This window comes from Falco cherrug, chromosome 3 (assembly GCF_023634085.1).
Source record: "Falco cherrug isolate bFalChe1 chromosome 3, bFalChe1.pri, whole genome shotgun sequence".
Taxonomy (NCBI): domain Eukaryota; kingdom Metazoa; phylum Chordata; class Aves; order Falconiformes; family Falconidae; genus Falco; species Falco cherrug.
This window is the reverse complement of record NC_073699.1, coordinates 36777304-37065661: the sequence shown is the minus strand read 5'-3', so window position 1 is coordinate 37065661 and position 288358 is coordinate 36777304. Positions and strand designations below refer to the sequence as shown.

General features: G+C 40.0%; 6 protein-coding genes and 2 long non-coding RNA genes across 25 annotated transcripts; 2 read left to right on the top strand and 6 right to left on the bottom strand.

The window, feature by feature from the left end:
* Nucleotides 1–45226: 45226 nt before the first annotated feature.
* On the bottom strand, nt 45227–49007 carry LOC102049679 (myelin P2 protein). The gene is made up of 4 exons (XM_027801087.2): nt 48833–49007; nt 47143–47315; nt 46782–46883; nt 45227–45482 (listed from the first exon to the last, which is right to left on the bottom strand). Exons 1-4 carry the CDS (start codon nt 48903–48905, stop codon nt 45432–45434), a joined length of 399 nt encoding a protein of 132 aa, XP_027656888.1. The 5' UTR covers nt 48906–49007; the 3' UTR covers nt 45227–45431.
* A 5897-nt stretch (nt 49008–54904) lies between these two features.
* Nucleotides 54905–58341, bottom strand: LOC102047998 (fatty acid-binding protein, adipocyte). Its single transcript, XM_005432210.3, has 4 exons — nt 58165–58341; nt 56718–56890; nt 56402–56503; nt 54905–55137 (listed from the first exon to the last, which is right to left on the bottom strand). Exons 1-4 carry the CDS (start codon nt 58235–58237, stop codon nt 55087–55089), a joined length of 399 nt encoding a protein of 132 aa, XP_005432267.1. The 5' UTR covers nt 58238–58341; the 3' UTR covers nt 54905–55086.
* Nucleotides 58342–98615: 40274 nt separating this feature from the next.
* IMPA1 (inositol monophosphatase 1) lies at nt 98616–110349 on the bottom strand. Of its 2 annotated transcripts, XM_055705343.1 has the most exons (10): nt 110266–110349; nt 109698–109761; nt 108336–108417; nt 107023–107156; nt 104987–105091; nt 103649–103694; nt 103400–103508; nt 102553–102661; nt 100947–101098; nt 98616–100513 (listed from the first exon to the last, which is right to left on the bottom strand). In XM_055705343.1, exons 3-10 carry the CDS (start codon nt 108396–108398, stop codon nt 100395–100397), a joined length of 837 nt encoding a protein of 278 aa, XP_055561318.1. In that variant the 5' UTR covers nt 108399–108417; nt 109698–109761; nt 110266–110349; the 3' UTR covers nt 98616–100394. The 2 variants fall into 2 exon arrangements, with proteins under 2 accessions (XP_055561318.1, XP_005432266.1); XM_005432209.4 differs by lacking the exon at nt 110266–110349 and having other exon boundaries at nt 109698–109879.
* Nucleotides 110350–115797: 5448 nt separating this feature from the next.
* ZFAND1 (zinc finger AN1-type containing 1) lies at nt 115798–125367 on the bottom strand. 7 transcript variants are annotated; one of them, XM_055704728.1, is made up of 9 exons: nt 125254–125327; nt 124751–124992; nt 124032–124074; nt 122051–122090; nt 121576–121703; nt 121399–121490; nt 120462–120586; nt 116439–116594; nt 115798–116288 (listed from the first exon to the last, which is right to left on the bottom strand). In XM_055704728.1, exons 5-9 carry the CDS (start codon nt 121680–121682, stop codon nt 116118–116120), a joined length of 651 nt encoding a protein of 216 aa, XP_055560703.1. In that variant the 5' UTR covers nt 121683–121703; nt 122051–122090; nt 124032–124074; nt 124751–124992; nt 125254–125327; the 3' UTR covers nt 115798–116117. The 7 variants fall into 7 exon arrangements, with proteins under 7 accessions (XP_055560703.1, XP_055560704.1, XP_055560700.1 ...); XM_055704729.1 differs by having other exon boundaries at nt 124751–124854; nt 125254–125322; XM_055704725.1 differs by lacking the exon at nt 124751–124992 and having other exon boundaries at nt 125254–125367.
* Nucleotides 125368–126175: 808 nt separating this feature from the next.
* Nucleotides 126176–143563, top strand: CHMP4C (charged multivesicular body protein 4C). Its single transcript, XM_055704733.1, has 5 exons — nt 126176–126593; nt 133701–133878; nt 134802–134916; nt 138053–138161; nt 140345–143563. The coding sequence occupies exons 1-5, from the start codon at nt 126398–126400 to the stop codon at nt 140407–140409; spliced, it is 663 nt and encodes a 220-aa protein (XP_055560708.1). The 5' UTR covers nt 126176–126397; the 3' UTR covers nt 140410–143563.
* Nucleotides 143564–153221: 9658 nt separating this feature from the next.
* Nucleotides 153222–181440, bottom strand: SNX16 (sorting nexin 16). 10 transcript variants are annotated; one of them, XM_027801040.2, is made up of 10 exons: nt 179780–180946; nt 179057–179113; nt 178326–178408; nt 176000–176468; nt 171925–172011; nt 166701–166849; nt 161043–161112; nt 156632–156768; nt 155023–155139; nt 153222–154753 (listed from the first exon to the last, which is right to left on the bottom strand). In XM_027801040.2, exons 4-10 carry the CDS (start codon nt 176369–176371, stop codon nt 154648–154650), a joined length of 1038 nt encoding a protein of 345 aa, XP_027656841.1. In that variant the 5' UTR covers nt 176372–176468; nt 178326–178408; nt 179057–179113; nt 179780–180946; the 3' UTR covers nt 153222–154647. The 10 variants fall into 10 exon arrangements, 9 of the variants coding, with proteins under 9 accessions (XP_027656841.1, XP_055560657.1, XP_027656823.1 ...); XR_008731330.1 differs by having other exon boundaries at nt 155023–155125; nt 179057–180950; XM_055704682.1 differs by lacking the exons at nt 179057–179113; nt 179780–180946 and adding an exon at nt 181296–181418.
* LOC129735578 (uncharacterized) lies at nt 173584–175993 on the bottom strand. Its single transcript, XR_008731332.1, has 2 exons — nt 174840–175993; nt 173584–174803 (listed from the first exon to the last, which is right to left on the bottom strand). It is a non-coding gene; the product is annotated as an uncharacterized LOC129735578 (long non-coding RNA).
* LOC114015077 (uncharacterized) lies at nt 181435–281923 on the top strand. 2 transcript variants are annotated; one of them, XR_003558839.2, is made up of 8 exons: nt 181435–182184; nt 200893–201097; nt 231754–231792; nt 262618–262818; nt 264108–264225; nt 272539–272717; nt 276037–276205; nt 278612–281923. It is a non-coding gene; the product is annotated as an uncharacterized LOC114015077 (long non-coding RNA). The 2 variants fall into 2 exon arrangements; XR_008731331.1 differs by lacking the exon at nt 276037–276205.
* The last annotated feature ends 6435 nt before the right edge of the window (nt 281924–288358 follow it).

The window sequence follows — 288358 nt, the reverse complement described above, 5'->3', positions numbered from 1 at the left end:
ACACAACACCCTCAAAGGACGGGGCCCTTTGAGCCCCAAAACTGCTCTGAAAATGCCCAATGTGAAAAGAATCTTGACTTTGCCATTTTTCCCCTCTCCATCTTGATCAGGCTGTTGCCATTTTTAATAGTTCAGAGGGAACAATCCCCCACATGTGAAAATAATCAAAACATAATGGATGTGTTACAGTTCTTCCAGACTTTAAAACGTTTTCATCCAATGGAATAAAGAAGGCTACTTAATTTGTATTTAGTAATTATTTTGCTCTCTTTTGAAAGCTTTGTGGTGTTTGCAAGATACTGAAGTTCCTCTTCCAGGCTTTAATCACTGCCAGCAGCTCCTGTGATACCATGACCCTCTGTTTTCAGGTCAGGGCAGTGACTGAAGCTAATTGCATCCCTCTTGCATGGGATGGGCCATATTGACTTGTTGATGTTCCATTTTCTTATTTTGAAATCAAGACCTCTGCAATCCATGGAATGGATAGGCAAGCTACACAAGTACGATGTGTAACATTATGTGTCATCAGAAGTCCTGGGCATGCTAATGGCATAGCACCAACTTCATTAAATACAGCCTTCTTGGTTCAATTGCAAAACAATTGCAACTCATGCAAAACCAGCATGTTCTAAGCATCTAAGGCTTTTATACTTCATAGCTTCATACAAGCACTCGATACACTTCTGGATGTCATTTAGTCCAACCTCTTGCTTAAAGCAGGAGTACCAGTAGTTCAGCATCAAGTTAGCCATAGCTTTGTTCTAGCTGGGTCTTGAAAAGTCCAAGGTGGTGACTCCTTTTGCATACATCCAGATTTGATTTCTTGTTATTCTGGGCAGCAGATAGAATGCTGTGTAAGAAATGTCTTCATTTGCATTGGCTAGGCACGAGACAAACCCAGAAGCAACAACTTCTCACTCTTCCCTCCAGAGAACATTTTTACCCAGAGAGGAGTGGAGGTTTTGTAGTTAGGAATAATTACGTTGGAAGTGATATGTCAGGAGAGCTTATCAAGAACAGTTTGACCAATGCTCCTCTAAGCATAATAAAATTCGATAGCCTTTTGTTGTCAGGATCTGTACAAGAGGCACAGCTGTCCCTAGGTAGCATGCACACCCCAGCTATTGCTTTCTGGTAAGTACTGGTAAAGGCTCTTTTTTCCATTGGAGAACAACATACATTTATGATAAACACCATCCCCAAAACTGTATTAAATGCCATTAACTGGGCCCAGAAGGAAACAACTTACTATTATCATCCAGACAGCCCACTAGGAACCACAGTTCCTGGTTTCTGAGAATGTGCACTTTTGGATGAATGGACAAGTAATGCTGGCTTCTAATATGTTATGGTGGAGGGGGCTGAATTACTGAATTGTGTGTTCCTCTGTGAAGGAAGAATGTAATTTACAATGTAGGTGTGTCACGTGTAAAAATTTCAGTAGGTTTCTTCAAAGTCCAGTTTTTGCCTCACTGAATGCTGCTCTTGTTCCTAATAACTTTCATCTTCCTTCACAAATTCCACAAAAGTTGGACAGGACAGATTTCTTCCAGTCTGAAAGTTTCTTCCTTAACACGTTGTCTTCCATATCAAAGGGAAATTTTATCTTAAAGGTGCCATGGAAAAATGATACACTCTCAGCAGTGAATCCTCTGTCTATAGAGAGGAGTTAAACTGTCTGCATTGCCTTCCCAGCCACTGCCGTTTGATAGTGAGCTGTAAAGGCAACTTCTTAAATTCACTCTCCATACCTGAAGTCTTCAGGTTATTGCTGATTTTCTGAATCAGTACCAAATGTAGTAGTAATTTTTTTGTCATCTCATTCCTGGTATAAAGTGGGAGCAGAATTAACAATGTCAGCTTAGGGATGAAAGAAGAGCTGCAATCATATATCAGTAACCTTTCCCCACAACTGGCCTGTGCTTGATTTGTGCCACTAAACTGAGGCTAAAAGACTAGAAGCAATTTCTAGTCCTTTGGCTCAGCTTACCCAGTAAGCGTTCTTTGTTACTTTTTCAACTTTTTAAAATGGCTACACCTGGGAACAGGTATTTCTGGTCTCACTTCTTACTAGAAAAAATTGTCATACTCTGTTTTCCCATGACACTCCTTCCTCTGTGTATTAATAATTTGATCTTGAATTCAAGCATTTTTAGTTGGCCTATGAAAGTTAGAAAATGAGGAATTTGATGGCATGCAAATGAGGTTTACCTTCTTCACAAGAATACTTGTAAGCTTTGAAATGAATCCCTCAGATTTTTTCATTAATATTGCATTTTGCAGCACAGGCAGCTAAAATTTCAATGAGACTGCAATTTCAATTAGATCTCTGTCTCCAAGCCATATAAATAGCATTAAATTTCCACTTGCTTTTTACAAGCAACTTTATAAAGTATTCCCTGTGATGGCAACCAAAATAAAGCCACCCAGGCTTTTCCAGTTTTGGGTTTTTTTTCAAGTCAGAGTTTATGGTAATACCAGAAAATCTGTTTTTATTTTTTAAAAAAGCAGGTACTGTCTGGAAAGGAACATTTTGTCTCTCTGGAGATGCACTTTTGTTGAACTTGTCCAAACGGGAAGTTGTCCTTGAAAAAGGCTATTTGAGTTTATCTCCTTTCTCTCCTGGCCATACAAATGGCCAAACATTTAATTTTTTCCTTTTACTCAGACCTTGCAACCTCATTCTCCTGCTGTTTGAATTAAATTCAGTTTAAATACCAGCAGCTGAAGTGATCAGTGCCTAGTTATGTGTCTGTAGCCTTGGAATCCAAGGAAGCAAGAGGAGCAGGTTCTTTCCTGCCCATGTGCCGCATTTAGGAGATGCAATGGAGACCCTGTGGGGGTCAAGCTCTTGAGGCACTGCTGTGAAGCAATTTGTCCCATGGGACACATATTAGTGCTGAAGTCCATGCATGACAGAAAATGTGATTTTCTGTGGAAATATGCTGTGGAAACCTGCTAAATGGGTGGCACCATTCCTACCACATCCCTCCTTGCTGCGGTGCCATGCAGGCATCACTTGGCTGGGAAGGGAAAGACACAAAGTCTGCATGAATGCAGAACTGGGAACTATTCCTGGTAGTGACCTGGTACTTGGGGACAGGGCTGTGCGTGGCTGCAGAAGGAGTCACCAGCCCGGCAGATAAAGATGGCTGCGCCCAAAGCAGCGGCTGGCAGGGCCAGACCTTGGCCCTCGAGGAGCCCACGGGAAAGCAGCTGGGCTTGAGCCTGTGCCAGTGCAGAGGGACTGCATGGAGACCATCCAAAACCCCTGCTTAGGCACTTTCGCGCTCCTGTTTTCTCTTGATGGTGGGCAGGCCTGGAAACACTCGCTGCTGGGAAGCCTCCAGGACCTGGAGCAAGAGCTTGCACAAGTAGAAGTGACAGCCACCAGGACATTAGAAACCCCCATCTCGCTTTGTCAGCCCCAGTAAATACTCTTTTTATCTTAGCTATTATCCAGAAAGATTCCAGGCCTCAGTGCCTATCCCTGAAGGAGCTCACTCTGAGTCTGGGCCTGGCCGTGCCAGCAGTGGTGGCTGCGCTCTGTAGGTGGGTGCCCAGGGTGTCCCCAGGCTGTGGCTGGCAGGGGGTGCCCACCCGGAGCGGAGAGGGGCCTGGCACTGCCCAGGTGCCTCGCTCACCATCAGCACTGCTATGGGCGGCATGGGAGGAGGAGAAGCCCTGGGGCCTGCTGGAGGTGGTTGGAGACCCAGTGACACCCATGGCACCAGCTCGAGGCAGCTATGCTGGATCAAGCCCTGTGGGCTCACTCCTTTCCCTGAAGGCATGAGCCCCCCAGACCCCAGGGCAGTTAGGTATCCTCTCTAATGGCAGCGCAGGGGAGGCTGACATCATCCTCTCCCTTCAGCAGGGCAACGCTTCCTTCTCAGAGCCGTGCTCTGAATTATCTATATTGTCATTTGACAAAGCTATATTTTCCTAAAGAAACCTAATCAAAACAAAAAAAACCACCACTTGCAATTACACAATTGATTACCAGAAGTCTTCACTTTTTATTATTATTTGTTCTTCAGCCAAAAAGTTTGAAATATCTTTTCAAGTTGCTGTTGCCTTCCAGTTTAACACCTGAACTACTCAGTCATATCTTTCAATTTAATCTTTTGGTTAACTCTTACGTAAGAAGAAACTCCACCTTGGTAAGGAGCATGTTTCTGTGTAGCTGGCCATCTGCAACCACATGTTAACACCCTGATCATGGAAGTGAGGACGACTGATCAGACACGTCTCAGGACTCCAAGACAGGCTGAAAGTTGTTTTGTGCCTATTAAAATCAATTACAGCTTTAAATGGATTTCATTGTAAACTGAGCTGCGTGCTTTTTTAGGGTATTTTAAAAGCATCTCTTGAATAATACTGGATATCAAGCTAGAAAACAAAACCAGCATCTTCTTGTGTCAGGGGTATGGATGATAGCACAAGCAGTAGCTTCAAAAGTTAAGTATTTACTTTGTGATAATTTTGAGGAATGGCTCAGGGATTTGCAGCAAGCAACAATGGATCATTCAAATGAATATAAAATGCAATAAAAATTTATGGCAAACTGTAAGGAAGATTGCTGGACTGGGGCTTTATACTGATTTGTACTGTATGAATGCTTTTGCTCTTTGTCATGCACAAAAGCATCAACTGTGGTCCTTTAAAAGTTCTCTACTAATGATAAATAGGATGTTTGAAGTATGGAATGAGTCAGTGTCCCATGTGTAGTTTCTGTCTGGCTTCTGCAAAGTAGACTCTTCTAACACAGAAAGCAGAGACTTTCTAGGATTTTTTTCTTCAATTTCTCTAAGGAAACTGATGATAAATGTAATATTCAGGTACAAGTACCTTGTGCTCTTCAACAGGTTATCATTGTATGAAGTATGTTACAGAGAAAAGCATACAAATAAACTTATGAGTCACCAACAGACAGATCCTTTGTTAAAAAGGGGGAGTACTGAGACCAAAGAAGCAGGAAGAATGGACTAAAACCTGGTACATGCTGGAAGCAAAGGCAAAGGATATGAATAGGGAAAGATCAACAGTTATAAAAAGAAGCCATATAACTGAAACAAATTGAATAATTTAGAAATGTGATGGATTAGCACTATGGCAAAGAAACATTCATGATCCTATGTGTATTGTCAAAGTCTAACTGTTGCTTTTAGCTTCTCTGTCAGGATCCAGCTAAATGGGATAGAGTGATAGAGATGGAATGGAAGAACTGATTTCTTTTCCCTTTTTGGCCAAACTGAAATATTTGAAAAACTGTTCTGAGGAAAAGAATTTATTTTCATTGAATCCATCAGGGGTTTGGATGTTGATTTCAATCTTTTGAACAAAAAGAAGCAAAAGGCTGGATTCAGCTCCCACCTGGGACACTCAATTTGGGTGTCTCCCTTAGGTGTCCACTTATGCTTTAGGGTCCTCTTTCAAACCAGTGCCCCTACACAAGTGCCTGGCACCATTTGGGAGGCACTGAGTCATCTCTATATGGCTGATGCATTCAAAATGAATGTCTAAGGCAAATCTCACACTTACACCTAGTGCCACCTCAGTGAAGCTGAAAGTGAAGCATTTTGAACTGTGAATAAACTGTAATTTAAAGGGGGATGTAAATGGCACACTGAAATGACACCTGGAAGGATATTGTCACAGGAGTGATATTAGACCAGGTCATCTATAGACAAGCACCAACAGAGTCACTCAGAAGAAAATGACCCAAAGGGTCTGTCCCACAAAATAGCTAGATACAGCTACGAGGAATCCATTCGGTGCCTTGAATGGAGAATATATGGCAGTGGAAGAGAACAGGTTAGGACCTTAAAGTAAAAAGCAGCATGGTACTTCACTTGTACTACATCTGGCACTACAGCTCTTTGCCAGGAAGGTGTTATGTTAAATTTGCTTTCACTTTCCTACTGAAGCATTGTAGTTTTCCATGCTATAAAGTGTCCTTTAAAAAAACCTCAAGGGCTGCCTGTATTCTCTGACTCAACTTCTGCATAAGCAGAAAAAAACAAGCAGGGGGAGATAGAAGAGGTAAAGTGAAGAAAGCAGGGGGCACAAAAGGAAGAAAGGATGTCACTTCTGAAGACATTTTGATTGCACTGAGATGTCTGTATGTCACTTTTTTTCTACTGGGTCTGTTGTTTTTTATGGAAGAATCACATGGTCTTTTGAGAACATGGCAATTAAAGACTCAAGTCTTGCATTGTGGCCATGTTTGTGATGACAATATTATGTTAAAGGAACTGCTTTCAAAGCCTCTTTACAATTTGATTGGTATAAATGTAGATTTCTAGGTCCATGAGATGGGATTATAACACACTTAAAAACAGGTCAGCAGAGAAGATAGTTGGGGAGGTGATTTTCCGGGGATAAAAGTTTGCTCTATTCAAAACAGGCTGTGGAAAAGCCTCATTTTGGAAGTGTGATTCAGATATGCTTGCAGACATGCTTTCACTTCTTAAAGCAGTGAGATAATGAGTCTTAAAGTGGATTTATCATTGCCCAGTAGCCAGCATTTCACAATCTGAAATAAAGGCTCCCATAGTGCACAGCCTATGTTGCATGCATCTCCCAAGTGAAAGGCAAGTGCTTGAAATGATTTGCAAAGTACAGTGTGATTGCATCAGCCAGGTGAGAGGCTGCTGGAGATGAGCCTCAGCCTTGAGTCAGCAGAGTGCGGCTTGGTACCAGCTGTGCTGGAAGTGGCACAGAGCCTCCCTGCCTCAGCGGGAGCATTGGGAAGCATTTTGGCTGAGAAAGCTCTCCTGACACCTACTCCCTCTACAGTTGTTTCCACGTTTCCACAAAAGATGCAGGTGTCTCCTTTTGGGAGAACGTTCCCTAGGGTGCCCTGAATGATAGGCATGCGGTTTTGTCCAGCATTTACAGGGATCATGCAAAATGAATATGAAAAGACAGGGGGGAAATGGATGTGTGTACATCCTTGTTCCAAACACGTGCATTAAGGCACCTAATGTGACAACTTAATGTTCTGGAAAGACTAAAGACCTTAGAAATTAAAGTGTTGGAGACTGTACAAATGGTACATTCATCAGTGTGGACTGTTGCATGACACAAATTTTGTGTTTTGCAAAGCAGTTTTCTCTGAGTTGCTTAGCACATCTGCTTGGTGGATTATAGGATAAGTAATCAAGGGAGAAGAAGCCATAATTTTTATTTACGAGACCACAAGGGATCAAATCCAACTACTCTTACAGTAGCGTGAACAAAACTGTAATCCTCAGCTCCTTGCCCTTTACTGCCCTGAATGGGAGTATCCATGTTGGCATGGTTTATCCTTTCACAGCACCACATCAGAGAGACAAAGCCTCCATCTAGCAAGTCTGATACAGTTTTTGCTGATGGAAAGAAGACAGCTGCTGTATACTCATTTTGCCAAGGGGAATGTAATCTATGAAAGAAGAATGTGCATCTGGGGATCTCAACATTTCAAAAGGCATAAAACTTGAGAATTCTGAGTGCTACTCTCTCAGAAAAGATGCAATACCTCCTCAGAACACTTTTTTTCGTTCTCGTCTACCCCACAGGACAGGGACAAGCCCTTTTAGTAGGACTTAAATAAATCAATGTTTATGAAAATTCAACCCTTTTAGAAATTTCATTTCTTCAGAAACCAGAGCAACTGTTCAGACTAGTAATGAGCTATTTAACACTTTTTTCTTTTGTTCAGCCTTTTACTAATTTTGCTAGATGTGCTGCAATAGCCCAGGCCTCTGACCATGTGAGACAGCAACATGGGGTGATGACAGTGCTGGATTGTGAATGGAGGAGTCCAGCCACAATGTCACCAACCTACAGAATGCAGTCTTCAATAGCGGCATGAAAGATGCTTTGTGAACCAATAGAAAGGCTGAGAAGGGACCGGAATGGTACAAAAGCTGACTCTAGCTTTATATCCCAGTGCTGCCTACATGGGGAGATGTCATCACATTGAGCATTACAGCCTCAAATGATTCCTTAAAACCACAAAGCCTGCAAGTGTTCATTTTCTGCATATTTCTCCCACATCAGTGGAAAATATATATTGAGGCAAACAAATACCATTTAAACTAGAAATGTTAATAGAAATATCTTTTTTTTTTATTATTATTTAACCACTTGAATGGTTAGGACGTGCTTTTAGCAGTTATATCCACCCTATTTTTATGTACCTAAACTCCTTTGTCTCCTCTCCACATTCAGAAGCCTGCAAATTTTCTGGTATTGGTTTGCATATGTTAGTGGTATAATTTGTACCATTTCTGGGCTAAGTGCTAAAACTGTGTCTTATTACTTCTAACGGATGCCCTGTCTTTTAATTAAAGACAAATGCAATGCAAACCAAAATAATAAAATAGATGACAGATTAAGTTCCTAATACATTATCTTCATACACAAGCACATGGTCATTCACCTCATCTCTTCCTAGCATTTCAATGTCCTGAAGACTTGAATTTATGCAAATATAACTCTTAAAACATGTGAATCTTTCTTGTTTCTGCTGACTTATTGACCACCTCAGAGAAGCCCCCAGGAAAAGAGCCAGGAGAAGGCTGCCATTTTCTGAGCAATCAATTCAGCCTGTTCCTGGATGTCAACCTATGATGGGAGGGACCATGGATCCTGGAGGTGGAAGGCTGGTAGCCAAGGCTGGCTGGTTTTGCCAGACCAGCTCATGTGACACTACAGAGGAGTCCCCTTCTATCACTGTGGGAGCTTCGGGAAAGATAGCAGGAAGAGATGGTCCAGATTAAGCAGCTTGTCAAGACGGATCTAGTTGATTGGTTTGAGGTTTGACATGTCTGCACTAAGCAAATTAGTATTATATCAATTTTAGTCCATATTTAGGAGCTAAATGATCTTAGGAACACTATAGATGAAGATGTTTCATGATACCCTGGCACTTAATTGATGCATATTTTGAGTTTATGGTAAATTATCAGTACCAAAAAAAATAGCCCAATCCTTATCTTGCCTTTGTGAACCTTATCACAATCAATCCCACTAAAACTGACCCCATTTTTTACAACTCTCTGGCTGAAAGAATAAAATCTAGCCGCACTACATAGCTGGAAGTTTGGATACCTTTCTTCATGTTATTTATATCACTCTATGAAAATACCTTACTGTTTTGTGTAGTTCTTTTGGTCTTTAGTGCCGTATTATATTTTCATTGCTGTCACTCATCTATAGGTAGGGAATGGGTACTGAAGTGACATTCCCAGAAAGTTGGTTGCAGTGCTATGAATAGAAGGTAGGTTTTTAGAGTTTTTTACTCACCAGTACCACCACTTCAATTACAGCAGAACTGAGGCACTTGATGTTGAAGTTACAGGAGGAGTGAGTGATACATAATATGTGTTGTGGAAGCTAGATCAGAAATCGGGTGCTTTTTGGCTTGAGAAATTTAGGAATTTAAGGAAGCTTCTGTTGCAAGTCCTGGGAAAAAGTACTATTCGGGCAGAACTTGAGAAAGGTACTTATTGCCTCCTGTGACGAAACTGATGGTGCTCAAGAGGATGTGACTGTGTGTCTAATTCTAAGTCCTTTATCTAGACATAATTTTCAACTGTAGGCCTGCAAGGTGGAGAACACTGATGCAAAAATAGACACTGTCATCCCAGGCCACAGAGTATAAAAGACAAAGAAGAATGTCTTGTCTTGGTAACATTTGGTGAACCATTTTGTTTTGCAGCTGGTTGATTGACAGGGCTTTTGACATTACTTAGTATTTTGAAACCTTAACAGTTGTTCCCAGAGATAGTTTAATGGAAAGAACTGGAACATGGCATTGCACAGATGCCATCTTCTTCTATTTGGGATATTTTTAGAGGGGAATAAGTTTCTTCTCCTCTACAATGGGTTCAGAAGTGTCACTTGAATTTGGCTTTTCCTGCAAATCATTTAACAGGACTTGTCCTGTAAACAGAAAGGGAAAGCAGTATTATATTCTTTGCAAAAGCTGCATTGAAAAATAATGAAGGCAGCTAGTTTCTCCACAATTAAACTATTGTCTTAGTTCTGTACCCTGCAGGGGTGTCAAACCCTCCAGTATGCTTGATTGTCTGGAGTATAGCGGATTCTTAGTGAAAAACTCAAAATGTATCAGGCAAGTCCATACCTCCTTAGAGGAGAATACACAAAAAGAAAGTGAAATGGTTCTTCAAGTGTTTTTTAAGAACAAGTTAGCATAATATGAAGATGTAATTCTAGAAAACTATTATTTTGACCACATTACAGGGTTCTGTTAGTCAAACTATGCATTTCTGTGCTGATCCTGTTAACAAGCATGAAGAGACAAAAAGCACTTAGATATTTCCAGTGGGGCAGCTGATGAAAAGCAGCAGCTCTTGAGTTTTTCTGGTCTGTGAAGGGTGGAGGCTAACAGTTGTCCCTGCTGGGTTGCCTGATACCTAAAGCCTCTTCCAAAGCCAGTCCAGTTTATGGATCAAGTGGAAGTAAGACATAAACAAAGGAAAATTTAAAAAATGCAACATAATACTAGTGAGTTAGAGGGGAGACGGAAAGAGGCAGCAGGTGAACTTGGGAGTAATTTCTCCCTAAATGTTCATAAAATCCCATTTTAATCCTGAAAGTTTAGGCTGAGAAATACAGAGAACAGAGTTTTGTTTCAGTGGACTGATGTTTCCAGAGGTTTTGGTAATGGGTTTTACAGGTTTCATTTAATTGCTTTCTGTCTGGGAAAACAGCCATGAATTTGTGGCTGATGGGAAATCCAGATGCAAAGTTGAGCCATTTTTTTGCAGCTGGGTTCCAGTGACCATAGTGACGAGTTAAGGGAAAGTACAAAGCGTTCCTGAGAGGACGTTTGGGGAGGGAGGAGTGTGGATTGTCTCCATTTTGGCAAGAAAGAATGTCACTAGAAATTAAATAAAATTACTTATAATGTAACGTAGAATTTTTTTCTGAAGGAAATTTGCTATGTTCTTTTTTATAAAGAAAGACAAAAAGTTGCGTTTGTCTCAGGAAAGGAAATGAATGTGGGGACATTTACTGTAATGTTATTAGTTGCCTTGCTTGTTTTCAAAGCACTAGAGCACATCCAGATGGAGACATCCTGCAGGAAGGACTAGTCTTACAGCCTCATCTGGTGAACAGAGCAGCGTGGCACTGAAGTAAAAGAGAAAAGGGTGGCAGCCTGCTTCCTCTGTCTGTTAACAGGTCAGACCTGCCCCCTCAATCCTCTTATGTAGTTATATATGCTTTTAATATACATGAACATAGGAGTCTCAAGTAACAGATTAGATCCCAGAAAAGGAAGATATTAAAATCTTTATGGCAAAACATTGAGTCTGGCTGTGTGGCTGAAAAGCCTCAGGCAGACTGGGTCAGCGTCCCATCAGTCCTGATGGGACAGCAGAAGGTAACCATCTCTCTGAGCATTTCTATTACTGAATGGAGTATGTGGAGCTGCTACAGGTATGTACTTCTGTAGTGGCACCTGTGTGCCATAATTTGGAGCCATTGGGCAGTCAGTTATAAAGCAACAGTTATGAACCTTACGATCTCTTTGTCAAACTATCATGCAAGTAAATAGCCTCAGTTTGTGGTAGAAACTTGTCCTGGTTCATTTGCCTATATTTTGCCTGTCGTGTGTCATATGGAGCATGCAATCAGAGCAGCTACCATTTCCTTTGGGGTCCCTATTGATTATAGAAATCGATGTCCAAATACTGACCAGGCAAAGCTTTCTCTCCTATAAGGCAGCAAATAAGATACAACTTGTAAGTTAATGTTGCTTCTGTAAAATAATTCCAGCTATGTTATGTTCCTCCTACTTTTGCCTTGCCCCATTAGCTAGCAAATCCTCAGAGAACTGCACCAAAGACAAATTCACCACCTACCTCAGCATGAGTCAAAGGGTGGATGGATGCATCTCCAAAAAGCTGACACCAAGGAGGAGGTCCCTACTAAAACACAATAATAATTATAACAATTATATGTCGGGGATACTTTGCAAAATGCTGTTAACATATGGCACAGTTTTATTGCCGGAAAAGGGATAAAGAGTCAGAAATAGTTGCTATATTTTGTTAACAAAAAAGAGTCTTTGTTCCTGAGTTGAGCATTGTTGTAGACGGTAAGAAATCTAACAATAATAGATTGCTATAGTAATAGGGTTTACTTTAACATTTTGCTACTGCAACAGCAGAGAAAATACCCTATGAATTGAGACCCACTACCAATAAGAGCTGTCATAGGCATTAACCTTTGTAACTGATTTTAGTCATCTGTGACCTGATTATGAAAATGCTAGACTTTTGCAATGCACTTAGAAATAGTAGGCTGGGCATGAGAATGCTGCTATAAGTCGATGATTATATTTTATCCTATCTCGTGACCCTTGGCCTATTTAAACCAAGTATCAGGTGACCTTTTCTGCTTTATTTCATCAGCAATGAACACTGGATATTTTAACAAGCCTTTAATAAGCAGCTTCACACCCCAGCTGCGATTCAGGAGGGTGGATCAAAATGATATTCAAGGTAGAAATTTATTTCATCTAACTGCAGGCACAGAAATGGCCTCAGTGGGAGCCTAGCACAGTGTGCTCCCTCTATGGGCAATGGGCAAGAATCCCTCCGACCCTAAGCATCAGTTCATGACCCAGATCTGTTGTCCCCTAATGATTTCTGGTTTTCTCTGTTTATTAAAGAGATCACAAATGAATAGATTATACCGAGACAACTTCCACTAAGACTAACAAGGTTAGGGCAAATTAATTCTACTGGTTAAAGAATAAAGGTAAACTGAGATCTAACAGTATGCTATCTGTATGGAGTACTGAGCAGTGCTATTTAAATGGCTTGTCAAAATGCCTCACTGATGAGAAGTAGTCTGAAACTGAGCCAAATCAAATAAAGCAGAACCAAGGAGAAGCCAAGAGCCTGAAGCAGACATAGCTCAGTCTTGGACAACCCTTTGACAGGAGGCACATACCCCAAAGAAGGGAACTAAATCATGCTGCTCTTGAGGTTTTCATGACGCTGGAATGAAACGTAAATGAGTGTGACACCTAGTATTTTTTCCACATACATTTTTTGTTATTTTTTTTTATGTAGAGCACCCTTCACCTGTCTGATAAAGGAATGGCCTGGCTTTCACTTTTGCTTTTCTTGAAAGAGATAAGATGCTTCTTGTATTACAGTGGTATTCAGGAACTGAGGTGATCAATTCCCTCTGCATTTCCCTGGCGTGCCCATGCTGTCCCAGTCCCCGTGCCAGGACACCTGCCGAGATTCTTACCACTCTTTTGCTGCACATCAGAAGCATTTCATCCTTGGTGATGTCCTCATGCTGAGGAGCATTGCGTCCCTCCGTGTTTCACACCACCACACCCACTGGGCTTTCACTGAAGTCTTCTCCAGGGGCCTATTAGTGCAGCACAATGCTCCTGCAGCACTGGAATGGCTTATTGGAGAATGGGGGGAAATTGTTAGGATTACATAATGGCTCCAGCTATCTGAATCTTGCAAATCTGGAAAGCAAATGTTGAACTCAGGAAAACCTTCATGTCGCCCATTGTTAAGTGAAAGCCTGGGAGAAAAATGAACAAACACAATGCGTGTTTTTCTAAATATTTTTGATCTGCTCAGAGTAAATGTTCTAAAAATGCTCTCATGGAAGAATAGTGAATATAATAGATACATTTTTGTTGGGACACATTCATTAGCATGAGGAACTATATGTTTCCTGGTGACTTCCTTTCCTACCAGTACATAGTAAATCTTTCACAGCATGTTTACCTTCTTGCCATCTGATCTGTTCATTGAGGAGACGCGATTTAAATTTCATGTTTGCAGGGCATGTGAGAAGGCTTACATCAATGAATCACTGGGAAGGAAATATCCCAGGTTGCTTGCAGAAGTGTCAGCTGAATGGAATATTTTTGAGGCCTTTGACAACACCTTGCTGAAGGCATTACTGGTTTTGGACACAAACAAGAGAGATGATACTTAGTTCAGAGGGAAATTATATAATACACTGTGGTGGCCAGAATGTATCATTCTTTGTCTTCATAATAAATTAAAATATGGAACTATTAATTTCCTAGGTAACAACAGACATGTTGATTTTTAGGTTCACTCTTGATCTTGCACAATACCTCAAAAGAGATCATTTGTCTTCTATATTTAACATCCAGATTATTTTTTTTTCTTGCACAGAAGTAGTTCGTAGAAGATTTCAGTAGGAATTGAGGACCCTGACATTTTCCTCAGCTAGGGATTTTTTCAGATGTTTTTGCAAGTGCTCTCAGATAGAAGAACGTGGCTGCATGCTTCCTGATGGGCATGGCAGATCAGGCTGCATCTTCTGCAACTTTTCTGCTGACCATTGCTCTCACCTTTCTGTGGTGATGCCTGTGAATCAGTGTTTCAGGCATGTCACACCCAGCTCTCCCATCATTACCAAGATAAAAAATTCCCACAGGCAACCGTCCATCAAGCTCACCTCAGCTACTCATTGGTTCTTCTACTCTCTGCCTCATGTCCCGGTGTGCTCCTTACTCTCCATCCACGAGTTTTCTCCTTCTTTCATGCCCTTTTGGAGAATGTGACCATTGGTTCTACTCTGGGCCTGGAGGATCTGAAGTAAACAGCTAAAATGACCTCCACTGGGCTCCTTTCTGTCCCTCTAGACTACTTTCTACATTGTCCCATTTCTGGGACATTTTTACTTGGTCTGAAATTTTCTTCCTTGCTCTTGGGGTTCATGGCATCTCACAGAGGAGATGTGCTCTGCCTGGGCCCCATGACTACTCTTTGTCAAGGTTCACTGTAGGACATTTCTGTATCTCTGTTCCTTGCCTATGTCTTTCTGGCTTTTCCTTAGTTACCTTCTTAAAAGACGATCTTTAAGTGTAGACTCCACCCCCTACACCTGCTCCTGGTCTCTTCCCTTTGTTTCTATCCAGGCTATTCTCTTAAAAAACAGATATATGATTCCTACCCCGGGCAATCATTTTCTCTAGTGAACCACAATTCAGTATAATCCAACACCCAGCCTGCAGAAATTCTCTTACAGTGGTGTTTTGCCTCCCCCCAGGAATCACTCAGTATCCATGAAATGCAACTGTCTTGTATTGCACTGATGAGATGCTGATTTGTTATTAAGCTGAGCTGTTTCTAATTAATAGCTCAAAAAAATTTATTAAAAAAGAGTTTGAAAGACACTATTGCAAGAAGAAATATTTAACGACTGCATCTGCTTTCAGATAAAATTGCTTCATCATACTTCTTTTCTTTTTCATTATTTTTTCCAAGGCCTATCATCCATCAAGTGTAACTCAGATATCTCCAACAATGAATTTCTCTTGTTCCACATTTCAGGATGAGGTTATAGCTCTGAAATGTTTCTGCCAAATAATTTCTTATGATAAACATTTTCTCTTCCAGCTATAAAATTGCATAATCCTGATTGTTGTCATTGAGATAGGAATGTAGAGGTCTAGACCCTTTCTTCTTAGAGAATTTTAGGAACAGACCAGGAAAGGTCTCACAGGAAGGGATAGATTAAGAGTTAGTTACTATTCCTACTTGTCTACAATATCACTATGTAAACTGTGAGCGAAAGTGGTTTCTGAGTCTCAAAGAACTCAGAGCAGGCCATTACCAGAATAACTGGTGACACCACTGTCACGCTGACTAGAGATCACCTGGTGCATAAATATGCATCATCAGGTGTTTGCTCTATTCTTTCCTTTAGACTTCTGAGTGCTATGAAGCCACTCCAAAAAACTCCAGGGGATGTAAGTGTCTGTGGTGGAAGTCCTTGTGCATAAATTGAACCTTATCCGCATTCCAGCGTTCCTGCTTTGATATGTTTTCCTCCTTAACTGCAGGTATGCTGCACCATTGCTGTTAAATTCAAATATACTAATCTCATTGTGCACTGGTGTTACTCAGAACTTCCTTCGGCCTGAGAAGCCTTCCCAGCCACCTTCAGAGTGCTTGCTGTAACTTGGAAGTTACAATAAGTCAAAGGAGCCTGCTGGTAGGGAAATCTCCCTCTTTGTTCCAGTTCCTTTTACGTCGGGTTGGATTTGTACCTTCTGCAAAGTGTAAAAGCAAGGCTGCTGAAGCCAGAGAAATGGTCTATTCAAATCCAGGCGAGTTCTTCTTCCTGAGGGTAACTGGTCATAGAGAAAGACATGCGAGTGATTCTCAGAGCCTGTGTTTTGTTTATTTGTATATTTCCGCAGTCCCATCTTCCTATAAATATAGAAAAATAGCTTATTAAAATTCAGAAGAATCTTCTCTTTCCCAGTTTCCTCCCTTTCCAGACAGCTTGTAATTTGTCTAAAATTTACAATCAAAACAGGCAGCTTTAGCTACCATAATAAATAGGAAAGGTTTCCTGTCCCTACTGGTCCCTGGCCAAAACTTTCTGTTATTTCATAAGAACAGGTCCACTGAGTGGTGATAACATTTCTATAGCTATTATGCTGTATGGAAATAAGGCAGTAGGGTTTGCAAGGAAAGCTTTAAGTCAGGTAGAAAAATCACATAACATTTCAGAATACCTTCTTCAGCCAAAATCACTGTGTTCCACCTGTACAGATATATATGATTTTTGGTTGTTTATTTCAGCCCTCTTACTGGTGGACAAGGCTGTATGAGCCTGAAATCTGGGAGAAAACAAAAGATCACTTCTGTTGATCATTCAAGCTGTCAGCTTCGACCACTCATCTTCTGGGAAGGACTGTGAGTCTCATTCATGGATCTTGGGTTCACCTGGAAAAGTTGTTTTGAGACAAATACATTTCCAAAGCTGAGCACTGGGATGTATGTGGCACAGTCAAGTCTCCCAAGGCTGTTTTTTGAAGGAATCCATATGCCTGCCACTGACATCCCTTTGCTTATTAGCTGACACTGTTTGCAGTAAAGTTGCATTGATTTTCGCAGTGCTGTAATGTCCTAGTACATTAGGCAAGAATAGGTACAAGTCTATTACCACATACTCAGCAAGTATTACCAGACAAGGAAAAAGAACAACCCTTCAAGCACTGGGAGAAAGGTTGTCCTAGTTCTTTGGAAATCTTCCTTATTTCGTCTTTGACCTAGCAGAGACCTAAAACTGCCCAATGGTTTCTTCAAGGTTTTGCAACCATGAAGCAGAATCTTGCATAATCTGAAGTGCGGAATGAGTAAAGGCAGCTTTTTTAATTTACTTGATAAAAGTTTTTGGAAACAAAATAACAAAATAAATGAGCCAGCACTAGCTATATTAAATCCAGGTAAATAAAGGGTCAGGGCTGTGGGCCTCAGTGGAAAGGTAAGCTTGGAGCACTGGTCTGTGAGACAGATGTGTGGTTATGCTGGGGCAGACCTAGGCACATCTGGAGTTTCAAGCAGAGAAGAAAAAGAACAATGAGGGGCAGAGAAGTATTGTGATATTCCTGCGTCCTCCTCTTTGCAGCGCATGATGCAGGATGGCATGAGGAAAGTGCTGCAGCTCTGATATCAATTGTCTTCTCCTGCATGTGGAGCTGGCATGTGATCTCTCTGTCGTTCTTGCACAAAATTGCAGCTCTCCTTTACTTTTCCCACATAAAGATACCCCTGTCACCAGTCTGCAATGGGCCTAGTCCTGTCAAGTGAACAGACCGTCTGGTACTGATACACAGAAATCTTTTAAACTGAGGGATTTTTTAAAAAGGATTGGGGGGGTGGGGGGATATCCTGTACTCCATTCTTTTTCTCTGCAGCACCTCTGCCCCCTCCTACTTCCACACCCTGAGCTCAAGTTTGTAAACCTTTTGAACTATTTTAAAAAATGTACAGCTTGTCCTCTAAGACATAGGAAATTACATTTGATGGTCTATTGTATAAGAATTTCCATATTTAGAGAAAAATCAACAGATACAATCTCTGATTTCCTTTTCCCTATACTCCTCATATTTGCCTCTTCTTGCATTGCTTGGTTTGGCTGCTGCCATGCTGTAGCTGAAGCAGATGTCAGCAATCAGAAGATGGATTTAAATGTAATGAGAGTATGTTCAAAGAGCCTGCCTGCTCACCCAGCTACCACATATTCACCCTGGGCTGGGTTCTCCGTCCCAGCTCACATCTGGTGGGTGTGATGCTTTGTAGTGCTTTCAAAGGTACTTCAGAGATAAGCTTGTACTCAACCTGTGGAAAAATACATCACATATAAGGAAATTCTGACCCTCTGCTCTACAAGTTCTGAAGCAGTCTCTTTAGGACTCAGAAAAACAGAGGTCAGTGATATTAGATCATTAGACAATGATATTATGTAGCTAAACTCTAAAATGGATTTCAAAACACACAATTTAGTTTTCTTGTGGTTAACTATTTGGTATAATCATAGTATAAGTTTTCTCAGTGAAAGTAAACTCAGCAATGATACTGAGGAAGGAAGGAACTCACTAGCAGGAGCTCAATGACTTTGTAGGAGCAAAACCCATTTGTAGAAGGGCTGGAGAGGAATGCTACTAAGCAGAACAAAATCAGAAATATATGTTTAAAAATGAATGCAGTAAAAAAAAAGCTTTCTGATTTAAAAGGAAAACCTTCAAATCTTTGAAAGCGTGATTCTGGCTAATTTAAAAGCCAAAGAACTAACTAGTAAATAACTTGTAAATTCAATAAATAAGTTAAAAAACCACCGATAAGTAGCTCTGAAATGAAGACAGCAGCTACAATTTATCATTTGCCCTTCAGACAAGACTTCAGCCTTTTGTCAGTTTAGACCAGAGGAATCATTCTTATACTCGGTTTCCAAACTGTGAGATGGACTCCCTTTGAAACAAAAGACACTTTCAAAGATCCAGCTTCTACTCTGACAAGAGCACAGACTTTGACCTTGCCTTTCCCAAAACAAACACACACTCCTGTATCTATTGCACACATAAATGTATTCCTTGGGTGGCATTATACATCTCACATGGCGATGCTGGTCATCTCCTAAGGTACAAAGTCAAGGCTCCTGCACTTTGGTACCCAAAGTGATCCAGGTTCCCAGCTCCAACTGGCAGGAATTCCAATGTGGTAAAAGCTAGCCGTTCATGAAGTGCAGCTTAAGAAATCTGAAGGTTTGAGTCCACAGGAAGCAAATTAAGTCACTCTCAAAGAGAATGACCTAATTTTTTCTTGTGCTTTGTTTTATTGCACTAAATTTTTATTGCAAAATGAGGCAGATCATTATAAATGAAAAAGTTTATGCTTTTTGGTTTTCATCTTCCCACTAGTTTAAATATTTATGGCAGTCTTCACTGTTTAAAAAGCACACATAAAGTTTGCAAAATGGCCAGCCTTTTGTGTTATTTATCAGTTTATAATATGTACGTTCAGCTAACTTAACCATATTTTCCATTGTCAGCCTTCTGGCTCTTTTTTACCGGTCCACAAAGAGTATTTTGCACTGTGAAATACCCGTGTAACTACAATGTTTGTATTCATATGGAGAAAATTATAAGCACATGAAAGTAAAGCACATTCCTTATGATCTTTATGCTGCTTCAAGATTAAGAACACAATAGATTAAAAGAATCCAGGAATAAATTGGTCTCTGAAGAGCATTCACAATATTTGTGTAACTCTGTGCTGCTTTAATATATGAATAACAAATAAAGTCCTGACAGAAATGTTTCAAATATTTTCCAAACACTGTTGTTATATGGCCTCACCCCCCTTTGGCTTTTGTATTTCAGCAGCAGAGATGATCAGAAGAGTTTGTGCTATGCATTTTATTTTAAAATTAAAAACTAAGAAAAATAAATATCAGAGTTCAGTCTGCGTACAGTAAGGCAGCTCAAACTATGTAGTTTTACAAAAGCTAGAAATATATTCCTAGAAAGCCATTGTTTCCAAATAAATTAATTCCCAAGACAAATAGTCCTTTTTTTGCAGTATTTATGCAGCTTAACTTTTTGTAGATGATCTCAAGGCTCTAGTAAATACTCTCAGCTAGATTAAATAAATTCAGTGTAGTTAAGCTGATTGCTGCGATCTGAAAAGTTTGACCATTAACTGCTTCCATCAAGAAATCACAACCACCTTGTCACATGAAGCAAAAGCTGTTACCAAAAGATTAATCACTTTGAAATAAAAGATTGAATTAGATTTTTGGATCTTGTTAAAATACAGTGGCCAAATGGTAGATACTAAAAACCCATCTAGCAGGTGCCAGCTGAAAAGCAATAAAAACAGCACTTACACAGAGTCACAGGTGACAGACTTCAGAAAGAGTTCATAATTTATGATCCTCTTCCTATGATACCAGCTTGAAAACTGTCTTTATTGTTTTGGCATTAAATATTACTTCAGAAATAAATAAATTAAAATCTGCTTCTTTTTTATGGATCACAAAACTTTTTCTTGCTCCGAGTGTATATTTCTATTTTTATTCAGTTTCAATAGTAACCTAAGTTCAAGGTGTATTTGGCAAACACTACCAGCCTTCCAGTTATCAGTAAGAAGCCAAAAGCCCAGAGCTGAATGCAAAACTATGTCCAGCAGGATGTGACTGTAGAGCATGCACTGCTGTTTCTACGGCTTTCTGTTGTTAGATTATTTGGAATGACACAAATAAATTTTCAAGAATATTTTGTTATGTGTGACTGAAACCTGTAGATTAATTTCCATGATATTGGAAAAATGAAATTTATCTGAGGTGATCAAGTGTGCAGAATATATTTGCCCTGAAAGAAAATGCCCAATTTATTCATGTCTACCTGTCCCATGTGAGTATTGTGAGATTATGTGTCCTCCCACCTCACTTTTAAGACCTTTTGAATGATTTTAAGTCCTCCTCACCCACAACCCAGGCAACGCCAGGTGACCTAAGGCCCAAATGCAGTTATATCCTGTGAAAGTTTAGAAATCAATTAGTTCATCTGACCACAAGACTGGGCAGAGTACTCTCCTTGGACACAGTATTGGTGCCTTCAACCTGACCCAAAAGTGTCTTTGATTATTAGACTTCACAGCCTGTTAACATCAGTGGACATCATTGAATCACAGCTCTCTGTGCCTGTTGGTGTCCTTTGAATCAGAGTCTGCCTTTTGAATGCCCATGCAGAAATTCAGTTTTTGGTCAGCATTGCTTTGATGATTTCTGCATCAAGATACATTTTGTGGTGTAGACATCTCTGTGTTACCCAATACAAAGAGAGCTTGCAAAACAGCCATCATGAAGTGTAGACAGTGTTATAATCAGATGTTGTGAGCAATAAAGACCTAATTAGACTCTAGTCCCATGCGCAGTGCCAAACCCAAATAACCTCTTCTGCATACGTTTTTATTGTGCGGCATGCTTAATTGAATCCTTCGAAGCAATCTGGGATTCACATCCAGATGATTATAACACCAATCTCCTTAAGAGTTAAATCCTCAAATGCTGTGGCCAGGAGGAAACTTCAAAGCAGAACTGCTGGCAGCTTTACCTCTTGTGCATGCTCAAGGAGCAGCAGGTCTGCAAAGCCCCAGCGGGACGTGCCTGGGGAGCAACCTCAGCATGTCAGGGAACATGGTACGTGCACCTTGGCAAATGCTTCCCTCTGTCCAGCCATAAACACTCCCACAGAATCCTCAGGCTCCTAGCAAATATTATCCCTGGGACTGCAGTAATGCTGCTGTGGCTGTGAGCAAGCAGAAGAGAGGTGCGTGGCAGTGCTACACTTCTTCCAATATTCAACATACACCTATTGTTTTCTTCTTGCTGACAAAGGAAAAATAGGAGGCAAGGTGTATTCTTTTTACAGAAATCATGTGCATTCAAATCCCACCTTCCTGACAATCTGTGTCTAGGCAATAGATAATATCTATCTTAGTAAATGAAATAGGTCCAGAGCACAGGCCCAAGCCATCATATAGATTGCCCATGCTGTCAAACAGTCACAGTGTTGTCCTAGTCTAGCTGACACTTTTCACATTGCGGTTTCTGGGGGTAGCATGGGCCATGAGCAATCCCTGCTTAGCAGACTGGATGCAGTCTCCTAGTTTGGGAGAATAGAGGTGTTGAAGTCTGTGCGTGCTAGCCTGTCTGTCCTGGTTTCAGCTGGGATAGAGTTAATTTTCTTCCTAGTAGCTGGTACGGTGCTGTGTTTTGGATTTAGTATGAGAATAATGTTGATAACACGCTGATGTTTTAGTTGTTGCTAAGTAGTGCTTACTCTCAATCAAGGACTTCCAAGTTTCCCATGCTCTGCCAGTGAGGAGGTGCACAAGAAGCTGGGAGGGAGCAGAGCCAGGACAGCTGACCTGAACTAGCCAAAGAGATATTCCATACCATAGAGCATCATGCCTAGTATATAAACTGGGGGGAGCTGGCCAGGAGGGGCCAGTCACTGCTGGGGGACTGGCCAGGCATCAGTCAGCAGGTGGTGAGCGATTGTATTATGCATCACTTGCATTTTTAAGTTTGGGGTTTATGCCTCTCTCTCCCTCTCCTCTTCTTTATTATTATAATTGTTGTTGTTGTTACTATTATTTTTACTTTATTCAATTATTAAAATATTCTTATCTCAACCCACAAGTTTTACCTTTTTCTGATTCTCCTGCCCATCCCACCAGGCTGCTGGGGGAAAGTGAGTGAGTGGCTGTGTAGTACTTATTGGCTGGTTGGGGTTAAACCATGACACCACATCAGTTGCCTCACTACCAGAGATCAGCCACTGACCCCTTTTATTTATTAATACAGATGCAACCCTTGAGATGTAATAAAACAGTGCTACAGTGCTTCTGTTCACAAATAACATGCCCATGAGTACAGGTAACTGAGATTCAGCTCAGCTTCATTCATCAGCAGAAGGAACCAAAAGGTAAGAAAAAACTCCTCCAAAAATCTCTGATAGTTTTCAGTGCACAAAGAGTATGTGTCTCACAGAACGGTTGTTCATACTTGTAATTAGTGGACTGATATCTAGAGCAGTTTTTATTGTGAAAAATTGTGTCCAAACCACTAACAGTCATGAGTGCTTAAAAAGCCAACCAAGCAGTTAAACATTTGACTGATAAGATGGCTAAATACATCAAAGATTGCTTTAAATGACTGTAATGTGTATTGGATTGGTTTGATTCATGTGTTAGGAATAAAGACATTGTCATGTTTTCTTAGACCAATGGGCAATCTTTTCTCATATATGATGCCAGAGGAGTCTGAATGCTCTCAAAGGATGCTTCTGGTTTGTGAATTTATCGGACCCAGGTCTATGAACTCTGCTCTACTGGTGCCTTTCTTCCAGTGTTCTTTAGGAAATGCTGAAGGCAGAGCAATGTGTTTGATGGGAAATGAGATTTCTGCAAAATAATTATTTTTTTTGCTCTCAAGCAATTTTTTAGAAAGCAGGAGCATAGGGACCCATACTTAATGCCTAAACAAAACATTTCAAGTGATACAACAAAACATCAGTCCAAGGAACAAATAAATTAGGTAGAATTAGTCACGGATTTTACAAAAGAATTTGAAATGAGGCAGAGGTGCCGAAACAAATGGTTCCGGATAGAAGTGTGCCCACCATTGCTGTGACCTGAATGGTTTCTCTGACCTCAGCAGTGGGAAACATGAGTAGGCTTGATGGCCCTGTCTTCTTCTGGCAGAAGTCAAGTACCTCCCTACTGCTTTGGGCAGGGATTTCCTTTGTTGCTAGATAGCTTCAACCTTGAATAGGTAATCATGTCATTTTGTAATAATTACAGCCAGCTTACACTTCATTGAAGTTAAGGGGCAGGGCCATGCGGTCCTTTTTTATGAGTTTAAAGAAATATAACAAACAAGTTTTATTACATTAGCAGTTCACTGAAAGATGACAGCAAGATACTTTTGAAAATTATTTTCTAAGATACTTATGCCCTTTTAATTAAAAACCAAATGCAAATTTTCCTGATTTTATTTCACATCTCCTTCTTCTGGAGAGGGAGTGGAGGAAGCTTCTTTTAGCCAGCCTGGCTAAGCAGTCTGGCAGCATTTTAGAGAAGGTGCTCATATGGAAGTAGGATGTCAGAAATGAAAATGGGTTTGGTAAGGGAATTTGAAAGACAAGATTCAAAAAACTGCTCCTACCCTCCTTTTTTAAAGATGGTTTTCCCATTGAGGTTCATAGACTATCCTGAGAACTTAACTAAAAAAAATTCTCTCTGATTGAAGAAGACAGGACCACATTCCCAGTAATAAGCTCACAAAGCTCAGCAGAGGCCATTCATTGCACATGGCCGGTATGTTTACATCTATCACAGGCATTTCTGACCTATCATGCTTTCTGCTTTGCAAATATACAAGTTGAAAAAAGTAAATGAGTGACTTGTGCGCAGTTCTTCCCACTACTTTAGCAAACAACAGAAGGTGAGCGCTTTCTTAGGTACAGATTTTCACTTCTCCCTGACTGTATTTATCAAGCTTGTTGCATGAAAACTCAGTTTGCCTGAAACTAGCATTTGCTGTACAACATTGCTGTGTTCAGTGCAGCTGAGAGTCCTGTAGATTCCATTAAATTTGCAATATCAGGAAGTTTACTAAAATATCAGGAACAGATGAATCAGTTCTGTCAGGTGAGCTTTCCCAGACATTAGGGTGGAGGGGACAACAAAATGTTAGAAATGAGCCTAACATGAGAACCCTCATTTTACAGATGGATAAAATGAGGCATAGAAAGACTGACTAATCATTTGATCTTTCAAGCTACTGTCCATCTTTAGCTTGTAAAAATATAACCAAGGTCAGACCTGATAAAGACTTACAAAATCATCTGTAGTCTTGGGGAAGATGAAGCAAAAATGGATTCTGTCTTTCACCTTTTGCAGAATTCAAGAGCTTCAGGAAGCTAATAGGCAAGCAGTGAAAAAGAAGAAAATTATCATGATTTTCACACTGTCACTAAAAATTTGCTATAAGATGGAAATTGAGATCCCAGAGCGGTGGGAAGGCCAGATGTATAAAACAATTCAAAAAGCAGCTGTATTAAATTAGGGAGGGAAGCATCCAGACTCTTCAATTTAAGAACAAGCATGTGAGCTCCAGCTGTGTCTCATCTGAATATATCTGAAGGCTGGGAGGATGTATGAGGGAAAGGACCACTTGACACATGCTATGCTAACTCTTCTGTGCTTTCCCCTTCACCCATAGATAACCATTGCTGGAGATCAGGTCCTGAATGCACCTTCAACCTGATCCAGAACAGCACTTCTCATCTTATCACTAGGTAAGCAACACTTAGACACAGATTTATTTTAATGCATCTTTATCTCAAAAGCGCTGTCAAGCAATTTCTAAACGATTTGAATAATTTCTTCCCACATCCCTAATAAGCGATGCTAGGTGGCATTTGCTGTTCAGCATTTGTGAAAGTGCTGATCTATAATCAGATACTAATCTGTTCCTTTGCTGCCTGGAAAAAAGATAAAAATGCAATAAATTCAAAGCTGTCTCATGAGGACTGCAAAGATCAAGTGCTTTTTGTTTCCCCTTTTCACCCACAATAGCTTGCTTCACAAACTAGCTGCGGTAGGCAGTGGCACAGCAAGTGAATTCCAAATCACTCTGGGCTTTGTTTGACCTAGCAGTCAATATAAGACAGAGACACAACTGCATTATAACTTCCTTCCCACAACACAGCATTGTTTGGAAGCTGCCCAAAGAATATTGCACCACCGTCTACATTCTTAGCCCAGTGGGTATTGATAGCCCAGAAAATTGGTTCCCTCCTTTGTTAGAGAGCTTTCCTTTTTGTACCCAGTCCCTTTAGCTCTGTTGTCTTTCTAGTTCCATTAGAGTCAGTAAAAATAGAGATATCCTTATAAACAGACACTTTTGATGTCAGAGAATAAAAATGTTCTCAATAGGAATTTTGTAAATTTTTTGCTAACTGCTAATGAAATGGCAGCCACTGCTTTAAATGTTATGTTTGCTTATTTAATGTTTTCTTCCTCCTTCCTTCCCCTGCACCCATTTTGTCCTCAAAACCAATATATTTAGTCTTGTTATCTTTCAACAATATGAGTACATGGTCGCTGAAAATATGGCATCTGCCATGAGTTTAGATGATAGTGACAGGTAATATGTTTTATTTAACATTGTATCAGTGAAAACCATTGTTCACAGAAGCACAACCATTATAAACCCTGCCTGTACTCTAAAAAAAAAAAAAAAAAGGCAACAAGGGCACAAAGTCCAGGATACTAATTGCGTTTTCGAGGTTAGGCACATGCTAAAATACTTCACTGTTTCAGAGCTTAAGACTATAAGACATAATATTGAACAAAAATGTGTGTAATTAATCCTGGGTACTACATAGATTAGGTATTATAATCCTAACATAAACCTCTCCTTATCTAAAGGCCAAACAGCCTTTGGGCCTGATCCAAAGCCCCCTGAGGACAGCAGGAGTCTTTGCACTGACTTCAATGGACTTCCAGCCAGGCTGCTTGCTGTTATCCATTTATAGGCAATTTTTGTTGCATTTTGTTGAATTTTTACAATATCTGAACAGCTGTTAATTAACCACATAGGGGTATAATGGACACCATTTACCAAGAGAGTGAAATGCCACCAGCATGGCTTGGGACAGGAAGCCCGTGCTTGGTGCTGGCAGCAGCTTCCCTGGAGCAAGGCACCAGACTTGCTCCGACAGGTCCAAATCCCGGCAAAAGGAGGGAGGAGTGGGGTCTGGCCCTGCCAGGGCAAGCTGTCAAACCGCTCAGGAAATGGCTTCTGGTCCTGGCCCCACTTACCGAGGGTTTCTATGAGGATGTCCAGCTTTAAAGTCCAGCCCAGAAAGCAGTCCTGAGAGAGAGGGTGGTGGGCTTTCTGGTTTCCTTTGCTTCCTTTGCTTTCAGAGCTGTTGCTTACACCCCACCCAGTGCAAAATATAGCCTGGAAAAAGAAAGTGGATTAATTAATATCCCAGTATCCTTGCTTCAGGCTTACTTGTCTTTCCCTGTCCAGGGTGCCATAGCAGTTGGCAGTGCTCTAGGCTTGTGCTGAGCATGGGGGCTTGCAATACCTTGTGAAATGGTCTGGGCTGGCTGCAGTCTCTGGGACCCTGTGTCCATCAGGCTGGGCACAGGGAGCACAGGATGGTGCTGGTCCCAGACACACTCCAGCAGCTGCGGGTGAGGACTAGTGCGAGACCCATGGGAGGACCAGGTAGTGGTGCAAGGTGAGATACCTCTGTGTGAAGTTCTCCCAGGTGGCTCGCAGAGAGATGCAGAGACTTAGAGGGGCTCCCTATGCTCCAAAATGTGAAATTGTTCCACAGTGCCCAGATAAGGTTAGGACAGGAGATGAGAAGTACCTTTTTTAAACTGAAATATCACTTGAACTCAAGTGAAAAACTAATTATGTCAGTTTCTTAACAAAGACATGGCATCTTTCATGATCATGGTAATTCTTGCTTTGCAACTCAAAAGTGACAACACAAGTCTGTACAAGTACATTGCCATCAGTATCAGATTTGGAAAGCAATTTTTACTTCTGACTAGTCTTCATGGAAGACCATAAAATTATATAAAACAGAGATAAATTTCTCTCTATGAAGATTTATTAACCCAGTTATAAACAGAATGGGCATTTATTAACCAACACCATAGTTATTAAGCATTACTAGATATCTCCTACCTGCAAGCACAGCAGTTTCACTACCACATTTTAGGATGGAGGAACAGATTTACAGGTCTCTTTGGGAAGATGAGTTTTGATGTTGGCATTTATCCAACAAAGCCAAGGCCGCTCTCTGCTAACTCTAGTGATGTTTCATTGCTCCCAGGAAAGCATAGCTTCCTTTGCTGGCATTTTTGGGATCATCTGAGTGCACAGAAGCACAGAGCTTCCTAGGGACTAGAGAAAAGGTGAGACTGTGACTTGGGGATGATTGAATGAAGCATAAAGTGATAATTCAGGGCTTTCTAATTTTAAAAAAGGGTGTCCAGCCCACCAGCCATCACAAAGCAAAACCAATATTTAACTTTTCCCATGTTGTTACTGTTTTTTATTAGCTGGAGTCTTCAACTCTGAAGTGGAAATGTACTGAAAATATACATGCATGCATGAATTTCAGACCTACTCACACATAAACAAAACACATTTTTGAAGAGGTGATACCTGGGAGAAAGAGTGAAAATAATCCTCTTTTGCAAAGTACTGCTTGGCCTAAGGGAAGTGCCTCCATTGGGACACTCTAACCACCTCTCTCCCATTGCCAGTTTGGTGTTGCTGTTTTGGGCATTTTCCCTGCAGTTTTCTGTGACCATGGCCCCATGCCCTGACACAGGCAGGCCAAGAAAATGGCTTTTCAAGGTCCATCTGGTAAGACCCGGCTCTAGGGCACCCATCCCAACTTCAGCCACAGAAGTATTCAGAGGAGCTGCACTGAGTATGTAGCTCTGCCCCTGTGGTTGTAGGTTTAATCAGCAGCTCACAGCACGTTCTTACAGCTCGAGGATCTCGCTCTTCTGCCCAGATCACTTTCTTCTTACAATGTGTGAAAAGTGATGTTTGTGTTAGTGTTTGAATTCGCAGAAAAGAAAGCAACTTATCTGCTGCCAGGTACACACTGAGCACAGTTGGAAGACGTTTGTGTCATTGCTATTATAGATATTGATTATGGACTGTGCCAGGAACCCACCCAGAAAAAAGAGAATATGGTCACTGAAAGTCTCTGTGCACTAAGCAGAGGAACTATTTCTACAAGGACATTTCTTAACTTCTGAGGACTTGACCTGGCAGCTAGTACCATTCTTTTTAAAATTTTAAAATACTGTATGGAAAACCTATACATTCCTCTCCTAATAAAGCCTAGATGCTCAAGGCACAGAAAGTAAGTTGCAGACTTTGTACTTCTAGCTTGCAACCTGGTATCCAGCCTAGATGACTTGTTCTCATCAACAGCTCTCTGGAGGTCTGTGCAGAAGCAGAATGAGCTGAGGGTCATTTTCTACTTCCCATACCACTTACTCCAGTTCCAGGCTTTGCATTATCTGCTACAGCTTTCCAGGGGTGGCCATATGGATTAGATGTCTCATTAAGCATTACGCATATACATTCTAATAATAGGCCAGGGATGACACACTTGGAGAATGTACATATGGGGAAATTTGTCCCACTCTGCACTGCGTCCACCCTGAGTAAGTCAGGCGGTCGCACGGATGACTAATAGCAGTGGCACACAGTAAGGATGGTGACTGAAAGTGGTTTTTAAGCTGAAAAAGAACCTCAGAATTGTCAATGAGAATTATAGATGCATGAGCAAGTAGCCTTAAAATTTGGACTTTTTGTTTTTTTAATTATTTGTCAGCCTACATGTTTCTTCATGTTCATCTATCACACATTTCTTTTTTAGAAGCGAGTTCAGCACCCTCCTGCCCTTGAAAACCATTAAATGATAAAAGACATGGAAGAAAAAAATAAAGCTATATATTAACATTGGGGTTTAGGTCACTCATGTAATTTCAAACTTTTAACAATATATAAACAAAATTCTACCCCTTCCTCCCCCATCAAACTATCTGTTTCACATTACAGGTTTTCTGTATGCCCCTGTTGTGACTGGCAGGATGGAAAATGGACAGCACACCTCAAGACAGCAAATGTTACATGTTCCAGATACGCTCTGAGTGGAGGCTGAAAAGCAAAAAAGATGTCATTTGATTGTCAGGGTCTTGGAGTGTCCACTTGTCCAATTACAGGTAGTAACTGTGGGATGCTGAGCTACAAACATTCTTGGAATACTAAAAATTCTCCCATTTCTCAGAACCATGCCAGGTTTTCTGTGTGCTAATGAGTCATGTCATTAGTGCTGGAAAGCACTAATTCTTAATGATTATACGTTTCACTAATGACCCACCAAAACAAATACAACAGAAAACTGCTGTAATATAATTTACTGACTTCAAAGATTTTGTAAGTCATGTTCGGTTAACTGTGTCTTTCTCAAAACAGCTTTAAAATAAAAGAGTAAGTATGATCAGCAGGGTCCCTGGCTTAGGATGCATGTGACTTTTTAACATAAACCTTAATCCTGGGCACAAAATCATTCACATGATTATTTAATACATATTTAAAATACCAAGAAAAGTACTTGACTTTGTAAGATCACTGACATACTATTTTCCTTTGGTGTACAAATGAAAAAACAGCATTTTATACATGCAGATGCTTTGCCTAATATTCTGGGACACTTTTCTTCGTTGGATAGGAAATTAATTGTATAATCTGTGATTGATTTTCTGCCAAAATGTTTTTTCTGATTTCACCCAATACCTATGCTTCAATCATACATTAAAGTGGAGAGTGCAAACCAGCTCAGAGCTTTTCTAGAAAACCAGCTATAATATAACAGGTATATGAAGACAGAATATTTAACATGATGGTTTGCATTAGCACATGAATCAAGCTGAGGGGTTTTTTACATGCTTTATGACCTTCTCTTTAGAAACCCAAGTACTTGAAAGGGTAGCAGTGAAGATGAAGGGAGGTGCCAATGGCTTCTACACAGTGAAAGGATAGTGACAATACGCACCCAGGATGTCCTGCAGGGTGGCACCTCACCACTGTCCATGGGGCAGCCAGCCTTCCTAGCTGCAGGGGTCAGCTCCCTGGACACCTGGGGAAAGAGAATTGCACAACACAAAAAATCTGTAAATGCAAGGGTTGCCTCACCATACAGACTAAATTCCAGTGCTGACAGATAAGGTAAATGTATCCACAAAAGACTGTTTTTAGGGTCAAGGTGTCTGTGCCGCTTCTCATCAGGGATGGACCTGAGGAGATTTTTCCCCCAGCCAGGTACTATAAGAAAAAGTGATATAGCCATGTCTAAGGCACAGCTGACCTTGCAAATACTTGTCTTTCCGGTGTTTACTCGTGTTGCCCCAGGAGAGTTTGGGAGCAAGCACTATGTATGCAGTCTGTTCAAAAACATGTGGGCTGACCTCATTTATGGTTTTTTAAATGTTCTTCTACATCCAAAAGCTATTATTTCTATGATTTAACCTAATTCTTTAACTTCCTTTCCCAGACTGCTGTGTTTCAGTGAGAGTTTGCGAATCTAAATCACATATTGCTGGACATTTCAAATATGGTGTCGATGCATAGTGTTTCAAAAGGCACAAGCACACACAGTGAACAGAAATAGAGAAACAGAGAAAAGGCAATTCCCTTAGATTTTCATACTTGGTAGGTATATTTGATCCTTAAGACTTACTTGACTAGAAATAATAGACAAAATATTAATTTTAAAGGTAGATGCTATGTCCTCCTCTTTTTTTTTTTTTTTTTTATAGAGCTTCCAGTTCAGTGAGACTTATGTGGACCTTCAATGCTGTCACATGACCCTCTAGTTAAATATATATAGAAATACATTTTTTCTAGCTTTTGTGTTTGTGGAGTCAGTTGGCTTTCTTTACACTTTTTAAGATTTGATTTAACCATGTTTATTACTTTGTTCCTCTTTTCTTAAAACTGCCTTTCCTGGAGTAGTATTAACATTAGAAAGCCTCAGTTTCACTAAAAAAAACCCAACAGAATAGCCAGTAAATTATTAGCAGAGGAAGCTTGAAAATGAGATCACTAGCAATGCAAGGACCAAAAGACTAAATTAAAGGGGTCTGAAGTACTGTGGTTTTGAACAATGTCACGGTTCCACCTGTGTGCGGCTGGTGACACTGAAATGGCAAGGCCTAGGTAAGCATTTGTGAGAGACAGGATTCCTGTGCAATGGCATGCAACATGTGCTAGTTCTGCACTTTAGGAAATCTCCCTTCCTCTGTGGTGGCATCATGTCTGTAGTTACCCTCTTCTGTCTCTGTACTACATAAAAGGCAGCTAGCTGTGTTAAAACATCCGTGTGGAGAACAATATTCCAGTTTCCTCCAACAACATGTCGTCTCAGAAGTTTTGTTAAATAGTTTATAGAAATTCCAGCAGACACAGCAAAACAATAAGGTGATAAGAAAATCATCAAAAGCAAACTAGGAAATGAAGCTTTCAGGAAAAAAAAAACACCTGGGAATGAATGAAGACTCTCTGTGCACTAGCTTTTTTCTGTGTAAAGAAAAGGAAATTATTCTATAGTTGGATAAGGTGGAGCTATGCAGAGACTTTTGGTCAAGTTACCACTAGTGTTGTCTGCTATTAGTAATAGCAAGTGGCAGCTCCCTGTCCACTAATTGATGTCACACACCTTGTCTTCATTTCTTCTACAAGTGACAGCAAATATTTGTCAGAAACCTCATGGATGATTAACTTCTTTTACAACAGATGAAGTTTAGCCTCACCACCTCCAAAATACATTTTGATGGTCTCTGTCTTTCGCTGATTTTGTATAAAGCACTCCTTTTCCTCCTGTGCTGACATTGTAGCTGGTGAGACCCATCTGGAGTACTGCACCCCATTCTGGATGGTGGTGGAGGTGGTGAGACAGTGGCACAGGTTGCCCAGAGCAGCTGTGGGTGCCCCATCCCTGGAAGTGCTCAAGGCCAGGCTGGATGGGGCTTTGAGCAACCTGGTCTGGTGGAAGCGGGTGGGAACTAGATGATTGTTAAAAGTCCCTTAGAACCCAAACCATTCTGTGATTCTATGATTCTAAGTATCACCCTAGTCTTTGCAAGGACCAATCCCATTTTAAGAAAAAAAATGTAATCCCTTGTTGTCCTTTATAACACAGAAACCTAACATGGCTTATTAGCTCTATTATTAGCTGTTCTGCCTTGCATAAGCATCCATACATATTAAAATATGCATTCCTGCAGTGGTCTCTGCTATCAGCAGACTTAGGTGATAGTTGCTTGGAACAGAAAATTGATTTTTTACATGTGTTATTTTAATTTTGTCAAAGCATTTTGACCTTTTCAGTTATTAGTAACGTAAGTTTCTTTCATTCTTCCACTGAACTTCACCTCCAAGCTTGCCATAATCTGGAGCTTGTGGCCTCTCCAATTTAATTCAAAGCTGCTTTCTTCCAGGAAAATTTGGTAATAAGGAACCACCTTATCTGCTCTATTCCTCCTAAATTCACGGAATATTGTTACATAACCGTGTGTGTAAGCTACCCCATTAGAAAACCCACACTCTCAGAGAGTCCTGCACAAACCCAAAGGCAAATTTATGCATGCAGGAAACCATCACAGCTGTTGGATCACATTTTTAACAGCTACGGGAAAGCTATGTGGGAAAATTCACAAAAAATTACAACGTGAAACACTGAGTCCTATCCAAGAGAAATCCCTGAAATCCTTAGCCCAAGGATTTTCTTTAGCACAAGGTGCCCAAACTTGCCATTTTCAGAGTCTGTTGGAGGGAAAACTGAGACAAGGAATAATCTACAGCCAGTAATGCAGTGCACAAGCAAGGAAAAGGGCTTAGTTACCTTACCCGAACAGATAAGAGACTCTGGCATGAATCTCTAATGTGAAGCATATTGGAAAGTGTAAAACCAGTGCTGAACATAAGTGGGATTTTTGTAAGAATTCTTTTCTGTCTTTTCTTGTTCAGTGAAAACACTTTAAAATTATTTTTTCTTCCAAGTGTTTTCAGTTTAAATAGTACTACTTTCTAACAAATGGGGCAATAACATTCATCATTATTTTGCTTTTTCTGTTTGGAGAACATGCAAGGACAAAAATAATGTGAGGTATTTGTCCATTTTCTTATACAGAAACTTTTAATGTTGGGAAAAAAATAAGTAGTTTTATTTAGCTTTTATAAATAGCTTTTATTTCCTGGCTATAAACATTACACAGAGTTACTGTTCCACCATTCATCCATCTTGAGTATGATGTTTAATATGGAAATAAATAATCCATGTGTGGATTTTCATAGGTTGGAGCTTTCTGTTGCCTGAGCACTGGATTTCCTGCTATTGTTTGTTACAAATGACTATGTATGCTCAATGAGCGTGCTGAAGACCAGTGTTGTCTGAGGTGGTTTTTGGTCCAGTACCTACAGATCCAGACTTCAGAGCATGTCCTTCTGTTAGGGTTAATAGTAGAAAAACAGAAAACACTATTTTATTTTCATGGAAACACTTTTCTTCCTTCACTTTGAAATCGGTGTCAACTTTGTTATGTGATTAAGAGCTAATTCCTTAAGTAAGTGTCTCGGGAGACAGATTGTCATGCTGACTGAGATCAAAAAGAAGAGCAATGAGCTTTCTGTGTGTTCAAACTGCAAACAAGTCAGTGCAAGATACTGTGACCATGGGTGCTTTATAAAATGAAAGATTTAAAAATTATTTTTCCTCTCCACCTCTTGACACATGGCTCCTTTCACCAGTCTGCCACAGCTACCATTCACTTGTGGTGATGAAATCTTCTTGTTCTAGTTTCTACCTGTATGAATGTGACTAGACTGTCCTTGCTGAGTCTTTGGTTGGGAAATGACACAGTAAAAAGTAGTTTGCCTTGGTTTGAAAGCACAGACTCGGATCGAACCCATCTGAGAAGATGACAGAACAGCAAATGCAGTGCTGATGGTGGGGGAGAGGACATGTCTTTCAAATCTAAAGTCTGCTCAAAATGTGCATCACTTTGCAGGTGCTGTGCTTAGGAGCTACTGGTGATGACTTGTTACATTTTTGGGTATTCACCAACTTAGATACTGTAGTTTAGTTATACTGGTCAGGGAGTGGACACAAACCCCAATGGAAATAAGTTTTGATAATATGCATGGAATCCATTTTGCAAAAAGGAGTGTGCAACCTGACCTCTGTGCAAGCATGAATTTTTTCCAGCCCATGGAAAATGCTTGTATTTACTTCAGAACCTCTCTCAGCTACAGCCAGTGAATCCAAAAGGAACAACTCATTTTTACTTCTTTTTGTCTATTAATATTTAGCTGCTAGAGAACACTAAATCGCATTTGTGATACTTCAGCTCCTTGTACCTTAAAGCTCCTTGGAGCAGAAAATATTCTCTGTGTTACTAGAGGATAACACAAAGAATGCTAGTCCTGGCTTCATTGTATTGTTGCAGTTGGATTATAAATATCATTCACTTTTAGCCCGAAGATCTGATAACAGATGGTTCTGCTTTCATATTGCTAGCAAACAAGATAACCCTGTCAAATAAAGCATCCTTTTCAGGAATGTTCTCTTAAATTATCATCCTGTATTTATTTACTAGTGGTGGTGCTAGTCACATCCAGGAGACACAATATGAATAGAGAAAAAGCATAGCATATTTTAATAGAGAAGAACATCTTTCCTATAGAAGTTGTAGGCAAAGTTCCAGAAGAGATGAAGAACTGTCTTACAGTCTATGGACTGATATCAAATAAATAAGAAAAAAAAGAAAAAAAAAAAAAAAAGCAGGTTTGTTTCAATTACCATTGTAGGTTGTAACAATTAACAATAAATCCTGTTGAGTCTTTTTACTTTTCCACAGATTCTTAACTGTCCTCACTTTTATGAGACTTTATAGGATTTTTGTAAGACTAAAGACTAGGCATATGTCATACAGAAGTATCAGAAGGAAAGGTTAAAATGTGAGGTGAGGTACTCTTGCTTTGCCTTCAGATTCACCTCTTCCCCATCAATCATTGCAGAGGAGTCAGTCACACTAATTATTGCATTTTAAGCTAATGGATTACTTGGGTTAACTAAGGAAAGCTAATGGCTTGCTTGGGTTAACTAAGGAAAAAAAAAATTATCCTCTCTTCCTACCTGACATTTAGGTGCTAAAGGGGATACCTCTGGTTTTTTGTCTTTTGGCCATGTTCTCTCTTCCCCACAGCTTGAGAGACTTCTCATAAATTTTCAAGATTAAAAAAGTTATAGGCTATGAATGTGTTTGTAAGCAGGAGAAGTACATCAATTCTGTGTGTGTGTGTGTGTTTGTGTGTTATGAAAAATATGTGTGTGGAAAGGCATGTAAGTTACAAAGGATAGTGTCATCGTTTATAAGTTATTTCCTTTGACAAGTACTTCTATTCAAATCCAGATGGTGCTTGGAGAATTTTCTGCTACTGAAAAAAAGAGTTCCCTTCCTCTTGGCTGTAGTACATCCTTGCACCGCACCTGGGAGTGACGCTGGTCACATTCCCACTGCCTGGCTTTGGATCTGAATGTTCCACTGTGTTATCATAATGTGGATGCTCAGCTCAAGTCCCTGAGGTGATGCGCGCTTTTCTCTGGGACATAAGCAGCATGTTGTTGTTGAACTCTAACATCCTTTCTGTTTCACCCTTTCCCCATCTGCTGAAAGTCATCTCTGCAAACTTACCAAGAGATGAGGAAGAAAAAGCAAAAACTGCTCAGGAAAGTACTGAGTAATTTCCTGATTTAATAAATAAAGCTTGAGAATATTGTTGCTATTTTTTGTTACTATTTTGCGAGTAGAAAAACTGAAGTATTTTTAGAAACAAATGAGGAACAAAGATTCAAAGTTGGTTTTGCTTCTAGCATTTTGAGTGTTTGTCAGAGTCTCTTGGGAGCCCAAACTAGGTTATGACAATACAGCAGCATGTTGTTACATTAGTCAAGAAGGACCTTTTAGCTCCTCGAATTCCCACACATTTTCCTAATGCTACAACTGCAAACAAGATGAAGCTACTTTGGAGTTAGGATAGGAAACCAACTGGAAAGCAGCCATCAGTACTGCCCAGCTGCTTAGCCCAAGGAGCAGGGCAGGCTGTCAAATCCACAGAAAGAGCAGGAAGCAAGGCAGCAGCACGCACACGGGGGTGAATGTATCAATGCTGCTACACTTAACATGTCCCTGCATGTGATCAGGACAATGCTTTCACTTCCAAGTGGCAGGAAGCAGGCTACCTTCTCTAGTCGTCTTGGCAGGTGATCTTCAATTATGTTAACAGAGCTGATCCTGTTCAGAGAACACAGATCGAATTTTCCAGAGGGGTATCGTGGTGCATCGCTGGCACACAGTCAGAAATGTTGGAGGGTTTTCATTACACCACCAGCACACCACCGCTCTCCAGCTGGGTGCTCCTTGGAGGTCTGCCTCCAAAGAAAGCTTGGCCACAGACCTGTTAGCCAAAGTAGTGGTGAGATCCACTAAACCTTCAGATCAGTGATCTGTTACATCAAGTATCAGACAATAACATATAACCCTTAAGAGTCAGCAAAGAACAGCAGATGCTTCTAAGCTGTTATCTCCTAAAGAAGACATTTAAAATAGGTCAGCTAAACCCTTTCCTAAAAATACTTATAATTCTCCTAAGACTTATATAGGAAGACATTTCAAATGGAGATGTCTATTGTGGGTGGGGCGGAGATGTCTACTCTGTGTTGAGAAGAAGATCAGAGGCCAGGATTTGAGAGGACAGTAGTGCTAAGTTCAACAATTCACTTAAGACAGACCCAGATGAAGTAGTGTACCAGTTAAACCCGAGCCTGACTGAGGAATGGAAACAAAGGGGAAGGCACAGCCGAGTCACAGCAGGCGGAGCAGGGATGCCTGGCTGGGATTGCTGCATTCAGTAGCCCACAGAGGTGAGGCTGCTGCAGCTCCGTGCCCCAGGTGCAGTTGGCAGTGAAGCTGAGTTTGCCTTCACAAAAGGCGTGCGTGCCCGCACACACGCGCTATGCATACACCTATATGCATGGCCAGCCGCTCAGGGCAGCGCAGGCTGAAACACTCGGTGTTCACACAAGCACGGACAGGTCCTGTTCTGTTTCCCTCCCTGCTGATCAGGATGAAGGTTCGTTAGTGGGAAATTAAGTTTAACCAATCATTTAAAAAGCTATGGAAAATGAGGAGTTAGAAGAGGCAGTGAACAGCTAGTATGGACTGACTGACCGGCAAAAACTGGAGGGGGGACAGTGTGCTGTGAATAGCGTGGACTGCCAGGAGGAACAAGCTTGAGCTATAGGCAGAAAGGAGAAAAGATGTGCTTTAACCCCTTGTGTTTTAAGACCAATCATCTAAATGTTGCATAGAGGGTTTTTTTGTTTGGTGGTTTGGGTTTTTTTGGCAAAGTAGATTCAAAGACAGTGTTGCCACCAGAGCAGGAGGCTGCAGGCTTCTGGGGGAACCCTGCTGAATCCCTCCCTCCGCAGCCTTCCTGGGTGAGGCATGGAGGTAGTCAGGCAGCAGAAGCTGCACTTGCAGCCTGATTGTAGGCACATCCCAGCCCTCTGTCCGTAAGAGCTGGAGCACTGTGGGTGTGCTGAGTAGGGTCTCGCCAGGAGGAAGCAAAGGGGCGGTGACTGCTGCCTGCAGCAGTACACGGCACATGGTCAGGGGGTATCAAGGCACTCAGCCCAGCCCCAGCACTGCAGGGTTTTTTCAGAATGCTATTTTTGACTGGGCTAATTGCCATCTTCCATGCTGGGTATTTTTCAGGAATGATTTATTCCCCCAGTGCCTGGGGATAGTCCCCCATCAGTCCACCTAGCTGAGCTTTGCCGCCAGCAGGCACCCAGTAGATACTCAGAAGTGTTTGACAACAGCATAGGTGACTTTGAATTTGTCTGAGCAGCAAGAAATAATCTTGACCATTTTCCTTATCATTTTAACTGCTTTTTAAGATATTCGTTCTGATAGCACAGCTTTACATCAAAAGCGTAAATCGTATTGACACCCCTACGATGATCACCAAGAGTTGTCAGGGGCGGGTTCCAATCTGGTTCAGATGGAAGAGCTGTTGTAGATGCAGAGTTTGAGAATATCTTTAGTCCAGCATGTGTCTTCAACCTATGACCACCAATCCTCAAAGGGTTCACAGGTATCATGTAGGCAATTCCTGCTTTGGGAATCCAGAGCTGGTGCTATTATATGGGTTTCAGGGAAGAGCTCTGGCTTAAGCACAATTAAAATTACACCAAAAGGCACATTTTCCACTGTTTTCACAGGCTCCTGTGAGTAATTTGAAACTTGAGTATCTTGCACCAATGTATTTCAGGTGCAAGCAACTTCAATCTCCTGTTTCATCAGTTAGAAAATACAAACAACAGAAAGACATCAGGAGTGTTGTTCATCCTCTGAGTATTCTACTCTTTTGCTATAGTTATTGTTCAAATTGCCTCTTTATGTAGTGAGCTGTTGACCTATGAGAACATGTACTTGGGAAGCTGAGGAGAGATGCGCTGAGCAGGTACTGTGGAGGTGGAGCTCGTCTCAGCTGCATCGATTCCTGGACAGTTTCAGTGGTGGAGAACACTGGTCACAGGAGCTTGGACTTGTGTCACTGGCTGTGACTAAACCCCTGCGTATTAATGAATAATTCTGTGTGTGTACATGTCTCTGTGTGTGTAGATCTATATATATTGTGCATCTTACCTGTCCAAGGAATTTGGTGTGGCACCACAGTCTTCAGTGCCCTTGACCAGTCTCCCTTCCATGAATCCCTTCTCCCTAGTAATTTCACGCTTTCGTTTAGACCATGTTTTTTAGGTCTTATTGCTTTTCTCTGGATTCTGTCCATTGATCCATTTTGCACTGCATTACTCAGAACTAGACACAATAGCATGTGTCCTGGAGGCTGTACTAGTGACAAGCAGAGCATGTGGATGACTGCAGCATGCTGGCTGTCCTGACTGCACATCCCAATGTGAGGTTTGCCTTTTTTTGATAACACCACATGTGGCATTCATTTTCGGTCTGTGATCCACTATGAACACCCAGTGTTTGCACTAGTTCTTGCTTGTTCTCCATCTGGTAGTTGTGCTCCTGATGATACTGCCTAGTGCATTTTTCCCTCTTAAATGTCCCCCTGGCTGTTTCAAACTATTTCCTGAGTTTGTTGAGATTATTTGAAATTGAACCCTGCCCTCTGGTATGCTTGTGTTTCCTCTCATCTCTGTACAGCCTATAAATAACATCATGGTTATTACTGAAGAGATTAAATAGGACTGGACCAGCACAAGTTGACTTGATAGATCCTTCCACTTTGGCAGTGAACCACTGACAGTCCAAGCATGGTCGTTGCCTCGGTTTGTATCCCTTCTCTGTAGCAGCATGTTAATCTACTCTAAATATTTTAGCATGTTTATGAACGTCTTAGTTCTTACTGTTAAAGCCTTACAGAAGTCAACAGTGGTGACTGCTACTGGTCTTCTTCCATCCACAAGACTTGTAACCCTGTGTAGAAGAAAATCAGGTTGGTATGAAATTACTTATATAGATAAGTCCTCTTTCTTTTAAAAAAAAAAAAGGAGGGAAAATAATCTTAAAATTATTCCTCTTCCCTGACAGAAGTTTTCCAAAATCATTAGCTTAGACTATAACAATTGCCTCTTTATTTCACAACACGCTCTCTGCCCAACTGGAGGCAAAGCCAAGATAAACTGTGATGATGCTTCTTGATTACATCAAAATCCCCAGAAAAGAGGAAGCACCCAGGAGAGCCTTAACGTTGGTTCATGTGCTCCTGGCCAGAGGGCTCAGGTCCTACCCGGAAAGTGCAGACATTTATGCACCTAACCTTTCATAACCTTTCTGCTCTATCTCTTGCTAACGTAAATCAAAATATCTGTGTTAACTGAATTTATAGGTAGTTAGGGGCCTTGAATGTTATGTCTTGCAGTGTCAAATTGCTTTGTAGTCTTATTTTTCCACCGCTCATAAAGAGAGGAGGTTTGTGAAGGAATTAATATTCCTTTTAAATGAATTTGCCTATACAATTTTTTAAGAGTTAGTAAGCTATAAAACCGTATAAAACTCAATATATGGTACAAGATACAATTAGATGGCATGATGTGTGCAAAGCTGTGACCCTCTCCTAGGAGATTCTCTGTATAAGGAGACTGAGGGCTCCACCTTCAACTGTCTCAGATTTTTTTTCATTTCACACGTGCAGAGTATCCAACTAAAACATGCGTATGTATTTTAGATTTCAGCTCTGGAAATTCACGCTGGGATCTGAGAGATAAATGAGATTATTGTTGGCATGTGTAAGTATAACACAGTAGCTAGATACATTAAATATTTCTCCTTTCTGATAATTATGTCTACAGATTTCCCAAAGAAACCCTAAACTGTCAAATTTGATAGAGGCTGTGCTTTAGTTGGCATGTCCCACAGCTCCACCGTAGATGTCTCCTCCTATAGGTTTAACTGCAACACTGTGTTTATAAGCTTGAAGGACAAGATCAATTCTTGCAGTGTTTTTGTTCCCATTGTTGACAGAGGTGTCTCTTCTAAGGAAGGCTTATCCACAAGGGATTGTGTTCACTTGGAGGTAAATAGGAAGCCCTTTTTCACTCCCTTACACTTCTCACAAATCATATGATAGATAATGGTGATCACATTATAGTAAATAATATGAAAAATACTTAAAATACTTTCAATTAATATTCCACTGAAATAATTCTGAATTTTTCCTGAAAATATGACCTGAAAATAAATCCAGCTGTAATCCATTCACCCCACCTTTCCTAATCCCCATATCATCACATTCCTCCTGAATTTAGTTTTAAAAATTCTCATAACGTTTGAGGAAAGTGTATTTAAATATTTGTTTGCTACTCAAAAGGTAGAAAGAGCAGTCTCCTTTGGGAATACTAGATGAACAATGTCTAACACGGCTTTCTCTCTCTGTAGTGTCTTGGGGACTGCATTATTCCCAATGTTGTTGTGCCCTTTAGTCCGAATAACATCATTTTCTTCTGTTTCCCATCTGCAGAACGATGGCCAATCGCCAATCACAACGTTTTGCATTGAAATGGCAAGGATATGCTCTAATTGCCTTCTTAACAAAGACCTTGATTACATCTAAATTCCAGGATTTCTGAAAGTGATTTTTTTCATGGCATCAGCCTATTTGTTTCTGACTGATTACCTCTTCAATGCTAACCTTTCACTCCTTTGTAATCCAGACATCAACAGAACTTCTTTAATCCAAAATTAAAATTAACAAAGGTAAAAAGGTCTTGAAAGGCACAGTTGAGCAATTTCTATACAGCTCAGCAAGTTGTTTCTCTGAAAAAACGTGGTAAGTGGAGAGGACTCCTTATGAAGGAGCTTTAATTATTGCTTTAATAACACAGCGTAATCCCCCTCCCCAAATCTTAGCTGTTTCTAGAAATGCTCAGCTATACGTCTGCTGCCTAGTGAAACTATCCCAACAGGTGACAAGGCTTATGTGTGAAACAGCAGCAAAGGCCATGTGCTGGGGCCCCTGGGTGGGTGTGAATTCACTTTGCAGGAATACAGGTGCCCTCAAAATGAACTTAACTAAAACAGCCAAGGGAAGTTCAGAGTTACTACCTAAGACATCAGCAGGGACAAAGATTCCCTTGCAGGAGAATCAGTAGCTTCACCTCTCCTCCATGCTCCACTCCGTGTGGAAAAGACCAGGGTACACGGTACAGTATCCCAGGTTTAGCTATACTTGACCAGGAGGTGCTTTCTATCACAAATTGCCAAATTCTGCCCAGTCCAAGGCAACAGTTCTTGTACATGATGTCCAGATGCAGCTTTTATTTGATTTCAGTTCTCCCTGTGGGAGCATGGGGGCTGAGGCGGGCTCTTGTCATGCCAGCTCGCTTCTCCTGCCCGAGGAGACACCAGGCAGGGCAGAGGCAGGCAGTGCTGCAGTCTGTAGCCACCAGAGGATGAATAGCCCATGCAGGCATTTCCCACTGCCTCAGGAGGTGTGACAGAGCCTCACAGCACTGGCAAGGAAGAGTGATCGATGGGAGGAGTGTGTGCGTGGCCCTCTAAGATCAGCCAGGTTTTCATTACCTGGGGTGGGCACTAGATCAAGCTGATTGCTTTAAATAATGCTGTTGATATGCCAGCATCAGGCATGAGGCTACAGACATTTCTAGATTCAGTGCATATATGTGCCAGGGAAATGGCAAATGACTTGTCTGTGAATTTGAAAGCACAGTTCAAGACACAGGCATCGTACCTCAGTCTAGATGTTCATTCCATAAGTATCTGGCCCATGTAAAAAGTCTAGGAAAGAAGGAAAACTAATATACAGTAAGCCATAAAAAAGACCCTGAGGCTACACAATTCATATATTCCCCCTAAATTCTCCTGGAGACCCCAGTATCCCAAAGAGTTCCATTTCTGTGCTGATTTGTACCACCTGCATCATTGTTTTTGCCTTCAACACTATCAGTTCTGTTGCACTTTTCCTGTTTTGGAAAGTCTCCAGGTCTCATGACATTTTTAAGTGACCTTTGTATAGAGTGAAAGTGCCAAATACTAGGCTCCTAAATAGAATATCTGCATTTAGTTAGGAACTTAAAAATCTGAAATTGTTGTTATTTTAATCCCAAATCTCTGGAAAAATAAACGCAATTAAAAGTTGTGTAAGGAGAAAAGGAGAGAGATGGGTTATATCACAGAAAAGGAAAAGACAGTAAATAAATAAATGAGGACTAGGTGAGCAGTCCTTTGTTTTTTCTTTTGTTACCGTTTCCAGAGCTGGAAAACCCACAGTTTGTACCTAAGCGAATGTTTATTTCCTTTTCTCAAGGAAGAAAAAAGCTGAAGACTTTCATTGGAGTTGAAAACTCCTTATTGGAGAGGAAAATTTTCCATTTAACCTCAGAGAAGCGTTGACAGGTTACAGCAGGATAAGCAAAGGAAATACAGAGCTTGTTTGCAAGGGTAACTATCCCCTTGCCTGCGGCTCAGGGGTGTGAGAAGAGCCGTGCTTGAAAGGCCCCGGACAGCTTCCACCTTCCCAGAGCCGTGCCGGGGCGGGTGCTGGCAGCCCTGCTGCTGTGTTGCACTGCAACAGGAGGGAATGAAGAAGCTACAGAGCAAAAATCCAGATTCACAAGTCAGTTTCAGGCCATGGCAGATTCTGAGCCGTAAGAAATGTGTTTTCAGCTCTCTGTTAAGAGTCTAGGAGAATAAACTAGAAGCTCACATACAGCAACAGTTCACACTGTATGACTGTTCTTATGGAAACCTGGTGGATGATCTTCACTTAAAATAAGTGATTACAATCTGTTTGCAAACAATGATACTAGGGGTATTATGCTGCCTCCATTCCTTGTTACAGTCACTGAAGACTTTGAGTTACAGAAACGCTTGACACTCAGAGGTGAGTTTTAATGGTAAGGTTAAAGATGAGGAATTTTCCCCTCCATCTATGTTAAAAAGCAAGAGAAACGCTTCCTTAAAACTGCTGCCCATGAATTTCACAGCCTTCTCTCACAGCTTTTATTTTCTAGGATTCATCCTGTTTGCCTTCTGCCAGCTGCCTCCAGTTAATCTGCATATCCATAGATATGTATCCAAAGCTTTACCCAGTCTCTAGCTTTTCCAGCGATGGGTAGAGAAGAAATGTGACCCTTACATTTTGTGTTCAAGTATGATATCCCTCTCTTAGCTGTCTCCTCGGCCACACCAATTTAGATTCTGATGTTCAGGATCTCTCTTAGCCTTGAGAATATGTGTTCTTGACTGTAAAACCAGTAGGCAAAGGTTCACATCAGCACTGCCGATCCTAACAAGCCAAAATAAACACACATGCCTCTCACAGTTGTTTTAACCCCACAGAGAATGGAGGTGTAGCCCTGTGTGATGGCATGGAGGCAATGACAAGGGATGAAATACTCCATCTATTTAGTATGAATGTTGTGTTACTGAACATGGGCTAACAGAAGCAAGAATTAATAAGCTGCTGCCGTGCTCTTTGACTAAATAGATTTCCAGAAGTCAAGGTTTGGTTTGCTTGGGGTTTTTTTTCCCTTAGTTGAAAGCAGAGTAAGTGCAATGGAAGGAATGAACAGCTTAACTACTCTGCTAAGCTTGGTAGCAAACTCTACCCAATGTGTTCAGCTTTAAGCATGTGCTTAAATGCTGTGCTAGAAGTAGACTGGATTGCTGAGCACTTTCTAAAATGAAGCCCTCTAGCCTCAATATTTTTTGAGTTCATTCACACCTGCTCCACACTTCATTTCACAGGTCAAGAGCTCTTTTGGCAGAGAAACATGGAATATATTCTGGTAATTTTTTACTCCAGAAGCTGTTCTCTTCCAAATAAATGTCAGGATATAAAAAGTGGTACTGGAATAAGTATATACATTTTGGGATGAGTATGAAACAATGATGTGCTAAAATCATAAGGCTGAAACAATAAATCATACTGAAAGTAAAAAATTCTAGTGGTAAAGGTGATTTTCCCTATATGAACTGTTCAGAAATAAAATATTTTACAGGAAAAGGATATCAAATCTGTAAGATGATGATTTTTACACATATCAAGGAAGCAGTGTTAACCATCTCTCCGAGGCTTCACCATTTTACTCAGAAATAGTCTGAGCACTTATACAGACAGGAAGAAAACTTAAATCATTGATGTGGAGACAAACATTCTATTTTATGTGTTCAGAAGCTTTTATTGGATCACCACAATACTTTGGATTAGTTACACTATGGCTCTGAAATATCAAATTATAGTGTAGTCATTTTCCCAATAAAAGGAAATAAGAAAATAAAGAAGCACAGTGCATGAGGCTTTGGTCACTGATCTAAGCCAAGTTTTAAGAGCCAGTCCCAGTCTGGTGCAGAGAGGGAATTTCTTCACACTCTTTCATAGACTCTAGTGCAGACAACTCCTTTCATGGCACATTCCTAAGGCACAAAGGAAAAGGTTAATATAGACCTTTTTCTGACAGCAGTTCTGTTTGCTGCAGTGACCTCTGAAGTCAGTGAAAATCCAGATGTCATATTTTACATCCTTACATATTTCTATAATTTTTTGAGCAAACAGCAAAGCTGTTTTTATGTTGCAAATGGAGTGGTTTCTATTTTAACATCTTTGAACTTAATTAAGTGGCATATAATAACAAATAGATTGCAAAATTAGGCTCAGCTTCCAGAAATAAATTTACCTTCCTTGGTACTATTGCTGGCTTGACAGAACCATCAGCCTCACATAGTTTATTATACCATGGCCCACAAACACTCTCAGTTTTACAAAGTTGGTTTTTTGGTTTTTTGTTTTTTGTTTGGTTTTTTTTTATGTGGAAGCAGAAGTAGCCTGGGTAGTTCAGAGTTCAGGCTTCTGGCTTAAAAAACTTTGCACTTATGAGTCACAAAATATTTCTCTTGACCCTCTCGCCCCCAGAGCTTTCAGCAGCTTCTGGTGACTCACAGCCACAGGATGCCTGCAGCAAAGGTGACAGGACATTGAAAAAGACCTCATCCAAGTGCAAAAGGTGAAGCCCTCTCCACAAACCTGAGGCAAGGGGCAGACAGCAAGACACAGATGGAAGAGGGACTCTACCTCTCTGCTTTTCAAAGATGGTTTAATAATCAGAAAAAAATTTACACAGAAATGCAGCTATGAGATGTGAAAATAAATCACCCATCCAAATGTATGAGAACTTAAAACAAAATACAGTCAGAACAAGCTAGCAGGTAAAGGCATAATGCTGCTGATTTCATAAAGTTGCTAAGATTAGTTTGGCTCCACACTTTAAAAACTGTAATGAACAAAGTACTTTCTTTCATTCAAAAGTGAATTCTCAATTTTAGTAGTGACCCTTACAACTAGGGTCCCTAAAATATGTTATGACCCTGGCTTGGCCACCCCATGGCTTTCACAGGGCTGCTAGGGAAAGGCAGGTTGGATGGCAGGTGAGGGAAAGGCAACATTCCCCTGCCCCCAGGAAAGACGTGGCTTCCTCACCACAGTGGGCATTTCAGAGGAGCCATCAGCACCTGCCAGCCCCCAGTGGAGGTCACCACGAAGGCAGGTATGGGCACAGAGGTGCAAAACTAAAACATCAGTGTGTCATCAATGTTATTCTCATGTTAAATCAGAAACACAGCACTGTACCATCTACTGAGAAGAAAATTAACTTTATCTCAGCTGAAACCAGGACAATCCTTCTGACCTTCATCAGTGTACAAGGATCGTGAACTTACCACTACCATTTTCCCATCAACCAGTCTTCTTTTTATTGTAGTCTCTTTGCCATTCCACTTCTGGACTTGCACCAATGCCCCTTTTTCCAAGGTTACGACACTCTGCAAAGGCCAAGGGAGGAGTTTCAAACTGCAGTCTGAGCTTTGCAGACTAGAGTAGTAATTCATTTTACATTCAGCAAGACGTGCATTCTTGGCTAATGACACGCTTTGTAACATCAGTTCCAGCACCATACTATTTCTTCTTTCAGTGTTTTCTTGGAATAGCTTGGAAGACTCATAGTGTGCTAAGGGGGTAGGAAAACTCCTGCTGGTGCTCTTCTAGATGTCCAGACCACTCAGAGATCATCAGCCCCCTTACCTTGACTTTCCGGTCATCTGCTGTCGTTTCATCAAACTGCTGGCCCAGTTTGAAAGAGATCGTTGTATTTTTGAAGGTGCTTTCAGTTCTGATGGTTACTATGTCTCCTTTCATACTGATGATCACATCAGGCTTTGCCAGGCCACCTAGTTTTCTCGTAGCTAAGCCCACCCCTAGAAATCAGAAACAAAAATATCATTACATTCTAGCAAGCAAGAAACTCCATATCCTTTCTTAAGCCTTCAGTGGAAGAACAAGGAACACTTTCTTCTTAAATACCCTAATGCCTGATTCAGATGAGACACTAATGCTTTGAATGTAGAAGTACTGCATCCAGAGGCTGAGGCAGCCCCAGGTGATAGAGTGCACCTTCAGCAAGAAATAAAGATTTATGTAAGTAGACACTTGTGTACATTTAGCTAAGAAGAAACATAGATGGTTACAAAACTGCATGAATTTGTGTAGAGATACAATGGGTAGAAAAATTCAGAGGAATGGTCTATTTCCCAGGAAAGTTTGCCAAAATATTTTTTTAAAAGAGTTCTTGACAAATCTGAGAATCTGCACTTTTGTGAACAGGCTGCATGAAAGAAATTGGATACTGAACTGCCAATATGCTGGTGCTTGTTCCTTAAAACATACTGGCGATTGAGCAATTCCTGTGCTGCTACTAACGTCCCTTAAGGATCCTGACATCTAAGTCTCAGTGAAAAGTAAAAATATGAAATATAAATAACATTGAAGTATAAGAGTGAAGACCTGCAGAGAGCTTCAGGGGAAAATCCCATGTCAAAAGTCTTTTATATTGGCTGGTGCTTTTCAGTCCAGTTCATAGTCTACATACAAGTAGTGAAGTCTGGGGCAAGTTAGGAGGAAGGCCACTGACGATGTATCACTGTTTTATAAAAGCAGAAAGGGGACAGCTGTAGTTATTGCTTTTGTTAATGCTATGCCATGCTGAGATGTAAAGATCCATATAAAAGGGTAAAAAGTTATCTGTAAAGCATAACACTATTTGCAGTAATTACTCTATACTAACCAGTTCTGTTCAGATCTTCTGTAAAATATCTGTAGCTGGACTTTCAACCCACATTTACTCTGGTTAATAAATTAACTGCAATTCTTTTGTTATTCAGTTTAACATTTTAAATAAAGGGAAGCAGTGTCTCAGTGAATCACTTATATAGCAAAAGCAATGCTGTAGCCGACTGTGCACTTGCTGTATAGGAATGGAGCCATTAAAATGAAAAACAATGCCTCATTTGTTACATTCCTGGCATTCTTCAGTAACAGATAGGTTCATTCATAGCATTTAGACCTCTGAAACCAAAGTGTCATGAGACATCAGCTCCATTATATATTGTAAATTATCACAAGTCATGAGTTTAATAGTGCAATCAAGAGAAACATAAAAAAACCACTGCAGCTCCACAGATTTTTCCTCCTTACAGAAAACCAAATTATATCAGATCAGTTCAGTTAGTCAGAAGTAAATTTATGATAGTAATGTAGCACCTACCTTTATGTTTTTCCATTTTTGATGCTAAAGGAAAGAAATTAAATTATGCTAGGAAAGTAATTAAAGTGCTTTTGTGGCCAAGAAGGCAGCACCATCCATGAGCAAAGCATAAGATGAAGAAGAAACATTCCCGAAGAAAAGTTACTTAAAAAAAGAAGGAACATTTCTCACCCAATTCTTTCATATAGTCATCAAAATTTTCACTGGAGACAAGTTTCCAGGTTCCCACAAATCGGTTACACATCGTATAGGCTTTGCGAGGCAGTAGTCCTGCAGAGAGAGGCAGTGGCCACAGCAGCTCTTGGTGGGAGTCAGAGAGATCGCGTGCCCAACTCGGACCTCACTGGCCTCCTTTTAAAGATGCCCAGTCCCCGTAGCAGTCAGGGCAGGCCAATAGGAGAGACAGTGCCAGGGCAAGACAATGTGCACCTTGTCCAAGGCAGCCGTGTCAGTACCAAGGCTCCGGGTGACGCCTGCCTTGGCTTCCTCCACTGAATAGATTGGGACAAGGAGGGGTACATGGGGACGGGGATGTGAGGTTACCACTGCATCCCAAAAGCAGCCAGGGGACACCGTGGTGGGGTCTTAGCAACACAGAGCCACCACGCAGAAGAGCACTACACTCATATGAAACTCAGCTCTGACAGTCCTCTCAATGCCTGAATAATATTTCAGGTTGGAAGAGACGTACAACTACCATCTAGTCCAGGGGTCCTCAAACTTTTTAACCAGGGGGCCGGCGCGCGGATGCAGTGGCAGGCAGTCATCTGCGGCTGCTTGGTTTCCCCCCCCCAACCCCTGGCGAGGGAGGGGCAGGGGGGGGTCTGTAAATACCAGGGGCCGGATTGAGGACCCTGGGGGGCCGTATCCAGCCCATGGGCTGTAGTTTGAGGACGCCTGATCTAGTTCAACTGCCTGACCACTTCAGGGCTGATCAAAATTAAAGCCTGTTATTAAGGGCATCATCCAAATGCCCCTGAAACACTGACAGATTTAGGGCATCAATCACCTCTCTAGGAAGCCTGTTCCAGTGTTTGACCACTCTCTTGGTAAATAAATGCTTCCCAATGCCCAGTCTAAACCTCTCCTGGTACAGGTTTGAAACATTCCCAAGTGTCCTATCACCAGATACCAGAGACAGACACCCTCATCCCCACTTCCTCTCCTCAGGAAGCTTAGAGAGCTTTACCACTATTGCCATCACCTGTGTGCTACTCAGGTAAATCAAAGCCATGTGGATTTTGGGGAGGAGCTGTGAAGAAGCTGCTATACATAGTGGTGTTTTGGTGGTTGTTTTTTTTTTTTACGCTTTTGTGATCTACCCTGAAAAAGGTCAGTGTGTTTTACCATTTAAGGGCAGAACTGAATTACACTGTTCTGTTTTCTCTCTTTGCATCGCAGCAATGATCCCAAGCTGTGGGTTTTTTCCTGCCCATACTCCAGGAAGCAGAACAGAGAGAAGCAGAAGCCAAACTTTGCTGCCTTTCTTCTTCCACAACAGGTGTGTGTGGAACACAGCATGTTCAGATCAGTGCATCAGTGATCAGCTCTCTTTTGCTTTTTTGCACTTGGGTATGTTGGCCTATCATAGAGTGAAGGGCAGATTTAATCCAGCACAGTCATATAAGGCATTGCATTTGGATGTGTTCTGCTATTGTCAGGTTTCTTTGAAGTTTTCCTGCTCCCATGAAGAGAGTTCACAACCTTCCTGGATCAATGTCTCCCTTGTACTGGGGAGCCCAGAGCTGGACCCAGCATTCCAGGTATGGCCTTCCTCGTGCTGAGTAGGGGGAAAGTATTATCTCCCTCAGCCTGCACCACTTCTCCTGATTTAGTCCAGGATATCACTCTCATGCTTTGCTGCATGGACACGTTGATAGCTCGTATTCCATGTGGTGTCCACCAGGACCCCCAGGGCCTCTTCTGTAAAGCTGAGTTTGAAAGTTTTAAAAGTTTAAGTTAGAATGTTCAAAACCTTCTTAAAAAACGTACATTTACAACTATTGTCTTGTGCTTGGTAAAAACCAGACACAAAGAATGAATCCATACACCATACAGATATATATATATTGGACAGGCAGGAATTTAAAGCATTGCAATTGAAGAAACCTCAAACTATCTGAAACTATTTAGTGTAAGACCACATCAACTGTAAGTCTGTCCTTCCCCTTCCTAAACTACCTGGAGAAAACTATTACTTGCTATATGAAAAGATTAGATGGCTTCTTTCTTACTTGCATGAACAATAGTTGCCCATCTGGGTTTTTTGCATGATGACACTTCCTGGGTTATGACCACTTGTAGGGACTTTTCAGATCTACATTGTAAGGATGGAGGGACACTGGGATTATAGGTTGTGGGACAAAATTTCTTGTGTTTAGGGTAGAAAGAGTAAGATGGAGCTGATGTTGGGCCAAAGAGGGTAAGGTCTGAGTCTTGTCTTCAAAGCTGTCATATACAAGAAAGGGAACATACTTAGAGGAAAACAATACAGCTTGACCAGCGAAAATATCTTAGTCTTTGGAATATACTGTGGCTGTGGGGAAATAACAAGGTCTTAAGTCACAAATTTTGGTTATATATGTGAAAGGCTTTTATCCCATCAGTCATAACATCAACAAGGGTAAGTTGAGAACTTCCCATTAATGCTCATGTCTAATTACAACTCATGTAGGGAGGGAAAGTCTAGAGTGAATGAAAATGAAAGCAAAGCAAAGAACTTTTTCTCCACCACAGTAGGAAGCACATGCTGTATCTATAATACATAAATAAACGTCAGTCTTTGAAGGCGTTGTCCACACAAAGTTCTTCTAAAGCAGATGTATTATATCATTTTGTATAAAGAAATATACAAAAGAGATAGCTCTTTTATCCAATCTGTGGGAATGAGAAAGCTCTGTCTAAATGAAACTATCCATTATTTCTCAAGGAATAATACAAAAATATTCTACCGTTGCTCCTCAGGCATTCTTTGTTCTTTCATTTAATTGTCTTATCCACATAAAGGCACTTTAACAAGACAAGACTGGTGCCTTGGGAAATAAAAGATGATTGGGACATTGTAAAATCAGGCCCAAAGAAATTCAAGAAGAGCAGAGTAGTCAGAATAGAACAGCTATGATGCAGTACCAGTAACCTTAAGCACAAAAGTGACAGAGAATTATTTATACAGACAAAACCCCAGTCTTAAGCAGTCTCAAACAATGTTGACATTGCTACCATCTATCTCTTTGTCACTAAGGAAAATCAGCACTTTCATTTAAAGGACTTACAGTCTAGAAAGAAGAAGAGCAGGGAATTATGTATCAGTAGAAATAACATCTGTGAAAACCAATTATTTCTTCAGGTTTAAAGGAAAAAGTGTCAAAGATCGTGAGTACATGTGATAAGAGGAAGCTTTGATTCTCTGTTTTTGCTGATGGCTGGAGTAAAACAGGATTTGAAATGAACACACTTGGAGCTTGTGAAGCAGCACTAGAGATAAATATAAAAGTTGATAAAATAGTGAGCTAAAAATGTAAAGAGACTAAAGAAATACAGACAGTAAATTTATGTCAGTTTCTTTGAAGGAAATAGGATCTAGGCAAATTCAGTGCCAAAAAAAAGTCTAAATTAAGTTCCTGGGAGAGTAATGAAGAAAACAGAGATAAAGGCAGAGAACAGAGGCCAGATGCCTGCCTCGCTGTGAGGACACCAAAGATGTTTTACCACTGATTCTATGGACTCAAGGGATCAACCTCAATCACAAGGCCAGCAGTCTGCCTCTTCCAAATAGCTGCACTGGAGGGTGAAAATAGACTTTTGTCTCCTTACCTGGGGCACCCCATGAGACCAGTCCAAGACTGCTTGGGGCTGAGGGAATGGGTGGCAGCTCGGGGCAGAAGCAGAGCTGGGTGCATGCAGGGTTTGACTTGCCAGGATGCAAGTGTCTGAGTTCCTTCCATTGGAAACAAAGAGTTAAAAGAAAAGCAGAACAATTACAGAAAGGTCAAAGCTCAGAATAAGCCTTGCTTCATCTTCCTCCTGAGCTGCCAAAAATCTGTGGGTGGGAGTCCCCTTTCCCTCTTGTCATCCAAGGAACCTGTAAAGGAGTAGTGAGTGAGTATGCTAATGGGCAAAGATCTCCTCCTCTCAGCATTCAAGGGTACCTGCTGCAATGAGCAGCGGTTTTGTAGGGGTCTGGCAAGATCCTCCTTTTTCAAAGAGCAATGCTAAGGGATGGTTTCGGAATTTTGGAGACTAATTCAGCACTACAGAAGAGAGGGAGACCTGTGCTGCTCTGCAGGCAAGGACAAGAAACTCTTCTGCCTTTACCCCTTTAGAAATGTGTGCTGTCACCTCCACCCAGGTATCAGAACACACACCTTTGTTTACCAGAGAGGAATTACATCCATTTATTCAAGAATTCACTAGGCTGCTGCATTTTTTAGAGAATAAATTTCATCCATGTTCACGTTCTAAGACAAGATACTAATACTTCATTGTGGTGCTGGCCCTGTTGAAGTTTATGGACACGATGTCACTTTATTGGCATTTCCAAAAGCTGAACTTCTAAGTGGCTTGATTCATTCACAAAGTCTGAATTCATTCACCAGGTACTAAAACAAATGGGGATGCTTTCAGAAGAGACTACCTGCCTCTGAAAAATTAGGCTGTCAATGTTACAATTGTAACTGCAGGCTTTTTTAAGAATGTAAGATTTCTGGCAAATAAAGGCTGCTATATAACTATTGAAATATTGAAAACGTGACCTCTGAAATAGAGTATTTCCAAATCCTTGGACAATGGGAAATATTTAACTATGGGATAAGCTTTAATGTCTATATACATGTTATATAAGTTAATGTTGCTGCTTCTTGTGATCTTCTCTCCCATTTAGTTTTTCTGCCACTAAACTGTAGTTTTATCCTGGCTTTTGTCAATGATTTTAGTTCTTGTTAAGTGATTTAGTATTGTAGATATGGGGTACTCTGAAGCATACTTCCTTCCCTTATGCAACTGCTGTTCTTTTGAGCTGTTAAGGTATTTCACAACCAATGAAGCAGAGGTAAAAAAAGGGAAGCTGTTTGCTCATGGTTTTTTAAACATTTTTTGCAGTATTTACTGATAGTCTTTTGGAACTGCTCTTAAATGACTCCTTAGCTCATCCAGAGTGTAGAAGTCCTCCTTTTTCTTTTCCCCTTATTGTATTAATAGTGCAAAATCTTGGGAACAGTCTGAGTCATGCAGAGGAAAGTTCAAGTGTATGAGGTCTCTGCTGCTGGCAGTAGGGACTCAGCTCCATTGCCTCTGACAGCTGACCTAAGGAATGTCAAGACTATGTGGAATTTGGTTCACAGATCTTAATTGCAAAGCTTGAGATGTGTTCATTTCCCCATTTTGTGGTTACTGCACACATTTTCAGACTCTTCTTGTCCTGGTTTTTGCTAGACTTCTCATATTTTTTTCCTCAGTTTGAGTCCTCAGATGTAGAAATCGTGACTTCTGTGGATGCAAAGTTTTAAAATAGGAGGCCAGGCCTAAGGGCAGCAGAAGGTGGCAGTTTGAAAATAGGAAAGGTTGAAAATCATGGTGTCTAAAGGGCTTTCCACCTAGAGAGGCTCATGTTTCCCAAACTGATCTTACCTAATGAGCTAGTAGGAAACGCACATAGGAAATAAAAGAGGTTGTACCACCAGCAAACTTTTACAGTTTTTTAGTAAGCCTGAGAGTACTTTCTAAGCTATGGTTCTTAATTCAAGGCTTTTTTTCTATTCTAGGACAAAAAAAAAAGTTAAAGAGAAGGACATTAACAAAGTAATCACATCTAAGAGCTACAGCAGATCAAGCTAGACAAGATCAGTTCAGATGATCCCTGGGTTTAAAATTGTCGGCATTTGTGTGAGGAGGAGGTGCAGTTCCTAGCTTGTGTTGGAAACCAACATGTTGCGCATCCACAGTTGTCACCTTCCTCCCTGCCCCAGGAACAACGTCCTTTGCTCAAAGCCAGGAACAAACTCCTTTGTGTGGGCAACACACACAGAGTGCTCACAGGAGCATGTTTTTGTGTTCAAGTCTACATCTATCACTACCACACAATAAAGTGCCACACACTGGATCATCTCTGATCCTTTTTCCACAGTGAGATGGGGCACAGTTACCGTGTGGTACTAGCTCTCACACGATGCTTTTCTGCACAGTACCCCTTCCCACATCGCACATCCTCCCAACCCCCTTCCCAACAAACTCCAGCACAAATATGGGTTGTAGAAAGCGGAACATTTTATTGAATAGCCATAACAAATTAGACTAACTACATGTAACTGTTTGGGGATAGATCTGTAAAAAGTACTTTTCTCTTTAAAATGGATTTGTGGAGGTTTTATCCTTTGGTTAAGTTATTTTTCTCCAGCTTTAAGCATTAGTCCTGTGTGAAGATGGTTTCTTCATGCTTTTTCGTAAACTCTTTTGCAGGTAACATTATTCATGGTGCATTCCTGGAAAGAAAGGCAAATCTAATCAGCTTTTAACTCTCATTAAAATGTTTGTTATCCGAAGGTAAAGAATTACTTATACATTATGAGCCAGTGTAAGAAAAAAATTTGCTTTTCTCCTCCTCTAAAACCTATTGCCAAAAGAGTGAAATTCCATTTTGGGAGCTTCAGAAACAGTCTGAAATACAAGCATAGGACTGAAAGAACATCAGAGGACTGCTCCAGTGACCCCCAGGAGTTTTCTAATCTCCTCTTAAAGGTCTCTAAAGAAGGATCCTAGAACTTCTATGGAGGGTATTGAACTCTGGAGCTGGGCATTAGTCTTTTTTCCTTTCACCTTTTGCAGCTGTGCCTTGTCTTCACACACATGTGCACAACACTTACTCACAGAATCCTACACAGCTTTCAGACGTGCAGCTGCTGGTGTCAGCCTCTCCTGGTCTATTTTTCTGTTAGATCAAACTTAGTTTTTGGTAACGACTTCATTAAGAAAGATTGAACAAAACAATTTCTATTTGTTTTCTTCTGGTCTTCTCCAGTTTATGGACATATTAATTTTCCCTAGGGAAGGGCAGAACTCTTCAGGAATTTTGTGTATGTGTATCATTTTATAGCACGTAGGATTCTCAGCTGCTTTTTATGAACACAGTTTTAGGCCTCTCCAGATTCATCAGAATGTCTTTCCTAAAATTGGAGAGCAGAGCCAGGAAGCCCCAAGCTGCAGGTGTGCCTTACTGGCACCAAGTCAATCACAACACTCTGACCAGATAACACCAACCAACAGGGCACAGATACAGGTTTGGGTTTTTGGGTTTTTTTTTTTCCTTTTTCTGTATAACATCATCTTATTGACACAGTTGTGGTGATCCACAGCATGGTTCCCACAGATGGCTGTTGAGTCTGTACTGGAGATAAACAAGAGTATTTTGCATCAGCACAGTGCTGATGGACTTAACAGGGACTTTGCTAATGCTTCCACTATACTGTCCAGAACTTAAAGATTCTGAGATATAAAAATTTCCCTCACAGTGATGTTGGTTTTCTCTTCCTAATCATGTCTTGCTATGAATGGAGAATGGGCATCTCTATACCGTGCTGCAAATTTAACAACATTTCAGTTTTAATATATACTCCAGACTCATTCAGAGAGACTTCTCACCAAGTGCACAAAGCTTTCGCTCCCTGTGTTCGAATCCGGTGTAACACATCTGCCAAACATTAATTTTGCACAATGAATTCAGTGGTTAAATAACAAAAATGAGCTCACCACGACCAGGTTCCCATCCACCACTTTTCTTTTTATGATAGTCTCTTTTCCATCCCACTTCTGCACCTGGTTCAGTATGCCGTTGTCTAGGGTTATGACATTCTGCCAAAGAAAAAAAGACAGTGCGACTGCTTCATCAGGGCTGAAGAGAAGACTGTTTCTATGTCCAAGCAACACTGAAGCACAAAGCACTCACAGCACGCTTACCTTTGAAGGCAGCATTTCTACACTGGGTGACAAAAAATCACAACTCCATCCTCCTGCTCCCCCATCCCTTTTGAGACATGTATTTGGAAAGTGCTGGTTTTGGACTCACCTTTGTTTTTCTGTCATCTGCTGTAGTCTCGTCAAACTCTTCACCCAGCTTGAAAGACACCTCTGTATTTTTGAAGGTACTTTCTGTTTTGATGGTTATCACATCACCATTGATGCTGATAGTTACGTTGGGCTTGGCCACACCAGCCATTTTCCTGGTAGCAAACCCCACACCTGTAAATAAGACAGAACACTATGAAATTTTTTTTCTTTACACAATGTTTTCCTGTTATTTATTGGGGGTGGGGTGGGGGAAGAATTTAGTACTGTTTTCCCTATTACTTTCTGAATTTTCTATTAATTCTATGTTGCAGAAGTTCCTTTGTAACATCTCACTAGCTTGGTACGGCTATAGACAAAGTCAGTTGGGATGATGTAAGGAAATTCTCTGCTCTGTCGTTGTCAGAATGGTAAAAGCATTTTGAAGACTGAAACAAGATTTTAATGCCATGTATTTGTACATACACTTGTTCAAAATAACTGCAGTGGTTTATATGTTAACTTGCATGCTAACTGTATCTAAAAGTAAATAAGCAGAAATATATGATACTTTCTAAGCCACAAAACCAACCAACCAAACAAGAAAAAAACAAACAAACAAAAAAGAGGCACTTTTTATATTTATCAGTGGCTAGGCTGAATAAAAGGAAATGATTAAGAAATAGCTGGCAATGGTTATGTCCTGAGTAAAATCTGGGGTAAAGATTAAGAGTGCAAGAGTCTCACTGAAAGCTGTCTGAATGCTGCATAAGTGTCAACGAGTGTTTTACCCCTCATCTCCAAATAACCCCCCAGCTTTTTAGCATGTACTGATCCAATCAGTGCAAGTTACCCCATACTTCCTCCACACTAAAAGAATGCGGAAACCTTTTAAAGCCCAGTTTCAATTCTAAGGAAGAAGTCAACACCTTTAGAGAAGAGTGTTATCCCTCAAATCTTTTGCAAGTATCTACATGAATCCATGCAATTCTCTTTGTTAATATTCACTGGAGGCAGCTACAGAGTTTCATTCACTGTAATAGCCATGACAATTAATTGGTCTCCTAGTCCAGTAGCAATATAAAGAAGTATAGGTGTGCTGCTTTTAGCCACAGAGAAGCTTGCTGCATCCTAGCATTACACCGCTTTGTATGTCCAAGTGTAAAAGCAGATACACACCAAATATTGCAGTGATGTATTTTACTTCCATTTATAATACTGTTAAATAGGCATGCACAGACTTGGCTTACCTGAAACTATTCTTTCCAGTCAAGGTTTTTCTATGTTATAGGAACTTGACACAACTAACTCAAACAACCAAGTTCTCCAGTTTAAGACCATCTGATCAAAATAGTTGGACTAAAGCCCCCTTGGTAAACAGCACAGCCAGAAAAAGCAAGTAAGGAATACAGTTCAAAAATCAGCATTCCTTCCCTGTCCCAGATACAACTCCAAATAACAATTCTCACCCAGCTCTTTCATATAGTCCTCAAAGTTTTCACTAGAAAGGAGCTTCCAGGTGCCCACAAACTGGTCACACATTTTGTCAGGCTACAGAGAAGTCTTCCACAGGATGAAACAGAAATGCAGGACAGGAGAATAGTGTGAGCTCAGAGAGATCAGAAGTTATCCTTAAAAAGAAGCCTTGGCCACATGATGCTCTAAGATGACCAATGAAGAGGGAGTCCCAGTGCCCAGTGTTTTCCTTCCTCCCCTTACCCCTCCTTTGCCACTAGGTCATAGTGTTATTATTCATATGCCCTTACTAGCTCAAAGATCACTGTCTTGTTTTTATTTAATTATTTTTGTCATTCAAGAACACTCCACCTTAAGGGCAAATAATTAAATCATATTGTCTGTCAGAAGAAAAAGGTAGGCTCAACCCACAGAGGGTTATGTTCTCTCCCATTCTCTTTTGTTTCATTTCAGCCTGCCATATCAAATGGAGACAGCAACATTCCTACACTGTAAGGTCTGAAAAGCTCAATGGGATAATTTGGTTTGCTTTCTGCACCCCTGCGGTCAGAGATTTTCTTCAAAGAGGCACAGAATTACAGGAAGAATTGGTTTGGGGGCAGAAAGAAAGGGTGCTGGTGGCTGTAGAAGGGCAAGGCAATAAAATGGCTTCCTTGATTGATTAGGATCTCTTTATCATTGTACCACCTGAATCAATTGACCAATAGGTCTGTGTTCTGCTTTTGTGTGATGGAGAGGAGATACAGGGCCCTGTGAAAAGCAAAGTAACAAACCAGATGATTCCTCTCCCTTTTGCTCCTGTGCTTTCTGAAGACCTATGTTCCAATGACTAGCATTGTGACTAGTTAGGGCACAAGGCTAGGCTCTGATATTGATCCACCAAAGGTTCCTGGACATTTTATTTGTTTTCTGTTTGCGCTGTTCAGGTAGTAATCTGTTTGAGGCAAAGTGTGTACAGGCCTGATATACTGAGGTCCACCTTGACTGATCCCCTAAGCACCGTCATAGCTCAGATCACACACAAAAAAAAATAGATCAGAAAGCAGTCAAGCAATTTTTTAGGCTTTCTTTTTGGCTGTAATGTGCTACCCCAATGGCAAAAAAGCAGCTAGTAAGGGAAGACTCCAGCTTCTGCAATTCTTTTTAGGTGGATTTCCTGGAAATGCTCTGCTAGTTGTTAGGCATCGACTATGTTGGTCCACATATTTTCGTACTTGTTGATTCTGTAAATTACAACATTGTAGACAAATTATTTATATAAGTTTGTAAAATTATAGGGAAATTCGGAAGGGGAGGGAGGTCAGGAAGAAGCACAGCCTGCCACTCAGGCAGGCTCAGACTAGGCTGCTCAGGACTGGGAGCCAGCACAGCCTTCCTGAGCAACCCACACCCCTGCCCAGCTGTGTCCCCAGGGGAGGGGGTCTCCTTGTCTTCTGTCTGAACCTCTCTTCTTTCAGCTTTTAGCCACAGTATCTCACCCTCCCACCATTCACTGTGCCTAAAGCCTGGCTTCAACTCCTCAGTCACTTCTCCATAGGTGTTGGGGGCTGCTGTAAGCACTCCCAAAGCTGTATCTTAGCCAGAATGAGCCACCCCAGCCTCACAGCCTCTCCTCACAGGGCAAGTACTCCAGCCCCCTGAGCATCCTGGGGGTCCTCTACTGAACTGACCTCAAAACTGCATGCAATACGCTGGATACAGCCTAGTGAGTGCTGAGGAAAGGGGAATAACCACTTCCATCAACCTTCTGGCTGTACTTCTGTTTGTACAGCCCAGCACAGTATGGGCCTTTCTGCTGCCAGGGCTTGGTTCCCTGCCCACCAAGACCCTGAGGGCCTTTCCTGGCAGAGCTTCTCCCTAGCCAGGTTGTCCCCAGCTTGTGTTGCTGTGAGGGCTGAATAGGTTTTTACATGTATGATTTGTTGTCCTTTTGTGGCTTTAAGACTGCAGACTCTGGGAAAATTTGTTCTTTTTTGCTCTTTTTTTTTTCTCTAGAATAGCTGATCTTAGGTTTGATCTATTCTTTTCCAAGTTTTTGCTTATTTACTGACTTTGGGTTAATCCAATAAATAAATAAAAATTATTCTAATTATTGAAGTTGCTGATGCCTTTCCTGATTGGTTTTCTCAGAGTATTGCATGCTTGAGTCCTCTTTAAAAGGAAAGTCTGAGGGGCCCTCAAGTTTGTGTCGTTATCTTGGGTTTTTTTTACTTAGGATTATTGGCCTGAGAAACACTGGGCCATGTGTGAGCAATTTATAGGAACTTGAAAATTCAAATCCATTCATTGCATGGTAAGTACCCAAAAGCATCAGGTGAGAATTGCTGCAGTACCCCAGATAGAAAGGATGTGATCTGGCTGAGCTCAGCTCCTCCGCTTACTTTTCTTGCCTTTTGGGAACTGTTCTCTGTGAGGCTCACTATGATTAGCATTCATTTATTTGGAGGGGAAATAGGGCTTTTATACTTAAAAACTGTAGCCTGAGAGAGGGTTTGGCCCTCGCTGGTGTTATCAGCTGCCTGCAATGCTCGTGCTGCTGGGAGAGAGCTGAAGCACCTGTTTGTAGTAGAGGAGCGCACCCTCCCTAGGCAGTAATTGCTTGCACCTATTTAAAGTGAATCTGAGCTATTTGTAGATGTCTTGCAAACATGATGACTCAAAAATGCAAGAAGAAAGACAGCTTGTGGGTTGACTGCTTGTTTACTTCAAAGCAACAAGCTATCTGGGAGCAGGCTCATGGGTCTAACTTAGGAAGTATCCTATGGATGGTCTCTTTTCCCTTGGGAGAGACTTCCAGTGACAGAAGATAAGTTTGTGGCATTGATGTCATCTAATATAGACCCTGTTTGCTCCCTGGGGCAAAGGCTTCAAGTCATACGGCCCTGCTGATAAAGACCAAAGTGCTTAGTGGCTGTGAAGAAATCAGTGGGGTTTCTGAGCCTGGAAGCTTAGGCAAACCTGGGATTCGTTTCACTTGGAGAAGTGTCTTGCCAGCAAAAGCTGGGCAACCTGGCTAAACAACCCTGTGGTCGTCAGCACTGATGGAGTCCAATACCATCAAAACCAAGGGCATCCTCAAATGTGTTGAAATCTCCTTCAAAATAAGAGGGGAATTTTGGAGAAACCACAGCAGGTAAGAGTAAACCAAGGAAGGGAAGCTGGTGAGGGTCCAGCACAGTGAGGAAATTCTGGCAAAATAAATTCATTACAGAGAGAAACCCTGTCTCTTAATCCTGATATAAACTGATGTAGCTGAAGTCTGTGAACAACGATATGCTGTCTGAAATGTGTTTTTGGGGTTTTGCAACCTTTGACGATGGTTCCTGATGCAGGATGAGCAGAGGTGAAATAGCAAAGAAGCAGCTGTGCTGGGGAATTCAGTGGTGATGCTGGGTTAACTCTTGCTTTGTGAATCAAGCCAACAGTGGAAGTCTGCTTGAGATAAACAGCATTTTACAAAAATGAGCACAATAGTAACCTCCTTTTGGTTCTTTCAGGCATGCAGGAGGAATTACACTGCTTCCACTAGAGCAGGGGTCCTCAAACTTTTTAACCAGGGGGCCGGCACGCGGATGCAGTGGCAGGCAGTCATCTGCAGCTGCTTGGTTTCCCCCCCCAACCCCCGGCGGGGGGGTCTGTAAATACCGGGGGCCGGATTGAGGACCCTGGGGGGCTGTATCCGGCCCGTGGGCCGTAGTTTGAGGACCCCTGCACTAGAGTATGTGAGAGAGAGGATGCTTATTCCTGTAGTTGAGACCTGTCACTTGGGACAGCTTTTAACTGAGGACTGTGCTAAAGCTTTCCTGGTACTTTAGATACATATGGATTTGTCAAAGTAACAATAAAGCTTACTCTCAAATGTGAAAACATGAATTAGCAACCACAGTTATGACTACTAGCAACACTTTGCTCAAATAAAGGCTTCTTTCCCCATTTCCACCTTGTCCCAGAAGGGCGGCTGTGTACAGTCCTGTGACTGCTGTCGCTATTGAGGTGCTGACTGCAGATGAGTCACAGCGTACAGGGCTTACACAGCTGTCCTCATAGTTCTGCTACTCTTTGAATCAAAAACTGGGATGAAAAGGTTAAAAGGCATCCATGCTCAATTCCATACCTGATGCCATAGCAGGCTACTAGCCTGTTGACAATGACTTCTGTTGAAAACTTTCCTAAAAGGAACGTGGCTTCTATTGTGGGTTATTAGTGGCACAGATGGCAATGTCCATAGTAAGAAAAAATACATATTTTTGGAAAAGCTATTAAAAATAGGGATTTTCCTTTAAGTGGGGAAGGAACTGTGGTTTTGCTGCAAGCTTCATGCTCAGGCACAGTAATATCTGTTGGGAAGATGGGCTATAGCAGCTCTCATGCCAAGAAGGAGGGACCATGCCACACTGCTTCATACTGCTGCAACTTACTGAGGAAAAAGTTTTCTTAATACTTGCCTGGCTGGATACCAGAGTGGGAATCTGTTCTAAGGCCCCAGGGTAACTTCCAAGTGAGCTAATGCTGGAGAGCAGATAGTTAACAGGTAAAAGGATGCCCATCTCTGCTCACCCGCTTGCTGCTTTCACTTCTGATTAATGTTTGAGACAGGTTAATTGCCTTAGACTTCTGCTTAGCCAGGAAAAGGCATAACTAAAGCTTCAGTACTCATGATGTAAGGCACTGACTTTACAAAATACTGGCTTCATTTCGTTTGAAAGTTCAAGAGGCTAGTTGGTTTTTAGTGGTATTTTTCTCTCTCCTGGGGAAGGAATTGAGCAGGAGACAGATGCGAGCAGGTCCTATGCTCAGCAAAACTGTCTCCAGCAGCAGATTTGTGCTCCCCCACTTGTGGCTTCAGGCCTTGCTCAGGACTGAGGGTATTATTCCAAATGTTGACTTTGCTGATGAAGTCAAATTTTGCTAGCAGCAACAACAAATCTGTTGTTTCATGGAGTGGCTACCAGCACCACTCTACCCAGTTCCATTGCTGGGCTGTGACATTTGGAGACCTCAGGCCAGTGGGCCCCAGCAGTTGATTTTTACTTTTGGTGATTCTGGGTTCTTGTATATTCTCTTGGACTTCAGACTCCACACACTTAAATAGGGTTCCAGTACCTGAAAGCAGGACTGTGAAAACTGAAACATCTAAAAGGTGTTTCTGAAACACTAAGCTAAGTTTGTTGTAATGCTGAGAAAAAAAAATGAAATAACTTCAAGACATAGTAAGATCAAGCCCAAAACAAAAGCTGGTGGTTGACATCATTAACTTGCAATTAAAATACACGTGCTGAACTTGCTTTAAAGATTAAATAAAAATGCAAATATGGCTAGAGGGAATGGCAAGCCTCTGGACCCTTGCCTTCGCTGGGTTCTTATGAGATTAGTGTTGACAGCTGAGCTTCTGGCTTTTCTCAGCAGATGGCATGGCAATAATGTATGCTTGCAAATATTTGTGGCTCATGCCTGGTGACTGCTGCTCCCGAGGAAGACACTGACTTCTCATACACTGCTCTAACATGTATATGCTCCCTCATTCCTGGAGCAAGTCAGTTGGCAGTGTGAATCCCATCAACCAATGCTATGAACTGCAGGGAGTGAGTTAAAAGGAATATCAGAAAAGTAGGAACAAAGGAGTATTTGCAAATCTGTTTTCTTTTCATTGCAGTGAGAAGAATTGCAGGTATGCTAGCTCTTACAGGCATGCAACAGGCTTCCAAAACGTAATGTAGGTACTTGTGTACGAGAATATTCAAAATGTCAGAGCTCTGCCTTAGATAGCTGTATTCAGCAAATGCCATAGTGAGATTAATAATACGTCTAACTTAATAACTTCTGAAGGTTTGTACGAGAAAAGATATTATTTTGCTGGCTATAACATAGGCACTGCAGATGTTTCATATTTCTAACTGCCTACTAGTTTCCCTTGTCTAAAGAACAAATTTAAAATTGTCTATAGATTCTGATGCTCAAATCTGTCCAACTTCTTTCAGGTACTGTACAAGTCTTGCATCTCACTTCAGGGCATTTCCTCTTGAGAGTGTACAATGAAAGTCAGCTTTTTTCTGAGTCCCACTTTGTCTTGTCTTTGCACTTAATTTCCCTACATTTGCCTCAGAGCACATAAATCCTGCCTGTTCTTCCTCTCCACCTGCCCCTCTCCTACAAAAGAAAAGTTGCTTTTCTTTTCTTACTACTTTATCCCTAAACCTCTCTCTAGATTTAGGTATTGCAGCACATTTGCAAAGGAAGAAAGTACTCTGTTTCCCAAAACACTTCTGGGTTTCTTCTAGCAATCTGAAGACTTGAATAATGTTCTGAAAAATCCCTTTGTAGTCCTTCCCTAGATGCTTTTCTGAATAATCCCAGGTCATTCAGCTGAAACCGCCCTTTGAAGCATCTATCTGATCAAAGCGACGAGACTGTCAGTTACGTCTGCTTTGGGACTGCCCAGCAGGACTCCACTCTGGTTCTGCCTTGTTACTGCAGCTGGTACGATACTGCCTGCACAGAGCCGGGCTGGCGTCTTACTGCCATGTAGATCTGCATTTACAAACCTTCCACTGGTTTCTTTTGTTTGTTTGTTTCTCGCTAGATATTTTTTAGCAAGCTGAGGAAAAATCTTCAAATAAAGATAACAGACTAGTACATTTTGGTAACATGTAATATCTTGTGCTTTTAAACTATTCCTCTCGGCAGCTGTGCTCTTAACAGTTGCCCCCCTCTTGAGAAGCAAGAACATTCCTAGAATTTCACTTTTTCTGAGAAAGCTAAAGAAAGAACAAAATGTAAGAACAATATTTCAACAAGACTAAAAAAACCCTGTACAAGACATCTAAGTTTTGCTGAACCTGCACTTTGAGTAAATATACGTGTTTTTTTCCAACCTTGTTTCTGCATCTCTTCACTCTGCATGCTGCAGTTTATTGCTAGCAATGCTTTCATCTGGCAGTTTGCTCTGAACCTCTTGAAGATCTCCTCTGGTATTTGCCACAAAGCTATCTGTTATTACAGATGCATTTGGACCACATCCAAAGGCCTATTGCTCTATGTAAAGAAAAGGGGAAAAAAACCCCGAGTATGAAATGCCCTGAGTTCAGAGATGAAACCTTACTGCAACAGCTCTCTCCCTCTGCGTGTGGCAGAGGAGCGGGTGGGTGTGAAAGCTGGCAGCTCTCCCGGCTCTGCAGGGCTCTGCAGCTGACTGCTGCCCCCGGGCGCTGCAGGGAAGGAGGAGATGGTCCACAGGGGCCAAGAGCTGCTGCCCAGCCACGCACCTTGCCTGCGCTGGTGGCCTCTTAACAGCTGCCTTCTCTGCAGCTTCACTTACAAACTTGCAAACGTGTAAAGCAACTACTTTGCTGAATTTACTGCCAAAAGAATTATCCAGAGCAATGCTGAAGCTGTTTCATATAATAGTATGGAGGTAGTCTGAGACTCTTAACTTTCAGCTATAAACCTATCACGTTATATAATTTGGTTCCTTGATTGGAACCCTGACAAAAATAGACATTTTCTGAAGTAGAAACAACCTGAGATCTTCCTTGTCTTGCCTAGCAGCTAACTTCTCAGGTGTAACACAGCACTAACCATGTGCTCCCAGTAGCAATGCAAGAACTTGGCTACAACCACAGTGTTGGAGAAGCAAGCTTTCTTTGGGGCAGACAGGCTTATTTGCTAGTTTCTGCAAGTAATTCTAGTAGGATAATGATCACACTTCAACTAACTGCTGATAGACATGAGGTGTGCAATCTGGGACAGTACCGAAGCTACTGGGTCTCGCAGAGCGTGCTGACACAGCCAGCAAAACTCTGACAACCTCTTCGACCCTGTAGGGTAAGTGGTGAGTGACATCTGGTGAGTGCTTGGAAGTACTTAGCTAAAACTAAATCTAGACTAGTCCAGGACAACATATTGGCTTATTATTGGGTGAGCATGGCTCTCTATAACCAAACAACTCATGGAGCCTGTTGGTGCCACAAACACACTATGTGACTAATATGAACTAATCTAGATGCATAACATTTTCTGCTCTGTGAAGCAGAAAATATTGGAAACTGCTTTCTCAACTGGTAATGCAAATTAACCATGTGTGAACATTTGCTGGTACAGAACCTGAGTACAGTAGCTGTTTCAAAATAATCTTTCTGTCTGGTAGCCAGTAATGTAGCATGTTCTAGGATCAAAGCAGAACAGGCTTAACCCAGTACCCTCGCTGGCACCTGATGAAACTGCTGTTCAGTATTCTTTGGAGGTTGTGTCTATCATGACTCAGAGTTATTGGGATGAGTATAAAGTCTGTAAGGTAAGTCTTGTCCAGAAGGGACCTGTATCTTTCATACACACTTGCACTAGTGTGGAATCTAAATTAAAATTCTTACATTCAGAATCAACCTGAATAAATCAGAAGTGGTGGGCTTTGGAGTGACAGCTACCTACATACTTAGATTTTGGAAGATCCCTCACCTTCTGGTGTACATGACAAAAATCAGGTGCTAAATATATTGATACTTTAGGTCAGCAGAGCATTATTATGAAGACCTATAATTAACACCATCCTGATTAGTTTCTAGTTGTATTCATATTTCTATTATGAAGAGAAATGCAAGATTATTAATATTGCATACTAAAAGGACAATTTAATTCTAAAAAAATTATTTAACTTCATATCTTGGAGATAAATGAAGTTCAGGTCTGCAACCACACACACCAGAGCAACTCCAGGAGCTGAGGTTAAAGGACTGCTTTACGTGTAAGAAGAGATAACAACTTTTAGGTGCTTGAGGCTGCAGCGATGTCGGCCAGCTGAAGTCTAAATATTGAATATTGCTTGAATGACCCAAATAATCTGTTGAAACACCTTTCTGAGTGCTCTGGCATAACAAGAGCCAAGAGCTGATACCAACTACATAATTCAGTCTTCATACTGAAATGGCAGCTTTCCCATTAATTCTGGGAGAATGGCAAGCACAACTAGAATACTTCAGTCTCAGATTTCTCTCTTGTGAAATTCAGAGGCAAGCGGATTTGCCTCCCGCCTCACCTTTCCTTTTATCTTCGAATTTGATTGCATTGGTAAAAGTAACATCTCTGAAGAGGAAACGCTGTGTTGCACATTGAGAGAAATTACTAATTCTGAAGCTTGAACTAAATCTGTTTGTTAGTTGTATTATTTGGATTATTACTATACAAAGTCACAATGATTTAAATATCTGTGGTTTTAGCTTACTGTCTGGATGGCCAAATTCTCAGTCTGCTTTTAGGCAAGAGGGTGGTCTGTGCTTGGGCAGCCTGGGCTAAATTAACACCTAACACAACTTCTGCAGAAAGCATGTCCCTCACACTTTGAAACTTGCTTAGTTTCTTCTTCGTGACAAGCTACAGTAGTAATAAACCTCTTTGGAAAGAAAATACACAAGGTGATCTCTCTTCTCCTTTTCTTTCCCCTTCTCCACCAAGCAGACAGACAAAACTTTTCTGTTTTTTTAAAAAAGAGCAGTTAGTGAGCTTGAGATGTGTCTGTGATCTTCTGTGACCTGCTTTATGATGTGAACAAGAGGGCCAGGCTGCCAAGAGCCGTTGCTCGGCGAGAAACGTGCCTCTCTTTCTCTTAAATTAGGGCTTCTTAAACACCATCAAGATGAATAGAAAGGCAGCCACTGACTGCAAATAGCTACTTGAGTGAGACGGCTCAAAACTGAGCTAAATCCCCTATCATTCAAGTCTGTGAAAAGGTAAAGGCAAAACAGAAGGGAACCATGGCTCTAATTATTCCTTTCTGTGTATATTAGTAACTTTTCATGCTGTAAAATTGCTTCTACTTCTCAAAGTTGCTTACATTTCCTACTCTCCAAACTCAAGCTCTTATGTTTTGGGACCCTTTGTCTTCACTGCTTCTCCTGAGGACAAGCTTTTCAAATCTCCCTTTCAAGTACAGTGCCACTTCTTTCTCTACACACCTACCAAATGGGGAATCTACTTTGCTGAACACATAAAGGTGGAAAAAGGCAAGGAAAAGTTCATGAACATACTTTTTTTTTTTTTTTTTCCTATCAAGATGGTGAAGTTAAGCTTTTTACTAATTTGGTATAAAATTTCCTTTAAAATCAAATAGCTTTATTCCTTTTCCTGACTCGTATAGCATTCTTTTTTAAAGGTGAGGGAGAAGCAACTTTCCTTCTCAGGAAAACCTGAAAATCAAGTTAGGTTTCTGTGACCACGAGAATAAAAGGAAGGTCCTAGACTTGTCCAGCATGGAGCAAGTATGTGATGGGATGTAAACATTCACAGCTGTAGGGACTGAGCAATATACCCATCCCTTTTTCCGTTCCCTGAAAGAGCTATTCCTAAAGCACAAGGAAGACATTTCTTACTCCTTACATTTTACAATACAACAATTTTCATGAATTATCTAGGGATTTACTTCAAAGCACTGTTTAGTTTCTGGCATCTGGAGGAGGTGAGCTATTTGCATGTTTCACATTCTTACTGGAAAGTCTGTGTTGTGATACTGCTGTCATAAATCAGCACATATAAAAGACAGTCATTATCACAAATTAAACTCCAAGCTCAATCCCTAAGAGCATCTGGACTCTTTAAGTAATTCATTTTTCAAAACACTGAAATAAATAAATGTGCCTGTAAGTCATCTATTTCTGCATGTCCCAGTGTCAGAGTAGTAGCATGTACCTGTAAACCAGAAGATGTTGTGGCTTGGATCTTCAACTTCAGTTGTGATAATTAAAGGCAGATAACTTCAATTCACCCATAAGGTTGTAATTTGCTGAGCTGCAGTAGGGGTAATTCACCAGCTGTTCTGTGGCCACCGAGAGCAATCTGAACTTGGACTATGTCCTTGTGGCCCCAGACTACGTCAAAAACAGGGTTTTACTCTCTAACTGTTGGGTTAAGGCAAGCTGAATAATTTCATATTTTCTGGCTAATGTGGCTTCACTGATATCCAGGATGAGACTGTCCTGAATAAGTGTGGATGTCTCAAAAATGAGTATCTATATCAAAGCAAGTCACCTTGAATTCCCCTTTATACTTAACAGAGGTACAGACTACAAATGCTCTCATTTTAAGGTCATTGCCTATGCTAGAAGAATAATTTTGAAAATTGTATTAATATCTTGTAAAAATGAGCAAAAGTGCTCCTACATGAAGCCCTGTATCTTCATGCCCAACCTTAGATGAGATACATTCTACACGTTGATAATGGTTCACTTAAGGCTTTTATCCATTTGCATTAACTGAACTTGAGTAGTTGAGAGATTATTAAAACTATGGTTGTCCCTGTCTCTAGTAATTAGTGCTTTTCTCTTGAATTAGAATGTAGATGATTTGTAGACCAACAAGTGTAATTTTCCAACCATACCTTGAAACACTGGTGTAGTGAGTTTGCATGGCAAGGTTCTGGTAGCTGGGGGGTTACAGAGGTGGCTTCTGTCAGAAAAGCCAGAAGCTTCCCCCATGTCCAATGGAGCCAATGTTAGCTGGCTCCAAGATGGACTTGCCACTGGCCAAGGCCAAGCTAATCATTGATGGTGGTAACGCCTCTGGGAAAGCTTATGAAGGGCGGGGGGGTGGGGGGTGGAATCTGCACAAGCAAGACAGAAGTGAGACTGTGTGAGAGCCACAGCCCTGCAGACACCCAGGTCGGGGCAGGAGGGGCTCCAGGCACTGGAGCAGAGGTTCCCCTGCAGCCCATGGTGAAGCCCACGGTGAGGCAGGCTGTGCCCCTGCAGCCCATGGAAGTCCATGGTGTAGCAGATCTCCACCTGCAGCCTGTGGAGGACCCCACGCCGGAGCAGGTGGGTGCCTGAAGGAGGCTGTGACCCCGTGGGCATCCCACGCTGGAGCAGCTCCTGGCAGGGCCTGTGGACCCATGGGGAGAGGAGCCCAGGCTGGGGCAGGTTTGCTGGCCGGGCTGTGACCCCGCAGGGGACCCACGCTGGAGCCGGCTGTGCCTGAAGGATGGTACCTGGTGGGAGGGACCCACGCTGGGACAGTTCGTGAAGAACTGCAGCCCGTGGGAAAGACCCACGTTGGAGAAGTTGGTGGGAGGGACCCCAAGCTGGAGCCGGAGAGTGTGAGGTATCATCCTCCTGAGGAGGAAGAAGTGGCAGAGACAATGTGTGATGAACTGACAGCAACCCCCATTCCCCTTCCCCTTGTGCTCCTTGGAAGGGAGGAGGTAGAGAAAATCGGGAGTGAAGCTGATGCTGGGAATACGTGAGGAGTGAGGGGAAGGTGTTTAATATTTGCTTTTATTTCTTGTTACCCTACTCTGATTTGATTGGCAATAAACTCATTTCTGCAAGTTGTGTCTGTTTTGCTCATGACGTAATTGCTCTGTGATATCCCTGTCCTCAACTCAACCTATGAGCCTTTTGTTATATTTTCTCTCCCCCTCTCCAATTGATGATGAGGAGTGATAGAGGGGCTTGGTGGGCACCTGGCATCCAGCCAAGGTCAACCCAGCAGAATATAGCACATAATTTCCACAATTTTCAGCAAGTGCTGCAGTATTTAAGAAACCTGGTGCCTTATGACTGACCGAGGACAGCATCCTAGTCCTCAGCCACCCAGTCAGCTGTACAGGCTATCGAAGAGGGTGACAACAATCACATCAAACCCCCTGATTTTTCTAGATTTCCAGGCAGTGTTTGTTCCAAGCAGTTCAAGTACTCTCCTACTACAGATCTGGATGTTATTGATACTCTGTCACTTTTTTTAAATTTGTTTCACCCAAGAGGGAAGGATATGCAACAGCCTCAGTAAAGATTATTTCAGTCCTTTTAGTCTTGGCTATAAATCAGAAGCTGTTGTTCATAACACACATGTAATTTTCATCATCCATCATGTTAATTTACCTCAAACTTGCCCTTGAGTGGATCATGTTCCTGCTGTGTGACCTTACTATGCAAAGAAGATGGAACATGTGAAGACATATGCCAAGCCACTTTCTCACTGGAGTGGATACTGAGAATAGGTTCACTGCCACCATGTCCTCCTCCGCTGCTTGTCTCTTGATTATGTACTCGGTCCTGTCCCATTTCTGGACCTGGCTCAATGACCTGCTGTCCACAGCCACAATGCTCTGAGGAAATGCAAAGGTAATCACAAGCCTCCTGTTCACGTTATGGTTATACTTGACATTACAGCAGTATTTCAGTTCGCTCCTTAGGATGGTGTTTCTGTTCTACTGTAACTACAGCAACATACAGGTTTGGGTGTGTATCATTGACTTTCAGCCAATCATTAATTAATTAGTCAACACTAGCAAAGTTAGTCCACTAACCTCCAGCGACAGACAAGGCGCAGTGAGAGAGACAGATCCAGGCCACATATTAACAGCGCATATTTTATGGCAAGGTGCACCTGGAAATGAATTTCTCTTTCATTAGCTATAGAGAGAACACAAAATGACTACTTAAATGACTTAATGACTTATGACTTAAAATGACAAATGACTTAAAATTAAACTTCCTGCCTGAACAGATTTGGGTCTTGCAGAATCAGGGAGTGATTATTCAACACTCAGAAATGCCCATATGGTCTCTTGGGATTTCATGCTGCAGATCATTAGCTTAATAAGTTTTGTGTAAAACTGGTGGGCGGTAGTCAGTACTGGCTTAGTCTAATACCTTTATTAAAGATGGAAACGGATACAAAATCCCTGACAATAAAACCTGTGGATGACACAAAGACTAGCAGAATGATGAATTATGACAGATTAAAGGCTGTTAATGCAGTATGAGGTGGACTTGGTTACAAACAAAATGTGTTACAGTATGAATATAAACTGGGACACTGGAAAATGGTAAATCTGTAAAGCACTTGACCAAACCACAAAGTGTTAACACCAGTCTAACAGTGTGACAAACAAGGCTAACGGAAACCTTGAGGGTGTTAGGAGGAGTAGGATATTTTTATGTTATTAAGGATGCTGGGTGCAGTGTATAGAACGGCTGCATGTCTTTTACCGGATCAAGAGAAGATTCATTGAAGAGCTGCACAGATTTTCTGAGGAATGAAAAAATGTCTTTCAGTGAGGGGCATACACAGCTCAAGTTGCATGTGGAAACAAAGACTGAGAAGGAAGCTGAACACAATATAATTATCTTGCCTACACGACAGATACACAGCCAAAGGACACCGTTATGTTTGATGTAGCTCCTTATTCTAAGGCATAACAACAGCCTGTGTCCGAAAGCTGAAACTGGACAAATGAAAAATAGAATTGAGGTACACTCCCTGAGTGAGATTAATAAAGCCTGACAGAAATTCTCTATATCTTCTTTTCAAGTCAGTACCAGTTATTTTTCTTCATCATCATGTCTCTGGAAGATATTTTTTAGTCAAATTAAAATTATCTATTCCACTCACAGGCACTACTGTGTGAAGTAGAATGATTTAGGAAAAAATCAAGTCTGGCCAGATGAATATCTTAACTTCTGTGAACCTAATGCAAAAACACGCCCCTCATGGTTTCTTAAAATCCCTGGTCCTCTCTGTCCATGGTTATGGAATATCTATTTCCATTTCATTATTTCTTCCAAAAGCAGTGAAGTTTTACAAATATTATTGCTGATAATCTGCATGACTTTTCTTGTTCTTCTGGAAATACGGGCAATCCAGTGGAAACCTTCCGTTCTTACCTCAGTTTTACAGTCATGGGGTGTGGTTTCATTGAACTCCTCACCCAGCATGAAGGAGATAGCGATGCTTTAAAGACACTTTTTTTTTGGATGATCATCACACGCCTTTCTACTCTGATTGTCATGCTGGGTTTGGGCAGCCTGTACAGTTTCCTTGAGGATGCAACCACTCAAGAAAGAAAGAAAGCAAAAAGAAATAAAAAAGAATTGGAATTGTGTAATCTATGCCAGAAACCTGAGCAAACTCTTGGGAAATGAAATGTCTTGGAAAGAGAAAAGTGGCTTTGATGGGAAATGCAAATATTTCACAGCATGTGGCCTTGAAGAGCTCTTAACTTCTGTAGTATTTACTTTACTACTGAGGATAGGATGTGATGCATCGTCTACTAAAGTCAGTGGCTCTTATTTGCTAAGCAGGAAAGATATTTTCTATTGTTGTCAGGTCACTGCAGTCCACTGCTGTCTTTTACAACTACCTTAGAAATGCTTTGTAAGATATTCTATGTTCATGTTGAACTGTCACGTCGACCCTGCAGTTGTGAACAGAATGCACTCCATGAGGTGAGGGTAAAGGCATATATTAAACCATCTTCATAATATGAATTACTGCGAAGGGCAATAGTGCGTTCCCTTTTTCAGCTGTCCTGGTTGGATAAAACATTACTAGTAACTGAGCACTAAGTGGGGAACTGAACACATATAAGGCTACATACTTTTGGCACATGTACTGGCTCTATGAAGAAAAGCTGGTGCATAATAATAATAGAGCTATGGGGTTTCTGCCTACCAGCTCCGTTTACTGCCAAAGCTGCTCATGACCAGACAAGCTAAAATACAAGATTCAAACATCCTACCAGCATCAGTACTGAAAACAAGTCAAGAGGAGAGGCAGATTGACTCATTCCTGTAGCAGCACTCTTCCAGAGTCTGGAGATACATCGTGCTGGTCTTAAATCAGTAAACTGGAAGAATGAAGATAATGTAACACTGCAGCTGGATGAATCTTGTTATCCTCTCCCAAGATGCTGCTTAAAATAGAAGGTGAAACTGTAGAACGTTGTTGCTGTATGGTATTCCCCTGCACCTCACAATCAACCCATTCCATTTCATAACAAAATGAGAAAGGATCATAAAAGTTTAGCACAATAGTCAATCTTGTGTCAGAGAAGCCAGAGTTTCACATGGATTTGGTGCTCAGAAAAAAATGGCAGTGGCTGTAGAAGCCAAAAGTACTGAGAAACAGCAAAATACAATGTACTGCTAATTCCTGGGGTGATACCAGCTGAGTTATTGCCAGGTTGCCTGATGTTAAAGGGAACAGGAAGCTTAATACTGAACTTGAATCCCAGCTGCCTGGGTGATCCAAAGCTGAAAACAGCCAAACTTCTCCCGTGTTGATTGAGGATGAACCACAAGCCTGAAGGAAGAATCCAGGAATTCCCAGAGCTGCTAGTAGACTGGGCAAGTTGAAACAACTTCACTTGATCAATCTCATGAAAAATACTCGCAACATCCATGGCTCCATGCCCTTTGTGGAAAGCTGTTAGGAACCTACTCCAGAGACTGGCCTGCCACAGCTGCTTTCTATTTCTTTCCAGCACTGGCTTTTCAAAAGTGAGAGATGGGAAATATAATCTATAATGTGTAATTCCTGCTATGGCAAGTGCCATTATGTCCGTTGTTTGATGAGGTCTTTTCCTGAGCATTGCTAACAAGTTCTTTACTCCATCTGGCTGGCTTGCTCAGTGCTGAGTAAGGAGTATTTTTTATGCAAACATCAATGATTTTATAGTTCATAAAAACTGAAACAAAATTATGTCTTCAGACTTCATGCCTTACAAAGACAAGTCTGAAAGAAGGACCATTACAAGAAAATCTTACTAGAAGTCCCCTAAAGAGATTCTGTTACACCTCGAGGAAAGCAACATTTTTTAAGAATGATTAATGGAAAGAAGTTGTGCACTTCAGATGGGGTAGCTCATTGTTCAGGGAACACCTACCAGAATCAGATGGATTTGGAAATTATTATTGAACAGGCATATCTCAAGGTAGAAAATGTGGCCGAGATAAGCTGTAAATCTCTCAATATTAGATTGCTGGAGCATTGCAAAAGAGAGAAAAATCAACAGCTCCCCCAAAAGTAATCTATTTATTTATAGCAACTGAAAAACAAATATCTCTGCTCTTATCTTCTGTCTTCTTCTAAAAGTTGGTCCTTTTGAAAGTGTTCCTGGTATTAAATAGATTTTCACTAAAGCATTGTTTCTTTGCTTTCTAGATGCCAAAATTAATCCTTTTGATTAGGCTCTTGAATTAATTTTTCTCATGGGAAACAAAAATTATCATTAAGATATTAAAACCTAGCTTATCTTTTAACACTATTTCTGTGATAATGATACCAGCTTTAGCAGAACTGCCTCAGTTATAAGACTGACAGATAGGTTATTAGTAAGTGGATGTAATAGCAGAGACTTGACACTCTTTTCCAAGGGAAGCAGATTACACAGGCAGTTTCCTCACAAAATAGGTTACTCCCTGCAGTTTCATTTCCAGTCTATTATTCCTTCTTTCCCTTCAGGGTATTCTATATCTTCATAGATATTACCTTCTTATTCTTGCAAATAAGACAGTAAATTATTGCATCTCTTCTGCCCTATCCTATCCTATCCTATCCTATCCTATCCTATCCTATCCTATCCTATCCTATCCTATCCTATCCTATCCCTGTTTGTTATTTTTATTTTTAAAGATATTGTATATACATACTTATAAATATTTGCACATATATTACACACATATATATGCATATATGTGTGTGTGTTCATGCATATAAAAATTCATATAAAAAACATATCTAGTTCTTTCATACATTATTCAAATTTTTCACAGGTGGTTGATCTCAAGTTCCCAAAAGATGATCAATCACCTTTCTGGATGTGGTGAAGTATGGCTTCTGGAGGATAAAAAGGAACAACTGTTTTACTAGCATGATCCAAAGGGCACACATCTGCAATCTGTCCCTACATGTGTAACACACAGAAAAGAGCATTTTCCAGTGTGTGATGAAATGTTCTGCTTAGCGAAGACTGATGGAAAAAAGTGCTTCAGGAGCCAATCCATAAGCACTTCACCCTCAGTCCTCACCCCACAACATTTCACTTTTCCCATTAACAATTCAGGAGGGTAAAACAGCCTAGCTGAGCCTGAATAAAAGCAGCAGCTAGAACCAAACACAAACAAGATATGATCTGCTTCCCACTCCCATTCTGTTCTCAAGGCATCAGGAGTCAAGTCTAGATAGGCGATTTTGCAGTTTTCTAGGGAGGCTGATGATGCTGGTGTGGCTTCCCAGAGGCAACGGATATTCAGTGCTCCAGTCTTTGGCTGAACATCAGCAGTAGGCAGGAAACATCAGAAGGAGGGAGTGAAGGTCACCTTGGGAGGCATAGGGATGCTTAGTAAATCTGAATGTAAGACACAGCAGATGAAAGCTTAAGGCTAGCTTACAGTGATGCTGAAGGAAAAAGCAAAGAAAGTAATGAGAGTTAAGAAGAAGATAAAAAATTGTGGGTTTGAGAAGTCAATTCCATGGTGACAAAAGACCATCTCTGGAGCCTTTGAAAGACAAAGCAGAAGTGAAAGGATTGCAGCTGAAAAGGAGGTGAGGAGATCCAGGGATCTGCTGGAAGTAGAGAACAGATGAGTTCACTTCTGGATGTTGGCAGCAAAGAGAAGTAACGCAAGCATGAAGAGCTCTGCTCAAATAGTCTGAATGGTTGGGGGGAACCTGCCAAAAGTATTTTCAAGTATCCAGAGAAGAAACAGGAGTTGGGAGTTACACAGGCAGGATTCGAGGACTTCTCTGTGTCGTTACTGGAGATGCAGTTGTCAAGGTCTGAAAGCTGTGTATGTATGTTGAAATATTAACCAAACAACTGCCCTTGCCTTTTGTTGGTGCTATGTGTTTTTGATTTGGGTTTTAAGCCTGCTTCTCCATTACAGCTGACGAGGGCTGGAGCTGGGAGACCCTGCTAATGCCACTGCTCGCTGCAGAGTGGGGAGGCCAAATCACAAAGCAGTTTTCAGTGTCTCAGCATAGGTCCCACCTGGCTGTCTGGCCATACCCTGCACTTTGTAGTGCAGTGCTTTTGGGTGTTCCCCTTGTTTGCAATAGCCAGCAAGGTGAGCAATGCAACCTCTGAATAAAACTCTTATAGGGAAACTGAAGAAATAATAAATTTGCTGAGTAGAGGAGTGTGCTGATAACCTACCCTGGACAATCACATAACATAAGGAAATGCAGAAGCCTATTGAAGAAATTCAAGAGTACACTGAGTCTGAAGTTTTAAAATTAATCCTTGACTGGGGAGAGCGTGAGAGTCATGGACTTTGTGTGTAAAAAACACTGAATATTGCCCAGTGGGGGGCAAAGTATGGTGATGTGGTGAAAACTTGTTATTCAAGAAGACACTCTTTAAACAGCAGTTTTATCATCCTTAGGGCATAACAGTCCAAATACTGCTTCCCACACATTTACAAGATATGTGCATTTTGCCCTTGAGAACATACCTGGAAAAATATGTGCACATTCCAGTACCTGATGGGAGTCTGACATACGCGGGCAGGGCTGGCTGATAAAAGTCTCTTATGTGCCAGCAAGACTGGCAGATTTCTGCCACAGCATTTTCTTTCCACAGGAATGAAGTTGTTGTTATTTTTAAATGCAGCAGGTGCCTTGCTAAAAAAAGAATTCAAACTATGTGTCAAAGCCCTGACAGGAATTTATGATTAAAATAGCCTGTAGCTGGGTAGCTTCACCTTTGGTGAGTGCAACTGTTCTCTGGAAGTCTTGTCACTGACAAGAAGAGTGACCAGCTCTGAATTAAAAAGAAAAAAAAAGGTACCTTGTACCTTACCGTTTATCTTCCTTAGCAAAACAGGATTTATCATGCTGTGAGCAACAGAGCAAGCAAGCACTTCTTGCCTTCACAGAAGATGTGGAATTTTGTTATAACACAGATGCTGATGCTTTCTGCTATTCAGTTTAATTTTCTCAGTATCAGTTATTCTGTGGTATCATAAACTGGTTTTGCAAAGCTTCCAGAACCATTCAAAGCACTATAATACATTTCACCTCTCTTAGAGCTTTCTTTATAGTAATTTTTTCTAAGAAATGTGACTGTTTTCTGATTCCATCAGTTTTGGTGATATTTCCCATAGTACCTGCACAGAATATCGCTACTCTGCTATCAGTGTCACCAGCTGATGGGTTTACCTGCATCTCTCAACATTCAGTAGCTTCCTTCAAGTCCCGTGGAAGACAGAGCCTTTCATTAAAAATCTGAGTTTCTAGCTTTGATGACTACGGGTGAAAAACAACCACCTGAAAATATGTACTCAAAAAGAAATAACACCTAATTTATTGATTCAATGTACAAGTATTTTAAATTAGTTATAAGTGAGCTCATGGTTTGTTGGTTTTTTTAGTGTTGGGAACTGACTGCACTGAATTTCCTTATATATATTTATTTAGGTATAGTGTGCCTAGTCAGAGGTAGGTTTTGATGGGCTGACTATGTCTTTGCTAGTGTTAGGTGTGTGATGCCACCAGCTAAAGAGGAGACCTAGTGTCCTCTGTCTTGTACCATCAGGACACTTGATTTCTGATGGTGCAAACCCGCAAAGATATCTAAGAGAGTGGCAGGGTTTGTAAGGACAGTAACAGTATTTACAGACCAGATGATATGTAGGAAAAAAATAGACAAGCTTCCAAGCTTCTCAGCACACCAGCTCTTCTGAGGCTGTCTTTGCTTTTCAGTCTTTTATGTACACAAGGTGGCAAGTTCATCAGCCCTGGGGGCTACTGCTCATGAGGCGAAAGCCACATGTCACCTGCCTAGAATCACCCAAACTCTAATGGCAGCTCTGAAGCTTGCAGAGATTTGCTAGTCTGTCCACAAGTTCTGCAGGCTGTAGCAAGCTCCTGGTGAGCTGCGTTACTCCCTTCTGCTTTGGGGGCTTCCTATCAGGAGTTAGAGCTGGTCATGGCAATGGCTTGTTCAGGGAAATTAGGTGTCAGCTCCCAGACCTGGAAGGGTTCCCAGCAGTGTGGTGGTGCTGTCATTCTGAACACTTATGGTGCCCAACGGTGCCAGAAGTTTTGGCCGCATGTATTACTGCCACAGTAGTCATGACCCCAGCCTTCTGTCTTCTCCTGGCTTTCCCGGGTTGCACGGGCAGTGCATGGTGTCTCACTCCCATCACCCATTACTGTGTGCCACTGCAGCCTCAGCTGCAGAATGGGTTGAGAACAGGTCCCAGCTTCAGAGGCAGATCCAGTGGGCTGGTAATGGGAACAAGCTGAGCAGACAAGATGCCCTAGCCACAGGACCTGTAATCTTATGGACCCATCATCCGAGAAACGTTAAAGGTAGCAGTGATATAACAATGTTTTTCCGATACCACTATCATGACAGAATCCAATGGGTTTCTCACCCTCATGTATTGTGCACGTATATGCATACACAAATAGCTCGGTGGGTTATTTGAAAAACACTTTCTAGTCTCTTTAAACCTGGCTTTCTGTTCCTGCATAAAAAGTAAAACTACAAGGTCTAAGCTACTGCTCTCTAATTTTCTTCAGTAAAGGGAGGGAGATTTTTGCGTTTCAGAGACAAACCATGGCAGAGAACTCACCCAGAAAAAAACCACAACCCAAACTATTCACCTGCCCCTTGTCTCTTCGCTTCTATCACCATGCTCTAAAATGAGATTCCCTTCAAATAAACTTGATTTGAAAGATATAGGTCAGTTTCCTTCCATTTACATCTGGATCTTTAGAGTATTCTGAATTTCTCTGCATCTAGGAGAGTGAGAAACACACTCTTCAGGCAGAAGCTGTAAGTCTAGTGCAATTTCTTGGCTTCTGACTCTGGATTTGGAGGGGGAGGGAGGGGGAAAAGTCCTCAAAACCAAGAAAGAAAGCACACAGATTTATGAAATACTCTGCACCTTGAGATAAGCACACAGCTGTACTGCATCCATAAAAAAAGGTGGCAGCTCTTTATGAAGCCAAATGATGCTGTCAGACTGATGGTTTAGGAAGGAAAAAAGAGGTTTGCTTTTTCTTGATAAACAAGAAGTATGTTATTGTCAAACTGACACACAGAAACAAGTAGCAAAAGCAAAGGAAAGGCACTAGAAAAAGGGCCCAGCTCACTGTGGATGAATTACAAAACAGCTGAACAGTGAAAGGTGTATAAGAACAGCGTGAACAACAGCCATTACACTGAGTAAGGGCTACCCAGCCCAGGCAGAGCACACACACGTACAAATGAAACTGGGTGTGATTTCCTTTGAAAATTGTTGATGTCGCTTAGTTTTACAAGTAGCTAAAACTGAAGGATCTAAACTCAGGAGACACCTATAAATCTGCATCTCTGCCTTCATCTTACATACTAATACTACCAAGCATCCATCACACGCAGCATCACCCAGTTGCAATTAGCCAGTTTGTAGCCAGGAGCAACAGATTTTAACAGCATTTCCAGGGGAATCTTTTCCTAGAAATAGCTAAGGCCCAAACTTCTTACACAGTAATCTTTATCTTTCCTTTTTGGCTCCAAAATATGGTTCAAACACAGCAGAACATCATCAGGAAGGAAGGCTGAGACAGCAGGCTTCCACAATGCCTTGCAGCTTTTCAGCTAAGTCATTAGTCTTAAAAGAAGGAGGCCTCGGTGTGCCAAATCAGGGGTAGAAAGCAATTTAGCCTGGGTTTCCCATTTCAAGCTATTCCAGTTATGGAGACACTAGATTCCTCGCTAGCTGCTTTATGGCATGAGCAAGAAATGATCAGGCTTTAGGAAAAGAACTGGTCTTTGACTGGATGGATGAATCTTTCCCTGATCTGGGTAAAAATCAGGTAATTCTGAGCTGCATGCGGCTTCCACTCCTTGCCTACTTTGAGTTGCTTCCAACCATGCTTAGTTACTCTTCTCTCCATGCGCTATTTTTTGTGGGTGCTACCTACCTTCCCTCCTTGTTCTTTGGCCCTACCACTCTCAGCTGCTTTGTAAAGGAAGGAGACCTGGGCAGGCAGCTGGAGAGAAGACACAGTGTGCTCTGGGCAGCTGGAGTCAGGGTCCCTGAAGCCTGCCAGGGCATGCCTTGGTCACCCTGACGAGGTGTACATCCATATTTCTGTGTATGTCAGTTCGTACTCTGCAGCTTGGGTCCTGTTTCTCCATTTGCTCACTGAGCACCCTTGAGCCCTCTCAGCCCAACAGCCCTGGAATCCAGCTGTCCCAGAATACTTGTAAAATTCCAGTTTGAACAATTTTTAAAGTCGGCATGACCTTGGTCAAAATTTTTGTTTTGGTTTGGGGGGTTTTTGTTGATTTTTTGGGGTTTTTTTGTTTGGTGTTTTTTTTAGGTTTGGTTTTTTTTTTTTTTTTACAGAAACATCTTTTTATTCTTTGCATATATTGCATAGCAGTTGGAGTGTTTGGTTGGATTACGAAACACCTGGGCTGGGCTGCTTGCATTTTGTTGCAAAGGTGGCTGAGTGTAGAGGGAGAGTGTCCAAAAAACTGAGATCAGAAATCAGCAGGTCTTGTTCTAACAAGCTTGTTGAATTCATTAGAAGCTTTTTGCTGAGTGTGCAAGCAGCAATAAAGAAGAAAAACTTCAGTGCTCAAGTGGTGTAACTGCTCCTAACGCTTTCCCAGTGGCTCATGTCTGACAGCTCAGGGTGATTTAACCTGCTAGACTGAAACCTACAGAAACGAATGGGACACCTTTGGTTCTCTTCCTGAGTGCCTCACAACAATTTTTCCCACCTTCTGCTGGACAAAAAACAAACCACAGCGTCTGGTTCAGCATACCTCAAAGATCGGGATTTTGTGTATGTGGCCTCAATTCTACAGAGGTTTAACTAACTCCATAAATAATATCTAAGGTCTTGATGGTGCTGCCATTAGAGCTGTTGGACTTATTTGACTGCTGTAGTAGTGATGCATACTAATGATTACAGGACCTCTCCATTTCCTCCTGGTGCCATTGCAGAAAATGAGAAACCTATTATTACATGTTACTGTAAATATTTATACACCTTCTGGCTCTGCATAAAGCCCAAAAGTAATGAAAGTAGATTCTGTTTCCATCTTCTAAGTGTCTTTACACTTATTCTTTAAGCAAAAGTTTTGGCTTTTGCTTCCATGTTTGTCTGCTTTTTATATTCAGACACTGCCCCAGGGACCTTCCAGTCTCCTGAGGCAGAGCAGCAAAGGAGAACAACCTTCTGAAGTTTTTAATTAGTTGGATTTTCTTCCAGTTGCTAACATGTCCTGTCATATCTGCATTTGTTTGTATCTTATCATGGAAGTACAGACAATATGGCTGGAAAGGACCTTGAGAGGTCATTGTCCCTGAAGGGATGATAACTAACACCTCATTTCTGATGGGAATCTACATGACCTGTTCTTGACAACTTGCAAGTAGGTATTTCCCAATCTTTCTGAGATTTTTTTCTAATGAGGATTAATCCTTCTTGCTGCAGTTTTATTCTATTAGTTCTTGTCCTGTCTCCACTGAATTTTTATTCCTTTACCTTTTGCAGCAGCTGCCTGAGCATCTTAGGTAATATTAAGTATGCCCTCAGTTTTCTCATTTCTGTTTAACAACCTCCATTCTTCACAGCCCAAATCTTCCAGGTGCCTGATCTTTCCTATTGTCTTTTCCTGAACTCCCACTGACAAACATCCTAAGATGGCCTTCTCTAACCTGCTGCTTTTTCATTGCTGTCAATGCTTAGCACGCTATTCAGTAATGACCAACAGAAAAAGCTTCAATATGCCTCCATGGCTGGTCCTTTTGCAGAAATCAGTTTAAAATATACTTTTATTCTGAGTTGTATAAAACCAGTTTATAAGGATAGTCACAGTCTTTGACTTCGTTTTCTTAGTCATCCTTCTGGCAGAAATTCAACAACAATTGTGCAGAAGCAGCTCCAAAAGCCTTCTGTGTACAGACCTGCAAGTAGGAGGAAAGGCAAATAATGACACATTTATGTGTAGCAGGAGAATCAGGTTCTTTGTGAGGAAATTCAGCAGGATTTGGAGAGACAGGTTTCCAAATGAGGCATTAATGGTCATAACCAGAGAGATTTGGGGGTTGCATGCAGACATGCAAGGCACTGCTTTGAAGCTGTATGAACAGTGCTGGACGCTCAGTCTAACCTCAGCTGGTTGGTAACGCTCAAACACTACCTGAAATATTTTCTCTGTGATCAGAATATTTCCTTTTGTCACCAGAAAGCAAAGCAGAGGTTTCTGCTGACTCCGTGCCTGTGCTCCTGACACATGTGATGCATTTGGTGATGGTTGAGGCAGATTGAGCCCTTAACTAAATCAATCACCTGGGAAAAATGCTAAGAGCAACCCCAGGATCTGTCTCAAGGTGTCTCTTCCCTGTAGGCATATGCTTATCATCCGCATTCCTCTGCCTATGCTGACAGTTTTTACTGCTGAGAACTCAGCAGATATGCTCATCTTTTCCAGTGTGCCTTACCTGCTGCCAGGACACAAGGCTAACATCCTTGTTCTACAGAGGTTTTAGATGCTGTTTTCACTAAATAAACTTTTATGAAGTGTGAACCTGCAAGTGACACAATAGGTTTGGATCTAGCGCTGTTATCATCATCGAGAGGCTATTATCTACACACGGTGTGAAGCAATCATTGGAGTCAGAGGTGTCTGAATCATAGAAAATTATGGCTGGAAAGGACTTCCACAGATCAGCCATTCTACCTCCCACCCAAACACTGGATAAACTACCTACAACTTCCCTGGCAGATATTTGTCTTATGTCTTGTTAAAAGACATATCTCCCATGATGAAGCTTTTCACAGATTTCCTCTGGCAATTTATTCCAGTGCTTGACTACACTCACTCATTTTCCTAATGTATAATGTACACAGAACTAATGTGTAACTTATCTTTAGACAGGAAAGCAATATGATCAGAGAAAGGCAATACTTCTATCTCTCTCTAGTACAATTGTAATAAGAGAGTAACACACTTGAGTATCTTGAAAGAGCTAACTAGAGAGGCTTGTGTGGATACATACGTGGATCTGAGCATGGCAGCAGCAAACTCAGCACAGGGATATGCAAATTAGGTGGCTGGAAATGCTGAGGTCTGACATTTTTCTGAAGTTTCTCCCTCTCTGGGCTGTAGGTGCCTTAGTGCTGTGAAGTGATGCTTCCCTCCATGCAGGTTTCACAGCTTTAAGCCTTCACCTGGCCCCTCTCCTTTGGTGGCAGAGGCAGAGCTCGCTCCCTTTGTTCAACATAGACTGGCAGGAAGAACAAGCTCTATAAATCACTCAGTTGTGGAGCACTCATGCAAGACGAGGAAAACTGGGTTCAATGTCCTCTTTTGCCTAATGAGTCCAGACTCATACCTTGCATTAAGGTGCCTTGCCTGCAGATCGGTCACTGCTTTTCCCTGTTGCAATGCCCTGCTTGACGTGAAAAAAGTTTCATTGCACTGGAAAGCAAGACTGTGATTTTTAGCTTTGCAATTAGATGCTTGTGTTGAAGCTTGGAACAGTGGGTTTGGGTCTGGCCACAAGGATTTCATCAATATTTTGTGCAATATTTGTTTTATGCAAAATGCATACACAAACTTTGGCTGAAAGAGCAGGCATCACCCTCCACCCTCAATTGCTCTTCTCAGGAATCATGCTCACTTTCTGTGACTCACTGAGTATTTCACTTTTCCACACAATGAAACAAGTTCAGCAGGCGAAGCAGAGCCTACCCTCGGTTACACACCCTTTGGAGGTGAGCAATCGTGGTTTGAATCCTTTCCCAGAAAGAGAAGAATGAACCTGGTAGCCCACTTCTTGGTGGCTGCTTCAGAGCATTCCACATTTCCTCCAGCTGCATTTTGAAGGAAAGCAGCTGCTTCCACTGGACTTCATGTGTCCATTGCTTTTAATTAATTTAGGAACTCAGAGTGGCAGGCAAGGGAGTGTCTGGGGGATTTAGACAAGTGAGGGCAGAGGCAGAGCTGCACACTGCCATCCCGATGGGCCCAAAAATGGAGCTGCTGCTGCAAGAGGGGAAGTCATGCCAGAAACCCCCTTCCCTCCATGGTGAAGTACTAACAAAAAAAGATCTTGAGACAGCTGCATTTAAATTTAAATTGAAATCGCCTTCCCAAGAACATGCAAGAAAACTACAAATCTGAAAACTTCTCATGTCTTGGTGCCATTGGCTAGCTCCCAAATGAAGCTTAGTCCTATTACACCAATAATGTGTTAAGGGGTGTTGACTTCCCTGCATCTTAGAGCAGAGGGCATCAATTAATTAACATAACCTTCTTGCTACGGTTCATCAAAGGATTTTTATCTAATTATAGTAGTTTACTGTAAACTTTTCCCCAGGGAGTTTCAGACTGCGGTTTTGCTAGGTGTGCTGGATAAGTTAAGGATGCACATCTCTAATTCAGCTGTTCAGGAGTATTTCAGTGCCTAATTCCCACAGAGTTTCTTGTCTCTTTTGTTTTAATTTCAGATGTGGTTAAGTTAATTCTGGAAATTAATTAACAACCAGTAGAGACAATCTGAGATTGAAAGTAGCTTGCATGAATGTGGTCAAAAGTAAGAGAATTCACAATTAAAAGGTGAAGAAAAAGGGAGACAAGCAAAACAAAACAGTAGACCTCAAAAAGGTAGATTTGACTAAATTCAGGTAGTGCATCAGTAAAATTTCATGGGAAGCCAATGAGAGGGAAGGCTAACCTACGGAGAAGGACTGTCAGCCGGGAAGTAACAATATGAAGGACGCATGCAGATAAATTCAGAGAGGACACAGAGGCAGCTTGCCTCCGTCACCTCACTACTGTCCTCAAATTCATGAGGTGAAAAAAAATTGAAAGGAGGCCATATTAATATTTACAGGAAAAGAAGAATGAGCATGAGCAATTAGGGACAGGATCCAAAAGAACAAAGGATAAAAGAAGATGCAACTTGTAAAAAGATGGAAAATAACAAGAAATTCAGCTATAAACAGCCTTAGTAAGGGAAGAGCCAGGCAAGAGGAGTGCCTCTGCTTCATTTGCTAAACAGCTTGATGTGGAGAAGGCCAAAACATTCCGCTCTTCCTTTTGCTCAGCTTTCCATAAAAAGTTCAATGACAAGCAAATCTGTAGTAATTAATACCAGCTGAAAAAATGTAAGATTTCAGCCTCGAAAAGGGGAAGGATGGGGTAGGGAGATATCGGAAAGTACAATTCTTAGATGTTTGATGTTTCAGCATGGATGATAAATTGCCCGGTATGATATTTATAGACAAGCTGAAGCAACCTCAGTGGAGAACATACAGGAGGGGAACAAGACGTCAGGAAAAACACCTGCCCTTACAAGAAAAGGTGACAAATTGAGAGGAAATAGGGAATAACAGGCCTTACTGACAATAGAAAAACTAATTGTAAGTACCTGGATGATGAAAAAAATCTGGTACTTGCCAACATAGATGTCAAGAGTAAACTACACGAACTGTATTTTCTTCTTCAAAAGGGTAATTGGTCTTATGGTTAGGGAAGAAGTAATGCACCATCTGTCCAGTCTTTAATAGGGGATTCTCACACTTCCTTTCCATGCTCTTACAAGGGCATTAAGGAGGCACACGTAAGATGAAATCAGTAGAAAAGTACAAGAAAAACTGTATTTCCCCATGACTCGTCAAAATGGAAAGACTGGGGTTTCTGTAAGGCTCTTACTCAGGTTCAACTCTGTTTTCTACTCAATATAAGAATAGGTTTTGTTTTACATGGAACAAGAAGTAACTAGCTTAAGTTTTAGTAAGGTTTATTTTAGATGTTGCCCAGAGAAGCTGTGGATGCCCTATTCCTGCAAGTGTTCAAGGCCAGGCTGCATGGGGCTTTGAGCAACCTGGCCTAGTGGGAGGTGTCCCTGCCCATGGCAGGAGGGTTGGAACTAGATGATCTTTAAGGTCTCTTCCAACTCAAACCATTCTATGATTCTAATTTTTTAATCATAAGTGGCACAAGGAGAAGGAAACAACTGTAGAGTGTCCATCACTGGAGGTCTGTAGTAACAGCTTAAACAAGCTTTTGCCATGGATGGACAATCATAGTTGACCCTGACACTTGTCTCCCTCCCTTTTTGCTGTGATTAAAGGCATTCAAAGAAAAAAAAAACTGACTGCAAATGCAATAAAAAAAATCCTGTTCCCTGACTTTAAAAAGAGAAGAACCCTCCCATTGGTTTGTGGAGTCAGGCACTTACACAGCTTTGAGAACCAAAGCCTCTATTACATCAAATGTTAGTGATGTTTGTGGAGATCACTATTTGTCTGTATCTTTTATCTTTGTTTCTAACAGCTGTAATCACAATTAAATTCCAACATTGCTGTTGTGGTTCATGTTAAAGCTTCTTGCTTTGCAGTGGCTGAGACACTCATCAGTCTCTGGAGCTGTTAATTAAAGGATAAACATTCATGTCAGAGAACTGAAAAAAAAAAAAAAGTTTATTATGGGAAACTAAGTGCTAAGCGGAAACACAGGCATTTATCAAGAGAAGCAGTAGCAACACAGAGAAAATAATTCCAGCGAGTGAACATGACAAAAGAGAACTTCAGCAAATGCAATTATGAAAAAGAAATGTCAGTGCTGCCTCTTCAGGCCTAGCATGTTCACTGGTGCCTGCTAGGGTGGAAGGCTCTGCTCCAGCAAAACCCAGAGGTCTTTGCATGTCCTGATGTAAACAGCCATAAAGGTGGCCTGCTTGGAAGGGTGAAAATTACTGAGCAAAAGAAAATGCTCTGCTGAAAAATACTAACAGAGAAAGGACTGCCAGTCTGGAACTGTGAGCTGGAGCACTAGGCCTGGGAACCAGAAGCACCCTTGAGAAGTGCAGCTGGCATCTTTGAAGTACAGCTGGGTACCTAGAAACCAGAGGCATCCTGAGATACTATGAATAAGCCCCAAAACAAGAAACTGTAAGAGCAACTTATTATCTGAAAAAGTGGAAACAGTCTGGGGAAAAGAAATAGTTCTAACAGAACAGAAAACAGTATCATCTGTTGGCTGTGACATGTGGAAAATCAAAAATAACAGCATCTATTGGCTGCTTGAGGCGGTGATGTCCTACACCCTCTTACGCCTCTATCATCTAAGAACAATTTAATTTTTATCCAAAATGAAGTCTCTCTCTCTGAGAACTTCCCGTGCTTCATGTGCTTTTCTTTTCCTAAACAGGCTGAACCCTGCACAAACTTTCTACGGGCACTTGGATGTTCACCAGCCATGCCTGCCTCACTCCAGGCTCGGTGACACAGATCATCTCCAAAGTGATACTCAGTCTATTTATCTCATTGGACTCCCTTTGAGCCCAGTTTTGGGGGTTTTCCCTCCTACCTCTGGGATGGTTGGGTGCCCCTCTGGGATCAGTCCCTCTCCTCTGAGATGATTTGACCCCTTCTGAAATCTGTCTAATTCACTTGGTAATGGCCAGCAATATATACCCGTATAAGTAATCTATCATAAGCATATTTGCTGTTATATTGTTGGTAAGTTGTTTCACTAATAATGTTTGTAGTAGTAAGTAATAGTGTATACCTAGTTGGTTATTGCTATACCATTGCTTGCTGCTATTATTAACTGCTGCAATACTAATGATCGATACTCTATTATTTATTGCCGATAGTAATTTGTAATAACTTGCTATAAGTATATATTCACTTTATTAATCATAGGTATACTTGCTATCGGTGATTTTTGTGGTCTTTGTGCTAATCTGTGATAAGTAGAGAAATCTAGAGGATAAAAGCCTCCATGTCCTTGTGTATCATGGAGTCCTACAAGCCATGGTCACAATCTCTACCCACCCAACTAGCCAGGTAGCCCTCTAGGTCACGACATATTCCCAGCCATGTGCTTAGATTCCCTAAGTGTGCTCCATGCTGCCACTGGGAATACAAGCAAGCCTAAAGGTAAGCATGTGACAAAATGTTCTGCTGCGTGTACGCAAAGCTGTAAAAATCAGTAGCATCCCACCAACAGACAGGATAAAGTAGGAGGTCCAAGGAAGGGAAAATACACCTACGTGAATCAAATGGCTTGTCATCCACTAAAGATGTTTGAGAATAGACTGCTCTCTGCATTCAGATCTGTAGTGCTGCAGGGTCGGGCTGCTGAGCACACAGCTACTCACCAGGCCAGCTGCAGCTGGAGAAGCAGCTGGTGGCCTGAACACTTGTCCCCCTAGAACAGGGGGGAAAAGGGACTGTTCACCAGTGCCGCCCCCTCCTCTCTGACACAGTGTGGCTTGTCACTGCTAAAAGTGGAGGCTCAGTAACGTCAAGCATTTAGGTGGTGCTGAGCAGACAGTATTTGGCACCAGGTCCCCTAGCCTAGCTATGAAAAAAGCAAATTCGTGGGTACGAGTTAAATTAGTATTTACCAAGTTAAACTTGAAAAAAATTAAACCATCATACATTTATTTATATGTGAAGCTTTCTTTTGATATGTGTGGACATTGGCTAGGTAATAAATATGTATAACACAGATGTATATGGATTTTGGTGGAGTAGCATAATATTTTCTCATGATGCTATCAGGAGTAATTTCTGTGCCTCATGAATACGTGACTTATACTTCCAGCATAAAATCAATGGAGTTACACATAGAACTGCCTTGCCCTTCTAGGCTTCCTCCCCAGCTTTCAGTTACCTAGTTAGCTCAGATTGCATCAACTACAATCTGGTTTAATATGACAAAGTACCTGTGTGTGTCTCTCCAGGCCCATCTACGTACCTGCTGTGAATATGTCTGCTTTAAAATGCCAGTGAACTAAGAGCTGAAATGAAACCAGACTAAGCATACTCTGTTGCATGAAACTTCAGTTTACCCAAAAATCTTCCCTCTGGTGGAAAGCTGTTGCAAAATTTCCTCTCTACCATCAGCTTGCCAGCATAAGACAGCCCTCGCTTACATGCCCTTTTCAAAAATAAATGCATCCTATCTTTAACGGTATTTCAGTCTGAGTTCACTAAGTTCATGTTGTCTCTGAAGCACTTGACAGAAAACATTACAACAGGCAGGGTGGGAGCGGATTTACAGTTACTGTACTGTGTTTGGAAATGTTAGGGACAAATTTTCACAGACTGTAACGGAAGAGTCATACGTTTGAGACACTGCCTCCACGTGTCATCTTGCATGTCTTGGAAGATAAGAAGCAAGTGGGGGGAAAAGCCTTCAAATGAAACAAATCTTTAATAAGTATGCTCAGGTAAAGATGAATACAGCAGAAAATTTGATATGCGGTTGATACAATTACATTTCCTCTCCAAGACAACTTAGGCTGCAAGAAACACTATTATTAATCTGCCCACAGTATTACTTAGTCTTAGAGACTTGCCTCCATAATTCAAATAATATTATTAATGTGTTTGCAGATCTCACTTCTTTTATTTGGTGCCTACATTATCTCAACAGCTGTAGTCTGATTTCAGAGTTTTTTGTTGTAACTGATGCCACCTTTAGAAAACCATTAGTCTCTTTAGAGGTTAAAACCATAACCGAGTCTTTCCTGCTTTCTTGTCTTCTGTTCCATCTTCTGTACAGATGGTGCCTTTTCTTGTGAAGGTTAAGTCAATGTAATGGTTTTAAATATTTGTGGAAAAAATGATGACTTTTTTTCCTAGCTGTTCTGCTAAAACAAAATTATTCTTTTAATAGATGGAAATGTCTCTTTTCCAGAGAGTGCTCTCTAAAAGTTTCATTCTGAATTACATCAGAATCTCAGGGCTCTGCATAAGTACAGTCCCTTCTGGAGCTGAGCTGTGTCTGGACTTGGAAGTAATTGGTTTTAGCGTTCATTTCATTTTCCTACTCATTCAAACTTGTTACCACAGAATACAAGCTAAATAAGAAATATAAGAGAGATTTCATATGGATAGTCTGTTAAATGCACAAGCGTATGCTCAAGCAGTTGAACCATCTCACCGTAACCAGGCAGTACTCCTTCAGGCAATTATATACAAATGTCTTTGCTAGGTCAGACTGTGGCTCTGATCCTGTGCTGCCGAAGCAAATGCCAAATCTCCCATTATGTCAGAATTATACCAGAAATGATTTCATTCTAATTCTCAGTGAACAGGTAACCACAGGAGAATGGAGAAATAGGAGGAAAAAATTCCTCAAACATCTCTGCACAACTGCCAAGGTTATACTGAACCCTCTACAACCAGTCTGAATCCTGCATGCCAGTGACTAGGCAATGTCGGCTTTGGTACTGTTTGTTCTGTATATTACATTTTCTTTTCCCTGTAAGTAGAAGGAAATAAGTCTGTCATGGTTTCCCAGGTTTCAGGAACAATATAATTACTGAACTTTCCCATAGCACCTGTTTGCTAGGAGTGCAGATGACAGCATGACACCCAGGAGGTACCGACAGAGTGTGGCTGGGCTGTGTCCCATTCAAACCCAGGGGCTGGAGCCCCCTTGCTGGTTCTGGACACCCAGCAGTGACGGCTGCAGGTGGAGAAGGTGCTGAAGCATGGTGAACTGTAGGTGCGTAGGCGTCCACATTCATCACCCCACAATCTAGTTCCCACTGGAGGCACCTGATCTCTCTTATTACTGCATTATTTGGTTTGAGAATTCCCCAGGTCCCCAGAGGGTGCAACTCTGCAAATGCCCAGAATGGCCTAATACTGCCAGAGCTGAGTATCTTGGACATCGCAATTTGGCAAATATTTTACATATCAGACTGAGCGTCTTGAGGGACTCCGTCTAGAAGTTTTCCCAGCATACTTGCCTGATGGCACCAGGACCAGACTTTACAGAAAATGCAGTCGTGGCCACCACTTTCTTTTGAAGTTTAAAGAATGGTATGTACTCTCATGATCTTTTTTTTTTTGCACTTCTTGAAGTTGTGTCACTCTGAAGGGGAAGAGAGGAGGGTATCCTAGCCTAAAGAAATCAGCACTTCAGTGAAGACTGCACTTTCCTGACAGAAGGAAGCAGGCTGCCATTTTTCTATCTCTGCTTCCCATTATTTGTACATTTTGTGTGTAATTATTTCATTTAAAACACATAGTAGTTCTTGGACCAGGAACTGCAACCAGACTCTTCTTTCACGTCCAGGTGTGCAGCCTATCCAGAAAACTACACCCCTAATGTCTTTGTTGCTTGCTCTCCAGTCCAATGAACCTCAAACTCTTCTTTGGTAGTCAGAAGACTCTCCAAGATCGGAGGTCTGTTTCCTCAAGCAGAGAAGGAACTAAACGTGGGCTGTGAGCATGCTCTGCCTCCTGCACAAGGTAGATGCCTTTGTCTCTGGCCATGAGAAAAAATGGTTTCTGCTCTGGTGCCGCAATAAGAACAGGAGAACCGCAAGAAAACTTCCCACCCTGTACACTCCTAGCTATCAGGCTCTTCTGGCTCAAGAACTTCTTGAGACAGATTTGATTTAAATTTAACAACTCTCAGTGAATTTCATTTCACCAGCAACTTCAGTCTCTGCTACATCTTTTTTTGAGGTCTGGTTTTAAATATCTGCTAGGAAAAGGATTCGAGACACATTGCCATTCTTCAGCTTTGCCTACCGATTAATTTTAAGAACTTCCAGCTGAAGACTGCTCTGTTTTGAGGAGTTTCTAGTTCTCCATGTTTGTTGCATGGAAAATGAGGCAATCAGCTCTCTACCCTGGATTCCCAAGGGAACATTATCAACATTACTTCAGTTGAGATGCATTGAAGATTGCAAAGAAAACTTCAGGAAGAAGAAGAAATAAATACTAGTAAGAGAGCTTGCTGAACTGGATGAATGAACTTGAGCGTATATGGAGTTGGGCTGGCATTTCCTAAAGTATCAAGTATTAGGCTAAGTAGTTGGCAGGTACACCAGAAACAGAAAGAAATACTTCTGATGGAATATACTAGTTATTGATTTTCCATTATATTTAAATAAAAGATAGGAGAAATAAACAAAACAAGAGTGTACACTAGTGGAAGACTTATTTTCTCCCTTAATTGGTTCAGTTGACTGAATAGCAGTGTTTTTCAGCATCAGGTACACAAACAACTGTTGATGGGAATCATTATGTCTGGGTTTGCAGTTCCTTTCAGTGGAAACTGCTATTAAGATCTAAGTGCCTACAGGAGCAAAGCTTTTAACGTCCCCCTGCTATGACAGTTTATCATTATGAATTCCATTTCAGCATAGGGAGCTGAGCAAGGTGCACAAATGAAGTGGGAGACAATTTACTTTTACACAGCTAATACGTTGCTAATTATACCTGAATAAATATTGAAACAGGAATTTCTAATAACATGAACCATTACTCACTTTTAAATGTGTTTTTCTGGAGGACTATTCAGAACTGTAATCACAATTTCAGGTATAATGAAGCAGAAATAAAAGGAGTTTTTATTATTTTTAGCTTTCAGTCGTGAGGTGAAAATAATAAGAATTTTTAGCTGTTTGCTTACAAGAGGCCAATGCAAACATCCAGTAAAGTTAAGGTTTCTACCATTAATAATACATAAAGTCATCCTGATGAACACATAGACCTGAATTAACTAACTTTTTTTTTTATTCTAGAAAGAGCTATAGAAAATTAAACATCTCTACAGGGGCTTTCTCTATGGCTATATAGAAAAACTACATAGATGTCAGTCTGCTTGTTCATCATGAGAGCTAGAAAAGAATGACCTCTCTAAAACTAGAAGAATTCCCTGTAAGTACTAATATAAGCTGGTCCCAAACTAGGACCTCTTGTCCCTTTTGCAGCTACCTGTTGTTGTTGGCCTTCTCTGGCCAGCCCCTTCCCTACCTTCCCCAATATCACACACACCCCCATGCATTCCCCAGGCTGACACATATCCTCAGCTGGGACTCTCCTGTGGCTATTTGCCCTCAGCCCAGGTCCCCACTGCCAGAAACAGCATTTGGAGCTTTTCTCTTGTCCAAAGGGGGATTTGCAACTGAGGACAGCTGGAGGAAGAAGTGTGTAGCTGTATTGCAACATCATCAAGAAGTCACAGCAGAAGAGAGTTCTATCACGCTGATCCACACTACAGTAACTTGCTCAGTTTAAGTCACCCTGACCTGTACGTTGCAGACACTTCAGGACATATCTTTCCTTTTGCTACTCACTGTTGGGAAGCAGAGTACCTTGGGGTCTGCCCAAAAGCCTGCGCAGATGCGCTTGGCAGTGTGCTCACGCTAGGCGTGTTCTGGATAGTGTGATCTAGCAGGGCACCTCCAGATGTATTACAGGGGGCCAGGAAAGTCTTTTTCCTGACAGCACTGCTGAGGCAGTCCTCAACCAGCCCTGCTGACATAAACAGCGAACCTTCAGTCAGTAATGCACTGGCACTCCAGGACACTACCTTCCTGGGCAAGGTCACAAATACAGAGAAACTTTTTAGAGGATGCAGCACACAGATCTGTGAAATAAAGAAATAAGGGGATGAGTTACCTATCCACGCTTGAACAGGTTCTGAAAAATGTAGTTTCAATATGCTGTATGGTATAGGGACAATGTAGACACAGCTGGTAAAGTTCCTTTACAACATCACGACACATTTGGAGGCAAAAGACTGGGCTTGTGTTCTCTTTCGAAAATAAAACAGTTGCATATCAAAGGCCGTAAAGAGCTGGTCATTTGTGCCTGGGTTTGTGGTCCCAAATGGGACAATCTGTGGATGATGATGAAAGGGCTGTTTTATCTGCATACAGATACATGCATACAGATGCATGCTTGCCTAGAAGATTATCTATTTGGTTTAAAAAAAGGCTTCTAAAAGCCATGTCCTTATTTATGACAGCAAAACTCTAGGGGAAATGACTACAGCCTTAAATGCAGTATAATCTGATCATTTACGCAGCTTTTATCTTTATTTTAGAATTCATATTCATGTTCTTGTGATAGATAATCACAATCTTCAATAGACTTCTATTCAACAGTAGGGACTGTTGATGCTGCTGACACAAGCCCTGTTTCAAATTTCTTGTCAAGTCACAGAAACACAGAGACCAAGTCCCCAAAAACTTGTGGTATAATTATTTTGAATAATTCTGATATGGTCTTAGTTGTATCAAACGATAATTACAGAGAGCAGGAGGATGGGAGGGAGGAATGGAAAAGGGAGTCTCCGTTATAAACAAGGAACCCTGGGCCTTCTAGTGTTTTCCTGGCTCCAGCTGCCATCTAGTGCTTTGTGAGGCATGGTGAGGTGCATGGCTTGCTTTGAGTCTGCATGGATCTTCTCTGAGAATGTACTCCACCTGCACACACAGGCAGGATAAATAGTACAGAACCATCTCTGCAAGGGATGGCAAAGGAGGAAGATTTAACACAGCAAGTTGAGGAAGTCCTGCAAAATTAGTTCTCAAGTGTTTGAGGTGGTATCACTTCCTCCAAATTCAGTGTGTTACATGGTTGTTAAGTGTGGTCTCTGCTGAGCTAAAGACAGACGTAACAAAACATAAATCTTGATCTTCCACTGCACAAAAAGGGGGTAGGTTTTTCTGTTGTTACCTACTACTGTGGTGCAGTTTGCTGTTGTATTTTGGGCTTCTTGTCCTTTCACTTAAATGGGTGTACAGAATGCCTGATTCCTAACTAAAGCGACATTGTTGTAGGGAGAAACATCTCAGTGTAAAAACCATCACTGCAACTGTGCAAACCAAGAGTAAAAAAAACAATGCATAAACTCAAGCTAATGTAGCGGTATCCTGGTTTCAGCTGTGACAGAGTTAATTTTCTTCCTAGCAGCTGGTGCAGCGCTGTGTTTTGGATTTGGTGTGAGAACAATGCTGACAGCACACGGATGGGTTTGGTTGTTGCTGGGTGATGTTTATACCAAGTCAAGGACTTTTCAGTTTCTTGGGCCCTGCTGGAGGGCTGGAGGGGCACAAGGAGTTGGGAGGGGGCACAGCCAGGACAGGTGACTCGAAATGGCCAAAGGGATATCCCATATCATATGATGTCATGCTGAGTATATAAGCTGGGGAAAGAAGAACAAAGCTGGGGACATCCAGCATTACGGTGTTTGTTTTCCCAAGTAACCATTACACATGATGGGGCCCTGCTCTCTAAGACATGGCCAAACACCTGCCTACCAATGCAAAGTAGTGAACAAATTCCTTGTTTTGCTCTGCTTGCACGTGCAGCTTTTTTTTTAACCCGTTAAACCGTCTTTATCTCAACCCACAAGTTTTCTCACTTTTCCAATTCCCTTGCTCATCCCACTGTGCGGGCAACGAGCGAGCAGCTGCGTGGCGCTTGGTTGCTGCCCAGGGTGTAACCATGACAAGCAGTCACCAACATAGGCTACAAACTTCTGGAACAGGATCTACACACACCATTATCACTAGCATCTTACTCGCTTGAATTACGCTAGGAAATTACTTCTGCTCTATTGTGGGAGATCTAATCCATCATCCTCAAACAGACGAGAGTTTGTAGCTCTTTAATACAGTGGCACAATGTTCTCTCAGCTGAGCGCAGTCCCCCGTTTGTTTGTTCTGGATGTTGCACGTGGCTTTGAAGTATATTGTATTTCATTTGCCCTGTTGTTGTAGCAGGCAGACAACAGATAGCGGGCACAGAGGACATTTCAGGAGCTGCGGATCTTTGTGTGAAGATGGTCCAAACCAAAGTGATGTGACAGACTACATTCACTATCACTTTTAGTGCAGGACAAGCAATAATGCAGAGATCAAATGGATTATGTTGTTCGGGAGATCTGGTTGACTCTGCCACTGGCACAGACTCCCGAGGTGTCATGTCACTGACAATGTCCATCTGATGCCTGGAGTTTGTGCAAACAAGGGAAGCTGTGCCACCTGCTGTAGATCCAAAACCAACATGCTGTTGGAAAGTTGCTTGTCGGCACTTCAGTAACAGGATCAGATTTGTGAAGCAATTACTTCACTCACCAGTAACGAATAGATCTAAATTAGCAGCTGGTTTTGAGGGGATGGGAACAAGCTCAGGAAAAGAGATCTCCCTTACTTAAATTGCTTCATACCGAGGTCACAGGTTGATGTTTTATATCTATTCAGAACACTTGGTTCACACCTAGACATTAGACTATGAAGAATTAAAACCACAGCTTTGGGTCACAGATATAAGGAATAGTCCGTATGTCACTGGGTGGGTGGGGGCTGGAGCAGGGGAGGGAGGCTCTGCAGGGCTGCTTAACAGGGCTGCACGAGAGCCCAAAGCCTTTTATGACTTTGCCTTTGGCAATATTTCATGCTGGGAAAAGCTCTGAAAGATTGAATCTATTGGAAAGGAACCGAGCTTTGCAGGTTGTCATTGAAACCAATCACAAATCATCGGAATATCAACAAATAGACAGGGCAAGCGAACACAGGTGACACTCAGGATGGTACACTAAGGCTACCTCCCCTTTTTCATACATAAACGGTGCTAATAATCAGTATTACCTATTTTGTAGTACTGATTGTTTTAGTCTCAGGCTAAAAATCAATACCTCTACTCTGAAGACTTCTGTTAATAGCAATAGGCTTCGTCGCAACTGTAGCGATGATGTTGACCATTCAGCCAAATTCTTGAAGTAAAGGTGAAGGGACTGGTTGAATTTGTCCATGTTGTCCTTTCATTTAATTTCTTGGAGTTTTTCACTTGCTCCAGTTGCTGAATCTATCTGCCAGATCTCCTCCTCTTTGCACTTAGAAGTTTTGGGTGTTCTTCACTCGAAGATTCAAACCATAGTAGAATTCACCAGGTTGTTCACTGAAAAGCTACGCAAAGAAGCTTCCTGTATACTGGATTGTTGATGTCTTCATGAGGAGCATTCATGATCTTAATTTGACAGTCTGTCTGTTCAATCTGTGTTAACTGATTTTCCTTTCAGATTGTCTCATTGCCCAGCAAAAGCTACCCTGTAAATATATAATTTTATCTTAAATGATAAAAAAATCAGATTATTATCTCCGTCACTCCATCTTTCAAAGCAACAAAACCAAGTATTTTATTGTTTTGAACATTCAGGGATGACCTCTCACATATAATCTCTCAAAAGTATTTTGATTACACAGCAATCGTGTCTTGTTTTACTACAGAAAACACTACAAAAATTAGCGAAAATTGCAACTAGCACAAAACCAAAAATGCCTCTAAACTTAGTGATTACATTTCAGTGTCCTTTCACATAATGAAGTGACTATGTATTAGATGAAGAGTTATCTGAGAAGATAATGCTTAGCAAAGTAGCAAACAGGGATTTCTAATCCCCCTAAAAGGGAGACTGAAATTCAAAGCAGGTAATTGATAAAAGCTACCATTTATACATTGAAAAAAAAAAAAAAATAGGCTGGTCTCCAATGCAAATTGAGACTGCCAAGATGGAAAATTGATCTAAATTTTTCCTCAAAGAGCATTATTAGGAAAACTAACATTGAGAAGGCTACACACTTCAACCACCTGTTGGGCCTCCAAAACAAATCACAGGCAAGACAGTTCATAAAGTTTGAGCTCTGAGGTCACACATGACTAATGCACCATGATCTCACTGGAAGATGTTGGAATATTCACTCTAAAAACCTATTGCAGGTATATAAATAATCCCACTTATCTAAAGGCACAACAGTTTATGATCTATGTACCTCAGCGGCCAAGAAGAAAAAGCGTTCAATGCAGAGAAAGTCTGAAGCCCACAATTCCAGCTTGTTGGGACCCAGCACTGTAATGATGAATATTAAGAAAGGAAACACACACCTGAAGCTGCTGCTGCTACAACATATTTATTTTGAATGTGTTCTCCCATCTCAAGTATTTTTTAGACATGTTTCTATTTCACAAATAAATCAGTTTTTAGAAGTTACACAGAATTTGTTATACAAAAGCCACAGAAATGGTACAGGAGACACTTCTCAAGAAATAATGACGATCCCTCATCATTTACAGCAACAAAGTTACATTGAAATGCTCAAAAAGTTTCTATCCTTGTCAACCGGAATTTAAAAAGCAAAATTAAGTCTGTTTTTTTGACAAGACCTTTAAATAGCAGGCTGATCTCATTAACATTGATCATCTGGCATCATATACAACTTCAAATTAAATATTTCTGCAAAATATGCAAAAATAAACTGATATAAAAGACTGAAATTTATAATAAGAGATCTGTTGAAACATCAAGGCAGAGAACACCATTCTCCAAATTAAAAATAGTGGGACAGCAGTACAAAAGTCAGGTTTTTTCAAAGCATTGCTGTCTTCACTGGATCATGAATGATACAACTTTCTTTAGGAAACTTTAGACACTGAAAAATCAGTCTAAAAACCGACTTAAGTTAAGTCTTTTTTTAAAGTGCATTAATTATTTGAACAGTGTACTGATACTTTTAACACTCATACACAAAAATTCAAAGAACCAGTATAGTTTTCAAAGTTCAGAACAACTGACAACAAGAACGAGATTACTACTGTTTCTTAGATTTATAAAGATACGTTTAGATACGTATCTTCTTTTGTGCCTGTACACTCCATAACACAATGGAAACCTGATCCTGGTTGGTCGCTGCTTTTATAATTTACAGAAGATGATGTAAAACATCTGGACTATGTGCTTATTCTTTTATCAGCTGAGTTACTGAAAACTCTCTTGGATTTTAATGATTCCTTAGACTTTGAAACACACTCATTCACGGAGAAACCCACGCAAAATTAACAGGAATTGTAACTGCCAAGAATAAGAGGACCTAGTACCAGCTGATCAGAATGGTCAAATGCAAATCATACTTCATTTTAAATTATGGTAAATCAACTAGTGATAGAAGGTGTGCTCAGAACTTATTTCTGGGAGATGCACATATTTTCTGGCACAGTAACTATTTTAATTTTTGCCAACTGTAAGGAACTTACACGGATACTGGCCACATAAAGGGCTAAAGAAGAGATTGTGTTTATCTACTGTAAGAAAGCTACAATGCTGACTACAAAACCAATGACAGATAAGTAATGAAGGCTTTAAATCAGAGCCAAAATTACAAGCAACTAAAAAAAATTTGCAAATGTATCAGTTACCTCTACAAAAATCTGTAACAAATTAAGGAAATGGATAAACTGGTGACATCAAAGAAAACAGATGAGATGGACTGGATCAATAGTAATGCCTTTGTCTTTTGGGGTTCAGGATCGATATGATGATGTGGTGTTAAGACAGTGAATTTTGTTTTGTCAACTAGAGATTTTTATTTATCTATACATCAAACAGTCTCTTGCTATGCCTTCCAGTGTAACACAAAACTTTAAAATATTACCTGTATATATTTGCTTCTTTTTAGAGATATCTGTGTAATTGTGATGTTAAATAAAATACTTAACAGTAAAAGCTTACTTAGAATATTGGTCCAATCTCAAAACACTATTTAGTAGTCACACCAGTACTGAAAGACTATCACCTACTTATCTATCTTTTTATCACATTCGAGGTGCAGAACAACCAACACATGGGAGTATGAGACAACATTATATAATTACATTTAAGGTGAAGTTTTGGTATTCAGTTAGTTGCATCATCCCTTTTCAGAGGAATTATTTGAAGTGCTTTGGCTATTCTCTCTCCTATAGCTCGACTACTTGCTGCAATTATTCTTCGAGACATCAAATCAAATGGTCCACCTAGAAATCAAAGCAAGCAAAGTAACTACCTTTATCTGGAGAAAATTAAAAGTTGGTAAGAAAATGAGCATTCAAAAAATCAAGTGTAAATTATACATTCCTACTTAGGACCAAATTTCACCCCTGGATATAAATGCATTTAACAACAGGTACCTTGTATGAGCTACATTTGAATTCTGTTCAGTGTATGTTTACTGCCTTTTTTCACTTTTCCAGATGCTCAGCCATAGGAGTAAAGCAAAGCAAACAAAGTTTGCCTTGTAGCTCAAGAACATGCAACTGACTGTCTATTAACTGGGTGGGAACTCTGTTCAGTAGTGGTAACTTTGAAGGAGGGTTGAAAGACCTCTTTGCCTTCTCATTTCAGCTATTTTTTCTTCCCAACTAGTTACTCGTAAGGACAAAAGAGTTCCATGAATGCCTGAGTATTTACCTGATACATCTAGCAGTACTCCGCCTGCTTCAGTAATAATGATTCCAGCCCCTGCCATATCCCAGCAGTGAATCCCCATTTCATAATAGGCATCAGCTCCACCGGTTGCCACAAGGCACATGTTCACAGCTGCTGTACCAACAGCTCTAATCCTAAAGGAGACATAGTTGTTTTTTTAATTGAGAACAGTTTGTACTGTGTACACTGCACAGAGAACACAGAAGCATCATATGCAAAGCGAACTGAGCTAGACAAAATGTAGTGGAATGCTGCAGTGAAACAAATAAAAAATTGGGTATGAAGTTTTGCTTAAGTAGCTTGAAGAACTCTCCAAATACAGCAAATTTCCAGAAATTACATTTACAAATTCCACTAAAGAATTTTGTCTTAAGACTGCAAACACATATTAAACAACTTCTTAAACTAAAACATATTAGGGAAGATACCCACCAATGAAAAAATAACAGATATTCTACTTTGCTTTTCGAATACAAGAATTAGAGTGTACACGGTTCTCAGCAATGAACTTCAGTTCCTCTGATGATACTCAGTTAAGTATCTCTGACTTGAAAAAAACCCTAACAGCCGTAATCAAAAAAATAAATTACACAGCATGAATTCGGTCTGGATAACTTTATAAAAACCCTTGTGTTACAAATTCCACTTTCTTTTGGAAATGTTGATGCACTTAGTGTGACTTGTACAAATAACTGTAGTTATTTCAATTATCAGTAAAATGTACATTAACTTGTAACCAATAGCAGCAAAGTTACTGCAAGAAGCAACTTAAATCAATCCCAATATCAATTTATTGTTTACAAATAAAATACCAAAGTTGAACTGACAACATATCTAAAATGTACTCCCTACTTACAATTCAACATACATTCTTTAGTGACATCAGTTGACTTTTGGAAAGCAGAAAAAAATTCTACACCTTAAGTGTCAAAACGAGAATCCTGAAAACCTCAGCATAAAACTACAACCCGTTTTAGATCAGAAACATGAGTACGGTTGAGTAATAAAACACTGTCTAGTGAAACCACCTTTAGATGTAAAATGGCTTGCAGAAATGTAGGCTTTGGCTTATCTGGAGGACAGGAACCAGGCAATGTGACCACAGAAAGAACAGGTTATGGACAATTTCAACTACTTGGGACAAATTCAGAAAAAATTGTGTGGTGTTGAAAGGGGAAAGGGAGATCTACTTTTGCCTCCTAACATTAAAGAAACCACAACGATTTTCATTACTACAGGGAAAAGAAATGTCATATAGCTTCTGTTTATCCAGTTTTACTTCTTATGTGTTTCAGGGGGTGGACACACACAAAATTCTTTCATTTTTGTAACTAGTAAAATACAATACTTTTCAGTTCTACAACACCAAACATGCTTTGCTTCTCAATATTTATTGTTATTGTTAGGGCTCTCTTGTACATGTCCCTGCTTGAAAAAGTTAAACATACTTAGAAGCCACTAGACAAAAACTTTTAAATCGTATTTCACATTTAAAGTGTCCAATATCATGCAACCAACCCTTCCTAAAAATGATCATATTTACAACATTAACACTATCAGTAAATTTAAAAATTAGGAAGCATCTTACCCATGAATGGGAATACTGAGAAGTCTTTCCATGTTAGAAAGAATTATTTTTATAGTCTCTGGATCACGATTGGATCCCAATTCTGTTACCAAAAGGGACTTTGTAATGTCTGGAAAAGAAACAAAAACTCATGTTTCCAACAGTACAACTTATATAACAACAGTAATTAGCAGAGTTTACTTCATTGCTTTCTTACCAGACTGAATAAAAGTAAGGTATTTAAATATGAATATGACATATATTGGGTGTATAAAAATCTGTTATTACATGGAAAATGTCACGAAAAAATATAATACAGCAAACAAAGCAGATCTGCTTTAATTATGTATATACATTAATCGATGTAGTTACTAAATAAAGTTCTATTGCTATCAGAATTATAACAGTCCTCAGATCTTTAAAGGTCTCACCTTAATGGTGGGGTTTTTACTTTACATAATAAATAAGTATAGAAGAGTGATACTGATTTAAACCACTAGTTCACACCTGAAAGAAGCTGCCTTGTTTGGTAGATTTGCTACAGACTCTAAAGAACAATCACAGACAGACTGCAGATATACAGGGAATTAAAAACACACACACACCCCCAACACACAAGAGAATAAAATCCTCAGTTGCAGAGTCCTGATTTTGTAAAGATCACAAGCATGTTATATGCATCAAAGAAAACATAAAAGCTGTTCCTCAAAACTGAACAACCCATGGCCCAAAAAAGCCTCTTTGCAAAACAAAGCCATGAAATGGCTCTATGAGCCAAGAAACAGGACTATATCCAGGTCTAGAACTGTTGATGCCTCATTTGCAAAATAAATGTAATTGCCAGAAATAAGCACACGGTTCAACTTACCTTCTTGGCCCGATACTTGAAGTTTTTGACCATTGCAGAATGCACCTTTTCCTTTTCTGGCAGTATACATCTTGTCTTCTATACAACTATACACAATTCCAAATTCTATCTGCAAGAAAAAGTAAAGGTACCTTGAGGGTTTTTTCCCTTTCTTCCTATTTACTGTGAAAATATAGACCTTAGTTATAACTAGCAACAAGGAATTAATTTGTTTTTGATTGATTAGGTATTAAGTAATAAAAAGTATACCTTTTTGTTTACAACAAAGCCAATTGAAACTGCCACAAATGGAAACCTACAAAACAAAACATTTCACTAATTTATAGTGAGATTCTATGCTTCTTTCATTACCATGCTTACGCTTAATAAAAACAACGTTCAGTTAAATGTAACATACATTTCAGAAAGAAACCTGGACTATACAGAAAATACCAGTTTTCTGGAATTTGTACAATTTACTATGAAAACAGATCCAACAACACTAATTACTGTTTAAAATACAAACTTTTCCACACACTGAAACTAAGCCTGTTACAGCTTAGAGACTGTCACCCCTGTTACAGTTGTTACCAGCTTTGGGACTGTCATCTTATAGCCAAAGCAAGGTTAGTAGCGCAGAGGCTTTCTCAGAAGGAAGAAGCTGGCCAAAATGGTCTCATCAAAGAAGCCAGTCACCTCTCCCCCCAAGCAACAAAGACAGACAGATATTGAAGTGAGAAGGAAGAATGCAGGGGGAAGAGTGAACCAGTGGGAGTACAGAGAACATGGTGAAATGCATCTCAGGCTAAGTTTTTAATGATCAACCAATCAATTTTTTAATTATTTTTTACTCTTCCAAACTTGAAGTTCCCAAACTTTTGCTTTAATTACTATCTGCAAAAAATACAGATTTTTAATTCTGTAAAAAACAGCAAAATGGTTCTTTTCTTTGAGCTTTTTGAACACATTATTTAGCATGATTCACCAGCTGTTTAAAGCCATGGTGCACACAGTGGCAGTTATTTCACAGCTGGAATCAAGTAATCTCAGAAAAACTCGTCAGGGTTAAAATCTATCATGTTTCAAAGACAGAAGGAATAGGCAGTCAGCATTACACTGAAAGTATCCTCCTCATCCTCGTGCAAAATATCACTAGACAGTTACTGGTGATATTCTGCTTTATTTCATGGTAGCAGCTCCTAGATCTTAACGAATTTGAAATTTCTTGGAAATCTGGACTTGGTGCTGTTACCACCTCCCTGAAATTACTGCAACTCCTAATTCTGAGTCTTCTTGCTTTGCTGTTAACATTTGTCCACCTATCTTTGGCACCTGCGCCAAAGGCTGCTGACTCCTGCTATACAGTATGAGCCTCTCATGGAACAACTGCTGTTGGTTACAGAGCTATTGTAATACTTACAGAAATACAAAAAAGATTACAAAAAATGCCCAATGGTTCTCAGTAAATGCAATAACAATTTATAACTATTAACAAGTTCATAGTATCTCTTTCAAAGCCATTTAAAAGTGAAAAAACCTTACTTTCACGGAACTGAAGAAAAAAGATAATCATTTGAAGTTGCTAACATAACAAAATGAAAGGTAGACCTGTGTACGAAGTTGGTAGTTCCGTCGATAGGGTCTATAATCCATGTAGGGTTATCTGTCAAAATGCTGCCCTCTCCAGCTGCAACAGATTCTTCTCCGATGAAGCTAGAATAGCAAATACATTTAAAAGATACAAAGATATTGTTAAAAATGTCTGAATTACACCACTGTCCTTGAAATTAAAATTCTTAAAACAAGATGCAGGTTTTCATACCACCAGTGATTCATACGTAAAAAGCTAAGAAATACACAATCTATTCGGAAAGCACCAACCACATCTGAGCAACCTTGCATCAATATTTATGATGTCAGAAATAAGCACAGTACATGAGGAAAAGAAATTTATATGTTTTAATATTGATTACTGGAATTTAGCATTCAGAACCTTGAAGTTTTCAACATTTTTTCCAGTAACAGCATCAAATTTTGGTCAGAATACTTGTAGCTATTTATACCTTTCCGTTCATTTGTGCTATAAAGCACTACTTTTTAGCAAGAAAGCCTTTGTGGTCATATGCACCTGGTTAGACCGCTACAGTAACTGTTAAATTTGTAGTCTGATTTCAACTCAAATATGACAGAAAGTCTTAAAACTGTTTAATTTTACAAGGGTTACAAAATGGTGACATGGAAAAGGGATAAAACCCAAACCAGAGCCCCTCCTGAAGAGTACGGTAGAGTGCACACTCAACCATAATAAGAAACCCAAGAGATACGCAAGGCACAGTGCTACAGACACCCAAATATCACAATTTTTGCTGCTTGTGAAAATATTTGTTTTGAACTGCAAAATTATTGGGATGAGTCTAAGTGGGTGGAATTCTCTTCTATGTTGTTACATTTATTGCATATTACTCAACCTATGAAAAGTATGCATTAAACACATGCCTTCCCCCACAAACATGTAAAATGAAGAGAACTGCCGAGAGTTAACAATAAGGTCCCTTTAATATTGATTAGGAGTTACTCATCCACCTCAATAGCTATTCAGTCGCTTTCTTTGTGAAGATTTGCTGCTTTGTTGAAACATGATATTTCTTTCTGAGCAATCATTTTCACTTCCATAGTTAATCATGTAATTCATTAGAAAGAGAAATTCAACACCAGTATCAATTATCTAATTGAAAAGATGCTAAAGTACTCTAAAATGTTTATTAATGTGACAGAAACTGTTCTTTCAAGGTCATTCCACAGGTCTGTATACTTACACTAATTTGGTTAGGTTACTGGCATTTTGCATCACCTCAGTTGTTCCAGTTATAAACATATTTATTATGTTTCACATATACAGCTACAATAAGAAAATCTCCAAGAAAATGCAAGAAAAGTGAGCACACCCTCTTTAAGGAAACTGTATTAAACTTGAGCTACTATGTCAAAATAGGAAAGAATGTCTCATGTAAGTAAAACACATACAGTTCACCCTTCAAGAACAACTTTATCGGGGAGGGGGGGCACGAGGGGCAGGAGGAAGAAAAAAAGGGACAGATAATTAAAAAAAAAAAAATATCCGTATTCTGTATGACAAACTTTCAGTTACGCAGAATCAGATGATCCTATCTTCTTTTAAGAGGGTTTGATGTTCTTAAGCTGTATGAGATTTGCCAAAGGTACGCTTGGTACCACAGGACCCATCCAGCACAGACAGCAAATGCATGCTCGTTTCAACAGCCAATATCAGACAAGAAATTTGGGTTCTGGGTATGCTGGAGCCACCTCTGATTCTCCAACACAAGTAAACAAGAAGTTATTTACAGCTGGCTCAGCTGGAAGTGACCTTCAGCATAACCCCTAGGCAAGGCTAACCTCATGTCAGTAGATCCTGAGGACACCTTCTTTTGTTACTACAGCCCTGGACAAAACTTCAACATGTTGCTACTCTGAAAAACTGAACATATTGAGAGTAAGGGAGAATTCTGTAACTTGAAAGCATGCCAATAGTAATGAAATTTTACAAAGCAAAATCATTAACTTTCCATCTTCTTCTTCCAGCCTCTTCTCCCTTTTTCTATCAAAAATGTATCGAGAAGTCATACCTGTGAGAAGGATACTTTTCTTTTATCGAAGAAATAATGAAGTTTTCTACTTTTTGATCAGTTTCTGTCACTAGATCTACTGGTGAGCTTTTAGTCATAACAGATATTTCTTCTTTGAGTGCTTCACGGATTATCTGCTCACAAACAAAACAAAAAGAAAAAAATAATCTATCTTCACCAACAGTACAAAAAATATTAGTTTTCCTAACAATCTGAGCATAATTTTTACTGTAATTTTCTATACCGCACATACAAAACACAAACAGTGACAAAACCTGGATTTAACTGCAGCAGCTGAAGCTTACCCTCGCATGTATCTTCAGTCCCTACTCAGCACAAACTTTTACATGACCTTAAATCTAAGTACTACAATATCCACTGGTACATGAAACTGAGGTCTATTTTCTTAGGGCAGGTTTTAGATTTATAAATTTAAATACCAGAGTTGAATGAAACACTTATGACTGAGCTTAAGCCAGCTACTTTTAGACAAATGCTGCATTTATGATATTCAAACTACCAGAACTGGCCTAAGCAAAAATCCATGCCTCACAGACCACAGAATTGTTTTACTGTAACTTAGAAAGATTTTCTGAGGTAAGACTTTAATGAGGTCATTGAAGGACAATGTTCTGCAGGCTTTGCAGCTGCAGGGGACAGAATTAGTACATGTACCATCTTGCCTGGCTGCAATAGCATTCAAATGTACCAAGCAGAACTACCAAGAACTGAACATTTGGTAACCACTCTTATGCAGAGGCTCTGCCAAGATGTGCAAACTCTTCCTTGTTCTAAGCCATCTTGGATCACAAACGGGCAAAGTACCGCCACTGCAAGGGATGTTTCTTATTTACAGAAGTAAAGCAGTCTTCACAAAGAGAACATGTCCTGGTACCTTGTGCCAACAACAAACCACTATATAACATTGATGTGTTCGCAAGGAAGACTGTCAACAGCTTTCAGGTAGTACAACAGTAAGGCAGACAGGTGCAGCTTAAGGGGGGAAACTGAGATGTTCTTTGTTTTCCACAAATCAGAATATTTTCTTTTTTTAATCAAATTTAAGGAATAAAAGATACCTCTTAAGTCTCTAATCAGACTCTGATCCAAAGAGAAGTGCAAAGTTGTTTTCTTAAATTAACTAAGCTGTAAACATGAAAGACACTCCAATCCTGAACATCACTGAATGATTCTGCCAATTTATGTTTTTGACAAAGCACTCCTCAGAAGAATATCCACCACTAAACTCCTTCAAAAGCTACATACATATTAGACTCAATAAATAGTATCATTTATAAATAGTTTATAGTTACCTCCCCAGCTTTCCTTGCTAAAGCAATTGCATAATCCATACATTCCTGCCAAGGATCTGCCATTTTTTCTTAGATATCCAGCCTACCAAAAAGAGAGATTAACACAAAAATTATTATGGCTTTATCTTCTTTTTTTTTTTTCAATTTTATTTTTTATTTTTACAAATTCTGATTTTCTACTCCCCCTGTTCTGGACTGCACTGTTTTGTCCTTGCTAGAATATGGAATTTTGTCCTATCCCTTACTCTGAAACAAGGTAACTTAAAAAATATTGTAAGCTTGGTCTAAGTTACCAGATTTCTGCCCCCGCCCCCCAATTCTGTGATTATCAAAAAGATGCAACATAAAAACATTAACAAGTACAGAGCCTCAGCCTTGAATGATACATGCATATAAAGGACTCCACATTTAGACACTGACCCCAGTGTACATAAAGGCTCTGAAAAGTAACAGTGTTGTTACACACAGGCACATTCTCAAATACAATGTACAGCTCAGAGCCTTTTTGTTTAAAAACACTAGAATCTTTACTGTAATTTATTGCAGAAACTGGTGGCATACAGCTTAGTCTATTTTTAAGTACAGTTTACATTACTCTGAATATCTTAAATTAGAAGATTAAAATCTTAAACCCAAAATCTATCCTTTCTGTATTTCAATCCTCCATGCTTTGTTCTTGGGGCTTATTCCAAACACAAATATGAAAAAGGTTTTCATTCTACATGAGAAAGTTACAAGATCCCACAGTCATTTCAAAGTGCCTCCTATATTCTTAGGTATTACAAAGCAATGTTACCTTCTATGCATCTCTACTTTCATGAGCAACGTGAGATACAGATCAGCACATCATACATTATTTCTGCTGCACCCCCAACAGGACCACAAATTTATTCCATGACACAACAGCATTTTGAATTTTGGAAGTCCGTTTCATTTTTCTGCCCTAGCCCTTTCAGAAGCCTTCTGGGTATTTCCTACTTAAGTGATTCAGTCTTTAAGCAATGACCTGGGTAACAGTTTCGTAACACTTGCAGACTGACAAAAATTAGAGATAAACGATCATTAAAAAATCAGCACTGAACTAGTATAAAAAACCCCTGTGCAATTAACATGATCCACGAGTACCCAGTCCAATCACCCTGATCTAATGGTCCTTGCCTCCTTCAGCCTTCCTCCTGAACAGGCAGAGATGCCTAGAAAAGCTAGCTACAATGTGAAGAGTATGATGCTTCAGTTACGTTGATAATGTTCTTTACTTGTCATAGCCTTTAAAGCAGAGGTTCTGTTTGTTATATAAACCCAGAAATAATCTGTCAAGAAACAAACTGCGTATAATAGTAGTAGATAAAGTTACTCTGTTACCCGTAAAAGCCCGGCAGTATTAGCGGAACTTCAAGCACACCGACATCCAGCACCACGGCACAGCCTCACGTAGCAAAGGAGAAGAAGAAAAACAAACCAAACATTTACATTTAAAACCTCACCAACACGGTAACTCCAGAACACGTACTCTAGTTAAATACCAGCGCCTACACCGACTGGAAGTGCCTCTCGCCCCCCCTCCCCAGTTTAAGTTCAGTCCCCCGCGGGTGCCCCGCGAGGCGCCGCCCCCCGCGCCGCGGGCCCGCACTCACAGCAGCGGCGTGCGCGCCGGGCCGAGGGGGCCGCGCCGGGCCGAGGGGGCCGCGCCGGGCCGAGGGGGCCGCGCCGGGCCGAGGGGGCCGCGCCGGGCCGAGGGGGCCGCGCCGGGCCGAGGGGGCCGCGCCGGGCCGAGGGGGCCGCGCCGGGCCGAGGGGGCCGCGCCGGGCCGAGGCGAGCGCACCTCACGCCACCGCGGGGCCCCCGGGCCATACAGCCCCCAGGCAGCAGCGCACGCCGCCCTCCCCCCAGCACCCCGAAATGGCGGCTGAAGGAGTACGAGCTGGCTCACCCTTCCCGCCCGCCGCCGGCTCCCCTTCGCCGAGGCGCAGCCGCGCCAGTGCGCAGGCGCCCGGGCTGCAGCCGCCTCCCCGCCTCCTCCGGCCGGGGCGCCTGCGCCTGCGCCGGCCGATAGGTAAGGTAATACTAAAGATGTTGAAATTAGGCTTCAGTGTCGGTATCTTCTTAATAATTGTGATATGAAGAAACGGTGCGAAATAGGGACAATAAACATCGATTGTGATTGTATATGCCTGCTCAAGGAGTGTAGGTGTGGTGATTGGTCACGTAACCATATAGTTTTAAGGAAATAACTTATGAAAGAGTCTGTTCTTCCTCTAACAAAAGGGGCTATTTATAAAAAGGATGAGAAACATTCCAATGTTATCTAGAGGGAGCACTAAATCTCCTTGCTAGAGAAAACTGGATGGTCGACAAGGACATGAATTAGCTGCAAACTTGCAAGACCACCACATTCCAGGCAAAGGACCGATAAGCTAATTAACATACGAAACGAGAGTAGGCACGGTTTAGGTAACGAATATGTATAGGCGTTAATTGAATATTCATTTGGTTTATTGTATAAATATGAGATGGTTCGTCACTTCGGCTGTGCGTGACTTTGGTGGAGCGATCCCCCATGCACCCAGCGCTGCCGAATAAAAGATAATCTCCGCTCACTCGAATACTGGTGACTGATTCTTCAAATCAGTTGGACGTGGCAGGATGAAACTGCTCCCCCATGGAGCACGCGATTGACGTCTGCCTCGGCTTTTAGCAGCCGAGGGCGCCGCTGTTGGGAGCGGAACTGCGTTGTTTAGCGTGTGGGAAAAAAAGCACGAAGGCCCGTGAAAAAGAATGTAACAGGCCCCTCGAAGTAAAAGAGCGTTTAATCAGTTCAGGTTACAGTGCTTAAAAACAGTAAACCGAGCCAGTGTCTGACCGATGCGTGGCTGTCGGTCCCCTCCTCAAGCCCTGCGAGCGCTGCCCTTGCCCCCGCGCTGCCCCACCCCTGCTGCCGGCTCTGCTCGTTGCAGTAACACCAAATCGGTAACCATTTTCCAGAAAACTCTCTGGCTTTCAGAAAAGATTTTTGGAAACAATTTGAAGTTCAAATGATGCATTTTCAAGATCACTGTAATTAAAATTATACAGATGATGCGAGAAAATACAGCGAAAAACCCCTAAAACTCGGCAGGCAGCAGCTGCATAGGTAACAGGAACCATCAACAGGCAGGCAGGAGCCTGCTCAGCACTTCAAAGGGACAGTTGGTACTGATGTCGATGAGCCCCACAAGAATGTAAATCAGCCTTCTGACAAGGACGTGCTAATCGCTAAAAGAAAAACTACTGAAGTGATAAGACTCAAGGACACTAGGATAGGTAGGGGGAGATCTCGACCTCCTACTCAAATGCGCCCCCCTCCCCCAAGAGAGTGAATCCCCCGCTCTGCTCGGGGAGCATGCCCAGTAAATTTAAAATGAACTGTACCTTTAAATTGAAGCGAGAAAGCAACTAACCAATAATTAGCTAGTAGGTGCAGACTTTGGGCAGAATTAACCAACTTCACTGTATAAATAATGTAATTGTGAGTACAACTAAGTGTGCAATTTAGGAGGAGCGATCCCCCTTGCACTCGGCACCGCAATGAACATACCTGCTTTGTAACTTATCCTGAGTTATGGAGTTTAATTCTGCATGTCACAGAGGGGAAAAAAACCCTTACCTTTCCTAGCCTGACTGATACTAGTTTCGCTGTTTTTCTCTGGTCTTTTGACCCTGTTGTCTCTCACCAAGTAAAGGCAAAACTCCGAGGTGCTGTCTTCTGTTCACACATCGCAGCTGATTTAATTTACTGCTGTATGTAAAATGATGATCTACTGTAAACAGGACAAGGGTTGTTCGCTTTATGACTTAAAATGATCATAAAATATCTATATCACCAGAATAAGCAGCCTCACCCTGTTTCCCCAACGCCAGTCCAACCCACAACGAGGCACTTGTTCCAAGGCCAAATGGGGCTAATTCAGTCCTTACCGCACCAGTGAAGGTACAGTTTCCACTCCTAGCAGTGCTGTTGTTTGAGGCAAAGGAACTGTGCCTTTTCATGTTTCCTCCTTCCCATTTTGTGAACAGAAATAGACATATACGCCTGGTTTTTTAAATATTCAGTCATTAAAGAACTGCGGAGATGATAAAGGTTATTTTTATTAATTATTTTTCAAGTCATTCTCTACAAGGCTATACTAAGAGCATACAGCCAATTGAAAAGAGGCACTTTGGCTCTGATTCAGTTTTTGTTGAGGCAAACTGCCAAACATGCCTCAGAATATGGCTTCTTTGACATTATTAATAATATACTTAACATTACAGCAAGTGCTTTACAGGCTTTATACGGGGATTTCAAATTCTGTGTTGATTCTAAAATCAGCAGAAGTAAAACAAACAGAAATGGCTGAAATTCTCTCCTCCTAAGTGTAAGAATTGCTCTGATCCAAACCACAATTTCCATTCCAGCTGAAAGGAAATTTTGTATTTCATTTAAGAGGCTACTAAGAGGAGAACTGGGTGGCAAGGAGGTGTTTTTTTATGTGACACCAGATAAGCACGATGAACAAGTGTGATCTATTGATAAAGTCTTCAAACCAGACTGATGATGCTCCAGGGCACATACTTTTCTAAACAGACACACAAAAGGAAACTGATGAATATGAAAGCATGAGAGATTACTGCCTGTTTTCTTAGTGTGATTTATTATTTCTTGTTTGCTACAGCATCACCCAGCTGATCTAACAGGTCACACATCCAAGCAAAATTGAGCTCTTGAAGTTAATATAACCCTTTCCAAACTGTGTTACATATATCACAAATACATGCCAGGGAATTTTGTAGCAGTATTTGAATTGGGACAAGGCCAGGAGCTGCTACCAAGAGCATTGTCAGAGGTAAAATGTTCACAAAGCCTTAACCTTGTGCATTCTCTGAAATTACTGTACAGATATAACAATCAAAAAGTTTGACATTCACCTATTTTAATAGTTCAGCTGAAAGTACTATTTACTATGAAATCATGAAGTAGTTATTTTGACAAATTATTCTTCTCACTTGAGTAACTTCGCATGCATTTTCTTCTACTAGAAGTGAGTTTAACATTTTGTTTACTAACTGAAGTGGAACAGTTCAGCAACTTCTAAACACAAGCCTGTGAAATTAACAATGGTTTCAAATGTCAGATGGCTCCTCCAAAGTGTTTTTTCTGTGTTTGTTTTTTTTCTTTTCAAATCCAGTTGTTTAACTTTCCTTATTTAAATATGCTAAGATAATAAGCTTTAGAAAAACAAAAAATTGTATACACTATAGAGTGTAAACAGCTAAAATGTGAGCCATTCTAGCCTAGGCAAGGTCCTGATGCTCTGGGAAAGTTTCTGCTTTTGTTCCTAGAGTTGATGATTAGGACAGAGTTCTCACCTCTCAATTATTTATCTGTCAGACTAGCTTAATTTGGCTTTGCTTCTCAGTTTCTGAAAACCAAGTGGAATGAGCTTCTGTGTACAATCGCACATTCCTGGAATAAGATGAAAGTGAATGTGAAAACTTTTTGGAGTCTTATCAACTGTGACTTGTGGGTTTTGTGCTGTCATTTACAGGCAGCAAGCCCTTAGCAATTACTGGCGGTTGATGAAAGCAACGTTCCTGGTAAAACCTTTGAGATCCCCCCAAAGATTTTACTTTCTCCATCCAAAGTCTATCTTCTCTCTATCCACAAAAGAATGTTATTTTAATTATTTTGCCTGCAACTGCTAGGGCAGAAAAATAAGGGGCAAAAGCAAGTGAGTAAGTAGAGAATGAGGATTTTCTGCTGAAAAAAACCACCACCCTGCTCTGCAGCATCTTCCATTTGCTTCAGCAACATGGGGAGCAGGTTCAGCTCAGGACTCTTCCCTGACTCACTTGTCCCACAATGATGGTTGGCCTCTCATTGTATATTCCTTACCACAGCTGCCTAAGATACAAAGAAAATGAATTAAAAATTGTAGAGGAAAGGGAGGAAAAGAAATAACAAGGGGAAAGGGAACTGTTCCTCTTGCAGTGGAAAGTGAGATGACAAACAGGTGGGGATAGGCAGGGGAAAGTGGAGAAATGCCTGTGTACTTCCTGCTGCCAGGAAACAAAGATTTCTATAATATCCAGCCACTAAAGACCCTTTCCTTCATGGAAACCAGAAGCACCTTCCTCTTTGTGACATCCATACCAGATCCAGTAAAATAATTTGTCAATACCCAAGTCATGTTACAACTACAGTAAGGAGTACTGTACAGCAAAATAAGAACAATTAACAGTGACTTGCTTACTGAGATGTTTTTAGTTTTTATGCAAGTCCAGTCAATGGATAATAATCCTACAGATACTGCTGTTATAAAGGTATACTACTTGGTAGTACCACATACCATGGTAACTTACAGCCACTTGAACAAGACCACATTACTGTTCTGTGAATGGAGACTACCTTTGAAAAAGATGCTAGGCAGACTCCTCTTACACTGTGCTTTATGGGTTTTTATTACAGCTGTGCCTAGAATGGCTATGTCATTCATGGCTGGCTGTTTTCAAACTGGTACCAATGAACCAGAATCCAGCATTACAGCCAGTGGACAATGGTTCCCTTAAGGCAATCACGTACTACAGATAAACCCGGAGTTTTTCTGTTGGTGGACATGGTAACAGAATGAGCCAACACACCAAATCCATATTTGTGAATTCTCAGATGGCTGCAGGTGTCCATCTCCACTTGCAGGTCTGAGTACACCTCTCTGCCTCATGTCAGCTCTCCAGACCAAAGCTCCGTTTCCCACAGGAATAAAAATATTCCTTAGCCTTATGTCCCCTACTGTCCCCATAATGTTGCTCCCCACTTCTATGTATGTCCTGTAATGGCAGGACAACGTCCCTATAATGCATCATGTGAACATTTTTGAACAATGTGTAGACATTCAGTCTCCCTGTGGCCCAGTTACATCTCCAGGAATTACTGAGAACATCCACAACGTGCATACAAGCTGGCACATCCTTGTGTATGTGAGAACAGCACATGAAGATAGTTGCCTAAAAGAAAGGGCCCCACATCTGAAAAAAGAAAGGTAGCTCTTCTCTTTTCAAATTTGTTGAAAGGTGAGTCACTCTGATCTGTGAGTCGGGCTGTGGGAGACAGATTTCTCCCCCATCTGAATGCTGCGCCCTAATTGCTATGAGTGACTAGGTCATTTCAGTAGCAATGGATCACACCTTACATGCTGCAGCCAACTGCATCTGAGAATCTTGCTAGTCTGTTTAGTTTCCCATGAAGAGGGGTTTGCCTCAGTAGTTCATTCACACTGCACAGAATCATGGAGCAGTAGAAACTATTACGTGGAGAGAAGAAAATGTGGACCTGGGGCATGGACAGTGCTGGATTCCAAACTCAGCGAACTCTGTTCTTGTAGATGTAGAAAAGATGCTAGAACAGTGTAATGTGTTTCCTTCCTTCAGAGAACTGATACACTGCAAGTTTACATTTTCATTATTTATTAATACATACTTTTCCCATCATTTACACAAAAAAAAAGTTTAAGAAAACATTACTGACATTATATAGCTAAATAACGCAAGAATTTATTCTAGAAAGTGAATATCTGTAACATTAATTGTTATAATAACTAGTTTTCCTTTCTGGACATAGTTCTGTCAGTCAAGCAACAGAGAAATTGATGGGAACTGTGTCTCTACAACTGAGGACAGATTCTGGCACACCAGTAATTGTAAAATAAAACTGGACTTGGTTTGAATACCACACTTGTAAAAAATTTTTTTTTTGTTTGTCATAATTTACTAACTAAAGTACGACTCTGTATCTTCTATAAATAGAACATCATTATCAAGATACTCCAGAATTATATTTCCACCATTGTATAATGGACAGTCTTTATCAGATAGCCATGTTTCCAATGTGTGTTCAAATGGCAAGGCTTCTCCAGAGGCAGTATGGCATAATCTCAGTTTCTGCAAGACAAACAGCACAGAAATTAACATTAAGATATCCCTATCTGAGATGCAAGAAGTGGGGTGGAGAAGGAAAAAAAGGGTAAAAAAACCCCAACCCAAATCAAAACCCAACAACCTGGAAAACATTTGTTATTATTACTGATTTACCTGGGATGTTGATTTGTTGTTGTCATTTTTAAGGCTTGCTAAGGAAGCTGCAAAATCTACTACTTTGCCAATACTCCACTTACTGCAAAAGAACATAGGCTTGCTTTTCTCTTTGTTCCCCTTTGGTAAAAATACTTGAAAGTAAATTCTCTCTGTCTAGAAAAACAAATAAAAAATTATTCACAGAAGAAACACATAATTCCAGTCATACATATCTAATAGTTTCTCAGTTAAAAACTTACACTTCAGCCCCAGAATTACCAACTGAAACTTGTTGTATTCCATCAGGACCAAGGCCTGACTTTACTGCAGAATATAAATGACTGAGATCATCAAGTCCAATCTCCTCCAGCTACAGGCACATATATGAAGCACAGCAAGTTCAGAAAGGAGCAGAGAACATCTCTCACCGGAGTCCTACAACTAGACTATTTATATATAAACAGACATGAAGAGGTGTCTGTCTTGGGTTTACTAGACAATGACAACTGCTCTGGGGAGAAAAAGGTGAGTTTAAATAAGCAGTGGTGGCTTTTGGCAGCAGCATAATGTCTCGTATTGGAATACAAAGGCAGTTAGAACAATTAATCGTACTAGAAATGCCTGCTTCACAAACCAACACTCTGGTCCTGGCCAGCTAATCCTTTATCCTGTTTTTCATCCTTTTATGTACTGAACACTCTTTCAATATGTACTAGACTGAAACATTTGTTAAGAAATGTCAGGAGTAACCTGTGAGCCAGAGATTTGGAACAGGATTGGGACAATCCCTTCTTCAGGTTTATTTCTTCTTGACATTCAAGAGAAGACATGCAGCAAGCAGGACTGGTTTATTCATCAGTTAAGGCTGCCCTTGCTGAGTCTAAACCAGATACTATCCTATCAAACAAGACAGAAGTCTTCTTTTTAAAGGACTTACTTATGCCTTCCCTAGAAAAATATGGAACTACCTTCCCCCAGCTACATTCATAAAACTGAGTCTGAATTTCATCCTGTGCATTTTCCTCAAAACTTGAGAGTGCTCTCCACACACCAGAAAATCTTTAACACCCAGGAATATTACAAAGGGGCAAGGGAAACAGGACCTGAATCTTGCTTAAATGTAAATGACCACAACTTGTAAAACAGCTAACACAATGGCCATGCTATTATGGACACACGCTAACATCACTCAGCTGCCATCAGTGCCCTGGCACCTTCCTACAGTTGCTCCTCCAGTTCCAAGGATGATGAGACAGTCTCCCACAGTTCACTAGAACTTAATTCACAAAACAGCTCATTTTACTTTGCATCCCTAACTATGGGATATGCCTCCAGCAATTTCTGTGCCATATCTAGGAAAATACCAGTGAGTCACGGACACAATAAGTAACGCTGTTTTGCAGCATGGCCCTCCAGTTTTGAGCTGGTCAGTCTCAAGAGGGGTAACCCATATCAAGTCGGGTAACCCATATCAAGTCTGACACCAAAAGAATCTGAACAAAGAGGTCAGAGAAAAGATATTTCTAAGATAGTCTGATTTTCCTGATCATAGAATAAGAAAGCTCAGAAAGTACTGCTGGTGTCACATGGTCCATAACCATGCTCAAAGCAGAGGGAAATGTAAAGCTGGACCTAACTATAAAGGTAGATCATGTTGCTCCAGGTCAGATTCAATCAAGTTTTGAACATCCCAAAGATGTAGATTCCAAAAATTTTCAGAGAAGCTTGTTTGAATGTCTGACCACCCTCATTGTGATTTTTCTTCCTATTATCTAAATGGAATTTCACATGTTGCAGCTTGTGCTCATTGCCCCCTGTCCTTCTGCTCTGCACCTCCAAGAAAAATGTGTTAATCTTCTCTATATAGTGATGAGAGAACTAATGTGCCCAAGAGGCATTCCAGAAACTTCACATTCAAAAAAATCTGTCATCAAACTGGAACAAGCTGGGCAGAAGGAGGCTAGGAGGAGTCTAGGAAGCAATTTAAATAGAGGTGCTGAAGGTTAACAGGCTTAATTTACTAGTGTTAGAATTGTCACTATTCTAGATGATTAAACAATTAATATCCAAATGAGAAAATGAATAGTCAGAGAAATTAGCATACGGTAATTTGTGCTACATCTTTTAGAGTTTACTGGCTTTGGAATTAGGAAGCAACTTTTAAAAAAATTTCTTACATATATTGAGGGTGGATCTTTTAAATTATGTTCCACAATGTTTGAAATTAATCACTTTCCCTCCAGAACGTATTTATTTAAGTGGTACTATCTGTGAAAAATGCTACAAGCAGGTCTTTGTATTATGACTTCTGCCTAAGCAGAATTATCTAATCTTTAAGCTTGACAAAGTATAAAAACAGAAATTAATGAGGACTCAGTAATGGAACAGCTGTAGTTGTTTTAAAAACAGTAATTAAATATACTTTACAAAGATAAGACCTAACAATAAGAGTATCACATAGAATGTTTTCAGTATTATAAAATCAATATGGAAGGCCTAAACTTGGTGTGTTCCAACATAACAATGTAGTGAAAAGTAATTGAAATACAGGTCTTTTAAGAGGATGCATAAATACAGATCCAAAGTGAAACCCTAGAGGAAAGAATCAAGGTGTTTCTAAACCCAGTGTAATCCTGATATGTGGAAAAGACTTGAACATCAGGTCTGACTGGTCATGGTAGTGAAAAACAACAAGGAATCAGTGAAGTACTTCATGAATCAAAGAAATTAAAGGCTGAAAGAAACATAAAGCAACTGTTAAAACCCTTTTCCAACCCAAAGGCAGGAACAACTGACCTCACACCCTTCATACCTCATCCAGAAATGTAGTAAATGGCTACTAAATCTGAGCAGCAGAATAATGGAGCTTCACCAAACACAAAGCTCAGTTTCATATGAGACAGGTTCAATCTAACTGGTACAGATTTGTGCAAGCTTTGTCCTGTCTGTCAGCAGCCTCTTGGTACCCAGCATGAAAAGCATCATTTTGAGATGGGTTTGTCATGTGTGACCGGTACCCCCTGCTCCTGGCCCCTTGGTGATAAGGTTAGCATAACTAACACCATTTTATATGGCAAACAGACATTCTCTGTGACCAAGCTGGTCATGTATCAGTTCCCGCCCGCCCTCTCCTGACGGCCCCGAAGGTCCTGCACACCAGACAGACTTCTTCTCCCCCTCCGTATCAGCCTCAAGGTCCCTGGGTGCCAGGCTGACCACTCCCCTCCTTATTAGCCTTGAAGGTCCCAGGCACCTGGCCAACCTGATAGTGATGACTGCATCACAGAACAGGGGAGCATAGCAGCACACAGCACACTGTCCATAAAATCGAGCAATTACAAGCCCTAAGTGGATCTTGGGACCAGAACTGCTGCTGGCCTGCAAAACCTGTGATCACCTGGTGGCCAGGGACACCTTCACTGTCATCTGTTTCCTCTGAGGACCGAGTGAGTGACTCATATTCTTTTACATGTTTTAAGTCTAGTTGATGACTGTGATACTGCTACTGCAAGCCGAGTATTGACTGGACCCAAACTACAGAGGCTCCAGGTGATTAGGAACCACAAGCTAAGTTATGCTATAAAATTTTGTGCTATGCTACTTATAAAATTGTGCTACACCAATTCTGATTATAAAAATGGTGTGCTACTCTGATCATAAATTTCTATGCTATGCCTATCATCAAATTCTGTTAATAAAGCTTTAATTATAACTACAACTTAGTGCCATTATCATTCTGCCAGGGATCCCCAAAAGAACTTGTCTATTCCTGCAGTGCTGGGTGACAACCATGTGGCAGGCACTTCTTCTATAAAATAAAGGGATTTAACCTGACTGCTCCAAATTCCACACAGACACCTTATAACAGACATAAGATTAGTGAGATTGCTTTTGGGAAGCAGGCTGAAATATACATATAAATGATTGTGGGCTCCAAGAATTAAATCCAAAACCAAACTGAGGGAACTAGCTGAAGAAATTCAGAAAACTTCCCATTTCCTTGAATTGTGAATTCAATTATTGAAAACAAGCATCACTGACCTGAGGCAAGGACTTGTCCCCACATGCATGCATTTTCAGTTTCATTAATGCCACTTTTGCTGCTGTTTCACTGTTCTTTGCTCCTTTACATTTTTTGCGTTTTGATTCCTCACTTTTTTTAGAATCTGAGAACAATTATTATTATTGTTAGCGTGATGATTCAGACCGTCCCCTGTACATATCTTGGAATTAGCTTATTGCTCCTCATTATAAATATCTTCAAGGTTCCCATCCCTTTCATGTCCTTCTGAGGCCACGGTATCAGGTACTCCTAGTCAAGAATATCTGGAATTGTCACAGTTCTAGCAGAACTCGTTTACACTGAAAAGCAGATGAACACTATCACGAGGTAAACATGGGTTGCAAAAGCCAAATAGATACAAATTCTGAAGTTTCTACACCTGTGGCAATCACAGGATTCATATGGCAACAGTTTCAGGTCCTCCTTTCCACACATTACTCCACTGTCCAGTTAGGCAGTGCTGTTTATTCTCTTTGCTGTCCTAGAGCTTGTTTGAAAGCTGCAAAATATTACATTGGTTTTTGCCATCTTGGTTGTGTAAGTATAATCCCAGCAGGCTGGCATGCACACCCAATACAATACAATTGCATTATTTTCTCATGAATTAATATGCACATAATAATGGTTAGGTACAATTCATTACATTATAGTACTTGTAGAATGAGAACAAGACTATAACTCTGAAAGAAACCTGAGCCCTATTTAATCTTTAAAGATCCTCTTTACAGACACATGCTGCTGTTGTCCTGTCTCAGTCTAGATGCATGGCATTACATGCTGACATGTGAGTTTAAGGCTATTTAAACAAGGAATCCCCATCCTTCTTATTTGGTCAATCCTGAACCCTCAGAAGAGGTCACAAGCTCAACCAGCCTTCTGAAGAAAACTGTAGCATATATATCCCACTGTACTTGCCTATAATATTTTTAACTAGCTGCTGGGTGGCAGCCATTCGAGGTTTTGGTGTGTCCAGTCTCTCACATTCATGGTCTGATTGATGCCGGTGTCTGTAAACAACAGCATAACAGTTTTACTACCTTTTCCATTCCCTAATGAGTGAGCATTGTTGTTTAGATACACTGTTCCACTCACCTTAGACAAAAATGTTTTTCACAGTAGGGACATAAAACTGGCAAAAGCTCCTTTCCATTGCAGTCCTTGTATGAGCATGGGTAAGATCTGTGCTGGTCTGGTTTCATAGAATTGTTTCTTATATTCACCTAGGCATTAGTACAAAATATTTTCTGTAAATAAACAGACATACAAGTCACCACCCCATCTTTTCAAAAGAACTGCATGAACTCTTAAGTTCTATAGGCAAAACTAGTCCAGCTATTCTCTCCTACTTTTGTCCTGGTTAAGTTTAGCTCAATTAGGAAAAAACCCCAACATCCTACTCAAAATCAATTTACTTCTGACAGGCAGAAAAAGAGTAGATTCATTTTTTTAGGCTTGTCACATTCTCAAATAAATAATTCATACTTATATACTGCATGTATATATCTAATCTGAAAATAGACAGTTAAATTGCACTTAATTTTAAGGTAGTCATATATTATTAGATTACCTCAGAACACCCATGAGCATCCCGGCTCCTGTGCTGAAGGCTTGATGGCAAAAGAAGAAAATATCACACCATTATCAACATTTCAGGAGAAGAAAACTGCATGTGAAAACATTTACATGTTTGAAGTCATCTGACAAGTTTTATCACGGGAACACTTCAATTAAATAATCTTGTCCAAAATTTGTTCTAACCATTTCATGTCTTGAATGGATCGATCATATTCTTGCCATGTAAAACTTATGCCCCAAAATAACAAACCATTTCAAGAGAATAAGAATATTAGCATGCTTAAGAATTTAGCTCAAAGCAACTGGAGTTTGTCTGTTTTAATGGATTTTGAATCACTTTCCACAACAGTAGAAATCCTTTGAAGATTTCTAACATATTAAAAGTGAAATCTGCCCTCAGCCTATGAGTTTATCTCAGCTGCCCTCTGCTAATCTGAAGTATAAATCAAAGTGCAGGCCCTGATTTGAATCTTGGAAGAAGAATTCATTTTTTTTTTTCTACCAGAAAAAAATCTAACACCCCCTCACTCCCTACCCCAATCAGTACAAGACAGAGTCTAAGCAAGATCCCTTCCATAATAATCTACCTGCATTCTAAAGACAATCCCACTGATTTCAAACCTCCGCAACAACCACTTGGGGAAAAAAAGTGGTAAATTCAATGAACAGTTATTGTCAAGTACATGTATCTGAACTGAGTCACAGAATGTTTTATACAACATTTAGGTCTATACAACTGCCACACTGAGATCTTATAGGAAAACCAACTTAATTTCCTTTTACAACAAGGTCACCCATCTAGTTGACCTAGAAAAGCCAGTAGATGTGGCGGCTTTGGATTTTAGTAAAGCTTTTGATACTCTCACAGTAGCCTTCTGACAAAATGTCTAGCACACAGCAAGACAAGTCTGTAATATGATGGGTGAGCCACTGGCTGGTGGGTCAGGCTCAGAATTACAATAAATGGGGTTACATCACGCTGGCGGCCAGTCACCTGTGAAGTTCCTCAGGGCTCAGTTTTAGGGCCAGTGCTCTTTAATGTTTTTATAAATGATCTGGATGCAGGAATTGAATGTACATAAAGTTTACCAATGACACTAAACTAGGAGGAGCTGTGGAGTCCCTTGAGGGTAGAAAGGCCTTACAGAGCGGTCTGGATAGACTAGAGAGCTGGGAAGTCACTAACCATACGAAATACAACAAAATCAAGTGCAGGATTCTCCACCAGTGATGGCATAATCCTGGTTATACATATAAAGTGAGGGACAAGAGGCTGGAAAACAGCCCTGCAGAAAAGAGATCTGGGGATTTTGGTTGATGGTAAGTTCAATACGAGTCAACAGTGTGCCCTGGCAGCCAAAACGGCCAACTGTGTCCTGGGGTGTATCAAGCACAGCAAAGCTAGCTGGTTGAGGGAGGTGACTGTCCCACACAACACCACACAGGTGTGGTCCCACCTCAGGTACTGAGTGCAGTTTTAGGCACCTCAATGTATGAAGGAGATCAAACTATTAGAATGTCTCCAGAGGAGGGCGACAAAGATGGTGAAAGGCCTCCAGGGCAAGACTTGTGAGGAGCAGCTGAGGTAATCTGGTTTGTTCAGCTTGGAAAATTGAATGCTGAGGGGCGACCTCATCACAGCCTACAACTTCCTCAAAGGGGGCAGAAAAGGGGGAGGTGCTGATCTGTCTGGAAAGCAGCAATAGACCCGAGGAAATGGAATGAAGCTGCGTCAAGGGAAGTTCTGGCTGGACATTAGGAAATGGTTTTTCACCAAGAGGGTGTTTGGTTTCTAGAACAGGCTCCCCAGGGATGTGGTCACAGCACCAAGCCCGTCAATGTTCAAAGAGCATCTGGACGATGCTCTTAGTCATATGGTTTAGTTTTAGGTAGTTCTGCAAGGAGCAGGGAGTTGGACTTGGTCATTATGGGTCCCTTTCAACTTGAGATACTCTAGGATTCTATGAACTTACCAAAAGACACCTGAACAGCCATCACATACAAAGGGGAGAAAATCTGAAACAAAAAGGTTTGTTTTCAGATAGGCAACATGCATATTGTTTTGCTAATACTTTCTAGCTTAATTTTACATGATTAGCTTTTGCTTACATACATCATGGGGCAGGTGCCTTTACACAGTAAAAAATCTCTACCCCTCCATCTACACAGTACCTAAAAGTGGCTTTTGTAACACAGTTACACTGTTAACTCCCCTAGTTGGTATTACTGAAAAGCACGTAAGTACGTAAATTGTTTTTACATACATTCCAGAAGTTGGAAGTATGCTTTAAATGACATTTTTTTCAGTATCAGATTGGGAAACCAGAACATTTGGCTAGTCATCAAACTTAAAAGTTATGTTAAAAAATTGAATTTATTGTGAGACCACTCAGAATATTATTTACTGACTGCTGAAGCAGTGGGCAATTTACATTTTCATTATATGGGTTGCCAGCTGGAGGAGACGTTATACCTTCCAGAAGGCCAGCATCTCCTCCATTTACAAGTCCTGATCACGCCACTCCTTCCTCTCTGTCCTTCGTATCATACATACTGTCCTTGCGCAATTTAAATTGCACACACTTATTAAGTCTCTGCATACATCCCCCACCTACTGCATCAATTCTTACAGAAAAAATCACTTCACTGTCGGCTGAACTCAACCACATCACCAACAGCAGCAAACACCCACCTCCAGGCCATTACTCCGTTTCTCCATCCTTCAGGTTTGGTCTTAATGGACCACCATGCAACTGGACTACCAAGGTCAGCTCACAGAGATCTCGGTCACTTCGTCTATGTCAGACCAAGTGGTCCCATCAGAAAGCCTTCAGTACAAGCGATTTTGCTGCCTCTCTCATTTTCATTAACATAGTTTCCTCAGATCAGCGAGAGCAAGCAAGGGCGAAGGAAGGGAAAGCCGGGTAACAACAGCTGGCAAAGCAGGGGATTAACCACCCGGCCACACCACTGAGGCGACAGGCCGTGGCAATGGATAGCGCAGGGCTGCGGCAGCACGGAGGCCGCCCCGCGGGCCCCCCGCCGCCGCTACCGGTCCGGCCCCTCCCGGTTCCGCCGCCGCCCGCCCCGGAGCCCGCCCCCGGCCCCCCATACCCGCCTCCGCCAGCGGCGCCCCGCGGCAGGCCGGGACCTGTCTCCGCCACCGTGCCGGGGGCCAGCCGCGCCCTGCCTTACCAAGCTGGCGGCACTCCGCCACCCCGCAGTGCTGCCCCAGCTCCAGCTCCGCCATTTCCCCGGCCTCGCCAAAAGCGCGGACGGCGCGGGGGGGCGGGGAAACTGGGGGGGCGGGGAAACTGGGGGGGCGGGGAAACCCAGGGCTCGGCGCGCGAGGGCCGTCGGAGCGTGCCGCGGGCGCGGGGCGGGGCCGCTGAGCAGCTGTGCCGACGCTCCCCGCCCCGGGGCGTGGCCGGCGGCGGGGCAGCCGCGGCCTGAGAGCGGCGGGCGGGGGTCACCCGGCGGCACGGGCTGCGTCGCCCGGTTCAGGGGAACCTTGTGCTGACGGGCCCGTGTCGGCGTATGCGGCGTCTCAGGCTTCCAGTCGGCCCCGAGCCGCGGCGCCGGCGGGCTTCTTGCGTTAGGCGGCTGTTACCGAGGGAAACGTGGTTTTTGCGTCTTGTTTTTGCCGTCAGCGGCGCCGGCCGTACGAACGGGGCCCCCTTCGAGACGCGCAGGGAAGGGGAGCGCAGCTTTCCCAGCCACTTCTTGCGCTCTTGACGTTTATCAGTGCCGCCGTGGTTTCCTTAGCGGTGCGGCTGCACTTTCTAAAATCCACTCTTCTTACGACCGCGGCGTTTGTTTTCTCGCTCCGAACCCGCCTGCGGCTGAGCGGCCTGCCGGCAGCGCCGCAGTCCGTGACGAGCGGCCCGGGTCGCGCCACACCGGCTCCGCACGCCGCGCTGCCGGGAGCCGTCCCGTGCCTGTCACCTGCTCACCGCCGCGGGGCGCCCTGCCCCGGCCGTTGCCGCCGCGGCCCTCCCAAAATTGAACCACCTGCTGCGCGATAAAGGAAAGGGCAGGGAGGGAGAGCAACGAGGCGGCCAGCCCTGCCTCGGCCGGGACCGCTGCGGACAGCCCCGCGGAGCTCGCTTAGAGCTCCCGGCGCTGGCGGAGGGCGGCGGGCAGCGGCACCTCGGCGTCCCCCGGTGCCGCCCCTGGGCGGGCGGCCCAGCCCAGCGCCGCGCCCGCCCCGCCGCCAGGTGCGGTGCCGCCGCCCGCGGGCCCAGGAAGTGCCGTCACGGCGGGTGCCGGGCGGGGAGGCTCCTGCGGGCCGGGCAGGCCAGGCCAGACCCTTCCGTCGGCGGGTGCCGGGCCAGCCGCCATGAGCAAGATTTCCAAATTCTTCAAGGGGGGCGGCTCGGCCGCCTCCAAGGGCCGTCGGGGCCCCTCGCCGCAGGAAGCGTTGGCGCGGCTGCGGGAGACGGAGGAGATGCTCAGCAAGAAGCAGGAGTACCTGGAGACGAGGATCGAGCGGGAGCTGGCGGCAGCCCGGCAGTACGGCACCAAGAACAAGCGAGGTGAGTCTTCACCTCGCCGCGGCCGGCCCGGCCGGCCCGGCCCCCGCGGCCCCTCCGCCCGCCCGCCGCCGGGGAAGCCCGGGTGTGCCCTGCCGGGCCGGCGCCAGCTGCTTGGGCGGCTTGCGAGGCTTTACATTCCAGGGTGCCAGCGCCTCTAGTTAGAAGTGGGGGTCTGGCAGGGGCTGCCGCTGGGTCGGGTGTGTCGGCTCCGCCGGTGCGTGGGGCGCCCGCCGTGCAGCTGTGGGCGCCGAGCAGGCGGCACCGCCCGGTGGTGGCTTGGGGTCTTCGGCATCCATTGGTGTTCCGTTCGTTACGGCGGGCCGGCGATAGGATGCGTTATTATTCCTCGCTGGTTACCGTCTGTGGCTCCCCGAGCGATGCTGCTGTTGGCTCCGCGCCGCAGTCGGTGCGGGTACCGGCGGGCGGCAGTGCGGCGGGGGAAGGGGCGCGGGGCCTGCGGGGAGCAAAGGGCCTGGAGCACGTGAGGATCTCCTGTACGTTCATGGGTGGATTCCCGTTATCCCCACTGTGAGTGTTGGTGAATACACAGCTGGCAACTGAGGAACAAAGTGATTCAGTGATTTACCTCAAATCATGTAAGGAAGCACATGATACCACTAAAAAATGATAGTTCAGAGCATTAGTGACTGCTGGCCTGGACTGCTGTTAGCTGCAAAGCAGAGAGGATGCAGAGGGATAATAAGGTCTGTATCCTGCTTGTACCGATGTTGTCATCGCTGGGAAGGAAACAATGGTAGACAATGTCTTGTGGATATTATAAAGGCCTTTGAGAAGCAAGTTAATTCCTAAAGTCACCTGGAGTCCTGTTTGCCTACTCTAAGCTTTATTTTTCTTTGAATATATAAAAACAGAAGATCATTTTAAATTAAAGATTTGTGACATAGTGAGAAAGTAGCTCTTTGATCTGCTCTTTCTGTTGCTCGATAATTTAAAAAACTGCCATGTAACTTAGAACTTGTGAGGAGCTGCGTGTTAAAGGTGTTTTGGTTATAATGTATTTGTAATACTTTTAATAATTATTAGCAAAAGGAACATTAACTTTTAGTTAGAAAGGATTTTAAAACATGGGTTGAGATGGGACAGATTTGAAGGCACAGTCAGGGGGAGTAAAGCCAGTTCAGCAGCACCACTGAGCCTGCTGCTCTGCAGCATGGGAGCCATCAGGGTTGTCCCTGTCCAATAGTTTCTACTCCCTTGGCTTCATCTGGGATCTCTCTCTTGTCCCTTTGTGCAGGTACTGGCACCTGTGTGCTAGTGCAGTAAGCTAGTTCAGGAAGGTGATCCACCTTAACACTTAATTTGTTGTGGAACGAAGTGACCAGATAGCTCCTGGGCCTGGGTTCATTGTGCAAATGCCCAAGCAGCAGGGCTGATGCCAGAAAACAGGCTGGCTCCAGTGACTGTTTGAATTCTTGTTTAATCCAGATGTGCTGCTGTGGAACTTTATCCCAAGCCTGGACTTTAAGCTGGCATGCTTGCAGTAACAATAAATGCTTCCTTTCCTTGGCAGAGCTCCCTGGAGGGTGTGTTTCAGAAACCTGGATGCAGCTGTAAAATGTTGTGGGATTTTTTTTGGCTGGGTTATTTTTTTACCCAGGGTAGGTTAGGTTCCACTTAATCCAGTTGACTTGGCAGCTGTGTAATTGCTCAGGCACCTGTGAAAGAGAGGGTGGTGCACTGGCAGGAATGAGTATTTGTTGTTAGGAGAAGGTGGCTCTGCCCCTCCTTTAATTTGGCTGGTTGATACTGGTTTCAGGTGTTTTTTGGCCTTGTGCTTCAGGCATGCAACATTTGACATATGAAACTTTTCTCCTGGATTTTTGTTTACACTGCAGTGCTCAGTATGCAATTGTTTGTGGAGTCATGCTGAAAGCATGGATTGTTGAGCTGACCATGGTTAAAAATAACTCCCTTTACCTTGTCGTTTGCTCAGGGACCTACAGTTAAGGACAGTAAACAGACAGGAGTAGGGCAAGAAGTGTAGACTGGGATTTTTTTCATGCCAAAAATAGTTCTAAAGCTAAAATGCGATAGTGTAACTACAGTCAGAGGAGAAACAAGAGAAGCTAACCTTGCTGTGCAAAAGTGCTTAAATTTAGCAGGCTACTAAGTGAACTCAAAACCCCAGTAATTCCCCTTCATTTCATATGTAAATTGCTTTACAGTTTAATTGCTGTTGATTTACATATAACAGCATACTGGCTGGTATACTGCTCTATTAGTTCAGAGGAAATCTGTGCTAACCAGCATCTATTGTAGCATTATTTAAACATACACACAAATGAGAGAATAAAAGTTTTAATCTACATTGCCTTGTTAAAGTGAATGTTTCAAAGGGACCTTGCAGGTAATTTGCAGTGTTGGTTTTTCTTAATTGCATCTGTGGAGAAGCCTATGGAAGCTAAAGTGGGACTGTCTGAGACTGGAGCAAGATGTAGCTAGGCACTGTAAATGCACCAAATTAGCATGATCTCATCTGATTTTTAGGCACATGAGTCTGAGTCAGTTATACTGACACAAGAGAGAGCAGATTCAAGCACCAGGAATTTTTCATGAGTTCAGATGATTCTTGAATGGATTCATGTGACATCAGTAGGCTTAACTTGATTTAAAAGCTGTAACACATTAGCTATGCAAATAGATGTGAAGCATCACTTAAATATTTTTGGCTTCTCCTTTATGAAGTGATTATCCCGGCAGTTCCTGCACCTAATCTGAAATTGGGTACATATTTTGGGTGATACATTTCCAGCATTCCCCGTTAATATTTTACTGTAGCTAGACCACTTGAGGCTTTTCGAAACAGCAGTGTGTGATGGAATTCCTTCTGCAGAGGTTCTGTCATGATAAGCTAATTTACAGTTAGCACTGCCTTTTAATCTCTCCCCATTCCAGATACCCCAAAAAGTACAGCCAGACATATTAAAAAAAAAATTATGAGTTTGTATCTCAGTTTCAGCCAGTGCACAGGTGCCAATACCCATCTGCAAATTGGCCTTGTATCTTCAATATTTTGAAGGTTATACAGGAAAATTTAAATGACAGAAAGTGATACTGAATATTTGAGAACTCTGTTTAAAAGGAAATGTGTTTTCTGAAGTGTGCCTGTGCATGTGAAAATAACATACTCATGAATGTGTTGTTTCAACCTGGAATCTTTCACAGATCCTATGAAATGGCTAAATGAAACAAAGTTAAAAGAAATCATCCAGAATAGGTTTAAATCTTAACCGTAAAGAGCCCTATAGTACTAATGAGGACAAAACCTACATAGAAAGTTGGAATAACAGGTAGGCTTTTACAAGTATATGCTGCTAAACATGTTGTGTGGTAATTTGGACAGGTCTTGCGTAGCTGTACAGCATTCCTTTTCCTTGAGTTAGTTGTTTAGTTTCAACAGCTTCCAGGTGACAACAGTGTCGTAGTTGTGTGTTAACAGGGACAGGGCTGTCATGCCTGTGACAGGGTACATGACAGGTTGGGACTTGTTGCCGGTGGAGAGATAATGAGGAAGCCCTTAGTGTGTCTTTGTTCTGCAAGTTACAGCTATTGTTCTCTGATCTTCATGATCATGTTTCAAGTGTCTTGCTGTGAACCAGAATGGTTATACCAAGTCAGGTGCATTATTGTTCTTGAATTATCCCTGCAATTATAACTGTATGTGGCTTCCCCCCATGAGGTTTTAAGAATTGTGAATGCCAATAATGAGCTTACTTAGGGTGGTATGATTTTTATGGCCTCAGCATTTCTTTTGCTTGTCCCTAGTGTAAGGGAGATCAGAAGTTGTAATCCATTGGTCCCTTGCAAGACTGAAATGGCAGTTTGTGAACTGTATCCAAGAATAAGAACTGGTATTTTCACTGTGGTGTTATATCTTCTGAAGAAACATTCTTTTCCTTCACCAGTTTCCCCCTGGGAATTCTAAGGATTGCTAGACAATGTTTTTGTATATACTTCAGAAGATGAGATCATCAGTAATTCCTGTACTGATGGGTGTTGGTGGTGGGCTTGACAGGTAAAAGATGGTGTTACCACTGTTCTGTGTCTTTTCATTCTGATCTGTCATGAAACCACGAGGAGGGTGCCACAAGCTCTATGTCACTACTTCTGTTCTTTCCTTCTGAAACCTGGATATTCAGTGTGGGCAAGATTACTATTGTCCAGCTGGCCATTTCTGCTTCCTTAATGAAGTATCAGCATAGTAGTGATATTGGAAAGTGTCCTTCTGTATGTTAACTACAGTAGTTCTTTAATATGCGTACATAAACTTGACATAATCTACTGTTGTTGCAGCCACTTATCTAGAAAATAAAATAAAACCTCAGATTAAAGGCAGCGGTTCCTAATCTATGAGCTGTATTCTGCTTGCTGGACTCAGCAGCACAGGAAATGTGCTAAAGCCCAGCCAACTGCTAACCACTTCGTTATGAAATTCAGGAGTTGAATCGGCTTCTTTGGAGCACAACAGAAACTGTGTATGAGATTGCTTTTTTTGCATGGAAAGCACCTCCACCTCTTCCTGGTTGAATTGATATTCATTACACTTGCTTCCTCAGACTGTACCTCTCCTAAGACTCTTCCTCCCTGGGCTGTCTTCCTTCTTTGAAATCTTTGGAATGGGCCACACCCTTTTCCAGTCCTGTTCCTAGACCTTCACTGAAGTAAGTTTATGTTCCCTGCTCAATTTCTTTTTTTTTGTAGATATATTCTTTTTCAGTTTGGTTATTATAATGCAGTAGCATTTCTGTGAAACATTTAAATCCTTTTATAAGAGTTGCAAACAAATTTTAAAATGCTTGTAGGCACGGTAGAAAAGCACTCTAAAGTTCATGGTAATCTGTAAAACACAGAAAAATACATTTCAAACAACAAAGAAATTCTCGTATCTTAGCTATAGGAGCTACTGTAACAAAGCACCATGCAGCTAAGGGCATTCATTTAATATAAATGAGAAAAAATCATATAGTGTGGTGTGGGAATTTATTATGCCTTGGTTGGTAAGGAAGGTGTAGGAATTGATTTCCTATGAAGTACTTGGTTCTGTAAGTCACTGGTAAAACTAAGGATAATTAATAAAGATGATATGTTGCACTACAATAATTAGGAAAAGCTGTTTATGAATAGGTGAAGTCACACAGAGTTTAGCTTCTTCCATGGTTTCTTAATTTGGGTGTGGTTTAATTAAATTTTCATACAGGAACCTTCAGGATTTTGAAAACAAGTTCTTTGTGTGTAACTCAGGAAATCCATTTTCTCTCTGAGCAGCCAATAATAACAGCACCATTACAGAGTTCCATTTCTGAAAAACACCAACTGGAAATGCTGCCCTGTGGTAGCTGCTTACTCTAGTCGAAAACTTTCTGCGTCAGCTAGTTAGTGCATCCACAGGGCTTTAGAGTTCTCCCTAGCACAGTTTCAGACCATTAAATTTACCTGGCATCTCTGGCTTCCTAACCTAAGAATCCAGGATCAAATTTTGATTCAACTGAAGTGAAGGGAGGAAGTGGCTGGTGTCCTGACACTACCAATAGTAAGCATAAATAAGCAGGGAAATTCTAAGTAGGTAAAAAGATTATTTGGGATTAAGTCAAACTGATGTATTTTGGAATTGCCAATGAGAACTTTACCATTCTCACATCTGCCATTTGCATGACATCATCTGGTGTTCATGCATCTTTTTCAGAACATGCATGCTCTTCAGATCGTTCCCCAAAACCTGGAAAAATTTTGAATTTGAATACTGTGGTTCATCTGTTGTGATTGCGGTTTGCGGTCCTGAAACATTTTACTGCAGGTGTTGGAAGGCATTGTGTTCTTGGCCTGTGTGAATGCTTCTTACACCGCCAGTGATGAGCGGTTTCGAGCATGTTGACAAATGCTTGAATCAAAGCAATGAATCTTTTAGTGTGTGTTTAGACACCATAAATCTGTGCCCCCTCCTGGGAGGGATCCTAACTTAAGTTGAAAAGTTGTGTACCCCAATGTCAAGGTTCAGTGTTATTGCCTGTGGGCTATCATTTGAAAAGGACAGTAACTGTAATTGCTGCTGTCGGTTGAGTTTGTGGGGCTCAGTGCTGTTGTTGCTAGCTGGCTCTGAACCTGATTTAAAAATTAAATGTAAAAGACGTAGGAAGGGACACGGGTATTAACAGCAGTAAAAAAGCAATGGGTGACTCGGTCTTCTGTTTTCTTTTGGTATTTTTTTTCTTGCTAGGCACATACGTAGTTTGGAAAGGACAGTGGCGAGGAAATGCTTGTGGCAAGATAGTGTGTGTTCCACACCCAGAAGCCAAGAGAAAGCCCTTTTCTCCTCCTGCTTGTCACATGCATTTATTCTGGTAATGATTTACTCTGAGCAAAGTATGCTGCTCATAACTTATCAAATATAAAAGACTAATCTCAACGCTTTACAAAGATAATGGGGTGTAGCTGGGGTTGGCTGTGACTGTGTGTCTACATGGTTGCCTATGTTTTCAAGTTCTAAGGTTTAAAGGTCATGCTCCAAGTGATTGTAAGAAATAGATACAGCTGAAAGCCGGAGAAGTGTGAGTCCTCCTGTCATCTGACTCACCTGCTTGGTTAGGCCATTTGGGTTTTCCATTGCACTTGACAGTTTCTGCTGCTGAGACAAAGTTGAGAAAGCAGCATTGGTGGAGGTGTGGTTATCATGAGAGATCTTACACTATCTTTCTTAGTTTTTACATATGTTTTGCAACCTCTTATTTTCTTTCTTTTCCCTGTTTCTTCCTTTCTGGCTTCTCTCTGATGTTTTTCTTTTTCCTCCCATCTTCCCTGCTTTGCCTGTGTGCGTAGGATGGAGTTCAAGATCTTCCGCAGTGGAGGAAGAAGCTGCTCTTCCCTGTGGTGCTAAAAGGAGTTAACCTAAAAGAGGCTTCCCAGCATGTTCATGCAACAGCATGTTGGTGATAAACAGGCTGCTGATCTGGTGGGGTCAAAGCCTGTCTCCCTACTAGTAAGGTAGGAGGGTGAGAATTATAAATGCTGCAGGTTGGCTTGGTGCTGAAATGCCTGTCCTTGCATTTTGCTATGAAAATACACAGTGCACTTTGCCTCTTCCCATTCCAGCTGCCTTACAAGCACTGAAGAGAAAAAAGAGATATGAGAAACAGTTGAGTCAAATTGATGGGACACTTTCAACCATTGAGTTCCAGAGAGAGGCATTGGAAAATTCCCACACCAACACAGAAGTGCTCAAGAACATGGGTTATGCTGCACAAGCTATGAAAAAAGTACATGAAAATATGTAAGTGCTTTCTAATAGCTTTCGAGTTGAGCTTACTAACCACTTTCATTGCTACAGACTATTGTATCAAGGCAGCCAGTTTTCACTTCATTTTTGGTTCAGGCATTTAGTGTCAGGAATGGTTATGTTATATTTGGCAGAAAAAGATCTTTTTCTAACAGCAAGCCTAGATGGAAGTCAACTTAACTAGACATCAGTGTGGTACCTGTGTTTTCTAAAGTCTGCAGTGGAGACTGGCCTCTGCCCTTAGTTTCTTCAGCTGAGTTTCTTCTGGAAAAAACAAGTGGACTCTTTTCCTCAAAGTCCGTAAGATGGACTGTGTGCTTCAAAGTATTAATTAGACCTAAATAAAAGAGTAGGTAATTTTTTTGTCTGTGTAGTATTTTTATATGTCTTATATTGTTTCATGAGGAATTTTCCTATCTGGATAAACAGAGTTAAGTAGAAAGGTTGTTCTGGGAGAAGTAAACAGGAACTGAAACAATAATGAAGCTAACAATAAAGGGAAGCTTTTAAATGGGGTATAGTCCTGTTAAGTTCCCCTAAGTTTTGGTGAAAGCTTAACATCAGAAAAGATCAATCTGTAAAGATGCTGACCTTGGGAGGGAGATGGGATCTGCCCAGGGGATGTGGCTGTTGGCTGGTAGAGGTATGAGAAGCACAGAGAGGGAGAGACACACAGACTGCTGCTGTTTGACTTGTGTTATAATCCCGAAGTGGAAGAAATTGGACTGGCTAAAACACACAGAAGCTTGCCAGGGAAACATTAAGGTGTAGGTGAGGGAAATTACTCCTGGTGAGTTCTGCTGTTTATAGAGCTACGGGCATAAAAAGAAAATAGGGTCTGCTCAAGTTTTTCTGAGTTTCTTCTGTAAGATTTTAATGATTCATCTTTAAAAAATGTTTCCATGTTATCTTGCCAGGGACTTGAACAAAATTGATGATTTGATGCAAGATATCACTGAACAGCAAGATGTTGCCCAGGAAATTTCAGATGCTATCTCAAATCGAGCTGCCTTTGGTGAAGAGTTTGATGAGGTTAGTACTTCAGCCCTATGAGGTTTTAGCTGTTAAATGACTCCATAGTCATTTTGTTGTGCAGGGGCTTGTTCCGGGGGTTTGTTTCTCAAAAGGTGTGGATGTGAAATTCCTTGGTTCTAGCCTACCCTATCTAGGATGTGTTTAATTTACATATAAAATTACTTAAAAAATTATTAATATATATAATCTAATAAAATCTGTAAAATGAAAAATATTTTTTATTTATATATAAATTTTAAGAAAGGTGATTTTAACTGCACTCCTGTAGTTGTTATTCTCACTTGCACCATGGGAAGAGGAGGTCACTAAAACCTGTAATTTGTACTGTTCCAAGTGGACACTGAAACCTGTAATTTTTTGTGCTCTGAATAGACATCTGTTTGACTAAGTGCATGTTTCTGTGCCTTGAATGGGCTGCAGTTCACTGGAATATTTGGACCAGTTTTTAAGGTCACTTTGGTGCTTGGAGGTGTAGGTCCTTTCCCTGCTTTCTAGATTTTCTACAGAAGTAGATCCGTTAGGTAGAAGTAATTCATATTGGAGGCAATAGGGTTCCTTCCTTGAGCTATTTTTTTCTGAAGCCCCCACAAGCACTTAGGACCTTCTGAAAACTTGTTGCAGTAGCTTTCATCCAGTTTCCCTGGCCTTGATTTTGTATATCCAAGCAGGACACTACTAATCTCTGATAAGACCATGCTGAAGACTTAGGGGTCAAGTATACTAAAAATTCTTGCAATCTGTGGAATGCAGAGCTGGGGATCAGGCTCAGTATCACAACCAGTTTGATTTTGGTTTTTAGTTATGTTTTAAAATGACCAAGCACTAGAGATCATTTGAGGAATGTCCTAAAGAATTAAATAATTCACTCTGTCACCAACTAATTTGTTCCTGTGTGCCCAAATGGACAAAAAGAAAAATGCATATGCTATATGATATTTAACTGGGGGGGGAAGGTTTCATTCAACAGTTAGAATTTATTGATGATAGTAACGATTCTTTGCGTTTTGTTCCCGTTATCTGCTCTCCTGTTTTTCCATTTTGAATATAAATAGACTTTTCAAGAAACTTTTAATCAATATTGGCACAAGGAATGGGATTTAGCCTGTATAAACTGGGCTTCAAACAACTGAAAAGCATACTGCTATCCTGAACAGCTATACAGCGTCACTCGCTTTTCATTGGTGTTTTAACTTTTAGGAGTCTAGACTTAGAAAGCATGTTTTAGTTTGACCTGGAAGTTCCTAAGAGATACTTGTCTAAGTTTGATGGGCATGTTTCCTATGAGAAAATAAGCCACTGTCACATGGGGTGTTGTAGTAACAGCAACTACTTTTGCACAGGACGCTAATACTTACAGCACTTGGTCAGTAACTGGGAAACCTGGTTTGCAGGCCACTTCAGCTTAAAAACACTAGAATCTTGCTGGGTGCTAGAATAATTGCTGGGTTATGAAGTGATTTGTATTGGAGGATGATGTTAAATTTTATTTTATTTTGACCACAAACTTTAATTTCCTCTTCAAATATGTGCTATGGGTGTAAAGAGAGCATGGGAGCATGTAATTTGTCCTGCCTCAGATAAACACAGAAACATAAATGTTCTTTGTCCCTGGGCTGACACGGTGTATGTCATGAAAAATGCAAAAAAGCTCTGTCCTACCTGAGCAGGATGCTCACTGGGAGAGGTGGTCCAATATGTACATTCTGGTGGATGAAGCCTGGAACCCGAGAGTTAACATGATATCTTCCCGCTGTACTCATTTTTACTTAGGTTTGAGAGGAGAAAGGGGATTTGTTACAGCTATTGCAATACTTCACAGCCTAGTTGTAGAGCAGTTTCTGAGTTGTGGGAAATGTAAGTAAAATGTATGCTTGAGGGTGAGAGGAACTTGAAAGTTGAGTCTCCCACTTCGAGAGCAAATGTCCTAGCGATTACATTGTACTGTAGGGGACATGATCACAGTTTCATTTACCCTTTTTTGTGTGTTTTCCCCTCTCCCCGCCCCCCCCCCCCCTTTTTTTTTTTTGAGCCTGTTATGGCTGACACTACCCCTTAATTGTTTACTTACTCAGCAGAGGTTGGTGAGGACTTACTTGGTGTGGGAGAGGGTTAGATGACCATTTAGATGTCTTCACAAATGCCTGTTTCCTTTGATTTTACAGCTTGGACACTAACTTCTTAAGAAGCTGGTATTTACAGCCGTGACATGGGCATTTAAAAGTGCAGACACATTTGCACCTCAAAGGAAGTCCTGTGGTGGCTATATAATTATAATTTTAATTTACATATTTGTGATGAGCATGGTGTAAATGGGTAGGCAAAGCACAATACCAGTAGATTTCATATAGCCACTCTTTCCCTAGCCAGTTTTGCCCATTGTTTCTTTGTAAACCATTTTATCAACGTGGCAATGGTCCATTTCTTTACAAATACATGATATTTAGCTTCCTTTCTTTGGGAAGCTCCAGCCGAAGAATAAGCCCTTGGCTTTTTTAAAATCTATGTAGCCTTTTTATTTTTAGTATTATACAAGTGGATTAGATAATCTGTCCAAATCAGCTTCTGCAGCTAAAAGCCCAAGAGTGTTACGTGCTTCAGGAGTGAATAACACAACCCAGGAGGACAGCTCTGATTCCAGTGGTGCTTTGAGATCAGATATAATCCTGAACTTCTGTGACAGAACTGAAGCATACTGTTTTAATGACAGTCTGCCATATAACTAGTGGAAGCTGTTTGATTCTTAAAATGGGAGAAATTGCACATTAAAATTAGAATTGGTTAAAAGAGTACAGGCTTAGATTTGGAGCAAATCTGAGGATGGCAGAGGGACTTCTTATTATTTTTTTCTTTATCTCCTGTGTTTGCCTTTTTGAGTATTACACTGTTACCTGTTTTCTTTCTAATTTTATTCTTTGTCTTGTTTCTAACTTCCATTGTCCTCAACTTTCAATTAAGATTTACTGTTGTTGCCCACATTTAGTAGGAATTATACTTGTGATATGATAGGTTTTGATATTTGTTTTCAGATGTAAGGTCTTTTTCAGTAGTGGTTTGCTTCATGGTAGTTAAATGTTCCCTTGCCTGAGATCAGTCAGGACATTGAATTTGTAAATAATGTTTTCCTTGAATTTAGGATGAGTTGATGGCAGAATTAGAAGAACTGGAGCAAGAAGAATTGAACAAAGGAATGAGAGATATCAGGTTGCCAAGTGTTCCGTCCACATCGCTGCCTTCTCACCCCGGTAAACTGCCTGCTTGCCATTTTACATTTCTTGTGATTGTTATGCTGTGAGACGAGGGAAGGAAGAGAGAGTTTCAAATATGGATTTAACTCTGTTTTAACTTTTAAAGTATTATAGATTCTTTTGCCTGGTTTTGTATCTGTTTATTAGAAAAAGCAGAGTGTAAATCTGGTTTGCTGTATGAAACATTTAGGACCAAATTCTCTGTAGATTTGGAGAAACAAGCTCAGGGAACTTGACATTGTGCACATACTGATGCATCTCCTACTGAAATATCGTGAGGGATGGGAAGACTTTTTTTTTTTTTTTTTTTTTTGGCAAATAAATCCTTAGTCTTTTTTTAATTAGTCTGACCTACATTCAAAACGTTTGTGTTACAAAGATCCAGCTTTGTAGGGTTGTGGTTTGATATTTGCCACTGATATTTTAATTAGAAATGGAGGAGGGAGCAGGAGGTACGCATTTAAAGAAATAGTCATTCCTTTTCTTTCTACAGAACAGACTTATTCCTAGTATTAAGCAGTAGTCTGATTTCTCTGTAGTTCTGCCCTGTTCATTTTGAATTAACCCAGAGACAGTCAACTTCTAAGTACACCTTTCACCATGTCCTTGTCCTCTCTCAGCTGAAAGACTTGCTGTGTACTGATTGAAGCAAAAGAGCGTAAATATTTTATGGTAAGGACAGCACTCATGTGGCACAGGCTGTTTATGGTACATTCTGCTGCAGAGCAGGCTACCTAGACCAGCTTAGTTCAGAGACTCTTACATGTGTTTTGGCAGATGGCATTTTTAAATCCTGAGAAGCAATTTAAAATGTCCAAACTGGGGTTGTGGCCTCATCTACTGCAGTCAACTGCAGAATAGCTATTAGAAAAAAAATAAACTTAGGAAAATCCAGTGCAAATTGCAGTCTTGGCATTTATGGCTTGCTCATACATCCTCTTCTAGATCCGGCTGTGATGGCTGACAGTTTTATTAAACGCAGACCACCCCCATATGCTTCTCACTATCTTTATTTGCTACTCCATCTTTATGTATGGCTGCTTAAGGCAAAATTAGCTAGTTACAATTATATAGTTTAAGGCCTTGTGAGACCAGCTTATCTTTTCTGAAACTCCATGTTTACTGTTACACAGCAATAGCAAAATAAGAACAGTTCATGCTTCTGATTGGAGGTGCATGTTACCCTTCTGATTTTGGAGATGAGGAAAATGAGACGAGCAAGGCATAGTGACATTTCTCAGTTGTACAGTGAGCCAGTCGTACTTGCAGAGGAGGGGCTGAATCCCTGGTCTCCCATGTAGTCCTTCCACCTGCAGCCCCTGAAGGTGGTAGTTGCAGCTCCTGGCCGTACAGCTGCCACAGCTGGGAGACAGCTGGCTGCTGTAAATGTACACACGAGGGTGGTATTGCAGCTGGAACAGTATTCCACTGATGTTTGAGGAATGGAAACCCAGACTTGCAGAGCCCACAGATGGGGACAGCTTGAGGTTGAACCTGGGCTGTAGGGCATCTGGTTTGTAGGTCAGTGAATGAAGGCTACCTGGGTAGAGGCTTTAGTTCAGTGAATGCAAAAGATATGTGGTAGTAGATTTGGGGGGTGGGTGGGAAAAGAGCAAGTGTGTGTGGGACCGGGTACAGAGCTGAGGGTTGCTATTGCTGTGAACACAGCAGTTAACTGATGTTACCTGAACAAAGTTCAGAAATTTCTTTCTCCCTGTTAATAAATGACACCTGTTATTAAAATGGGGTGAGTCCCATTTGGAGACTGGGCCTGCACACACAGAACCCTTCAGCACTATTTGGAAAGGCAGCAGGATGCACGGCTGGCCGGGGATAGGTCACTTATGCTTGCTAAAGTGGCAGTGAGAGAACTGGCAGCTTTCTTGTGGATGCTTGCTCTCTGTGACAGCTTTTAGAGATTACATGTATTTTCTGTTGGAGTCTCTCAGTAGCAGTTACCTCAGACCTATATTGTTAACTTCAGGGCTGTATGAGGGAATGGTGGGGCAAAATAGTTGCATGTTTCATCAGCTTCGTTACTGCATTACCTGTGTTTAGCTTGCTACTCAGTAAATTAATTTGAGATACTCAAATTGAAAAGCACTATGCAAGTCCACAAATGAAATGGCTCTGATTGTTGTATTAGTTGATGGTTATTGTTAATCTCTCTTTCTCTGCAGCATCAACCAGGAAGAGAGCAGAGGATGAAGATGAAATGAAGAAGTTGGCTGCCTGGGCTTCATAAGAGCATGGTCTTTTTATAACTCTGAACATTACAGTGCAGATGTGAAGAGCTGTAATGCTGTGTTATAACCTTACCGACTTAGTGTGGTTGCATTTCATACAGGCTGGGTTTTTTTTATGGCCAATCTTAGTAAGAGTAGTGTTACGGCCATATTACAAAACTATTTGAAAAACAAACAAAAAAATGCAATAGTTGCCAAAACGTCCAAGCATCAAAGTTTTTTTGGCTTTGGCCAGAGACTTGTTCTGTTATTAGTATTGGTTAGGTATTGTTATTAGGTAATGTTTACTATATGTGGCTGGTTTATAAAACCTGTGAGCCTCGCTTATGCACACAGATGGATTAATTGTTGAAATGAAGAAGTTCAGTAAGTCATCAAAGCCCTATCCTAGAAGGTTATTTGGTTCAGGTTATTTGAATATTAGTAAAACAGCTTTATACATGTCCTGACTTGCAAGTTCCTTCGAGCCCAGGAGCTAACAGATGTTCGTTTGGGCATGGAGATTTACATAGTCTGCCTGGAGCAACTTACGGTGTCCTAGATATTAAAAGGAGACTCTTCTATAGTTTTTGTTTGAAGTGGGATAGGTTTTTTGTTTTAACTTAAGCCCAAATATCCCACACAGTTCTATAGGTCAGCTTGAATAGTATTTTGAAAGATTTCCAACTCGGTTAAAGAACAGTTTTTACAGTCATTGGGGAAAATGAAATGTCCAAGTTCTTATAGATCTCTGCTGAACAAAATTGATTTCTGCTAACCCTGTCAAAAATCCAGAAGAGATTTGACCTTCCAGTGTTCTCCTCCACCACCATGTCTTTCTAGGGTAAGTCATCGTGTGATAGCGCCCATCCTCAAAGGAATTAGTAACACATTTTTAATTAAACAATTCAAAAATGTTTTTAATTTCTGAGTGTTCGGTTCTTTTCTCTTACTCAGTTTCTGAATGGAAATAGTGCCAGCATGCTGTATTTGAAATGTCTTTTTAACCCTGGTTAAAAAGCTGATTCTCGATTACTTGTGAAGTTGATGTGTTACTGTCCAACTGACAACTTTTTAGCTTAAGGAATAAATGCCACTCTGATTGCTAAACTACTACATATATAGAGACGTTACCGTTCAAATACAAAACAAAAATTAAATAGGCTGCTTTGTAGTAACAAATTTTATTAAGACGAGCTCAATGCTAGAAGCCTGCTGTCAATCACAAGGAAATAGCAAAACACTGTGGAGTTTCTAGGGGTGTGGGAAGCAGAGTCACACTGCTCTAGGTTTCTTGTTTTCAAATTAATTTAAATTTACTGATGATTAAACCACTTGGTGAATAGTGGGAGACTTGGTTTCTATAGATCTATAGCAACGGAAGACTGCCCCCTTCTCCTGTGGGCTTCTGCCTGTGGCTTGCCGGGTGTTCAGCTTTGATAGGCCATAATAGCCTTTAGCTTCTTGGCTTCTATGTTAAGCATAAGCTAATGTGTGTTTCTGGATGTGGCATGCTGCTATGTTCACAACCTTTCAAGTTGGGTTCTATAGATGAAACCTAAAATTTACAAACCCTGTGGAGAGATTCAGTTTTTCAGGGCTTTTTAATCGGCTGTAGTGGAATTGCTTTTGGTTTGCATCCATATGAAGGGAGAATCAAGCCTTGCCACTTCAGATAAATTTCCTGCTGGAAAAAATTGTGTTAATTCTGTTCCAAAGTTTGGAGGTACCAGGAAAATTGTCCCTTTCTGTTGAGAGTAGAGAAGACCTGGAACCATTCAACTTTTGTTTTAAAAACAAAAAGAACCCCAAACTAAACCAAAACAAAAAAATCCTTAAATTTTACATTTTGAACTCTCAGTTGGAAACCAAATGCTAACAGAATGTTACTCAGTTGTGATGCTTGCTGAAATTCAGGATGAGATGCCAGCTGGGAGCAGGCATATTTATTACAATGAATACTCTGAGTTATTTAGAATCCATTTGCTAATCCTTTTGGCTGGAATTCTGTTTCAAGGTGTGCAGTCCGTGCAAGTCACTGAATTGGGTAGAGAAAGTATTAGGGTGCACGGATTGCATCGCTGTGCGAGGCTGCCTGTGTGCTTTTGGACACGTTGTGGACACTAATGCGAGGCCATGCCAGCATAGTCCTGTGCTTAGCTTGGAAGAGCTGGCTGCTAGCACCTGTGCTTGGTCAAATGAGTAGTTTTCCCATGCTTGGCACTTAAATAGCACTTAGCGTATTTAAAGTGCTGTACAACCTGACCAAAATAAGTCTCTACGCTTCCCATTTGAGACTCAAGGGATTTTCAGTCTGCTTTGGAAAATGTGCACCTGTGCTTGTTGTGCAAGAGCTTCCTGTGTGAACACCCGGCAGGGGAGAAGAAATCCTAGGGAAGGACTTCTCCTTTGCAAGCTGGTGTCTGGCTGCTGACCTCCAGCCATGTTTTGGCCAAGTGTTGATCCTGAGAAGTTACGGGTGTCTTCAGCTTATTGATTTCAGACAGGCACTTTAGGAACAAAATTTGTGGATTTTTGTGAAGGGTGAAGAAAAGAAACTGGTGATTTGGATGAGTTTATTTAAAAACTTGTGTGTAGTGGTTGATGATGCTGGAGGACACTCTCACGTGCCAGTTACAGGCTAGGACATGTGTGGTTGGTGAAGCTATACTTAGAGATACTCTACTCATGTACACAAACCAAAATACACTGTGGACCTCCAGAAGTGGAGTGCTTTGTTGCCGTATTTGTCTGGGAGACAGTAGGTGACTACTTTTTTTTTCAAAAGCAAAGGGAGTTCTAGGGATTTTAATTCAGTTGAGGAGGTGTCTCTTACCTGTGTAAATTCAGATGACACTGGGACAAATGGCTTTTCCTGCTTTTGAACGTATGTGTCTTCATCCCAAGATATATTTGTTTAGTATGTAAGCAGATGAGAGTGAATAGTGTCAATGTGTTATTGTAAATGTACTCTCTATTAACTGCAGCAGATGGTGTACTATAGCTGCCTTCCTTTCTTGTTTCTTATTTATTTTGAGAATGTTTTCTTCTCTTAACAGGCTTGGGCATTTTTAATCTTGAAAGCTTTAAAAGGGGGGAAATGTATTAATAAAAAGTAAGAATTTCTATATATGCTGTAAATAAAAATATTTGTGTCGTATTTGTGTTATATGATGATCGTATTAAATTTATTTTCATATTATGCAAAACTTCAAGTGATCTCCTTACACTGTCATCAGGGTACAGTGCTCTTAGAGCACGTAAGGATATTTTGAAACATTTTTTGATGTATTAATCTTTCAGCATCAGGTTAGAATTCAGTTCTTCTTCAAAGGTGGTTTGGCTAAAAAACCCAACCAAATTAAAAAAAACAACACCAACAACAAACCCAAAACAACCTAGTGTATGATAGGGTGTTTGGGCTGCTTTCCTTCATGCTTAAGTTGTGTTGCAAGATACCTTTTCATCCTAATGTGTCCAGAATACCTACTTCCCCCTGCCCCCCAGAAGATCTGTTAATTGGTTCAGGAATGTGTGTATTTCACTTTTCCAGGCCTTAGTTGAAAGGAAGAATAGTCAGGTCTTTTAAATGTGAAAAATTACTATAGGCAAGGATGAATTGAAACAAGCAATGCATTTTTTCATGCATCTTAGTAGAATCTCCTTAAATAAGTGTGGGTGTATAGTATGTCACATTTTATGTATACACACATGTATATTTACCGACATGTATGAAGTGTTGGAGCAGTGATTTAAGGTTATCATTCATTATGTGGTCTGAAAGGGTTCAATTACTTGGAGAGCTCATCTTTGCCTTTTTGTAAAGCCTAAAGGCTTCAGAACAAAATGTCAGGAACTGTTCGGTACGTACAGATGCCTGTTGTGTAATACAGCTGTAGGGGGTGGAAGAACTGCATGGGCATGTATGGGGAATACTTCTGATGAGAAAATCTCATGTTTTCGTGATGGCCTAAATTATTTTAATGATGCCTTTTTTTCTTTTTTTTTTTTTTTTTTTAAGAGATGTAAGGATGAGGCTTTAGTCTCAAAAATGACTTAACAGCAGGGACTAGATTGAACATTTAAAGAAATGGCAAATAGCATAAATCTAATCTTACATAGCTGTCACTTTCTCATGTGTGTCCCCATTGCAGAGACCATCGCAAGACCCACCATCATAGCACTGTTCAGTCAGATGTATATTGTAGGGAAAATCTGCCCAGTTCCTGTGACTTTGATCATGGTTTAAGTGGTTTATTGTTTTATCAATGCATAATTAACTGGCCGTTGCTGAACTATACACTTGGGATCAGTATCTGCAATGCAACAGATAAAGCTATGCAATATAGTTATGAAATATTAGTGCATGTCTAGACTCTAAACATTGTTGTAACTAGGATGGCTGTGTCTGACAGGGTCGTGCTGGCCCCTCTGCTGCCCTGCGTTCTTCTGCACACTGCACATCCTCACGTTCTCACATTTTGCTTGTATTTCTGTCAGCTGACTTCCACTCACCAGCTAAAAGTCTCCTAGTAATTCTCCATTTGCTTTTTAATACAGTTGATTGTTGTTGTCTTTACCAAGATGAGCTTTGGGCAAATGCCCTCTCACAGTCTGGGCATCCCCCTCACCCAGTCCCCTCACCCCCCCTATGCTCTCTCACCTGCTGGTGTTACCCAGGTTGTGTTTAAGGCATTGGGTGTTACTCGGCTGGTTTTTCTCAGAGAGGAGACAGCTGAATCTCCAAGACCTGCATGACAATGTGTATCTAAGTTTTTAGTTTGTAAGCTAAATTTAATGAAATAGGTAGGAGGCTAACTGCTGGTGGCCTTTTCCCATGTAGGTGATGAGTCTTGATACCTTCCATTGGTGCAACCTCAGCTTTTGAAAACATGCTGTCTTACTGGGTGAGGAGAGTTTTGTGGGTTCAATCAGGGTTTATGCGCCCCCTCCACCCTGAGTTTAGCACCCTTTCCTCAAAAAATAAAACACAGTTTAGGAGGAATACAAGTCTTCAGATACATCTGAATACATTTTTATATTAAATATTATCTTTACTTTTGTGATTGGATTTTATTACCAAAGGGACCTTGGTGCAGCTGCTAAACTAACCGCAGTCAGCTAGGACTGGCTACATATAGGCATATGTAGGGTTACTATATTGCCCTTTACCCATCTATTGTGTACACCCTCCATGTATATAGGGTTGTTGAGGTGCCTGGTGGCTGCTGGTTGTGGGCAGCAGCAGCGATGAGCTCTGGCAGCGGCAGGGCTTGGACTCTGTGGACTCCAGGAGGAGCTCTGGGTTCAGCCTCCAGCAGGAAACTCCAGCGCGCTGGGAAGGCTGCGGTTCTCACGGAGGAGCTGGTTTCAGTCTTACTGCTCATGCTGATGGGAAAAGGGTCTGCTTGGAAGTGCTGCTCAAAAAGCAGGACCGGAGGGGGGAACTCTCCCACTCTCCCCACAACCCCCACTTTTTCAAAGCTAAAATGCCCTTTTAAATACTAACCTATCCTCTTGGCTGCTTTTCTGGCTGCAGTCTCTTCTCTTACTTCCTCTGTCTGTGCACTTGCAAGCATGCAGGACACCAGGTCCTCAGAAGCAGACCTTCATGCAGAATTTTCCAGCCCTCTCTGTACGTGCTCACACCATGACCAAGTAGAGCCAAGGCAAAGATTGAATCATTCAATCTTCATTCAAAGTACCCATTTTTGAAGAGGAGTTCAGCCCAGCATGATGAAGGGACTTACCTCTTTAATACCAGTTCAGCAAATTTTGCTTTGCAGTGACCAGCTGCAAGCTGGGTGTTACTGCAGTTTTGCAGTGAGGGCACTGAACTGTGAAGAGGGACTTCCCGGTCGGGTCTGTGTGTCAGCCCTTGCTGGGGCTCACAGCATGGCTGTGCTACGTTGGCTTTGGTGGGAACACATGGGATGTGCCTATAGGAAGGTACTGCAACTGTTGGTTTGGAGGCTGTTGAGGACATTGAAGTGTAGAATCAATCACTTTGATTTATTGAGGATTTGGATCTTAAAACATAATTTTATCAAGAAGGAGAGGTCTTATTCATCAAAGGAAATTCAGTCTGATTTGACATGTTCAACAGATTGGCCCCACCAGCTACGCATTACGAGCGGATATGGCTTTGGGCCTTTTGTCCACTAAGGAACAAACTCTGCACTCAAGTTAGTTGTTCTAGTGCTGTGTCTATGTGTAACTAGGGTCATTTACTGAGGCCTCCAGAACAATCATTCCAACGCTTGAAGATGCTCTAGAGCATCTCATGTATCCCGCTCCTACAGGTACTGTAAGAGTACCTGAAGTAAGGCACTACAAAATGTTTCTCCTGAAGAAAGATAACAGGCTGGAAAGAGGAAACCATAATAGTAGAATATTGAGAACAAGGAGTAAATCATATAGATAATGCTTTGATTCTTTCACCATGCTTTGCAAACATAATTTTTACACTGCACAAGCAAGAGCTTGAGAGAAGAGAGCCCTGCAGATCTGCAACAAGATGCTGCTAGAGTGTCTTGGCAAAGCTAGAAACAGTGGCAAATACCACATTTGGTTGCAAGAGCAGGTAAAAAAAATGCTGCCTTTGGGTCAGCTGATTTCTGCGAAAACAAAACCAAATACAGTGAAAACTGCATATAAATGCACAAGGAAAATGGATTATGTTACCAGTGACCTTCCTGTGACTGTTGTGCCAAGTTTCAGAAGTTAATAGCTGAATGCAGGTAGCACAGACCACCTCACACTTCTTAGCTTAACACTGTCAGCTCCTGGTGCTATGCAAGCTGTCAGCAAAATGTGTCTGATTTAGTTTCCTGGGATACAGAAAAAATCCACCTGCATAGACCAAGAAATTCTGGAAGTTTTGTAGTATCATTAGCCTGACAACAGGTCTTATCTATTTGTTGTAACAGACACTTGTGGTTGAACAAAAAGGGTTTTAACTCACAAAGATGACAACAGGGGAAAAAAAATGATGGGGGAAAATGATAAGTAGTCGACACATTAATTTATGTAGCCTGAGAATCTGTCTAGAGCACATATTGTGTCTGAATAAACTGAAATCTGAGCCAACAGCTGCTTCAGCAGGGCAGAACAGAGCAGCCTCTTTGTTGAGAGATCTTGTGCTCTGACCCTTGGATGATCATGAGTCTTGTGTAATTCACATCATTTGAGAAGTGAGAGATGTTGGTCTTTCCGTGGTTTTCTAGATTCAGAACTGAAACACGTATCTCACAGAGGATGCCAGTAAACTACAGCATGCTGACAGCAAAAAGATAAATAAAAGTAATTATTTACCCATGTTCGGTTTCTCAGGTTAACTCACAGCAAGGTTGACCTTTATTTTTTTATTGTTTAATACTCCTTCATAACACATTACTTTGCACATTCATTTTGCAAGACTTCCAACGTTTTTAAATTGCCTATTTAAGTAGGGATGATTGAGTCAGATCTGACTGGTGTGAGACCAAAAAGCAGTCATCTCTACAAGAAGCTGGCTTATCTGGGCTCTTCTTGTACATGTAAGCAGAAACACCACCTCTATGGGCACATCAGCATCTTACTGAACAGCACAGCTGACTTTATTGCTTTTCAAAAGATTATATAAATAAGATAGTTTTCTCATCTGCTTTTCCCACATATATTATAAATCATGATCCCCTTGCCCAGCTCAAATCAGAGTAATTACATGATGTTTTTGTTACGTTTACATTATCCTAAAAGCAGCGCTGTAAGATTTCTAAATTAACAATGCACATCAACACACAAAAAATAAACCTCTCAGGGAAAGTCCTTTCTCTAAACGTACAAAGCAGTGCTATAATAAGGTAGAACTCTTGCCTCATGCCTTAGTTTATCCCTGTAGTGGCCATATTGATACTGATGAGGGGGAAAGGAAGATCCCTTCACATCACCTTACAACTATCCACCTTATAAGCCAGTTATCAGAAATGCTGAGAACATCTAGGAAAGAGCCACAGGGAATTTGGAAGGAGAGATCATGTAGGAGGTTTGCTATATGTTGCAACTGCTTCCTAAACTATGTTTATCTATATCTGTTTACTTTTTGAATATGCAAAACAGTAATGAGATCTTGAAAGGTCAATGCGCAACCTGCTCCCAATAGGCACTTGCCTGATGAGCAATGCTTGACAAAGCCACATTAAGTGTCAAACAAACAAATGAACAACATTTCATAGTCATCCTCAACATTTCCGTAAAGCAGTTGTGGTTTTCTCTAGATGAAAAGCATTAATCCACAGGCGGTTCAGAGAGCAGAGGCATGTTCCTCCACCACATTAATGCAAATGTCCTGGTGTTTTCAGTTTGAACTGGTAGAAGAAAGGAGTATTATAAAATCTACAAGAAGCTAGTAATTCATGAGCAAGGATATTTAGACCTACTTGAAATCCAGTTGACATATCCCAAGACACAGTTCCTGTATTATACAGACAGCAGCCTCACTGGATCAGCGAATCATCTAATTTTAACCTGCTGACAAGTCTATGGGATCAGCATTAACACTAATACTACACCGACTGACTTACCGTGCAATTAGGGTGAATCATATAATTGCTTTCTTCCTCATTTTCCTTATTCACAAAGCAGAGGGAAATACAATACCTAACTCTTGGATACAAAGTAGGGACAAATTCACTATTTGGAGAGTGCCTTGATGATTCTCAAGTCACAGAAGTGCTGAGTACAAATGCGCAAGCATTTAAGATCTCCATGAAGAGCTTAAAAAGGATAAAAGGAGACAAGTCTCTATGAAGATTGTATTGAAAGTCATGAAGACATACGTCAGCGTACTACTTCTGGAGACTTAAAGGGTCGTGCAGAACCTCACTGCCCTTTAGACAGATGAGACTCAGCCAGTGCTGGGAGCAAGCTGAGCCCAGAATCCCATTTATTAGACCACTGTTTTAATCAGTTGAACCACAGCACCCACTGGCAGGAAGACCTATGCTGATGGTTCCTGTGCTGTGGGGAGCAATCTCTTCTCTGATGATGCATGTTCCTATCTCCTGAAGCCAAAGGGTTCAGCTCTGGCTAGCAGTGACAGCACTTTTGAGAACTGAAATTAATACATGAAGTTTACCACTTCAACTTCCAAGTCCTCTCTCCAGAGCCATGCTGCCTTGCTTGCAGTTTTGGATGTTTACAAGCAATACCAGAACTACAACACTGGCTGAATGCTGCGACATCCCTCATGAGACAGAGAAGGCACGAGTCTCACCAACAGGGACAGGAAGAGTGTGAGGATCTGAGTTACAATACAAATGCATTGCAGACGATTTTTCTGCCTGTTGGTTGGAGGTTAAACATATAGAAAGATAAAAAAAAGCTTTGCCAGTTCAGCTAGAACATCATTTTTCCAGCAGTCAGGTGCTGTCCTGTTGCAGAAAGACTTCATGCTAAAAATTGTCATTATTTGTTAATTAAGAATGGCCTACACACCAGGCTTTCTGATTTACCCAGCTACGCAGAATTACACCCAAGGACACAGTAACTGGCTATTGGCATAGCTCCTTCAGCCTGCCCATTACCTCTACGTGACCATGAAAAGTGCTTGTCTTTCAGAATCACCCTGCCTATGCACATCCTGTGCTCTGGGCAACCGAAATGTAACTCTGACTGACCCTTGTTAAAAGAGGATCCTTCAATACAAGCATCCCTTTGTTTTGATGACGCTGCATAAAACTGCAGTTTAGGGCTTTAAAACGTGCCCACCAGAAGAAAAAAAGATGCTTCATAGGTGACGTATGGGGTTATGCTTAGACACATCTCATGACAGCCTTTTCCTGATTCTGGAACAACCATCAGAATGGTTCTGAATTCATCAACCCACAGAGAAATTTTAAGAAATATTTCCTATTCCAGTGTAACACTCAAGCTATCCAACTGGAAAATAATCTATAAACTAACAGCAGGATATATGGCCAACAGTCACTATTGCTTTAAGTGGGGATGACATAAGTTTGTGACAGATATAGATGACAAGATAAGAATATGCTAATCTTTCGTTGTTTAAATAAAGGACTGCATTTTTCTTAGGTTTCCACTCTTCCAAATCTGTACAGCTGCATCAGGAACAGAAGATAAATCAAACTTTGGAAGAAGATTGAAAACATTTAACAAAATCTCTCACTCCGTTTTCCTCACAATGCACAACCCAAGGAGGAACAAATACAAAAGGTTGCCCTTTGAAAGAAGACTAGGATAAAGGTTAGCACAACAAGGGGTTGTGAAGAACGCCAGTGCTACCTAAGAAGAAACCTTAGAAAGGATCCTGAATGGTTGAGATGATACAGAACCTAAAGCATTCACTACACAAACTAACATTTAGTGGAGAAGCGATTCTGGTTAGCAAAGGATTGAATGAATTTTCACTTTCAAAGGGGAAGAATCCTCAATTGCAAACTATGGAGAAGGCCATCTCCCCTTTCTCCTCTGCCTTTTCCATGCTCTCTCCCATCTTTTCCTTTGGCTATGAGGTTAAGATCCTATCATTAAAAATGCACTAAAGATTATTAAGTAGAACAAAACACTCCACTGTCGGTAAACTGACTGCTCATCCAGAATACAAACTGTTTAAAAGAGCCATCTTTTGGAGACAGCTGCATTATCAGTTCTCCATATTCAACTAAACATGGATGTGAGGATATATTTTCTCTCTCATCTCTTAAAGCAAGTCCTGTATTTTGTAGGAAAAGTACCCATCTAGTTTTGAATGTTGGACCTGTCTAACAATCTGAATGTACTGATCTACAGGACAGAGATTTAACTGAAATACAGAAAGGTGTGATAGAAATAAACACCCCCAGAGCTGGTACTCTTTGAAGAGAGTGTTTCCTACAGGATTCGTCCCTTCCTTGGTGATTCATGACCTCAGACTATTTATTCATGTTATCTGTCATTTCTTAAAAAAACCTGATTGCAGCAGCAGCAACTTCACAGCACAGTTCTTAAGAATTCCTCCCTCTGTGTGTGGAAAAAACCCCCACAAACAAAACCAGGTAAAACTTCCTAGAAAAAGCTCTATTTGTTATCAGTTCCACTAGAAATGAAAATTTCTAGCAGGATAATTGCTAGTCCTTCATAGCTACATTTCAACAAAGGAATCACAGAAATCACAGAGAGAAAAATCAAACTACTCAGTGGTCTAATGAGATGCACAGAATCAAAACCGTCTGGAACAGACACGCACCACCTAGAACAGGAGCTTTCCACATCCCTTCTCTCTGCAACTAAAACCCTCCAGAGCAACAAAGAGAAGCTAAACACAAAGAGGTGAGTAGAGCAGCCCACCCGAAAACACACTGCGTAGGTTATTCATTCTCTCCTACAACTGTCAGGTGCAGTTTCACAAATCAGTGCATTTGCCGCCTTGCTTGAGCTGGTTCAATAGGACTATTATACTCACAGTAACTAATGCTCGTCACTGTGGGAAAGGTATGAAGTGGGAGTTTTATAGGGACTCATTCTTGACTCTGTACTAGTCAGCATTTTAATTGATTTAGGACTATACAAATCAAAAGCAGAGAAGTGGTGTGGGCAGAGAGCAAGTGCTTTGGAGGATAATCCTGCAGGATTATTAAATTTAAGATGTAGTATAAGAAAAAGCAAAACCCCAGTAAGATTAAGCTGGGTACAAATTATCACAATCTAAAAGTACTGGAAAAAAACCACCCATTGTAAATCAGTGGCTAAACTATTAAGACAATTACCTTTGGAATGATTTAACTACAACAGAAAAGAACGAAGTGCTACTGGTTGCAATTCTAGCAATTAGTTCACTCTGCTCCAATTCCAGTTTGAATATTCCTCTGCTCATTGTGAAAAGCACAGAACCCCACTGTCAAATTCTCATGAATGAAATAGTTGAAAGTTGGCTTCTTCTGTACTGAAACTGCAGCAGCAAGTGAAAGCAGAAGGAAATGAGTGAAAAATAATGCCAGAATGAAAGCACGCGTACCAGAAAAAAAATAAATATCAGTATGGGACAGACTTGGTAGCCATCCTGATCAGAATGTTCAAGGCCACCATGGGTTGCACACCTCCAGTTTTGCATGTTCCTTAAGGGTGGTAACCATTCATTAACCAATAGCATAGGCTAAGTGATACCACATGGATGCTGGACAAATTCACATTTTTCTGTCCAGTTTAATTAAAAATCAAGGCCCCCCTAAACAAAAATGTCTAATGTGACGCTAAACATTTTGGGCCAGCAAAATATCTTACAAACCTTAAAGACAAAGCACAACAAAATTTCCATTTCTTTGCCCTCTCATGACTAAATTGGAAGCTATATTAATGCTTTCTTTAGTTAATAGATTTGCAGATTTACATGAAGTACTTTAGAAACTCCTAGCATGCATGACCCAAGCACCTTTTCAAGATTTTTAAAACACTTACAGTTGTAAACCCAACACCGTTTTAATACACACAGTTCAATCTTCCTTTCAAATAGGTGACATCTGACAGAATTTCGTTAGTTTTCTGTAAGGCATCAAAACTTTGAGTTCACTCAACTACTATGACTATTTATGTAGAATATATAAAAAAGATTAGTACCTTTTTTACTTTAATCTTCAACAGAAGTACAGTAAGTTTTCTGGTGTCTTGCTACAGCATTCTCATTCATTTTCATGCAGACAATTTCTGGGACAAACCAAACTCAGAACAAAAGTTGAGCGCAGGAAATCACTGAGTTAAGAAATGTCTCTTTCTATTAGTATTTTTATCCTTCTACTAGGTAAGACATTGAATGTGGGTGGGTTTTTTTCCTACAATGGAAAAAAGACGACAGGTGTTTTGTCCATAGTTTTATTTCACCAGGAAGGTTTATACAGTTCTGCATAAAGGTCATTGTATGCACAGCCTGAAGTACAAAGCTCCCTTTGAAAACTCCAGCACAAAGACACTGCATATTGACAACATTAAACAATGTTGTGGGTGGTATAGGGTGGGGGAAAAAAAAATTAAAACAAAACAACATTCTTCCTATTAGAAAAGCAGAATAAAACAAGGCACTTTCAGTAAATAAGTGAAGAACAGAAACAAGCTGTATCAAAAGATTCCACAGAACTGACCCAGAGCACTGTAACAAAATTCTGCAGTAATGAACAAGTGAATACAAAAAGGCACTGCATAATCCTCTCCCTGCAACTCTCCCCTTTCTCAACCAATTAGCCAACTGAACTTGGCACAATGGAATCTTAATTATAAAGTGCATCTCCTGTCTTAATACATTTTGAAAAATAGGCTATATAACATATGGAGCAACATCCCCACGTGTACAATATATTGAAACAAAAATACATTGCAACTAGATTCAATCTAGTTATGAACTGTGCAGAAAAAAATATGGCTTCTTTACAAGTCTTTCAATAACCTCCATATAATCTGGAACATTTTTAAACAAACATGAATGCATTAGCAAGATGGTAAGAGGTAGTGTTCCAAGTAAAAGGCAAACTCACCAATTTTATTGTTACATGGGTATATAGCAAAGGTATCCCAGTTTTTCAAAGCAGCATTACTGAACAAGATGTATTACAGCGTGCTATCTTGGGATGAAAATACACAGTGTTTTGGGGGTCTCATTATTAGTTCCTTCAGCAAAAGTGACCTTTTTTTTTTTTAAAAAAAAATGTCCATCTACAATTCCATTTTCATAAATACTCTTCTCTTGGTACTCTAAGTTTTCCTATTGCATTGCATTAAAATTTCCAGAGAAATATTCTTCAACTTCAGAATTTAAAACCAAGTCATTCTACACTCTTATTAAATGTAAGATGAATCCGTTTTTACTTCAACAAGCATTAATTTATGGCTATAAGAATATGAAAACACAAATAAACAGATGAACACATCCAATGTGTCACATCAGTGGCAACATATGACATGCTAGATGCGTTTGGCGATTTCATGTGAAGCTTTCATCGGTCTGCTACGAAAGTCAGCCAAATTGTGTTTGTACACTACCTAAACTTCAGCTGATTTTAGCCCTTATTAGACTTTAATATATTAAATATACAAAGGCTAGATAAAAACTGAAATCAAAGCAGCACTGGGTATATTTATTACGTTAATAATTTGTAAGGATTTATGTAAACATTCAATATGTGCATTCTTGCTCTTTGCTGTAAATTCTTCACAGCTACTCTATGCCCCTACCCACAGAGTATGTCCCACACCTGAACCTTTCCCAGGTAACAACAGCTGCTATTGATCTATTATTCTTCATCAGCAGTATACGCTACTTCAGCGACTTCGATTTCTGGCACAGAATTTTCAGCCAAAGAGCCACTCCAGCATGTCTCATGATTCTCTTTATCTGAGCTGCAACAAGAGATCAATAAACTTTGTCAAATGAAAACTAATATGATCCTCCATAGTAATTTTATGACGGCGATCCACAAAACATTTATAAAGCTTGTTTAACTTATTGCTTATTCCGGATCTAAAAAGTATCTATCCTGAGGGCCTTTATGCAGCAGAGGTGTGATAAAATGCTGAATTCCTCAGCTGTGCAGAATCTATGCAAGACCGAATATTGAAAAACAAACTTTAACAAAAACTAAAAAGATAAGTAAAAGAATAGTATTTACCAGCTGTCCTCACCCAGGGTACCCTGGTCTGCTTCAACTGCAGAAGACTCCACCTCGCCACTGCACTCACTTTCTTCTCCTGACATTTGACGAGTCATTTTTCCTAAAGACAAATCCCTACAACAGATAAGAACAGAGTACCACCAATCCATACAGCAAATGTTTATCATTGAAGAGCTGTCTAATTTTAAACTTTGCAGTTTCTGGGAACCTATCAATCTCACTCCTACATGCCCCATTTCTTTTATTACTACAGAGATGCAGGGCTTGCACTGGATAGCTATTTAAACAGTTTATTTACTCCAGCTGCTTATTCCCCAACTAAATTAAATCCTCTCCTTGTACCACAATTTGGTAGCTTTACAAAGTTCAAGTCCCAGAGGAGCAATTATGACTTTAGGTAAGAAATTACAAGCAGATGATCCAAGCCATGCACATCTTGCCTAAATGGCAGAAGGATTACAACCAAACATACTCAGAAAGACGACAGGCAGGATGATAAAAAGATTTCTTCAACAGTTTCCCAAGTTTGTCATTGTAAATTTAGAGTCAGCTATTAAGTTTCAGAGCAATACATTTTCCCATTAATGATACAGAGACAGGTAGTAATTTCTTCTTAACAGCAACGCAAATTGGCAGTCTAACTAGCTTGGCTATAAATGAGAATATTGTCATGTAAAATTACCAAAAAAACTTGTTTCCAAAGTATTGCTCTGTGTGGAAAACATACATCAATTTAGTTTAATTTAAATCAATCAAGCTGCCACCTGAAGTTCACAAACTGGATATGGTATTCAAATAAGCATTTTCAATAAGCCACAAGAAGTCCATTTAAATCCTTTTCCAAATATAGTTCACTTAAACCTTATGTCCAAAGATGTGATTTGTCAGTCTGCCTGGATATACTAGACTCAACAATCCAAGCAGTATTAGAATAACTTCTGAAGAGACCATGGGAATTCACTCCTTTGCTAAGAAAACCCCACAATGACTGACTCAGCAGGTTTAGCAGGACACCGAACAGCCCAACATCAACTGCTCCGGGCCTGCTACAAAGTTTAGCAGACAGGCACCATAAAGTTTATTGTGAAACTTCACCATTTTTCCCTTTGATTTAAATGGACAATGTCCAGTGCTATTTAAATGCTATCTGCGGCAGCATTCCAGGCAATTCAGTACAAAATTAAAGACATTAATACAGACATATAATTGCTTGATCACTGTGCTCATCAAAACTTTGAGTACAGAGTTGTATAACTCAGAGCTATTTTTCCACTGCTCTCATCTCTAGCAGGGCATTTAATATAGCCAACATTTCAAAAGCAGAATAGAAATTTTGCTTTATCCTCAGAAGACTTAAAGGATTAGGAAACATAATCCCAGTTACTTCAGAGGGAAAAGATGGGACAAGAAGTTTCTCAGTCATCAGTACTAAACAACAGCTTTTTAGCTAGCACATAAGAAAGAGCCTACTGAAAATATTGCTCTGTGTGTAATTACGTAGGGAAGATTGTTTTCTAAGAACACATTTAAAGCTGGTGCTTGCAACTATATAGAGAAAATGTTTTCCTGAAAAGAAACTCCTAAACCTCACAAAATTTCTACATACCTAATTCTTCTTTCAACAGCATCTATATGAAGTTGCTTTTCACTTAACAATTTCTTCAGCGATTCAACTTCCCTTTGTTTTTCAAGCAGTTCTTTTTGTAGGCGGTAATTTGTTTCCTCCAGAGTTTCACAGAAAGCCTAAAAGGCAGATTTAAGAACAGCTTCCATTTAACTTCAGTGAACTGCCTTTATTGATTTTTCTTTTAGAAACATCATCCTGTAACAGAATTATAGCTGCTTTCCTTTGTATTGATTACTATAAAGAGCTATGTAAACTTTTCTTTTTAAAGTTCTGTCCTTAATGAAACAATGCCACTTTGCTCTGAACAATGAATTTATTACGTTAAATTGCCATGCAAATACTTTATCACATCACTGATATCACAACAAGACAGACTTTCGAAAGAGGTTTATTGCCTTTGATGAGCGGTCCCTAACTTTGAACCTTTTTGCCTATATGGAACATTAGCTGAACTCCCTGCTTCCTTTTTCCCCTCATATAAACTTTGTTGTCACATGATTCGGAAGTCAATTTCAAAGTCTCCAATTACTCCCAAGATGCTAGGAGTATTTGGATAAAGTCTGTATTCTTCCCTTACCCAGGATAAAGAAAAAGTTTTAGAATTCTGTACCCAACAGCTGTTAAAAATACAACAATCATGAGAGGAGACAAATACAAAAACATTTTGAAAAAGTTTAATGAAACACTAAGAACACTTAACTACTCACCCATGGTATGTTGTGTTACTCTGCTGAGCATGACATGTATATATAATACACCCTGATGAATCTGACAGCAAATAATCTCAAAACGTAAAAGTGAAGAGCCAATGTATAATGCAACATCCACCAAATGCAGGAAGTGATAGAAGCTTTGGCACAGAGCCTGCTTTTCTATTACTGGAAAAGAGCAAGTCTACCAACAGTAATGTGCAATTCCGATTTAATAATTCACATATTCTCACTAAATAAGAAACCCACACATAGGGACCCTTGCTTAAAGTCTCTCTTGCACTGAGTTTTAATTTCTTTTACCGATTCAGATAGCAAATTTATCTTAGCTGACAGCCAACGAAGACCAATCATAAGTTAAGCCACATTTATTCACATCTACCAGAGCTGAGAACACATGGCATGGAATTCATCCTCTTTGGTGATTCTGGTTAAGCAGTCATCCTGTTTCATCCAAGTCAGTTAAGTGAATTCTAGTGTATTTTGTAAAACTGTTCAGGGTTGCTGGTGCCCTAACTGAAAATTGCCCATCATTTTCTTAAGAACATAATTAGGTTATATTACTCCTATCTTTAGATTTATGCACATGCACATTTTCCTCTTCAGAGATTAACTAAAATTATTCCACAGGTGGTGCAAACTGTTTCATTGTTCTACATGAAAAATGAACAAAGCCTTTTGGAAAAAGTCATTTCTTAATGCAATCTGTGTATCAGCTGCCCAAGGAAAGGAAGTCACTGTTCACAGCCAAGAAAACATAAACATTTCTGAACGATGCAGTAACAGCAGAAAGGTGAACTGGAGTTGAGAAAGACCTATCAGGGAATTGTGTGTAATGAGGTATCTTGCTCCTTGAAGAGCTGGACACCTGGAGTGTGGTACAATTCTAATACTCAGGCGGGACCAATTTTTCCTCTAACTTCTGGAAAGGCAACAAAACTAGGCCAGCTGGAAGACAGCTTTGATTCCTTCTTCAGTGGATCATGAAACACATATGTCTGGGAAAGGACCTGTGGAAATAATTACCAAGGATGTGACAAAAATAAAACCCAACCAGATTGCTTTAGTGAATATTTTGCCTACATTTCTGTGATTAGTTTTCTATATGGCTGAATTGATTTCTAATGAGGGAGGTACCTGTACCCCTCCCCAAAAAGATAAATATGTTTCGGCAAGTCTTTCTTGAACTGGAATAATAGATGTAGAACAACAGAAGATATCCATATTTTCCATTATTAGGAAAATGGTAACAAGATTATTTTTTTTTGCAATGCTTTGTATGACAACAGTAAAGCAAAACAGAAGTGATTTTTGAGATCCCTTCAAAAATGATCTCCAGGAATAAGTGTGAACCATAGTGCTTGTCCTACAGTTAGGCATTGTTTTGGGAAAAAAAAGAGTGTGAGGGATGGATATACATGCTGTCTGATACGCAGGAGTTCAGGATCCTAACAGGCAGGAGCAGGGCAAAAACCAGGACCACCATCACTGATTTCAGGTGAGCAGACTTCAACCTCTTCAGAAACCTGATTAGAAGAAAGAATCCATAGGAAACCACCTTGGAGACAAGAGCAGTCCAGGAGAGCTAGCTGATAATCAAGGATCATCACCTTCAAGCTCAGTAACAGGTCAGCTCAACAAGTAGGAAGTCAAACAAAGGTTGCAGGAGGCCTGTATGGATAGGCAAGGGACTCCTAACCCAACTCAGACATAAAAAGCAAGTGTACTAGTGGTGGGAGCAAGGAGAGGTGACCAAGTATAGCTCTGCTGTCTGATCTTACAGGAACAGTGCTAAGAAAGTGAAGGCCAATGGAACTGAGTCTGCCAAGGCATGTGAAAGGAAACAAGAAAAGATTCTACAAAGATTCTACGTATCAATAAAAGGAAAACTAGGGAAACCATGGACCTGCTGCCAAATCGACAGCATGTGACAAATCACACTGAAAACATTAAGGTACTCGATCCCATCTTTGCCTTGTCTTGACTGGTAAGCCCAGCCTTCAGGAATACCAGACCTCTGCAACCAGAGGGAAAGACAAGAAAGGGCAAGATAAATTTACCCTCAGTGGAAAACAACCAGGTCAGGGAATATTTAAACAAATTGGACATACGTAAGTCCATGAGGCCTGACACATCGCACCTCTGAGTGCTGAGGGAGCTGGCTGATCTCCAGTTCGCTGTCCACCAGCACCCCAGGTTTCACAATTCAAACATCATAATTGAAGTTTGTAATCAATTATTATTGAGCATCTTTCATGTGGTAAGAGGAGGAGAGAGCTGGGACTCCTCAGTCTGGAGAAGAGAAGGCTCAGGGGGGATCTCATCAATGGGTATAAACACCTGATGGGAAGGAAAGAAGAGGGAGCCAGACTCTTCTTAGTGATGCTCATTGACAGGACAAAAGACAACAGGGTACAAATTAAAAAACAGGAAATTCAATCTGAACACACAAGGTAACTTTTTTTTTTCCGTGATAGTGATCAAAGACTGGAGCGTGTTGCACAGAGAGGTTGTGAAGTCTCCTCTGTAGAATATTCAGCACCTGACTGGACATGGTCCTGGGCAACATGCAGTAGCTGACTTTGCTCGAGCAGGAGAGTTGGACTAGATTATCTCAAGAGGTCCCTTCCAACTTCAACCACTCTGTAATAAGGTGGAGTATCCCTTGGAGACCAGAATCTTACGACAGCTTTCTCAAACAACTTTACAAAAATGGTTAATAGATCAAACTACAACAGCACAGCTATTTTAATAGTTTGCCTGAATTCCTATGGCGGAAGAATAACCCTGAGACTCCACTGCAGTACACATGATCAAAACCTCAATGAAGGCAGCACTTAAACTTCTTTATTAATTATCTGACCAAATAATTCCTGTAGTTCTTGGTAATTTTCATCAACTTAAATAGCTATAATGAAAAGTGATTGTATAGAAATCAAATATGAGTTTATGACACAAGAAACATATCAAATCCTTCAGATGTACATAGTAATATAGCAAGAGCCAAGGTACTCTCACTTACACACAAAACTGGTAACTGAATTTATTTGAAGGAACATCACTTAACGTTCGTGATTTCTACAGTATTAACAATATATGTGCAATTCCAAAATACAGTTATTCTAAAGCAAGAAAACTAAGACCACCTGTTCTAGTCACACTTGATACACCTCTGCATGCCAGTGAAACCTATTTCTAATAAAACAGGCTGCAGCATCCAGTATTGTTTGCTCAATGTACTCAAATGCATGTTGAAAGGCTCTTTTACACCACTACTCACAACAGTTATCTGCAAGAACACTATTCTGGTGGTCAGAATTATCCCTGTTGTTACATTTCATAGCAAGAAACATTTTACTGCAAGACTTGAAGTCTAAGGTCACAATGTGTTGAATGTAAATCTACAAAAAGTTCTCCTTATATTCAACAGTTGACTTAAAGACAAGTTTCATCCACTGGTCATAAAAGGCAAAAAGGAAGAGATTATACCTTGGGATGAAGTACACTGGTCAGATTATCAGTGTGTGCCAATAATCAGACTGTATCAGTTTTAGAAATACATCCATTTGCAAGTTTTTGTGAAAGAACAGAAATAAAAGTCTTTCATTCCACACTGTTCAGCAGATTTTATAATATTCTAACTACTGCCTTCTGCTTTTGTCATATTATGTAGCACTTACCCTGCTCTCTTCTAGACTGTCAAAAGGACCCGGAGGATCATCCAGACAAAGAAATTCTCTCACTGCAAGGCTTTAGCAAATAAAAGAGAGCTAATTACTTGAAGTACAAAAAAGTAACAATGCAAATATGATTGTACATGCACAGTATTTCTTTAACGGACACAAACATCTACCCTCCAATTTACTCTCAAGTATTCAAAATAACATTTACAATATTGTCTCAGTTGTATGGCTTAACCAGAGACAGTATTTAACATATGATTTCAGAAGCTGTGCAAGTACAGAGAGTTAAGCCAATTCAGAACATGATTTTTTTCAAATCTTCATAGAATTCGTCACTACATGACAACTGACAAGCAAGTTTATCACTTTGGTATTGAAGAAGTTTGAAAAATTCTCCTAGTGAAAAATAAATATTAAAAGATGGATGAAAAAGTATGTTGCTAAAATCCATATGCAGGTCCCTTCAGGAAATAATAGTGGAGCTAAGCATGGGTACTGAAACATGCTTATGTGTCTCCATGTTGCTAAGATCATAATTCATTGATATATACACAATTTCTAACTTTTATACATACAGTAGATATTTTTATATATGGAGGAATAAGTTAGAATAAGAAGTGACAAGGTTAACAGGGCATGGATATACTACATCGCTATCTCTAAACACATTTAAAAATTGTGTAAAACTGTCATCTCCCTTGTGCATTGTTTTGCACAGTCCAGAAGAAAGAAGTACGTGTAATCCTGTGCTTTACTATAGAGGATTTTGAGCATCTTGCTCATTCTATCTTCCAAGTTTAGATTACTTTTCACAGAACTCTTCAACATCTCCAAACATGTCACTTCAGCCACCTTTCTAATACTTTCCTGCTCTGTTGTAGTCATTCTTCTGTAAATAACCTCCAGTCAGAATACTGTATTCGCAACCAATTAGCAAGTAGTAACTTACTAGCCATTCTGTGCTTGCACTTCGTACTATAAATCTTTAAATCATCTCCTACTGCAATCAATGCACAAAACCAGAAGATGTAAATCCAGACTAATTCCTTCCCTCTTCTAAGTCCCATGGGAAGGTAAGAGTAAAAGGAAGGAATTTTCTGCCTTCTGCTCATTTTCTGTGTTTGAGGCAGATGCAAAGTACAAACACATGAAAGGAAACTTTTACCCAACTACAAACCTAATCAAACAGTTTCAGGTTTGGCAAGCAAAACCAGAAGAGAAATTTCTTGTGCAAACACTAACCATTGATTATACCATCACTTTTAGTTTTAGAAAAGCTCTGGACAATATTTATCTAAAATATATTAAACCTTTACTTTGTTGCCCTCTCCACCGTCTCACATTAGTCAATCTGTGCAAGCCATAGCCTAAACCTGTACTACTAAAACCAATTCCTCCATGTACTTTTAGAAAAAATAAAAAAATTCTGCTACAGAAACCAAGATCACCGCTCCAATTGGCACAAAAAATGATAGATGGTAACAAGTCATTAGTTCAATGATTAGAAAACATAACCTCAAACCAAGGGACATGGTATTCAGGCATATAAAATACATTTCAAGGAGAGCAGCAGGGTTGGTTTTTTCCTTTCCAAATAGTTTAATGTCCGAAACGACCTTTTTCCAACATGATGCTCAAGTCCATTCCTTAATGGCTGAATTGTTCTTTTCATAAAGATGCTGAAGGAACTCACGTATGCCTAATGCAGAAGAATTCATTATGTGGAAAAAATTTTGCTTACCATTTTCTTCAATATCTTCACCCTAATTCACACAGCTCAGTTCAAACATTTTAAAAGTATTTAACTTCTAAGTTTTGCGAGTAATTTTATTGTGTTATGAAAGAGTAACATTGAAATGTCATAACATGCAGTAATGCTTGTGAGAAAAAAACAAAATATCCAGAAAAATAACTCTGCAAAAATATCAAATCTACATATATCATCAACTTACATCAGATCAAACACATTTTCTTTGGTTTCCTACAGCTGCTGACAGAAAACTGTCTTTTTCTACAGTTTTCAAAACTTCTGAAATTGGAAGTTGTAGATTCACTATTTTCCATAAAGAGATCAAGAAACTTAAAAGCCACAGGTCACCGAAAACATTGTTTCATTATTTAAAATACACACCTGATGGCACAAACATTCAATTGCAGCCTAGCTGTACTGTCTGCTCTGACCCTGCTCTCCCCTCCTGGGGTTGCACCTCTTCCTTTCATTTACAAACAGGAGAAAATTCTGCTTTAAAAGTTTCACAGAATTCTTGTACATCACATGACAGATTGCTGTACGTGGCTTCTTTCTTTACTCCTGTGCTACCTGGCATCCTCCTTAAGGGAGGCAGCGATGCCAGCTCACACCAGCACTACAAAGGGCAGCAAGGGCCAGTGTGGCACAGGGGATCCCTGACAAGACTCAACAGCTGACCGAGTTCCTCCCTTTCAAGCTTCTTACACAGGGTGGAGGCAGAGGAGAGCTGTGTCATCTAGATAAAGCCAAATTACACTTCTGTTTAGCAGGTAAAACTTCTTTCTCCCGCTCTGTGAATTGTATGAAATTTTCTTGAACACATTAAACTCTGTGGGTGGATTTCAATCTGATCTTTCACTGAATCTTTAATAGAAGGCAAAATATAAGAAATCCATAGAACACAAACTCTAAATTTAGTCACCTGCATACCATCCTACATTTTATCTTCAAACTACTTTGTGAATCCAGTTTTATTAAAAAGTAGGTGTACCAAATGAGGTCTCCTATCCCTGAAGGGCAAATTTCCTACTGTCAGTATGTCTCAATGATAATATAGTGCATAAAGAGAAATAAAAGAGACTTCAAAGGCTCATCTGGTTTTGGTGCTACCCAAGCAATTTGACTTAATTGCAAAACTGTAGAAGTAAATTGTGCACTTTTAAGGAGGAAGCAGAGTCAGATGCTCACCACCGCTCATATAAGGTGCAAATATTATTTTTCATTAATGGTAACTTATTCTTTGATAAGTAGGTAAAAAAAATACTAATAAAGAAATCAGACAGATCAAGTTTCCCTAGTTCTAATCTCTTCCCAAGGTATCCAGACCTTCCATAGATCCAAACAGTAGAACATAAGCTGTAACAATAGGTTATAAAGTCTATTAAAAATCTTAATCTTCATGTAGAGTCTTACACAGCCAAGGTCAGTTTTCCTCAAAACCACGTTTCAATTAACTATCTGTTCATTAACCAAAATACAAACTGATTCCACAAACATTTAAATGCCTTTTTCCATTTCGTAAGTGATACAGTCTAAAAGTTATGTTTTGGAACTTTTTGCCTTAAATTATGACAAACACCATTTTGTCCAATATGGACCACCATCAAGATACAAACAAGCTAGCTGAGACACCAAACTAGCTGCAACAACATGAAGCATAAAGCCTTTGTGTGCTGTTATTCCATCTGAATATGAGAAAGAACTTCTTTACTTGGAGGGTGACAGCACTGGCACAGGCTGCCCAGAGAGGCTGTGGAGTCTCCTCTGGAGACATTCAAAACCCGCCAGGATGCTCTAGGTGCAACCTGCTCAGGTGAACCTGCTTTAGCAGCCAGGGGGTTGGACTGGGTGATTTCCAGAGGTCCCTTCCAACCAGACCATTCTGTGATTTTATTCTATTCAAGCAGACCAGTCACTTATGTTATGCTGCTGCAGACAGACATTGAGAGGATAATTCCTTTTTTTTGGCACACCTATTATTATGTAATTTAACAAACAGGAAGTTCTTAAACTTATCAGCCACATAGCTCACGCATATAATCATGTTTAATTGCCACTGACAGAAACTCCCAGGTTGATCCCAATTTCTTTTTCTATTTAAGCTTTCTGTCTCTGATATCTCACAGCAAAGCTTCGCAACTCAGTGTGACATACTGAGAGATGACTATGAATCATCCAAGACATTAACATTCCTTACCTTCCCTATACCCTTGATGATTTCATATGCCTTGTTTAGCCAGCCCTTTCCTAAGACAGCATTCTTGCAGGGATGTTTGTCTGTAGTTCCATCTGTTCTTGCTTTTTTCCCTGTACCTCTAGCAGACCCTCTTTTGAAACTAAATGCTATGTTTTAGCACTGGACTATGTGGAAATGCAATTCAGATTCCCACAGCAAAAACTTCCCCCCTCCCCCCAGTTCCTCTTCAGCAGTTTTTATGCAACTTTTTGACTATTGCTGAATACTGAACTGATTCAGAAAACTGTATCAATACCAATAGTTATTTTCCAGGTTGTAAAACACAATTGAGTTTATGATTCTGTATGTACATACTTGCTGTCAATTTGCACTTCATGACATGAAAATGAGTGTCACTTGGTGCCTCAGGATCCCTCTACAATACTTCATAATTTCATTGTTCATTCCCTTCTCCAGATAATTTCCAGATATTCTGAACAACAGTGCCTGTAAACTGTGATCCAGCATGCCATGTATAATACCCCGAGATTTTCATCAATCCTTTTCCCCTTGCCTTTCAACCATTTTATACAAGCTCCTTCATAACTACTCGTTAGATACATTTCCCTCTGCAAAAGACATTATTGCTTTTCCAAGTATTATTTTTATTTACCTGTTTATCACTTTGGTTCTTTTTTATTACAAGCAGTACCAAAAGTCAGACTGACTTACTGGTCTCTAGCTTTCAGATGCAACAGTCAAATGCCTTATAAAAGCGTGCCAAATGTAGTAATAGCCATTCTACTAAAAAGCAGCTACGAGCATTATATAGTCTCACACCACAGCTCAGCAATTTCACATTTTACTTCCTCTAAAATTCGTAAGGGAATGCTGTTTTCTCTAGAGATTTCCTTACTCTTTGTTTTTAATGAAGTTTTAGATGAAGACAGTTCCTCAGAATCATTCCTCAAAGAATCTCTGATACAGCAACCTCAACTTTTTTTATTTCTGGTGTTGCAAATGCTCTGCCACTGCAACTTTCTTACTCAAATTCTCTTTTGGGCTATATTAAAACGATTTTAGATTTCATTTGCCAAAATTGTGTTGTGCTTATCTTCCAGTTTTGGAAGAACCTTAAACTTTGTATGAAAAAAGAAAATGTTCAACTAGACTTCTGCACTTGTTTTTTTTAGACTCTTAAACTGTTTTGATTTGTGGTTAACATTTACTTATGTAAAGCAGTCTGTAAAGGTACTTCTATTACTATCACGTTGTATAAATTAAAAACGTTCAGTTTAATACACATTTTAAGAACTAGTCGTATAATAGTGTAGGTACTTTGCATTATGAAAGCCTAACATTTAATCTCAATATAAATTAACAATGTAGCAATTCCACATTCAGCACACAGAAGTAATGTTTTAGGAGTAAACATGGGATTAGGCTAACATTTTAAATATTACAGCTTTCAGTTAGTAGTTAACCATATACAATTAAAAATACTGCACACACACACACACCCCCCCCATGTTTTTTTTTGCTTAGGTTCGGACAGGATTAATTTAATAAGATATTAAATAATTCACATAATGACCAAACGCACAAAACTGATGTTACTAAATTCCTTACTGAATTGCTCAAAGATATACTGTCTGAGTCTAGGCACCTATATGAGGAATTTAGACAAAAAAAAAAAATCCAAATCCACAACCAAAGTTGAATCACATACCAGTTAGCAATATCTTTGTGAGCTACTAGGTTCTGGAGGAATGCCTGTAGTCCCAACTGTCGATCTTCCAAGAAGTCAGGATTGTAATTATCCTTGAACCAGCGCTTTGGGGGAAGAGCCAACCGAAAGCCTGGAAACATATCTTTTAGCTGAAATAGAAATCAAAGCCAAAGAAAACCAAGGGGAAAATGTCTTTATGAAATACTGAATTTGACACAGGCACTGACTGTACTCAGAATTACAGGATCTTTCTGTCTATTGTTAACTTCAAGCACAAGGTAAGTCTCAAACATAAATACAATCACACTATAGCATAAATTGTGGGCACATTTCTGTCATTTGCTGTGATACCTCACACAATCAAATAACCTCTCAAATTTACCACATAAAACAGGAAATGTAGAATCTTACTTTGTTATTTAACATCTCAGAGTCTGCTATTTAATGCCTTTCAATCAGTAAATCCAAGAAAATTTTATGTAAGTAAAATGTATCAGATAAGTAAGCATTTCAGTGGAGTTTCTTCTAAAGCACTCAGGGATAGCAAGTACTAAATAAACTTAAAAAAAAATATGCAAAAGCCCATTACAGACCTACAACTCTGCAACTCATCTTTTTTGGGGGGGCTAGCAGAATGAATTACAACACATGCATGAGATACTTCTAGTAAAGAGTAGCTCCCTTGTACACCCAGAATATTAAAATTTCAACATACATTTGAATGCGGCCCAAACCCTAGTACCAACATGCAAAATTGCTTTTTTAAGTCACTTAAATAGTAATAGGGTATACTCAACATCAGAAATACCTACAGTTTTTCTTTGAATTCATAAATTAAATATGCAAGTGGATGGAAGCATAAAATTCTATAATGATGGATCTGTCCAAGGATGCCAATTAATTTATCTAATATGCATGAATATAAAAAAAATTAACACTTTCATAAACCCCAATTTTTAGATGTGTTTTATTGGAAGGGATGCTTGACACAAAGAAATCTTGGAAGAGGATTTACAACCAACAGGAAATTTACAAAATCTAATGTTCCTCCAACTGCCACAAGAATCATTTATTCTTTTCCTGAAGACAGGATTAAGTCAACTTCTGTCAGGGATATACTGCACACACCTAATAGTTGTATGAATTTTCCAGTGACAGGGATTCCAGAATCTGCCTTGAAAACAATTTAGCACTCAGTGTTTACCTAGCTACAAGGTAATTCTTCAGAGGGTATCTTGATTTAAGCCTTCTGACAATAACTTTACTTATTTAACTACTCCTTCTGGACTCATGAAAAATGATAACAGATTGCTCTTTCAACAGATTAAGTTTTTAAGAAGTTAAAACCACAAACTATTTCAGCTAGAATCTCTCTAAACAGTTTAAAGGGAGAACCATGTTAGTGGATCATCCTTTCTCATCTAAGTGCCATTTCACAGGACAAGAAAGGTGCTTTTTTCACATCACAAGTATTGTATATTCCAAAAGCCCATGATAACTATTAGTTTCTTATTTATAGAATGCTTTATTATTAAAGCCTTGCTCTATTTCTGCATTTAATTATTTAAGCATATGTTTTCCTCCTCCTAAATTTCATCTTGATATTAGACTCTTCTTGGTAATTTTTAAGTTTATCTTTGGTCATGCAAAGTTCCTTCATCTTCTTACCAAGCTATTATTAATACCATATATGTTAGCATCCTCTATGCTTCACAACCCCTCTTAAGTTAATAAAATACTGAATAAAACTGAACCCAGAGAAGATAAAAAAATGCGTTCCTGTGTTAGATGTAGAGAGGACTGCAGACAACCATTGCTGGGAAAGCTCTTCAACCACACAGATTTCTGCTTAATGGTAATTTCACTTGTCTGGTAATGCAGACCATGTAATTTATTTCTAAGGAAAGAGTATGCCTACCCACAGATTACTCCTTTTGTGGATGAAGACAGTATGAGAAAGCTAGCTGCTGTCAGCAGAGTAATTTTCAACAGCACAGTCCTAGGGCACTCTTTCCTGAACACTCCTCAGACACAGCAGGAAAACTGTGGGTCAGAGAAGTTATGCTGGCTGTGATTGCCTGCTTAGATCCAGCATCTTTTTTAGATGTCTCTCCCCTACATCATCAAATGATACACTATGCATATCACATGAGGCACATGCTCAGGGAGAAATGGGTAACTTCTTGGTTCTTAAGACTGGCCTTTAAGATAATGAAATCATTATTTGCATAATATCAATACCAGCACAGTAATAAACTTTACAAAGTTCTTTTCCCACCATTTATGGGACCAAAGAGCATTCTTCACATACTTCTCCAATCCACTAGGCTTTCTTACAGAAAACCATGCATCTAGCCAAATGTCTTTACTTTAGCCTTTGCTCTTAACCCCTCAAGCTCTGTCATGTTCTAACATCCAATAAAATAAAATTTCTTGTTAACATTACAGCAAGACAGTATTTCAGTCTTTGCTGTAACATTCGCTATGTGCTTCTTACAGTTTGCTCTCAAGTAACTGAGTTATTTTACTGCCTCCTTCCCTTACTTCCATCTCTAATGAATTATATAAAACTTAACCTATCGCTTTTAGCATCCTGTGACAGTTCATCGTGCATCTCAGCACTTCTGCGTTAAGTCTTTCAAAGACTGTACTGCTCTTCTTGTGCTTATCTCTTTTTTTTTAAAAAAATTACTTTTGACTTAGATCATTATGTGGCTTCTTGTGTACCTATACTGGCATTATCTCATTCTTCCTTTACTTTGGATTACTTTGCCATCATCATCTATTTGTCTTCTTTCAGTAGGTGTGGAGTTTTCATAACCTTTTCATTGCCTGCAAAGTAGATGGCTTCGACAAAAAACATATTGTTCACACTTGAAATCTGTTCAAGTCTTAACCTGCTGCTGCACTTATTAGTTTCATTCGTTAAAGCTAAGTTAATGGTTTTGAGCTCTTTTACTCCCACTCATTTCTGTTTTATTAGCTGTTCCTTACTGAAGTATTTCAGAAACCAGCTGAAGAACAAAACACTTTCTAAGATACTCTGGTCATCTGTTTTGTGGCTTGTTTTTCTGTTTTTTGTCGGGGTTTTTTTTTTGAGAGATCAGGGCAAATAAAGAGTGCTATTAAAAAGTTCACTAGCTGCTTCTGTTAGTTAACTGAGCTGCATTAATTCATCTAGTCCTGATTTTGTCTAAGCATGTCCCTATAGGGACACTGTTCTTATTTTCACATTTTCTTCATTTTTAGCCACTGCCAAAATCCAACTCTCAGTTTGGACTTGTGAATAAGTATGTACCTGACATATACAAAACATACTGCTCTTTTGCCTTTACCTGGTCTTCCTGAAAAGCCATTCCCCTCTCTGTTAATACCTCGAACTTATACATGTAGTGATCAATTATTCAATTCAGTTGGCATTTAATGCCAAGTTTCAAGTACTGTTTCAGGGAATGAGTAATTGCCACCAACTTCAAGAAGGACGGTGGGGGAAAGGATTTATAAGATAGTATAATTCTCTTGTTCATAGTGGAATTCTAGGAGATACAGAAAATCCTGACAGTACACATGCATACAACTTCACGTCTGCATTTGCCATTAGAGAACAAGGAATTGCCAGTGTTGCACTGCATCTTTTTAACCACTGATGGCACATTTAACCATTTAATCTTCAGTTTGCAAGACATTATGCTTTTTATGATACAGAAATGCCAGTTCCAGGAACTGAAACATACCATAATTCTAAAACTTCTAGAGAATTATAGAACAGCAACATATTAAAGGTTTAGATGTATACTGAAAGATGAAAAAGCTTCAGTAAGCAACACAAGGCAATAATAAAGTTCTTCCTTTGAAACAGAAATCCTAATACCCATGAATAGTGTGAGAAGCCAAACATTTTTGTCTAAGATTTGACTGCAAAGATTAAGGACTTCACTTGTAAAATCTAAACATCTATTCTAAAATGAATACCTGTGGCATTTTAATTTTTCAGACTACTGATAACCACACTGAAAGTCAATGTATGTAAACCAGTTCTTGACCTGTATCTGACATAGCTGACCAAAATACAAACTGTTACATGACTTGACTTCTGAAATTGGAGTTGAAACTCCCAGAACACAAACATTTCAAAAGAAGTCAGGCTTTCACCAATATCAAGGCATTCCTTAATTTAGGATAAACTGAATTAAAGGCAGAAATTTCTTCAGAAAGAAATCTCTAAAGTAATTCACATTCAACAATATGTATCAGTTTAGACTGCATTGATCTTTTAAAGATAGCCTAAAAGACATCCAAATAGGTCAAGCCAAGAACCCACAGAAATGTGTAAGTTCGTGTCCATAATCAAAACTAAATCAGAATTATGTTTTTATTGACTAGGCACGTTGATCCAAGGAGAAGAAAAGATATACAAAAAGCCCCTTACTATAGGTAAAAAAGGGAGTGTTAAAATGTTACAAGCCTGAACATGAATGAACATAATAGCAGAAAACGCGTTAAACTTGCAATGAAAGATTATTCTTAGGAGTTGACAGTAGGACAAAGAAAAGTGTACTTCTGCTTTTCTAGTTCAATGATTCTATAGATATAATGCTGAATGCGATAGCCAAACACTATTTACCAATTAAAAAAAAACCCACAACTTGTACAAATGTTTTTTTTTCTTTCAAGTGTTCTAAAAATACGAAGTTGCTGACTCAGAACTCCTATTTACCTATCATATCTGTCTTCAGCTTTAAAGAGCTGAAATATTTCACAATTACCTTTGAAAACACTGAAAACTACTGACTGACCAGCATACAAAGAACTACTTATGTTCATGAAACTTCAGTTTTATCATGAAAAAAGCAGAGATTATTGCACTGAAAAGGACTGAAAAATTATTGGATCATTCCTGCAAGAGAATACAGGCCCCTATTTCTACTTCCATGCAGGGGATACAACTGTTTAATAGTTGTATTACCTTTATCACATAGTTTAGGAATAAAGTATGAAGCACACCAACAATTTCAGATGAAGAAATACCATCTTTACATTAGTTATTTCATGCATCTTAGGAAAAATGAGGAATTGTATGTTTTTCAATCATTAATACAGTATGCGTTCTATATGCAGTAAAAAATGGCAAGAAAAAAGGGTGACCAAAATGTGAGACAAAGAAAATGAAACATGAAAGAAGAGAGGCAAGTTAGCTGAGAATTTAACGATGTTTAATTCTCACCTTGTCGTTAAGCCTGGAGAAGTCAGTGTACCGTCTGAAAACCACCCAACTTTCCTCTGGACTTCTTTTTACCAGTATTTTGTACACCTGTGTGGAAAAACAGGAAAAAAGGTACAGAACTTCACATTGTATTGGCTGAAGGCTGAAGTTATCCTTTATTTCTTAATGCTACAAAACCTGTGGATAAAATGAGACTCTTTAATTGGATTTAAAAAACCCCAACACCACGAACTTAATTTCAGTACAAACAGTATAAATTAATTTCAGAATTTAAGGAAGGAGTTTCTATAATTCTTAAGTATATTTAACTATTTTAGGTCTCTAAGAAAGGGCTTGTGCAACTGCATCCAGATTTCTTCCACAGAGAAACAAGCCTCAGCTATCAATGGGGTAAATCAAGTATGTTTTAGTGATCTACTTTAACCTTTGCTGAATTATAGTTTTACTCATTAATCCTTGAAGCTAATCTTACTTTTAAGATGACTGTAATAATCAGGTACTGAGTGCTATATTGTTTTAAAATGTCTCATCTGACTTGCTTCAAAAGGGAAAGTGAGCCAGGATAAAAATAACATCCTCCCCTGATTTCATTTGTCTCGAACATTAGGTTTTGTCTTTCCAGGCAAAATATGACCACTTCCCTAGATAACTGCACCAGAACGGTTATACTAGCACTGTAGAACTGAAGTAACAGACCCTTTGAATCAGGTTTAGCAAGACAACAGCACAGCAGTACCATCTTCCTATTTAAAAGCAAATGCATTAATAACAGAAAAAAAAAATCAATCACCTTTTACAGAGGACTGATACTCAAAATGCCTGAACACAATGAATCTAACAACACACAACTTCATCTAGAAAATACCAAGCAGTGTCTAGGAAAGAAGAGTTCTTATCTCACAACCTTACTTTCACATAAGGAAAGAGAGGCTCTGTGATTGTACTGTGTTAGCTTTCCTAGGCTAGGTGCTTGCCAGTTAAAAAAAAAAAAAAAAAAAAGAATACAAGAAAGAAAAAGGTATTTTTGGAATCATAAACAATCCCTTATACTCATTTAACCAAATTCTATTTAAAACATTTTCTAATCTGTTACACAGTAAACTCTTCCATTATTTCATGTTTTCACAGCAAGTTGTCTTAGCTGATGAATCTTTTTCTTGTTGTAGTCCCAGTAGGCATTAACCCCAGTGCTAGCCAGCTTCTGTACACATGAAACCATTTTTAGCATTTCTGTATTCTATAATATATTGTTGCAGACGGTTACACAAACTACAGATAACTACAGTGCAAATTAAAAGCAATTTTAAAAAAGTACTTCTCCTATTTACATTTTAAACACAAAATTTCCACCTTCAAGCAGCATTCACCTGTGAAAGTCATGGACTGTGACAGAGGCTGTATTTCAGCCATTAACAAAAAGCTATCAGCTTTTAAAATTCAAGCTGGAAGACATGCCTGTGAAGCCAGCATTATAATGCAATTCTTCTGTCTTACATTTTCTGTATAAATGTTTGTCCCAATGTTTTAGCTTTCTTGTCATACCAAAAGTAGAAACAGTTTATTTTACGAAAATTTCATAAAGCAGAACTACTATATAAAATTGTGAACACTCTTTGCGACTACACAGTAAAACACAGAAAAAAACAGCTTTGGAATATGTTTGTGGACTTGCTAATCACTATTTTATTCTTTTATTCTACTAAAATTTATGCAGAGGCATTGCTTACAAATGAACACATGAAAAAAATCCAGTTAGTATGACCTTCACTTTGAATGGTTCCCAAGTAAATATTACACAACTTTAAAAAAAATCTTCACAAATTACAGTCAACTTAATTGTAATAAGGACCACAATCACCTTGTGATTACTGGCCCAAAACACCATGGTCAACCCGAAACAAACATGTTTGGTTTTCTTGCCAAAGTTAAAAAAAAACCCCAAAAAACCACAAACTTTTTTCAAGATTTGTAATTAATAAACCAAGAAAAACTAGAGTATTACAAAACCAACAGTCAGTTACTTCACACAAGGTCTTGGGGAAAAAAACCCTACAAATTAATTCAGGATTGACTAGAATGACATTAATGTCTTGAATTGCCTTACTCCACAAATACAAAATATTCAATGAAAATACGCCAATATTTAGTAACAACCTCTGGCTGATTCAGCATCTCATTGTCATTTCTAGTTAGCTTAAAAAAATAATTAAAAAAAGAAGTACTAATTGAACATTCCAGGACTGCTAACTCATCTGAGACCAATTGCTTACAAAGACATTTTTTAGCCTAAGTTTTTTCTCCCATAAGCTTCAGCAGCCATGCACTCAAACACGCACTAATATTTAGCTCTTGAAGTTAGTAAATCACCCAGCTTAAGTAACTCAGATTCATATTTTTGGGAACTAAGAGATGCTTACTGTAGAAAAATTCCAGCTGTTAAGTCTCACCTTTTACAGGTGATTTCAATTTAATTTCTGATTTTGCACTGCAGAAGCAACCAAAATTTCTAAGACTAATTACTCATTGGTTTTAATGCACAATAGCAAGCTTATTTTCAACATGCAACTGAAAAAAACCAGTAATTATGCGCTTTCAGAAACAACAGCAACAGAAGTGAATTCCAAAAGAGAAAAAATGCATGCAAACATTTTAACCATGAAGAACGTGTCATTTGTATTGTAACCTGGCCTTCTACATAAAATGAGTCAAAGTTGTCACTGTTACTATAGTTGAAGAACATCTTACACGCACACTGGAATATGCCTTGGCACATTTTCAGACTAACCCTTGTCAATATAACAATACTAATTGCTTCTTTAGTTTTGAAGATATTATTTAAAAGGAATCTTTTTAAGCTACACATAAAAAAAAATCTGGCTCTTGTCTTCAATATCTTGCATGAAGATATTAGAAACTGAATATATCAATATCATGCATGAAGATATTAGAAACTGAAAAACTTATGACAAGCCAAGCCATCATTCTCAAATAATTAAACCCCAGCATTATTTAATTCTTTACAAAAAGAACTTGATTTTATTAGTATTTCAACTGTCATAAGGGCATTAGATTCCACGCGTTTCCAATCTAGAAGAATATAGGAGAAAAAAAATTGCTTTTAATTTCAATTCTACTGCAATAAATATTCTCTCAGCAACATCCTACGGTTGAACTCCTCCAGCACCCAACTCTCCTGCAAATACAAAGAAGCGCAAATAACAAATGATTTTGCACTACAACCTCCAGTCTGAGTGCTTCCTTTTTTTTTTTAATCATAACATTATCTGCTATTACTCTTCTTTACTTATTTCTGATTAATGTTGCTCTCAAAGTAACATAATAATAAAGAACAACTTTCATCAGTCCCACAAGCATTGCTGAATTATCTCAAATAAATATTTCAACCACATCCACAAAAACAAACGCACAAATGCGTTAATATATTTATGGCATGCAAAAAACCCTGAATTGCCAGCTACAGTACATTTTAAGAAAAATCATTACAAATCAGTTAAGCTGGTGTTCTGTCATGAGATACTGTGTATGTGACATCTCATACTGATGTTTTCAGAACAGATTTCCCCTTCTTGGAAACTAAGCGTAGCAATGCAAGAAGCTGAAACCTACATGTTTACATTTTAATGCAAGTGTTTTATGTTCCTAATCACTGTAAAAGGCAAATATCAGGGTGTCTTATCATTCACTTCAAATAAAAGACTACATTTTACTTAGTATGTTTAACTATCCAGAACTTCTGTAAGTTCGATTTCACAAGGAACTGTAACTTCACAAGGACTTCCTGACTTTTCTAGCAGAAACTGCTATCTGAAGTAGAATGAACTTCTATTCCATGTACACAATTACAGGAAAGACTGCTTCTAAGTCTCTGTTTTCCCACCTGTATAATGGGAATGATACTCTCCTCTCATGACACCAGTACTTTGAAGCCAAATTGGTATTTGTAAAGTACTCCAACATTCCTGCACTGCAGGACTAAATACTGAAAGAGAATGCAAAGTACTTTCAAGTGTTATCTTGTCATTACAGGATGAACCATACTATCCCCATAACTTACAGTGAATTTTGCCCTTTCCTCCATCACCTCATAACCTAGTATAGTAGGCGTGGACGGTCGATCTTCCCAGCTCCTGGAATCTGTATTCTGCTCCATTTCTTCTACAGGCTGAGTACAGTATTCTATCGATGTATCCATACGCGTAAATTTAGTCCTAACAAGTGGACTACTACACACAGATGACGTAGAACCAATCTGATCAGGCACGCTCATCTTTTTAAAACTACCAACTGTAGAGTCCTCCAGCTGTCCTTTTGAGGAGCTGGAACTTGTTGAGATGCTCCCAAAAGAAGAACTTCTTTGGTTTCTGTTTGTAAAGCTGGATGATGAACTTCCAATAGGAATAGGAACAGGAACGTATGGTGTTGCCATCCTTCATGAAAAAAAGAAATAAAACAGTTTCTGGTCCAGGAGTTCAAGGTTTATTCACTGTGTAAGCCATGTTTTCTCTTCTTTTCAAGAACAGTACCTGCAGCGAAGGACAGAAAATATTGTAATTTTTAAGTGAATACAACACTGGGATACTACTTTGAAAGCATCTGTATCAGCACTGAGATGGTACATAGCAGTACTGATGGTTAAGTATTTTCATACAGAATTTGGCTTCATATGAAATGCTACTTTTAAATTGTATTTCTGCACTTTGATGGACAGCTTTACAGAAGCTCTGTCTTTCACAACTATTAAAATTAAAATGACAAAGTTAAAGCAAGATTACAAAAGAGAAAAATCTTTTTATCCTTTCTGATTTAAGTGCTATTTTGTTTTATTGAAGTCAGCAATTTCTAGGCATATAAGAAGCTGGTGTAGTTTTAGTGACTGTTTAGCATGAACAATACAAAAGCTTTTCTCAGAATTGCTACTGTTAGATCTGGAACAGACTACATGAGCCAAACATGCATGCAACAATATACATGACACGATTTAAAAGACAGCATAGTAAACAATGAAGGTGAAAAACCTATTTGCATATATTACATATTCACTGAAGTACAATGGATCTGTTTTCAAAGCAAGATATTTTTTCCAAACAACTCTGTTGCATATAATGCTGCAGACATTTGTAGGTGTTAACTGGGCACATTTTCTCCAGCATGAATTGGAACAACTAAGTTTTACAAGCATGCACATCAAAAGCAGTACTGTAACAGCCACTAGCTTTCCATTCCATCAGATAAAATGTAAAGAACAAGTTCAGGAAAAAAAGATAAAGAAAAGATTTGATATTTTTTCTTCAAAAACCATTTCAGGCCAAAATGAATCCTTTGTGTGCATATGTGTACATTTCTAAAAAAAAAAGCAAAAGAAAATTAAGACAGCAGTATCAAATTGCCAAAAATATACCATCTCCTCATTTTAAGAAAGTACCCAAAGAAGAGAGCTCTTACAAGATCCAAATAAGATGCCACCTCTTTGGATTAATAGGATTTGCGTCACCACCCATTTCACTCAAGAGTATAGCAACCAACCACAAGGTTGGAGGTAACTGTGAAATGGTAAACCATCAACCTGGTTAACATCATATACAGAATCAAGAACCCAAATCTGTTCTGAATTGCCAGGGTGAAGTGATGCTTTCATTCTCTTGATCTAAATAAATCCTAGAGAACATGAATAAGGAAATGAATATGAAATGAACCAGCATCAACAAGACTGACTGAAAATGCTCTTGAAGGAATTCCTTGAAGGAAAACCCAAACTTCCTCATCCTTGCAGCTACACAGGGAAATCCCACACTCTGTATGTCAGAAAGCTCAGGGAACTTGACCAACAAGAACAATTCTAAACTGGCAGTGACTCCTCAGAAGCACTTCTGCTTCACTGTGGGATGAGACTGGACACTTGGCAACATCCAAGGGAGCAGAAATGTCAGCATTATAAACCCCTACTGATTGACTTTGCTGGTCAGGTACAGGATTTGGAGTATCCAGCAGCTTCTGTTGAAGCATAGTCCTGTCCTTGGTTGCGTGACTTTACCCCGTGTCTGACCCGCTTCAGCCTTACATAGTTCAAAAGAAGCAAGTCATACCTGTCTTCGAGACGAGATATTCTTCTGGAGCTAGACCAGGATCTAATTCCCTTTTTCCACCTTTATCTCAGTAAGCAAATCTATTTTCTGCCTCAAACAATAAACTTGACAATATTTTTTTTTATTAGAGCTAGAAATACCAACACACAAAGTATTCTCTGGCAGATTTTCTCTGGCAATACTTTTGTCTGTATAAAACGCCGAACAAGGTTAACTCCTTTTTCACTTGCCACTTCAGTGACTCTTCCATGTTACCAGCATAAAGAATTGAGAGTATGCCCTTAAAGAATGCCTCACCCAGCTATGTTCCTGGGAGGCGTGCGATTAAATCTCTATAAACAGAACCCAGTTGAGTCCAGGTTCGCAACAAATCAAAGGATCTGTAAATAAATAAAAAAAAAATACTTATCTTCTGCTGCGTGACTATGAATCTGAACCAGGAAATAAAAATAAGCCCACATCTCTGGGAATCTGGTGAAGTTCACTCAGGAGTGAAGAAAAAAAAGAAGTCTGTGCTTTTCAGCACTTTTTGGGAAAAAAAACCCCAAACCCCAATCATAAAGCATGACAACATTTACAGCCATTACAACACTTGTGAACAGTGTCTTTTCTGGAATTACTTTTTTCTTTAAAATGATGCCAGTCGCGATAACTTACTGTCTTGAACTTACAAACTTACTCCTACTTTTAAATGCACATACATTACTGAAAGGCTATACCTATATTGGCAAACAACACAGCTCAACACAAGAGACCTGCAAAGCACTTGGTATTAAGAATCCAACATTTACATTGTACATGCTTCAGCGGCTTTTATGTCAGACTAGCTGTAATTTGGTACCATTGACTAAATGCTTATTAGCAGCTGGGCTGCATTAGGTCTGCTCTCAGGGTACATCTTCTGTTTCAGTTTCTTTTGTACTCTACAAGACCACCCCACACTGTGGGCCAATGCCTCTTAGATGGTGATGATCACAGTATTTGCTTCTAAAGAACATTCTTGACTAAATCTGACACAATGAACATACCCACAGATAAATAAAAGGGGCTGATACTACCAGTGTCACATCCAGACTCCAGTAACTCTGAAAGGTAACAGAAGAGTATTCTCTGAGTAACAGAAACGTCAGGTCAAGGAAGCAAAGGGCACACTGTGTTACTTGTTTGGTTTCTACCCTCCTCCCCCCCACCAAGAACACAGGAAAAGAAACATACAAAGATACTACATTAGAACATACTAGACTCATGAATATATATATATATGCACATATATTTGTATGTAAATCCATCTTAAACCATGAAAGTATCACGATTTCCAAATATCTAAAATGTTTACATGCTATGAATCACAAGAGGGTTTAAGACTGTATTAATTTGCAGTCTGTGAAGGCTAAACTTTAGAGAAAGAATGCAATGCTCAAACGAAGGTCACAACCTTAGGACTCAAGCCTTTTCTATGAACACAGAAGTTTACTGCCAATTCATGCAATAAAAGGAACAGAAAATAATTTAACAGAAAAACAACTTTTAGACATGCCATATAACTCCTTGCTTGCATCAGTGAAGCCAGGAGGGAAGATTTAGCCACACAGTGTGCCACTACACAAGCTTCACCCTGGACTGGTGTCACATGTCACTGCACTAAACCAGTAGATTCATTGCACCACACAAACTTTCAGAACAAACGGATTGCTCACAACACCTAGAAGATAATCCAGTGACCGCACTCTCTTACCTAGATATTTACTTACTTCACTTCTTGTGCAAAATTTGTTTCCTGTTCAGAATCTGTATTTGGTTTAGTTTGATTCCCAACTGTAAGTTAAGAACGAAATAAAAAGGCACATTTGCTGGAGGTACTGAACTGCTAGATCTGAAACAGGATAGGACAGAGTCCCAGGAATCCTACCTACTAAACAGCATGACACCAACTTATCTTACTGGGCGTTTACAACAGCCACCTCCCTCTTTGTGGGTGAAGCAAATAGGTCATAACAAAACCAGTTTAAAAGGGTTTGCCTCCAGCTTGCAGCTATCGCAATTCCAAACCCTTTTAAGCTAATGGTTTGTATGTTCATTGAGAAACATATAAGCCACGCGATTCAAGGATAACCGATTACAAACCAAACAACACTTACTTAACAGTTCTAATTGGATTCAGTAGACTTTTAGCTATGCAATACTATCTGTGCTCTGGTTACATATACCGTGTCTCTGGACAACACCGCCTGACCTCTGTTGTTTAGGATCCAAGTGCTACCAATGGAACGTCACCTGAAGAACTAGTAGAATACTTAGAGGCACTTTGCTGAGTTAGGTTTTACAGAAGGTTTTAAAAATAGTAATTTTGTGTTGACTTCCATCTAGCTCCTTAACAACGTATTTCACCTGTTTCTGAACTCAAACCGGGGCCTATTTATCACACCTCGCACACACACGCAAGCACGCGGAGGGGGACACGCTCCCTGCCCCAGGGAGCCCGTTACCGAATTACAAACAACCGAAGGTAACTCCCCCCCGCCCCCGGAGTTCCACACTAGGATGTGTCTGCGCTGCCCACCAATGCCTGCGAGTTAACGGCTCTGAAAGGGATGAAACGCCGCAGACCCCGTAGCCCCCCTCGGGCCAGCTATCGGCACGGCCCCGCCGCGGGGGGGACCCGCTGCCCGCGGCCGCCCGGCCCCACCAGGCCCCGCCACGGAGGGTCCGCAGCTCCGCCCGCGGGCGGCCGCGCTCGCCCCGCTTTACGTAACTTGAGAAGCAGCCGCCAAGCCAGCGGTTACCGGCGGGGCCGGGCCGGCGCAGCTGCACGGCCTGGCGAGCCCTGCCCCGTTGCAAGGCTCCGGTAACCGGCGGGACCCACAGCGGCGCCGGCTGAGAAGCCACCCTCGAGCTGGAGGTGCGGCGCCGCGTCTACCCCGGCCCCGCCCCGGGGAAGGGAGGCCCGGCCCCACCGCCCGCCCGAGCGGCCCCGACCCCACGCCCCGCGGCGCCCCCACCGGCAGGGACCGACACAGCCGCCTCCGCACAGGTGCGCGGGAGCCGCGCCCGCGGCCGGCGCGGCCAGCAGGCGGCGGGGGCCGGCGGGGGCCAGCGGCGACCAGCGCGGGGCGAGCGGTGGCGAGCCGAGACCCCGCTCCCCGCGCCGCCCCAACTCCCCGCCGCCTGCCTCCCTCGCTCCCCTCCCCGGCGGCGACGCCCCCTGCCCCGCTCGCCCCTTCCCGCCTGCCGGGTGGCGGTGAGGGGAGGGCGAGCGCCCCCACTCACCTGTTCGCCGCCGCGCTCGCCTCCCTCTGCCGCCCCGCCGCTGGGGCCGCCCCTCCCCCTCAGCCGGCCCCGCCCCTCCGCGCGCCGAAAGGGAGGCGCAGGGCGCCCGGGGCCGGGGGCGGGGAGTGGGCCGGTACCTGCAGCGCGGGGCGGGCGCGGGCCGGATCGGCCCACAAGTACCGGCATGCCCCGCCTGCCGGTAAGGTTTTCATCTCCCGGCAAGCAGCGCGAAGCCGCCTGTGGCGGGGGCTGGCCGCGGTGCATTTCGGGTGCTGCGGTTCTCTGGCGCCGTGGTGCCCGCTGGTACCTGTAGTTTCGCGGGGCGGGGGTGGCTTAGGGGAGCGGGGCAGCGCCCTGCTGGCTCACGGGCCTCCGCGGCGCGGGCCCCGGGGCCTCTGGCCCCCGGATAGCCGCGCAGGGGGAGCGGGGAGGGGGCTTCAGGCACCCCGGCAAGGTCAGCCTGCCCCTCGGCCGGGCGGGCCCTCGGCGGCCCCGCCGCGGAGAAGGAGGGAGGAGCGGGGAGGGCAGGGGCCCGAGGGCGCGCCGGGGAGGGCCGCGGCGGCTTTGCCACCTCCCGCCTCACGGCGCGGAAGTCACGGGAGCTCTGTCGGAGTACCGGGTGTTAACGTGATTTCGCATAGCACCACTGTAAGGTCGTGCTGCAGCGCGAGGTGTTTTCACGTGGTGGTGTAGCAGTGGAGTGTCCTGTGAAATCTCATGGATGAAAGTGATTAGCGAAGTTGCTGGAGAGGGAAGAGGGGGTGGAATTCAGTCTTCTTAAATAGCGGTGGGAATAAAACAGTGCCTTGTTGTCTCATAGTCGCTTAGGTATGTAAAGAGGAATATGATATTCTGGAGAAAATGAACACAGCACAATTAGTGTTAAAAGGTACATTTTCTTTATATATTTTGTGTTCTTTGTATGTCACATAAAAATGTGATGCCTAGAATTTCAGAGAAAGTACTTCTGTTGAGTTTTCATCTGGAGGCTATCATATGCTTGGTTTTCTGGGACTGCCGTTTTCCCCCCTTGGGATCTTTTATCTGGAAGGTACTTGAGCACTTTGGGATTTTAGGGTCTTGGCAGTCTGCTAGAACAGTAGCTGTGACAGCTGCCTAACATCTGCCTTGTGTTCATGGGTCTGGAAGCGGTTAGATGCTTCCAGAATATATTGCACCTCTTGTCCAAGTGCTATGCAACTGTGTGTTTATTATAAACTTGATACTTTCTACAGGGTATGGGTGCACAGGTTGTGTAGCAACACTATGCTAGTAAGGTGATCAGATGTGTCATTTGCAAATAGTAGTAAAGGCATGGTGCCTTACCCAATGTCAATATATCCTGCTCTGGAGGCTTCTGTTACCGCTGGAGTGTTATTCTTCTGAAATTATATTCTTAGGGTCCTGAGGAATTTGTTCTTTGTTTTTTCCTGTCTCCTATTGCTTAAGCAGTACATTGGACTGCTTGAAATTAATTCTGAACTTGGTGGGTTTTATGAATGTCTTTCAAGCAATTGCCTCAAATTTGGCAGGGTAGCTAGCATTCATCAAGAGTAGAATTAATAGATTTTAAAAGCATTTGTGAATGACTAGTTCAGAAGACATGCCATGGGGAACTTTTCTGGATCTAATTCTCTTTTTAACTTCCCAATTCTGTTTTAGATATGTAGTACTCAGAAGAGATAATGCACTGGGTTTTTGAAATGTGCTATAATAATGCATATATTAAATCTAGAGAAATTAAATCAATGGCATTTTGAAAATTGCCCTGCCAAACCTGATATGCTGAGCACATAACTATTATGAACTTTAAGCTGTTTCTCACTCAAGATGAAAGCGTCCTTTAATACATAGCAGCAGAGGAGAAAAAACAGTTAGAAACAAGAAAATTCTGATTCCCAGTTATTCAGAACACTTTTTTCTATATTAGTTGATGATGTCTAAGCATTACAATTACTTAGTTACTTTACAATAAATAAAAAAAATAAACCAGAATATGTTATTTTTAAAGTTTGCTGCTTACACCGATCTAGTTTTAAAAAATACATGAGGTTTTTTCACCTCTAGAAACATTTGATAGTTATAAATGCATGGCTTTTTGGTTTGCTAGTCAGCTGGCCTAACAGCTTGTGATATGACATTTATTGTACAGGTTAACCTAAATTTTTTAACAGGCCCCTCAGTTATAATGAGGTCGGTGTTTGCTATGACACTGTCGATCAAGAAAGAGTCCCGTCCCAACTCCTTTGAAGAGAACAGGACGTCTTTTGTCACGGTGAGCAGGTATAGGAACAAGGCTTGAGGCTGCATTTCTTTAGTAATTTGGAAATTCCAAGGAAGTCAGTGGGATCTTTGGCTGCTGAGGAATGTGGCTCAGTGCCTTCACGTCACAGGCTCTATCCACCTACAAAGTCATCAGGAATGACTGTTGCCTCGCTGGGGTGAGGGAAACTATGCAGGGTTAAGGTGAATTAGAACTGCGTCTGCGCCCTTTCCGGTTTTCGCTCTATAGTAGCTCTTCCCTGCGTACTGCGGCTGCAGCAATCCGTAAAGCTTTGAGAGTGCCTGGCTTCAGCCGCTTGTGTGAGCAGAGCTGTGGCTTGCATGGCAGGCTGGGTGAGCCACCCTGTGGCAATGCCGTGCATTTCACCTTCGTTGAGTCGAAAGGACAGCAAAACTAGGTACTACGCGTGTAAGAGTGGAAAGTACTTGCAGCGGTTTTTTTTCTGCGGGTATGGTACCAGATGCCACCCATGTTCTGCCTCCCACCGCTAGTTATTTGGTTTTCTGGAGGATTGGTACATATATTACAGGCCTAATCAAGATCTGTCAGGCCATCTACACATACATACAGTAATCCTTTGTGCCAAAGATGTGATTTTTGCTAATGCTAGCTGGTTAGCTAGCTTAATTTAACCTTGTTTAGGGGCTAGGGCTTCCAGAATCAGAAAAGCTTATTAAGGTAAAAGAAATTTGTGCAACTTCTGTGAGCTTCCCAGCACACTCTCTGGTGGGAAGAAAAATGAAGGAACTGCTGATCATGTAACACTATTGGTTCAGCAGTGTCACCTGCTGTTGTAAAAAATATCCAATACAAATAATCCTATAGGTGAGAACTCTGGGATAATCTGTTATTGACCTACAAGTAGCTTCTGCTGTGCTAGCTGAGGCATGATGTGGTATGTATTCAAAGCCCCATCTGCCCTCATGATCAGGTGAAACACTGAGGATAGATTTTTCAATCAGGTTATGGGATTTAGGTGCTCAGATCTCATTACTTTTCAATTGGATGCAAGCACTCAAACTGGAAGAATTCAGGGATTCAATCCCATTATATTCCAATGGGAATTAGGCCTTTGTGTCTCAGGATAGTGTGAAATCTGTGACTTGGAGGATATTGGTTTTGAGGCAAAACAGCCAATTTTCTTTCTCAGCTGTAGAGCCTTCAGCATTAGAAACAATGCAGTTTCTCCTAAAGGCAATTCTTTCTGTAATTCCTTCCAGGAGCAAAACCTACATATCTTTAAAGAAGTATAGCTGGATATTTTGAAAGTAGACATAAGCATTGAAACTGGGAATTTCATAAAATGGGGGCATCCAGATCCTGATTTGTGATCCTGTAATACTTCAAGTGGTTGATATGTCATTCTAATGCGTCTCCATAGTGTATCTAGCATTTGTATGTTGCATCTTAATACTTCCTATGTCTCTGTGATGCTACTTTAGCACGTGTTCAGAAGCACCTTGGGTTTTAAAGGGCTGAGAAAGTTGACCTTTTTGAGAGCTCCTGTCTTTTGGAGATTGTAATACACAGTTTCAGATATCCAGGTGTCAAAAAGGACTGAGGGAAAGGTAAGAGATGGGATTTAAATTGTTGCTGGTCTTTGCTGGTTTGGTCTCTAGATGTTTGTGGTTTCTAGGACTTTGTTCTAGCTCGGGTTTTGAATTTCAGACTCATCCCTTATCCAAAACACTCTGGTGTAGGATTGCCCCTTTGTCTCATAACTGATTATTCTCAGCCAGGTGACATCTATTATTAACTTCTGATGCTTGCCATAAACTTCACTGTTAATACAGTTTTACGCCTAAATTAGTTTCAAGGTGGTGTCCTGATAATAGACTTTTTGTGGATTAAAAATGGACTTAGTAGACTTTTTGTGGAATACCAGATTCACAGATATAGTTCAGCTGCTGTGTGTAATTATTCTGGAAATTCACTGATCTACAAATGGGATTTAACAGCTTTCTATTCAATTATGCCTGTTGTGCTTCTGTCTTAAACGTGAGTCCTCAAGTAAGGCAGCAGAGGCAGGAGCATCTAAGGAGTTAAGAAATCCCTGCCTGCCAGAAGCTAGGTCTACTTTGAGTTATAAGGAATTTCTTTCTCTCAGGGATTGCTTCTGGGCAGAGAAGCTTGCCAGTGTTATGGCCAGAATTTTCAGATGAATGAACTATAAGTGTGGAATTCAAAATAATATATGGGTTACAACATTTGCTTCTGTCGTGTGGCAGGTATTGAGAACCCTAGTAAATTGTGTCCTTACTTCTTTCTTCCTTTTTTGTCCTCACCATCAGCATTTTCAGTCCCTGTCCTAGCTGTGTCTATCTTGCTTTGGCTTTAAAATACACAAGTAATTGTGATCGCCAACTGCTAATAATGATGTGTCATTAATAAATAAGAATATATGGAAGTATTCTGATAATTGATTGTATTGATGCTTGGGCAAAATTGACCTAGAAATTGACAACTAAAGACTTGTTGACATTTGGCTACCTTTCTGGAAGAACAACAAAATATGCAGTTTTGACAATAGGTAGACTGTGATATTCCCCGGGGGGCCTGCTTTCCCTGCCTTCTTTGCCTTGGTTACTGGTAAAATCAACTTGCAGGGACTCTGTCCCCTGTGATCAATAGGAAAGTTTGGAGCAAGGCAGAAATACCTTGGTGAAAGAGGATTACGTTGGTGAACATTAAAACAAACTGGTCATACGGAAGTCCAGTGACCCGGTGGGATGCACCCGTGACTGTTGAGGAAGCGGGCCAATGTCCCTGCAAGGCCACTCACTCTTGATCATCTTTGAATGTTTGTGGGGTTTGGTGAAGGTTCCTGGGGACTGACAGGAAGAAAATGTCACATCCTGGTTCAACAAGGATGAGAAGGTGGATCTGGGGAACTACAGGCCAGCAGTTAATCCCTGAAAGGTGATAGAGCAAGTAGTTTGGGGAACCGTTTCTGAAAATGAAGGACAAGAAGGTGATCAGGGGTAGTCAGTATTGTTTTAGGAAGGGGAAATCATGTCTGACCAACCTGATAGCTTTCTGGGATGAGATGACTAGCTTGGTGGGTGAAGGAAGAACAGTGGAAATTTTTTATCTTGACTTAATTAAGGTTTTTGACACGGTCTTACATAACATCCTCATAGATAAAGTGATGAAGTATAGGCTAGATAAGTGGAAAATAAGGTAGGCTGAAAACTGGCTGAACAGCTGGGCCCAGAGGGTTATGATTAGCAGTGCAAAGTCAAGTTGGAGGCCAGTCACTAGTGGCGTGTCCCAGGGTTGACACTGAGTCCCATGCTGTTTAACATATTCATGAATAATGTTGATGATGACACAGAGTACAACCTCATCAGGGTTTTGGACAATAAAAAACTGTGAGGAGTGGTTGATACACGAGGTAATTGTGCTGCTATTCAGAGGGACCTCAAAAGGCTGGAGAAATGGGCTGTTAGGAGTCTCATGAAGTTCAACAAAGGGAAATGCAAAGTCTTGCCCCTGGGGAGGCACAGCCCCAAGGGATAACCAGTACAGACTGGGAACAAACTAGCTGGAAAGCAGCTTTGCAGAAGAGGCCCTGGGGGGGTTCCCAGTGAATACCAAGCTGAGCAGGAACCAGCAATGTGCCCCCACAGGAAAGGAGGCTAATGGTATCCTGGGCTGCCTTAGCCGGAGTGTTGCCAGCAGGTTGAGGGGAGTGGTCCTTTTCTTCTGCTTAGCACTGGCAAATGACATCTGGAGGGCTGTGTCCAGTTCTGGGGTCCCCAGTATAAGAGAGATATGGATATACTGGAGCAAGTACAGCAAATGGCCATGATGATGACTGTGAGCTTGAAGCATCTGACAGTGAGGAGAAGCTGAGAGAGCTGGGACTCTTCAGCCTGGACGAGACAGAGTTCAGGGGTGTCTTATCCATGTGCAGAAATACCTGATGGGAAGGTGAAAGAAGTTGGAGCCAGGCTTTTCTCAGTGGTGCCCAGTGACAGGAAAGAGTCAGAGGACACAAATGGAATTACAGAAAATTCCATCTGTACATAAGAAAGCACATTTCACCCTGAGGGTGATAAAACCCTGGAATAGGTTGCCCAGAGAGGTTGTTGCTTGATGAAATTTAACACCTGACTGGACGGAGCCCTGAGCAACCTGCTCTAGCTAACCCTCCTTTAAGCAGGGGCTGAGCTAGGTGATCCTGAGGGGTCCCTTGCAACCTCAACCTTTTGTGTTTCTGTTAGCTCTGAGGCCTGCTATTCTGCTGTTGCTGCAGAACAAAAAGATACTAGACACTGTTTCCATTTCTGTTTTCTTAAAAGCACCTACTCTTTGAAGAGTATGGGAACAAATTTTTTTCTCTGCATTTGCTGTTGTGTGATGAAATAAAATTCAACTTGTTGCAACTTGACAGGTAATCTTTGAATGTACTCCCTAATAAGTTCTTTCTGAGTAAGTTATTCTTTTGTCTTCTTTTTTCTTCCCTGTAATCGATGTGAAAAGAAAAGAACATCGTAAGGAAAAGCCAGGGAGCAGAGAATAAAGAATTATTGTTAATTGAATAGTAGACTACATGGTTTCTTTTCAATCTAAATAAAATTATTATGGCAGAGATTTCAGGCACTTTGATTGAGGAGTCATATTCATGTGCAATAATGACTTCATTACATGCATTTGAAGCTTCAAGTTTATAAATTGTTAGTTTGCTCTTAGCTAGAAGAAGTAATTTAAAATGTTCTTTGCTTTACATCATTGAAACATTCACTTACTTTCCTTACAGGGAAGAGGCAGTTGTTTCCCGGCAATAACCTTTCGGACACTATACCGGAGTTACACACCCTACATTGTAATTTGACATGGCAAGGCTTTTGGTTCTTTGATAACAGCCTTTGTAGAAGATTCTGGGTTTTGCTCCTAATGCTCTACAGCTTACCGTTTTGTATGGCACAATGCATTTTAATATTGATTTCTGGAAAGTCTCCAAAGTATTTCTTCATCTGTGGGGTAAAGAAGAAACCTGGTCTTGTTAAAACGTGAATGACCTTGGACAAATAACTTCAATTTCACTTTACTGTTGGTTCCCAGGTTTTACTGTAGGCTCATCAAGCAAGCTAACTTATAAGTTACAGTGAATATAATCTTCTCCTAAATATGGAAGACATCACTATTACTTGCACAACCCTGTATTCTGAATTTTAAAGTGGTACTTGTCTTTCCTGCACAGCACAGCTCTATTACAATGCACTCCTGCACACAATCACTAATACAGCCCTATAAAGGGCAGCATTCATTAACTGTATCCTGTGCAGAAAGGATGTGAGTTTCATTGTTTCTAACAATAATGCAGAAACCTTTCTATTTATTTCCAAAGTTCAAATAGCAGCGGTGGTGTGAAACAGCTTTGTCTTGGAGAAACCTGTGTTGCATTGATATGGAAATGAGCACATTCTGTGCTTCAGTAGGTGCCAGAGTGGCAGCGTTCACTGCTGCCACACATAAGTGAGCTTCAGCGTTGTGCTCAGTTTGTGTTCAGCTAGCCAAAATTCTAGCAGTGTGCCTTTTCTTTCGGAAGTAGTCTTTGAAATACTGCCATACTTGACATCCTTGTGTGTAAAGCTGGGTAGAATCATACTCATATTACACAACAATGTATTTTGTTTATGGTAAAAAACAGCAGATAATTTGGACTTTTGTCTTTGAAGGAGAGAAAATCTCTGTCCTTCAGAAGGACTCCGTCTATTACTTTGTGTTTATTTAGCCTTTTAGTCTTTCTATTTCAGCTTTACCTCGTGAATTGCAATTCAAGAGTATGTTGCACACTGACATGTTAATTTAGCATTAACATTTGTAGGCTATTCTAAGGCCAGAGGCTACTGTTTAGTGATTACTGTTATTGCTTATCTTGCAGAGCCCAGAATTGTGCTAAACATTTGCAGATGCATAGAAAAAAATATATTTTCTGGGTGGATTTGTAACTTTATATTGAACAGGAAGAAGCAAGTGATGATAGCAAGTGTTTCAGGCAGAAGTTGATAAGAGAGAACGAGGGTTATCACGTGAAGATCAATCACTTATTTGAGGCCTTGACATAGAGTTATTTTTTTATTCTCAAACAGTATTTATCATGATGGATGATTACATGGAACAAAGATTCGTAGGAGAGAGGGGCTCTAGTGGGAGTGCCTCAGCTATCTCAGCTGTGGCAAATTTCACCGAGGGAGCATGGTAGGAAACCACCAAATCACAGAAACTGGGAGGCAAGTCCATGGCACAGCTGTGTTCTGTACTACTTTTCTCGCTGTCATCCAGACACAGTCCCAGTGGCTGGAATACCCATCCTTTCCTTCTGAACTGCCCACATATCTAATTTCTCAGTGAATGTAAGAGTATAAGAGGGAAGCAGAGTGTGGGATGGTCCCAGCATGCCAGTAGGACACAGCCACATCTCACACCCTCACGCAAGACTGGGGAAGAGCTCCCGTGTACCACAGCTCAGAGGTGGTAATAGGTACCTGAAATGTCATTTTGCCTAGAAACCTGGACACAACAGATCACTAGCATAGTGCAGCATTCCCAAAAACCCAATAATTTTAAATGAAGGGGAAAATTAGGCAGTTGTATGCATGAATGTCTTTTATGTGCTGAGGAGGAAGGCAATCTTTAGGATACCTCTTGAAAGCCTTGCTGTGGCTGGATGTGGCTGTGGCTGGATGTAATGGAAACAGCAGGCATTGTAAGTGTTGGGTGAGATGGCAGAAAACATAAGGGCAATTATAAGATAAGCAATGTTAAATGGAAGTTTGCTGTCAGAACTGTCACAGATATATCTAAAGAGATACTGACTTTGTTTCATCACATACTATATTAAAATGGCCAGGTTTTAATAAGAAATGGATATTGCCTTTCATCGCTACAGGCATGGATACCCACATCCCCACAAATGCATACTACCTGGATAATTTAAAAACAAACTTAATTTTGATGGTATTACTTTCAGTCGAACAAGTGTTCCTAAATGGTCTCAAGTGTTAGTCTGACTCTGACTGTGCAATAGTAAGGACACAAAGTTTTAGCATGAAGACCTTGGCTTACTAAGTCCACAGTTGTGGCTGAAAATTGTTTTAATCTTTGAATGAAGATACAGAAAAGAGAAGAAAAGTAGTTAGAGAATTTGAAGTGTAATTTATTAAGTGAGGTTTTTAAATGTATATTTGAAAACAATACCTGTAACTATAAAAATACATAATACAATAAAAAGTAAAAAGTTTTCATTTCACCAGCATCTCCTAATTGCTTTTGTTTGTATAGAAGAAGATTTTAGAAGGAAGCTCCTCCTCCTGTTAAACTACATTAGTACTGACTATAAAGACTTTATCAAATGTCTTTTTTGGAAAAAGGAAAACATATTTTAGGTGGATTGAAGCTATTGCTTTTCCTAAGTTTATGCTTTAATATGGCTTTGCTAGGAACAAACCAAGACAAATAGACACAAAAGGGGAGAGAACAACAAAAGCTGACATTGCACTTTTAATTATTGATGCCGATTTTTAACTTGCAGCTTCATGAGTTGGCATAGTGTGCCTGTCATTCCATCTTGGCATCCAACCCAAGACCTAGAAAACCTGCATTAGCCACCTTTCAAGTCATGGACCGACAATTATATAAGAAAAAAGTTCTGTCTTGGTAGGCTAAATCAGATCTCTTTCACTCCAAAAAGGAAAAGAGGAGTATGAAAGAGCAAAAAAACAACAGAGAAAGAAAAAGACAAATAAAAAACCCCCGTTATGTGTAGGTCCTAAATCTTATGTTCTGGATGAACTTACAGATTAATCTAAAGAGCAGTGAACAGTCATGTGACAAAGGGAGCTAGACTTCTTTTACTCTGTGCAATGTAGAATACAGGATTGTACACCACAAAGCTCAGTGTATGAATTCACCTTCCCTGATATTAAATGGGGTTTCTTTGGTGTGAAATGTTTTGTGTGCTGTAATTTGAATGGTAGCAATCTGACTTTTGTGCAAGAGTGATGGTTGAGAGGAAGCATAAATAATAACCTTACAATTTCTTTCTGACATGTAGATCATGCTGCACATTAGATGAAGATATTTCTGTCCTTTGATATCCTGTGTTCTTGCAACAAATTATTATACATCAAAGAGATGAGCTCTGAGTCAAAATGATAGTAAAAGTGATGAGCTAGAAAATAATGTAAAGAGCTTGTACCTATGAAATTACTGCAAATGTCTGAAGAAGTGGGGTAAAGGAAATTGTTCACAAAGTTGTTCAAATGACTTAAGCTGCTGTCTGAAAAATAAATAATCTGGGATATGACTATTAAAAATGGAATGTGGTTGAAAGCTGAAGTTTTTGAAGCACTGTATCCAATAGTGCATTGCAAGGCATCTTTCCTTAACCTCCTTCCCCGACTAAAGTTTTAGGAAGACTCTAGTGGGGGCAAGTAGAGGGCAAAAGGATTGCCAGTGTCGTAAAGAAACTTTCTTATTGAAGCCATTAGTCCTTTTCCAGCCATGTCCATTGTGGGTTCAAGTCACTATTGCCAGAAGATTATTCAGTGGTCTGTGTGAAATTAATTGATTGTTTCATTCTCATTCCTGTTATTTACCTCATAGAAAAGGGTTGCCAGAATTGATACCACCCGACAGATACCAGAGACTAAGCAGTGGTTGAGGATTCATTGCAGAGAGAAAATAGTAGCTAACATGATAGATGATCCTTTTAGGAAAGGATTGAGTGATGTGGGCTGGTAGGGAAACGTCCTTTTTGCTAACTAGAGTCTTGTGCAATCTGATCTTGTCTCATTTCAGTGGAGTGTCTTGCTACACCCTCCTGGGGACAAAGCTTTTTACTTATGTTTAGCCATCTAAATTTATGTTTGAGATGGTTGTCTAGGATCCCTTGTAGCCCATGTGAACACAAAAACATTTTCAGAGGACTTCAGTTTCTCTGAAATAACCTTTTTGAGTTTTTTGTTTTGATCACTTTGCACAGGTTGTCCATGTACAGAAATGTTGAACTCCAGGTCATTCCCTCCTGCAGAAATGGATGGGTCTTAGTTTTATTCATATGGCCAGAGAGGAAATGAATGTAAAAACTCTTAAGTAAAATGACATGTGAGTTAACTTTTCCTTGATGGCTACAAGATTAGGAGCAGAGATGAACAAAAGGCAAAATGCTATGTATTTTGGGATACTCTTCCTATTAAAGAAACAAAGGAGGGGAATGTAACATTTTAATGGGTGTTCACGCTGAAAATGTTGGTGATGAAACTTACTCTGAAGGCAGAAAGTGTTTCCCATTACTCAGAGCACAGACTTTCACCAGTTCCTGCAGTGTAAACTTGTCTTTGACAGCTCTTCTTTCTGGGGCCTCAGAGTAGTTACTTGGCTCTCTATTTCACTTTCTAAGTCAATAAAATGAGGATAACAGTACTTTCCATCTCCTTTGAAAAGTGTTACTTAAGTATTCAGTGCTGGATTTTAGGTGAACAGTGGTAGGTGTGTGCTGTGTGTGCTCAAAGTCCCAGACTAGCATCAAGATCTCTTGAAGCGGATGGCACAGACTTAACTTAGGTACCTAACTATCACTTTCCTATTAGCGAACTATTATAAGCTGTACATAAATTTTTCAGCTGCAGCTTTCAGGCCCTCCCTTGTGCTTCCTTTTTGGTTGTGGCCTTAATTTTATTATTTTTCTTTCCCAGGGGGAAAATAGAGAGGAAGGGTTACTCTAAGCTGTGCTCTTGGTGATATATTTGGATGTTATGGAAAACTAGAAGACAAATTTTTGCCATGTCTTATTAAAGATCCATGTGCCTGTATCGTGTTTGCTCTACAGCCAGTTCTGCTAATGAGGAAAGGGGTAACTAACCATAACATGATTGATTTCTGGGTGAAGGTCCTTTGCCTCTAACCCTAGCAGGTGTGTGTATTTTCTGTTTTGCAGAGAACACACGTTTCCTGTATTGCAGAAGACAGTACATAGCCTGTCCACTCCAGGACTTCTGAAAGAAAATATGTTGGTTAAGGCCAATAGATCAGTACTCTTTCTTTAGAACATCATCCCCCACCCGCCCTTTATTTATTAGAAGTATTTAGACAAGCAGCAAGTGAGTTTCTTTGATTATACTTACTATACGGCTTCTGTTGCCTTGAATTGTGAATTGTGATTGCTTAGGTAAATAGACTTAAACGCTCTCCGTTCTCACTTTGGCTTCCAGAAATACCTCTTTTTGTTTTTCAGTGAGGTACTGTTTTGTAATTTGCATCAGTCTCATTGCTGAGATGTCTGTAGAGATTCACACAACCTCTTCAGGACAAATACAGTGTGCATACCATTTCTCTCTGCTTTCCAACAGTGAAAGAATAATGCTCTGATAAAGCTGTGCTAAATTAGAAGACTAGTGTGTTGTGGTTTTTTTTTTTTTTTTTTTCTGTGCTGACTCCCTGTTGTTATGTATGATTTTAGTCAGTATGGTTAAAGAAAAGGATGAAGCATCTAAGCTTTCTGGGATGGTCTAAAAAAATCTGTCATCTCCCCTCAGGTTTTCGACAAATATACTTGAGCTTTCCTTTAAGTGTCATGTCTGAATTTGAGAATCCTCATAAAGGAAAGAAAAATTCAAGCAATCTCTGAATGTAACTTTTAAGAGTTGGAAATAGGACTAATGAAATCTCTGTGTGGGTCCTAAAAGGTAATTTAGCGGTAGGTACCGAATAGAGCATACTGTGTGATTTGCTGATGAGTCCTGGGAGATTTACTTAAACGCAGGATCGGCCACACCAAGAGCAGAGCAATAATTCAAGCACTTCTCCAGGCTGACAAAATTGCTGTCTGCCTGTAGCTGAGTTAGTGCTGAAGGGTGCAACAAGCTAGCTCATATATTTTCAATAGGAATTTTTTAATAAAAGGCAATAAATTTAAAGCACCCAGCTGTTCTATAAAGGCAGCATAAAAAAGAAAAAAAGGGCTATGTAATAAATTACACATAATTTATTTCAAAAAAGGGTTTTTAATGAAAGCTTAGCACTAATTAGATCTAATCACACTGGGAAAATTTGGCTAGTTTTCAAGACATTTAGATCCTGTTCATAGCTATTCTACTTTAACACTTTATAGATTTCTATCTCATCTGCAGTATGGCCGCCATTCTTCGAAATCACTTTTTCCCTAAAGACAAGAAACTGCATCTCCGATTATGAACTATAAGTTTATATAGGCAAGAATTTGAATCTTAACTAACGAGTCCCACCTACAGAGCAAGCTTTTTCTTTTTGCTATAAAAAACATGTAGTCTTGTTGGCTGTTAGTGATGTACATTGCTTCCTTCACCTCTTGCTCCATATTCGCTTAGCTTAATGTTACTTTTTCTGTTCAACAGAAAAGGTTTTGAGATTTTGGAGGTGGTTTTTTTTGCTGCTAGTCTCATTCCAAATTTATCTCTATTTAACTGCATATGCTGTCTGCTTGCTTTGGGATTTCATTTAAAACTCTTCTGTACTTGGCTGTATTCTCTATCGCCATTGGTCATACAATCATCGTATTCTTCCAATTAAGTCTCATCTGAAAAATTGTCCATTTCTCTTTTTGCCTACTTTCTTTTCTGTTTCTTTTCTAACCCTTAAAAATTAAAGCAAAATTAACCTGATCTTTAGATAGGTTAACATCCCAAAAAGGGAGGAGGCATTGTTAAACAAACAGGTCTGTGTTGGTTCTGATGATAGTCTTCTGTTTCTACTTAACTTACTTCAATATGTTAGGGTACGTTAAATTATTTCTATTGGAGAATATAAAAAATGATTTAGTGCAGAGTAAGGACACTGATACATATAGTTTTGCTTTTAATAAGATTAAATATCCTCTACTTCTTTCCTCCATGCAAACAGAGGATGCTTTCAAGGACAGTGACAGTATAAACTTAGCTCCAATCAAGTATGTGGAAATTGACTGGCTTCCTTTTAATTATCTTTAAAGATTTCTGTTCTGCTCATGTTGTCTGCAAACTGAAAAGACTTCTACCTTCAGAAACCCTCTGCAATTAATTTGAAAAAAAAAAAAAAGTAAAAATCAGTGCTTCTTAGTCCTGATAAAATAACACCTTGTCAAATATTTGATGGTGGAGGGATGGTGAGTTTATTACTCAGATGACTGACCAAGTCACAGTCTCAAGATGTCAGAGTAGAGGCAAAAATACTGCTTTTGTTAATGCTTTCTCTCACCTCAAGGTGCTGAGAAATCAGGTGAGGTGGAGTCAGTCTTTTTAGAAGAGGAGCTTGCCCAAAGACTCTTCTACATTTCTACCTTCTACTTGTGGTATGTTTAACCTATGTTTAACCTTTTGCCTTGATCTAAGTAAAAACTGTATATCGTTGGTAGCAAATGAATTAATTTTCTTCAGAGCTAGTCTTCTCAGGTGATGCTTCATTTTTTTAGTGATGCTTTTCTCTTCCTAAGTTTTGAGCCGTGCTTCTTTGGCCTCCAGTCATGTCTCAACATTTATGATAGACCAATATGGCTTTAAAGATTGTAGTAGCATTAGGAAAGCTCATCTGGTCGCAGGGACTCCCACTGGTGGGCTAAGGGCTGTAGTTGCTGCTGTTGTAGGGCATTTTACTTTCCCTCTTCTATGCAAGGATCTGTGGCTGGCCATTTGAATCTCTGATAAAGGAGCAGAGCACTGACTGTTGTATTGCTTTTACTGCTGAAGACATTTGGTCACACACACGCCTGTCCAGTCATTCATTGCACAGGAACACCACCTGTGTCTCCATCATTCACACTGTGCACCTTGCTAATGGCTTTGCAGTATGCGTACACAGAAGTGGGTGTGGGCTGGGCCTGGTTTTGGTCTATCATTTCTATTTTCACCCATTTCAAGGTCCTTTTGTGCTGCCAGGGCAGTGGAAACGGGCAATAGTGGTGTGCACCTGAGAATTAAGCTCTGTTTAAACAGGAAGGGCTCAGTTCTGTCACCCTGACACGATTTCACATAATACCTTGCTGTACCAGTACTACTATATTCAGTGGATCTGCTCATGTGACAAAAATGCTGTTTAGGTGAGAAAGGGCAGCAAAATCAGGCTACTTGCACTTAAGTGCAATGGGAAACGGGATATTAATTGACTCTGTTGCAGAAGAAGAGCTGTTGTAAAAGAAGAATTTGACACTGGGAAGGAAAGAACCGGTCAGCAGGATAACACACCTTGAAGAACACAAGTGATGATTATATGTCATTATTTGTCAGTATTCATCTTCTGTAATCTAGAGCTGCGTTGGCAAAGTTAGCTGCAGATCTCATGAGTTACTCTAATGGGATGTTGGCTTAAGTAATACGAACTGAGTGTGGTCTGCTTTTATTGGTAGCATGCAAACAGAAGGCAATTTGGTCAAAATTCCTTCTATTATATTATCAAGGATGTTGCTTTGAATTGTATTTGTTTTGAAGCACTTGACATCCACAGAGCTCATATTGTCTCTAAGAACTCAAGAATAAAGGTTTGAGAGGAACCTCTGCATAGTAGACTCTGTACTGATGAACTACATTTTCCCAGTATGCATAATTCTAAATACTGAATGATGACAATTACTAAGGGCATTTGAAGAGGGAGACGTTGTGAACTGTTGTCATATTATATTAGTTATGGATAATAGCTGCTGACTTTGGACCAGTGATGTGAAAATCAGACCACATCAGAAGCTCAGTTTGGAAGCTGTGAGAGTCATGCAAGGTGGCAGATGAGTACTGATGTAGGAACTATCTTAGAGGCAGGTAACTGCTGCTTCATGCATAAGTAGTCAGGGTCCCAATATTTTTTCTATGCAAATCAATGTCAAAATTCAGGTTAACCTGATTAGGATTGTCTCCTTGAAGAGAAGGATTATCTGTTGCTGTATCACAGAGAAGAGTTATAATTACATTTTGGATGGAGAAAAGTTATGAATTCCATCATTTACATAATATGTTGAATCTAGCGGCCCTAGGAAACTTCTCAATATCAGTTATTGTCTGTATAGAAAAATTCTTTTTCAGAGAAACAAATGAGAAAGGTGCTTTTCCATGAATTTAGGAAGGCATTTTGAATTGATACGCATTTGTGCTGATCCTGCAATGTGCATTTCTCATAAAGTGTTCCTAACTCACATTTGGTGAGAGTGCACTGAACAATCCAGCAAACTGCTCGCTCGTCTTTGGTAGTTTGCCTAAAACAGTGTGAATCTTCATAGCTAATGATGCTTAAGGTTTTTTGTTGCATATCATCCCTCATCTGCATGGGGTCACCTTTGCCATTTTTGAAGAAAGACTCCTGTAAAAGAAGGGTGTTCAGGAGACATTGGCAGAGACCTGCAGTATGTCTCAGGGAGGAAGGAAGAATCCCTCTAATCTGTTCTATAAGTAATAAAATGTGGCCAGGCAAATCATTCTTCTCTGGAAAAGTTCAAATAAACCATAAGGGAGATATTATGAACTCATCCAGCATGTAAAAAACCTCATGTTCTCATTCATTCACGAGGCGACAATAAAGAATTTATTTTGTGTGTTGAATATTTATCATTTTTGGATGTCAGAAGTATTGCTTTCTGTCATCACTTAAAAAGATTTTCTGGTGAAACCCTCACATCTTCCAAGGAAGATGTATATTATACTGGGAGAAGAGTTCTTTTGCTATCATAATATAAGCTGTATTTTAGAATGGAATTAACTGTATTCACAAAGGATTGTTTTTAACATCTGGGTGTCTAGATAGGACTGTTGCCATTGTAAACAGAATTTTTATTCTGTTTTAAATGGGAAAATTTTATAAATATGGAATTACTTTGGACTGTGTAGTGGCTTACTGAATGTAATAAAGTATATCAGTCTCAAGATTTTCATAAACTGTGCCTAGTTAAGAAGCGTATGTTGCAGTGAAATTGGTTTAGTAGGAAGTTTTGCTCAAACATAGGAACACTCAATGCTTTTGACAAATACATGATTTCAGAGTTAGTTCCCCTGATTTGTCTCCATTATCTCATTCCCCCTCTCTGAACAGTGAGGCTCCTATTTCTAGAGTATATCTAGTGTCATCACCAACATTAGTCCTTAGCTGATAACTCCAAACATTAATGCAAATTTTTGAAATGACATTGAAAATGACAGAAGTGCTTTTCTGTATGTGCTCTTTCAAAGTAATTTTTTTGCTCCTTTGCTCCAATGCTGCTTTTTGCTTTTGCACAACCTGAATTTCTTGAAGTGATCTGACAGAAAAATACATGTGTTGATGTTTACATTATTGCTCACATTTTTTTAGGATTAAAAAGTGTGCTGTGGTGTGTTACTGAGTATTTACAGCGATGTGCTTCCTTGGTTATTAGGGTGAGAAGGAAATTTTAAAATTATTTTTAAGAATATGAAAGAAGCAGAAAAATGCACAAATTTTGAATATATGAATTCCTATTGTTATATCTTGGGTGTAGCCCCATTCTCTAAGTAGTAAGGCTCATGCTGATTGTAGGTACAGAAGAGCTGTGTAATTTTAGTGCTTAAAGTATGGTTAGGTTTTGTGTTTTTTGACAGTTTTGAACCCTATTTCTTTATAGATACTGCTTTACATTTCAAGGAGAGCATAAGTGTACCTAAAGTTCAGAAATAAAAATAGAGGATAATATGGTCTGAATCCATTATGTGATGGTAGGTGTTGCTTATGACAAGAGCAATTGTATTATTACCTGACCTGGACTACTTGTTGTATAAATTCTGTAGTAATTTCAATAAAATTTCCCTCTCTAAGTGTTCTTCTAAAAGGGATTTTAGAGACAAAGTAGTGGAGGGGAATGTTTGCTTTTCAGAGCAAGCACGATCTGGCTTCACTCCTAGAAGTGCTGCTGGTACCTCTATCTTCCTCTTTTGATAACTCCGGGGAGGAGAGGTTAAATTGCTGTAAATCTCAGTATATACTACAATTATATATTTAATTATGCCTCTTCCCTGACAGACAAGTAAGAACTTTAACATTCTCAGATCTGCAATCTAAAACTATTATTTGTTGCAGATTTTTTTTCCCTAAGTAAATGCAATGGAAGTACAATGAAGCTTCCTTTCTGGAAGCAGGATGGTGATTTTTTCTGCCATTCGAGGAACTTCAAAACAATGGGAAAGTCTTGAATTTGGTGCATTTGCATGTATTAGGAAAAAGTCTACTTTTAAATAGGACAGCACTGTATCATTTTAAAGCACTGAAGAGTAAGTAATATAAAACCAACCAAGAGGATAATCTCTGACATTTACAAACATTTATAATGGCATTAGTTCCGAGTAAGTTAGCTGAGGCAATTTGAACCTGTAGACCTGAACAAATAAATAAGCATGGCTTGCCATCAGCTATTTCAGAAATGTACCAGTATTGCTGTGGAGCTTTGTGCATCCAAATAAGCAGGGAGATCTACCAGATTTCTCTGGGGCTTCCTTTGGTCAAGACATTGTCTGCTTTACTAGGAAATATTTCATAAACAGGTAAAAATGCTATGTTGCAGAAATTTCTTGGGTTTCCGGAATTTCTGCTGTAGTGTTTACAGCTGGTCTGAAAATAATGGGTTTACAAAAGATTCAGTGATATGGCTTAAAGGTGAAATTAGTTTTCATGAAATGTCCCTGATTGGCAGGTCTCGCAATAGTTTCCCTTGCTTACCCGTGAAATGAATCCATTCTTCACGCGGCTGCATGCAGCAGTTTGGCTGTGCTGCCAGTGCGGGCTGAGCTTGTACTTGGTCCCAGACTGACTCGTCCAAAATCTCTGGACACAAGCCAATGCCGAAGCAGCTTTCTGCAAGCCCTGAGGAGTTCAGGAGAATATTAACTGAGTCTGTGCAAATTTTTAGTGTGAGCAGAGTGTGTGCTTAGTATCAGGAAGGAGAGTTAAGAATAGATGTGCCAGCTCTTGTTTAGCCTCTGCCCCCTGCCCTAAGTGCCACAATGACTTGCAGTCATGCAATATGGCCATATGTGGGTCAGAAAGACTGATACGGTGGTCAGCATGCCCTTATGGGAGATAAGTCACTGAGGCACAAGTGACCTAGGCAGTATAGGGGTGCAGAGCATGGCTCTGGGAACACACTGTGCCTGCTTTTGGGTTCATCAGGCACCTAGCAGGGCAGGTATGGCTTCAGGGCACTGCTGCGCTGCCTCACCACCTCCATGTATTGCTATACAAGGGACAGAAACACTGATGCTTGTGTCTGGACCGAACAAAAATAATTCAGTTCCTCACTTACTCAATTGTAACCTGTCTTCAGGGGAAATCTTATTTATTAAAGATACCATACATGTTATTCCTCAGGGGAAAATGTGAGGAAGAGGAAGAAAAGGTGTCTGAGCCAGCAGTCTGAGGGCCAAAGGAGTTTGGAGACTATGAAGCAGACGTCACAGCAATTCCTGCTCAGAGACTGAAGCAAGAGTGTGCGGAGTGGGGCTCACCAGTAGCAGAGACCCTTGATAGAACAATATTCATCAGGGTCCCAAGTCCCTGCATCGGCAGTGCTCAGGTAAATCTCTAGCCCTCCAGTCTCAGCTCCACAAGTTTAAATATTTGCCCTGAGAACCATTTAAGACAATTAACCTGATGTGGTGTTCAAAACTAAAAGTTTGATTTAAAAGTAGGGAATTTACAGAAGCACAAGTACAAGTTAATTTTGGCTTGTGAAACCTTTATGTCTGGTACTAATGTTTAAGATGGAAGCAAGCCAGCTTGACTTCCAATTCTCCAGAGTGAATTTGTAGGCCTGAGATTTAGAAGAGAAAGACCTTTTACAGGTATATTGAGGTATTTAACCTGCAAATCCATAAGAGAAGACAAAAATGCAATTCTCACAATGCTCTGATTGCATTTTTTAGAGGAAAACCACATGTAAAAAGTGGGAACAGTGCTAAATGATGATAGTAGGATGCATGCTTTAATGCTGATTTCCTGCTACCATCTGTTCTGTAGTAAAAAGGCAGTCTCTTAGTTTCTGGGTCAGAAACAAGGCTCTGGTAGTAACTTTGTACTTCTTGGAGGATGTAATGCGCTTTAAACCAATTCACTCCTGTGGTGCTGTGCAGTGGGAGGTCATCTGAAAAGTTTAAGATAACCCAGGACAATTTAAATCACACAGTTTTAGCAAGGCTCTGTTAGTTTTAAGCACTAGCACAATTTGGCCAAGGACTATGTGTAGATTGGCTCTTCAAAGTTGAGTGCACATCTAAGTAAAACCTGGAGGCTTGCTGCAAATGGTTTCATGTTTATTCTTTTTCAAGACTTCCTTTATAAAAGTTTCTAACTGTGTGACACTTCTAGTTTATACCAAACTTTTGTAACGGTGACATTTAGAGTACAGGATGATTGTCCTGTCTGTAACTAGCCTCATGGAATATAAATCTGTTGTCCCATTCTCTACACTATTGTTCTAATGAATGTCTTTTTTTGTGAAAGATGTTACACAAGTAATTTTCTGAGTTAACAACATACTATATTTTCAAAATGGTTAAAATTGAGCTTTTAGAAGTACCTGAAATAGTTATTGACCACTGGTAGAAATTGAGAGGGGAAATTACTGCATTGCCATGATGTGTGATCTAATGCTTTTGTAGGTATAGAGTTTTGCGGGAACTGAAAGGCTTGCTTTTTGTTCTAAAATTACTCTTCTGCCCTATTTTTTTTTTGTCTTGTTTCCATTCCTTTTCCAAATGAAGTTTGTAGATTGTTCATGGGAAAAAAAATAAAATACCTCAACTGGTAAACATTTTCATCTGCTAGAATACCATTTTAGCAGGTTTAGTTAGGGTTGTTTAGAAGAAACCCAAGAGACCAATATTTACAAGTATCACCATTTTGGAAATCAACATTGAGTATCCCAAATAAGTCTGGAAACATCTTGAAATTGGCAAAAGAAAACCCACCAGTATTCACTGAGGAAGTGGATGTCTTCTTATCTCCACTGACACCATAGGCAATGTAGCACCTCCAGTGTGTGCTGGAGTTTCGTTACACTGGGACCCTTCAACTGGGTGTATAGGAAAACTATAGGACACACAGCGTGGTCCTAATCATGAGTCTGGTGTTGTCATTGCCACCCACCTTCTACACAAGAGTCAAGGACCTCCCTGAGGAAAACCTGACATTACAGCCCCTGCTCCTGGGTGGTGGCATGTGCGTGTGTGGCTGGATTGCCAGATAAGCACAGATGTGATTCCCAGTGAATGAATTTCACTGACCCCTGTTCCCTTCGTCTGTGGGATGAGTGGGCATCTCAGAAATCCCGTTGCCTGGCACTAGGGCTCAGCCTTCCTGGGGCAGTGCCCTATGGGCTGCCCACCGCCCTGACTGATGCAGGGCAGCGGGCCTGTCTTCTCTCCCCTGCCAGTGGTAGTAAAGCACTTGTAACTTTTTCAGGGACTGGAGTGGAGTCCTCATGCTTGTCCGCCTTGTCTTGTCTTGCCCTGCCATGGATCTTTATCTTCAAGTTCAGTGGTGGGTTCCCAGTGCATTTAGCAGCCTACAATGTTGATAGATGCACTTAGTCACTTAATCATAGGTTATGCTGGAAAGTAACTGCTTGGATTGATGTCTTGGACTTTCAGTGAGTTTACTGGAGCTTTCTGAATATTTTTCTGTCCTCTTTCTTCTCCTGTTAACCCAGGAATGCTAAAAATTTAAATCCTCTCTTTATTCAGAGAAACATAGGCAGTGGCCCAGCAAGGCTGTATGTGTCACAAACACTTGTAATTTTACCTTGCCTATAACAGAAACTGAGGACGGAACCCAAATGGAGACATTAGTTAATCCTTGGAAGTAAGATGAAGTTCACAAATTGTTTATTTGACAATTTAATTTATTTGTCTAGCTGCTGCCATCTATATAGTCCACCTATAGCTTCTTGATAAAGAGATAATTTATTGTTCAGAAACATGGCTTAATTTTTTTCTGTGCTGGTGCACACAGCTAATGCATGTCATTAATGCGATCCAGAGGGAGCAGTTTGGAAGATGAGAGGATAATTTACTCACCATGTGCATTCAGTCCTCTGCCTCCTTGCTGAGATTCCCCTGCTGGTTTGGATTCTGTTTTCTGACATAAACCTGCCTGAACCTGTAATAACGAGAAACATAGTGAGCCTCCTAGTTTAATTCAAGGATAGGATGGTACAAATTCTGTTTGCAATCTTCAGAATTCAGAAAGCTCAATTCTGTTTGAATCTCCAGACCCATGCCTAATTCTGGCATTGCTACCTCCGTATGAGTTGAGAGCTATGTTAGGAAAGACTATGAGATTATTATAATCACTAAAATATGAATAAATTATTCATATTGGTTACACTGAAAATAGGTCTGGTTTAACTCCATATGAGAAAAAAATTTGGTTTTAGGGGGGAGCAGATTTCCAGATGTGCTGTGCTGCAGGGGTGTTGCACAGTACTGTAGATACCAATGTGCCTTGGCCTGAGCAAGAGCCTGCTCCTTTGTGGCTCTGTAACCTCCCTCTGAAGCTTTGAGCTGTTAGGTGGAGCCTCTGTGCCAGCATTTTTCTGTTATTGTTTTCATGCTGTTATTCTTGTAGCATTTGCATGGACTTGCGTCTGCAAATCCTGAAAGCATTTTTATGGCAAGCTTTCATGCTTTTATGGTGGGTTCCACTGGTTTGAGAATCACCCCTCTTTCTTTCCCTCCTGTTTTGTAGATTTTAATTTGTATTAGAGAAACCAAGTACTCCAAACAACAAAGTAAATAATAGTCATCCAAATGCTCAACAAACATTATCCAATAATATATGTGGACAAAATCTCAACAATCAGTCAATGCACAGTGTTTGCACCTGATTAGTGTACTCTGGTCAGTGCTAACAGTGTTAGTGGTAGCAAATGTTTGCAGAACACCCGAGTGTGTTTGAAGAGAGCACGTTGAAGAAAGCGGGATGTGCACAGAGGCACAGGCTTACAGCCCCAGCTGGGCCCAGCACGTTTCCCCTGACAAAATGGGATGCCGAAGGTATTGAATTACTTTTGCAGCCCATAGGTGACGCTGGCCTTCCTCCAGTTTGCTTATTAAATGTCTGTTAAGCTGTTTCTCCTCCTTCCTGGTACAGAGGGTGCCTGACACCACGTAATCCCCCATAGAGGGAGGCAAGCAACCCAAGCAGTAAGCAGCCTCGAGGGTGTGAGCCCAAGGGCTGGCCCTTGTGCAGGTGCTGCAGGGCTGAGGTCCACAGCATGGGGTGGGCTGGGCACTACATCACACCAGCAGTCACTGCCTCTGCCTGTCACCCCCAGCAGAGCTTCCAGCACCTGTCTGCAGATCTCTAGGGCCAGGACACTCTGTAAAGTGACTTATTTTTACATTTGCTACTCCTTTTGCTTACAAAGGTGGATTTAGCTTGGTCCTTATTTTGTTTGATTGTATTGTGTAGATAATAATTGTATGTTCTGTGGAAAAATATACTAGCTGACTTATTCACAAAGAGATACAATATCAACTATAGCGTTATTTTTTTCTATTCATAAGTAATTGATAGAAACCAGCAGGTGTTACATTTTGTCTGGGAGCAGATAACGTTCAAGGAAGAAGAAAAGGAAACCTCTCCTTTTCCCAGGAGTAAAGGACTAATAAATGATTCCACGATAGATAAGGACAGAACTCACACAGGTAACAAAGCTTTGGAAAAAAGTACATAATAGTGGTAGTAATAATAGTATTAATAAAAGATGAAAATATGTTTATACTGCTGAAAACTTGTTTGGATGCAGCGCTCCAAATCTTTCCGTATTATTGAATCTAGAAGAAAAGCTTTTTATTGCACTTAAATTTTAAAAAAACAAATCACAAAACTACGCCACTGTGCAGATGTAGTGAATTTGAGGCTTTGACTGACAATAGATAACCTAAAACATTTTTCTTTTTACTTGCTTTTCTACATTTGTGTGTGGCAGAAAATTGAAACTCCAGTATAAGAAGAATTTGTAACTCCAGTTGTCTTTGCAACTGTCAAATAGGGAGAATAACTATGTCAAACACTTCTAAACCCAAGAAAATTCTCCTGGGAGTAAGATGATGTAAGAGAAGAGAGGTATAATGGTTACTCACCCATTCCTGTCTCTGTCTCTCTTGTTCATCTCTTTTTTTTTGCTATTGGCTTGTTGTTCGTCACAAGGAACATTCCTTCAGCATGTTTCTCCCATTGCTTTTGAGCTGATCTTAGTATCTAATAAGTATATCATATACCAAATGAGTTGTCAAGATTCAGTCAAGATTCCTGGTCTGTTACACAGTATCTCTCAGTGCACTCTCAGGGTGCTTAGTGTGGGAAATAAAATCAGAGTTTCCATCCTGTTTCTTTGGTCACACTGAACTTTGCTTATCCTGGTGCTGCTCAATCCATTCCTGTAACCAGCTGGGTGGTTTGGCTGAGGTCTGACCTTTGGGTGCTGTACTCCAGGTGTGGCTCTGCTGTGCCAGCCATGGAACCTGCTGCCCTGTGGCCAGGACCTGCCGTGCTGAGGGCCAGGGGGACGGTAAGAGAAATCTACGTGGAGAAGTTCACCAGTGAGATCCACACCTTGGCCCTGGCCAAGACAAAATTTTCCAGTGGTCTGGGTGTTGGCTGTGGTCTGTTTTCTGCCAAGAACAAGGCAAAAACATTCACTGGTTATTATGGGCTAGGTCATGGGCTCTGTACACAGACTTAGACTTATTGGAAAGTCTTGTCTTGTTCACTCCATCCAATTCATCAATATAAAAAAAAGTTAAGAAAAGATTAAAAGTTGGTTTTAATGAAATACAGGAGAATTAACTCACAAAATGTGTCCACATTCTTATATTTCATGCAGTCCCTTGCTGATTACATCTTTTATTGATATCCATCTGAGCTGGTGATGAATCTCTTCTATGTATTCTTCACTTATCCAGTGTAATTGAGCCTTACCTATCTGGGGTATATTTAGATAACTGGCTGACTGTGGTGCTGTGCAATTGATTTTAAATTGATGCTGAATAGTGGAATAGTTGCTTATGGTACAAAATATTAAATAGAAGCAGCTCTGAGGTCTGTCCAAGAGCAGTTTAGAGGTCAGGGTTAAATCAGACCTTGTGAAAACGAGCACAGATCTGTGCAAGTTGATGGAATCACTTATGCCGGGGCTGAGTGCGGGTGGTGAGCTATGAGCTGGGTTTGCAAAGCTTTCTGGGTATGCAAAATATAATTTGAACCTAGATTTTCTTGTTGGTCTTGGTCTAGTGTAGGGAAAACCAGGTATTTTGAAATGTGCTAGAAAATAATGAGAGCAAAACCAGAAACCTGCTATCTTGGTACAGAAACTATTCAGGTATTTAGGGCACTAAAAGTTCATCATGGTAAAGGTCTGAATCTCTGCTTTCTCTGGCTTGGAACAAGGACTTAAACATAATTGTCCCTCATTTCAGAGGCCAACACAATATAATTTGCCATGTTGCTCTCCTGTTAGGTCATTCTTCACCCATCCTCTGAAATGGCAAACAGATCTAAGACATGTTTCCAGCACAAAAGTTACAAATGCCTCATTGTGGTAATGTTTGCATGAATTGAACATTTGTCAGAAATTGAGTTAAGTTTAACATTTTTTCACCTAGCTCCTTAGTACATCCTTTTAACTGAGAATATGGCCTAGGCCTGATCTTCATCCAGCTCTCTGATCTGTGTCTTCAAACTGAATTTTGTGTTAGGCATCTAATGACTCTTCGGAGGAGAAAAAGAGATATAACTTGTGATTTTAAAAGTTGGAAGTTTTAGTATAGATGTCATCATAGATGTTTAGACTTGATGATAATGGTAGGTAGGAGCTCATTGCAGCTTCACCAGTTACATAAAAAAACTTTCCATTGTATTTACCCAGAGAGGAAAATGGTGCCTCTCTGCTAACATCTGTATGTCAAAGACAAGAATGGGCTTATTTTGGGCTTAGCTTGTTAGCAAAAAAACTCAGGATCTACACTCTTTTGTAGGCTGATGGTTTGTAAATGGGTTTAGAGCTGGATCAGAGATTTTGTATTGTGTTGCCATTCATTAAGTAGACTGAAGTAAAAGAAGGGGCTGAAGGTCTGGCTTCCTTGGCAGGCAGCAAGGAAGAAATCCTGAGCTTGCATCTCTGCCCTTCAGCTTTAAAATGTTGAATGCATCGAATGAAACAGAACATTATTCCTGCGCATTTTAATTCTCCTTAAAGCTTTTGCAGACTGACTTCCCACAACAAAGTGTGAAGGTTTCATTGCTTCTCTGTACATGTCCTGGAAGATGCCTATTACTCCCAGCTGCCTTTGAACTAATTGACCTGCAACTCAGATAATGGGACTCTCAATTTTGCCAGTTGTGTAATTTGAACTTGTTGAGTAGGTGAGAAGAGAAATGAAAATAACTGAGGAAAGTTACATGTTTTGTTGACAAAATCTGACATAAGGGAAGTGTCCTTTTACTCATTCTAGCTGAAGGGGAAGGTCTGTTTTACAGATACAAATTTACAGATGCGAAATTACAAATCTACAAATTTACAATTTTACAGAGTGCTGAAACAATTCTTACACATTTTTCATGAAGTGAAAGAATAAAGTGAAGTTCTTGAGCAACTTGTTTTAAAATAAAAACTTACTAAGAGGTTGCAAGGAATAAAAAATAGTAAAAACATGCCTGTGAACTAAATTGTATACTTAGAAGGTTTTGTCAGTTATTTCCTTTGATGTGGTTCTGTTTACTTGAGGTACTACATAGGTACAAATGTTTCAAATTCTTGACACAACAGTAGTACAGATGTTTAATATCATGCTTCAGAAACTTTTAAGTAGCAATAATTTTAGTAATACTTTGCAGATCCTAATAATTCTTACAGTCTTGCTCTGTTGAATGATTTCATAGTAGCTTTTTCCATGGGATCAGTGGGCTGAACATTATAAAATGAGGATGCCATAGTAAAACATTACATAGCTTTCACATTTTTTTTCCAGTGATGGATGTATGCTTTCTTGGTTTTGGAGTATTGTATAACGTTCACCTGACTGTTGTCTACTTCTATCCAATTACATACTAAAAATACCTGTGTAATTTTTGATGACTCTTCTAATAGAAAAAATGTTTTGGCATTAAAGTATTAAACTGATTAACAGCATCTAGTGTTAGGGCCCAGCTCTTTCATAGGCTTCTTGACTGTCCCTTGGCAAGTTGCTTCACCTCTTTGAACCTCCTTCCCTGTCTGTTCAAGGATGGAGGAGGGTTGATGGCTCATCCTTTCTCCCATCCTGTTCTTCTAGAAGAAACTTACTCTGGAGAGTGTTGTAGTTCAGGTACATGTTTCCAGGTTTCCTTAAAAAAGAATAGATATATGCCATTAAATCCTTTCCTGAACCAGTATCATGGACAGAAAGTTGTTCAAGGTAAGAAGCACCCTTGAGAGTGTGCCTGTGTTTGTACATTATGTAGGGACACCACCAGGGAGGAGAGCTCTGAAGGCTTGAGTGAGAAATGGTTGTAAAGGGTGTTTTGTGCAAGGCCACTTTGGATAACCACCATACAGTGAGAACATTTTGTTTTGGCTTAGGCTCTCTTCAGAGAAAGGACTTAATGTCTACACAAATGCTTTCACACACTGGTGTCGCTCTTCAGGCTGTTCCCTTGCACACAGCACCTGCATCAGTTCTGCTCCACAGTGTGTCTGGTGGGTGGGCTAAGATTACTATTTATTACACTAAAGGATTAATTTATGATCTATTTCTTTGATTTCAGCATGATTGTACCAGGGCTGCATGTGAAACTGCTCTGCAATCCTATTAAAACGGCAATGACTTTGTCTCACTGTCCTGCAAAGGAGTCAGCAACTACTGTCAGACAGTCTGAGAAACTGTGACAGTGAGGTCGTGGCTGTTTCCATCTTGCTAAGCTAACGGTAGACTGAACAGTGCAGTGAAGAGTCAAGTCTGGGCTGGTTTCTTTGCCAGTCAGTGCTGACCATGAATGCTGTGAGAAATGCCATCATTTAACTAAAACTCTCACTGCGGTAGAAAAAGCAGGGCTGGAAAGGGATTTTTGCTGTGTTTAGCCCTGAAATGCGAAATAAGTATATTTTGATTCTGTATTTGGTTATGAGTATGATTACTTCCTTATTGCAAACCGTGGTATAAATAACAACCCTAGATGCATTCCTGGCAAGCATTATTGCCGTTAATGGCAATCAGTGTGAGAGGTGGCTGCTTGGTCTTCTGCAGAATTGGGCTGTTTGTGATTGGAGTTGGTGGAAGGGAGGCTAAACTGTAATTTTACTGATTTAATCCCATGCTTGGAGATTAATTTAAAACTTTATTTTTTTTCCCCTGGGGGGAAGATTATCTGTTTGATTTAACATTCAGTGGCATTTACACTAGGTCTGAATGGCTCACATGATTTGATTTTTAAGTCTGAAACTCATTTTGCATTTTGAATCCTGTTTCTCCCTCCAGTACTGAGAAGGGAGCTGGCGATTGTTTTAGCAGTCTCATCACCTATGAACGGTTGCATTATGTTTAGTTTGAATCAAGTTGTGTATAAACAAAATGCCTGCCCTTAGGCATGTCTCCTGAATGTTGAGGATACATTCATGTAATCTTATAAGAAATACATCAATAAACTGAACAAATTGATAAACATATGTTTTCCCTTAATACATGATTGGTAGGAGCCATATGAGGATAGTGCAGATTAGAATTATCCAAATAGCAAAATAATTAAAAAGAAAAATCTACTAATATATTGGTTATACAGGGAAGAGACTGTAACAAACTGTTACTAGTACTTGTATTCTAAAAAATCTGAGTTATAGTTGGTGCAGCTGAGTGTTTGCTTCAGGGACTGGATATGTTGAATCTGATTTGGATCAACTCTGTGTGTGCAGCTAGGCATCCTTCTGGCAGAGAGTGCACAAGCCTACTTTATCTATCTTATTGAGAATCACCTCCACACCCACACCCACACCCCCAAACTGCTTAGAAAGCCACTGAGGCTTCCCTTTATTTCTTTTTAGTTGCACCATTTTTCACCTTGGTGAAAACACATTGGTGTTTCTTTTCCAGTGTATGATTGATTGTCCCGTGTTACTAAAAATTAAAGGATGATGTAACTAACTGTAATTGCACTTCTGTTTGTAGATCAAGCTGTTCTCTCCTTATGTCCCATGAGACCAAGATGTGGCATCAACTGTGAAGCCAGTTTCCATCAGACATTGAAAACAAGGCAGAGATATTAATGTGTGCATATCCATACATTAAAAAAAAACTGCTCCTGTCAGAGCTGGAATTAATTTCTTCATGTTTTTTTCCCCAGTCTCATGTACCATCTATAAAGTGTTTTATTCTAGGTGAATAAGTATGTGAAAGGGTATGTTTTCCCTTTAGACAACTTGATTCAGATTTGAGTACAGATGAAAGCATGCCTGACATTTATTTCCAAGACTGTACTGGGAGACAGGGCAACTTAATTCAGTGGCTGACTTTTGCATTCATGCTGAGAGGCATCAACATGCTAATGTACCACAGAATCCTTTCATACAGGTCCTAAATAAACTGGATTGGGATTTCATTGACATAGTGTATCAGGCTTCAGCAGGGTAAATTTTATAAAGGACTTTTACATATTCTGAAATGGGTGTCGGTGAGTGGACTAATATATTTATTGTGATGGTGAAAACGGAAGATTTTAGCACGTGTTGTGCTCAGAACCCCATAGAACAATACTGTTTCTTTTCCATATCATACCAAATCATCTTTAGAATACATAATTCAATGTTAGTTTTATTGCACAGATATAACTTCAGTGAACCATCAGAAACACATATCTGGCTCTAGCAAATTTTGTTATTGTGCCTGGTGGACAAAGGATCAAATCTTTCTGATATGGGTTCTCTTCTGCTGTGGGGAAAGGGAAGAAAGGAAGATTGCTCAGCTACCATTATTGGTGGTGGCACAGTATGAAGGTTAAAGCTAAGACAAGAATTTTACCGGTTTGCAATAGCTTCCATGTCAGCTGGAGACTGCCAGAAAGCATTGTGCTCCTGTCGGTTCTCATCACTGTTTCTGGAGCTTTTTGGAAAGGTGATGCTGAGGGTCTGTTTCTGTTGAGAGGTCCCTGTGCCTGGGGAATAACTGGAAGGGGAATATAGAGCTCATTTCTGGTCTTTCTGCACACCATGAACAGCACTTAGGAAGTAGAGCATTTGGCCTTATGTGCTGTAGTTTATTAAACTGCTCCTTGCCCTCAGATACTGCCAGTATCTCTCTCTCTCTCTCAAAGGTAAGTTCCACGTCACTCTGAGGTCTGCCTGTGAAAAAGTGTTGTGGTTTAACCCCAGCCGGCAATTAAGCATCGCTCAGCTGCTCACTCACTCCCCCCTGGTGGGATGGGGGAGAGAATCAGAAAAGTAAATGTGAGAAAACTTGTGGGTTGAGATAAAGACAGTTTAATACATAAAGCAAAAGCTGCATGCGCAAGCAAAGCAAAGCAAGGGATTCGTTCACCACTTTCTATCGGCAGGCAGGTGTTCAGCCACCCCTAGGAAAGCCAGGCTTCATCGCGTGTAACAGCTACTTGGGAAGACAAACACCATCTCTCTGAATTTCCCCCCTTCCTCCTTCTTCCCCCAGCTTTATATGCTGAGTATGACGTCATATGGTATGGAATATCCTTTTGGTCATTTAGGGTCAGCTGTCCTGGCTGTGTCCTCTCCCAACTCTGGGGCACCCCCAACCTCCTTGCTGGTGGGGTGGATTGAGAAGCAGAAAAGGCCTTGACTCTGTGTAAGTACTGCTCAGCACTAATGAAAACATCCCTGTATTATCAACACTGTTTTCAGCAGGAATCCACAAAAAAGTAGCCTCATGCTAGCTACTATGAAGAAAATTAACGCTATCCCAGCCAAAACCAGCACAAAAAGTCATTGCACCATTGACTTTCAATGTAAAGTGTGAGTCAGAAGTCTCCCAAGTGACTCTGCCTTTGCTCCTAAGGATTTTATGGTAATAACCTTACTTGGAGATGGCAGATGTGCAGAAAGACCAAGTCTCTTTCCTAATCAATGTGCAGGCTAAATCCAACAAAACACAGAGATGGAGATGTGCAGGAAAGATGTACAGTATATATACCATACAGACAGGTTGATGATAGTCATGTGCTGATATTAGTTCCTACTCTTCATTGGTGTTGCTTGAATAAATATGAATTCCTTCAAACTTCACAGTCTTCAGACCTCAAGAAACCAATGGCAGCTAATTTAAATTCTTTTTTCAGTGAGTGTGTGCAGTACGGAAATGCATCCCTCCATTCCTTCTTTGTAGTTGGAAATCCTTTGCCTGATGTCCCACTGAGGCTTTTGGCTGCTTGCAGCCTGTGCCGCAGGCAGCTGCTGTTCCTCCAAAGCATTGCTGTGGCAGAGGTGTGAGCTCGGTGTTCGTGTTTCGTGTCAAGACTGAAGGCTGTGGTGTAGGTATGAGGCTGGAGGGAAAGGACTTTGTGGTAGCAGCTCCTCACTCTGGTCTTGATCCTGCAGGAAGGTCAAGGCCATTGCTCTCCGGTGGATGTATGAACAGGCTGTGGACCCAGGAAAAGTAGGTAAAATGCAGCAAAGAAAATACATTATTTTCAGCTCCTTCCTTACCTGCTGCTTTAATCTCAAGGACCTGGGATAAATAAAGGTGCTGAGGTAGTTGCAGACAAATGGTATTTTTACAGAGTTAAAGTGTAATCCTCCAGGTAGGAGCAGGCAGGCTCTCAGGCTTTGCTGAAGGCTTCAGCCTGCTCACCACTGAGCACTATATTCACTGACTGTCAGAAGAGCCCCTAGTTAATTTCAGTATTTGTACCACTTTTTGGAAGAAATCAAGCAGTGCAGAATGGGACAGTCACATTCTGGTGACTGTGTCCATGCCCCAGCTGTCCCAGAGTTTGGACCTGTCCCCAGAGCAGCTCTGGCATTGCTGGAGGTCACAAAGGGACTGCCCTATCGAAACCCCTTCATTGAAACATAGATCAAAAAGTACAAGTGTTTGCATAATACCTGGTTGTAACATGTGATTGAAAATTTTAGCATTCAAAATTTTTGAAGGGATGGAAAAGGACTCTTGTGTTCCACCAGTTCACCTTGGAGTCACATAGGTTCCTCAATATGGACATAATTTTTGTTTGTTGTGGTTTGGTAGACTCTCTCTTGTAGTTCAGGGCTTGTCCTTGTACAGTTCTCCTCCTTTATCTCCCATGAGCCTCAACTATGCTCCAGAAAATAAGTTTTCCTGCAGGGAAAACGTGTTTCCAATCCTTTAGTTGCGGAGGCAACTTTTAAAGTACAAACTAGTAAAGTCTGTGTGAGTTTCCAGGCATTCTGACTATCTAAAATGAAGATATAACCAAGCTGGCTTTGAACCATGTAGTTTGCATATAACAAGGACAATGTGCTGAATTAAAGTAGCAAATAAGCTGTGATGAAAAGCTGGTATGTGGGGCTGGGTCAAGGCAGCTACCTCGCTTCTGGACTAGCTTGATCCAAGGAGCCTCCAGGATCTCTGCAGCACTGCAGCATGCTAAGCAGGCACATCCCCAGCAATGAAAGGTTGTATAGATGTAAGCTGCCATTACTGATCTTACTGAGGTGCTGTCTGAGACTGTATCCTGGCTCCTTTTTAGGCTATGACCTTGGAGTGCACAAGGCTGCTTCCTCCGCTGCATCCCATTGCTCTTGATTTCCGCAGAATGGGAAGCTAAGCAAGCTCCAGCAGGATCCCAGCTGGGTAATTAAAATCCTGTGGCACGCTCTGTTTTTTCTTGGTAATTAGGTACAGCCTTAGGCAGTAAGGGTGGGATTCATCTCATTTAACTGAAAGTGTTGGAAAGTTCTGAACTGGTTGTGTAGGTTGCCCCTAAAGGAGAGAGGCAGGTACTTCCAGTGGATGCTTTAATTTATCCTGGAATGGATGAGATGAATTACACTGGAGGTGTCTTTCTCCACTGATTGCATAGAAGAAACCTCAATGATTACATTGGACTTGATGCCAGTCTTTTACACAACTAAAGTTTGGTGAGGTGCATCTTTCAGTATTTGAAGCTGCATCTAAGCCATGTGCTCTAATATTTATTGTTCGGGGTATCGTAACAGAAGACGCATGTTCCTAGTCAAAGGATCTGAGCTACCTAGTATAAATAACAGCTTGTTTAAAGTGATGAGAAGGTAGTATGTGGGAATAAACCATATGAGACCATTTAAGAAAAAGTCAAAATCTCACAAAGCCTAAAAGTTCAGCCAAATCAGTATATGAATCTAGCTGGAGCAATTGCATGAGTAGCTACAACTAGCACCTTTGTAGATCAAGTTTGCAGGACAAAATTTATGGGTAGTATTCTAGGGAGTATGCTGCTTTATTTTCCTTGGTTTGACTCCTAATCTAGCCATATATGTAACAAATGCCTTTCTATGTATTTTCCAACAGATAGCAGCAGTTCACGTAGAGTATTTTTTTTTCAGTGAAATTACATGTGAATCGAAGAGGACCTTGAAATATCTCCTTTTCACTCAGAAAGTTCAGTGTAATTCTAATGCATGCAATACATGCTGATTTTATCACCATAGCTAATTTATGAGAAGTATTGTTAAAGGGTTGAGTTTATCTCAAGACTGAGCCAATTAAAAACAGTTTTATTCACAACACAAAGGAAGAAAAGGAAAAGAAAACAGGGCTTTTCTTGGTAGTTTAAAGTTATGTTAAATCCATTAGTTCAAAGAGAGCATTATAAAGTACATTTTCACCAGAAGCCTAATTAGAGTAAACTCAACAGCTAGGAGCATCAAGGACTGGAAATGCCCCCACAGACCATGTCTGGGCTATTGAACCAAATTCTTCAGAGTTCCCGAGTTTGGTGCACACCCTGGCCATGACAGGCTACTGAACTGGAGTGGATACATGGTCATGTGTCTGCCAGGTATCTCCTGAAGTGATTGTGTGGACCAGGTGGGAGCCACATGTGCTGTCACAAGAGTTGGTTCTGTTTGGCTTCAGCTACCAAACAGACCCTTTTTGAATGTTTTTTTGAGTAGATTGAGAGCTGATTTGGGGGAAATGCAGAGAAAAATGACATTGTTACTGGAGGACAAGCAGATCCCTAGAGAGCAGGAAAAACAGATTATGAAACAGGAAAGCAAGTATCATCATTCTTATGTCATGCTGTACATTTATTCCACCTAAACTTCTAATGATACTTAACACATTCTGACATGAATAATTTCTGTAGTGTTGCCCTTTGCATAGGTCATTTTATCTGCTGTAAGTCTTTCAGTATGCTCAGAATTAAAATCACTACTCACTTATAGTTGACTGAGATTCCTGCACAGCATTTTTCCTCTGTAAGATCAGCTGCAGCTCAGTTTGGTAGAGGCAGCATGCTTTGTACAGGCACCTTGCTTCCAATAACCAAAGGCAGTTGCATAAAAGTTGTTTTTCTTTCATATCTGTAGCACAATTATGGGGATCTTCATCCACGTTTGCATTCTCAAAGCATGCAAGGTATGCAGTAGAATAGGGAAAGATGAAAAGATTGAAAATAAAGGTTGATTCCTTAGAATTTTTTTTTAAATATATTTCGTTATTGTTGCAGTCCCTGTTATGTGTTTATTGCACTAGTGAGTTGAAAGCTGAGATGATGTATTCATGGCCTGACTGTTAATGTTCTTTTTTCTTCTGACTGTACATGAGTTGTGAAGAGAAAGATACCGTGTGTGATCGAGTCCTTTACATGGCAAGCAGTTCCACTGACATAAAGGATGACAAAATCTGGCTGTGTGGAAATGATTGAGTTATTTTTGAATTGTACTAAAATCACAATTGATGAGGTTCAATAGAGGAGTCTGACAAATGACTGATATCTGCGTTTCTTCTGCCTGGCCTTAAACTGTCTGAAGGCCAAAGCAGACAGCAGCTTAATTTGCAGCATGCTCAGGACTGAGTCTGGACTGGGATTTGCTCTGTGAAGATCGGACCTGCCTCTATGGCCCATCTTTGTTCCAGCTACCAAGCAAATGGATGAATTATTTGGGCTTGCTTTTTCTGCTGTTTTTGAAAATGCTGAATACATCACTCTTTAGCTTCTTGACATTAATCAAACTATACTAAAATGTTAGGAAAGTGTGAACTACCTGTTTCTTGTACAGTGATCTAACACTGCATTCAGTTGCTACATTGTGGTGCCAATGGCAGCAAAACGTTCCACGTACTTCTCCAAGTGTAGGGCAATGTGAATAATGATGCTGCAGTCTGATTCTGGAGCTTCTTGTATTTACATTGAATACTGTGTTTTTTAAATCAGTATACAAACATACCAGCACGTATTAGTTTTCTGACCAAACACAAATTACTTTTTCCTAATCTATTATCAAAGCAATTTCATGTGGATAATGTCATTTCAATATTTATGGATACCTTCTGGATTTGTAATATTTATACACTTTGGACAGATGTATAGAATTTGTTAGAGGTCTGCGCTTTTTTTTTTTTTTTTTTGGTTGGGGCTCAAAGAGAACATTAATGGCTAAGCTGTTACAACTTCAGGTAGGCTTTTAGGTGATTTCTTTTTCAGATATTCTGAGGTCAGGTTAAACAGCTTAGCTCTGGTTTCATCAGTGCTCGAACCTTGGTTGGCCAGCTTCCATTGAGCTCTGGAAAGCCTGCCCTGTCCACTGCCTCTGCAAGTATCCCAGCTTGCTTTGGAGTGGTGTGTAGAGCTCTGGTTTTAAGCAGAGCCAAATAAAAGCCAACTAGAACTTTAAAAATTGGCCAAAAATGTGAAGGACAATTCAAAAAATTTTGAATTGGTGGGTGTCTTTTGTGCCTATGTTTATATAAGCTTAAATGCATGTAATTAATACAATTTTTTATTCAAAAATAGAACAAGAGATAGTCAATTGCACATCCAATAGCTGCAAATCCTAAATGGGTCAAATTTGGTGACATAACTAGTTCTTATTCCATTATTTTGGATAAAAGACTGAACCTGCCTCATTGTCGCTGTTTCTGCAAACACTTAAGCAATTAACTCCACATATAAACAGCAAATAAAATAAATGAAAAACCTTTTATGTAGTAGCTTGGAGGATTCTTCTGTATAGTTCTGTAGCACCCAAGCTATGTAAATTGGTTTATTCTCAATGCCACAGATACATTAATAAGCAGATCTCTGTGTGACACAGTGAAGTGCACAGTTTCGTGATGGCAGCACTGCATTTTAGTTAACTGATTATTATTTATTTTAAGTAGATTTCGGATAGGAACACAGTAATACGTAGGTAGCATCAACCAGCTACATCCAAAGACACAGACTGGGAAAAATCCAGCCTACCAGTTGCATTCTACTACTGTTGAGTAAATTGACTAAAAGAGGAAAGTTGATAAGTGTGAAGTGAAGCTAGAGAAAAAGTGAAATTAAATTTTACTTAAAAATAATAAATTTTATGTTTAGAATACTGTCTTACTATCAATTAAAGATCAAATCCATATGGAACATGGGGATTTCAGGATTTAGAACATTGTAAGTTCTCACGTAGTGGCTTGTTTCCACATTTTCATTGATGCTGCCCCTGAAGATTGCTAATGCTTCTCTTCTATGAAAGGAAGGATCTTAAACCACAAGCATTCACTGAGTATGTGTATTTGCATGTGGGATCGACTAGTGACTTGTAGAATTTGTGTACACCCCTCTCAGAATGGAATATAAATCTCTTTTATTAGCAGAGGCAGCTTCCATATATTTAAATGTCTGAAATCCCTCACAGATAAACTTTTGATGATTATTTTGGTGAGCAGCAGCTGCTGCATTTAGTGAGATGGCCCAGTGATATGGGTAATTCGGTGCTTATTCACCAATAGGGGAAAAATAAAAGTCCCCAACATAATGGGTAATGAATGTGTCTGACTTCAGTGACTACAAGGGTTGGATGGTGACTCGTCTTCCTGTGAGGCTGAACATAGCTTTTTTCCCCAATACTTTTTGACATTTTTCATACTGAAGAATACATAAATCTCTCTCTCTCTCTTTTTTTTTTTTTTTTTTTTTTTAATGCAGCTTGGCTTTAACAGCTTCAAGCAAGTTATGCTGAACAAATCAGTCTTACTTTATGTCTGATGTTAAAGAGCTTGTTATTCTTTCAGATTATGAGGAAAGCTGTTAATTGTTATGATTCCAAGTGCACAGTTTTGCCTATATTCATTTATGTAGTTATTTTCCGTTGTTTTAAGGAAGTGATTGGTTGTAAAAGACATGCAAAATACTAGGCTCTCAATATTACCTTGGAAACTACAGAGTTTCACCTTCTTATTTCAGAGCTGGGAAAGGGAGCACATCTCTCCTGGCAACTTCTGAATTCTTCCAATGAAAATGGTACTAATTTCTTACTTCTGTTGGTGACTTTTGCTTGTTTTGCTTTTCATGTTCAGAAGAGACTGTTATGATGAGATGATCTATCCCTCAGCAAAGTACAAGCTGTGGACTTAACACTGGACAATTTTGTATGAAAAACATAACTTTGAATGATGACAAATTTTTTAGGATGTCATGTAGGAAACACTGTCTTGGTTCATGTTCTCATGCTCTCCCAAACTTATCCTCTCACTGTCTTGAGGAGATTCCGATTCCTTTTTCAATCTCTTTCTCTGTACTTCCAGCACTCTCCAATGTAGTTTACAGTGGTATATGGCTGGGCTTGACTCTGCTGTTGGGCAATACGACTGCCAGATTGAACACCATGCTACTTGGCTCTGGAGAGGAGTATGATGTGGACTGTGTCACATATTGAGTGACAGCATTTATAAAATGTTTTATTGTATAATAATGTAAAACTTATCAGTCTCACTGTTTGGTCCAGATAGGTGCATAATTGGTGTTATTAATCTTATTTATCTGGGATAGTATTTTTAGTCTAATGAATCATAACCCCTGAGGAGGTTCCACAAGACAGCATGGGGTTTTAAAAGCAAAGGAAAGCAAGTCTTGTTTTTCCCTCCCACAACACTCCTACTTTTCAGTGCGAAACACTGTCAACCTGCCACAAATAAACATATATAATACATTTATTCATCTGCTTCTCTTGATTATCTCGAAAGACATGTCAGTCTAAAGCTTCTGAGTTGGAATCTGACCTGCTGATAAGCTGATGTGCAAGTTGTCTGAGATAAGAAGAGAACAGATACTGTCTTGTCAGTAAAAAGCTGGATCTCGGAACTCATTGGAGCCATCCATGCTGCAGTACCGAAGTGGGGATGCTAACCTTTACTAACAATTTTAATTCCTTAAATGCCACTCTCAGATGCAACTTACAGGTGAGAGACCACTTGACTTTGAAAGTGTTCCTAGAGGACACAGGTCTTACCAAAATGCAGCCTAATAGCTCTGATTTGGGACTTTAAAAAAGGGCTGTCAACTTCATGAGAAATTGCTTGTAGACAGAGATCTTTTTCTAAAGCAAATTGGTATTTATTGATCATTCCTTTTACAGGAGGAAAAAAGACTTTGTATAGAGACTTCACAAAAGGACCTTTAACACAGGACCAGGTGAAATAGCTGTATTCCTCTCTGGAATATAAATTGACTTAATCTCCCTTTACCTAAAACCAGTTTTTCTCCATACGGTTTCATCTTCAGTGTAAAGGCTTAATAAAATTTGTGGCTGAGATTTACTCTGCTTCCAGTTTCCACTTCAGAAATAAATTATGTTATTGTCATTATGTAATGAACTGATCAGTTAATGAGCTCTTTAACAGTTACTAAAAATATAGATTAAGACTTATAGAGCTTACTAAAGGACATTAAAAGACCAGATATTAAGAAAAGATTATTTTCTTATTATCAAAGTTTCAAAACGCAGTCTGATGTTTGATGGCAGATCTGGCTGTTTAGAATACGACAAAAATTGTTTATTCCAGTGTTTGGGTTTTTTAATTAAGGAAAAACTTAATATAATAAGGGTAATATGAATTAACACTGGCCCTGAAACTGAACATCAGGATTTTGTTAATTTGAGATTGAGCCAAATAGGAGCAGAGTATGCAGTCCTTGCTTTGTGACCTCCTTCACTTGGAGAGGTCTTGAAGCATTCAGAGTCATAGATGAACAAAAGCTTCTCAAAGTTTCTTACAACCTAGTATATATACTACCACCTTTGAAAAAATGGAATTTTAGATCCAGAAGGCTGGAGGTATGTCGAGACTTGATTTTACATTAGGAAGACCTTGGCTGACAACCTTCTAGCCATTTCAAAGTCCTAGCTGTGATTGTATGAGGCAGCAGTTTGCTTTAATGCTGCTGAATCAGCTGCACTCTATGGAGATTACAGACCTTTTATCACCTGCAGAAAGTTAACCTAGCAGCGCTCAAGACCATGGGAGTCTTGCTTTTGTCACCCTAGAAAACAGATCTGGGAAAGTCCCATTTGGTACTTGGCAACACAGCTATCCATTTTGGCTACACACTTGAAAATGTAGACCAAAGCATTTGTTGTACTAGCATTAGCTCTGATAAGAAATTGGACATATTGCTGGTGGTTTCCTAATTTTGCATAGTCTATTCTGCCAATTTATATTATAGCCAAATGATTGGTTGTGGGACTGGAATTTAAGGTGCAGTGCTTTTTTTCTCTCTGTCATTCGGCTACCCAGGGCATGATAGGTTTCTTTCTGATTCCTTCTTGGCACCCACACTTAGATTATTCTTCTTCCCTTCATGTTGATATATGCTTTTTGTTTCTTCTTGACCTTCAGGAAAACTCTTTAAAGATGATTGAGCTAAAGGCAAACCGAGCGTGGGGATGTGTCCTGAATGAGCAGGAGGTGCTACCCAAGGGAGGGAGGAGGGCTGAGGGAAAAGGCAGCCTAGCAGGAAAAATCAGTATGTTTCTTAATTTTCCTTTCACAAATTGTTTTTTAAATTGTCTAGAAGAAGACCAGGTACTTTGGACAGGGAGTGCTACCCTATTAATTTCCATTTTTTGGAATTTCAGGGAGTGCTACCCTATTAATTTCCATTTTTTGGAATTTCTCTTGAAATGACATACATGGGCTGTTTTCTTCCATTGTGTTTTTGCAACTTTTTCTCATTGAAATTTTAAAGAGAATTTATTTAAGTAAAGAACAGAACATAATGAATTCATATAGTATCATTATTTTTAGCCACATTTGATCATTTAGCCAGGCACGCCTGCAGCAAAATAGCATTGGTGCTGGCAGAAAACAGGTAGTTAAGCAGGTAGGCTGTAAATATCTACAGTTATTGCTTGAAAGCTATCAATTATTTGTGTTCCCAAGTTTAACTGTCACACTGAATATTCACCCTGCAAACTGAGAAACAGCAGCCAATCTAAGCAAGTCATTTGCTTTTCAGTATTAATTTCACTTCTTGTGCCAGGCTTTGTAAATGTTTCCTCATATATCATTGTCACGGTGCCATACATTTGAAATGTCAAATTATGCAGCTTCTGGTGTCAGAAGAATAATATTAGCAGCAGGGAGGGACAAAAAAATACCATGCAGAGAATAAATATTTGTTTTCAGTAGCTTCCTTACCTGGTATTGCAGTTCTACAGACAGTTATTTAAGGGTTGTTTGGGTGTACAGAAGATACATCCTTTGAGTATTTTAGCCATCCCTTGAGGAACCTTTTTGCTATCCTGAAAACAAATGGTTTGTGCATTTCAGCTGCTGTATTTCTTTCTTTCCCTAGGCTCTTGCATCCAAAGTGAACATGCCAGAAAGGGCAGATAAATGTCATTCTTTTTAGTAGTGATTTTCCAATTATTGTTAGTTCACAAGCCTTTTAGGAGAAACTATAGCACTAAAGCAGAGGCAAACTTTCAGATGACTATGTATTGTGTGTGGGAGACAAGGGCTTTATTCTGCTCTCCTACACCCCATTTACCATCAGATTTATGCCACACTAGCACAGCAACTGAAGATTAAACAGGGATTAACCTTTCTGGTTATCCACAATTTCTCACACTATTTGTAGAATTAATATAATTTACCACTGGGTTATTATTTTCCTAGTGGAGTAATACTGCTGTAGAGGTTAGAGAAGTCAGGGCTGTGTAATAACCTATTTATAATAATAAGTGAAAGGTGATCACATTATTACCCTGAAGAGGCTTCACAGAAGGAGGTCTGTGTTATGTTGTGTTTTGTCATTCAGACTGTGTCTTTCTACCCAAAGCAACAGATGCTGTGCTCCCTGTCCCTGGAGCCAAGCATGCTGACTTGCCTCCACCATCCCTGACCCTTTTTCATGCCTCTTCCCACTCCAACAGAGCTATTTACATCAGCATGTCCTCTTATGGTTTGAACATTTCAGACTGGTGGATAAGTCGAGAGGGCTGAAGTCCAAATTTATTGTCCTTGGGCTAGGTTCATTTGCTCATGCATGAACATCTAGTGCTGTCTGAGCTGTCCAAGGGGATCTCTCCAGCAGCCTCCAGAAGGGAATGGGTCTCAGAGACATCTTGTGAAATATATACCAGCTCTGCAGGGATATGTCAGATACTCTAGAGTGTGTCCCAAGTGGCAGCAAGGTATTTAAATATGCATTACCACACCGGGCTCTAAATAATCAGTTTGCAAATTGGAAATGCATCTTTCATTTTCTGAATATTCAGTTCTGTAAGGGAGCATTGAAGGCTGTCATGATGTCTAAATGCCCCATGCCATTGCTCAGGTCCAGGAAAGAAACACACAGAAAAATTCTGGTATTTCAACCAACTGCCTCTGTAGGGGCAGGGATGAGCTGGAACTGGAACCTCCATCGTTTTCGTGCTTCTATAACCTAAGCAGACCCGTAAGCCTCTCCAGGACTTGGATCATCTTGGTGTAATATTAACATTAACCATAATGTAATAAGTTAAGGTAAGATGAACTGATGCCTGCAAATGCCTATCTTCTTTGTTTCTACAGGCAATTTAAATGAGTTGCTTAAACCATACATCTGACTTGTAGATCACTTGAGTCAGTAAAAATGAATTCCTACTTTCAAAGCAAAAAGGGCTAATTTGAGTCAGAGCCTTGGCCCAGGCAGAGGCATCAGAACCCAAAATTTGCATGGAAAGTAAAATGTCCAAAGTACATATTTTTTCATAAAGACTTCATACATAAATCACTTGCTAATCTTTTGCAACAGTTACCTGTTTCTTAAATCACCACCTTTAGTGTTCTTTTCCTATTTCTGGACTTCAGTTGTGACAACTCTTATACAATATAGTAGTTCATATTCAGATAATTCCTAGTACCTTTCCAATAGCCTGAAGCGCACTGTCTGAGCTTTCCAAATAGCACAAAATGCTGGATTTTGTGATTTAAATGTGGCACATCTGTTTTCTATGTGAAACTTAAGGTGTCCAATGCAGAAGATATCTGTGAGCAGCTGTACACAATTCAGAATGAATTTCTGGTACCTTCACTGTTTTTTTAATATATTATTTTATTTATTATATAATTTTATAGAAAAAATATTATTTACCCACAAGATGAAAAACCTTTTCACCAAGTTTTTAATCTTGTGGGTAAATAATATTTTTTCTATAAAATTGTCAATTTCAAGCTATGTGATTGTATTAAATTTTAGCTAGTGGTCTGGATCTCCTTAAGAATTTATAGAAGTACATTACTGCATTACACAGATTTGAAATATACAGATGTAAAAATACTACATGTACTTAACAGTACTTATGTCTTGGTTTCATGTATGTTTGCCTATTGAAAAAACTCATTGAGTATTTCTTGCTGTTGATCCTTATTATTTGTCTTGATTCCAGTGTAGCTAGTCTCTCAGTGTTAAAAATCATGAGTCAAACTGGAAGGTGTGGAAATAGCTTTGGCTTCATGAAATGTGAAAAAGAAATAATACACATGTGTTCTCCTATATTTCATTTTACGGTTGCATTGTGGTCAGGGTTTTTTAATCCACCCATGACTAAAGAGATACTGATAAGAAATAAGCAAGATAAATCTGTGATATCATTGAATCTCTTGAGTTGAAACTAGAAGAACAAGTCCAAATGGCAAGAGTCCAAATAATGCTTCATCTGTTCTTAAAAACCACTGAACACAAGGTTTTCTTAACATCCCCAGCTGCTTCAGGACTTAACTGTCCTTATAAACAGATAGATTTTTCCTACACCTTGCATAAATCTTTTTTTACCAGTGCTGCCAACTTGTTTTATACAGAGGGTGCACAGAAAATAATTAATCACTGCCATGTTTATGACAGTATTTCACATCTCTCATTATGCCTCTAAGCCAGTCCCATTGCTCTATAATCTCTCCTCACATATTGTGTTTATCAGTCTTGCTGATTTCTGCTGAACTTAATTTCCTAAATTGCCACCTCTGTCTGATGAACTACATCCACACCTATACATCCCAGATTTGCATTTGCCTTGTTTGCATCAGCATTGCACAAGTGGCTCCAGTGCAGTTTATAGCTTCCTGGTCCTCTTTTGCTAGTTTCTTTTTTTTTTTTTTTTCTTTTGGTGTCAGTTGGTGGTGATGACGGTGATGGATGTGAGGTGCCTCTGGTCTTTTGTCAAGAACAGGACCCGACTGTGCGAGGTGCTGTAAGAGCAGAGCACACCAGACAGCTCTGCCTCCAGGCAGACCTTGCAGCCTTCCCGAACCCCAGCTGCACTGTGCTCCAGGGAGGGTGAGACAGTTCCTCGCTGTGCACTGCTCACGACTTACTCAGCTCAGCCGAGACTCTGTCTCATGTCTACAACTTGAAGCTTAACATCCTCATTGTTCGAATGGATTGTATGAAACCTCTTTCTCTTTGCAGTAGTTAACAATAGCTGAAAGGAGCTATTTTCTGGAGACTCAGTGCAGATACTTTCTCCTTGTAACAGGGAAACTGCTGCTGTTTTTATCCAGCATGTCCTCAGTAGGTTGCGCTTTCACCCCATGTGCAGCGTGAAACCGTTGGAGCAGCTTTCTGCACCAATCTTTTTTTGCCCTTGACATTTACAGAGCCTCAATTAGGGAAAAAATCTCACGTAGTCATTATATACAGACTGTGGCTATAGCAGGATAGCCATATGGATCAGTGAAAGCTTTGCCTTCGTGATCAGTACTGCTGGGATTCCACATGGTATATCATAAAGTACGTTTTTGTAGTCACTGATGCTCCTTCCCCTGTCTTAGGCAACCGCTCGAGGTATCTGGTGTCTCCAGGTGGCATGGAGCTGGCTGGTAGAGTTAGTTAGGTCACCCTGAGGAAACTGGACTTTCTGAAAGCCAGTTAATACAGCATTTCCTTTAAATTGCGTACATCCTGTATCCATCTTTAAATACAAATATCTCGTCTTCCTCTCTCCCCTTTCACAGTCAATGGTTTATTTCCCTAGCTTTGCCCAGGACTTCCCAACTGCAGGAACATCACAGGCAGTGCGGTCGTGATGACCATCACCGGTTGCCCCTGTGGCTTTTTAGGCTTAGAGGCAGCAGTGCTGACTTCCCAGCAACGTGTTCATGGTCACAGAAACATATGTGCAATTGGCTTCTTGATTTCAACGGCTTCATTAAAACAAATGGTCGTTAAAAGCTGCGAGGAAAGCAGCTTTTTGAGCCTTTTTTTGAGAAGCAGCAGCAGGGCCGCTGGCTGCGCCTGGCTGTCCTGCAGGTGGCAATGCACAGCAAGGAGACAGCACGGCAGAGGGATGTGAAGAAAGCGCAAAGTTAAAATTAGCATGCTTCTTCACAAATGTGTGTCAAAATGCCTTCTTGTGCTTCTGACTGGGGTGCCCAGCTGCTTTTGCTAGCGCCAGGCATAAATCTGAGTCCTTGTGGAAACAAGTGCTGGAAGCAGTGTTGGGATGGATTGCTGCATGTTTGCAGTTCGCTGTCTGGGCTTGGGTGGGAATGGGCATTTATGATCTTATTCCCTCCCTTTTTCCATTTGTCATCTTTTCTCCCTTTGTTTGTGCTGCGTACAGAGCTCATTGCTATAAGGGGAAGGCTGTAAAATACCTGCAAGCCGATTTATAGCTTCTGTTTCTGTAGGTGGGCCAGAGGGTTTCTTTCCTTGTGGTATCCTTCCAGCTGGTTCTGGTGGGTACTTTTCTGCCAAATCATTCCAGCTGTTTCACTACAAACTCAAACACTGACCATGTTTTCCAGTCTTGTTACCACAATATTTCATATCTGGATGTTCCCTTAACCATTGTCTTGGGGCTTATGCTTATGTTCTCAGTACAGTAAGAATATTCTGCAATGCACTTTATTTGTAAAATATGAGTATCTTCAGCTTTAAACACTGCCAATATTTTCTCACATAATTTTTTTTTCTTTCTAACTGAGCTATTTTTGCAGCTGATAGTGACATTTACAAAAGAGAAACTAGGGAAGCTGTAGCAGACCACTCACTGAAATCTAGCAATCTTTATCATGGACTTCATTAGTCTTCACATAATTTATTCTGCTCATGTTTGATTTGATTAGAAATACTTCCAGTGAAGCAGGTTGCAGTATTTGAAGTGCTTGATCTTCTTCAAGCTTTCTTCAGTGCTTAAGAATATACAGGAAACCCTTGGATTTTTTTAGCCTGTATTGTTTTCTGCTGGTTTTTGGCTGTGGATCTTAGAAACATTAGTAAGGCAAGAGATGGCAGTGAGTATGCACTGTGGTAATGGATATGCATGGCTCTTGTCGTGTGAAGTCTCTAAGATGATGCCTTGTGCAATACCATTTGTGTACACAAATGAAAAGGCTACATGTGCAAAGTTACTTCCAAAGAGAAGCACATGCAAATAAGTCAGGTTTGCTACTATAAATGCTGTGTTTTGCATGTCTGCATGGAAAGCTGTGAGTGTGACAAATTTTGCAGATATAAGCAGAAGGTTCAAATGTTTTCTGATGTAGTTGGCAACATTTCTGATTTATTTTTCTCCAGATGTATGTACACCCATTATTCCTATTATAGTCTTTAAAGTACCTAAAACAGGCTGCAATGTGAACTGTAGTGATTTATTTTAGACAGAGTATTATGTGAAATTATACTTAGGATGATGAACACAAGAATTTGAGGCAACCTTCAAAAGGCATGGGTTTTGTATCATTTTATGTCTTTCCCTTCGTTTCTTTGTACAAAGCCTTGTTTGTTGGCTTGCACATTTTGCAGAATGTCACATATTTTAGCCACTGTGAACTTCATTTGCTACCTTGGAGTTTGATTTGTGCTTTTTTTCAAGATCATATGAGGTGATTAATTAATTGATTGAACTATGTAGCTCTCTTTCATATTTGTTTTTAGAGTAGCGAAAATAAGTTCAAATTAATGATCAGTAGTCTATAAAGAATTTAACCAAATTACTCTTCATCTTGCAGTGTATTTTTATCACCTGTATCAAAATGTTTTTATGTGTCCTCAGATGTGGGTTCTTCTGCTGTCTTACCAAAATTTATTAATCTGTCAAATATGATGGACTTTCATAGCAGCATTGAGGAAGGGCATTTGGCAAGGCTCACTCAATTTCAGATCCCTGATTTTACAAAAGCAAAGTTCCACCTGAGAACTGCAGCATTGGTGATTTATTATTTTATAGCACTGATTCTGTGACCCATTTCTGCTGTTGTGATCTGTCTAGGATTCCCAGGCATTGCAGGGCATGTTGTCTTGCAGTTTTACCATTGGAAAAAGAGGAACATACAGATGAGCAACTCGCTTCAACCCTGAGTTGCATGGGTCTTTGCCCTGGGGCAAGGCATTGAAGGAGGAGGTTACTGCACTGCAAGAAGCTGAGTATTTTTCATCCTTGAGAAGCACCCAAGCATCCAATAATGATGTGCAAAGACAGAAAAGAATCGGTAAACTCTGGAGAACACTTTGGTTCAGTGCTGTGGCCAAAGGCAGAAATAACATAATGTGGCACCAGACTGATGGTGCCTAGCTGTAGCAGTACTCTCAGAAATGGTGGTGATGCTAACCAGGATGCTTTTGTCTGGTAGCATCCATTAGAGTGCAATAGCCCAAGATACCAATTTTAGCATCCTTTTCCCCCATTAATTTCCTATTCATTATTTATTATTACTACTACTACTACTATTATTATTATTAATAATGTTAATGTTAATATTAATTTGATGGTGATGGTTCCAGGTTTCCTTTGAACTTTTTGTCTACTTTTTTCACTCCCTTTGCTGAATTAAGCTATATTTGGAATGCTTCTAATGGAGTATTTCTACCATCTGCTCTCTGCAGCAATTATTCAAATTATTTGCAACCCTCTGTGCCAGCAGGGGTGAGGCTATTGCGGTCCTTTAAAGCTACAGATTTCCTAACTGACATATTTTTACCCTGGGATATTATACAACTGGTACAGATCTGTAATTCTCCAGGATCAGGTGGGGGTGGGGCGTTATGCCTACATTTCCAATAATTTCAGTGTCTGACTCTAAGGAAACTATTATCTCTTTGTTTTTGCAGGACAAATCAAAAGAAAGATGGTACTATTTTTTATGTCCCAGTTTGCTGTTTTTTAAAGTTTTCCTTCCTTTGCAATCTCAGCCTGTGCTAGAATCCTCCAGATCCTGAATACCCTAATTTGTTCACAGCACTGAACACAGCACAACACGTGCCTGCACTGGCTGTTCTCTCTGTCATTCAGAATACAGGTCCCTCTCTATTTTGCCGTGATTAAGGTACTGCAGTAGTCTGTCCTATATTTGTCCTGCCTCTTCTGGTATTCTCCTGCTATAATAAGAGGAATGATTTTCCTACTTCATGTCCTGTATCACTTCTTCCTAGTGAATCAGGGTTGGTTTTGAAATGCAAATGCAAACTCAAGATATCAGTAGATCTGCATAGACACTTCATCGCCTTAATTTTTGGGAGGACTTAAAATCAAGGTAGGAAAAGTAATGTGCATGTTACTGTGAAAATAAGAATTTTTAACTGCATTATAAAGTGTTGGAATGTTACAAAGAGCAACTAAACACCCTCTGTGCTGATGGGCGTACATGTAGCTGAGAGTTATAAGCAGTTCTGTTCCACTTCTGACCTTCTCAATTGAGATTTTCAGAACAGTATCAAAGTAACTTCACAGCCAGCAGAAATCTTTTTAGCTTTCAGCAATTATTTATTCATTTTATAGACACACATACTTTAATTATAACATGAGAGGTGTGCAGCATCCACCCCACCCCATGTTTTCAAAGCCACGTGGGAACCACTGACTGTGCTTGTGTTATAGGCAGTGATTTCTCCTGGCATTGAAAACTGATAATCTCTTGGTTTGGGCACTAAAATAATACAATTGAATACAAGCACTAGGCCCCACAGATGGAGATAATGATGAAAGATTTGAAAACATATGGCTCTGAATCTTTGTTTAGAAACACATGAAGATTTTTGAGAATTTCCAAATAAGTTAGTTACTGCTATAGTTACAGAAATATAAAGCACAGTCAGCAAGGAAAGGTCTTTAGCATTGTGCTTTCCTGAGTACCACAGGTGATTTCTAGGGAAGTTCCCATTTTGAAGCTATTAATAGGTTCTGCCCATACTGTCCTTTGTCCTCATCCAGCTGCTTTTTCTCCAAAGGTTGCTGTCAGATTTTCACGAAGCTGCCAGTGTTCTTTCCCCTTTACTCTACACCATGTACTATGAGAGGGGCTGTGGGTCTCTATCATTTATCTTCCTTTTCTTATGGCTGTTACTTGTTACAATTTTAAAGCAATAGTCTTTTATTACTAGAAACCTGGCTTTGTCTATCTTAAAGAATTTTGACCTCTTTGCGTATTGTGCAATGCTACACATACATGTACAAAACATCTATCATAACTGCCAGGAGTGCACAAGTGATACCACTGCTGCTTTGATAGTCATTACAACTGCAGGCAAGATTTTTGTTACTCGCTGGGCTGATAACCTCCTATTTTGCACATTGCCTTGCTTCTGAGGAACTCAATTGCTTTTTGGACATTTTGACTTCTGTAGAGTTAAAATCTTATTAGGCAGCATCTTCAAAGAGTTACAAGCCCAAGAGAGGGGGAGAGTGGCATCCTGTGGTGGTCTTAATCCCCAGAACAGAAAGCCAGGCTGAAGCTCTGTGGAAGTAGCAAGAGCTTTTGCTTTCTACTACAAGGTTAGCTTTAGCAAATGTGTTACATGGATAAGTTAAAAAAGCTGGTGATTCACATTTGTGTGGTTGTATCTTCTGAGATACTGATTGCAAATCTCTTTCTTCTGGGAAGACCACCTGCTAGCTAGTGAAGGAGTATGAGCCTATAGGCTGAGGCTGTGGTGAAGGCTTCCAATTAATGCCCATCGTGAAATGACTAATGAATTTAGGAGATGGGATTGTAGTTCTGAAAGTAATAAAAAGTGATTCAAACCAAAGAAAGATGCAGGAAAGAGATAAGCTAAAGCTCAGCATAATTGGGACAGCTTCTATGACTTCGGGAAGTTTTTATGTTAGGTGATCTAATAGTAAATTTTATGAATCTCTGAATAAAATATCTCCCTAAAGAAGTTTGTTGCTGAATGGAATTGTCTGTACCCATGTAATAAAGTGTAAATCTTTCCACCTGAGAATATTAGTAAAAATCTTTGTATTTAGAGTCCCTGCCAAAACGTTTAAAACAAGGTCACTGCCCGCTGGAGTTTTCCTGAGCGGAACACTAAACTCAGTATTGTGTGAACCTGAAGTTTGTCTCAGGGTTCAGCTTCAACTAGAGCTGGGCAGCAAACAATTTTGTTATATCACATCAAGGTGAGTCAGAGTCTTTTAAAAGTGGTTCAGGGGAAAGAAGAAAGAAATTCCACTGTTTTATTAAATGGCTTATGATCAGAAGAGTTATGTGAGAGACCAAAGATGAAGTTTCCGTCATGATTTGAAATAGTAGCTAACTGGGCTTCAGACAGCCCAAATGAGTGTTTGGTTATTTGTAGTTCAGATGTCCATTGTCTCGTTAGCTCATATTTTTAGCAGAAATTTAGTGCTGAAGCAGAGAAGCCTTCTTAATTTCTTTTCCCCTGCAACTTCTGTATCCTTTTGGAAATCTTTGCTTTGATCTAACAGTAAAAATGCATCTCCACTTTTTTTTCTCATGGTGTACATTTACAGTGTATTTTTTCCCTTTTCATTTGTCTCATTTTTTACACCTCCTCTCTTGTACTTCCCAGGTTTCTCCTTTCATGGTCTGAAAACGCTGCTGAGTAAAGGTGAGCCAATAGTTAGTCCGATCCCAGACGGTCTTTTGTTTAGATAATTACTCGGAACTGAAGCAGCTCATAAATGCCGTGACTTCCCTGACTAGTATTGACTGATTGAAAGATTAGGTGAGGCAGACATTTGTAGCCAACCTGGTAAGAAGAAAGGAAAGTATAGACTGATTTAAATAAGATATTTTTTTTCTTTCTCCCTCCCCCCACTGTATTGAGGATGCATCCTGAATGTTATCTAAAGTTATGTATTTAGGTTGGAGCCAAGCTGATGTGGCTGCAGCAGAGGCGAGCATCCCTCTAGCCGCTCCTGAATGGTGCTGGAGCCATGCTGCTATTGCTCCTGCAGCTGGTATCACACCCCGCAGGAGGGCTAACTTCTTAAAGAAGAAATTCTACCAAGGTTCTCGGAGAACATAATGCAATTCTCCTTACAATAAAGCCAGTGATTTAGATTTATACCCCATTTATTTGCCTTGGTTTCTCACTTGCTAAAGACATTTGCCAGTATATGCCAGATGACACAACCCATTTAACACAGATGAAATTGGCTTTGAAACCTTTATCCCCATCTTATCAGTATGGCCACAGCAGATTCTTAGTAATAGTAATATTTTACAAAACAAAAAATGTAACCTCAGTTCTATATGGAAACAAATAGACTCATTGTAATCCCTGCTAAAATATATTTAAGGATTCATATAGGAATTTTACCAGCCTATATCTAAGAGACATAATCATAAAAAAATACATAAAAACATATCCATAAACATGAAAAAATAATCCAGGTTTCACCAATGAATCAGAGTAAATATATTTACAATATTGCAAGCAGTGCTTTTTAAAAAGAAAATCTTGTTAATGAAGCACTGAATGACAGAGAAACCATGCTATGTGTTGGCCTCTTTTTCAAAAGATCAGAATCTATAAAATGACTGGCTTCTTTACATAGTCTGGAATTGCTACTGTTAGAGCATTTAATGTAAAGTGCAATATCATAGTCTTTCCTGAGTCATAGTCAGTATGACAGCTGTACAGCTCCAGGATCAAACACAGTGTAGGTGTCTATCCCTAGTGTAGACCAGTAGCAGAGCTCTTTTCCTCTGTGGGGCTCACACTATACATCAGCTATACTAATTTTTGCTTGGGAGGTGGAGCCAAAGCTCCCTTCTTTTCTTGCCTTTGGACCTTATGTGTGTGAGCAAGAGAGCAAAGGAGAATGATGCTTAGAGGTGGCTGCTTCCATGGAGACCTTGGGGTGAGTAGCCTGCAAAATTCACCATCATTCACAATTCACGGTGTGGGAGGTGCCGGTTGTGCCCTTTCTATCATGGCTATTCACTGGCTAAAAGCAACCCTTTGTCTTGTCAGTCCAGAGACATCTAGGCTGAAGAAGTGGCAAAGAGAAGAAAATGCAGTGTCTTTTCAGCACAAAGCTTTTGATGTCTAACTGTGTTGTATGGGGTTAACTGGACATAAATATCAGTCCTGAGATTTTTAAAACTGAAGCATTATAAACTAATCTCTGGTCCCCAGACTAGTCTCTATACAACTACCTGACAGGAGGCTGTAGGCAGGTGGGGGTTGGTCTTTTCTCCCAGGTAACAAGTGATAGGACGAGAGGAAACGGTCTCAATTTGTGCCAGGGGAGGTTTATATTGGATATTAGGAAAAACTTATTCACTGAAAGGGTGGTCAAGCACTGGAACAGGCTGCCCAGGGAGGTACCTGGTGGAATCATCATCCCTGGAAGTGTTTATAAAACGTGCAGATGTGGTGCTTAGTGACATGGTTTAGTGCTGGACTTGCTAGTCCTGCGTTAACAGTTGGATTTGATCTTCAAGGCCTTTTCCAACCTAAATGATTCTATGATTCTGTGAGTATCTGTGAGGCATATTGCCTTTAAATCAGTAAGCTGTTTGGTAACAACCTTGATGTACGAAGAAGCGGGCAAATATTCAGAATTAAATATTGAAGAGATAGAAAGATAAAGAACACAGAAGACATAAAAGTTCTTTACATACTCAGATGATTGTATTATCTTTTTCAAGAGTTACCCAGCATGATTTATAATTTCTATTAAAAATATCAAGACTATCTAAGCAACATCCCTAAATCTTTATTTTATGTCATTCTAAGAAAAACAGTACATGTTTACCCACGCACTTCACCTTCTAGTCTTTGCTCAAAACACAGCTTTAGCTACAATAACAAGGAAGAAATCAACCTTCCTTGAATTTTAATTTCCTGTGGAATTTGCCTCTTTCTCTTAAGAAAAATGTTTTGGCTTGCAGGTTTGATATTCCTGTCACTTTTTGCTTTTTAACTATGTAAAAAAAATGCATACAATACTACTCTTCATTGCCTTCTACAACTTTGTCCTCTAAGCCCTGTGCAAAGCATATCTAGATAAGAGCAATTTACAGTAAGATTTTTTCTTAAGTCAAAGGTGGGGTAAAAAGCAACTCTGTTGAAATTTATGTCTGTGAAACATATCTAAAATGACACTTTCAAAATTGGTTCACTAAGAACCCATTTCTAGCTGTGCTGCGCTTTGATAATATACAAACTAAAATAAAAATAAATTGTTACTGGGTATATTTTGAAAATACTTTCACCAGATATTCTCTGGAAACAATAGAGCAAATTCTAAGGCTAATCCAACAATCCCAGTTTGTTAGAATCATACAACAGTTTGGGTTGGAAAGAACCTTACAGATCATCTAGTCTCAACCCCCCTGCCATGGGCAGGGACACCTTCCACTAGACCAGGTTGCTCAAAGCCCCATCCAGCCTGGCCTTGAGCACTTCCAGGGATGGGGCACCCACAGCTTCTCTGGGCAACCTGTGCCAGGGGCTCACCACCCTCACAGTGAAGAATTTCTTCCTTATACCTAATCTAAATCTACCGTCTTTCAGTTTAAAGCCGTTCCCCCTTGTCCTACTGCCACAGGTCCTTGTAAAAGTCCCTCTCCAGCTTTCTTGTGGGCCCCCTTTAGGTACTGCAAGGCCGCTATAAGGTCTCCCTGGAGCCTTCTCTTCTCCAGGCTGAAACCCCCCACCCCAGCTCCCTCAGCCTGCCTTCACAGGGGAGATGCTCTGGCACTCTGATCATCTTTGTAAAATATTATCATGCTTTGTGAATAAATCTAACCTCAAGCAGGGCAAAACATGAAATATCTTTGCTTCCAAAGAGTGGAGAAGTTACCATGCAAGAATGAATGATATGAAGCTTTTGTGATTTGGTCCAAGATATTTTTTATTTAAAAAAACTTGCAGTTGTCTGGATATGTGAAGGTTTCCCAGTCTCTGCTTTGCCAGCTGAATGTTGCAGACCTTTCCATAGTAGTTCCCACTCTTCCTTTAAACCAGTGTTTTTTCCTCAACCCAAATAAAGTGTTAAAGGCTACATGGAATAACTGAGTTTGAAGAAAAAGTTGAAATAAATTTTGGGCCACAAATAATTGATTTGGTTCTGTAAGGAGGGGTCAGACGGGTCCCTGTTTTGTGAAAGTGTTATCTATCAGTCCTGTTTGTATGTGTAGAGGTCTGGAGAGAAATGTGCAGGTAGTCCCATGTCTGCTGGAAAGTTATTAAATTTATTATGTGGTGAATCTACCTTGATTCTGGAAAAGGAAAATATCTACCAGGCTCAAATTGCCAATAGAATAAAAAAAGCAGAGATGGGGAAGTAGGTAGGATTTTTTACTCACGTGATGTCTCCTTTGCAGGAATGAAACAGGATTCATGTTCTTATAGTGCTATTTAAAGCTGAAAGCCTGTTTTTCCAATTAGACGTGTGTATCTGCATTTGCAGTGTGCCACTGGCAAGGTAAATGGGATCAGCGGTAAGCGTTACTGAAAGCTGCAGCTGGCTGACAGTTGCAATTTTACAAAACTCCCTTTTTTCCCCCCTCAGAGTCTATGCAGATATGAGTTTCAGCAATACTCGCCTCCAGCCTCTTTCAGCTTTCTTTTTAATTAAAAAGCTTAATTGGGAGTAATAAAAATTCCAATTAAGCTTTTTAAATAAAACCCAAAAGCTCAAAGTGGCTGCAGTTGCAGATAACTGCTACTGCAACCCATGACTAGCAATTCTATTTGAACAAAGCTTTTGGTTCACTATAATAAATATTGTGGTTTATGATTGTTCCTCCACATCTTTCAAAAGTACTGTATCTTTAAGTCTCAGAGCTATCATTTTCTTGTGAAATATGGGCATCCTTGTGATTTTTGCTAAGTGCAGCACAGGGACTCAAGTCTCCATAGGTTGCTATGCATATATGCCCCTCAGCGTCATGCCACATGTTGTACCTCTGAGGAGAAATAACAGCAGTAACAAGTTCTGATCAGCCAATTTCCCTGTGAATTCATGCAATTTTATAGGTAAGTGAAAATGGAGAGCACCAGACTCCAAAGGTTTTTTCCAGCCAAACACCTTTACTTCAGCCATTGTGTGTAATTATTTAGGCCAGCTTGGTGGCTTAATTTTATGTAACAATTTATGGTCTTTATATGTGTGGCTTTTCTTCCTCAGAAAGGCCAGTGAGAAAATGCATGAATTAGATCTTGTACATCATGATATCTGACTTCAGGGGTCATCCACAGTATAAAAGATATGGAAATACCTGATACTATTAATGTTCCTTAGAGGAATCACTGAAACTTTTACTGTTCCTTTTTGGTGCAGAACTTCATAGAAAATAGTGCTTGTTTCCAGTGGCATGTCAGCTGCATGCATGGGGCATTACCATAGTTAAAGCAGAGTAATTTTAAAATTTGCTGTGTTAGTAATGAATTTCTTTTGCGCAGTTCAGCCTAGCATTTACCTCTGTATGGTGGGAGGTACCTATAGATCTAGAGAAGTCATTAAATCACAATAAACCAGGAAGAGAATAAAGAAGCAGCTGGTGAGGTTGAAGCTGTTAAAAAGGGAGAAACTTTACGGAGTGCTAACTGATGCTTACTGCTGCTGCACGGCAGCTCTGAAAGAAGTAAAGCCTGGACCATCACTGAACAGCACTGCTGGCCCAGCTATGCTTCATTCCCAGCTTCCAAGGGCATGTGCAGAGAGGAAGCAATAGGACCTCAGGCGGGAGGAAAAGAAGTCTTGCTATTACCTGCATTCATTGCAAATCACAGGTTTTTCAGTTTCTTCCAGCATAACCTACAAACAGGGATGTGGTCTGGTAGAAGTAGTGGCGCTCGGTTCAGGAGGCTGAAGTAAAAAGCAAAAGGAGAGGGAATGTGGCTATCTGACTATTTCCAGGGAATGTCTATGATGGCTCATGAAACGTTTAAAGGATCTCTGGAGTGGAGAAATCGTCCTGTGTATTCAGGGGAGGTACGCCAAGCAGTTTAACAGGAGTTTTAATTTCTGTTTAACTATATTCTTCTGTGAAAATATAAGGTTGAGTTGACCTTTCTCAGCAATGTGATCCCAGACAAATGCCATGGCTTAGTGCTTGACTGTCCATTTTTTCCGCCTTCTAATTCAGTTCAAAGTTGGGATGTTTCATGATGTTGACTATGCCTGAAATTCCCAGAACTGCTTCCCCTACAGCTTCATAGGAGTTTTTGTTTTTTTTCTCCCGCTCCCCTGCCCTGTTTCTTGACTGATTCTAAGCTCTTGTTTTGAAAGCCTACTTTTGTTGGCTCCAGATACCACTGCCATTAGCTTCACAGGCTTTTCTCATCAGCTTGATGGACCCAGGTGGCCTTGTCTATCACTGATATTGTTGCTTTCATTTTCTCAGCCATCTGTTTCTGACAAGAATGAATTACAGCCCTGGTTTCCAAGAAGTACATTTACAGTTGTAGCTCAAATGATTACAGCAAGAATACCCCAGGATGGCTTGAAAAGCAAAATATTCATATAGAAAACATAAATGCATGTAAACACTCATAGGAGTTTCAAGAAAATAAAGACGTTAATCTTCCACTCAGCTAATAATTTATTAACAGTGTTGAGCTAAGTTAAATAATGAGCTTGTTAGAGAATGGCTATGTTACAACACAAAATATATTTCCCTCCCCCAAATTAAAACCTTAGTATAAAGAATGAAACCAAGTTTAATCATGTCCCAAAACTTTGAAAATCTTTTACTTCTTGCACCAATATTTTGAAAACAAGAAATGTGTTGACCAAGAACTTAAAACCCATTGGCTGTCATTAGAAGGGATCACTCTTCTACCCTAGCCTGTTCCACTGGAAAGCTTTCCTCCAACCCAGTGGTCTAGTAGAGTAATAATGTGGTAGTGTAAACTCAGTAATGTGCTTCTGACAGATTGCATTTCTGTCCAGCAAACGTACATTTGCCATAGGTCAAGGGAATTGAGACTCTTTATAGGTTGGGCTGGCTTGGCTGGTCCTCACTTCCTGTCAGTCATGCCTTTTCTGCTGGATCTGGGCTCGGACTAACAGCTGTATTCCAGGAGAATTGGCAGCTTGAATTACAGGAAGGTAGGAAAGATTATGTTTCAAATATAGAGCTTTCTTGGTTTTTTTCCTGAGCTTTCTTTGGGAGCATTTTCTGGAATAAATCACAATATCTAATAACTCAGTGAGGCTTTTTAAGTGGAGTTTTAAGAGTGTACTGAGGTCTTACTGAATCACGTTATCTACCATTTCAAATCCTCTTGAATTTAGTTGCAAAGAATAATAGCTATATGTTCAGCCTGAAGAGTGTGAAGATTTTACTGACTTTGGATTAACAGAAAGATTTCTCACTATCAGTGTTTAAGCTTCACCTCTCTGTCAGTCATTCCTGACAAGGCCAGAATAAGGTACTAATGGCAGTGACTTTAGAGAGGGTGGTTTTTCATTAGTTTAAGCAGAATGTCAATTAAAAAGGAATTGAGATAAAGAACCAGCAACTAGATTAAGTTTACACTTCTTCACGGATGATAAGAAAAATCCATTTACAGGTTCTATTTCAGGCTGAATATACTTCCCAAGGTAAAGGCTTCTTATACTATAGCTTTAAAAGCCTACTGACAATTTCTGAAAAGATCTAATAACTATTGCGTCAGAAATGTGGAAGAATTTTTTAACCACTGGAAATAATTATTTCTTACCTAAAATGAATGTACTAAATTAATTTAAATTTAATTTCACACATTTTATTACAGAATGTTATCGTCTACCATCATTTCTTCTCTTCCTGTCTGACTATTATTTGCATTCTCTAAGAACTGACAAAGCCCATTTAAAATAGGAAGAGAAATCTATCTTTCTCTGATCTCTGGATGGGGGAAGACAGCCTGGGACTGATTTCCAGCTAACAAGTGTGGGACACTATGGCAGACTGTGTGTGCTATTTTTTACTTTTTCTGCGATCTGCTTGTAAGGTTTTGAGCAACTTAGTGGGAGTTGTGAGCTTAGAATTCAGCAGGCTGCACAGGACTGGGGCAGCATTGGGCTTTGATCAGGCTTCAGGCAAAAAAGGCTCCTACAGGCATTCCCCCTTCTTTACATCCTTGTTATTCCTTTTTATTCCTTTGGACAACACTGATCTTCAGGGTTCAGATGAAAATTATTGTTTCAGGCAGACTCACATAGATATTTATTACCCTGGACTCACATAGTCTTTTTTTCTTCTTTTTTTTTCTTTTTTCTTTTTTTTTTTTTTTTTTTTTTTCCTTCATGCAGGCTAAGGAGTGTTTTCTCATATGAAAACTGAGACTGTGACTTAATGTTACTGTGCTCAGAGCTGGGCTAGTCATAGGTTTCTGCTTTGCCCAGAACTGCAGACTAATCCAGAAGAGACAACTCTTCTGAGGGATGCTTCTCAGTAAGAGGTACAGCATGGGCCATGGCATATGACAAAGGGCAGGAAGGGAAGCTCAGACAGTTTAGAACTGTTGAGCAGTGATCTGCAGATCTTGTAAATGCCACCAGCAAATCTTTGCCTTAATCCACTTCTGCCCCCTTTAAAAAGGCAGTTTTCCTGCCTTTTAATTGTAATCTGAACAGTGTACAGCTTCAGAGCAGACGGTACATAAAAGCTTGCACATACTCCTGAAGTTGGGTAGATCTTTCCTTCTGAGTGTTATCTGAGGGATTTATTCCTCCTTACTGTTCCTGTGGCTAAATCCTGAGCAGATGAGTCACATGTGGGGATTTTTTTGTGTGGGTTTTTTTTTGTTTGTTTTTGGATTTTTTGGTTTGTTTTTGTTTTTTGTGTAGAAAATCTGCTTTCAAGTTTCATCCCTCTAGCTGGAAGAACCAAAACTTCCTGTCAGTAACAAAATAGCAGGTAGTTTCTTTTACAGGTAACTAAGTTTTCTCTTATAGTTACTAAGGAACACGCAGCAAGACACCCACCCAACCTGGAGGGGAAGAGAACTACCATTTAGAGACATCCAAAACCAGGAGAGATGCTGACAAACTCTGATTCTCCTATGCTATTTATACTAGCTGACAGAATGAGTCACATTATGCTATTTTAATAGATTTCTCACCTTCCTGAAATGAATTACAGACTTACAGAGCAGTGATGGTAAACTGGGATTCATAGCTACATTACTAGCTTTGCAACATCCTTTACATCAGCGTAGCTATTTGTATTCAGTACCCATGAATCAGCTGTAATATACTGAGATAAATAATCTGTCCAGAGGGACATCAACATTGTAGCTGAAGAACAGCCCAGACTAATCCTGTGAAATTGGCTTTGATACAGTTTGTGAAGTTAGGTCTTATTGTATCTCTCCGAATCAGGGAGGTGACTATTATTGGTTGATTCCTCCTGATAAAGAAATTGTTGAGCAGCTTTTTCAGAAGTACTTAAATGCCTTGGTATTTGTGATTTAAAGCTGATGTTTTTCAACAACAGTGTGTGACCACACTTTAGCTACATATACACCATCACATTAAAACCTGAGCTAAAGAAAAAAGAACCTACTTGGCCATGATGGAGGGTATTCTTTTGAACATGATGTTCAAGATCTCTCTGCGGTTTTGGAGGTTTCAACTGAATCAATTTTCTGTCACCAGGTTATACAATATGTCCTGTTTTCCATTGCAAAAGATGTGATGTTAAAAAACTATGGGAACATGTGAGGGCTTATGGCAGTACAAGCTGCATCTCCAAGGCAACAGCCTGAAATGGTCACAGGTTACAGAAAATAGCCCCAGAAGGGGCTCTGAGAGGTCATCTGCATAGTCTGCGTGCTGAGGCTTGATTAGTGCTGTCTGAATTATTTTAAGAATTTTTTATTTAAACTTCTTTTGCAAAGTTCCCACAGCAGTGGGGAAAGATGTGAATTAACCCCTTTCACCTACCAGTGAAAGCCAGAAGTGGTAAATGACAGAAATCTTTGGCTCATTGGTGCTGGCCAGACATCCGATGTCTTTAGCTTTTCTCTACTGTTGGATGGACCTTCAAATTTGTATAGAAGGGAGACACATTTAAGGTGCATAAGAAATCCTTACCTTTCATTTACAAAATTTCTGCTTTGCAATGGCAGAGCAGTTGTGTTTCAATAGCACAAAGATCTGGAAGTGCTCTAAAAACCTCACATGGCAACCTCAAGTACACAAGGTTAATGTCCCTGTAGGGAACAGATGTTCTGATGGTAACTAGTTTAGTTGTTAAGGTAGTGTGTGCTAGTGGATAACTCTTCTGACTGTCTCTTCATAGCTCAGGAGTCTGTTGCTGACTCTGCTAGTGATATTCAGCCCCTTTCTCCCTCAGTGCCTCTTGTTCCACTGTCCTTCCATTTTCTATACACTGCAAATTTATTCCCTGTAGGACATTTGGACAGCAAAAGAAAGTGATGCAAAGGGTCCTGAGTGACCCAGGTGACCCACCTGACTTAAAGACTGGAAGCTGCAGAGTCCAACAGATCAGCTGTGTAAGCGTGGAATCCACCACAGAGCCAGAGGCAATAGGTGTCTCCCTTCAGTAGGACTAACTTAACTTGAACTGGGTCCTTGTGTTTCCTGCAAGACTGCTATGCAGATGTCCTGGCTTAGGATGGTACCAGCTCAGGGGTCTGAAAGACCCTTTGGTTTGGCAGATGGGGCTGATGCTTTCTGAGCATTATGGCTGGGAAGGGAGAATCCTCTTTGCTCCAGCTGGTAAATCACATTTAACCTGGTGCCACACACCACTGTTCCCTGTAGAACCATTCCTACTATTTCATGCTGAGGCCTCATACCTCGTCTGGATAATATGTGCTGCCAGTTTATTAAGAAATAAGAAGTTCACATTGTTAATACAACTTTTTTCAACCAAACTGCTAAAGTTTGCCTACCAATGAAGAAAGAGGTACCAAAATAAAAAAAATAAAAAAAAAAAAAAAAAGAAGCTTATAGCCTGTCAAATACAATTTCTACAAAACAGCTTTTCTATTTAAGGGTTTTTTAACGTTTATGTTTATTGCTGTAGTAGTACAAATGATGATGATGTGATTTAATGGGCTGTTAGCACAATAACGCTCTGTGCTTAAAAGTGACACAAATTTTTATCCTCTGTTTCGATGTCATCAATGACTCTGAATGCAATGGGATGTGTTCTTCTATTATCTAGCTATTTGCCTACTGTCTGATGATGAATTTAGGGTGTTATGGATTTGAAATATGTTTTTCTGAGTTTAACAGCTTTAAATGTTGTCTTCTTTTTGCCAGCACCTGGTAGGTATATCAATACAATCGGTTGATACAGGCATCTCCTACAATTGAAAATTATATTTGGCAGTTTGTGTCACACAGATACATGTGTTCAGTACTTCTTAAATGCAGATTTACTCTGTAGAAATAGTAGTTAAGAGTGTTTATTATGAATCCTAAAGAAAAGTGTTAATTTATTTTAAAATAAAATGAATGCTTATGTACTGGTTTGTTTCTTTTATTCTTCTCTAGAAGTTAGAAGATTACCTCAGTGGTCACTTTCAAACTCTATGTTTAATAGATTCATGCATTTTAAACTAAAGGAAGTACTACATGCCACTTCCAGTATTTCTTTAATGGGCTATATTATGCTGATAAACTGTGTACGCCTTTCACAAATGGGCCGTTACAAGGGTCAAAATATGAAAAATAAAGCTCCATACATTGGCACTAAAGGGTGAGGGATAAGTTTAAGATGTGAGAATGCCTGACTGAATACAGATGTGGTGTTATATTGGTGAAATCAACACAGACTTTGTTTGCAGTAATTTAAAACAAAGCAATGCAGCTTTGTTTAAAACAGGAGGTTTCTTTCCAGGAGAAAACAGATCTAACACACAGGGAGGAGTCTTGTCTCCTTCTGTAGTATTATGTACAGCTAGTTTTCTTCTACCTATATTGTGTTTCAGAGTCAGATGCATATATGAATCCATTTATTGCCCTATATATGTTGTATGTCTTCTCCTCAGGGGTTGGGGGAGGCATAATGGAGATGCTTCTGCACATCCTGAGGGCTGCAGCTCCCTTGGGACATCAGGTGCTTGTGCTGGGCATAGGGCAGAGGGCTGCAGAAACCCACTTCTCCAGTCCCAAAGGAGGGCCAGCCTGACCAGGGAGCCTGGCTGAGATGGCCAAACCAGGAGCAGCAGTCTGTCACAGTTCAGGTATTACTCAGGAGAATGGGATCAAGCCAAGTTGTGAAAGTAATTTTGAAGTAAGATCAGCAGACATAGGTCTCTGTCCAGCAGACACTGCATGACCCCCTTTCTGCAGGTTTGGGCACAGGAATGGTGAATTAATTTGCTTTGGGTTGGTTTGATGAAGTATCAGTTGCTTTAATTCACCTGAGACAGTACTTTCCGTCGCCAGGATGTGGCATTAGTGGTGTATGCTATTCTGCCAGGGAACAGGCTGAAGCTATGTAAATATTTGTTACAAAACATTAACTACAGATCCAGGAGCACTGAAGGAGCCTTTTTAGATTCAGAAGCGAAAGTGGTATTATTTATAGTGTTAATGGACAGCTAGCTAAAATCACTGTCATGGGAATTTCATGATCAAATTCCCATTAAACTCAGCAGAAGTCAAGCTGAGGTGTCCTGGAGCCAGCTTGTGGAAAAACCCCCTGAGAGACAGCCTGTGCACCCAGCTGGTCATGAATGACTGATTCACTTGACTTAGATGAAAAGCCTAATTTTCAAGTTATGTAGCAGGAGTCAATTATTTAAATAATATTCTAATTTACTTAATAGTAATGCAAGGGTTTCTAATTTCAGCCACCTTTTATAGATTTTAAAGACACAGAGAGACTGACAAGATGTTCACAGTGTTTTTGTGCCTGCCTGGTTCACAACGAGTGTTGCTAGTGGGCAGAGTGATGGGATGAGGAAACACAATTGCTCACAACAGCCAAGCAGGTATGCTTAATTTTTAAACCTGCCAGCTTTGACATAATTCCTTCGATTTTTCTAAAATCCTCTTGTACATCTTAATTATCCTGTGTAGTCTCTTAGGATGGATTTGATAAGGACAAATTTGAACTATTAATTTTCAACTTCAGGGTGTTAAAATAACTGATGAGGCGTGTACTAAGAGAAAGAAGATTGGCATCTTCTGTGTCAGAATACAATGCTCTGTGTCTGATGAGCATTCGGTTTGTACACTGTACCCTCTAGCGCCTTTCAAACTAGTGGGAAACTGACCTTTGCAGGAATACAGGGCAGATGAAAATGCCTGGGATAACTGACCTCCCTATCAGCAGACTGCTATCAGCTTTTGCAAGGTATGTTTCAGATATGGTATCTATCTATAAAATTATGTAATTTCAAATATTAGAGATAAACACACAATATGGTGCATGAGAGAAGCATGTAGCTGGTTAGCCTAAGGGATGTGAGGATAGTTTGTAGACTGAAAAATATGTTTGTCTTTCAAATACAATACTTCTGAAGTGCAACACAAGCAAAGGTTATATGGTTAGAAGATCTACTTTCTTCCAAGTGCTTGTAACAAAAAGATAAAAGCAACAACAAGCCCCCAAAGAAATCATACCTGTTATGATCACCTCCTTAATTCTGGCAATCAGATAAGCCTCGAGTTGGGACAAGATCTGTGCATTTAAACTCAAAGTGCTCTAAGTCATATCAGTTAATCGTTGATAATTTACATCAAGTTAAGACCTAACTGATAAAAGAAGTTTCATTATAACAATACTTTAAAGTATTCAAAAGTGTCCAGTATTGTTGCTAAAATGCTGTCTTCGTTGTTCTGGTCAAACACACTCTGAAGCAGAGAAGTTACCTGCTCTGCTGACCTAGTGGGGAACATGACCTGATTATCTTAAACAACCACCATGTAGATGGCACAAATGCAACCTGCCTCAGTGATAAAACCAATAATATCACAGAAATTAGACTTTTCCATTCTATAACAATAAGGTTGGGAGACTGCTTTATTTAAATCTGGAGCTCGGTCTGTTTTATCATGAATTATAAATTAGACATTTATGAATTCTAATGTCATTTCAGAGGTAAGAAGAAAGGATACTGGAAGGAAGCAATAAATTCCCGGGAATTAGTGGAGAAACCAGCAGAAAATAAAGATGAAAAAGAACTGATGGTGGAGAGGGAAAGTACTGCATGTAGTTGTTAAGCAGAGGTAAGTGAGATTGGCCATGACAGCATGATGGCAGAAATGAGTGACTTATCAGTTAGTAGCAAGAGAAATTCATGATATTACCAGAATCAGGAAATTTAAAAAGTGTGAATTTAAATGAGAGGCTGTGGGATGTCTGGTATGCTCTAAGTTACAAGATCCGTTATGTAGTATAGCCAACGTTTTGTCAAGCATTCTCTCCACAGAAGTGGTTGGGCAGCTGAGGGTAACAACTGGCAAGAATTTGTGTGTCAGCAAATTAATATTAAGAGATGAACAGGATCTTCATCAGACTAATTTTGTTGCCTGGACCTACCTCTTCATCCGTTTTGTGGAACTACAAAGTATCCTCCCTAGACAGAGATAATTTATAAAACAATGCTTTGGGTCCCTTCTTATTTTATGTAAATTAAAATAAAATTAAACAAAAATTTTATAGTTGGAAAATGGATCTGAGTCAGGACTAGAGGAATGTGTGTTTGCAAGAGTCTAGTTACAGATATATAGTTTTGGCTAGAAATTTGGAAGTACTGCTTGTAGTTGTGGAGCAAAGATGCGCTGATCTAGCAGTTTTGTAGCTTTCTTTGGAATATTCTTGGAGTTAAGATGTTTACTCAGATTTATAACTTTTCTGTGATAAAAATAATAAAATGAGCATCCTTTATGTGTTTTTTTTTCCAACCCAGTGTATCAATGTAATGCAGAGGTACTGGTGAGTCCAGTTTGGCTCTATTTCATAAGCTGCAACTCAAGCAGGTTCATCAATACTTGCCATGAAAAATATTAAATGTATTTGTTCAAAGTTCCATCAGTAAGGTCACATTTTGGGTTTTTTTTAAATCAGTTATTTGTATCAGGGAATAAACTTATTACTTAAGGGCTTTATTTTGATTTTTTTGTGAACCTGTCTGTTGCTATTTCTAAAAGGCAACAGCAGAAGAAACAGCTTGTTTGACCTAAACAAAACAAAGGAGGTTTATATGTAGGCTTTCTCTTCTTTAAACTATGTGTATTTCCTTCAGGATCCTGGAATCAGCATTGCTCACTCATGCAAACTGGAGCCAAAACCCCCAAATACCTGAGCAACAGGGACTGACAAATAGCCATGGAATGCGCTATTTGTACCATCAGGAATGTAAAGGCAGATAACAGATATTTGTGTAGTCCAGTGTTGGAAACTTTGCTCAGTCAAGATGGGAATGCATTCGTATACCCTTTACAATTTAGAAATGTAGCAAACCACTAAAACATACATAAATTAAATGGATTCTTCATATTCCTAGGCTCCCTGCACGATGTTAGATTGTTTAGCTTTCATGGTTTATTTTGCTACTTTCAATGGTGCTATTAATCATACTTTCTCATTTTCCCTCACTGCTAGGATTTGACAAGGATTTTCTTTCACGTTGAAAAACTGCATACTCTTGAGGGGTTTCTTTGCAGCACTCCTGTACACTTAGCATAGCCTCTGAGTGAAGACAGCGTGTTTTCTGCACTGCGCTTCTTCCTGAAAAGATGGTTTCAAAACCGTGGGTTTGATCTCTCTCTTGGTAGTGAAAGTTCATAAACAAATATGTCTTTCAAATTGTTTTTCTACTGGAAGCCTTTATGATTCCATCAAAGAGGAAACTGAGCTAACTCAATAAGCAATGGACCATAAGGCAGTAAACTGATACATTGTTAATTTTTATTGCTAAAGTTTCTTTCTCCTACTCTGGTTCAAAATGCTATTCATATTTTATTATGCTGATTTTTTTATGATTGCAATGGCAAATCCTTCTGATATTCCGCTCAGTGTTTTTTATTGAGATGTGTTGGCTGTAGCAAGCAACAAGGCAGGGAGCGTGGCAGTATAGCCTTCCAAACGAACAAAGAAAGAGATCAAACACTTTACAAATGGACGTGCAAGTTGTTGGCCAGGACTAACAGAGCACCTGCCTGGCTGCTCTAGGAACCTGCTCTAGAAAAGCCTTGGAGGAAGAGCATTAAATGCCCAAAGAAGAAGGAAGCAAGGGATATGAAAGTAGTAAGAAAAATTGTTTGTGGTAGGTAGGTGTTCAGGAGCCATCTAGGCAAATATATAAGCCCTGGCAATCTCTTGTGTCCCTTAGAATTTTTATATATTGTCACAGCAGATGGAGAAGGACTCCTGGGGGAGCTGGACCTTAGAGATTGGAGATCTGTAGGCATAAGTTCTCATTAGGTTGCAGAGATGGCTGCTCTTGTTCAAGTTATAGGAGTAATTTCTCTCTGCTTCTTCAGGTGCTTCTGCACTGTGTATGATAGCACACACTGTAAGTGCCATGTTTGTTTTCTCTCCCAGCCTTAATTTCTCATGTCTGTTGATTACCTAGCAGAATGAGACCCCAGTCTTAACTACGCTCTGCTATGATCCATCTGGCCAATATAAAATCCTTTTTAAAGGTTATCAAGGTACTGATTTTGCAGACTCGATTCACAATGTGTTTTTTTAAATAGCTCTGAATACAAAACCACAATCTGCTCCACCAGATTGGGTTTTTGGTCCTTCAGGTCCATTATTCTGCTTTCAGCAGTTGCTTTGTCTAATGCTGCAACAGGAGGGAGAGGACAGACATAGCATAGCTTGCCAACAGTATGAAGGTTTCCATTCCTGTGTCATCAGCTCCTGCCCATTGCCCACATTTGTCCCATCAGAAGTAAATTTTAGATTTTTTTTCTGAAAATGATCACTTCCTTTCAAAGTCCAATATAAGACACTGTAATCCCTGCAGAAACAAATTTCACAGTCTGTCAGCAAACTGCCTGAAGAAAAGTTTTCTTTTCCTTCAAAACTACTTATTACAGTGTTCTACTTCTTAAGGTTAATGTGTATTTGAGATTAACGCAGATATTCTGGAAATTTAACCCTCCATTGAAGGTACTAATGCAAATCAGAGATAACTCAATTTATCCCTAAGGTTAGCTCAGATCAGTTTAGTCCCTTGTACTCGTCTCTGCTTTGCAGACTTTCATGTAAATTGGGTAATATTCTCCAATGAAATGAGTGTACAAATTAAAAAGAGGCACATCTGTGCTGCATTTACTTGTGACTGTGGAAGATTATTTTCAAACATGCTTCATCCAGGTAGTCAACATTACAGTTTTTTTAAGAACAGCGGTCCATAAACTTCCTACATGGTCCAGATCAGTGACACTTCTGAACAGGGAAAACCAGGGATTTAATGTCCAAGTGCTACACTGGGCATTGTAGTCTCACAGCAAGACCATCAAAAGCCTGGGTCAGTCATTGCCTAATCCTCAGAGCATCCGGGGGCTCTGGCTGCATTTCTGCCAGCACTGTTCCCCAGCAGCCTAAATCTTAAGTATTGAGAATTTCATGTTTCTACCTTGGCAGCTCTGTATTAGGGTTCGCTAACAATGTGTCTGCTTTTCTGTCTTGTTGGTGTGACCTGAGAAACTGTTTGTGTCATGTCTTTTAAGCATAAAGAAGGAGGAAATGGTGTTTCCTTCCTCCCCCCCTTAGCCTAACACTGAGAAACTGCACAAGATGGATTACCCAGATAAAATGCTATTTGCTCAGTGGATATTTGGATCCTCCAGCCTCTGGGTCCTTTGATGTGATCTGATCTGTCACATCTCTGGATGAAAATATTCATAAATTGTGGGCATCAGCCTTTTTTTCCTGGTCTTGTAGGCTTCCATGTTGAACAGGGTGCTTAGGTGCCCTGCATGGGTCTGTAAATGTGTCAGAGCATCTCAGCTGTGAATATTACAAAGCTGAGTTTGTGGCACTCAGGTTCCCATGTGTATCTTGTCTTAGGAAGGAAATGTTTAATGTGGTCACACGAATTCACACTGAGTGGTTCTCTGACTTTTAAAAGGACTGCTTAGGTCATAAGACAGCAGTGGAGTAGCACTGGGTCTCAGGGCAGCATTCACCTTCCTTAGTGGTAAAACTGAGACTGGAAGATTATTCAGCTTAAGCTCTGTTTTCTGTGTGACTCAGATTTCTATTTGGTCCCTGCTTTGCTGTGAGCAGCAAATGTGTGATCAGTAACAGAATGGACATAACACCTGTTCCAAGATGTTGGTAGGAAAACAGCACTCCTGTTATTCACTGAATCTCAGCATACTATTTTACCAAATTCCTAATGGAAAGATTCCAAGGCTGGCTTGAGTTTTGTCAGAGCAAGCACTGGGATTCTTATGTTGTTCCAGTATCTTCCTCACTGCATAGATTTACAAACACTGGTATAAATTGATGATAGGCTCAAAAATTATGAAAGCTGCCTGGTTCAAACAAGAAAACTGCAAAATGTTTCTGCAGCATTTATAGTTTCATTTTTATTTGCTTGGCATACAGATGCAGTGAAATTTACTGTTGGTCAATTGAATTCTTTAGCATGTTGCTTGAATTTTAAAATGTATTTATGATTTATGACACTTCACTGAACTTATGTAGTCTTAAGAACCCATCTTCAGAAAATATTTACAATTGCATTTAGCCAGCTTAATAGATACTTGTTTGCTGCTAGAATAGCTGTATTTAAAAAGGCATACATGTGCTGGGTGCTCTTCCAGTCAGCTTATCATTAGGAGTCTGCAAAGAACAGATATTAATGTCAGTTCAAATGTTCTTGGCAGTGAGAATCTAGGTATTTTTATTCTATGATAATCATAAACCTGTGAAAATATAAAAAATTAGAGTGAACTAGCAAATCAAGAACTATTGAAATAATACCAGAAAAGCTGGAATTCAGGTGAGACAGTGTTCATACTTACCAGATGTTTCTATTCACTACTGATGCTCGCAGAAGGGGGTCGTCTTGTAAAAGATGGAGGCTGTCAGCTTAATTTGTGTAGCTTTGAGGAATAAAGGCTAACCCATGCCAATTTTGTTCTGATGACCTTAAAAAGAGATGGCTCAGTATTCCATTACCATTTCCCTGAACTACCTAAATGCACTTAAAATGTTTCTAACATAATTTTAAATGATAAATATGAATAAAGTCAATGCAATAACAAAAATAAATAAAATCAGGAGCTGTTCTGCATCTGACAGGGTGAGGTGAGTAACTCCTCATCTTCAGAACTTACCTAACTAGGCTTACTCTCTGGCTTTTGTGTAGCAGGAGAGTGTGTAATTCAAAAGCTTTACTTTCAAGACTTACTGAAATTCGATTTCAGAAGTAGTGAAAGCATCATAAACCCACATCAATAAATCTACACATACATGCTAAACACAGCCATCTATCAATTTACATGGAATTCAGCCTTTCCCCTCTCCCACAGAGAGGTAAATCTGTGTATTAAATTTTGTCTATGTCCATTTTCAAATACAAAGAATAATTATTTATCAAGGGATAAGTCTCTAAAATATTATATTTCAGTATTTTAAAGCTCTCCCCAAGACTGAATCAGTTTTTTCTCTGATCCTTTTGCTATGGTGCAGTTTTGCTGTCTCTTCTTGTGTTTCTTTGCTGCCTGCATGTCTGGGGAAGAAGAGGGAGGCTGCCAACGTGACCCATACTCTCTGCCTCTGGTGTTACACTTCAGTGAGTGAGGAGTTGTCCTGTGATATCCTTGGGAGGCATTCAGTAAATGAGGGAGCCACTTAGGATGTGATGAAATAACACTTCAGCAGCTGAGGCTTTGAAATACTAGCTTAAGTTTGGATATTCCAAACTATATACCTTGCTATCAAAAAAGATAAGAGCATACCTCCTTAGAAGAGCAAGCTGCAGTTTGTTTTTGGTCAGTTGTGTGCTGTTCAACTAACAAACAAAACATTAGATTTTCTCAAATCTTCAAAAAGTTCAGACTTACAAGATTAATTTGCCTTTGAACATAAAGCTGCTTAATTTCAGGGTACTTTCAACACTCAGGTAACAGAATTTTGAGCACATACAAACAAGACGAGTGTGGTAATGATAGCTGGTGTAAAATGAGTTATTTTATGTTTCTAGATTTATAAACATTAATGGCTTAATATATATTCTATCTCCAGCCAGTTAAATTAATCCTCTCAGCAGAAGCAATATAAATTTGGACTATATTTTCCAGATGATTTTGCTTACTTCTGGTTCCCTTTAGTACATCATATGCTGTAGCTCTAAGAAAATGAATGCTTATAAGTGTAGATGTTTATATGAGTCAGCAAAGCTGGCATGAAGTTGTTGACACCTTGTATGCCCAAAGGAGCTGGCATTCACTGCTTAATGAAAAAATAAATCTGATCTTCAGGCCGATTATAGTGCTATAGATTAATGTGCCAATGAGTCTACTTGAAAACATTATCTTGTGCTTGCATAGCAATTTATGTAACTCGAATTGCAAGAAAGAACAAATATGAACATAACCCATTAACAGCACAAGTCAAGAATAACCTAACTGAATTCAAAATACTGCAGTTTCAGCTAGTATTAGCTGATCTGCTTTAATCTTCACTAGGACTCTTAGGCAGCAGTTTGCTCTTGCTGAACTTGGTCTTCATTTGAGTAAGATGCTAGTTGCAGTTTCCACAATGAATCTGTAAAGGAAGCTTTTGTTGTTCCCATTGTTTTTATTCTTCATCTTGAAAATTTTCTGTTATATAGCGAGCACAGTCTGTGACTTCACACCATGCCTATGTATTGCACCTCTTTCTGCATTATTTTGCTTTTCTTTCACCCAAGAAACAGCAGATCCCAAAGTAGAAATTAAGACATAGTAATGAACAAAGGGGAAAAAATCTCATTGCAGAGTATTGTTAGATGTGTTTCTTCCACAGTTGTCAGTGGGAATTCAGCATTTTACTCTAGGTGCAGATATTGAGAAATGAAAGTTTCAAATTAAAGGTATTTATCAAATGAAGCCATTATTTTTGCAATGAACATAATTAAGGAAGAGCTCAGGAAATTGCTGTGTTCTGGCTAACTGGCTCAGCCTTGTAAAGAAAAAAAACAAGAATCTTCTAAATGTTTCTAAGGTAAAAGCAGCAGTACTCAGCAGGTACCATGTGAGGAATGAGAAACTAACCATAGATTCAGGGGTAGGGAAACAGATGATATCTAAACACCACCACAGACTGCCATTGTGTTGAGGTGCTCAATTTTTCATACCATGTTAGCAACAAAGGCTTGTTCTTTTTTGATTCAGTAGAATTTTTCAGGGTAAAAATCTAACTTAGGAAGGTCATGTTTAGTAAAACAAGAAAGAAATCCCATCAAGTTAAAAAAGGCACGTGATTTGCTTTTAGCAGAAGATACAGTTCATCTAGAAAAGTCTAGATAAAGTGTTTTGATATGTCAAGAAAACTATATTTTTTTACTTCCCAAGTAGATTATTCCCTTTTATCTTGTCTCAGTATTCAGTCCTCTAATGGTTTACTGAAACTCTCACAGAGCCTCTTACTGAGTTGCTTCTTGGGGAGCGACTAGCTCAGACTTCATGTTGGGTGAGATGCTGTGAGAAGGCAGTGAAGACCAGTGCTGTACTCACACATAGAATATGTCCTTCTGGGTAGCTTAGATGACAGAGAATTTTGGAGATTTTCCTTGAGACATCATAGAAAAAATAGTGGAATTGTGAACTGTCTCATAATTAAAAGGTTGCAGTTGGCCAAATGATATAAAGAAGCTCAGTTTGGCTTGAATGAAAACTACTGTATTCAACTTTTCAAATGGAAAAAAAATATCTGATTTTTATTGAAAAAATGATCCTCAAGAGGCAGGCCATGAGGATTTTTTGTTTGCTTTTTATTTTTGTTTCAGAGGTGCTATTCTACTGTCATCTACTCAAAGTACAGCATTTATTAGAAGTGCAAGAGAGTTCTTAAGCAAAAGCATAATCTTAGCTGGACTTGGTATTTTGCTCTGGCCACGATAGTCTATGGACAAAAGCCAGAGCCAGAATGTACATCAAGGTAATTTAGGTTATTACTAGCTCATATAACCAGTAGAGATTTAAAAAGCTTTGGGCACACGAATGCTTCTTCAGATCTTAAAAGGAAAGCAGAGAGAGAATGTGTAAGTCAAGTTTAGGGCATAAAAGAAGGTGTTGGCAACAATGAAGTTGGTGATGGACTGCTTCCAAAGACAGAAGCAGTTAAAACTCAAACCATGTCAAGGTGTGGATGGTAGGCTGGCTGCCTGTCGTGCAGCTGCTGTGCATGGGTAGCAGGAGAAGACTTTTGTGCTTGCTTTTTCTGCAAAAGCCAGTGAAATTTTAGATTCTCTGCCTCTTTCTGTACTGCTAAATAAAAGGTAGATGGGTAGTTATTTCAAGCACTGGTCTGCTGACCATTCAGACTGTTTATGCCCCTTGCATGCACTCCTAAATGTTTTGTTCTGTGCTGGCTGACACTTTCTGAGATGTTTTTTGGGTACAGCTCAGAGGGCAGGAGATACCATGCCTGACAGCAGGGTCAGGTTTGGCTCCACCATGTACACCTCCAGCATGCTCCCGGCAGGCTTTGCCTTCCCAGACTGCTCACATGTCTTTGCAGCAGACTGCCAGGCATGCCACCTACCTTCATGCTGCAAAGCACTTCCTTGATGGGCTCTTAACACAGCCTTTATTTCAGACACTTTGGAATGAGGAAGCTCCCCTACCACCATACTAGGTGCATCTTAGGGCCATAATGGTGTTAAATAGGGCTGTGGCCCTGTTTCATTTAGTAGTACGCTGTGTGGCTTTAATGTCAACCCAGATGTGTGCACAGAAGACTGGCAAGAGTAACAAGCATGCTGTAGATTCATGCCCTTTGTGCTGCATGATGGCAGTTCTTTATGTAGGAAAACTATTTATATAGCAGCATTCAAAGCTGTGGCTATAAGTGACTCCTAAACTTTTGCAACATACTCTTCTTTGGAAACAAATACATTTGCTTGAGTGAATAACTTTTAGTCTGTGAGCTGTTTAGGAATTGTTTACCTAGCTATTCTTTTTCAGTGTTTTGTGAAGTAATGTTTTAGTTGCCTTCTCATTGCTTGAATGACAGGAAAATCTGAAACAATTACTTCTGCAATCAAGTTTTGCAAAATAGTCTTCTAGGAAATAATGATTTTATTTTTTTTGTTGTTATCATCTGCAAATATGATTACAGGTAACCTTATCTTGCAGGTTTGAACTGTGAAAATATAAGTCAGCTCTTTACTATTTAACAAGCTTAATAAGAGCGCTATTTAAGTCAGGTAACCTTCACATCACACATTGGCTATGCAGTGAAATACAAGCTTGTAAATCTGAAAGATCACAATAAACATCTCACTCATCAATAAAAATGAATTTACTTATCTTTAGTTTAAACCTGGTCTAAAATGCAAATGGCATATCTCCTTCAAGGGCCAGAGAAACTAGCTTTTTCTAGACAGGTGCAGACATTTGAAAGACATACAATACATGGTTAGTCTGTCAAAGTTACCCGGATTTTTAAGCAGTTTGGCATTATCATAACTGAATTAAGCTATGTTTGGTTTTATCGTGTCATTTTCTTTGACATTCTGCTTAGTGTGTGTGTGCTGCCTGTCAATCAGAGAGTCAGCATGTCATGGGAGAACTTCAGAGCAGAAATGGTGCTACTTGGCGAATTCAGATGAGCTAAAGGAAAAGGAACAAGGAACGCTTGACGGCTGCAAGGAGAATTTTTGAGGTGAATCTCAATCTCATTAAGTGTGTGGTTAAAATCATGAATAGAGATGGGATGGCAGAGGAAAAGTATCTGACATACTTCCAAGACTCCTTGTACTGGAAATGTAGTGGTTTGTTTTGGGGTTTTTTTGTTTGTGCTTTTTTTTTTTGCATATACAGTTTTTTAGTGGTGAGAAGCTTAGTGAAATGAGTGAGCAGCTAATCATAACAATTTCTATTTACAGTGAAGAAGATAGTTCCTGAATTATTTAAAGGATGCATGTATATCTATGTAATTTACATTGAACATGGGGAAAAACAAAACAGGATGAGTTCAGCTAAACTTCCTTTTGTGGACAACTTATGACAAATTTGTCCTATGCTGTGACTTGTCTGTGGACCTGCAACAGCCTAGCAGTTCCAGAGCTTTCTTGCTACTGCACTTTGCATAACTTCTTATTCAAAACATGTGCCTGGCTGCCTGCCTGCCTGTTTGAAGCTGTCCCTGCCTTGTTGGATGCTGCTGTCACTGTATCTAAGTGAATAAGTCAGGTGGTACAGGATATATTCCTGAGGCCTGGAACCTGACCAGCTACACTGGTGACTTGTCCTGGTAGCCCTTGGGGTGGTTTTGCCCTTGCCAGACATCTCTCAGCCCATGCTGGAGTTAGCAAAAAGGAGGGACTGCTCCTAACAGGCAACCTGGATAAGCCCATCTTCTTTGGGAGGGAAAGGAGTTTAGCAGTATGGACATGGGCTGGTCATGACATTTGGTTTCGGTGTCACAGAGTGTACTGCCATGTTTAATGTACTTTTCTGTAGATATCAAATTTTTTTGTACCTACAGGTAAGCTGCAGCTCTGACTCCTTCAGTTTCCCCTCTACAGCTTTGGGGGTCAAAGTGTGACTCTTGTTTACGTTCGGAGGAACAGAGAAGAGAAATACAAGATATAGGCCCTATTTGATGATTATCTAGAGTGCAAATGATGGTAGTGTCTGCTGCACAGTTACTCTCTAGATGTGATGTATTAGGAGCAGTTAAAATGGACTGAAGGTTGGCGTGGACTTTTGCCTTGGTCCTTCCTCTAATTTCTCAGTCATCACAGCAATACAGACATTGCTCTGTCCTGCTGTAAATGGTTACTGTGAGTTACTTCTCCAGAGCCTGGAGAAGGCCCAGGCTGGAAATGGGAATGTGATTGTAAAAAGCTTCACAGAAGTATTTTCAAGGTCAATGCTAGAGGCGAGTAGAAATCCTGATGTGTTTTATTTGGTCATAGAAAAATTATAATTTATCTCCAAGACAGTAGTAAAGCTTGGTGGTAAATACTTTGATGGAACCCTCTTTGTGGAAAAACAGAGCTCTGGCAAATTAACAAGCTCTGTGGAACATGCTAAAATACTTACTAGTTTTTTTGGTTTTGGAGAATTTGAAGAAACTGAAATATTCATGCGGTGCTGTAACATTCACTATTCACTATTTTTTGAATTAATGTTTTGATATTTTTTTTTTAAACTTTGACGACATTTATTGCAGATCTTTCTAGGTTATATTAATATGTACGTAAATAGAGTATTTTTAAAAAGACAGTTTGAAATCTCTAAAATCCCCCAAATCACAGAACTTCAGTCTTCAGCATGGCATTATTAAATTCCAGACAAATAAAGCCTGCAAGAAAGATCTGTCTCCTGAATGCTGCAGGTTCTTTCATTTCGCTCATCGTACAGAGACTAGGAAAGTGAAACTTTGGTGGTGAAAAACACTGTTCTTATTTCTTTCCTCTTAGGACCCAAGGCACGCTGCAAAGATCAGTCCCATTGCAGTGACTTCCAGATGCAGACAGGCAGGTCTGAACTCCCAGCTTGGAGCAGGCTCAGCTCTTTTCTTGTAAAGACAAGTTGGGTGATATACCTGGGAGCTTTCAGAAAAAAAAAAAAAAAAAAAAGAGTTTTTATTGCTAGTGAAAGGTAACTGGCTACAGAAAGAGTTACTTCAGAAAAGTGAAAGCAGAACTGAGCTCAAGAAGTATTAATTTTAATCAGGCTAGTGTTGCTTTAACAACGCATACTGAGTCTTTGCTAGTTTTGTGATATTAAATTAAATTTGGAAAGTTAGATACAAAAGGTATGTTTTCTAATTAACCTTTACTTTATTAAAATTTCATTCCAAATTGTAAGCAGTTCTTCAGAGTACAGGCTGTTAAGCACTGGCTGGCCATTTTATTTCTTGTTATACTTGCTACTTATCTGAACCTTAACCAGGATTTCTTTATTTGAAATTCTTACCCTGGGAACAGATATTGCTCTACATAGATTGCCACTGATTTATATCATATTGTATATTTAACACCCACAGAATATAATCTGATTGAATGTGATTTTTGCATGACATAAGGTAGGATTTTTCTTTGTATCTAAACAGAAGTTGCAGCAGGGATTAATATGACTCACAAAGAGATAAGGTTTCAGAAAAGAAAGCTTTTGAAGAACGCAGCCACAAACCTGAAACACTGGCACTACTTTTCCACCTGGGAGGAATCTGGCCCAAAACTCGGTATTGACCTCTGAGTTATTGGGTATGGTGTGCATGGTGTTTTCTTGAACGTCTACGTTATGTTGAAGTTGATAAAACTGAAGAGAGAATAGGATTCTATTGTAATGTAGTTTAAAAGTTTTATGATTTGCAGAGATTTTGCCAATAAGTTGGATCATTTTTTTAAGCTATTGGCAGAGTAATAATGAGAAGGGAAGTGTTGTTTAAACAAAATGAAAGAGGTAGGTGTCACCAACATGATTATGAACTCTGAATTACTGCTGTTTTCCCTGCTGCAGTAAATCTGACTAGAATTGTGTGTGCTATGATCACAAACAAAGAGAGAAGAATTCAGACCAAGGTACTGAAAAGCTGCTAATGAAGGACTCCTATTGAATAATGAAGAAGCTCCTATTGAATATAGTCCTGGAGGTGGTGCAAAATGTGAAATGCAAGGTACTGTTTCAGGCCAATCTCATAAGATCAGTGGGGCTGGTCTTTCCAAAATGATGGTATAATTTTGTTGATTGAAAGCTTCTTTTGTTTCAGACCAAAATCTTTTGCATACACATTTGGAGGCTTACTACCTTCTTATTTAGACCCAAATCTAAACTATAATATTATTCAGACTACTGCGCTGGAACAAGTAGACATTCACAAATATTTGACTTGGTAGAAAGTAGTGACTGAAAGGGAATTAATGGGTTTTGCACATGGACAAGTAACCATCTTCATCCCAAGACAGATATTTTTGCAATCTTCATCCTTCATTTCCTGAAATCATCTTCCTGGATTGAGGATAAAATTAACTTGTTTAAATTTACTCATACTGTGAGCAGTATAACTCCTATTAATGCTGATGAGAAATGTACTGAACTTACTGGGGATGAAGTTACTTAATTCTCCAAAGCAGCTTGTTTTTTTTTTTTTTTCATGGCTGTGATCATTCCCTTCCTCTACCATAATTATATTCTACGCTATATAGATCTCAGCATTTTATCTTGGAGTTACCCTCTAGTATAATTTCTTTCCAGAAGGATTTCTGTGATCACATCAGAAAATTTCCATTGATTTGGAACAAAAGAAAAAAAAATTAATGAAAATTTTTAACAATTCTATATTCTGTCTTCCCTGTTAGCATTATTTATCTGTGTTAAAAGCTTGAAAAATATGATTTCACATTCATAACTGACTCTGTTATGCTCTTAGTTGAACATCATACCTATGTTTTTGGATTTGCGTACAGCATTTCTCAGACAGGAGTTTAACAATAAAATGTTTTTAACAGAACAGTACTAAAAACACAGGCAATTGCGAAAGATAAACCACACATTTATATTCACTTGAGCCGAAGGTACTTAGAGTCAACCTACTACTGAGTTTCTTGTAATGCAATAAAAATTTTAGTATTACACAATGCCTAGTTTTCTTCTCACTGTTTTTACGTCTAAGAACCTTTACAATTTTAATGTGTTTAAACTTACCCAAAAGCCCAAAACATTTCTTTATTTTATGCTTCTTGTGACACACAGGTAATCTTTAGGTATATTTTCAGGACCTGAGAGTTTATGGAAAATAATCCTGTACACCAGCCCTTGTGAGAGATGCATAGCTCCATTTGCAGAGGGCTGGCCATGGTCCTTGGCACTGAGCCACCTCCCAGCATTGGCTCGTACTGTGAACTGCATGGCACGAAAAGAAAGGCAAAATATATTCCTTGCATTTCTTAAGTTAGTTTTCCTTTAGGTTACAGCTTGAAGAGCAGCCTCACATTTAGGTGGAATGTCTGAACTTGAGTTTGCTTCCTTGAGTAACGGCACTGCAGGCTCAGTGCCTGCGCAGAGCTGCCCATTCCTCCGAAAGCCCTTTGGGCTTAGAAAATATCTTCACCACATCAATCCAAAGTATCCCAGAAACCTGGCAGCATCCATTAGCTCCAAAAGCCCTGCTTGTGAGTCTTTCTTCTCTAAAACTGTAAAGGGGGAGAGAAGAAAGCATGTTTTTGGCACAGAAGCTTTTCACAGGAGCTGGCTGGGAGGTTCTCGGCTGTCCCGATAGCTGCACTGGCAGCAGAGTGGTGCAGACTCCTCTAGTACCCCAACTGCTCTCTCGATGGAAAGCATTGCAGAAAAAAAATATTTCATGGCAGGGAGGGCGAGCGTTTAGCCAGCTTGCTTTTCTTCCTCGCTGTTCAGCCTGCGATGCTGGTAACCTCCATGACTACTACCACACTTAAAGTATCTGGCATTTGTACCTGGAAATGCACCACAGGGTATCTTGTGGTATGAAAGAAATCAGACTTCCGCTAAAGAACCCCAGAAAACAGAAAAAACTTTCTATATGTTTAGCTTTTTCAGCTGGAGAAACGTAAGGATACCAATTCCACAGGTTAAAAATCCAGTGGGCAAATAAACTGAGGCTCAAGATGCAATTTTAAGACTCAGTGATTTTTAAGCCAAGCCATGAATTTTTTAGAACTGACTTGTCACCTGTGAAAGATCACTGTTGGCAGGCAGTCAAATAACTGGACCATTACAACAGTATGCAAAATAAAGGCTTACTCAAGCCTGTTCTGGTTGCTGAGGGTGTTTTCTTGATGACTCCCTCAGCCTGACCCTGCATCCTGGATGCTGCTGAAGGGTCCAGCAGGACATGGAAAGTCTATAGATAGCCTTGGTTCCTAATAAGCTTTTGTAAAATAAAACTTGGTAAAGTTTGAGTGACAAAGCAGTGACTCAGGCCTGTACGTAGGTTCTTAGGACCGATCGCAGTGCTCCAGACCAGCTGTGTAACGTGAGTGCCTACAGCAGACCTCAGCAGGTGTGGCACCAGGCTGGTGGTGGCCTGCCTGCCACATCCCAAATGAAAAGGCAGCTCGCCTGTCAGCAGAACATGTGTGCTGCCAATATGCAAGATATTTTACAGGTGGGGTGGACCTAGCTGTTTCAGAGAGGGTTGCTCCTCTGAAGATGGGGCTGGGTTACTGGACTATCCACAGGAATTGTTGCTACTTTCACTAACTAGTCACCAGGGCAAGAAGAAAAGCTGTGTTGAGATCTCTGCCTCATAAGTCCTCTTCGCTTTTTTGTTTCTGTTCTTCATAAATCCAGCAAGGATTTTTTTAGTTTTGCTTTTCTTTAAATGCTGATACATCTTAATCATATGGAGCCCTGATCCTGCCTCATGTCACTGGAAGCTGCAATAATGTAAATGTAGGTGTTTTTAACAGTATTTCTATTCGCTCGAAGCTAAAACATATCTACAAACCCACATAATATATTGTTTTAAATCAGATTTATGCTACAGGGCTCCGATGTTTTCTAAAGCTTCTAGAAAGCAGATAATTCTATATTTTCTTATATTTAGTAGTCTAATGGGATTTCTTGAGTGTTTGAAGTTCTTGAAGTTCTTGAAGTGTTTGGGTCTGGGATGATTTCTTCAGTAAACACAGACTTTACTTTGGGATTGAAATTAATTTTTTGGAAACTATAATATTAGGACTATGGTATTGACACTGTCAATTAAGATGAGTGGCATCTTTTGCACAGAAATGTAATGAAAAGAATTGCTATGATGTATTTCAAAATTACAGTATGATCACTTCTTTTCATTCTCTATAACCATTACATGGCATATTTTTCCAGAGGTGCTACCTAATTGCGTTGTAATTAAATGTGATTCACAAATGGAACTGAAGACAAAACTGGTAATCAGTGAGTCTTTTCCATTCACAGAATCTCTAAAAAGGTGTGTCTTGTAATTAGTTTACAGATGTTTACTTTAGAACAAGTAAATAAAAATTATAATATTTTTTCTTCTCATCATCTGGCAGAATATTTTAGCATATATTTGAGGGGCATAACAATGGTTTTTGTGGGTGGGACAACAGGCCACTGCCAGAAAACATCAGCATAGCCGTAATAGTAATAACTGTTATTTAGAGGATTAAAAAATACAGCCTTTTACTGAAGATAATGAATAGGACCAGATTTTAAGTCCAGAGACAATATCAAAAGCTTGTTTCTGTTTGTACACACTAAGTATAACTGAAACATCAACTGTTTATTGTTTGTGTTGATTGAGTTTACTTTCCCGTGTAAATGTGAGTAAATACTGCTGGGAAACCAAACACTGCTGTACATAGTATGTTGATTAAAAGGGCACCTTCTCGGGAATATTTACAGGCTTCTGTTGTCTTTCTGCTAGAAGGATTTGACCGTGCTTCTGATTTCACTGGCTATAGTCACTCGACTTTTGGGTAACTGAGCAAAATGGGTTGATTTGTCCCCTGAGGTGTTCCATGCCAAAAATCTGAAGAGGCTCAACCTCTGTGTGCTGTGTACACCAGGCTCTGGTTTTGGCCCATTACTCTGCTCATGTGGTACAAAAGAGAGAGAGGCTGTCTGTCACTGCTGTTTTGGGGATGTCCCTAGCACATGAGAGTGCTCATACACACACACACACACACACACACACACACACACACACGAACCCAGAGCTGGTGGACTATGGATCTGCCCACTCCTCCTGCTGGGACCAGTAAAAGGCACACGCTGGCAGATACGATCACATATCATGGTTATAACATGAAGCCTTCTGGCATGCCCTGCTGGCAGAATAATCCGTGGGATTAGGGCACCCATGAAAATAGCTGCTATGTTTCTCTCCCTTTCACCCTGGACCAAAGCCAGACTGAACATCAGTGGGTGGTAGCTAGAGCCTGGCCACTCCTGTCCTCGTGCCTGACAGCAACTAAGTGCAGCAGAGCCTTTTCGGAGAAAAGGAAAACAACTTAGATTTCTTTTTTGTCTTGACTACTGGAAGTATATTTAGCCTAGTCATGCTTAAAGAAGGTAATGATGAGCCATCCTATTTATTTATTGCTTTCTTCTAGAAAATAAATGTTTTCCTTCTGAGTACAGACCCAAGCCCATCCAATTTCTACCCCTCACTCTGCTTCCCTATATTTATCCAACCACACAACCTATTTGAGGCTACAGCCATTTATAGGACTCTTCTTATCTTCCCACACTTTGCAAAGACTGTCTGGAGAAACAAAACAGCTTAAGTAAACTTTGTTTAGGGTGTCTTTTTTTCTTATTCATTTGTTTAAAGGACATTTGGCTGAAATCTAACTTTTGCTTTTTTACAGCTGTTTCTACTCTTTTACTAGCAACAAATCTTTCGTTTTGTGACAAGCTATTTCCAGGACAACCCGTTACGATATGACAGAAAACTACAACTTAAGAGACGAAGAAGGAGAAGAAGCAGATGATATCTTGTAACCCCAGAAATAAATCCTGTTGTCATGAAAAGTATGCCTATTAATAGCTATAAAGATGAAGGAAAACAGGTACGATTTACAATTTTAAAAGGATAGTTGCTAAGCTGAAGATTTTCCTAAGGACTCTGAGCTGCTTTTTGATAGTGATAAGCCACTATCAGTTCTGAAAAATGCCTGGCAATAGGCACTGAAGAAAGAGATACAGCATAGGCAGACAGGGAACACTCTTGAAACTTAATCACATGCAAATTGGAGATTAATAGATTACAACTGACTTCAGTGCACGTGAGGAATATGGTATAAAGCCTTCATGTATCTTCAATTTTAATTCCACAGGAATCTCTTGGTATGAATCATTCTTAAAAAAGGAGAGCTCAAAATTGGGAAGATAGAGCAGAGGAGCTTCGGCTTCTCTGCTAATGAAATCAATAAAACCATTTACAAAGTTGGGGGGTTTGTTACATGCACATTTCCCACTTAGAGGGAGTTAAAAAGTATTCTCAAAGACGAATTGCCCAGCAGGGTCTAGAAGAGATTGCAGGATCTTTGGGGGCCATGACTAAAGTAGGATGTACTGTGCATCCAGCTGCCCGGGCCATGATGGGCTGGAACACTGGTTTGTCCAGGACTGGATGGTCATGTCCCTGCCAAGCACCACATCTCCTTTAATGATAGGTTGTGCATGCCAATCCAGATGTCTGTTTAGGGGCAGAAGTCAAACATGTTGTATTTGCAAGGCATCAGCTTCCTTTATTTTACGATTAACTTACATGGAAGACAGCTGACAGTTGCCAGTTAGAAGTATGGGCTGCAGGTGCGCACAGCACCACATGAACCCTCCTTGATGATATTATCTCTACCATAGATTCATAGTAGTACAGACCTTAAGCCAGAAAGGACCACGATGATAAATTATCTGTTGTACAGTTTAAAAAAGAATCCTTCACTTCTTTGTGCCCCTCTGCACATCTGTGACATGGTCGTAATCAGAGGGTAAGTTCAACTTGGTATTTTTCAAGGTAATATTTTTTATATCCCCAAATATGGTGAGACAAATTTCTTTCACTTTAATTGCTGTGCATGCTAAATAATTAGTGGGAGGTAGGTAGGTACTTACTCATGATACTAAGAGATTAGTCCTTGGTGCTTAAACCAAGTTCAACCTACTTTGAAAATTTGAATACAATGACTTTGATGAGGGTAGGATTGTTATAGAGACAAGCAAACAGTGCAGACAACATTGATCTGGATACATACTTTTTGTGCAACCTTGTCCATACTGTTTAACATCCTTTTCTTTCCCCCTCCCATTATATCAAATGTTAAAATGAGTGCAAATATTTTTTTTCTTGTATCAGGATGAAAACCATGTTTGTGGAGTAGTAGAGCATATGGGCTAGATCCTTAGCTCAGGAAAATAACGGATGTGCCACTGCTGTTTTATGCTAGCTGAACATCTATTTCCTGAGATAGAAGGTATCTATCCATAAAACACTTTATTCATCACTGGTAAATGTATTCAAGGATTTTTCTGCTGCAGTTTTGTCTTCTTCTTCAACCATGATATATAACTAATACTCTAAGTCTGTTTTTCAGTTTTTAAAAATAATTTTCTGCTAGTTCCAGAAATTCAGAATTTATGAATTAAAAACCAGACATATTGTCATAAATAATAAAACCGATTTAGGCTAACTGATCAAAGGGAAAGATTCTTATTTTTACAGTAGCATTTCACACATGATTATCAGTAAATTGTTTTTATATGATTAGAACTATGTCAGTTGTGTGTTCACAAATAAAAGAATTGTAATTATTCTGTCTTTTATACAAAAATGAATGCAATAAAGAGATTATGTACATATTCTTTCATAGCAAGGATAACTAATGAAGTACCAACTGCAGGAGTCTGTCAGCTGGATACAGGATGCAGCATGCATTTTTGTAAACAGTTCATTGGTATGTCAACTGCTAGTCTGACACGGAGAGAACTGAACAGTATTTTCCTCAGAAAACATTATTCCCTTGAATGAAATCCTGGCAAAATCTTATGTGGGAGCTGTATTGGTAGGGAAGAGAGACAACACCTCAAACAGACTACTCACAGGCATTATTTACAGCCAGAAGCTAGTCTAGGAGAAAATTTCTATTGAAAGCTAAAATGATACTGCGGTTATTACAATAGCCATTTCCTTCAGTGTATTAAAAGATAGCTTAAAAGACATCTTTTAAAATACTCTTTCCTTGACAAAGAAATGAGCATGTAGTGTTGCACAGACCTGCATTTTCCTCCATTATTGTAAACAGAAGTGGTAAATATACACAATTATCTTCATATTGCAAGCACAGGTTTAGCATATATGAAGAGCTAAAGAGTTGAAAAATGATATAGCATTTACATCTGTTCGGTAATGACAGGAACGTTAAGAAGGAGACCAATAGGACTCAGTCCTCAGTTGATATAACCTGACAGAGCTTCATTGAAATAAATGGAGCTATTACAATTCATGCCAGTAGAGGAGGTGGTCGGTAAGTGCATCACTTGGAGACTTGAGCTTTTCTAAGATTGCAGTAATTGTAAGTGCTGTGGATATTTTTTTCCCCCAGAACTACATATATATTTATATCTTCTGCAACCCACTTGACATCTTATAATATAAAAAAAAAACCAGGAAAAAAATCTTAAAGCTTTCTAATCTGTCAGTCCTTGAGTCCTTTTTCAGGCAAAGCTCTCAGCACTCAGGCTTCAGTGAGCTTTCAGCCTCATTACAAACACACTCCTGTGGAAATGAGCCATTGCTGCACACGTAAGTGTGCACTGCAGCTGGTCACTCCTTCTAGTGGGCTGGACTGGATTTCACTTTCATGATGCAGAAGTGAAATAGTGCACTGAAGTCTGCTAAATACCCTATCGCACGCTACACCTGGTAGGTATGCTTGTAGCAACCTACTGTACGTTAACAGCATAGATTCTCCAAGGAGGCATCTAACTGTATGTAATTCTTAAGTATTCTTGTGTGTCACTTAGAAGTATCTGGATTTCTTTTGATCTTGCCTTTTCTCTTTTCGGAAAAGATGACCACAAAAATGTACCTGGGGCCAAAAAGTTTCACACAGAGTTTTATCGGTGACAACTACCAGTGGCAGGGCATAATGGTCCTGTATGCCAGCATCTCTTGTCTCAGTCAACCATATGCCAATGAATGTTGACCAGTGTAAGGCTGTGTGAGGACAGATTTAAAATAAAAAGCCTATGTGTGTTCCTTACATACTCTACATGCTTCTAAAATTCATAGAGCTTCAAAGAATCAAAGTTGTTGAAATCCTGAGTAACGGATTTTGAACACATCCTCATGTATAATGCATACTTCTGATTAGGCTTTTGTGCCTCTGGATGTCACTGTTGTTTTGCAATAATATAAACAATGTTACATGACAAAGCAACAAATGAAAATCTTATAATCGTCACCATCTTATGTTTGGTAAAAAGTACAAAGCTGAATACACTGGCAATCTAAGAGATACCATTGTTTCAGTGTAAGGGATGAACAGCTGAATAGGTAAAATGCTTACATCAGTTTAGGTGAAAAGGAAAAAGCCCTATACATTTTTTGCTAGATGAAAATCAGCTTCTCTACTCTCCCCAAATGCATTCCTTTGGAAGGACTTAATATGGAATATGAGCCTTCGTTGCCCTGATGTGGCCCTGTCAGACTGTGTAAAGGGTTTATTTGGTAAGGTGGTTTATTTGAATAAGATGCAGTGGTGAAATGTGCGAGGAGGAGGTGGGTAAGTGTCAGGGACCATGTGATGCCACTGCTGCTCACGGCTGCTCAGGAGTGGAGTGGAGCTTACTTTTTGCAAGTAAATCTGTTACGCATTTGTTACAAAACTGGAATCAAAAAGAAGGGAAAAAATCATATCTTTCTTCTTTTGCAGTCTCTTGCTCATGAGAAAGTTCTGAAAATATATATAAAATAATGGAGATTTAGTGATTAGGGAGGGTATTTTCAGAGTAATAAATTGCCACAGTCACCCCACTTATTTACAATAAAATGGGATGTCTGTATGCACTGTGTGCAGAAAGTCTTTCTTGGAAGAAGGAAGTTTTGTCAGAAACTTGTAGGGCTAGTGGGGTATGACAGAGAAATAAATAAGACAGTGTACAATTTTCTAAATGTCTCTGGTATTTAATTTTTACTGACAATTCAATAGATTAGAGAGGCTTTGCTTGAAAGTATCAAATTCTAAACAAAGATGGAAATAGAGGACTTTCATCAAAAAAACAGAACATATTTTATGTTTTAGAATCCTTGAATTTCATTTGATCTCAATCTAAACAGGAAATTTTGCCTGAAGAAGCTCTAGGACTTTGTGATCAGGAAACACACTGGCATCCTGTATTTTGAAGTCAGTAGCCATTGACTTCAGTGTGGATAGGTTTTCTTCTTTACAAGTGAATCTTATGGGATCCCACTCTCAGCCAGTGTCCCTCTGACTTCCATGAGCAATGAATTAAGGTAGCCAAGCTACTTTAGAAGTAGAGTAATGTGTCCAGGTATGTCTGAAGTATTCTCTGCTATTATTCCTCAGCTAGACCACAGCAAATGTATTAAATCATTCATATACTGTAAAGGAGATGCTGCTTTTAGACTGTATCTTCCTTCTCCCAGTAGCAGGGAGCTAATGTCATATTATGCTGTGTGGGTGGGTTTTCATTCTTTTCTGTATTTTAAGCCTGCAGACTAATATCTCACACATTTCTTTTATGGTTTCAAACTGCTCCCATTATGAGCCTGATTAATAAGGCTTTATGAACTAATTAATACGCCTTTATCTATGTGAGCTTTTATCTTTATGTGCCCGAGTGCTACAGTAATTCTATAATATTACAGGAAGCTATTTATTTTCAAATGAGCGGTGTCATCACGACCTTTTACCATGTGGGTAAGTCAGGGTTCTGGCCTGCTCAATACATAGCGGGTAGCTCAGACTGTTCAGTGCCAGCTGTAAATTACAGGCTGATCAGAGGGTGTGATGACCTCTGTTCCTTCATGAGTATGCAGCAGTTCATTGTCCCAAACACAAGTGACAATGGAGTTCTCAAACACCGGGAAGAAGAATGAAACAGTCAGTTGCTAAAGTAGTGATGGCAGCAGGAGCACTGATGAACGTGCTCACCGGCGAGGGAGTGTCTGGGTGCCTGGATGCCCTGATGGTGCCTGTGGCTGGACCTCCTGGACACCCAGGGACATCTCCGGGTCTTCCAGTTACTCTACCCAAGATCCTCTGCAGGGTGTGTTTTGGGAGGTGACAGCGCCAGGCTGGTGGGGGTCTCCATTTCTGATCTGTGGTTCCCCCAAGCCTAGTATCTGCACTCACTGACTGGGCAGCAAATACTGAGAACTCCAAGCGCAAAGGAAGAACGTGCAGATATTTACATTACCGTAGTGTATGAGGCCTCAGTAGAATGTGGGTTAGGCGAAGACACAGCGGGAATTATTTAGAAGTATTTAGTTCCTGATATTGAAACCATCCAGCTTCTCAGGTCTGTATTTCCTTTGAAATGACTGGACCTTGTCAATAGCAAGATGCCACTGCAAATAATTACACTTAAAGGAAATGAGTTGTTTTGATGACAAATTCATCTCTAATAAAGAAACTTAAAGTAAATGCAGTGATTTTGGAAGGTTACTGGAAAAGCTGGGAAAATGGAACTGCATTCTCCTAAGTTTCAGTCCAAAGTCTTATTTTCTGAAAAAAATGTTTTCCATTTAAACATTTTTCCTCCTCTCTCAGTTCAACAGTTCAGCCTTGCATGGCTGTTTTTTTTTTCATGACTTTTTGCTTCATCCACACACATTTGAAAGACTCTGCTGCTTTCCAGGCTGCAGTTCAGGTAGTGGTTCTCTAGAAAATCTTTAGCTTGTATTGGCAACTAAGGTAATTTAAAACACCACAATAATATTAATTGGAGAGAATAAATATTACAATTATACTGCTCATATATGAAAAAACCATTTTTTTCCCTCTACTGTAATTTCAAAGTTATGGATAACTTTAAAAAGATCATTATATTTGTTTCATGAGCTGTTTTGATTTTGATTCTTCAAAAGTGCATAGGGTCTGATTTCTTTTAGAGTTAGAACTGATCAGACTTCCATTAATGTTAAAATATCAAGTTCTGGACCATTACACAAAGGGATTAAAAACTGTAGTGTGGGAAAACATTCACAAAAGGATGGAAATGAATTTATGTGGTATTTCTGTGACTATCATACATGCTTTCAAAGGATTTCTATTGTAATTCAAGATTAGTTGAGCATAAGTTAATGGACTCTTAAAGTATTACCCAAAGCTTATTATGATAGACTATAGGAGCCTCTTTTTAAAATGTTTTTTAATAATATCAACTACAAGGTCTCTGAAGACATGGTATTTCTAGGCTTAGTGTTTCTTCATCAAATATTAAAATAGGTCAAACAGTTTTGCTTCAGTTCCTTTTCTGCTCATTCCACCGCTGTAGCATGCATACCAAATGGAGTGTATTATGTAGATTTACCAACTGTTGAGTTCCCTGCTTTGTTTCATTATGTTGTTTATTTTGTAATCTAGACCGAGAGTGGAAGAACTACAATTATATGCTGAGGAAACTTGATATTTGCTAATTCCATAAAGTTAAGGTCATCTTCTGCAAGAATGAGTGAATAAATTACTTGATCAGAATTCAGTTTTGCAGATGCAGGTAAACTGTGATGAAAAGACTGACATGAGAACAGATGACTCAACAAGGTTCATAGTTGCATGATTAAACTACTAATATCTTGTAGTATAAATTACAGTATAACTCTGTGGATCAAATTATGTGTTTTCCAGGGAATATTTGCACTTTTCAATTAGCATTTGGCTCAATTAATGGCCTCAGAATTCTGTTTTTAAGGCCTCATAGTGAAAGACAACCCCCACAATGCAAATCCTCCTGCATTACTTTCCAGCTGAAGAATTTCCCACACCCCTTGTTTTTTTTCTGAGCAGGAACAGCTATGTGTAGCATGTCTGAAGCTTGATCCCATAAATCTGTCATTAAGTTTGTACAAAATTTCACAAACACTCGGCAGGGATCAGACAGAACAGGGCCATATAAACACAGTGAACTATCAATTACAAACTTAGCTTCAGTGAAGTATAAAGGAATGTAACCCTTCAGACCTCTTTTATTTAAAAACTGAAAGTACCAAGTAATGCAAAGAAATGACATGTTTAAGGTGGATGTTTAGAATAGAATTAAAATCTTTTGTTGTTTCAGAAATGGAGATGCATAAATTTTTTACGTAATAGCTGGCATGGAAAACAGATTCTTCAAGCATAAGTTGCAGGGAAGACATGAAAGTGCATCACTTTATAAGCTTATAGTTCATCGATAACATTGTTAAATGAATTTTCATACCTTTTGTTATACAATAGCAAAACGCTACTGTCACTGATTTCATCAAAAGCAAAATCTGGCAGCAGAACTGTTGCCGGGAAATACATAAGGCTAAAGAAGCATTTGGCAAGTTTGGGTTTGATCTTAAGCAATCTAATATTCAGCAACTCAGCAACTTAGGAGGCTGATTTTTTTGGCTTGAAAACTGTTGCAGGGCTTGTATGGAGCAACGTCCTTGATCCAGGAGCAGGATCCACGAAGAGTATGTCAAGTATAGTTTGGAGTCTGCAGACTAAAATTATCCATGAGTCTTTGATTTGATTTTGATGCCAGAGACAATCTTTGCTCTGATATCCATGCCAAAGACTGTCAAGTCCTTGCCAAATGAAAGTAAAATCATGTGTTTCAATGTGCCCCTTTCGACAGCGCTGGTGCATCATTATCTTGGTTTACCTTCTCTTCTGTGTATATGATTCTGTTTCTAGCAATTTGAAATACTTATCATTATGACTTCAAAGATGCCTTACTGTTAATGATATATTTCAAGATGAGTTGCTAGCTGTTCTGATTGAATTTCTCAGGGTATCACTTTGAACAAACTTAGATTTATTGATTTTAGTAGCTTGCCGAGGAATAAACTTCCTGATTATCCTCTTGTCATTCAAATCAGTCTCAGATTTATTTCCTCTCAAAGCACTGCCAAATAGGGGACAAAATAAAACTCATTGTGTTAATGGTGACTGCGAGCAGCAAAATAAAACAGTCATTCCTTAGGAAAGGGCTTGATCCAACATCCCTGCAAGTTACTGCAATGCGTCTTTTGACTTGCAGAATTTTGGATCATGGTGTAAGCATGCAGACTCAAGCAACTAGCAATGTCTACAACTCCATCTTTTTACTACCTGCCTTGTTACTTCTTGGTTGCAAATTGTGGCCATGATTACATTTCAAGAGCTTTTGTGAAAGTGTTATAGTTTCTCATATTTGTGAAGTATTTTTCAAATTTCGGGTAGCTCTAAAATAATTAATGATTGTAAGATAGAAAAGTGAATAACCTGAATACTAATAACTGTAACTTTATTTTTTAATCAAATTTTTAATATTAGGAATTTGCAAAACTACTTATGCAAATGAAATTGCCCCATCTCACTGGCTGTAATAATCCTGCTCAATTATGGTACTGCTAAGACATACACATTTATCAAGTTTAAATAAATGTGTGTAATTCTTCAAAGGCTTTGTGTAATTGCTTCTGGATTTGCCATCAGCTGTACTTGTCTTTGTGATTGTATCTGTACTTGGTACGTTTTCATGTTGTAATTGTATGGTAATTGTTTGTGATTGTATCTATGAGGGTTTTATGCAGTAATTTTGAATGGCAATTGTCTGATTGTACCTTTCCTGGAAATTTTAGTGCTACTTTTTCCCAGGATGTACTTGCTAACAAGCAATTTACATAGACCAATATATACTAGACTGAACATTATAAAAATAAAATGGGAGGGCATTTCCACAAAGATAACACTTTATGAATTATAAAAGTGAGTAGTTTAGGTTTTTTATTTAGTGGTCAGCATAATCTGCACATAAGTGCTTCAACATGAGGTTTACACCATGATTAAACTCAGAGAAGGGATGCTGTGAATATGATAGCACTTTATATCACACTTTTTCTCCATTAATTAGTTCTGCATTACCATGTCATGTTTGACTGTGTTAATAGCCTCATAACGCATACACAAGGCTGAGGCTGAGGCCTCTTGCCAAGACTCTGTATGGGCGGGTAGACTAGCAGAGGGAAGACTTACAAAACTTTTCAGAGTATTACCTTTTCCTTTCACTTATCTGGCAGGTTCTATGTATGCATATTATGCAGCCTCACTGCTTAATAAAAAAGTGGAGTATCTACGTAGCGAAGTACTGATTAACAGAGCACTCAGGACTCCACATCAGACTGATCAGGCTGGCCCAAGTCACGTCTTATCATCCTGAGCTTCTTCTGGTACCAGCAGTTTCCCTATATATGTGAAGATAGATGTCAATTTTCCTTGTACAAAGAAAAATGTTGTTGCAAATTCTGCTTCTATTAGCAAATATAGTACAGCCTAAGCGTAGCCTTTACACATTTCTGGTGAGGATTTGGTACATCCTTCAGAAAATGGGGTGATCAGTTTGCAAGTAAAGAACTGAAAACGTGTGGTCCACAGAGATTGTCTCTAAACTATCAGGCTCATCCTAGAAAGCTGTCCTGCAGCTCCTCTTTAGGAGGGATTGGGAATGTCTTTTATGTTTGGATATATTGCTTAGGGAAAATGTATTGCATGGATTTTTGTTTCAATGCACTGATGTTGACTTTTTCGTTTCAGACTACCTAGCTGCAGTGATTCCCAAGGATCTGGGGAAGGATCTGACCATTTTATAAAGGAGGCAGAGACATATGCGCCATGAGGGGACTGAAAGAAGGTTGGGGCTGTGTCACAAGAGCTCTGGAGACCTGTGACTTGCTCTGGGAGAGTGAGGTGGATGGGAAGAAGTGATTGGAGAGGTTAGTGGGTCCCCTTACCATCATCTCTCCAACTCTTTCTAATCCCTGGGCAGCCTCAGCAGCAGTGGGCTGTGCAGGACAGAAGTGTCAATCCTAGTGCTGCCACAGACCTAACGACTCCTGTATCCTCCAACACTGTCAAGGCAAGATGCCCGTCTTCCCTGTCAGTCTTCCAGTCCAGATAGTTGCTTATATTGCCTAGACATAGTATCTACACAGGCTACAGTAAATGGAAAGTTTTAATTCTGGGGCTGATGAAAAAAGAGACTGTAAACAGTACTGAGAAAATGCTTTTTTATTTTTTATTTTTTGGAAGTCAAACTAGAAATTTATCCCCATAAACAAATGGTGTTTGTTGAACCAAAAAGAATGTTTTGGAAACACGAAAAAAACTTTAAAAATCCTACAACAGTCCTGCAATTATTTTGGATTAAACTCAGGTATTTCGCTTGAAATGACTTTATCACATTCAGTTGTTTTGTTTGCAGATTTTAAACCCCTTTACATGACATTTTTCTTTAGCTGAAGTAAATTATGTAATAATTTATTCTAGTTCCAAACAAAGAATTGAAAACTGTCAACACCATAAAATACTGCAAGGCATATTTCTGAAGCAAACTGTTTTCTTTCAGAGATGATGGAATGGTAATGCTTTGATGCTTTTGATCTCTGTCCCACTTTTTATATTCACAAACATTTGCTATACTTGCTTAACAGTTAAAATACTTGTGGTCTTCCTGAAACTCTATTTTGTGGGGCACTGACTGTGAATTGCAAAAGGAAAATTGCCTGGATCTATCTTTTCATTCACAGGATATCTGTATTTACTGTATTCAATCAACATCATAATTTTTCTTGTAAGGTATTAAGACCATGTAGAGCACAGTGATAACAATCATAAATCATGGAGAGGGTATCCAAATGAAGATACTTAATTTAATCATCCAGTACTGACCAAAGCAAATGTCACTAGCTGATAGGAGTAAAGGTGCATTTTATTTCCTTAGTCATTAGCATGTGTAAGAGAAATGAAAAAGAAATGCTTTCTCATTTTGAAATTGCTGGAGCATTTTCTTGAAATTTTGGATACCTTTTCATTGTTATGCCTTTGTAAAATAAATCATGGGTAAGCTTTCCTTTAGCTTTTGTAAGTTCACAGATGCTAACCTCACAAAATATTACTGCAATAACCCAGATTGGGCCTCCGCATAACAACCTATTCTCTGCACTATGACTTCAGCATGTCTTTGAGAAAGATTCTCAATCTTTATTTAATGACTTTGAGTGACAAGGAAGCTACCACAGCTCTTGGTAAATTATTTCAGTTAGCTGAGGTTATTTACTTTCAGCTAAAAATGAGCACCTCATTTCTTTGAATTTGCCCATCCTCAGTCTCCCCTTGGTCATGTTATTCCTTCATCTGTTAGGTGAAAGATCCCTGTGTAGTATTATTTTTTCCTCTTTTTCCTGTGTAGACCTTGAACTACTACATTAAATGCTATTTATTTAAAAATACAAATTCTACAATAACCAGAATCTGTTGCTTGCTACCTGGATGTCTTGAAAAGATAGCCGGTCAAAATGGTAGATTCATACTTTGTTTTTCATATCATTTTACTGCTAATTCTTAATGAAAAATTCTTGCCTCCCTGCATTTTCCCATAAATATAGCATTTGCAATATAATCTATAACCAGAGTAATACAAATTACAATTGAGTTCTTTCCTTTCGCTTGTCTAAATAAACATTGTTATAAGCATCCCGCAAAGTAAGGGGAACTTTTCCTGTTAGGTGTTCCTTCAAATTAGCAATGTATTTTTCAAATGTAGACACTTTAAAAAAGTTTGTATTTCAGCTGTGAGTTAAAAGGTGTAACAGCTGTTTTTTGGATCAGCTAGAAATGTTGCTTCTTAATCCTCTTCTGGGATGACTAAATGTATGCTCAGGTCTGCAACCTGGGATGCTTTCCTGTGTCCCACTGACCCTAAAAGGAGTCTGTGCAGGTTTTAAGGTTGACATCACTGAACATCAGGTGACTCGTACCCTTTCAGAAAAAGCTGATTCCTAGCCTTCTTTGACAAAGCTCTTCTTTCTACAACCCATTTATATTATTAGACCTTCCCTATACTCAGCTTTAGCTCCAAATATTCAGTCAGAAGACTCAAGTGGTAAAAAAGTGAAACTCCATGTTGGATTGTGACAAAAGGTTTGTTATTTCTTTGGTGGAACAGTTTTTTGTAGTGATCCAGCAATAGGTTTTGTACTCCAAAGTTATTACCAGCTAGAACAGTTAGTGAGTGTGCATTTACTCATGTAAGGATAGAAGCACTCAAAAATGTTGTATATCAATATATTGATCAATGTGTAAGCTCCTCTTTGTAAAACCTAGCAAGCAAGTGTACAACTACAACTGAATTAATTTTCAAAATTTTTTTTGTTTACTTGTCTTTGTTTACATGCATTTTCTGCTATACTATTAGCATTTCACTGTAGAGGACTATATGAAAAGTTTATTTGTAAAAAGTTTGCAATGATTGGTAAAAACATGAGGTATGAAATGGTAAAAAAAGAAAAGGGGGGGAATTGTAGAGGAATGAAGCTGGGTTAATTAATATTGATAACATACAGCTGTGGGTTGGCTGATGTAGATAAGGTGCAGGTGTGGCTGGTTCTGTTAAGTGTAAAGACCTTGTTGCAGTCAACTAGTTTGGAGAGTGCTGTGACATTTCACCAGTAGATGATAGATTTTTTACACCTATTTTTTTGGATAAGAGTATTTTTAATGGAAGGAAACCAGAAACCCTTCTATTTACAGAGAACACTTCTTTAAAAATCTATTTTTCTTTTTGTACTTGAACATGGCCTTCCACTTCTATTACATCTTATGAACACAGTGATATAGAAAGGCTTAAGTGCTGTATCTGTGTGTCACCTGAAGTCTTAACACAAGTACTTAATGTTGGAGACAATTAGTTTGATTTGACTGTACTCAATTAAGTAGGCATTACCCGATTAAAAAATTCATGTTCATGAAATAAGATTCAGATAATCACTAGTGCCTTGTTTGTAGCCATTATGTGATATATCAATACTATGTGATAAAGAGCTTTAATGATTTATAACTTTTCACTTCAATTTCTTCTGCCGAAGAAAAACAGCTTGAGAAAGACTGGTAACTCTATTATAACTCAGTAGCTTTGGGGGTTTTCACATTCTTTCTGCTCGTTCCTCTGTGCAATTTCTCACAGGCACTCTAACTAATGATACAATCTTTTACAAGGTAATCAGGTTGAATTGACTTTTTTTTTTTTTCCCCAAGAGAGAAACACAGCTTAAAAGCAGAGCCAGGGCCAGCCACAGTGGATGGGCAGGCATTTTCCTGGGAACCATCCAGCACCAGGAACTTCGGTGTGGGGTGGATGCCAGCCACCCCTTTGCTCCTGTTAACTGTTCCCAGGAGAGCCTTGCTATAAGCCGGTTCCATCTAGGTAAGTTTGGTAGCAAGCATTCTGGATGATTTGTGTTAGAGCATCTCAAGGCTCTTTATACAGCCCTGGAGCCACTAGGAATTTTGAGGCTGTGTGTGAGCATGGTCTGGATGCACAGAATGACAAATTCTAGGCTCATTCCATAAATTCTGGTGTATGAAATATAATTTCACCTGAGCGCTCACATATGGGAGAAAAAAGCTAGTTCATAGTCAGGAGCACTAATTTTAGAATTAGATTTTTTGTTTGCATATTTAGGAACTTGTTTTCCTCATTTTTATGACCGCTAGATTTTGAAAAACTCTCTGAAACCAATGCTCCAAAATAAGTTTCAGGCTTATGGATTATTATTTTTTTAATAAATAATTTTTATTTATTGGTTTATTAACTTTGAGAAATTATGGACTCCTTTTCTGTTTCATCATTGAATGTCAGTGGTAGGGAATTCTCAAAATATTTTTTTTTATAGATTACAATATTTAGATGTTTGATTTTTAACGTTTTTCTGACATGTCTTGATTTCAGGTATGTGAAGTTAAGTAAACCTGCTACGCTCAGCATTTTCTTAATTGGTTGATGCCACTTCATTTGCATAATGTGATGAAAGATTCTCCTTCCCCTTAGAGACTATTCATTCAGTTCTGACATTGCTTGTATTTTTTTAAATAATGACTGGCTATTCATTTTTCACATCTAGTGTTTTTTCTGTGCCTCTGCTTTTTTCCTCAGTGCTGTCTAATGGTAGATGACAAAGGTGGATGGAGGCAAATATCAAAAGATGTCACCAGCCCCAGCCCAAGTTAGATCTACTCATTCAGTGGCCAGAATTCAGCAATAAACCAGCAAAAAAGGGATTTCACTGCAGGCCATTTGTGTTAGCAAATGCGGTACGAGTGAACCATGAATGATGAGCAGGCAAGACCAGATGTGCTGTTTAAATGGATTAGGTGGGCCAGTTAACTATTATCAGGAGTCATTGCAATTCATTTAACTGAACCCGCTCTTTTGGCAGTGATCCCAATAAGCAGACATTTAATTGTCCAGAATGCCTGTGGTAGATAAACGATTTCAGACTAAATATAATCTACTTCTAATCTGTTCTGTGGTTCCCTTAAGCATAAACCATCCTTACTCTTTTTTCAAAGGTATGAATAACTTGAAAGCACTGGTTTTACTGCTTTTCTCCTATCTGTGGAGATAGGTGCTGTGGGGTTGCCTGAGAAAGAGCGTGAAGAGTAAAGCAGCGCATAAGGAAAGGTGTGCCACCTTTCCAGGGAAAACTTCAGCACCTAGTCGCAGTAATAAATCAGGCTCTTCAACAGTAAGTCTTGCCTGAATAGAAATGTCTCAGAAGACTCAACCAAAGATGTCAGGATTTGTAGTTCTCCACTATTTAGAATTTCCTCAAACCACTGGGTCTTCTGAAGCTTAGCATCACGATGAATTGGAAACAATACAGACTTCCTACATTTCTCAGATGCCTAGAGTCCAGTGAAAAGAAAGGAATTAAACATTCATGGCTAAGAGACTCTGGAGAGGTTTAAACCTGTGCTTTCTGAATTGTTAATATAATTAACACTGAAGAAGTTAAAACCCCGCAATAGCTCCAAACATCTCAAAGGTGGAACTGTTTCTGGAGTCTTCTGCAGACTTCACGAGATCATTAACCAGTGTTGGTGTGGAGGCTGTATCACTTCGCTGAGGCTTGTAGCCATGCGGTTGGACTATGGGAGCTGTAAGGGGTCAAATGGGGTTCAGAAGAGTAAGCACAAGGAGGGAGACATCAGCGGAATATGGAGGTTCATGTGCTGTTGTGTTGCCTTCTAGGAAAAGAGGATTTAGAGTTTTGGTGCCTATTTCCAGGATCACATCTGTGTTTTGCATCCATCTAGCATTATCAGCAGACCAGAAAGCCTTCTACAGCAGCAGTCTGCATCTGTCCTCTCTGAGCAAGGTGGACTAATCACTTGCTTCCCCTACATGCTAATTGCTGGTGTTACCTAGCCTGTTGTCCAGCAAAATATGCTTTGTTACAGGCTTGAACCTTGTGTGGCCAAGAAAGGAAAAAAATCAGTGTCTCACTTCATGTAAGACATCTCTAATCACTTGCTATGCAAAAGATGTGAGGCTTTAAAAAAAATATTAAGAATAGTAGTTTTACTTCCTTTCAGATCACTAAACCCACAAAATTTTTTTGCTTGAATGAGCATATAAGGGGGTTGCTGTTTTCCATGTGTACTACTTTTGAAGCTTTTATCCCTTCTTTACCTAATAGAGAGTCCTGAAGATGAAATGGAACACCACGTATAGCATTCCGGTCACAAAAATAGCTCATATCCACTGGTTTGAAGGCCTGGGACTCCACAGAAATTTCTACCATGTGAAGTAAATTTCACTCTTTTTCAGGTTATCAGCAAAAGGACTTCTGAAACTTTGCTGTGTACAGATGCCCAAGCCTCCTGTGGTGTCCTGCACTCATAGATCTGTGTGCTTCTTGGAAAGTAGGCAACTTCCAACCTGACAGAAACAGCTTCTCCTTTACACTTCACAGCTGACTGTGCTAAGAAGCCCATGTTCAAAGGGAAAATAAGCATCTGCCTGAAGAGTGTGTATGTGGCTGGTAACAGAAAAAAAAGGGAAGAAAAATGTAGGTTAAGAGCTAAGCCAAGTTGAGACTCAATGTGGGCGCTTGGTTTTTGACTGCTGACAGACTGTGCAGATAGAACTTTGTCAAGTAATAAACCTTTCCAAGGAGGCTGTGTCCTAAATATCAGAGTGTTTGCTTGCAATTGTTTGGACACGTTTACTGAGAATAACAAAGAACTTGCTTACTTTAAGTGGCAACAGTAAATTATGTATTATAGATTCATAGAATCATGTATGTTCACTGACACTTGATTACTTTATACTAATTGGTTTAGTAAGTACCAATTATATCCCTAAGTGGTTTTCTGAATGTTAATGTGTCAGCTACATTCCTCATTTTTGTATGTATTTTGTAGTTAGAAAATGAAGCAGTAAGACTTCTCTTTCATACCTGTTAGTCATCATTACATTCTCTAGTAAAATGGTGTTTCAGATGTAAAGATATTTGCAAACATTTAGGCTGAAGTTCTCAACGTTCATGTTAACTGTTCACCCATTATAGGTAGAAGCGTATGGAGAAAAACCATAAGATGAAGTTATGAATAGAAAGTGTTTTATACATTGTGTGTGTGTATATATATATATAAAAAATATATAAATAAATAAATAACACCCCCCCAACATTGGCTGACTAATTAATAGAAGTATAAAGGCTTCATAATGACCTTAGCTATTGATACAGCCTAATTCAATTCAGGAGCCATTTAGTTATGCATCGTGTTACTGGTTCCTCAGAATAGAAGTGGTCCCACTGGTATTACTATAGATGTTTGGTTGCCTTTGTATGCTGAAGATTTTTCTGCTGAGGAACAATATTTTGCTGAAACTAAGTCTTGCAGGAATATATCAAATCCAATGAAAATACAGATTGTTTCAACAAGAAATGTAAAACCAGTTTTGAACTGACATTTGGAAATGAAATGACGATCGTAACTTAGTTTTGCATGGAGATTTGCTTCATTTTATATAAAAATGAAGCAAAACAAAACCAATATGTTGTAGCAAAACATTGATATGAAATGGCAATGATCAAGTCTAGACTTCTCATGCCTGTTTTCTGCTTAACTTCAAGTACTAAAATATTCAGCCTCCCCCTTGACTGTTTTGGGAAACACTATGAATGTTTAACATCCACAAACAGCTGAAAAGGAACAGCAATTTGCTGGTGCAAGTAAGTATTGAATACAGATATTTCTGGAAATGTTATGTATGTATTCTACATATGATGGTGCAGATGAGGCTAGCCATAAGTGAACTTGTTTGCACTCCCACAGGAGTCTAGCTGCAGTAGAACTGAACACGGTGTGAATTATTTTATCCTGCTTTCAAACTGCTTGGCTGCTTTTGGCACTCATGCTCATGTATTTATGGCTGGCCTGAGGATGTACACGCTGCATGACAGTATGCAGCACAGCCATATATCCTTATTCAACGTTTAAGCACGGGAGTAGTTGTTGAGATGTCAGCTGATTATCTCATAGAGAAGCTGTCATGGGGATTGTATGCTGTGGAATTTACATTACTATCTTAAAATACTATGTAATTTCTTTAAGTTAAAGGACACTGCTAGGTTAAATCAACATCACATTTCAAATTGTATGTCTGTCTTCTATTCTTAATGTGTTTTGAATTGAAAACTCTGAATTTATTTTCCATTTGAGTTATTCTCTGGCTATCACGGTTTGCTTTTATGCTAAACTCTGGTCCTTCGCCTGTAAATATGTGATTTCTCTTTGCTCCTAAGTGACTGTGTTTTAAATTTCTGAATAAACAGTCAACATAAAAACATATGCTAAGTGTTTGACTGGAAGAATATAATTTCACTTCAAAATCCTCATTTCAGGAAGTCCCACTGCATGTTTGTTTTATTCAAAGAAAATCTGACATTCCAACTCAGTGTAACCGTAGAGTCTCCACTCCATTGTTACTATTAATTTTTGGTATGGTTGGAGCACCTGAGCTACCCATCAGAACTGAGACCCCCATCATACTAGCTGCAAGGACTTTGATAGACTTATTTCTGGCCTGTAAAGAATGCCTGAAAAGAAAAAGTAACCTTCCTTATGTACATGCACACTTCAAGAACATGATATGATACTAAAAGCAAATTTATATTTTGTGGTTCTATCACCTGAGCTGGGGATCTTGCAGAGTATGTATGTATAAACCACAGTGCCATTCAAAGGTATCTGTGAGAGTTTAATGTGCTGTAATATCTCCTTGTATCGTGTAACTTCATTCTAGAGGTGATACAGTTGCATTAGCGTTGTGCTATGGCCAGGTTGATTAGCTGTTCTAGTGCAAAGCTCTTCGAGTCGGCTTGGCTATGTCTATACAGAGCTGCATTGCAGAGTAGACCTAATTTAGGTTGTTGTTGTATTTAGTAAAAAATGTAAGAAAATATTAATTGGGAAAATTTCCATGCTCTATTTGCGACAGAATAGTCTTTAAATTGCTTTATGCCCCTTCTGTGTTAAATAACTCTGACATTTGGAGCTCTACCTGAGCTGAAGTCCAATGACAATTAAGTACAAATACCCTCTCCCTTTCCCTTTTAAAGACACTGTATTTGTGTTTCTTGGGTCTGTGATAACTTAAAACTCATTGCTTGTCACAATGCTTCTTACACTACTTAGAAGTCCTCTCCTGATTTTTCTTTGGCTTTGGTTTGAAGTTGCTAAAGCATGCATCAGTAGAGGAATAATCTCTTTTTCCATTGTTTCCAAAAGGATGTGTAACTGAAAATTGCTGGAACTGAAGGGGAGAAAAATCAATATCCCTAAAGGGAGAAAAAAAAAAAAAAAAAAAAAAAAAGAGTGCAACAAAGTCTAAAATTAAAATGTACTGAAGCAGATTTGATATAATACATAGCAAACTTGAGCTAAATGGACTGTTGCCAAAACTGGGTATTACTTTCTTTAAGGAGAATCTGTTTTGAATTCTATGATCAAGCTGGCAAAAACATAACTCATCATAATGTTAAAAGTAATAACAAGCTTGGTGCAACATAGCGGTGCAGCACCTGGTGATGCCTACTAACATATTCTTATCAGATAAATGGTCTGTTTTGTAAACTGGGCATTAAATATGTACTTGCAAAACCTAAGGTTTGTGATGAGTCCTGCTATTCATTGTCTTTATGACCTTGGGTGTGTCGCTCCTTGGCTGCTTTTCCTACCTGTTTTTATGTCTTGGTTATGTAGGTAGTAAACTCATTAGAACAGTGCCTAGCTTTTATTTTCCAGCAAGCTAAGTAAGATCCTTGGTTTGTCCTCTGTCTCTGTCAGTCCAAATTTCAAAATCCCAGTCTCATTTGCCCCTCTACAAACCTGTTTGTGCCTGCCCAACTCTTCGGCGTCCTGCCTGCTTCGCCTCTCCGCTCTTCCCTGCTTCAAGAGCTGCAGGGATCTTGGAGCCGGCGATATCAGGACCATGTTTCTGTCTCCTGGGAATCTATCGTGTTGCACTAGTCTGGCTTGTGTCATCATCAATATACATTGGTGTTTCAAGCACATATTTTGATGACTCCCTTGAATACATATTTGTTTCCAGAGATGAATAAGTCAGAGCCTTTCTCAGTCACATAAATCAACAAGAAATCAATGAGAGTCTGTAAAGAGAACACCCAGGTCTGCCCAGGCTGCTTCTAGTTTTCCCAGAGTAAATACTATATGCCTAAACTGTAAAGTTGAACTGATTTATGACAGCTCTGAAACAAAGACAACTAATTTCCAAGGAAGTTTGTAATTAAGCGATGCTTAATGAAGTGTGGAGCTTTCAAATATTTTTAGATTCAGGGAGGTTCTGTCACATCATACTGTTACAGGAAGGCTAACCATTTCTGCTACATTCTGTAGGATTTTTTTCATGAAGGGAAGAGTGAATTTCCCTTTCTGACCAAACACCATCTGAAAAAAGATGGTTTGTAAGAAATTCTTGGTTTCCTAAATGAAAAAAAATCAATCTAATAATAAACTTATATCAAAAGTCTTTATTACCTAAGCTTTTGGTTTTGAATTAATGTCAATAAAATATTCCTTAAACAGCCAACAGATATTAGCTCTACCTTTGAAAAAAGGGGTTTTTTTAGAAAGAAACTGGGGATTTAATACCTTTTTTAATGAGGCCTGTCATATCCCTACCATATGCCATACTTTCCCCAACATTCTATTTAAGCAGAATATAAACTAGGTTCATTTGTTTGGGGAAAAAGGTCATTTTGTGCTGGGATTAATGGTAGATTAATGGTAAGAGTCAGAGAAGAGAACAAGAAATGATTTACATGAGACTTCTTCATAAGTGCTGGTACTGGAGACCTTATTCTAAGGGATTTATATTAATGGTATATCATATGCAGTAAGGAATAAAACATACAATGTGGGTAAAATCGGTGAAATAAATTAGGAGGATTAGGACAAGCTTGTAATTATATTTTTTCTGACAATAGCTAATTTTGCAAAGTACTTGAGGAAAACAAAATTGGATAATAAGAATTTAGGCTAGCTACATTAAATGCTTGCTAATTAACCTTTTCAGTTTCAGTAACTTTTAAAGGATTACTTTATAGTTGACTGACATATGTATACGTATGCCTAAGTGTACAGATGCATGCATGAGTAAAACCTGAAAATATAGCCATGAGAAAATGATAGGCCAGTTTGCTTAGATGATGTAAACTAAATTCCTTTGAAAAAGGACCAAAAATCTGGATTTTAGCTTTTAAAAAAGCATATCCTAAAATTATTTGGTTAAATGGGTTTATTTTCCCCCAAAAAATGTAGCTGAGTATTTCTCAGTGAAGCTGAGACACAAGAAAAGCTTTAGCTACTAATGTTGCCACTGCAAAGAGAACTTGAATTCTAGATGTGGTTTTAAAACTAAGATCCAGAAGATGATTAAAGACCAAAATCCCTGACTGAGTTTCTGATTAACATTTCAAACATGGAGTGAAATATTCAGTCTCTGCATAATTACAAAATACAGGCATCAGAGAAGAAAAATGCCTCTGAGTGATCTTTTCTGTATCTTTGTGAAAGCAAGATTATATTTTTAAGCTGGATGTTACTAGAGGTTTTGCAAATCTAATATTGAGGGTTCCCATTGATAGGATGCAAACTGTTTCTCTTGGAAAAAAATTCCATGGCCTAAAAGTTCTTTCTGGAAAATTTTGCTGATTCATTGACATCTCTCTCTTTCTCTCAGGTGCCTTCTACTTGCACTTATGTTTACCTTCACTTTCATATTCAGATTTTAAGGTAAGAGTGGAAAAAGAAAACTGCTAAAAAACATACAAAGTCTGAAAAGGTTTTAAAAGCACAATCTTGCATATAAATAAAGATAAATTGACTCATATTTTTTGAACATCTGAGTCACAGATAGAGGCACCATTTTACATTGGAAGTGTAATAGTTTCATATCTTTAGTGAAATATCATTTATTTGAGGAAGCAAAGTTCCTAGTTTGGTATAGGGTCAAAATTCTATATTCACATCAAATCAGTGATCAAATTTAAATTATCACATATCTAGGCTTTTGTGAGTATTGTGTCTAATTGTTTAATTTTCATCGACTCTGCATACCCTTAATATTCTGCTAATCAATTTACTGATGCTACTTGAATTTATACATGTCAAGGAACTACTTCTAACACAGCTAATACATTGTATTTTTTTTAAAAATGCACTTTTACTCTTTTGTTTCTGTAAAAAAAAAAAAGTGGATTCTAGGTTGAGTAATTACATTTGGCCTATCTTTATTTCTCTTGGATTTTACTAAGTACATTATTCTCTCCTGATTGCCTTAATTTAATATATGAGGTCACACAATGTAAAAAGAACCCAAACATACACCCACAGAAGCAGCATATTTTCAAATACATATATACAATATATTGCATTTTATTTTTGGGTTTTATAGCATTGCACTCATTATCAGGTTGGCTTGTATATTTAGGTATAATAATCAATATATGTGCTACCTGTGCATGCTTTTCTATTTTTATTCTGGACTATTGTACTGGTTTTATTATTTGGTGTTTTCCACTTGTCCCCTCTGTTCTCATTAAGTGTGCTTTGCTTGGAAATTTGGTACAAAGCACACTATGAAAACTTCATAGCATGCTATGTTTGCAGTTTGATGTCAAAGAGCATTAAACCTGCTCTTTGCATCACAGAGCATTACAAATCGTATTATGGCACTCCTGATATGCAGACTCCCAGCTATGTCCTCAGACACATATTATTGCTGTTTATTCTTGAACTGCCAAGTTCAAGATTTCCTTCTCTGAAGGTACATTAGCTGTTTTCACCACATTCTTTTGCCAGAGAGGTTTCATAAAGCCTGACACTTAGCTATATTTTGGGTTTCATTCTCTCTATGAGGTCATGTAAATTTGTTGAGGGAGACCAGGGAAGTGGCATCCTTTGAGCACACCTTGAACATGCAAATTACTCTCCAGTATTTCTGCTTCTTTTCCATAGTGCCAGCATTCTCTGAGAATATGATGTAAAACCCAGCCCCAAATACAAATGAGTAGGTGCATTTAATGTATACTTATCCAAAATTTCATTTGGATTTTTTAGTGTTTAGGAAAGCTGACATACAATAAACACAAACTTTTTAATGCTTGTCAGAAAGCATCGACTGATTATATTCCGTAGGACAATGAGCATAAAATTAGACATGGGACTGCTGACCACACTATGAAATTGACTGCCATGTAGATGAGTTTCACGTGCAATATACTCGTTGTTGATACCAATCTAGTATTCCTTCTGCCAAAAGTGAGCTTGAAAGTTGTATGCTTTCTGTAGACATAATCACAGAAGCTCCTGTTTCCCTCTGCTCTACCTGAAAGTCATACAGATGTTAACTGACAGAAGGGAATTCTGCAACATTAAACATGTGAGGCTCCTTCAAGAGAAAATAGACAAATACCAGTAAATTCTCTTTCAGCTCCAAGCACGAGCGCAGTCACGTGGAGGCAGCACCTGCTCTCCATATCAGTGACTGAAATGCCACTTCCATTTTCTAATAATTAATGTCATTTCTGTAGGCTCCAGTATAAATTCATCATAAGAACAGCTCCATCCTAAGCAGGTGTTTGTCATCCATATTAACGGGGGAATTTTCAGTGATATGAGATTTTCTAAAGCTTAAATGAGAGATGTCAAAACACTCAATCCAAGGGAAACAAATGCATATCATCACAGTATATGTTGCTAAGCTAATCACTCTAGGGAAAACTCATATCAGCTCAAGAAGCTTATCTGCTTCTTGGTTCTATGGGAAAGAATAACAACATTTTGGAAGCAAGGGCAATTATGTCTAAAATATGGAAGGTATTTTTGAATTATATCCTTTATTTTCCTAATAGCAATGATAGCAGCGTTCCCTTATTCTGCTTATTGAGGAGTAAATGGATACAACCACCCAAACGATACTCAAACTCTTATCTTTCTTTGTTCCTCTCAGAACAATCTGTTGTGGGAATGAATTATAAGACCTGATGAGCTGACTGAGCTAATAGACATTTTCCTAACAGATTTTTTTGTTTCTTGAAGCACTTAGATTTCATCCAGGAAAAGAATGTATGTTGCAAAATATTTCCTTTTTCGGTTTCAGCACCAAGGAATAAGTAGGCTGCTTCTGCTGTGACAAAGTCTACTTTCTAACAACAATGAAAAGCCATTTTCACAAGTAAGGTCATTATCAGTATTAGCTAGAACCCAGATGTATTAAATTTTAGCTTTGCTGTGAGTACTTATTATGACAGAATTCTGGAGACTGGACGGAAGCGTTTGTCTGAAAATAGGGGTAGAAATAGTCCATTCTTGCATGTGGCAATGTATTTGGAAGAAAAGGGACATCTGGCCTATCAAAAGTCACTCTTGCTTTAGCAGCTTGATATGATTAAAAGCTTTATCTGCTTGGCAAGGCCGCAAGGTTGTGTGAGAAAGACACCTGGAACGAAGAAAACAGGATCTTTGGCAGTTAAGCAGGCAGAAAAACAGGAGCTGAGCTGAGAACAGATGACCGCAAGAATGAGAACAATTTTAATGATGGAACTAACCATTTGTATACTTTTAACCAATTAGTATCTGTATAGCAGCGTGTGAACAGTGTATGTAACCAATAGAATTAAGGTATGATGTGTGTATGAATATTAACATTATATATAAGCTTGCAGAAACTTAAGTAAAGGGGCTTTAACTAGGATCATATTGATATGTTGTTGAGTCCATGATTTTGCTCCTGCACTTGTAGACTAAAGTGCTGTATCTTTCAGTGTGTTTTACATTGCTGTTTGTTTTGATTGGGTATGACAATGTGCAAAATAGTAAGGGGATCAAAACTACTACCTGCCTTTCTAATATATAAATGCATATAAACATTTTGACATGAGAAGCTGAGATTTTAAAATGCTAAGCACTACAGAAAAATGGATTAGCCTTTAGTAAGGGGAGCTTCAAATTGCAAGTGCCAGGGGGTTAATGGAAAGCAGTGTGTCATATTTCCTGATTTACCCTTTCACTATCTTGTCCAAAACACCTGGGTAATATGTTACTCATAAATTATAATTCAATAAGCATACTTTGAGTTTCAACCTTTATTCTTTTCAAAAGTTTCAAATAAACTGTACGGAAATGCTGGCTATGTGGAAAAGTGCTCTGCTTTGGTTAGTGTTATAGAAATACCCTGTGGGCAGAATGAACATAAGGTAGAATAGATCAGCCTTTTTGATAACTTCAGAGTACTCAAAGATCTTGAGATACTCTGACATTTTCACAGTGGGCTCATGGGAACAAATGCATTCTTTTAAATGAATTCTTTATATCTGTTATAGTTTGCTGGGAACACAGAAACATTTTGTGTGTGACTGTAAGTTTGAAAAATATAGTAAGGTTTATTATTTGCATCAACACTGAAAGTTTACAAAAACATATGTAAGATAATTCCTAGGTGATGGTATGTCTAAGAGATTTCGCCCTCTCTTCCTGACACTGACTGCGATCTTCAGCACTGGCAGCAGACGAGCCATAGAAGATGACCAACGTGCAGTGGATTTACCTTACCCCTTGTCAACTCTACAGCTAGCTGTGAATGTTATGCTGCCGTGGCTCAACTACTTTGGTTATCTCATCCAGCTCCTCACAAAGCAGCTGGCGTAGGTGGCGTGAATGCACCTCTAACCAAGCTGCTACAAAATCTCTGTCACTTCTGAATATCTATACGATAGTGGGTGTTTAATGTACTTTAGTGTGGTCTAGTTACAAAACTTAGCCTGAATTTGTGGTGTATGTCTTCCTCTTAATGGGCCAGCTCCCCCTCTTGCAAATGGTGCAGAGCTGTCATTTGTAGCCTTGTAAAACTGGGATATGATAAGCTGGAATCAGAGTATTAAAATGTCTAAATCTTAAGGCACGTTTACTAGCTTTTCCTACCCCTTAGGCAATGGCACACCCATGTTAGAGACAAGGATTATTGCATGTTGGCCGTGGTAGATTG

Bases quoted from the DNA above. Each gene is read 5' to 3' on its own strand.
- SNX16 (XM_055704680.1), bottom strand. From the start codon at position 176,371: ATGGCAACACCATACGTTCCTGTTCCTATTCCTATTGGAAGTTCATCA. The intron at 172,012-175,999 runs GTAAGTTATGGG...TTTTCCACACAG, and splicing joins AGGAAAGGGCAAAATTCACT to GTGTACAAAATACTGGTAAA. The intron at 154,754-155,022 runs GTAAATACTATT...CTCTTGTTGCAG, and splicing joins ACCCTGGGTGAGGACAGCTG to CTCAGATAAAGAGAATCATG.
- CHMP4C (XM_055704733.1), top strand. From the start codon at position 126,398: ATGAGCAAGATTTCCAAATTCTTCAAGGGGGGCGGCTCGGCCGCCTCC. The intron at 133,879-134,801 runs GTAAGTGCTTTC...TTATCTTGCCAG, and splicing joins AAAAAAGTACATGAAAATAT to GGACTTGAACAAAATTGATG. The intron at 134,917-138,052 runs GTTAGTACTTCA...CCTTGAATTTAG, and splicing joins TTGGTGAAGAGTTTGATGAG to GATGAGTTGATGGCAGAATT.
- LOC102049679 (XM_027801087.2), bottom strand. From the start codon at position 48,905: ATGTGTAACCGATTTGTGGGAACCTGGAAACTTGTCTCCAGTGAAAAT. The intron at 47,316-48,832 runs GTGAGAAATGTT...TCTGATTTCTAG, and splicing joins TGACTATATGAAAGAATTGG to GGGTGGGCTTAGCTACGAGA. The intron at 46,884-47,142 runs GTAAGGGGGCTG...TGGCCTTTGCAG, and splicing joins CAGATGACCGGAAAGTCAAG to AGTGTCGTAACCTTGGAAAA.
- IMPA1 (XM_055705343.1), bottom strand. From the start codon at position 108,398: ATGGCAGATCCTTGGCAGGAATGTATGGATTATGCAATTGCTTTAGCA. The intron at 102,662-103,399 runs GTAAGTTGAACC...TTTCTTTTCCAG, and splicing joins TCAAGTATCGGGCCAAGAAG to ACATTACAAAGTCCCTTTTG. The intron at 100,514-100,946 runs GTAAATACTCAG...TTTGATTTCTAG, and splicing joins AGTACTGCTAGATGTATCAG to GTGGACCATTTGATTTGATG.
- LOC102047998 (XM_005432210.3), bottom strand. From the start codon at position 58,237: ATGTGTGACCAGTTTGTGGGCACCTGGAAGCTCCTTTCTAGTGAAAAC. The intron at 56,504-56,717 runs GTGAGTCCAAAA...TTTCTTTGGCAG, and splicing joins CAGATGACAGAAAAACAAAG to AATGTCATAACCCTAGACAA. The intron at 55,138-56,401 runs GTGAGCTCATTT...CTTTCTTTCCAG, and splicing joins TGGATGGGAACCTGGTCGTG to GAATGCACCATGAATAATGT.
- ZFAND1 (XM_055704725.1), bottom strand. From the start codon at position 125,308: ATGGCGGAGCTGGAGCTGGGGCAGCACTGCGGGGTGGCGGAGTGCCGC. The intron at 122,091-124,031 runs GTAAGTTCATAG...TTTGCCATCAAG, and splicing joins GGCTGTTCAGGTGTCTTTTG to CCTTCAGCACAGGAGCCGGG. The intron at 121,704-122,050 runs GTAATCTAATAA...ACTAATGCCTAG, and splicing joins ATGCTCATGGGTGTTCTGAG to GTGAATATAAGAAACAATTC.